Source organism: Eublepharis macularius, chromosome 1, assembly GCF_028583425.1.
Source record: "Eublepharis macularius isolate TG4126 chromosome 1, MPM_Emac_v1.0, whole genome shotgun sequence".
Taxonomy (NCBI): domain Eukaryota; kingdom Metazoa; phylum Chordata; class Lepidosauria; order Squamata; family Eublepharidae; genus Eublepharis; species Eublepharis macularius.
The window spans coordinates 169,184,949-169,473,306 of NC_072790.1; the positions used below are offsets into that span (position 1 = coordinate 169,184,949).

General features: G+C 42.5%; 5 protein-coding genes across 9 annotated transcripts; 3 read left to right on the forward strand and 2 right to left on the reverse strand.

Annotated features, from left to right (window-relative positions):
* The first annotated feature begins 26,509 nt into the window (after nt 1–26,509).
* LOC129328693 (uncharacterized) lies at nt 26,510–90,937 on the forward strand. Its single transcript, XM_054977924.1, has 20 exons — nt 26,510–26,559; nt 33,315–33,391; nt 34,992–35,176; nt 38,004–38,230; nt 39,915–40,067; nt 44,163–44,280; nt 51,284–51,437; nt 53,432–53,592; nt 55,269–55,314; nt 56,585–56,724; nt 57,453–57,609; nt 58,511–58,662; nt 58,898–59,055; nt 60,645–60,813; nt 61,827–61,907; nt 63,132–64,110; nt 65,157–65,352; nt 67,951–68,117; nt 69,986–70,115; nt 90,921–90,937. The coding sequence occupies exons 1-19, from the start codon at nt 26,514–26,516 to the stop codon at nt 70,097–70,099; spliced, it is 3,480 nt and encodes a 1,159-aa protein (XP_054833899.1). The 5' UTR covers nt 26,510–26,513; the 3' UTR covers nt 70,100–70,115; nt 90,921–90,937.
* AARS2 (alanyl-tRNA synthetase 2, mitochondrial) lies at nt 72,428–107,499 on the reverse strand. Of its 3 annotated transcripts, XM_054977950.1 has the most exons (22): nt 107,182–107,499; nt 104,603–104,791; nt 103,193–103,338; nt 101,976–102,170; nt 101,030–101,174; nt 99,300–99,445; nt 98,755–98,863; nt 96,996–97,034; nt 93,240–93,351; nt 91,601–91,728; nt 90,899–91,040; nt 87,703–87,872; nt 86,727–86,840; nt 85,880–86,020; nt 84,898–85,035; nt 84,130–84,239; nt 83,279–83,387; nt 79,463–79,585; nt 78,043–78,153; nt 76,129–76,212; nt 75,538–75,648; nt 72,428–73,006 (listed from the first exon to the last, which is right to left on the reverse strand). In XM_054977950.1, the coding sequence occupies exons 1-22, from the start codon at nt 107,407–107,409 to the stop codon at nt 72,842–72,844; spliced, it is 2,955 nt and encodes a 984-aa protein (XP_054833925.1). In that variant the 5' UTR covers nt 107,410–107,499; the 3' UTR covers nt 72,428–72,841. The 3 variants fall into 3 exon arrangements, 2 of the variants coding, with proteins under 2 accessions (XP_054833925.1, XP_054833913.1); XM_054977938.1 differs by lacking the exon at nt 78,043–78,153 and having other exon boundaries at nt 107,182–107,494; XR_008596888.1 differs by lacking the exon at nt 72,428–73,006 and having other exon boundaries at nt 75,597–75,648; nt 76,129–77,603; nt 107,182–107,494.
* A 6,578-nt stretch (nt 107,500–114,077) lies between these two features.
* RNF8 (ring finger protein 8) lies at nt 114,078–152,240 on the forward strand. Of its 3 annotated transcripts, none has more exons than XM_054977964.1 (8): nt 114,078–114,201; nt 116,443–116,571; nt 119,273–120,013; nt 126,717–126,779; nt 133,800–133,889; nt 134,220–134,327; nt 136,036–136,240; nt 151,935–152,240. In XM_054977964.1, exons 1-8 carry the CDS (start codon nt 114,079–114,081, stop codon nt 152,135–152,137), a joined length of 1,662 nt encoding a protein of 553 aa, XP_054833939.1. In that variant the 5' UTR covers nt 114,078; the 3' UTR covers nt 152,138–152,240. The 3 variants fall into 3 exon arrangements, with proteins under 3 accessions (XP_054833939.1, XP_054833957.1, XP_054833947.1); XM_054977982.1 differs by having other exon boundaries at nt 136,036–136,247; nt 151,935–152,062; XM_054977972.1 differs by lacking the exon at nt 126,717–126,779.
* Nucleotides 152,241–156,790: 4,550 nt separating this feature from the next.
* On the forward strand, nt 156,791–207,193 carry CMTR1 (cap methyltransferase 1). The gene is made up of 24 exons (XM_054977994.1): nt 156,791–156,924; nt 159,243–159,377; nt 167,258–167,412; nt 172,215–172,373; nt 172,664–172,756; nt 176,696–176,767; nt 177,222–177,316; nt 177,397–177,469; nt 177,659–177,857; nt 178,478–178,596; nt 179,283–179,379; nt 180,474–180,606; nt 182,660–182,839; nt 185,305–185,361; nt 186,194–186,251; nt 188,661–188,729; nt 190,876–191,007; nt 194,851–194,973; nt 196,246–196,337; nt 196,802–196,870; nt 197,638–197,685; nt 198,681–198,793; nt 200,257–200,365; nt 204,562–207,193. Exons 2-24 carry the CDS (start codon nt 159,248–159,250, stop codon nt 204,761–204,763), a joined length of 2,577 nt encoding a protein of 858 aa, XP_054833969.1. The 5' UTR covers nt 156,791–156,924; nt 159,243–159,247; the 3' UTR covers nt 204,764–207,193.
* A 1,242-nt stretch (nt 207,194–208,435) lies between these two features.
* On the reverse strand, nt 208,436–234,682 carry CCDC167 (coiled-coil domain containing 167). Its single transcript, XM_054985082.1, has 4 exons — nt 234,556–234,682; nt 221,481–221,575; nt 214,379–214,431; nt 208,436–208,744 (listed from the first exon to the last, which is right to left on the reverse strand). Exons 1-4 carry the CDS (start codon nt 234,595–234,597, stop codon nt 208,641–208,643), a joined length of 294 nt encoding a protein of 97 aa, XP_054841057.1. The 5' UTR covers nt 234,598–234,682; the 3' UTR covers nt 208,436–208,640.
* Nucleotides 234,683–288,358: the final 53,676 nt, after the last annotated feature.

Here is a 288,358-nt window from a genome sequence, read left to right on the forward strand (position 1 = left end):
GCCACTACAGTAGCTTCTGCATTGTTGTATATGTCTTGTTAAATTGTTTATGCTTTGTTTCAACATTGTTCCAGCTCTGTATCAAATTTCTGCTTGTTTTCAAAATTCTGAAATCCGTATCTTAGCATTGTTATTGAATGTCTCAGTCATTGATCACATTGACTGGCACTGTGTAATCTGCCTTGAGTGAGAAATGTGGACTATAAATAACAAACAACATATAAATTATATGTAAAAACAACAGGGGAATTTTCAAGGACTTGCTGAGGACGGCTGATTCTCTTCTCCCCCCACTATTTCCTCTCTTTCTTTCCCATCCCCCAGGTAATCTACCCTTTACATGCCCCCCCCAGCTTTCCCTCCTTCCTCCCCCTGGCAGCTTCTCCTCAGAAAAACTCTGGCCAGTTGCCCAGGATCAGATCAGCCACTAAGCTGGCCCTAGCTGCATGGTGGGGAACCTATAAAGATTGAAGTGAGTATCTTCTTTTCTCCTGCATCTACCTCTCCACACTCTCCTCTTCAGAGCCCCATATTCTCTACTTCCCTGTTTCATTCTCTCCTTCTGTCATACTCACCAACCCACCTTTCAGTTGTCCCCATTTTCTCTTCTCCTCTATTTGTGTAATTTATTTACTTCATTTATACCCTGCCTTTCTCCCCAATGGGACCAAAACAGTTTAGATCATTGTCCTTTTCTCCATTTTATCATAACAAACCTGTGAATAGGATTACCAGCTCTACATTGGGAAATACCTGGAGATTTGGGGGTAGGGTTGCCAGCCTCCAGGTGGTAGCTGGATTACAACTGATCTCCAGACCACAGAGATCAGTTCCCATGGAAAAAATGGCTGCTTTGAAGGGTGATCTCTATGGTATTATATCCCACTGAGGCCCCTCCCCAAACCCACCCTCTCCGGCTCCACCCCCAAAATCTTCAGGAATTTCCCAACCTGGACCTGGCAACTCTATTTGGGGGTGAAACCTAGGGAGGCCAGGGTTTGGAGATGGAGGGACCACAATGGGTTATAATTCCATAGAGTCAACCCTCCAAGGCAGACAATTTTTCCAGGAAAACTGATCTGTCATCTGGAGATAAGTCTGGAAGATCACCAGGCCCCACCTGGAGGTTGGCAACCCTACCTATGTATTAGGCTGGTCTGAGAGTGTAACTGGCCTGAAGTTACCCAGTGGGGTTCCACTGGGGATCTGGACCTGGATCTCCTAGATCATAATCTGAAACTGTAACCACTACACCACATTGGCTTTCATGGGGTGACTTTTGTTGAACTGTAGCAAGCAGCTATAACAGGCTAAGTCATGCAAGTTGCGTAGCAGCAAGTTGATTGGGGTTGCTGCAGGATGTAGCTCCAATGAATCTTCCCCCATACCCCTGGTAAGCTTTTTACAGATGGAAACCAAGGATTGAAGGCTGGGAATACTGTTTTGGTTGCCTAACAATGGCCACTAACAACATTCATTTCTTAAAGCTAAAGGTGCTACTTCTATCATTTGGGCAGGGATATGTGTGTTAATTAATTTTATTTTATGAAATGTATACCCCCATATTTTGCCTTCATAAGAGCCATCAAGACAGCTAAGAAATATGCAGATGACAATTATATCTGATGATGGACGGTCAGCCCAACTCTGCCCTGGATGTCTTGGAGCATTTCTTCGAAGCTGTGACTGGGTGGTTGAAACAGAGTAGGTTGAAACTAAATCCCACAAAGACAGAGATCCTGCATGTGGGTCTGGGGTCCATGGGTACGGGACTCTGGCTCCCCACTCTTGATGGAGCGCTGCTTACGCTGCTTGTGTGAGTGAGGAGCCTGGGGGTGATCTTGGATGCCTCCTTGACTATGGAGGCACAGATTGCAGCAGTTGTCCAGTCTTCATTTTTCCATCTGAGACAAGCCTGGCAGCTTGTCCCCTACCTGTCGACCCATGACCTAACAGCAATGATCCAAGCAATGGTTATCTCTAGATTAGACTACTGCAACTTGCTCTACGCAGGGCTTCCTTTGGGCTTGATCCGGAGATTACAGCTGATTGCAGGTGATTGCAAGAGTCCCAATAGGGGAACATATAACACCTATATTACGCCAGCTGTATTGGCTACCAGTTGAGTACCGGGTCCGGTTCAAGGTTTTGGTGCTGACTTATAAAGCCCTATGCAGACTGGGTCCAGCATATCTGCGGGACTGCCTCTCCCTATATATACCCCAGAGGACACTTCGTTCTACACACAAAAAACTTTTGGTGGTCCCTGGTCCTAGAAAGGCTCGCCTGGCCTTGACCAGAGCCAGGACCTTTTCAGTCCTGGCACCGGCCTGGTAGAACTCTCTGTCTGATGAAACCAGGGCCCGGCAGGATTTATTATCCTTCTGCCGGGCCTGTAAGACAGAGATGTTCCACCAGGCATATGGTGGAGGCTAGGCTGGGTCCCCACCGGCCAGACTTGACTTGAAAAGATCTGTTCATCACCCTATATATATCTATAGATATGGATATATGGGCCATGTATGAAATGAAGTAACTCTTCCATTGCCATCTGAGGAGAAATTTTATTGTATGCAGTGTTTTAAATTTTATTGTAATGTTTTATTTGCATTGATGTGTTTTTATGTAAATTAAAATGTTGTGCTCTGCCCTGAGCCCACTCGGCAGGGAGGATGGACTAAAAATCTAATATAATAAATAAAATAAATAAATAAAACATAATAAAAACCATATATTAAAAACCACTGAAACCAACAAAAAGACAGCATTAAAACCTGAGCTTAAATATGTACCAAAACAACAACTAAAACATTGGGCAGGAAAGAGAGATCACCGAAGAAACTGGCAGAAGAAGGCAACAGACAAGTATTCCTTGGGGGAGAATTCCAGAGTTTTGGTGCCATGACTGAGAAGGCCCTCTCCTGGGTTGCCAGCCACCAACCTAATTTCAGAAGCAGAGCCTCAGAAGATGAACATAGTGGTTGAGTAGGTTCATAAGGAAGGAGGTGGTCCTTCAGATATATAGGTCACAAACCTCTTAGGGCTTTATAGGTCAGCACCAGCACCTTCAATTGTACCCAGAAACAGATTGTAAACCAATGCAGATGGGCCAGGAATGGAGTAATAACTAGGGGTGTGCAATTCGGTATTCTGATTAGGTTAAAAATACCGAATCAGGGCCGTTTCGGTTTTTTCAGTATTACTGAAACTTTTTCTGAATACTAGGGATGTGCAATTCAGTATTCTGATTAGGTTAAAAATACCGAATCAGGGCCGTTTCGGTTTTTTTCAGTATTACCGAAACTTTTTCTGAATACTGAAAAATTTCGGTAATACTGAAACAGAGATTGCCGAAACAATTTGGCCATTGTTTTCAATGAGAAACCCTTCTCCTGGCTTTCCGGGAGTCTGGGGAGGGCATTTTCTGTCCAAATCACACCAAACTTGGTGGAGACCTCCTAACTCTCCTCTAACTACCCCCCAAATTTCAGAAAGATTGGACTTTGGGGGGCCAAGTTATGCCCCCCCAATAAGGTGCCCCCATCCTCCTACACTCTCCATGGTTCTCTATGGGGAAAAGCAAGTCATCTTTCTAGGTGGCTTGGGGTGGCACTTTGCAAGCAAAATGCAACCAACTTTCAAGGGACTTGCTCCCACCTGTCTTCCCACCCTCCACCAAGTTTCAGGCAGATTCCACTTTGGGGGGCCATTTTACGGCCTCCCAAAGAAGGTGCCCCTATCCACCTCCACTCCACTATTCCCCATGGGGGAAATAAGAGAGGCTTGTCTGGCTAGGGGTGGCATTTTGCATGCAAAATGCCCCCAAACTTCAGAGGACCTCCTCCTACCTGTCCTCCCTCCCTCCACCAAGGCTCAAGCAGATCTTACTTTGGGGGGCCATTTTATGGCCTTCCAAAGATGCTGCTCTTAGCCCCCCCTTTCTCCATTATTTTCTATAGGGGAAATAAGACAGGCTTGTCTGGCTAGGGGTGGCATTTTGCATGCAGAATGCCCCCAACCTTCAGGGGCCCATCTCCTACCTGTCCTCCCACCCTCCACCAAGGCCCAAGCTGATCCCACTTTGGGGGGCCATTTTATGCCCCCCCAAGGTGGTTCTCCTGCCACACCACTTTGTCTTTCTACTGTGGGGAAGACTTCCACACTGTAGAAACACATGGGATTGGGGCTGCCAATGGCCACAGCCACAGTCCACCTGCACCCAAACTGCCAAATACCACACACACCCTCCCCAAAACCTAACCTCCCCTGTCCTGTGGCCAGCCACTTTCTATTGATTCCTGTTATGGGAAAATCTCCCACAGCAGGAACCCATGGAATGTGGCATCTATGGCCACAGGAACAGTCCCCCTTTTAAATCCACCCCCCACAGCCCCACACTGACCCAAAGACACCCTCCCCAACATTCCCACACCGGCCACTACCCCAGGAGCAGGCTGGCCAGCCATCCCCCATTGTTCCCTGTGATGGGAACTTTTAAACTCTCTTTCCCAGGGCAGTTATGCACAGCCCTGGGGTGCCACAATGGTGGGCACACTCCTGAGTGCGAGCTTGTCCCTGTGAAAGAGCACCTGAACCACAGACACCCTCCCCCAAATTCCCCCACCACCTACAGAGATGGCTGGCCAGCCAGCCCCATTGTTCCCTATCATGGGAACCAACTGCACAACAAAGAATAAAACACAAGCACACACTGAATAAAGTTTTTTAAAAAATATTTTCTCACTTTCAAAGTACAAGTAGGCAAAGCATTGTGACACATTACACCAGCAGTCTCCCACACAGAAAAATAACACAACTCACTTAACATCAGAGAATCACAAAAACACAATTCCTGTCAAAAACACTTTATTTCTTGAACAGCTTTAGGTAACACAGCAGGGGTGCACACCAAAGGGCATGCCAGCAGTATCTTACACAAAAATAACACAACTCACTTCACATTAAAGAATCACAAAAACAAAATTGCTGTCAAAAACACTTTATTTCTTGAACAGCTTTAGGTTGCACAGCAGGGGGGCACACCAAAGGGCATGCCAGCAGTATCTTACAAAAAAAAAAATAACACAACTCACTTCACATTAAAGAATCACCCAAAACACAATTACTGTCAAAAACACTTTATTTCTTTAACTGCTTTAGGTTACATAGTAGGAGGGCACAACAGGGCATGAAAGCAGTCTACTACACAAAATAACACAACTCACATCACCGTTTTTGACAGCAATTGTGCTTGTCCACAGCTGCAGGGTATGTAGTATACTCCTGCAGAGGTGAGAGGGTCTCTACTGTCTTTTGCTGATCGTAGCATCTGTTACATTTTTCTGGTGGGTCAGAATACTGTTTGTAGGTTGTGCTGTTTCATAAGCTTTCCCATCTGATCCGTGATTCCTTTGATATATGGTAAACACACTTTTCCTGTAGGAGACTGTTTTTCCTTAGTAGTTTGATTTATCCTGGGTTTAATTGCTCTTCTGATTTCATTTCTGGAGTAGCCATTTGCTTGAAGTGCATAGTTTAGATGATTAATTTCCTCATTGAGAAAGTGCGGCTCACATATCCGTCTTGCACGGTCTACTAATGTTTTCATTATGCCTCTTTTCTGTCGCGGGTGGTGATAGGAGTTTTTGTGTAAGTACCGATCCGTGTCAGTTGGTTTCCTGTAGACCTTGTGACCTAACTGAAAGTTTGCTTTGCGGATGACCAAGGTATCCAGAAAGGGGAGTTTTCCCTCGATTTCTTTCTCCATTGTGAATTGTATGTTCAGGTGGATGTTGTTGAGGTGGTTTAAAAACTCCATCAATTCTTCTTCACCATGGCTCCAAATGATAAATGTATCATCCACAAACCGGAACCAGACACTCAGTTTGTGGGGTGCTGATTCTAGAGCTGTTTTTTCAAAATGTTCCATGTAGAAGTTTGCTATAACTGGGCTGAGAGGGCTTCCCATGGCCACCCCATCCATCTGTTCATAGAATTCGTTATCCCATTGGAAGTAACTGGTTGTCAGACAATGGTGGAATAAGGCTGTTACATCCTCTGGAAAAATCTGATTAATAAGTGCAATAGTGTCTTAGTAAACAGGGATACAACATCAAAACTAACAAGTATGTCCTGTGGATTGAGTTTCAGAGAACTGATTTTGTTGATGAAATGTGCTGAATCTTTGATGTAAGATGTGGTTTTCCCGATGTGGTCCTGCAGAAGATTGGCCAGATGTCTAGCTAATTCATATGTCGGTGAGACAATGGCACTCACGATGGGTCGGAGTGGGACTGAATCCTTAGGAATTTTAGGGAGTCCATATAGTCTAGGTGGCTGTGCTTCTGTCTTGCATAGTTTTCTGTGCATGTCGGAATGTAGTGAGGAATTCTTGATCAGTGCATTTGTTAGCCTGGTGATTTTGCGGGTTGGATCTCATTTTAGTTTTTTGTAGGTGGATGGGTCCAGGAGTTCCTTAATCTTCTTTTTGTATTCCTCTGTTTTCATGATCACTGTGGCATTGCCTTTGTCAGCTGGTAGAATAATGATATCTGGATCTGCATTGAGGGTCTTGATGGCATTCCTCTCCTTGCGTGTTATATTGCTGGTGAGAAGCTTTGCCCTTCATAGAATCCTGGCTGTCTCTTCTCTTATTTCCTCAGCTTCCTCTTCAGGTAGATGACAAATGGCAGCTTCTACATTTAGCATTCCACACCCTGGGAAACCCTTACAGGATGACACAACCCAACCCACCTTTCTGAGTAGATATAAATCACCTGCAAACATCTCCTCCACAGTTTGACACTGAGAGATCCCTGTCTTTCGATGCTGCACCTCTGAAGATGCCAGTCACAGCTGCTGGCGAAACGTCAGCAACTCATGATCTGTATCGCAATCAGCTCCTGATCTTGTTTTAGCTGAGAGAATAGAGCTTCTCCATCTACTGCTTCCAATTATGTAATCTATTTGGTTCCTGTATTGGTCACCTGGTGATTTCCACGCATACAATCGTCTTTTTGGTTACCGCTCTCCTGCTTCATTTTGTGATCCTAATCCAAATTTTCCAACTATGTTTGATTCTGCTGTATCACCTACTTTTGCATTCCAGTCGTCTATGATTATCAGCATATCTTGTTTAGGTGTGTGGTCAATTTCTTCTTGGACACTTGCGTAAAAGTTAATGATGGTTATGTTTACAGGCTTTCCCTGAAGTCTAATTGATATTACTCGGTCAGACTTTGCATTGTAGCTCTTGCCTGCTTGTGCTATGTCTCGCCTCACTATTAGAGCAACACCATTTCTTCTGAGTTCATTTCCACAGTAAAAAACTGTGTGATTTTCTGATTGAAAATGTCCTGAGTCGGTCCACATTAGTACACTCACACCCAGGACTGCAATGTTTAAATATTCCATTTCTTGTTTTACAATTTCTAGCTTACCTGTTTCAATACTTCTCACATTCCATGTTCCTATTATGTGTGTCGCACAGCTTTGGATGTTCCTTTTGCATCTATCAGCTATCAGCTACCATGCTTAATTCAAGGTACTGGTTATTACATACAAAGATCTTCATGGCCTTGGCCCGACAGACCTACGGGACCACCTCCCTCCCTATGTCCCTCCACGGCAGCTTCGCTCATCTGAACAGGGTCTCTTGCAAGTGCCAGCATGCACATGGGCAAAATCAACTGCTGCTCATACATGAGCCTTCTCTGTGGTGGCCCCTACCATTTGGAACAGCTTGCCTGAGGAGGTCAGGAAAGCTCCCATGCTCTTGGCTTTCCACAAACAATGGAAAACTGAATTATTCAAAAAGGCTTTTTTACTCAGATAGGAAGGTGGAATTGTAGGGAGGGGGTCTTGGATATTTCGCTAATGGGGGTGGTATTGTAGAGAGGGGGTCTCAGATGTTTCATCAATGAGTTGGGAACCATGGGCTCCACCATTATGTTGCTTTACATATTCTGTTGCTTTGAATATGTACTCGTATGTACTGCTTGTGCTTCATGTTGTCTAATGTCAATCCTAGAATTGATTATGTTCTGTTTCAGCAATCCTTCAACCCTGTATTGGATCCTTGCTACTGCTATGACTCTGTAAACTTGTATTCATCTACCCTATGACATTGTTTATGGAAATGTCCTTGACACTGTATGGACATGCCTACCCTTGTCCTTGCCATTGATTGTACTGATCTCACTCTATGTAATCCGCCTTGAGTCCCAGTGAGAAAGGCGGACAATAAATGAATGAGTGAGTGAGTGAATGAATGAATAAAAGCTTCTTAGAGGCAGCCCCATGTAGAATACACTGTAGTAATCTAATCTAGATATAACCAGGGCATGCACAACAGACTTTTTTTGCCCTGGAAAGGCCACAGCTGGCTAACCACTTAGAACTGATAAAAGACACTCCTGGTCACAGCTGCCACCTGCTTATCTAGTATTAGGCCTGAGTCCAAGAACATCCGCAGACCAGTTAAGGACCAGTTCCTTCAAGGGCAGTGTGATCCCATCTGGAACAACTGACACCGTAACATCTGGGTAAGACTTTCTGCTCACCAGCAGCACTTCTGTCTTGTCCAGATTAAACTTCAGTTTATTAGCCTGCATCTACTTCAAAACTGCTTCTAGTGTATTTTTTTTAAGATTTCAGATTTTTCTGCAAACCTGGAGCTTTTCTCAGGTTTGTAGAAACATCTATCCGGTCTGTCCATGGTCCCAATCTCTCAATTTAACTACCCACAGATGGGGCCATGCTGAAGATTAGATCTATTGATGATGTGTTCTGCTACTGTAGGGCAGAGGTTCTTAAATTTTGGGTCAGGTTCCAAAAGTGGGTCATGAGTCATTCATTGGTGGGTTGTGAGGGATGAGGCTGAACAAGTGAGCCAGAAAAAGAAGCTGGATGCAAATTTTGGTTTGATTCTCTGTAATATATGAAATGTTCATTAAATACTGCCTGTTGGTCAGTATTTTTTAGAGATAAGAAACATGTAAAATAACGAATAAATTTGTCCAATGTTACCTTGCTCTGTAACTTCTTTGTTTTACTTTGGGGAGGGGCAAAGTAGTGTGAAGTTACTTTGCAAGTAGATTCTGAAGATTTGCAGTATGGTTAGAAGTACATTCTGAGAAGTACAGTAAATGTACAGCTGGGTCCCAGTTCAGAAAGTCTGAGAATCTTAGGGACCATGAGATACACTGAGGTTTTACTCATTAAAGGAAGGTAGGTCAGTGAGCCAGGAGGCTCCTCTTGCTTTTCAGTAAGGTGAAAGGTAATTTTTTGGTTTGTTCCAGGCTAGTGATTCAGACATTCTTAACTAGCCACAGGGAGAAGATGAAAAGCTTAAATAACTAGAACAGGCAGCTTGAAACAGGGAAATGCCAAGGGCCAAGACTAGAGATGCACATACAGGCAGCCTCTCAATTATTGATAGTGCTTATAAATAAATGCAGGGGCAGAGAAGAGAAGGTTATGAGGGAGAGGGAAGGGGGAGAAGAGGGGCAGAGCAAGCACATTTTCCATCCAGGGAAGGGAACCAGAGTGCTTGGTTGTTCTAAAGGTCAGCTCTGCATCTCTTTCCCCTTCATCTATGTAAAACTCAGTGATATTTGAGTTGATGGATTAGCTTCCCTGTTTACCTGCCAGGGTCCCAAGGGAGGGAACAGAGAGAAGGGAAGAGAGAGGGTGTGCCTTCTAAAATATGGGACAATGAGCAACTGAGGAGACAACAAAATCAGTAGAGCAGCAAATTCCAAACCAAGTGGAAATAATTCCTCTACATGTGAAAGTAAAATACACATAGCTTTGAATTCAGCCTATTCACCCTGCACTGTTTGGTGCTTGCATGAAAGAATGACACAAAAGCATGAAGGAGTTAGAGACATTGGAAGGTATTTCTCCATGGAGCAGTCAACATAACTTATTCTTCAGGCAACCAAAATGATGATGGTATATGTGGAAATCACAAGGTGGCCAATACAGGAACCAAATAGATTTCATAACTGGAAGCAGAAGATGGAGAAGCTCTATTCTCCCTGCTAAAACAAGACCAGGAGCTGATTGCAATACAGATCATGAATTGCTAATATCGAGAAGGCTTACTAGATAAACCAGAATTGGAGCAAAAAATTAATAGTAATATATCATGGTTTATTTATTTTCAATTAAAGAATCTAGCCTCTTCCATCAACTTAAAGGACATTATGAAACAACCAAAGACTGCATTTGAACAAATTATAGGTAGGAAAGGCCTTTCAAATAAAGGGGTAATCTCCAAAATTTATAATATTTTGCTATAAAACCTTAAACTTAAAACCTTAACATATCAGTCAAAATGGCACCAAGACTGTGACAAAATATTATCAAAAGAACAATGGGAAATATGGTCCTCTAAAATATTTAATTCATCAACAGTTAATATTAAACTACAGTCCTATAAGATATTAACAAGATGGTATCTTACACCCAAAAAATTAGCAGCTATTTACTCTCACAGTTCATCTTTATGTTGGAAAGGATGTGGGGATACAGGATCATATATACATTGCTAGTGGAAATGTCATTACATAGAAGAATTCTGGAATACAATCTTGCACCAAATCTTTTTGTTAACTGGCTACAAAATACCAAAGAAACCTGAGCTGATATTTCTGAATCAATGGGATGATATAGAGATCCCACCAATTCGACGAGACCTCATCAATATCTTCTTAATGGCAGCAAAAAATTTAATTGCTTTAAAATGGAAATCACATACTGTACCGACAATTACCAGTTGGTATTCTAAAATATGGGACCATTTTTTATTTGAAAAAATCAATGATGGAATCTATCAAGCTGAAAATTTCCCCCAAACAACAAATTTTATGGAAAAATGGTTCCCTTTTTTTGAATACATTTCTAAAGAAAATCTATATCCTCCCAATAAAATATACCAAACAATCCTGAATCTATAATCCAAAATATATCAGATCATTCAACTTGAATTTGTCTTTCCATGTTTTACCTTTCTCTGTTATGTAGTTTTTAACAATTTACCCATGTTGTATTTCATATTGTAAACAGTTTTGTTAATAATTGAAATTAAAAAAGAGAAGATAAAAAAAATGAATTGTTAATATCAAAAATTAGAATAAGCTGAAGAGAAATACTAAAAGAATCATAATGCCAAAATATAATCTTGTTAGCTGAGTGCAAAGAGAGCAGAAGTTACGCTGTGCTGATTAAAGAAGCAAAAAGTTTATTTGAGGAAATACATACTTGATAGTGAAGGAGAGAGATAGGGACAGAGTCCTTGCTATCTGACCACATCTTGTAGAGAGAATGAATAAGGCAGGAGAGAGAAGAAGCAGGATATTGCCCTGTTTAGCCCAATAGGAGACAAGACAAGGAAATGACCCCCAGGAAACAAGAGAGTTGCTGCTCTCACTATCTAAACTAAGTGATCCTTGGTTGTTGGAGGTTTTCCGGGCTGTAAGTGATCCTTGCTGCCCCCTGCATAAAAGGCTCATCTTCTCTTTGCTGCTGCAGTACACCAGACGTTACAATTTCCAACACCCCTTCTCAATGTCTAGTGTACGAAGTCCACAAAATTCAGTCTTTCACGTTGACTTTGAAACTTCTCTTTGGCAAGTGGCTTGGTGAGAACGTCTGCTATCATTTCTTCTGTAGGACAGTACTGTAGCTCAACAAGCCCTTCTTCTTGCATATTTCTCACAATGTGACTCTTTATGTCAATATGCTTGGTTCTTGATCCAGTTCTTTCTGTATTTGCAAGTTTTATGCAAGACTGATTATCTTCAAAGAGTTGTATAGGTTTGGGTTCATCTATCCCAAAGTCTTCTAACAGTTGTAGAATCCACTTGAGTTCTTGGCATGCTTCTGCTGCTGATATGTATTCAGCTTCTGTAGTTGATGCTGCTACAAGGTCTTGCTTTCTGCTTGTCCAACTGATTGCTCCTCCACCATAGAAGAACACTTGTCTACTGGTAGACTTTCTGTCTGTAGTGTCTTCTACCCAGTCAGCATCCATGAATCCCACTACTCTGGGATTGTCGCTTGCTGGTAAATTGAGCTTCAGTTGTGCAGTGCCTCTTAGGTATCTTGCCAATCTTTTGACTGCTTGCCAGTCATTCATGCTTGGTGATGCACTTTTCCTGCACAGTATTTCAACTGCTGCTGCTATGTCAGGTCTGGTTACTGTACTTATGTAGAGCAGTTTTCCAATTGCTTCTCTGTACACTTTGATGTTTCTCAGAGGTTCATTGCTTCCATCTTGCTTCAGGAAATCTGTTTCCATTGGAGTACATGTTGGTTTTCCATCTTTCATATCCATGTAGTCTAGGAAGTCCACGATCTTTTGTTTTTGATTGAAAAGATATCTTCCATCTTCCTCTCACTCTATCTGGACACCGACCCAGGGGTCACTTCAATTGTGGACATTGCAGTGTATGCCCATTAGTCCTAACAGGAAATACACTGGCATTGGACCACCTGAATAGAACTTTAACTTTTAAACAGTTTTCTACTTGCAACACCCAAGGGGTGGTGTATATTACAGTATGAAATATTACATTTCTTACATTACATGTAAGAAATATTACATTGGGAGCACCTCACAAACAGTGTGGATACGCATTCAAAAACATCAATCTAAGATAAAACAACAAAACATGGAGGCGTCCTTGACTGCTCACTTCATCCAGGCCCACCATACAGAAGTTGACATAAAATTGATTATACTAGAAGTGGTCAGAAATAGGGAAGGTATATTCACGGGGACTCTGTTGGTACAGAGAGAAATGTTTTGGATATTCCACCTGGACACTTTAATTCCAAAGGGCTTGAACAGTGAGCTTGATTTGTCTTGTTTCCTTTAAGACCAGAATTGTTAGCATATAATGTGGTAATTAGCTGTGATATAAAGAGGGGAGGTACTATAGGGATGTATGGACATTGTAGCCGTCAGGTTCCTTCCATGCACATCCGAAATCTAGATGTGTGAACTGGATTGTAAGTATACCCTATGCATTTGGGAATGAAGGAGGGTGGAGTTGTATAGAACAACTGGTAGAGTACTATGTATGTTGTTTATTCATACAGAATTACGCCCCTGAGAAAGCTTGGAATAAGCAAAACAATTACTGCTGGCGTTTTGTTGGGCTAATTAAATGTCTTTGATAAGATATAAAGTAGGATATTTTCCACACCTACCTCATACAGCATTGTTGAATTGCGCATTAGATTCTTTGAGACTTGGAAAACATATCACTTATCTTATTGTGAACACCACGGACCTTGGAAAGGGACTTACATTCTGCAGAGACTCACACAGCCTTATCCTTCCGGTCGTGTTGCAATTATATGATACTGGTTATGTGTAATTCTTTACTCTAACAGCCGATGAGACTATTTGTATATATTAAAGCTTTGTATTATTTGTATGTAATTTCAGAAAATATATTTATTGCTACTTAGAATGTTAGCACTTTCCACTTTGCATGATATTGATGTACAGCTTAATACATTTACTTGCTGAATTATTGACTGGTTCATGTTTTGAGAAAAGGGACCTTTGTATTTAGCAGCTTCTGTTTTTGCCAGGTAGGAAAATTTCCTTGGTGGAACTCCTTTGTTTGTTCTGGCTGAGTGTCTGACACTTCTCTGTGGTTCCCCTTCTCTTTCTGTGGGCTCTGCAGGTGTCTCATGTGTCTCAGTCAGGTCCCAGAGTTGCACAATCTCTGGCTGTCGTGCTGCGTCAGCTTCCCTTGGTGTAGATTCTCTGGTATCTAGCTTGCTTGCCTTCTCTCTTTCATCAATATATACCACGTTGTGAATCTTCACCGTGTCTGTCTCTGGGTTGAGGATTTGGTACCCTTTGCATCCCAGTACATATCCAACAAATATGCCTTCATCTGTTCTGAGATCCATCTTAGACCTCTTTTCCTTTGGAACATAAGTGTAGGCCTTTGACCCAAACACTCATAGATGCCTTACATTGGGCTTGCGGTTGTACCACAGTTCAAATGGTGTGCTGCTTGCACCCTTCGTAGGCAGCATGTTCTGCAAACAGGTAGCCGTGTTGACAGCTTCTCCCCAATATTTTTGAGGTAGCTCTGCTTCTTGGAGCATATTTCTGCACATTTCTGTGAGAGAATGGTTTTTCCTCTCCACTATCCCGTTGAGTTTGGGTGTGTAGGGCATGGTCAGGTGATGCTGTATTCCTTCAGCTGCTAGGAAGCTTGTCATCTCCTTCCCCACATACTCGCCTCCATTGTTTGTGCAGATAGCCATTGGTTTTCTCTGGAATCTGTTCTGTACCATTGCTAAGTACAGCTTGAATTTTTCCAGTATTTGGCTCTTCTCTCTGAGTAGATAAGTTACAGTAAATCTTGAAAAATCATCAGTAAAAGTCAGAATGTACTTACTTCCACTGGGTGTTTCTGTTACCATTGGTCCACAAACGTCACTGTGAATTAGGTCTTGTGGTTTGCTTCTCACTCTGCTTGGTGAAAGAAGGTCTGGTGCCTTTGGCTTGAATACAGCAAACACATTTCTCTGCATCAGGACATTTTCTCATTTGCAAATCATTAGTCAGATTCTGCCTTTCAAGCTGATATATATATAATCTATGTTAGCATGACCAAGCCTTCTATGTAAAAGCTGAGAACAGTTCTTGTGATTGCATCCTTTAACTAGATTCACTCCCCTTTCAGAGCAATCAAGCATATACAGTCCATCCTTTAATGTGCCTTGTGCAATCAATTCACCTTCATTGCTAATAAAACATTTCTCTCCTTTGAACACAGTTTTTATCCCCTTCTGAGCCATTGCTGAGATGGATAGGAGATTGCTTTTCAGTTCAGGTATATAAGGGCAATCAATAATCTGCACTTCTCTAACTTGGCCACTAGGTAGCACACAATACACAGTTACATGGCCTTGCCCTTGAGAGCAATCAGCACATGTCCGCTAGCAGCATAGAATCTCTCATGATGTGTATTCAATTCATCAAATAACTCTTTATCTTTGCATAAATGGTTTGATGAACATCCACTGTCAATTGTCCATTGAAATACACTTTCATATTTGAGGGCAACATTTAAACAGTTCTTGTTTGATCTGCCGTCATTAGGTCAGCTATTAGCATTAGGTGAGAGGGCTTTATCTGCATTCCTAAAGCCCTTTGTCTCTTTCCCTCGTGGCTGGAAACTGCTCCCTCTTTGTGATTCAAGTACTCGGCAGTTCCTTTTTAGATGGCCCTGCTTCCCACAGAAACTGCAGGAGAAATCACTTCTTGAGCTAACTTTCAGGGCATGTTAATTGGACTGATTTTTATTAAACTGTTTGCTAAGTCTTTCCTCTTCTAATTTTGCAAGCACATAATTCAGGCTTAAGTTTTCCTGCATTTCCAAAACATGTACAACACTTGCATAGGATTGAGGAAGGCTGCTTAAGAAAATTATTGACAAATCTTCATCCTCTATCTCCTTTCCAAGACCTCTTAATTTCTGTGATAATTTCATAAAATTTGAAATATGCTCTCTTAGGTCTTGATGAGGTTGCATTTGAATTCGATATAATTGTTTAATAAGTAAAACTTTTGTTTTAATTGATTCTTGCTTATTCATATTTGCAAGAGCTTCCCACATTTTGCCAGAAGTTGGCTTATGAATAACTCTTAATAGCTGTTTATCACTTAAAGCATTAATGATAATGGATCTTGCCTTGTTATCTTCTTTCACCCATTTGGCTTCTTTCTGCGGGTCCCCGGTAGGTTTCGAATTTTTCACCGCGTCCCACACTTCTAGTTCAACGAGTCAAGCTTTGATCCTTTCCAACCAAATCTGGTAATTCTCATCACTCAGTCGGTCAACATAGAACCCCTGCTGTGCTCTTCAGGAGTCTGCCATCTTTCCTCTATTGTCTGCCATACTATTGCTTTAGCCTGTGGCTGTCTGAGTTCCGGCAGAGTTAATTGCTCTCTCTAATTTCAGCACGCATGTGCCTGGGCCCTGGACCCTGTTAGCTGAGTGCAAACAGAGCAGAAGCTATGCTGTGCTGATTAAAGAGGCAAAAAGTTTATTTGAGGAAATACATACTTGATAGTGAAGGAGAGAGATAGGGATAGAGTCCTTGCTATCTGACTACATCTTGTAGAGAGAATGAATAAGGCAGGAGAGAGAAGAAGCAGGATATTGCCCTGTTTAGCCCAATAGGAGAAAAGACAAGGAAATGACCCCCAGGAAACAAGAGATTCTGTTCTCACTGTCCTAACTAAGTGATCCTTGCTGCCCCCTGCATAGAAGGCTCTTCTTCCTTTCTTGCTTCTGCAGTACACCAGACATTGCAATTTCCAACAAATTTAAATAACATTCCTGAAGAATTTAAAGACCATGTAAAGAACAGATTTGCAACACTAAGTTTAATTGATCGTGAACCAGAAGAACTATGGGCCGAAACCAGAGATATTATCAAGGAAGAATGTGCAAAGGCTATTCCTGTAGCCAAAAGAAAGGAGAAGCCTAAATGGATGACTGATTCAAATGAATCAATTTTCTTCCTGTCAGCTTTCTTTATCATCCAACTTTCACATCCATACAGGGCAATGGGGAATACCATAGTTTGGATTATCTTGATCTTGGTTCCCAGAGAGACATCTTTATCTTTAAGGATCCTTAAGGAGGGGTTGTCAGCAGGGTGCCTTGCCCGGCTCTTCCATTGTCAGGGGCGTGGTAAGGAAACATCCCTTGGTATTTCTGGCTCTCTCCGCGGGCTTTGGTACAGTGGATCATGCCGCCCTCTTGAGGCATTTCGCGGCAGAAGTGGGTGCCAAGGGACTGGTGGAAATTGTTCCTCATGGAGTGGACTCAAAGGATTGCTGTTGGACATCAGCTGTCCCTGGAATGGAAATTTGCTTACAGGGTTCCACGGGGTGCAATCTTATCCCTGTTTTATTCAACATCTGTAAAGCCTTGAAATTGTGTGTAGCTATGGAACATCAATATGCAGATGATACCCAGCGCTACATGTCACTATCAAAGTCCCGGGTGATGCAGCAGAGGTCTTGAGTTGCGGCTTGACAGATGCAGTCAATTGACTGAAAATGTACAAATTGAATCTGAGCCCAGACAAGAGGGAGGAGATGATGGTTGGGAAAGTGGAGCTGCTGAAGACACACTCCTTCCCACCTTTGATGGTGGTCAGTTGGCCCCGGCTGACTCCAGTAAGAGCCGGGGGTGGGGGAAGGAAGGAAAATATAGCAATATAGAGACAGAAACTAGGAACATTGTAAGAGTTAAGGCTCAGGCATCCAGTCATGCCTAAGTGCCAGTCAGCTGGCCCAACTAATATAATGGTCAGCTTACTATATCTGTTTGACAGATGGGACATATGTTTCTCCAACTACTGTTGGGGGAGTAGTGCAATCTTCTTCCCAGGTTCCATCGGTGAGACCACTGCTGCCCTCTCCACCTCCCACCCATAGAACTGTTTATTGGGGCGGGGTAAATTGGGGCTGTGATCCAAGTTTTTATGATTGAACTGTATGTTATTTATGATTTTAATGTAAATTTTAATGTACCTTTAAATATATTGTTATCCGCTCTGAGCCCATTCACAGGGAGAGTGGGCTAAAAGCCGAATAAATTAAATTAAATCAAATCTTATCTAGTTCCCTCACAGCTGCTCTTCCAAGCCTCAATCTTCTTCTGATTTCTTCATTTCAGTCTCCCTTTTCATTGATGATTGAGCCAAGGAATAGAAAATCTTGAACAATTTCAATTTCCTCATTGCCAACTTTAAAATTGTGTAATTCCTCAGTAGTAATTACTTTTGTCTTCTTGAGCTTCAGATGTAATCCTGCTTTGGCGCTTTTTCCTTTAATCTTCATCAGTAGTCGTTTCAAGTCTTCACTATTTTCTGCCAGTAACGTGGTGTCATCTGCATATCTCAAATTGTTAATGTTCCTTCCACCAATTTTCACTCCACCTTCTTATAGATCTAATCCAGCTTTCCTTATGATATACTCTGCGTAGAGGTTGAACAGGTAGGGAGATAATATACATCCTTGTCTGATACCCTTGCCAATTGGAAAGCATTCTGTTACCCCATATGCTGTCCTAGCAGTGGCCTCTTGTCTAGAGTACAGGCTGAACATCAGAACAATCAGATGTTCTGGCATCCCCATTTCTTTTAAGACTCTCTATTTTCATGATCTACATAGTCATAAGCTTTGCTGTAATCTATAAAACACAGCCTGATTTTCTTCTGAAATTTCCTGGTATGTTCCATTAGCCATCATAAATTTGCTATGTGATTTCTGGTGCCTCTTCCTTTTCTGAATCCAGCCATGGCTTGAATTTCCCTTTGATTTGGAACAGGTCTCTTGTTCTTCCTTTTGTTGTTGTTGTTCTCTTCTATTTCTTTGCACTGGTTATTATAATAGATTTCTTTGTCTCTGTGTGCAAGTAGCTGAAAAGCTGTATTTAGAATTTTGACCCTATTTCTGTCACCTCTTGCTTTTGCTTCCCATCTGTCTTTAGCAATTTTAAGATTTTACTCAGTCATCCATTTATGCTTCTCCTTTCTTTTGGCTACAGGAATAGCCTTTGCACATTCTTTCTTGATAATATCTCTGGTTTTAACCTATAGTTCTTCTGTCCCTTACCTGATCTTTGACCCAGAGGAGTTAACCGTGTTAGTCTGTAGTAGCAAAATGGCAAAGAGCCCAGAAGCACCTTTAAGACTAACCAACTTTACTGTAGCATAAGCTTCCAAGAATCACAGTTCTATGTATTGTCGAAGGCTTTCACGGCCGGAGAACGATGGTTGTTGGGGGTTTTCCGGGCTGTATTGCCGTGGTCTTGGCATTGTAGTTCCTGACGTTTCGCCAGCAGCTGTGGCTGGCATCTTCAGAGGTGTAGCACCAAAAGACAGAGATCTCTCAGTGTCACAGTGTGGAAAAGATGTAGGTCATTTGTATCTACTCAGGAGGGGTGGGGTTGAGCTGAGTCATTCTGTAAGAGTTTCCCAGGGTGTGGAATGCTAATGGCGGGAGGCTTCACTGTAACCTGAGGAGGTTCTTTTGCATATGGATTGGTGCTTGATGTGCTAATCTTCTCTGCAGGGCTATTGTCGGGTGTGGAGTGTTTTGTTGGCCTGGTGTTTTTCAGAACTGGAGCCCATGCTCTGTTCATTCTTAAGGTTTCTTCTTTCCTGTTGAAGTTTTGCTTATGCTTGTGAATTTCAATGGCTTCCCTGTGCAGTCTGACAAAGTAGTTGGAAGTGTTGTCCAGTATTTTGGTGTCCTGGAATAAGATACTGTGCCCTGTTTGAGTTAGGCTATGTTCAGCCACTGCTGATTTTTCAGGCTGTCCAAGTCTGCAGTGTCTTTCATGTTCTTTTATTCTTGTCTGGATGCTACGCTTTGTGGTCCCGATGTAAACTTGTCCACAGCTGCAGGGTATACGGTATACTCCTGCAGAGGTGAGGGGGTCTCTGCTGTCTTTTGCTGATCGTAGCATCTGTTGTATTTTTCGGGTGGGTCTGAATACTGCTTGAAGGTTATGCTTTTCCATAAGCTTTCCCATCTGATCAGTAATTCCTTTGATATATGGCAAAAATACTTTTCCTGTAGGTGACTGTTTTTCCTTGGTTGTTTGATTCATCCTGGGTTTGATTGCTCTTCGGATTTCATTTCTGGAGTAGCCATTTGCCTGAAGTGCGTGGTTTAGATGATTAATTTCCTCATTGAGAAAGCGCGGCTCACATATCCGTCTTGCACGATCCACTAATGTTTTCATTATGCCTCTTTTCTGTCGGGGGTGGTGATTGGAGTTTTTGTGTAAGTACCGATCAGTGTGAGTTGGTTTCCTGTAGACCTTGTGACCTAACTGAAAGTTTGCTTTGCGGATGACCAAGGTATCCAGGAATGAGAGTTTTCCCTCACTTTCTTTCTCCATTGTGAATTGTATGTTCAGGTGGATGTTGTTGAGAGTGAGATGATCTCAACAACATCCACCTGAACATACAATTCACAATGGAGAAAGAAAGTGAGGGAAAACTCTCATTCCTGGATACCTTGGTCATCCGCAAAGCAAACTTTCAGTTAGGTCACAAGGTCTACAGGAAACCAACTCACACTGATCGGTACTTACACAAAAACTCCAATCACCACCCCCGACAGAAAAGAGGCATAATGAAAACATTAGTGGATCGTGCAAGACGGATATGTGAGCCGCGCTTTCTCAATGAGGAAATTAATCATCTAAACCACGCACTTCAGGCAAATGGCTACTCCAGAAATGAAATCCGAAGAGCAATCAAACCCAGGATGAATCAAACAACCAAGGAAAAACAGTCACCTACAGGAAAAGTGTTTTTGCCATATATCAAAGGAATTACTGATCAGATGGGAAAGCTTATGGAAAAGCATAACCTTCAAGCAGTATTCAGACCCACCCGAAAAATACAACAGATGCTACGATCAGCAAAAGACAGCAGAGACCCCCTCACCTCTGCAGGAGTATACCGTATACCCTGCAGCTGTGGACAAGTTTACATCGGGACCACAAAGCGTAGCATCCAGACAAGAATAAAAGAACATGAAAGACACTGCAGACTTGGACAGCCTGAAAAATCAGCAGTGGCTGAACATAGCCTAACTCAAACAGGGCACAGTATCTTATTCCAGGACACCAAAATACTGGACAACACTTCCAACTACTTTGTCAGACTGCACAGGGAAGCCATTGAAATTCACAAGCATAAGCAAAACTTCAACAGGAAAGAAGAAACCTTAAGAATGAACAGAGCATGGGCTCCAGTTCTGAAAAACACCAGGCCAACAAAACACTCCACACCCGACAATAGCCCTGCAGAGAAGATTAGCACATCAAGCACCAATCCATATGCAAAAGAACCTCCTCAGGTTACAGTGAAGCCTCCCGCCATTAGCATTCCACACCCTGGGAAACTCTTACAGAATGACTCAGCTCAACCCCACCCCTCCTGAGTAGATACAAATGACCTACATCTTTTCCACACTGTGACACTGAGAGATCTCTGTCTTTTGGTGCTACACCTCTGAAGATGCCAGCCACAGCTGCTGGCGAAACGTCAGGAACTACAATGCCAAGACCACGGCAATACAGCCCGGAAAACCCCCAACAACCAATCACAGTTCTCTTTGTCAGATGCTTATGCTACAGTAAAGTTGGTTAGTCTTAAAGGTGCTACTGGACTCTTGCTTGTATCTATTTACCCTATGGTATTGTTTATGGAAATGTCCTTGATACTGTATTGAAATGTACTTGATACTGATTGTACTAATCTCATACTGTGTAATCCACCTTGAGTCTCAGTGAGAAAGGAGGACTATAAATGATATAAATAAAATGAATAATTAAATAAAATAAACTATAGAATTTATACCTACTACAACACTGATTGCTGCTATGTATATATTCTCTCATGGAAATTACAGGATGGTACTTGTTTTGTATATTAAGTTTGGTATTTCTCTTGACCCATGTGCAGTTTCCCCCCCCCCCCCTGTGGCCAAAGGAAAATTGAACTTCCTTGCTTTTATCTGTCATTTTTGTTACCTTTCATTTCCTGTGTGAGATTCTATAGGAAATTAATTAACCCTAGGAATTTGAAATAGAAATATTTGTTTTATTTTTTATTAAAAATGAAATATTTAATTGAGTCTAAATTCCAAGAATGAAAATACTGGTCATCTTTCTGCTACTCAATAGCTTTGGACAGTTTTAGGATTGATCTCATAGATGCCCAACAAAAAAAAGTCACATGCTAATAATCACCTTTTCATGTAACAGAATGCTGGGGTAATTAGTGAGCAGGGAGAAAGATTTTAGGAAGCAGCAGAAACAGCCAGTTGTTGACACTCGTTATGTTATATTATAACCAACTATCTATTGTTACAAGAGTGTGGGGTTATAAGTTCACCTCTTAACAACAATGTAACTATGTGTTTGAATCATTCACTCCTGTGTACATCTTGTAAATAAAAGTGAGCTTTTTTTTCTGTTTTGACCCTGGCTGGCCTGAAGTTGTTGGCTAAGGAGAAAGACACACATACAAACATAAATCAATTCTAGTCACAACAAATGGGCCTCCTTAACTAAATGCTGGCAATGTACTGAGGAAGTAAACACTTTGTTTCTTTATTCCAATAACCCTATGCAGTAGCCAGGGTTGCCAACCTCTAGGTGGGGCTGGAGATCTCTTGGGAATAAAACTAATCTCCCCACAACAGAGATCAGTTCAGTTCCCCTGCAGAAAATGGCTGCACTGGAGGATGGGCTGTATAGCATTATACCCTGGTGACCTCCAGCCCCTCCCTAAACTCCACCCTTCTCAGGCTCTACCCCTCAAATTTCCAAGTATTTCCCAACCCAGAGCTGGCAACCCTCACAGTAGCTGGGTGAGGGGTAGTGAATATAGGGAATTGGCTGCCTATCTAATGAAGTCCCTGGGAAAAGGAGAGGGGGGACCCTGTGTGGATTTGGGTCAGGGCTCTCTGCCTGATAATTAGGGACAAGATAGTTGAATGGTGACTGCCCTGAATTGCCTGTGAAGCCTCAAATCTGTGCAGGAAGGTGTATGGTAGGTAGCAGTGTGGAAGGGGTTCACATATGGTATGGTGACGACCCTTTCACAGCCTTTCACAGACAATGCTACCCACCCCAAACCTTCCTTCACAAACTTGGGGCCTCCCAGGCAGGTAAAGGCTGGGTCACCACACATCATCTGTCTAGCCTCCACTATAGCAGGCAGAGAGCACTGATCCAAATCCTCACATGATTCCCTCTCTCCTCTTCCAGAGGCTCCACCAGACAAACAGCCAGTTCCAGCCAAGAGTTACTGGGGAAAAGGGAACTCAGACGTTACTGTCCCTCTATATACACACTGGGATTACCATTTCCTTCTCCCACCTAGGGTTCCCTTCCCCCCCGCGGCCACTTACCTGGCCGGCGGGGGAGCGCACTCCCTGGGGTGCCCTCTCCCTGGGTGGCAGGGTGCGCCCTGGGTGCGGGGCACGCTCCTGTGCTGCGAGAGCAGGTGGCAGCGGCAGTGGCAGCAGCAGCAGAGAGAAAGCAGGCAGTGGTTGCAAGAGCACGCTGCTCTCACCGCTGCAACTGTGGCCGCCATGGGCCACTCTTTCACTGCGGCCGGCACCGTCCCTGTGCAGCTGGTGCCAGCAGGGACAAGGGGCATGGTGGTGGCGGCGGCGGCGGCGAGAAAGCAAGCTGCAGTGGCCGTGGCCTGCTCTCTCGCCACCGCTGCAGCTGCTGCCATGCCCCTTGTCCCTGCCGGCACCGGCTACATAGGGGTGTCCGCAGCGAGAGAGAGAGAGAGCAGGCTGTGGCCACCGTAGCTTGCTCTCTCGCTGCAGCTGCCGCTGCCACTGTGTTGCCCAAGCTGGCAGGGACAAGGGGCATGGCAGTGGTGTGGCGGTGGTGGCACCAGCGTGTGTGATGTCATCACAGGGCATCTTTGACCCTGTGTGATGACCTCACTCCTAGAAGTGATGTTATCACGCACACCAGGAGCATGCGCGCATGTTCACAACAGCAAGAGGGCCAAGGAGGTAGGAGCCGGCATCCCAGTCTCCTCCTGGGAGACTTGAGGGACCTGGCAACCCTACTCCCACCACTGCTTACCTAGCTGGGGGCGGGGAGGTGGAGGAACATGCTTCCTGGAACATGCTCCTGTGTGGCACGGGGCACTCCTGTGTACTGCAATGGGCTGATTTGGGCCCCAATGGGCTGAATGGGGCCTGTTGGGGTCCGAAATCGACCTGCTGTGAAGTGCAGGAGCATTCCAGGGCCCTAAATGATAATGTTGTGCTTCCCCAACAGTGCTCCTGTACTCTGCAGTGGGCTGATTCCAGCCCCAAATGGGCACGATTTGGCCCATTGTGGAGTGTGGGAGTGCTGCCAGGAAGGCCCTGGAGAGCTCCTGCGTTTCACAGTGGGCCAGTTTAGGCTCCAAACAGGCTGAAATCAGCCTGCTGCAGAGCGCGGGAGCACTCTCAGGGGCAGCACGATGCCCTACATGATGTCATCACTTCCTGGAAGTGTCATCATCATGCAGTCCAGGAGCATGTGTGCAAACAACATGAAGAATGTTCATGCTGGGTCTCCCACCTCCTGCCTGGAAGGTAAGGAGACCTAGCACAACCCTAATATACACTGCCACCATTTAAACTTTTTAAAAAATGTTTGAACCCTGCCCATGTCTTATTTCAACCTCACCTAACAATTGCAAACCAGCTGGAGTTAAACAAAACAAAAATAAACTTTACAAGATGGATTATAGGACTGAACAGATTTTAAACTAATAAACAAACTGGACTTAAACAGAGAATGTTTCAGTGTAAAGACCAGATTGACAGCCTGCTATCTTTCTGCTGCCTCTCCTCAGCAGAGTCAAAACCTCTCTCCCTCTCTCTCTCTCTTAGGAGCTCCCCAAAGCCTTCTCTCTCTCCAATGGACACATCATTCCTGGTGTGACAAGGAAAGGACGCCCCCACACAGGGCTGATCAAATCAGTTCCCCCCTGCACACACCCCTGCATTCCCCTCTGTCCCCCGGATTGGACTCCAGGGGACCTGGCAACCCAGCTCCCTGCTCAGGAAAAAAGTTTCCTAGTTCAAAGCAGCAACTGTGGATGTCAGTGTCTGTTTGCTGTTTCCCTATCTTGTCCCTTGATTATTTTGGTTGTGTTTTGTTGAAATAGCTTTGCTAAATCCAATTTTTAAAAATGATAAAGCTTCTGTGGTATGTTTGAAATAGTTTTGGAAAAATAAAATACCTACTCAAAGAAGAGTCAGATGATCAGACAAATGGCCACTATTATCCCAATATTACACTCCACACTACAGCTCAGATATTATCAGGAGCTAGGAGGAGCTTAGCTATCACTTCCATTCTGCAGTCATTCTGTTGGCTACCTATTAGCTACCAGGATCAATTCAAGGTATTGGCTGTCACATATAAAGTCCTACACAGCCTTGATCCCTCATATCTATGGAGCTGCTTCTCTCCCTATGTTCCACCATGGCAGCTTTGCTCATCTGAACAGGGGCCGTTTCCACACGGCTCCCCGCTGCTCGTAACAACCCGGAATATCGTGAAAAAAACGCGGAAGGTCGCGTTTTCTCATGCAAGATTTGCGCGACGTCACGTGACTTCTGCAGGTGCCACCTTGCACATGGGAAAAATCAGCAACATCCATTCTCTGTGATGGCCCCCGCCTTATGGAACAGACTACCTGAAGAGGTCAGAAAAGCACCTGCTCTCCTAGCTTTCTGTAAATGATGCAAAATGGAATTATTCAAAAGGACTTTTTACTCAGGAGGTCTGGACTGTAAGGGAGTTGTCTCAAAGAGATGCATATGGGATGGGAACTATAGACTTTACTACAATGTACTGTTGGTTGTTGCGAGTATGATCCTGCTGGATAGTTTCTATGTTGTTTGATATGTCAGTCTAATAATTGCTTATGCTCTGTTTTAACATTTCTTCAACTCTGTATTAGATACTTGCTGGTTTTAAATCTGCAAATTGCATTTATATACAGTATTACATTGTTTATTGAAATGTCTTTGAAACTGAGTGTACTAAATAACACTGTGTAATCTACCTTGAGTCTCAGTGAGAATGGCGGACTATAAATAATGTCAATAAGATAAATATATTGTGCTAATGGTAGGAGAACACTGAATTTGGAAGACTCAAGGCTGTCACCTACTGGTAGTCTTCAGGACAGATGATGCTGAAGTAGAATAAGGCGATTTTTCTTCCAGAAGAGTTGAATGCCATGTCTAATCTAACCAGTTCTGTTTTATAGACAGAGCAATGGAGCTGTGCTTTTCTTTTTCTGTTCTTTCATGGGTGAATGGGCATTTTGAAACAGACTCTTGATCTGTTTTAACTGTGCTGAAAAATTAGAAATTCGGTAGTTATTACATTGGAATAGGACCTGGTTGTAGAGAAGCAAACTTCCTCTTGGTGAAAAGAGGTATGTGCATGGAAATACATACAAATCACCAGTATTGCCACTAGGTGAGGCCTTTTGCACCCTTCGCAGCCCTCCTGCTTCTCTGTCTCATCTACTTTCCTTGGTAACAGTAGTAAAATCTCTTTAGCTTAGCAACTTCTGTTTGATGGGGGGAGGTGCCCAAAACTCCAGCACAATGGACTGCTCATCACGTCACCTACAAACCAACTGTGCAGCACAGTCACTGCTGGGGACAAGGTGGGCAGAGCAGCAGATCCTTAGGAGGCTTCAGAAGCCAACGTTGCCCCAGCCCCACCCAGTGACTGAGTTGCCACCAACTGTAAATACCTGTCTGGTAAGCACAGCTTGTGTTGTTCATAAGCAAACAGGAGAGAGGGAGGGGACAGTGAGAGGAGAGACAAGGAAAGAGAGAGCAAATGAACAGCTAGGAGTCTTCTCCATGAAAAGCCTCCCCTGAAATGCAGGTAACAGAAGAAAGGCCCAGGTCCGGCTCCCCAGGAACAGGTTAGTAGAACTTCTTCTGGATAAAGGTGTAACCAAGAAATAAACAGATGGGCTGGAGATTAATTTTTTAAAGGGTACTTCCTATTGGGTTCATGGCTGGAATGGTGCTCTATAACAGCAGAGTCCTCCCAGTTGTGTGTCTGGGCTTTGGTTTCCCCACAGTGGATGTCACAGCAGGTATGGAGGCATTCAGCTCACATGTCTGGTGGCTGTCTCTTTCTAAAGGCTTTTTGCTTTCAGATGATTAAGTGTCTTCTTTGTGATCCATCTTTTAATTTAGCATTGCATTTTTCCCAGGATATTTAATGGTGCTAGTACCTTCTTTCAATAAACAGACATTGACCAGTTTTATTGCTAGGAAAATCATCTCAAACATGTTGCCTGAATCGATAGAAAAACATTTACTGTTAATATCTGCAGCACTGACCATTTTTCACATGGGAGAGCTGTGATTACATTTACCTCTGTGACTATTAGGTTAATTGATCTCATCACCATTTTAATCATTGCATCAAGCCATTAGCTGGCAGGGCCCAAGCATTGTTTTCTAGAGCCCTGTACAAACATGTAAAATGCACACACACCCCACCAACCCTACAATACATGAACTGTGTTGTCTGTGTTCAGCTGTCTCATGAACTGTGAAAAAAAATGTTTAATTATGAAATTACTGTTATATATTCTACATTTCTGGAAAATGCCCACTTTTGTAACTTTGTCCTACTATTTGCTAACTATATTGTAATTTTTTTAAAAAAAAATATTTTTATTAAGAAAATGGGGATACAGAATAAAGAGGGATGGGGAAAAAAGATTTCATATTATATCACTTTAATACATTGCACTGATCAATCTAATATATTTCTTGTCACCTCAAATGTTCTGCAGATCAGCTATTTGTTTAAAAATTTTCCATTCATTTTAAATAACATCCATAAAAGTCTTCTTCTTAACTAAAAGCTAAGTTTCTTCAGTCTTCTTTTGTATCCAGCTGTAAAATGGGTCCCAAATGTCATTATGTATTGTATTGTCCACATCTTTCAATAAACTCGCCAATTTATCCATTTCAGCTGTCTCAAGAGTTCTTTCGACCAGGTTTTCTTGCGTTGAGATGGCTGTTGTTTTCCAAAGTTTCGCGTATAGTATCCTAGCTGTTGTGATTATATTCAACATCAGATGTTTTTGTTTTTTATTAACTGGAACCAATATGTGGTTTAATAAAAAGAGTTCTGGTTTCAGAGGCAATGAAATCTTAAGTATCTGTTGAGTCATCTTATGAACCATCTTCCAGAACTCTACTGCTTTTTTACATGTCCACCACATATGGTAATATGAACCTGGGGTACTCTCACATTTCCAACACTTTTTTGACATATATAATATATTTGATATATTTAGCTATCTTAATAGGAGTTAAATGCCACCTATAAAACATTTTATAAATATTTTCTTTCACAGAATTTGATTTTGTCATCCTTAAGTTGCCCTTCCACATTTGTGACCACTGCTCTAGATCAATTGTATATCCCACATTCTCTGCCCATTTTATCATCGCGTCTTTAACTTCTCCCCCCTGTAGTTTTTCATTTAGAAGCATACTATATATTTTCTTTATCATTTTAACACTGGAACCACACATTATCATATCAATATTCTCATCCTTTTCATAGAAGCCCATTATCTTTTTTATATCTAGATTCTAGTTGTGCCTGGCCCCACCATCCCAACTCAATGTCTAAATCTGTCATTTCCTTTAAGTCTTTTAATATACCGCCAGGTTTCAACAATACCTTGTAAGTAGGGGGTTTCCCCTCTTTTTTCAGATTAGGTTGTGTAAATGCTTCAACTGGGGAGACCACAAAGGGATTTTCTTGTAAAAGGTGGATCTTATTCTTTCCCAGACCGTCACTAGTGCCTTCCTTATCCAATGGTTTTTAAAGTATTTATGGTATTCCCATTTTTTGTACCAGAGAAAGGCATGCCAGCCCATCAGTAAATCATGTCCTTCCAGGTTTAAGAGTCTTTCATTTCCCAAGGTAATCCATTCTCTCAACCAAGTCAACACACAGGCCTTATAATATAACAACCAGTCCAGTAAGGCACAGCCTGCTTTTTCCTTTGTCTCTTGTAACGCTTTCAGCTTGATTCGTGGTCTTTTATTTTGCCAAATAAAAGAGTGCATAGCCTGGTTAAGTTCTTTTTAAAAGGCTTGGGGTACCCCCACTGGTATATTTTGAAACACGAATAGAACTCTTGGGAGAACATTCATTTTTATCGCTGCGATTCTTCCCAACAATATCTGTAAATCTTTCCATCTTTCCAGATCTTTTTGAATTGCTTTTATTAGTATCAAATAATTATCATCATACAAAGAGCAACATCTATTTGTCATCCAGATTCTTAAGTATTTTATCCTCTTTTCAATTGCAAGTTGTGATTTCTGGGTTAGTTCTTCCATCTGTTGTTTCTGCATGTTTTTTGTAATCAACTTTGTCTTTTGAGTGTTTATATTTAGGCCTGCCAAAGCACCATATTCCTTAATTTCTTGTAAGAGCTTCTGTATAGATGTTAAAGGATCTTCTAAAATGAAGACTAAATCATCTGCAAAGGCTTGTACCTTATATTCTTGCTTCTTGATTTTAACACCTCTGATTTCCTCTGAGTTTCATATCTTATCCATAAATGTCTCCAATATTAGGCTATTTTGTAATTTTTTTGCTGTCTTTTAAAAAAATAGAATGGACCAATGTGGCTGCAAACATTGGTCTAATTAACTTAAAGCTTTGTTTTCCTGGCCCATTTTGTTGCAGTACCATGAACTAGCCACCCAAAGTCAATTTATCTTGCTGAGTTCATATTCAATAGACAAGTTGGCTAAGTGACTTCAGTTTTCTTGCCCCTTTGTAGAATACATGCAAGTGATGCAGCAGAGATCCTAAATCGCTGCCTGACAGCTGTGGTCGAGTGACTGACAGGAAACAAATTGAAACTGAACCCACGCAAGACAGAAATGATGCTGATTGGGAAGGTGGAGATCTTGAAGGACATTGTGCTTCCCACTTTCTATGGGGTTCAGTTGACCATTGCTGAATCAATTAAGTGCCTAGGGGTTATACTAGATCCAGCGTTGCTGCTAGAGAAATAAGTAAATGCTAGAGAAGCCATTCTCCCAACTCAGACTTGCCTGGAAGATGGCCCCCTACCTTAACATGGCTGATCTGGCCACCTGGATTAACACCATGTCAGTATCAAGATTAGACTATTGTAATGCACTCTACATAAGTCTTCCCTCAAAGCCAGTTTAGAGACTCCAGCTGGTGCAGAATGTCACAGCTCAATTATTACCAAGGGCTAGACAGAGCATGCATAATATTCCAATTCTACAGTCACTCCATTTTCTACCCATCAGTTAGTGGGCTCAATTCAAGATTTTGGCTATCACATACAAAACCCTTCATGTCCTTGGCCCCTCACATCTGCAGGACCACCTGTCTCAATATGCCATGCGACTGTAGCTGTATTCATCTGAATAAGGCCTTCTATAGATACAACCCTGTGAATGAGCAAGATCAACAGCTGCCCATACATACTTTTTCTCTGTGGGGTACCTTATGGAATGACCTGCCTGGAGGTCAGGAAAGCTCCCAGTCTCTTGGCTTTCTGCAAACTGTGCAAGACTGAATTATTCAAGAAGGCTTTTATCTCTGGAAATAGGTCTGTCCTATAAGAAATGGATCACACAAACGTCTTTGCAAAAGTTCATGTCAAATTACTTATGTTTTGCTTCTCCTGTTTCATATCTGCAGTGGTCATTTTGTAGAAAAAGAGCTGGAGGAACTCATTAGCATATGCCATGCCCCTTGACAGCACCGGAAGTGTGTTGTTAGCATGACTTATTTGCATATGCCACACCCCCTGACATCACCTATCCTGGCTGTTTTGGACCCAATCCTGGCCATTCTGGGCTGAAATTGGGCCCAAAATGGCGAAAGGGGGCTGAAAATGGGAAAAGGGGGCCCAAAATGGTCAGGATTGGGCCGCTGCTGAGTGGGAGAGTGATCCACCACCTGTCAGAGGCCCGATCTGGGCCGTTTCGGCCCCAGTCCAGGCTGAAATGGGCCCAAAATGGCTGAGAGTCAGGTGGGTGGGGCCACCTGACATGTGACCTCTTTGGGGAACTGTTGAAACTGCGTTCCTGTGTGTTTCCCCTCGAAATGAGCCCTGCATATCTGTATTTAGTTCTATGCTTATTTTCACATTTCTGCAATCTGTACTCCATTGTATTGTTCATTTGGTTTACCAGCTGTTGATTCTATTGACTTACAATCATGTGTAAGCTGCCTTGAGTTTTAGTGAGAAAGGTGTACTACAAATAAATAAATGGTTCTGATAGGTGCTAGTTTGCTGAAACTTCTTTCACCTTCTTCCACAGTCATTGGCTATGTGCAAAGTGTCAGGTACATGCCCGGGCATAGCTGGACCGAATGCCTTATCATCTGGCAGGGGCCTTCCTGCATCCACCTTGCCCCCCCCCTGGCTGGGGCATAGCTGTGCAGGTTGCCCTTGTGCCGGGCAGAGGTCTGAGGTAAACAGCCTTGCCTCGACTCGGCTGTGGCTCTGCTGCTCTGGGCGTCTGGGCATCTGTCACGGGTTCCTGGGGAGCGGCTTTCAAGGTCATAGCTAGCATTGGGTTTGTGGCCAGAAGGGGGGTATACCTCACCCTCACACCCTCTCGTCCACCCCTCCACCTGGTTGGCCTCTTGCCTACTCTCCTTTCTCTACAGAACATCCTCCTTTTCCTCCTCCTGTTCTCTCTCCTTCTTATGCTCACACTGATTCACTCTCCTCCTCTCCACCTACAACCAGTCCTACACAACCCACCACGACCTCTCTACTGAGCCTGCCTTTATAGGGCCTCTTCCAGCTTCCCCCTTCCCAGGCTTCCTCCTATCCCTGGGCAGCTTCCCCACCCTGGGAGGGCTGCTCGTGATGCCCTCCAGCGGAGTATGCTCTCAGGTGTTCCTCCTCTCATCCCAGTCCCTCTCTGCTCTCCTATCTTTTCTGGCAGAGTGGGGCTAGATGCCGCCCAGCTGGGGAAGCTCCCAGGTGTTCCTCCTCTCATTCCAGTTCCTCCCTGCTCTCTCATCCTTTCTTGCAGGATGGGGCTAGCAGGGCCTTTCCAAGTAATGCAGTTTGGCCACCTCCTTCTCTGCTCACGAGGTGCCAGACTGGCCTCCTGGGTTCTGGCCATGCACGCTTGGCCAGCTGCCCAGACTGGCTCCATTTCCCCTTCACTTCCTGCTGGCTGGGGCTGAGCCACCTCCCCCAAGCTCTCTGGGCCTGTGGCCGGGATGCCAGCTTGGGCAACTGTGCTGCTGTCTCCCAGCTGTCTCCTGGCCTCTTCTCCTGGTGAGTCCGGGGGCTGAGCCTCTGACCCTGGACACAAAGAATCCATAGGGCTAGTCATATTTCACTGAAAATAAGTTAATGTACATTGAAATCATTTCCAGTGTAGTCTCTACATTGAAATCATTTTCATCTTGATTTTGTTCAAATGCTTTCTAGTTACTCGATTGTTGCCTGACTACAGAAAAGCCTTGTCTGATTTGAAAAACTGGAGCATAGATTGGTTTCCTTTAGTTTATTTTTGTTCCCATTCTTCTACCTCCTTATGTTTCTGGCTGCCTGATTTATATTTATAGTCACTACCAGACATGGCAGCAGGGAGACTGAGTGATTTAGACACACATATATTTTGGGCCTGCAAATCCTTCCAGGAGCAGCAGCACCACTTGTTCTTGTAGTCTTATGGTGCTTTGGTTTCCCCTTCCCATCAGGTAGGGCAAACGATAAGGAACTCTGGGAGTTGGGACTGGTAGTTCTTGATATGGTAGACCCAGGAGGCAGCACAGTTCAGGCTAGGGTTGCCAGGGCCCCCAGGGCCAAACCAGGGGTGGGGGGCATGGGCCTGGGGGCAGGGACATAGTTACTTCCCAAAGGCTTGCTGAGCATGTATATGCTCCAGCTCACTCCTGTGCTCCCCTGTCACACTGGAAAATGACACCAGCCATTATCTATTCTGCTGATAAAAATGCTAACACAGCAATAAATTTCCCCACTAAATGCAGTGGGAATGAAAAATGATGGCCCACCAAAGTCTCACAGTCACAGCACAGCTTAGGATATCAACTAAGTTTGCAATCAGTCACAGCTCTCCCCTTTATGGAGGTGCCCTGCTGACCAGTTCCATTGACAACAACCCTGTTCTCTGTGTAGAGATGCCCTCCTGAATAATTCTGTTTTACACATTCTGTGGAATGATAGAAGTTTAGGAGCCTTCCAGAGCTTAGGCAGGTCGTTCCACAAAGTGGGAGCCACAACAGAGCATGCAGGTGTGTGGGCAGATGGCATTTTCAGAAGACAGCTCAGAGGAGTGAAGCTGTCACAGCTGGGTGTCCTGTGAGAGGCATTCATTTTGATGTGTGCGCGCTGGCCATGAAGGACTCCATGAGTGGTAACCAGCAGCTTGAACTGAGCTCAGGTATTAATTGGTAACCGGCATAGTGACTGCAGAAGAGGTATAATATGTACATTTTGCCAGGCTCCTAATAGCAATCGAGCTGAGGCGAGAAGATATTTGGTGGTGGATTCTCTTCTGTGAACAGATACCTTGCTCCTGAATTCTGCAGGAACTTATAATTTGGTAATTTATGGTCTTCCTACTTAGACTGTTTTCTTCATTCTTTTTGTTTTAGGACATGAGCTACTAGAGGAGCTGCTGACTTATGATGACCTTTTCCTGGAGTGTTTCAATGCCTTTCTGGCTCTACCTGTGAGAAGAACTCACACATTTGTCTCTTATCTAGTCTCAGACTGGGTCAGAAGAGTAATTGCCAAATTGTGGGCTGTTGTTTTTCTCAGAGAGAGATACTTGGTCATTGTTTATTTATGCATGTGGTTTCATTTGAATGAATACATACTTCAATTTGCCCATTGAGTAGTATTGTGGTTGAGGAGGCAGGTGGTCAGGAGAGGATAAAATCGCATCCAATGACCACAAAGCTTGTTGAAAGGCAACTGGGACAGAGCAGGGGGAACAGGAGGGGTGTGGTGAGAAATGAGAATCAGAGCTGACGTGGGGATCTTGGCTTACGGTGGCAGGGAAATGGTTCTGTGAAAAGGTCAGGGAAGCTCAAGTCACCTGGAAGAAAAGTGTGCTGAAAACTCTTCATGAATGAATGGAAATTCTAGCTTTGTTCAGGGTGGAGAATTGTGAGAAACCTTGGGTGAAATTGAGGCCGTCATAGCATAACAAAAGCTAGGGAAGTTGTAGAGAAAGTTAGTAGGTGTGGCCATGCATGGAAAGATGGGGGCAGGGAGGAGAGAAAAACAGGTTTTTGTTCAAGGGCATTGAGAATTGTAGATTTATTGCATCTGACTAATTACATTTCTAAAAGAGGCTTTTAAAGAATCTTTTTCAATGTTGGTTTGGTAGTAATTCAAGACAAAAATACTTTGAGAGTGGCAGAAGTGATTAGATTGCACTTCTGCTGCTTCAAAACACCCCCATAATTTTCAGTCAGGTAAACTCTGAAAAAAAAATAGTTCTGCAAGGTTTGGTATGTTTTATGATTGAACTGGGAAAAGGCAATTCCCCTTCTGACATGGATTGTGTTAACACTGGGATAGGCACTTGTTGGCCAATGCTGGCAACATCACCAACACCCTGCTTTGTCCCTAGAGCAGTTTTTTAAAAAGTTCTTTTGTCTAGGTGAAACATGAATCTATATGCTTCTGGGGGAAAAATTCAGCCTTCATGCAGCTGGGGAGGAGGAAAACTGAGGGTTAACTCATTTGCCAATCCCACATTCTACTTCAGCATGCCTTATTGAGTTAGACTATTGGTCCATCTGGCTCACTATTATCTACTCTGTCTGACAGCAGCTGTCCAGGTGTGCCAGGCAAGCATTTCCTCCAGTCCTGTTGCCTGAAGTTACCTGCAGATGCCAGTAGTTGAGCCAGGAACTTTTTGCATGTAAAGTAGGATCTCGCTTTCTGAGTTAGTTAGTGAATCTGAATGCATATTGCCTCCAAAGAACTGCTGGGACTACTAAGAAAAACCCTGGCTGTTTCCAGACGGCTTACCTGGCTCCGGAACGTTGCGCCATCTTGTGGGGAAAACGCAAAATATCGCGTTTTCTCGCGCGAGTTTTGCGCAATGTCATGCGACGTCGTGCAAAACTCGCGCGAGAAAACACGATATTTCACGTTTTCCCCACAAGATGGCGCAACGTTCCGGAGCCAGGTAAGCCGTCTGGAAACGGCCCCTGTATCTTTACCTGCATTATTCTTAAAATTAAAAGGTGACAACTGCATAGTGGCATTTATGTAATGTGTTCATTGCTTTCCTGCCTTTTTATTTTTTTATGTAGGCTTTCCCTCTTAGATTGCATTATGATCGACTCACGGGGTGGCTGCAGGATCTGGATGGCTTCCTCTGGAACTCTTCCAGTCACCTGGAAGCTGGACCAAGTTCTCTTTGCTATGGAGCAACTGATGCAGAGAGGGAAAGAACCCTTGGCTGGCTATGGAGAGAGCGCTTCCTTCCATTTACAAGGTTGAATACCTAGGATGTGTTTGCTTTTTTGGCCTTCTTTGGGACTGTCTGGGCTATTTCTTTTCTCTGCATGGAGGACTGTAACTTGGCAGAGGATCTCTAAGCCTGGCTTCTGCCTTTTGAGGAGTGGGAGTTGAATATGCTCCTGCTGCTGCTGCTATGAATTTCTGAATGCCTGTGGGTTGGTTACATTCTGTTGGGTTAGACTTAGAATTTTCATATTTAATAAAGAGAGAGATGGACAGAAAACCTGGAGTCCACTGAATGTCACTGATGTGGAAAACATGAGTCCTCTCTCTGTTTAGCAGGCTGAAAAAATTGTTTATGTAATCCGCAGTTGCAGGAGAAGTTACTAACTTGCAAGCATGGCTGGCAAGTTCTAGTGGTGGCAGATAGCATTTTGACTCTATAGATGAATACTTTGCTATTGTTGGCTAAAACATCGTGTCATGCAGCTGCATTCTAACAGCACTCATTGATCATGCACTAGTCACGCATACAGCTCTAAACAATAGCTGCCTAGAGGATTCTGCTGTCTCTTATCTGGTCAAGGTTACTATGCAGTTGTTGGCCAGTTACTGATGGTTAGGGCAATTCTTGTAACAGACTCCAGACAGGACATACTAACAACCCCTTTCATCAAATGCGGTGTCTTTCAACAATGAAATTTTTCTCCCTCATCATATAGAACATAACCCTATTCTACAAGCTCATAGAAACAACATATCACACGGCCATTGGTTTGTTTGGCCAAGTCACTTTCTCAACTAGGTCAAGAGAACTATCTTTAATACTGAATTTCATTCTTTGAGGGGCCCCAAATTGATCAAGTAAATCAAAATTTGAGAGCAAACACCCCCAGCAAAAACAAAAAAATTAACAATTTTAATGAACATATTAGACACTTCAATAATATTTCTCACATAAGAACCATTACATAAGTATATCATACATTCAAATATTGGTAATAAACATAAGGATTGATTTGCTGTGTTGGTCACTGGATACATATATACAAACGCTGTCCATTTTGATCAGGCTTATGACATGCTTTCTGATAAACCACTTGAGAATTTATTGTCTTAAGAAGAGATTATGGGATAAACAGGCATACATTTTTATTGTTTAACCTGATCACATCCATATGATATAAGGTAGCATATTGTTTTCATATATGCAGTTCCCATTTATTGCATCATCTATAATTACTGATCTCTAAAGAAGGCAACGGTGCTGAAAATTCTTTGGGGTTTGTTTGTATTACTGTGCAAGATGTTTCTTAGTTTATTTAAAGTCTATTGGTGTTTGTGGGGTTTTCTTTATTATTGTGCAGAATGTTTGTACATTTGTAATTTACTGATTTTTGTATTATTGAATTATATACTTATTTAGTACTGTTAATGTGAGTAATATTATTGAAGTGACTTTCACATATGCTCAACAAAATTGCATTTTTTATAGATTTTGATTTTGTGTGTGTGTACATATGTGTTTGTTCTCAACAGAGTTACCCGATTTGTTATATGGGGTGGGGTCCTCCTCCTTTCTTTGCAGTTAGGTCCCAAATTGATTTCAGAAGCCAGTAGTTGGTCCTGCAGGCATCTAAAGAGAATGCTGTCTCTGAGTATGTGCAGATGCCTTTCCCTCCCTAGTGAAACAACCAACTTTCAAGCATCTGAGACTAAAGGACAGGAATTCCAGTCCAAAATTAGGCATGAACAGGGGTTCTTAACACATGTAGAATCTTGCCAAAATTTCACTTACTTGGAAGTAGGGTTGCCAGGTCCCCCTATCCCCCTGGCAGAAGATGTGGGACCCAGCTCCTACCTTGTCATTTTTCCTTTCACACATGCGCATAGCGCACGTGTACGCGCTTCCGGCTTGCACAATGACATCACTTCTGGGAAGAGACATCATCATGCGGATCAAGGGCTGCCCTGCAGAAGCCCAATTTGGGTCAAATCTGGCCTAAATCCAGCCAAGTCGGGCCACTGCGGAGCACGGCATTGCCCCTGGGCTATGCAGCAGCCCGATTTGGGCCTGAATCAGCCCAAATACAGGCCAATTCCAGCTGAATTGGGCTCAAATCAGCCTGAATCTGGCTGCTGTGGAGCGGCCTGATTCAGGCTGAATCTGGCCTGAATCCAGCCAAATTGGGCCACTGCTGTGCATGGGAGCATGTCCTGCCGCCTGGGGATGCGCCCTGGGAGGCATGTCTCCCCCCCCCACCGCCAGCCAAGTAAGTGGGGGAGGGGTGGACTATGGGAGTAGGGGATCCTGGCATCCCTATTTGGAAGTCAGACCAACTTCTTTGTGAACAGAGTTTATGTTATAGGCTTATGTTGAATATCAAGAAATAATCTCCTTGGGCATTGACAAGTGCTAATAAGGGCTTTTCAGATGGGAAGGTGTAGATATGTTTTAGTGTTAATAGTAGCTATAAAGCAGCACTAAACTTGTGTAGGGCAAAGTGCAATTTCCAGTGTCCCTATGTAGGTTTGGTAGATTTCCTGAAGGAAGGAAAGAATATTGGCTTTTTTTCCTTTTAAAAAATGTAAGAATATGGGGGAAATCTAGCTAGAATTAGTTTTTTTTAAAGGAGGCACATTTAACAAATCATGAGGGTTATCTGTTTCATTTCTTCAAAAAACTGTGCAAAACCATATGGAGTGGAAGTTCATTAGATTGTCAGTGACATTTGAATTGTATCTTATGATTTGAGAACCGTGGGCTTCAGGTCTCTACTGGTGGCTTCTTGTTCTGGATGATCTTCCATCAGTTTTGGCTTACCTTCTGATGCTTTTGTTTTCTGCCTGTCTCCTGCTAGGACAGCCTTTTACTTGGAGTACAAATTGGCAAAGCTGCTGCTATGTCCTCTGGATGGGAACTACCCAGAGAGCCGCTATGAACTTCGTGGCTACAGTCGCCAGTCGGACAGTGCTGCAGTCTCCAGTATCCCCAGTCATCCATCAACAACTAGGCAACCTACTGGGGTCCCAAGTCATGTGCTGCTAAGACTTCCTAGTCAAACTCGGAGCAGCCCAGCTTGCCTAGGTAAACCTCTTGCAACCACTTTGTGCTTATCAATTTGCCTTCATGATGGGGGCCTGTCAGCATATCTCTTTCCATCTCCACTGTTAGGAAGTGTCCTATACATCTTGGTATGTGATGCTAGGGTATGGTGTAAAGGAGCCTGAGAAATACATATTTTTTCTTTCTCCAACATTCTTGGCCATGATCATGTGATGACTTCAATCACTTGTGCTTTTGTTGTAATATATACTTGCTTGCAGTCTTTCATATCACTTAATGCATCTAACAAAGGCTTGAGCCTATGAAAGTTCATGTTGCAATACATTTATTAATTTTTAGGGGTTATGTGGTGGTGTTTGTATTAAATATTGATAGCATAAGGGTGGCCCTCAATGAATTGAGAAGTAACACAGCTGGTATTTTACTGTATAAGGAGGCCTGTTAGTTCTGTTGCACATGGCATAGTAAATGTAACAGTGGGGGCTGAGAGGTCTGTGCATTCATAAACTCCTAAGAAGAATCATGTTCAATCACACCAGTGGACCTACTAATCCAGCAGCCTGTTTCCAACTGCGATCAGACAGATTCTTGCAGGACTTTCACAAGAAGCCACCAAGGCAATGTATTTCCTGTATTGTTTCTCTCCCCTGAATTCAGGCTGGGACTGTCAACATGCAGTTTCTGTTTAACTATTGTGGCTCATAGTTTTATCCTACAATAATTAGTCTACTATGGTTGTTGTGGGTTTTCCAGGCTGTATTGCCATGGTCTTGGCATTGTAGTTCCTGATGTTTTAATTAGTCTACTAATTAATTAGTCTACTCCTTTTAAAAAGAAACCTTACTAAGTGAGGTTCATAAAATATGTTCATAACATGAAATTGACACAGTAAAATAACCTGTGATGTATGTATAAGACACTGCAGACTTGGACAACCTGAAAAATCAGCAGTGGCTGAACATAGCCTAACTCAAACAGGGCACAGTATCTTATTCCAGGACACCAAAATACTGGACAACACTTCCAACTACTTTGTCAGACTGCACAGGGAAGCCATTGAAATTCACAAGCATAAGCAAAACTTCAACAGGAAAGAAGAAACCTTAAGAATGAACAGAGCATGGTTTCCAGTTCTGAAAAACACCAGGCTAACAAAACATTCTATCCCCGACAATAGCCCTGCAGAGAAGATTAGCACATCAAGTACCAATCCATATGCAAAAGAACCTCCTCAGGATACAGTGAAGCCTCCCGCCATTAGCATTCCACACCCTGGGAAACTCTTACAGGATGACTCAGCTCAACCCCACCCCTCCTGAGTAGATACAAATGACCTACATCTTTTCCACACTGTGACACTGAGAGATCTCTGTCTTTTGGTGCTACACCTCTGAAGATGCCAGCCACAGCTGCTGGCGAAACATCAGGAACTACAATGCCAAGACCACGGCAATACAGCCCAGAAAACCCACAACAACCAACCTGTGATGGCTTGAAAGTGTGGAAAGTGAACTTGTAAAACAACCTGGAAGCTGCTTTTCGAGGGTTGGGAGCACAGCTGGAGTTCTGTCTCATAATGACTCTGCTGTGCTCTTGTTTCCAGTCCATGTTCAAGTGGGGAAATCAGAGCTTGCTATCCAACTGCTCATTGTTAGGAGTCTTTATTTCTGATCCCTCTAACCTTCCATCTATTCTCTTTTTGCAGGCCATTTGACAAGCTTTTCTGGCCAATCTCCCATTCAGATCTCCATGGAATTCCCTGGCATCTTGAGCTTGGGCCAGTTTCCAGTTACAGGGCATTTGAGTAGGCTGCAGTTCCAGAGTCTGCGGTCTGACTCCAGCATAGAAAAGACAAAGGGTGCGAGTCCTGCAGCTAGAGCGAATAAAGTAGAGGCTCTTATACAAGCAGCAATGGTTTGTTTGGGGGGCATGTGCAGAATGGATGGATTCTCTATTTTTCATAAATGGTGAAGCCAGTGACACAATTTAGGCAGAGTGGAAATTGACTATTCCTTCTTAAAGCTTTTTTGAGACATCTGTTTCTTGGCAAAGCATGATGAATGATATATTGTCGGAGGCTTTCATGGCTGGAGAAAGATAGTTGTTGTGGATTTTCCGGGCTGTATTGCTGTGGTCTTGGCATTGTAATCAGGAACTACAGTGCCAAGACCACGGCAATACAGCCCGGAAAATCCACAACAACCATGATGAATGACTTCATCACTGTCCAAGGATGACTTTCTTCTATTTTCTTATGATAGGTCAGAGGATTTACTATTGTAAAGAAGTGTCATTCAACCTGCATAAGGATGTCTAAATAATAATTATCATATTGCTTAGGCTGAAAGTAGATACCCAGGTTTTAGGACGCCCCCCCCCCATTTCCTCATAGTCACATGTAAGGTAACATGATCTGTTTTTAAATTGCTATTATAACTTAAGGATTCTACTTGGAGTAGGTTCATATGTTCATGTTCATATTGTCTTCTCTCCCATTCATGTAATTTATCTGGTAATTAATGTGTATACAAACAGTCTGTTACTTTCCCAAGAACAGTGTTTATATGGGGGAAACAGGCAGATAGTTGTACTGAGTTGACTTGTTAGTGGAAATCCTTATGAATCTCAGTTCCAATGATCCAGTTGGGTTACATGAAATCAAAAGACCTCAGAATTACCTGCTTTGCTAGTGCCTGCTTTGTTAGTACCTTCCTGGCACACAAGGTCAGAGTGTCCCATTGTGATGGGAAAAAATTACCATATGAATCTACTGTGAAAGAGCCCAAAATGGGCAAGTACAGTAAAAGTATGGGAGAAAGCTATGTAGTTAAAGGGAATATGGCCAAAAGTATTCTTAGGGCTCATGCTGTAAGACAAAGTGATATAAAATGAAGATTTTGCTATATCTATAGTATGATTTACATGAAATATTTGGAATTGTTATCAGATATAATAAAAGGTCTTTAGAGGGCAAGTACACTTTCCATCAGTAGGACAATGAATTGTGGCCACCCATTGTAAACAGTGGTGTCTGCATACTTGGGAGAGGAGAAATTTGTCTGCCAGAGTGCCTGATCCCTTATAGGATTCTGGAACAATAGACTGGATTCAGGAGTTGGGTGACTTTCATTCTGCGGTATCACATTACTGTTTTATGGAGGTGGAGATTTCCTTTTTTTTTAATTTTTATTGGATGGGTTCACAAACATACACAGAGATTAATAACATTATCTACCCCATAACATTTTCCCCATCTCCCCCCCCCTTTTCTGGTGACTCCCAGCAGTTTTCCATACCCAACTTAATCTAAAAAGTATATCATATAAATTCTTAAAGTCTATACTATATATTTATGTTATGCAAACTAATCAAATCTCTTTACTCATCTTAACTATCTACACTTACTATATTACTTATCTTAATTAAAAATATAAAAATTATATAAGTATATAATAAATACTACTAAATATACTAACTAAAAAGATACATATATATGTGTAACATTCTATTCCTTAAGTACCTATTACTATAACACTATAACTCCATACTAATCCAATAAAATACAATAAAATAAAATATACCCCTTTTTGACCTTAAGTAAGTTTCTATCTCCCCTTTAATTCTCCAAAGACCACAGTTTCCCCTTCATGTCCCACTTTTTCTCCACATATTTCTTGAATTTTTCCCAACTTAATGTATAATCCAATTCTTCTTGTTCTTTCAATTTCCTTGTTAATTTGTCCATTTCTGCCATATTCAAAACTTTCAAAATCCAATCTTCCATAGATGGTATCTCCTGAGTCTTCCACAACTGTGCATAACACATTCTGGCCACCGTGATCATATAAAACACCATAACTCTGTCCATTTTATCAAAATCTTCTAGGTTCATACATAATAACAGCAATTCTGGGGTTTTATTTATATTCCTTTGTAAAATATCTGACATAACTTTTACTATATCCCCCCAGAACTGCTTAGCCTTATCACAAGTCCACCACATATGACAGAATGAACCTTCATGCTGCTTACATTTCCAACATTTATCAGACGTCTGGCTATTACCATTGGCCAACTTCTTCGGTGTTAAATACCATCTATACAACATTTTATATACGTTTTCACGCACAGTGGTACATGCTGAAATTTTAACTACATTTTTCCACACCTTTTCCCAAGCTTCCATTGAAATTTCCCTATTACAATTTATTGCCCATTTGACCATCTGAACTTTAACAACCTCCTCCTCCGTAAACCATTTCAGTAATATCTTATATATTTTAGAAATTATTTTCTTCCCCCCCTGAAGCAAACAGTTCTCAATCTCAGAGTTTTGTCATCTAAAACCATTTTTCCTTTTGTCTTTCTCATATAAGTCTTTTATCTGCATATATTGAAACCATCCATATTGGAATGGCAATTCATCATTGCCTTTAAGCAAATAATTGTTCTGCTTTATCTCAAGAATCTCTTTATATGTCAGCCAGTCTTCCCCTGCATATTCTGTCCTTGGATTTACTACTTCCGCAGGGATAATCCACATTGGTATAGACTCTTCCATATATTTCTTGTATTTGTTCCATATAGCAAACAAACTTCTTCTTACGTAATGATGTAAAAACATAGAGTCTGCTTTTACTTTGTCATACCATAGATATGCATGCCATCCGAATAGTTTATTGTATCCTTCCAGTGCTAATAACTTCAAATGCTTTAATGACAACCATTCCCTTAACCAGTCCAAACATACCACATCATGATATAATTTGAAATTTGGTAATTGTAGACCTCCTCTTGGAGGTGGAGATTTCCTAAAAGGTCACCTACATACACAAAATGCCTTTTGGGCCACCACATTATCCCCTCTTAGCAAACGTCATTCATAAAGGCAGCAAAAGACGTCCATCTGCAGACAAGGGTGTGGCTTCTACATCCTCATATACATGCAGAAAAATATTACTTTGTAAAGTGAAAAAGACCCCCCCTTGCCCCACCCCAAGGCATGATAAGGGTTGAATATGCTCATTGACCTTGGAATACTGCGAACACTTGAATCAGATAAAGGGGAAGAAAATGGAGGGTAAGGGGAAATTGGCCTACTCAAGGCTCTAAGAGTGTACAGTATCTTGGAGGGGAACTTTGGGGTCAGGATGAGTTCCCAATTGCTTTCCCTTCCCTGATATTCCTTGTGGACCCTAATTTGTTCTATAATACTTCTGAGCATTGCAAGCCAGTGTGCTACAAGCCAATAATGAAAGCTGGCATTGGTGACCACTAACTTTGCTCCCCATCTTTCTCAGCCTGTATTGGCTTCAGTCACATGTACTGTTTTAGACAACTTGCCTTTTAAGTGACCTCTCATATAGAGGCCCAAGTCATGTGTTCTGTTGTGGACAAAGTGTCTTTTCCATAGCTGGCTTGCCATTCATACGTCACATTAAGGACCAATTCATATGCTGCTTTGTGGCAGCAATTATACCTCATGAATGATACATGAATTGGGCCTAAGATGTTCTCTGATAGTCGCTAAGGAACACAAAGCATTTTGCAGTCCGTTGACAGGGTTGCCCCTGGGAATCGGTATTTCATTCTTCAGAAGAGCCCTTTACAGTCTCATTTAGATGCTGTATCTAGAAATATCTTTGTTGTGCTGGACCTCCAGAGTCGAATAGACAACTTCTTTGGAAATAAGATTCTGATAGCACATTGGGCGGCGGGGGTGGGGGGAGGTTTGAGCTCTAGATATCATAGATTCTATCAGTCTTTAGCAACTGTCAAACTCTCTGGCAGAACAAGGGCTCCTCAAGCAAACCTGTAAAATGTACTTTTGTTCAGACTCATTAATAACTTGGGTAGTAGCCACGGGAAAGGGTGCATTGCTTTGGCCACTAGAAGGAAGTTCCTCCAGGGCTCAGACATGTGATCTCAGTTCCAATATATGTCCTTATTACAGAAAGGCTTATGAGTGGCTTTACCAGTGCAGATGAACCAGTGTTCTCTCCAGTTCCCCTGAATAGAGCTGTTCTTGGCTCCTCACCTGATGAAGAGCTCACAAAGCTTCAAAGGGAAGGGTAAGCTTAATACATCCACCTCTACAGCTGTACTTTCCTCTGTCCTGGAATTCTGGAACTGTGTGCAGGTCAGATACTAACTTTCCTAATGTGCACAATGCCATGGAGTACATGCTGTGACTGTGAAAAGCATGCCAGTATCTTTCATTTGTAAAGCACTGTTCTTCTCATATGTCAAGGTTAATATTCCGTACTGCCTCCTCCTATCTGTTTTTCTGTTGCAAACACCAGGGAGAGCAAGATGTAGAGAACTTTCTTAACATGTTTATTGGTATTATCAGGGCTCCCCAACCTTTTGGCACATGGGGGCCACATTAAAATGCCCAGTGCCTAAAGAGGGTCTCATATCAAAATGTAACAAAATTATTAACCTATCCATCTAGATGCACAATAAACATTCAGAGGTCAATGAAGAAATGTTAACTTGAATGCAGTCCATTTGGGAACAATATTTTACTGTTGAATCCTTTTATCTAGCTATATATGCTTACCTAGCCAGTGAGATTTTTGGGACTGTTTTCTGTTATCCAAGGCATTAATGTCCAAGTCAAGGTTTGTAACAGGCACCCCCATGCAAATGTTCATCTGTAAGTTTTGACCTACTTAGATTTCACAATTTTCATCTCGGAAAAAGTTTGTTCACAGATGTATGTGGTGCCAGAGACTGTGAACATGCTTGCAGAAAATCTCTTAAGTTGATAAATATATGAGATAGATCACAACAAAAATCTAACAGACTATTTTCTTTGTAAATGTCTCTGAGATTATCACTAGCTTGCAAATCAATTAGTCCCATCTGAAAAAAGTTACTTACATCTTCTGGTGCTACTTCAAATGGATTCTGAAACATTCTTATCCCCTTTCCATGCTTATGGCAATAAGTGAATCTGTTCTGGAATTCTACCTGCAATAGGTTCAGTGCTTTGATATGTCTTTCAACCAGGGCTTTTTGTCTGGGGAAACAGGTGGGGGAACTCTCACCTGGGGCAACTCCGGGGAGAAGGTGGTGCGCCTCTCAATATATGTGTGCGCACTCCTGGGACTGCATGATGACATCACTTCTGGGAAGTGACGTCATCACGCAGGCCATGGCCACCCTAGGAGCTCTCCTGTGCTCCATGAAGGGGTCTGTTGAACACGGATAGGGCCTAAATCAGCCTGAAACGGGCCGCTTCACCATGAGGGAGTACTCCCTTGCCCAGCAGTGGCTGGATCTGGGCCATTTTGGACCCAAATTTGGCCAAAACGGGCCCACAAGAGCCCAGATCAGCTTGAAACAGGCTGCTGCCACATGGGAGAGCACTCCCCTGCCCAACAGCAGCCTGAACCTGGCCATTTAGCTTCCAATCAGGGCTGTTCTGGGCCCAAAATGGGCCAGAAATAGCCCGGATTGGCCTGGAATGTGCTGCTGTCACATGGGAGAGCACTCCCCCGCCAGGCAGCAGCCTGATCCTGGCTGTTTTGGGCCCAATACTGGCCATTTTGGTCCTGAATTGGGTCCAAAATGACCAAAAGGGCCCCCAAAATACCAGGATTGGGCCTCTGCCATGTGGGGGAGTGTCCCCAGCAGAGACCTGATCCTGGCCCTTTCAGGCTTGATCCTGGCCATTTTGGGCCCAAATTAGGCCCAAAATGGCTGAAAGGGGCCCCAAATGACCAGAATTGGGCTGCTGCCAGGTGGCGAGGGGGGGCATGTGGGCCATTTCAGGCCCAATCCTGGCCATTTGGGGCCTGAATTCAGCCCAAAATGGCTGAAAGGGGCCCAAAATGTCCAGAATCAGGCTGCTGCTGGGTGAGGGAGTGTTCCCCTGCCAGGCAGAGGACTGATCCTGGCTGTGTTGGGCCCAATCCTGGCCATTTGGGGCTGAAATGGGCCCAAAATGGCCAAAATGCGACTGCAACGGCCTGGCTTGAGGCCAAAACAGCTAGGATTGGGCCAGTGCTGGACACAACAGGGTTTCCCCACCTAGCAGTGGCCTGATCCTTGCCATTTTGGCCCCAAGCCAGGCCTTTTTGGGCCCTAAAGGGGCCCAAAATGGCCCAAGTGACCGCAAAACAGCCCAGATCAGGGCCAAACCAGCTTGGAATGGGCCACTGCTAGGTGGGGGAATCCTCTGCCACCCGGCACCTGCCCAATTCTGGCTGTTTCAGCCTCAATCCTGGCCATTTTGGTGTTCTTTTGGCCTTTTTGGGCCCATTGGCCCAAATGGCCAGGATCGGGCCCAAAACACCCAAGACCAGTCCTCTGCCTGGCAGAGGCCCATTTAGGGCCCCAAAAGGCCTGGATTGGGGCTAAAATGGCAAGGATAGGGCCGTTTTAAAAATACCCATGTGACACCAGTCACGTGGGTATTTTAAAGAGGTTCTGGAATGGCATTCTGGGGCTTTCCGGCTCAAAAAAAGCCCTGCTTTCAACACTGAATTGTAAATTCCCGTCCTTCTCAAATTTTAGTTCATGGCAGCATGAGGAGTTTAAAAAGTTACTTTCACTAATTTGCTTCACAAAAATATTTAGTTTTGCTTCAAAAGCTTTCAGTTCAAAATACATGTTACACACAAGCTTTCCTTTTCCCTGTAACCTTAGATTGTGTATCTTCAGATTGTGTGTGATATCAGTTAAGAAAGCCAAATCAAAAATCCAGAGTCAGAAAGTGCTTCTTGACCTTTTCCTTTCTTCTTGAGAAAGACATCATGATGAAGGCTGAAAAAACCTTTGAGGACTTTGCCTCTACTAAACCTGACCTGCATGGTACAATACATCATATTCTGAATTTAACTCTTAAAATTTTGAAACTGATGATGAGTAAGGTCATGGTGCCTGATGTAATTAATGCTGGATACAACAATATGCATCACACTTTCCCACTGAAGAATCTTACTATACAAGGCTTGCTGATAAGTGATGCAGTGAAATTGCATGGGAAGTGTACAGTTTAATTTCAATATCTCTTTATGGATTCTTGCAACTACACTAGTTTTACTTCCCACATTTCTTGCACTATCAGTTGTGATGCTTTTCAATTTATCCTAGCTCAGACCAAGTACTGATTCACACACCTTCAAGAATATGTTTTCTGCAGTTGTAGTGCCTAACTCTGCAGTACACACAACTCTTCTGTAATTCTGAAGTTGGAATGTGTCCCTCTGATGAATATTAGTAGTTGAGCAGTTTCTGTAATGTCATTGCTCTCATCTAATGCCAAAGAAAAAGATATCAGAACTTTTTGCCTTGACAATCAGTGATATATGCAGCTCTTTTCTTAGTTCAACATGCCTTGTGATTGTAGATGCAGATAAACTGACCCAGCTAACACAAGATACCTTATCAGGGCACATTTCCTCCATTACTTTAACCATGCACTTTTAACAAATTCACCATCAGTGAATGGCCTACCGCTCTCAATAATACATTTAGCAACATGATAGTTGGCCCTCAGAGTAGACTGGTTCTCCTCAACATGCTTTTAAAAATTATTTTGCTACAAAACATTGATTTTTTTAAAGAGAAGTTTCATTCATACCTCTCCTTGATATATTGAGTAGCTCTTGTGATAGGATTCAAAGTGCCTTTTAACATTGTATGCCTTTAAAATTTAGACATTTTCAAGACATATTAGGCAAACTGCTTTATCCTTGTTTAAAACAAAGTACACAGTAGTCCATTTGTCATTAAAGACATGGTGCTCATCTGTAATTTTTCATTTCTTTGAAGCAGCACTTTCTTTTGCAGACATCTTACAGAATTTTTAGCAGAGCAGCAGTTGCAGATTTTCAATATTATCCTTGAATAAATAAAAATATGAGAAGTACAGTTTTAGGAGGTCTAACTCTACCCTTTCCCAAGAAATCCACCCCACTGTAGCTACTATTAGCTGAGGATTTTCATTTCAACCATGGCAAAGAATAGAAGAGACCCCTGCCTCTATAGTTCTCAGGAGCATTGGGCCATATGCACAGGCTAGGAAGAATGTTTAGAAAATGGATTATGAATCTGACTTATCAGATGGCAGAGTTACGATCCTGAATACCTTGAATACTATGAGATTTCTTTCTTAATAAACACACTGCCTTGAGGTTTAAATCTACACATGCTAACTCTTTGGGAACCCTCCAAAAAAGGGCAGGTAGAGTGAAAGAGTGAATGAAAGGGCAGCCTCCCACCTGGAGCAGAGGACATGCCATTAAGTTGGCTTCAAATTATATGCAGGGTGCACATACACATCACTGCCTGCCAGCCAAGTCTCAATCATGAGAAGCAAAATGGTAGGTGGTGGGGGTGGGAGGAGGTGAACTTGGCTGGAGGAAGATGTGGGAAGGGGAATCCCATAAGCTTCCCTGCTAAGAGAGTACTCCTTCCCTCTCAACTCAAGGGGCCACCCACTGGCTCCTGCAATCACAGATTCATGAGAAGACTCCTAGCTGAAGTGGGTGGGGGAGGAGAACCATCTATACCAAGGTCCCTTCTCCAGACGCTAACGTAATAAAGAGGCAGACTACGAATATTCAATCAATAACATGTATTTACTAGTAGTGTGGCGTAAGCCTGAACTTGCACATACACACAAGACAGCATACAAGGACTAGGAAACATAGAGTAGGAAATATGGAGACAGTCGCATGAGCAGGTACCCACGATGATAAGGGATATACTTACAATCCTGAAGCAGAGTAGAGACACAGCAGCGAGGTGGTCCAATGCCAGCACTGGATCCACAGAGAGACAGCAAGGGGTCTGGACAGGGAAGGCGTATGCACCATGTGGCCGGAGCGGCCATCTTAAATACCCCAAAACGTACCCTGGTGCTGGTGCTGTACCTTGTGGTTCTCACGGGTTGGAACAATGGTCTTAATGGTTCTCTGAATGTCTTAGATGGGCCACTTTAGTAATCTGATTGTGTTATAGTGACACCTTAGGAAGAGGGGACAAAGGAGGGAGGGGGAAATCCGGGCGTGTTGAATGGATGTTCCAGCGGATGGGGCTTGTCCTGATGTCATCAGCTCTGGAATGCAGAGGCTTCTTTGAGATGCATTCTCTAAGTGCTTGGGATGGTCGGCACTTAGCTTCTTCTCCGGGGCGGCTCTTAAGATATGCAGAGCGGGACGAGGTTCTCTTGCTGCGGATGTGGTGTGCCCGCTTCTCCGAAATAGCTTCCCAAAGCAGGCTTCTTCTCTAGGTCTTCTGGCTGCCTAAGAACATGGCTGCCGGCTGGGCATGGCTGGGGCTGGCTAGCAGGCTGCCCGGTAGCGAGGGCAAGCTGGGTGACCAGCCCACGGGAGTCTCCAGGCGGGAACTGGCCAGGGGGTGCCTGGTCAGGCTTGCTGGAGGTTTTCCCCAGCTGGCACCTGACTGCTAACAGCGCGGCTGGGGCCCAGGTGAGGCAGGCTTCCATGGAGGCAGGGAAACAGCACGTGAAACACAGTCCATAGCAGGGAACAGGCACAGCCCGTGGTGGATGGCAAGGCAGGCACGGAGCACACGTGTAATAAAGTCCAAACACACACAGGGAGGTCCAGATATAGGCTTGGGCAAGGCTGCCCAGAAAGAGAGTCCTTAGTGTAGTTGTCCAGACATGGATTCAGGAAACTGACACAGTCTATTGCAACAGCAGGATAACTAGCAAGCAGGCAGGAAACTGACACGTGTATTAAAGTGCACACGTGCAGGGCAGTTTTTGGTGTGGCAGTAAATCAGCAACGCGGGAAACTCCAACAGAGTTCATGGCAGGCCTTGGAGCAGGAGAGGGGGCCTACTTGGCAACAAGGGCCACACAGAAAAAGCTCGGGAGCTACATGCAGACAGCAGACTGCAGGTTGGGGACCCCAGGTATTATAGTTTGGATGCAGGAGTTGAAGGGCAAGTGGCTGTGCCTGACTAGTTGTCAACCTATCACCCTCTCTTCTGTTCATGAGCACCCTTACAGGACAGAAAAGATTCATCAGCATACAAGTCTCCATCCAGAGTATCCATATACAGGCTTTTCCCACTTCCCTTGAGGAACTTTCCTCACTTATCTGGATCTGTGTATTCCAACTATGCACACATCAGCTGCTTACCCCAACTATGCTCTTTGCAGCTGGGAGAGACATGATACTGAGGGGAGACTTACACTATTCCCTTTTATCACAGAAAATTGTGGCAGGGATTGCTACTTATAAAAACAAAGGGCAGTGTTTGGACTGCAAATGGAGCTTGCGTTTGATCAGGGAATGGGATTGCCTGATCTAGGTTGCTAGAAAAACAGGGATCTGATGACTACATTGTGTGATAGCCAAACTTCAGCCTTCTGATTCCACCCAGAATTTCTTCATGATCTTGCATAAATTGGTGGTTTAGGGTCGGCTGGTGAGAATTTGGGAAGGGCTTTTTCAGCTGCTGTCCCACAGTTTTGGAACTTGGTCCCACATGAGTTGAGGATGGCAGCTTCCCTTCAAGGCGGCTTTGAAGACCTGTCTTTTCCAGACAGCCTGGGAACTATGTCAGTGAGAAACAGTGTGGCTAGAAGAGTGACACTGTTTACTATTATTGTTGTTGATGATTTTATAATAGTTTTAATTGTTTTTATTGATTTTTAATGGCTTATAATTGAATTTTTATCATATCTTACTGGCCTTTCCCAGATTTTTTTAATGTGTTGTAAACCACCTTGTGGGCTTCTTGTTTAAAGGCAACCTTTAAATAACTACACGTATTTAAGAATGTTTTTCCCAGGATCAATAACATCAATCCAGGGTTGTGAAATCTTTTCTAGAGGTTTATTTTGTAAAGTCCTCATGTTATATACATTTTGTTTGTAAAACCGGATGTCGTCTTCATGTTGTATACAGCACAGCTCACTTTTCCCAGTGAATACAAATCCTCCTTTTCCATGCTGGGATGTTCTCATGCTGCTTGTAGTGCTTGTAGTCTCAAACAGACACATCAATAGGTACGTGTATACCCCCCTCCTGTATTGTCTAATTTTAGCAAGCTGAGCAGTTCGATATGTTCCATCTCTTCCTTCAGGAGTTGTGAGAAGATATTCTCAGAACCCAGGAAGGTTTTGCAGTTTGATCTGAATGAAGCAAATATCACTGAGGAAGGACAGATGGATCCTTGCCTGTCGGATTGTTTTGGAAGTGCTGTGCTGCAGCAGCTGAAAGAAGACCTTCTAGGAACTGTGAGTAATGTTGCATCTCACCAGAAACTTTGTTTGGAAATGTTCACTTTGTGGAAATTCTGATCTTCTGTTCTAGCGCCGCATTCCTGTCTTTAAGATCCTGTTGAGTAGTGACTATCAAAATCACCATGTGATTGGGAAGAAGGAAATGGTTGTCTCAGACTGCCCCAAGAAGAGCTAGTAGAGGATCATTCAGAGTGTATTTACACGAGACATCTGACACGTGAGGAACACCTTTTGGGAGATGCAATGTTATCTGGGCAGTTTAAAAAGACAGCTAGTGGCAGGGCAAAGGCTTTGCTATACACTGGAGCTGGATGGAGAGGTTGTGAAATGCCTGAAGGGAAATTTCAGCTCATTATAATATCTCCCGGTCCAAGCCTGATTCTGGTAGGCAGCTCCAGCCCATTTCCATTCCTTGCTGCCCCACACAGTTTCAGAGTGGAGAGGTGAAAGTGACAGATCCTCCGGGGAGGTGAAGATGAAATTAACAAACCCTCTGAAGAGCGATCACTACCGGCTTTGTCTTTTTAAACTACACTTCTCGGCTAATGTTGAGGCTTCTTACACTTGATGAATACGCACAGAGGCATCTCATGTAGAGAGACTCTCACTGTCCATTCTTGCAAGGTTGGGTATTTCTTTCTAGGAGGGTGGAGCTAATTCTTGGGGAGAGCTAGAAGGAGCCAGAGTAACCAGGAAGTTAACAAGGGATATGTAAAAACAGGATGATCCAGTTTAGGGGGAACAATAGCAAAATTATTTGTCTGTGTACACACCTACTGAGTGAGTCATAGCCTCACCCGCTGATCAGAAAACTAAAAGCAGTCAGTGAGGCACCAGGGTAATAGTTGGATCCAAACATCATTAACAAATGTTGGAAATGATGGCAGTTAGATTAATTATATCTGTAAAGGAGGGCATGACACAGTACCTTTGGACCCTCTACTCATAGGTAGTACTGCCATCATCTTCATTTGTGACACTGATAGACTGCCCCAGAACAGTGCCAAATCACCACTGGCAAGGCCCTTTCTCCCTCCAGCAAAGCAGGGACTTTTTCTGTATGTACAGTAGTGTGATATGAGCTGGCAATGAAGTGGGAAGCCTCAGAAGTCTCAAGACTAAGATTCAATTTTTAAAGGTTTTTTAAGGTTTAATCTTAGCACAAGCAGAGGAGAATTGGGATTTGGGAAAGGGAAATGGAGAACTTATAAAAACAAAATAAAAGTACAATTTCTAGCTCATTCAAATGTACACGGATCCTTTGGTCATTAAACCTTCCCTGTGAGGCTGGCCAAGCATTACAAGATTTGGAACTGAAAGGTGACAAATGCCCTGTTCTTACTAGTCTTTAATCAGTCAGAACTGGGGCCATGGGGAGATATGCAAATGTTCCCTTCAAGTACAGAGCAGACCCTGAACATTATCTTCAGCTAAAATCCTAGGGAACAAACTTGCTGACCTAGGCCATTTCCACACACATTGAATAATGCACTTTCAATGCACTTTAGCAATCCTTTGGAAGTGGATTTTTTGTTCCACACATGGAAAAGCAGTTACAAACGTTCACTAAAGCGTACTGAAAGTGGATTATCCAACGTGTGTGGAAACAGCCCTAGTGTGAGCTAAAATGGCTTCCTTGCTAGTTGGGTTATTATCACTGCATGCCCTTTAGGAAGTTAGCTAGGTCCACTGAGGCTTGAGAATAGGCCAACATGGAAGCTGAAAGGACCTACTTCTGATACAGGGTATCCCTTGCTGCAATGTCTGCTGTTATTCCAGTGCTTCTGATATGGATGCTTCCCACATTGATGCTGGAAGAGCTTTTAAAAACAGTATTTGTAAGCAATTCCTTTCTTCTTTTATGTGAGGACAAGGGGGTGGGTGTGCAGATATGTAGCTGAGAGTAACCAATATTTCCTGTCCTCTCCAAGTACCAGTACAGCTGTATGGTGCTGCTGTTCTCTCCCTCCCTCCTTTCTGTATTTCAGAAGGCTGGTATGAATAGTTTCAGGGAGTTCCTCCATGGCACGCTAGGGATCTACCTCCTAGACTTCTGGATTGATTGTGAGGACTTCATGGAGCACACCAGGCACTTGGAGGCCAGAGCTACACCACAAGAGACCTGGCTATTCTGTTTCAGCGCTCTTCGGTAATCATGAATTTATTGAACTAAGTATGGGAGGGAAAGTGACTTATTTTACATATCACATTTCCCAGGTAGTGAGAAACGACGGAGGGCCTATCCAATCACTGCATCACAGACTTAATTGCATTGTGCCCATACTGTGTGTATACTGTGCTTTTAAAAAACAAAACAACATTCTGAACCAGGAAAAGCAGCATAAAATATGCAAATTAAACTTGTTTGTTTGTTTGCATGATTTCTTCTACTGCTTCTAATCTTGAGGAAGGGCACAGAGCTATTCAGAACATTAGAAGCCAGCTCTTGGACTGTCAAAAATGGTTCTGTCCCCTCTCCTTGTGCTTCATCAAAGCATGCCTACCCATTTTCACATCCATCTTTACTTTCTTAAGAGGAACAAATTGTTTTTTTAAATAAATTCTGATTTTCACTGGATGCTGTATTTTCTGCCCAGTTTCTGCTGAACTCATGAATTTCTGCCTTGTGCTTTGAGTCTTTTGTTCTGGGAAGGCATTTTGCTTTTGCACAGTTCTTTAGAGTGGAGGTGATGGTGGAACGTCTTCTCTCAGCATGTCTAAACCTCCTCAAGCATCTAACCTGATGAGGCTTTGCTGGTCACCCACTAGAATTGCCAACCCTTCAAGCGGGGCCTTGAGATCTGGAATCACAAGTGATCTCTAGATGACAGAGATCAGTTCCCCTGGAGAAAATGGCTGCTTTCAAAAGTGGAGTCTATTGCATTATGGCTCGCTGAGCTTGCTTCCCTCCCTAAATCCCTTTCTCCCCTGGTTCTACCCCTAAAATCTCTTGGAATCTCCCAGCCTGGAGTTGGCAACCCTATCACTAACTTCCCTACAAGATCTGCAGAAGGGGCCTATAAGGTGCCTTTAAGTGCAGTGCTGCACGGTCCAAAGTACCATGCCAGTGTACAGTCTAGTTGTACAATTTGTCCCTCCTTTTTTTTCTTGGAAAACTTCTAAATGTTAGGTGTAGCACCACACTGAGAGTCTTTAGAAAGTCTGCCCTGGTGCCATGAAGTGTTAGGAAGACACTGGATCTGGTGTTTATACCCCTCATGCATCCAGGGCCCAAACTTTGCTGATTTAACAACAATAACAGGTTCTATGTATTGTCGAAGGCTTTCACGGCCGGAGAACGATGGTACAATAACAGGTTCTTGTCAAATTTAGCCCTCCTGGGCACCAAAATTTTGGCTGAAGTTTTTGATAACCAGTATGGACATGTAAGGGAGGTAGCTACAACAGGAGAGACTAAGCATGCTCAGTTCATCCTGTTCTGGAGCTGTTTTATAGAGCTGCAGACTTCTCAAGATACAGTTGTACTCTTCCCTAGTCACAAATTTTTGCCTGGTTTGGAGGTAAAATAAAATAACATTCCCCCCCTCATTTCTTCCCCCTAATTTAGACTTCCCATATCTTCTATAGGGTGGTTAAATCTGATACCAGTTGTGGGCAGAGTGATCATGTTCAGTAGTCTTTAGCTGCAAAATTTGACTAGTTTGATAACAACGACAATATTCGATTTGTATACCACCCTTCAGGACAACTTAACACCCACTCAGAGCAGTTTACAAAGTATGTTGCTATTATCCCTGCAACAGCCTCGATCTTTAGCTGTTCCAGTTCTTCCAGGAGCTGACAATTCTGTTCTTTCAATGGCAGGAGCATTCAGGCCAAGTACAAGCTGACAGTGCCTCCTGCTTTTCAAGTGAGTAATGCTGTTTGGGTGCAGCAGGTGTTTCTTCCTTTACCCAGGTCACAGCTTTAGCGCACTAAAATTTGGTCTCTCTGGGGAAAATGGCAATTCTGCAGATGCCCAGCTCAGAAACCAGAGCCTTGGGGACTGATCTCTCCCTCCTACCACTTTTGTTTCTGCTTAATTAACTGAAGGTAGAATTCAGCAGTGGGTTGCTTCCAGCATTGCATTAACCAGTGGGTTATTTTTGCTCCCTCTATCTTACTTTTGGCAAGCTTATGATTTTGCCTACTTTGCAAGTGAAACTAGCCCATATTATAGGAAGAGAAATATTTGTTTTCTGCTCTGCCTTATCTTGCAATAGAGAGTTCTGGATCTGGTGACCACTGATTGCTGGAAGCATGAAATTGTCCTAGGGGTTCCAATCTCCAGGTGGTGGCTGGAGATCTCTTGGAATTACAACTTATCTCCAGGCCACAGAGATCAGTTCCTCTAGAGAAAATAGCTGCTTTGGAGAGTGGTTTCTGTGGCATTACACCCTGCTGAGGTCCTCCCTCATCAAACCGTGTCCTCTCCAATATCCACCTCCAAAATCTCCATGAATTTCACGACCTGGAGCTGGCAACCCTAAATTGTCCAAGAACTGCAATAAAATCTACAATATATGATTTGAAGAAAGAAAAAGAACGTCTGACCCTCTTGTCTTGAAAAATTCATGGGGAGATGTAATTTAGGATTAATTTTTTTGACGTTCAAATCAGGGAGCAACTGTGGAAAATAAAATTGTTAGACTCCTCATTGCCAAATAAATATTGAAATAAAAATGATTTTATACCAATTTTATCTTGATGGCCTCAAGAAGAAACATGAACATCTGGTTTTAACTTTTGTTTTTCTATTTGGAGGCAAAACAGGCTAGTGCTCTCTCCCCTGCAAGTACAAGGATCAGACACTGGAGTGGGTCACAGGTGATTTAAGCCTCACTATGTGTGTAAATGCTCTCTGAGGTCCCATTTATATGTATCTCCCCACAGGCATGGTTCCTGCTGCTTTCTGTTTGAAGGCTTCCACGGTTCCTCCGTGTTCAGTGTGCCCATGAGCAACACTGGACACTGCCCCTGCAGAGGCATGTTCTTTGCTGAAGAAGAACTGCGTAGGTGGAAGACTACCTGGATCTGCTCAGTGTGAAAATAACCGCAGATGTGATGGCGATTGGTTCTTGAAAGCTGGTCAAAGTTTCTGTTCCTGTAATGTTACAACCCTGGTGCCCCTTTGCTTGTAGGAGCCATTTGGTGAAGCTGCAGGCACTCAGGAGACAGCTTTTGCTGCCATGAAAAGGAAACAGTATGACGCTTTGAGACGCCTGCGCTCCTACTGGGTCCCTCGGTTTCTCATCCACCACCAGAGGACAACACAGCTCAGGTTTGTGCTTCGATGGATCGTGAGGCTGGACATGCTGCAAAATACTAACTTCTTCTAAAGATACGTTCAAGCAGTTGCAGAGACTCTTAAATGGAAGATGAGTAGAGCTCTTGAACCTTGAGCAGGTAACCAGAAGCTGGAATTATGACCTGCTTTCTCTGGTTCTGGCGAGAGGTGAATTCTGCTGTAGTGCCATTCAGAAGTACAAAGGTAGGGACATGTCCATTGTAAAGTGGAAGCTGTGTTAGTCTATTGTGGTAGGATAAAGCAGAAGTCCAGTGGCACTTTAAAAGACAAACATTTATTTCATGAAAGTTCATATTGAAATAAATGTTGTTAGTCTTTAAGGTGCCACTGGATTTTTTAATTTTAAGAATTACTGTGTAGGTAAAAACCTAAGTTACTCTGTTTCCACAGAGTGACCTACTGACATGTACTGATTTACCCTGAACTCTGTAGCATTTCCACTACACCACTGTGAACTTTTCTTTTTTATATCCTTTTGCAGATGGGGAAAAGTTGTCCTACTATGTAGGGTGAGCTCCTACACACTGGTGAACCCCTCTCTAGTGATCCTCCCACAAGGAGCATTTAAAATTAATGATCATAATTTGCAAGCTAGCTCTTTGGATGCCTGCGTACTTTATTATGTTCAAGCTGAATGAGAGCTTGGGAAAGGCTTCCTTTCTCTCTCCTCTGTTTTCCTCTCTCTTTTGCCTCTTTTGTAGGCTTGGAGATGGTTCAGACTTCCAGATCAAGGAGGAGATACTGTCCTGTCCTGGCTTTCCAGCTTCTCTTAATGTGCCATCATCACTTTCTGTTGTGGGTAGCCAAAGGGACACAATGAACTATGTTAAAAGGAATAAAGACTGGAGATGTAATAATGTGAGTCCTGACTCTTAACAGTGTTGAACATTTAATTACTTTGTCCCAATGTTTACATCTACTTGATGAATTTTGGTAGTGAATGTAATGTTACATGACATGGATTTGAATTTTAAGGCCACTTCAGATGTTATTAAGAGTTTTACGTACTCACCTGATGTTCACTATGTTTGAAGTCGCTTCATAAATCTGTCCCTGTGTGTGTGCATCTATTGCACGTACTGCTGCATGGTATCACGTGTCTCATCTCCCATTCGTGCATGCATTGGCTTCTAGAGGCTTCAAAAAGATCAGTATGCAATTATTATCCCTAGCATGTAAAGAGATTCTTAGATCTGTCAGCAGAACTTGACCAGATTTAATTTTTTTTTAAATGGCTGGTTGTTTAAAAACAAGACCAAGTGATTACTTATTTACGTTTTAATCAAATGAAAGCATCAATGATTTTGGGATGAGGGGACTGAGTATCTTTTCAGAGTGGGAAATGCATGTGTGTATTAGTTAAACAATTAGAAGAGGTCTGCAGAAGAAAAACTGGTTCTGGCTGCTGAGCAGTGATTCATCAACTGTATGGTATCCCCAATGGAATGTATACTTCATATGCTCAATGTATAATAATGAAATATTTATTTATGCCGCACACACACACAATTTCATTTTACTAGTCATGTTAGATAGTGCAGAATGTAAAGTTTTGTGTTGAGAAACAAGAGTAAAAAAATATTTTGCCAGTTTGGTAGGGAGAAGGAGGGGGAAACCATTGAACATGGACTCCTATGAATTTTTTCCTGACAGTTAGAGTGGTCCCTCAGTGGAACAGGCTTCCTCAAGAGGTGGAGGGCTCTCTGGAATGATTATTTAGCTATTAACTTCCTGTGATATCTGTCTACCATGAGTCCAGTTATCTAGGGACAAAGGCAGAAGCAGATTTGGATCAAATAAGCAGCATGATGTCCCACCGGATCCTTTTGAAATACTGATGACCACCCGGTTTCTCCAGGTATTGATGTGTGATCTGGGGGATGGTGACAGCTTTCTTCACTATTTGACTCGGTGAGTTGTGTGTTCTTGAGCTTCCTAAGAGTTGAGTTTTGTTTCTGTCTATGACTCAGAGAAGGTGAGAGAGGCTTTTTAAAAAAACAAAACAAAACAGGAGCATGAAACTACAGCCCTGTTCCAGTCAGATGACCATCTGTCCTTAGTTTTATTGACAGATTTTTTTCTAATTTGCCTTTTAATTCCATGTTCCTTCAAGCTGAGATAGGCTCTTTCCCTGATATCCCTTCAGGTTTGAAGATCCTGGTAAAGTTCATAACTTGTTGCTGTGGAGGAAACTGAAGTTATATGAGGCTGCATGTGAGCAACAGGCAAGCCAGCCTGAACTCCGACATATTGCCCAGCAGATATTTCACATATTTCTGGCACCTTATGCTGGATGCAACACAGGTGAGCTCTCTCAGAATGCTGAGCATAGTGAACCAGAATCTGTCGTCCAAGCTCACTTTCTGATGAGAGAATTCACAATACTTCTTGTAAAATAAGTACACAGGGAATCTACACGGTTATGAGTGCTTTAGGAAACATGGAACCTTGATCCCAAAGACAGTATCTAGTTCTGTTTTACAATGTAAGCTTCTTGCTTTCAGGGTTGCAGAGAAAATCTCTAATCTTTGCTTCTAAATCTTCAATGTAGTTTCCAGTGGCCATAAGTACATGAATTTGGTATTTCATACAAGAGCCAGTCTGTAGCCTTTCTTCCTTCTCTCATACTTCTGCTGTATGTTGCATCCATATCCCCCACATTATAGTAACCTGTGTCAAGTAAGTCAAAGTTTTGCAAAAACAATTCCCAAAACATCATCACTCCATTTTAATATATGCACATTTGGTCACATTTGAATCACTTTGGTGCAGAATTTTAGTTTTCCACCAGTGTTCTTGTAGAATGCAGGACCCAGATCTGGGCTTCCAGAAATGCTGAAACAAAGTATTGCATTAAGGGGAGAAAAGCACAAAAATCTTTGGTATCTCAAGAGCAAGGTGGAAGGATAGTACTGTACTGAGCCTGCAGTTTCCTAGGTGGATTTTAGTTCAAAAACTTTGAACATCCCATAGCCTAAAGATGTGAGAGAAGTAGCTCATCTTCTAGAAGGGGGACTACATGAGACATCTGACACATGAAGAACATGTATCAGGAGATGCAGTAGTATCTGGGAAGGGTAGTTTAAAAAGACAGAGCTGGTGGCGGGACAAAGGCTTTGCTATATGCTGGAGCTGTGTGAAGATGCTGTGAAATGCCAGAAGGGAAACTTTAACTCATTATAACCTCTCCAGGTCCAAGCCTGGCTCTAGAAGGCAGCTCCAGCCCCATTTCCATTCCTCGTTGCCCTCTGGTTGCGGGGAGTTGAAGATGAAATTAACAAACCCTCTGAGGAACTATCTCCGGTGTCTGTGTCTTTTAAAACTACGCTTCCCAGCTAACATTGTGTCTCCCTACACAAACATGCCCTGAGGTGTCTTGTGTAGAGAGACTCATCTGTCCACCTCTTTTAAGAGAGTGGAAAGTGGTACAACCAAACTATCATTACTCATTTCTTCTGTCCTGGTATTGTCTCTGGTCAAACAGCTGTTGCAGGTTTGTGAAAATACAACAAAAGCCTGCACAGCCTACTTGATCAGAAAAAAATAATGGAACAGGGGGAAAAAATGAGAAGGCAAACCACAGACAATTATGACTTTATCTTATTATCTTCAACTCTGAAAAAAAAAGATTATGTGTTCTGTTGAAGTTACTGGTGCTGAGCTGCATTTGTTTTGGGGTGAAAAGGGAGAGAGGTCTGCCTTGCTGTAATTCCAAAATGGATTTATCAGTCATTTTCTCCAGTTTGTTGTCCTAATTCTAAATTTAAGTTACTAGATTAGTTTACTTACCCCTTCAGGACATTCAGAAAAGTGCATCAGACGCTTAGAGGCAGTTCTTTGGGAGAATTCCAACAGCCTAGCAAACTGGTGCAGCCAATCTCTTTTCCCTCCAGGGCTTAGCTCCAGTATGCCAGAATACATTCAGAATCTGGAGAGGCTCCTTTGCTTTGGCTATGGAGACCTGACAACTTCCACTTTTGAACCACTGTCTCACTATCTGCTTGGTGTTCTGGGTGGCGTGTGGTTCCAGTACCTTCGTCATGAAGTTGCAGCCTTCCTAGAGTAAGTGTTAAAATATCTTGGGTGTTCTGCCTGGATGGGACAAAAATTAAATTAAGTTCCACATATTTTCAGCTTAAAGAATCTTTCAAGACCATGCTGTCCAATACTCTACACCAAGGCAAGACCTTCCATAACCTAAACACCCCTCATGTTGCCAGGCAATGGCATAACAGGGTCTCCTGCAGGTGCCAGGCTGCACACAGGTGAAATCAACAGCAGCCTGTACATGGGCTTTCTCTGTGGTGGCCCCTATCCTGTGGAATGACCTGCCTGAGGAGGTCAGGAGAGTCCCCACTCTCCTGGCTTCCCACAAATGATGCAAAATCGAACTATCCAAAAAGGCTTTTTACTCAAATTGGTCCAGAGGAGTTAGCCGTGTTAGTCTGTAGTAGCAAAATAAAATTGGTTAGTCTTAAAGGTGCTACTGGACTCTTTTTTATTTTACTCAAATTGGAGGGCTGTATTGTAGGGATGGGGTCTCAGATGCTTCACTAATGAGTTAAGGACCGTAGACTTCATCACTATATTGTCTTACATATTATCTGATGCTTTAAAGATGTACTCCTATGTACCACCTGTGCTCCATGTTGTCTAATGTCAGTCCTTGAATTGATTATGTTTGTTTCAGTATTTTTTCTACTCTGTATTGGATTCTTGCTAATATTATGTCTTTTAAACTTGTATCTATTTACCCTATGTCACTGTTTATGGAAATGTCCTTGATACTGTATTGAAATGTACTTGATACTGATTGTACTAATCTCATACTGTGTAATACTCCTTGAGTCTCCGTGAGAAAGGAGGACTATAAATGACATAAATAAATAAACAAGGCAGTGAAGTTTCAGAGGCTGGATACAAACAGATGGTTGTTTTTAATCACTGAAGGGAGTTCTAGGAGGCCTTGGGATATTATTCTCTTCCCAAAGAGTGGGTGCCCTTGGCAAAAAGTGCTTAAATTACCAACTTATGAAAGAAATAAATTTTCATTTGATTAATTATCTTTCTTGCAGATACTGCATACCAGCATCTTACTTTGATACCCAAAGCACTGGGAGCAAAAACAGTAGAGTAAAACTGGAGACAAATGAGAGGTACTGAAAAGGGCTTAGGAAACTAGACACTGAATTATATTATGGGAGATCTGGATTCACACATAAAGTTTCCATAAAGTGGTGCTATTACCTGGTATGCAGCTTAGTTGGAAGAGCCAGCAGACGCCAACCAGGGGTCATGTTGCCACCTTTCTTGAGTAACAGCAATGATCTATAATGTTTTTTTCAATGGCACAAGTCATGTTATAAAGAGGAGGACTCTAGTGAAAATCAGGACATGTAAAACAATGTTCCTTGAAGGAGGTGGGTATAAAATTAACATGAGCACCCTTTATTAAATTTTGTGTGCGTGGGGCGCTTTCATTCCCTGTGTTCCTATGCTTCCTGCATTCACTTGATTCCTCCATTTCCACTAATACCTAGGTCTTGAGTTGCATGCCCTGGACATACATTTCCCCTAACCAGGTTTAGAACCTTCCCAGCTATTATTGAAATCAAGTTCATGCATGTGACTACTGTAAATATTGAAAAACGCACATTGCAGATTAGACACTCTAGACAGAATTTAATTTCCTCTAAAATTACCTCCAACACAGTACTTCTCAATGCTCCCCATTTTCCTTTCTGTTGTGAATGAAGTAGTGATGAGATTTTGAGCTATGTTTATGTGTAAATTGATCCAGAGGTAAATCATTACTGAGTACTCATACTGCCTACATAAGGGATGATATAAAGGCGTGGAATATGAGGCTACTGGGAGAGGAGAGTGCAGCTGCCAGACCAGGATAAAAGAGAGGAGGCCTTCAACCTTTGCCCCCTTCAAAAGGAAATATAAAATTTTGTTCGTGGCACTGAAAGTGTAACAGAAGCCATTAGCAAGGTGATTTACCATACAGCCAGGAAGAAATGGCTGTTGGAGAATTACACCTTTCTCCATCTGTTGACTACCATGGACTTACAAGTGCATAACTTCTCGTAGGATGGCACTGCATGCCAGTCCTGCTATCAGTATATATTTTACATGTGTGTCCATAGTTGTATGGTTGGCATGATTTATTCTGAAACTCGAAGTTGCATTTCATTTGTACAACACTAGGGTATGGTATTTGTTAAGTACCCTGAAAGTAATAAATATTTGTTGAACTCATGGTTAACTTTTCATTAGAAGGGAGGCCTCTTATCATAATAAGGTGAGGCTGTGATTCTTGGGTCAAATTTCAGTGCTGCAGTTATCCTTTGTGGCTTTTGCTTAACCTCTTTCAGGATAAAGAAGCAGGAGAGACTTGATGCTTGGGTTCAGAATCATGATACAAAAGGTGGAGGGTTGCACAGGAAAAGGCACAGGAAGAAGGCAGTCCTTGATCCTCAACGCATCAGCACTATGGACCAAGAAACCAAAGAAAAGTCCCCAACCCCCCAATCTCAACATGTAGGCAGTGCTGACCATGAGACCAGAGAAAGGTTACCAACTCCTGAAAGTGCCCTGGACCTTCTCAGCAACTCAATTGTGTTAAAAGTTTATAGAAAGGCAGTTCAAAAAATGCAGGATGTGGAGCTGCAAAGGATTCTGAAGCTGCTGCAGGAAGTAGAGGCTTGTCAGGATAAAACACAGAGCAAGAAGGGTCTGGGCTGTGTACTGAAACTTTTAGATACCTGGGACCAGCTAGGGGCTGTAGGAATGAGAGACTGTTTTCCGAAAGACCTGAAGATGAGGCTAAACAAAGAGGTGGCCCAGGGAGAAATAAGTGACTACAGCTGGAGTGAAATCAGAATTGCCCTGCGTTCATTCATTGCCCCTGCTTTTGAGAAGTTTTGGGAGGAGGTGAGTGAGGGGTTGAAGAAGCATGGGGTGCAACCCTCTCAAATTCCAGAGGAGCGCTGGTGTAAACTGGAGCCATTCCTACACTTGCTAGCTGCTAAAGTGGCTCTTAGGAGTTTAAGGAAGAGAAAAGCTAAGGATGGATCAGCAGCCACTGCTAAGCCTACAAGGGAAGACAAAACCTGTTTTTGGCAAGCTCTGAGACATGCTGCAGAGGGCTGGCCCACCCTGGAGGTGCTCCATTTCCTCAGACACCTCCAGGTGCACAGCTCTCCTGTGCTGGAGAGTGGCCTGCATTTTCTCCTGGAGGTGGAGAAATTCAAGAACGCCCACCATGCCTGGCCAGATTTGGATCTACTGAAAAAAAAGATCCTGGTGATACGTGACTGCTTCCTTGCTTCTCAGATTGAACCTCGACTGCAAGTATGGTTCACACTCCTTGCCCGGTAGCCCAGCATTGTAGATATTTATATATATAACATATAAATATACCATATAAATATATGCATATTTCTGTAACATTACATATTATATAACGTTACTAGACTGATATATAACTATAACTATAACACTATATAACTATATAGTTATAGACTTACTAGAGGCATTTGGTCACTGTTGTAAATAGGATGCCAGATTATGTAGACCTTTGTTCTGATCCAGCAGGAATGCCCTTAAATTCTTATGATTATACCTCTAGCAGTATACCATCAGTGGTAAGAGAACTAATATGGTAGAGGTCACATTTCTTGTTTTAACAATCTATATTCTGTGCACTTAAATTCTGGCATGACAAAACACAACGGATAACTTGCACAGGTTTTCCCAATCTGGCATGTTGTAGTTCCCAGGGTTTGTCCACACTTTCAAGCTATGGAGCTATGAAGACTGATTCGCCTCCACCGTACACATTCCGCCACCACTGGAGTTATCACACCATCCTGTACACATCAGAATTCACAAACAAATTGTGCTTAGTCTTGTGAAAGAAGTCAGTTTCAGACCCAAATTGTTGCTTTTATAAAACTGGAAGAGACAGAGGGAGGGAGGAGTCAGAAGCTCTGTGCTAGCATTTTTCCAGGCAAACTGGAAGACAAATACTACCCGTAATAAACTAGTTGTCTGTATTCCTAGCAGAACAGCAAGTCCAAAATAATAAAATGCAATTATCAGCTTCGTGCATAATAGAATTCATTTTGGCTCCTGCCTTGTTTCATCTGGGGAATGCCCTGTCTGAGCACAGCTGCTATATCTTAGTACTTGGGCTAGAAAACCAGATTACACCCAACTAGAGGCCAAAGTAGCATGAAAATAAAACTGTGAATCAGAGAACACACTTGACCTCCAATTAATGCTTCAGTTTTATGGTGCTAATAGAGAGCAAGTGGGGAAGGCGAACAGTAATTCTTGAGGTTAGCATGACATACTCCCCAGTCCAGGATGTTGACTGAATGTAACTTGCCTTCTAGGTTGCCGTGGATGCTCAGAGGCTGGGGAGAGCAATCCAGGCAGCTGAGAAGGCCCTCCAGAAGGAGATTCCTGTACCCCCACCAAGCTTGTTTGACGAGCTGAAAAATTCAGTCTTCAACATCTTGTTGCCCTACTGGGCTGCCTTCCAAAAGTATTGGCTCAAGCGCTCCCCGGCAAGTGCACAGAAAGCTCCAGGTGAGTTTATTGCCTCTCCCAAATCCAAGGAAGCAAAGTGACAAAGGAACATGCAGAGATTATGTGTGCACGTATTAACATACACATTCCTTGTAGTAATAGCTACATGTGCAGTTCTGTTAACTGTATGGGCAATTTGCTAGCACACATATTTAAAACTCCTTGGGTCTTAGGTTAAGTGTTGCTTGTATTTTGAATTTGTCTTAAAGTATAAGTACATGTAACTGAACCAAACAACTCCTTTTTCAGCAAAAGCCGTGGAGATGGTGATGGTGGGGTGTGTGTGTGTGAGAGAGAGAGGGGGAAAGGAATGGTTAGGCACTTACTCCCCACTTTGCTTCCCAGTCTCTGTGTGTGTCCTGCACCCCTGGGAATAAACTTTCCCAACGTTATAAAAGACTGCCGGGGTAAGGGGACAAAGGAAAGATCTGTATCCATCAGCAACTTCCACTGGCAGATCATTGGATCTAATCCAATTACATTTTTCATCCATTTTTTGAAGTATGTTCAAAAGTATGTTCAGGATCAGTTCTACAAACCAAATGGTGCATGATGCTGTCAAAAGCTGGAATTTTGAGAAGTAAACAAGGTGTGTGTGGGGGGGGGAGCAGCAAGTAGGAGAAGAATTGCAAGCTGTCGGGGGATCTAAAAGCTTGTCCAGCCTCACTTTAGTTTCTGAACTTTCCAGTACTTAGATACATTTAAGCCCATAGAGTCCTAACCAAAGCTTGCTCTCTTGACTTTCCAAAGGGACAACAGCAGGAAGGAAAAAAAAATACTGTTTCTGCATGGTTGTGCAAGGTTTTACATAGGGGAAGTGTACACTTAGGGTGTCAGATACATTACTACATGTGGAAGAGCTTGTTCAGTGTTCTTGCATGTGGTAGTGACGTGTTTTGAGTGTGGATGCCCGTTTCCTTATTTGAAAGAGGGTCGCTGCCATTAGCCTGCTCACAGTCCTGTTGACTTCTCTTTTTTTACTGCTTACTTAAAGACCCTGCAATTCTTTCTACTGCTTCTCACTGCGTTCCTTCTTCCAAACATTAGTTCAAGTTACACAGGAATAATTAGAAGGGGGCTTTGAATCCATGTTATACCTTTAATTAGGGCCAAGCAAAGTGACACAAAACATTGTGCAAACTTTTAAGCTTTTCAGAACTATTCATCAGGCTAGATGTTATAAAATTTAAAAAATGGAGATTTCCCAGGTCAAGATCTTAAGACCCTGTCTAGTCAACCTTTGAAGTTTCTTTGAGCCATATTTCTTCTCTTTTACAGTCCTCTTATTCTGCTTTCTGGTGGAAAAAAGGAGTCCTTTCTGTCTTGCCTGTGCTCTGCAATGGTTTGGAGGCACACCATTCAATTCTAGATGTAGAGGTAGTAGTTGGCATTTCTTATAAATGAGGCTCTTGGCTTAACAGGGACATGTTATGCAGAGATGAGCAATATTTGTAAAACAAAATCAGTTATCATCAACTGCTGCTTCAGGAGCCAGACTTGGATCCTTAGGGGTTTGTGATAGAGGGGATGTGAAATGCCCTGTTTTTGGCCTTGTTGTGGCTCGGACCACCACTTATCTCTTGTGGTTCAAGGGCTTGTTTTGCCTAGACCCACAGGAATGAATAACTTGTGTAAAAAGATGACTTTTCTGGGCTGGCCAAGAGCTCCAGGCTAGGCCTTGAACACATATGAACACATGAAGCTGTCTTATACTGAACTAGACCATCAGTCCATCAAGGTCAGTATTGTCTACTCAGATTGGCAGCAGCTGTCCAGGATCTTTCACATCACCAACTACTTGATCTTTTAACTGGGTGGGATGCCAAGGATTGAACATGGGATCTTCTGTATGCCAAGCATGACTGAGCCATGACCCTTCCCCGAGACCTTACCAAAGGTTGTACAAAAAAAGGCCATTAGCAATAGTTGGGCTAGGCCTGGAGCAGGGCTTGATAATCAAATGATCCTCCAAGGCTTCAGTGTAGGGCCAGACTGTATGCTGTGATCCATTTTCCAATGTTTTAAATGTATGAAATGCAGTTATGGTGGGCTTCTAATCGAAAGAAAAGCCATTTCTTTTCATGGCACTTTCCCACTCTAAACTGACTAGCCCAACATGCTTTCCTCCATGGGACCCCTGCATTTTTTTTATCACAAAGCTGTTGTGTGGCAACTGTATTTTGTTCAGGAAAAATTGATAGAGGACTGTGGTCTTGGCATAGCACATAACCCTCTGAGGTACCAATTTTCTAGTCAGGGTCCTGTATCAGCTGTGCAGCATTTTAACTAAAATAACATTAAAGATCAGCCACAAAGGATAGGGCAACACATCAAATGCCAACGTTTATGCATAAGTGTAAAGTGGATGTAAGCTGCAAGCCCCAGGCCATTGGTCCAACTAGCCAGTGCCATCTGAGGGTTTCCCAAGCATATAAGCTGAGGTCCTTATTACCAAAGAAGCCACCAATTTAACTTGGGATCATGTGCATTATCAGTCATGTGGTGCTTATCATGGAAATAAGGCCCCTTCCACACCACCGTCTGCCGAAGGTCAGAAACAGCCTGGCTAAATCAAACCTTCACTCTCTCTCTCTGTAGTGCTGAGAAATCAGCGGTTCCTCCAGAAGAGAGGGGCCATCTTTGAAAGCCCGCAGCAACTACCACAGTCTCTCCTGCTCCCCCCCCTGCAGCCTCCTACGGATGTCCAGAGGGCTCAGGATGGTTTTACCTACACCTTCTCCATTAGTAGAGGCCTCATTCTGCAGGTCAGTATGAAGCAGCACATATTTCATGTTCACTTAGTAGTTCAGTCTGCCCTGAGGGGGAGCAGTTAAAGTATAAACCAGTCCCATCCAGAGCTTTGCCTTTTCCCCACTGAGTGATACCAGGCCAATGTTCCTGGGGGCAGCTCCCACACTACTGCTTGCAAGGGAAGACATCTACTTCAGTGACCACTTAATCCTCACCAGAAGCAACTGTCAAGGAGTTGACATAGCCGAATATTAGGAGAACAGCTCTTGCATGGGGGAAGAGGCTCAAAACAGTAATTAAAGAAGGGACTGGAAAGAACATATAGGACAAGAAGATGTAAAATGATGAATAGAACCAATAGTGATTTTGTAGCTGCTTGAAAGACACACATATACTACTGAAATGTGACACCAGCCACAAGTGCCCCCTGTGGCTGTTGTTTTTTACAGGTATGCTTAATGCATGTACTATGTTAACATGGCAGAGGTCAATGGCTTGAGTAGTTATTCTACTGGCTTGCTAAGTGCAATTAAACAAGAGGACAGCCATGTCAAACATCTAAACATGATAGCAACCATGTTAGACACTAAAACGAGTAAGTGCTTTGCTTGTGGCCATTAGGGGTGTACAATTCAGGTTCAGGAATCAGCAAAATAGCTAGATTTATGCTGATCCAGCATAATCTGGCTATGCTGATTCCCCAAGGATGAACCTTGAATCCAATCCAGGCAGCTGGACTCTGCTGGGCTGAATTATCCAGTTGTAGGCAGCTCATGCAAACAAGCTGCAGCAAACCTAAGCAGTTTGGAACAATAGGGCAGTAGTGGTGAGAGGGCAGCGGCATAAATGGAGCCAGGCTCAATGCTGCTGCAGGAGAGTGGCACAAGGCTGGCAGGGCGGGGGAGGAGGCAGCAGGCAGTTTTGAACTCCGCGGCTCAACAAGCCTTCCCCATTCTTGGGACTCTCCAGTTCAACATTGGTTCCCTGCTGCAGTTTGCTTCTGTTGGGCTTTGTTGGCTAAGCTTGCAAGGAAGTAATGTTGAATCAGAGAATCCCAAGGAAGGGGGCCAGGCAAGCCAGAGAATTTTAAAATCTTGGGAACGTTTCCCCATAGGTAACAAAGTAGAGTGGCATGGGTCAGCTTGTTCAGAGGCCCATAGACTTGGACCTCAGGGTACAATCCTCCTGAAATTTGGGGCGTCTTTAGAGGACAGTCAGGAGTAGGTTCCCTGCAAATTTGGTGGAGTTTGCTTTACAAATGCACCTCCTAGCCCCCCGGACATTTTCTCTATAGGGAATGATGGCCGTTGAAACTGGTATTCTCTAACACAGATCAGAGAATCTGATCCATATTTCAGAGTTATTGGATTTTTTTGGTATCCCTGAAACCTGGATCACCTGGATTTTTTTGGGTGCATATCCCTAATGGTCACTATCATGTTTAAGACAGACATTGGAACACATCATTAGATGTAAGTTGTTGATAATGTAAACATCATCAAAAATGATGCTAGCTTTCTGTAGCATGATTTAAGACCAGATGTAATTTTGCTATAGTGAAGTGACTATTTTAGTATGAATTAAAACTAGCAAAAAGTTACTGCACTACATCAAAGTAGTCATATCCAGACAGTGTTTTGTAGTTCTGCAGGGATTACAATGACCAGTAAGCAATCCAAGGTGCTCAGCAAGCAGTTATCATTGCAATACCACAGAATTTTGGGTGGTGGAAATAATTATAGGAAGGATAACTACTTTTCAGATCTTGATACATTAGGGCATGCACATTCCCCTGAAGTTCTTTGTGAATACTTGCTACATTCAAATATAACTGGGCTGGAAAAAGATAGCATGCTAATACAGTAATCCCTCTTCTTTCTAGGACATTATCAAAGAAGGCAGGAGCCATAGCAAAACTAGTTCTGTGTTTGGAAACAGGAACAGGTCAACAGGGTTTCATTTTTCCTCACTTTCCAATGTGCCAGCATTGATCTGAGGCACGAAAAAAGAAGGTATTACACAGACCCCAAGGCTTTGCTTTAACACTAAATGTTAGCCTGAAGCAGCCTGTGGAGTGTTTTACAATCATGCTTTGAGAAAGAGCTGGTTTGATTTAGCAGAGGAGCATACAAGAATAAACTGAATAGCCAAGAGGTGGCTCAACAGACAGTACACACATCCCTACCAGCTGGCCAGGGTCATTCTGCAAAGCATTTACATGACTGAAATTGCTGAAGATCTTTTGGGTTGTCTCTCCAGTGCTATCACTATTGGCCAATGCAGGGTCACTGTCTAAATGCTTAGGGAATTATAATTTGTTTCGGCCATCCAGGAGACTAGTGCTAGCTTTTGCCCCCACTGCCAATGTCACAGGGGTGGTTGTGGAAAGCACAGAACTGCAAAAGAACAGCTTGTTCTCCCTAAAGGGAAAGGTCATTAGCTCCTCCTGAGGATTTCCGGCCCCAACATATTAAAATCACTTAACAGTAGCCAGCCCTTTTGTCCTTAGGAAAGTCATTTGTTGAACAGCTAGAAGCTGTCAGCAAACCACAGCAATAAAATGTTAGAGGTTAATTCTGCAGATGTGCTTTATGAGTCAACATGGCATTTCCAGCCTGAGCTTGGAAAGCCTGCAGATAGGCAGACACACATTTGCTAATTACAAATTGCTCTGTGTCTTATAAAATGCCCCTCCTCCTAGTTGGCCCTATGTGGCCTTCGGCAGGCCAGAACAGGGCTGCTAGGTATTCATGGGCTTCTCACTGGCCCACAAAACGTGGGGGCAGGGGAAAGGGAGAGAGACTGACAGCAGAATCCTAAACAGAGTTACTCCAGTCTAAGCCCACTGAAATGAATGGGCTTAGACTGGTGTAATTCTGTTTAGGATTTCACTGTTAATCATGTAGATTTTGCCGCAGAAGGGTGTCCTTGGCAAAACATTTACTGGCTTGTGGCAGCAGTAAGCAGGAACTGTATATGGTACAAATGGACCCAAACCAAGAGTTTGTCAGATGCTCACAAATGGGGGTGGGGGAGAGCTAATTCTAATTACCATATACTCTTACCACCTTTTAAAAAAATCTTGCCCACTTTCTGCATTTTTCTAAAAGGAAAATTCATAAACTCTTTTGGGGATTTGATTCTATTTATGCCTGTAGCATCCAGCAGCATGAAAACAGGATATATACATAGAAACTTTTTTAACATTTAGGTTATAAGCCCTCTAGAAGTGCAGTTATATCTATTTTATGTAGTTACTGCACACTACAGGAGCAAAGGGAATGTTAAGCAGTAGGCTTCATTCCAGTTATGCAAGGCTGTGTTACTGCTAATCAGTCCTGCATCCGATGGTTGCTGGGGCAAGAACTATAGGCAATGTTATCTGCACTTGATAGCAGATCCCTTTTTGTATCACATAAAATATCCTATGGCAGTGACTGGCTGCTGGCTTGTGAATGCAGCGGTGATAAACATTAAGAGGGCTAGAAGTCTATCATGCGTGAAGAGGTCAGGAGAGCCGCTACTCTCTTGGTTTTCTAAAAACTTGGTAAAACTGAATTATTCAGAAGGGCTTTTTCACTCAGATAAGGCTGTGATGTAAGAAATGGATCACAGAGAATCTTTGGTAAAGGGTCAGGGACTGTAAACTATACTACTGGGTACCATCTGTTAATGTAGCTATGCTCCTGCTGCATAGTTTCTGCATTGTTTAATAAATCAGGTCAAATCACTTATGTTTTGTTGCAGCAATGTTTCATCTTTGTATCTGAAATTATGCTTGTTTTTAAATTTCTGCTATCCATAGCCTATTGTATTGTTTACTGACTGTCCCAGCCGTTGATCATATTTATTTACGCTGTGTAATTTGCCTTGAGTTTCCGTGAGAAAGGCAGACTATAATAAATAAATAAATAAATAAATAAATAAATAAATAAATAAATAAATAAATAAAAGGCAACTCAGGATTTTAGAGAAGTGATAAAAGAATTCAGGGTCTGAAAGCTAATTTGCACCAGTAAACAACAAACATATGCAAACATCCCTGTAGGAAAAGTGAGTTGTATGGACTAGACTTTTAACTCCTGTTCCCAAGATTTGTGCTGTTAATGCAGGGCTGAAAGCTCAATTAAAATATTTCAAAAGAAGTATGGTATAAATACAGAAATCCTACATACATATACTTCAGAGTCAAGTCCGTGCAACTAATTGAGATTTCGTTCTCAATAAACATAGGCTTAGGTTACCTGAGAACAGGTTTTCAGGGACAGCTCTCATACCCCACTCCATTGAATAAGAAAAATAATCCCACAGACAGAGCTAAATGTTCATCTTTCAACAGTTCTTTATTATCAGCATGGTAGTGCTCCACAATTCCCCCCCTCTCCAACCATGGTGTCTTCAACCATGCAGAGTGAGAGAGTCGTCATATCAGCGTTCATGACCTTCTTCCATACTTCTAGGACAAAACACACTTGTTCTTCCCCCAGTATAATCCTCCCATGTGCAAATCAAGAGGGGAAGCAATTTCTATGTAGACACGTGGGTCACCCCAGTATAGATCAGGCTGACACCGAGACATTCCAGCAGAAAACAGCAGCCGAGAATAAATTCATGGTGCCACCACCACCACCAGTGGGAGCAGCTGAGCAATTATCTGCTTCTCTCCTTTGAGTCTCAGTCAGTGAAAGGGTTGTCCTGCAGCAGTGTCCTTGCACATGTTTGACCACGCAGTCAGCCATCAGAGTTTATTCTCTGCATATTCCAGAGCTGCAGTCAGAACTGACTGCAAGTTATTGGTGCTCCCAGAGCCTTTGGCTACAACTCTGGAACCTCCTGCCTTGCCTCCCATTAGAGTACAGACAGCCACGGCCCAGTCAGCAGCAGAAAACACCGGCACCAAACTCTGGTGAGAGAGAAGAAAATACAGAAGTTAAGTGAACGTCAGGCTTCAAAGAACAGGCCAGCAGAGCAATTATTGGCACCCTGGCTTCAGTCCTTCATATTCTCTTATAAGAAATTAGACAAATTCCTGGAGGATAAGTCCATCGATGGATATCAGCTGCACTGACTAGTCCACGTTCAAAGGCAGTAACCATGCGACTAACAGTCTTGAGGGGCAACAACAGAGGAAGGCTTTCATCTCCATTCCCTGGCTTTATAGGTCTTTTGGGGATGTCCAACTGGCCACTGTAGGAAACAAGACAGTCGACTACATTGAGTATTGGTCTGATACAGCGTAGCTGCCATTATGTTCCTGTACCTTGCAGCTTTTGTTCCTCAAGCTCCTGTTTTGTTTGCACCATCACAGATGCAAAGCCTTATAGCCATGAATTGAATAAGTTATATACACATACAGATTCAGTATTTGGGCAAAGAACCTATATTTTTATCCTGAAATACAAGATTTCTAAAACTAAGCATATTTTGATCCTCATGATTGCAATGATGCATGTATATTATAAAAACTTAAAAGAAAAGGCAGACAGTTGCACAGCATGGGGCTTAGGTGTTCTGCACAGAACTCTGTCTTTTACCATGGCTGCCCTCTCCTTCTGTGGTCATCTAATTCCAGCCTCTACACTCCCTGCTGCAGTTTCCATCACTTTTCTAAGAACCTTGATGCAAAATAACTTCATTGGGGGTCTTTTGGTTCAGTGTTACACACAACTGACTAAGGCCCAGTTCTGGGTTTACAAAGATCTGGGGTAAGTCACAGTTCTAGATCTTGCCCAGTAAATGCCATTAAGAAATTGATGGGGTTTTTTGAGGTCTGATGGCTCATAACACCACTTTTTTGGGAGTATACTATAAAATATCAATGGAAAGATAATTTAATCAAGAATGTAATGCAATAACTTTTATGAAGGAAAATTTTTAGAACAGTAGTTATAAAGAAGAAAATTGAAACACAGAAAAAATGAGTTATGCAACATTTCTCACCACGTCAGTTAATACTTAGTTGGGTAACCTTTTGCTTTAATTACTGCCTTAAAACGCCTTCTCATGGAGTGAACCAAGTTTTTTTAGTTCTGCAGCTGTTATAATGTGAAACCACGATTGAGTTATTGCTTCCATTAATTGCGGTTTGTTGTTGGGTTGCTTCTCACTAACCAGTTTCTTTAGTTGGCTCCATAGATTTTCGATGGGGTTAAGGTCTGGGCTATTCCCAGGCCATTCCAACAGTGGAATATGATTATCTTGAAACCACTTTTTGCACACAGCAGCAACATGACACGGAGCTGAATCTTGTTGAAATATAAATGCTTCATTATCTTGGGAAAGATCACGTGTGGAAGGCTTCAGTTCGGGCTCAAGTATTTCATTTATGTATTTTGGGGCATTTATATCGCCATTTATCACACAAATTCTGCCCACACCTTTTGATGTCATACAACCCCATATCATAACACTAACTGGGTGTTTCACGGTAGGTGTAATGCAATCAGGATGCAAATCTTCTCCAATTCTTCTTCTCACGTATTTTATGCCATGACTACCAAACAGGGAGATTTTGGTCTCATCACTCCAAATAACACTGTCCCATTGTTCTGCTGTCCAGTTAACATGGGTTTTAGCCCAGTTTAATCTTTTCAACCTTTGTTTGAGAGCTAACAATGTTTTTTTCTGTGGAATTCTAGCATTAAGACCAAATTCCTCCAGTCTGCGCTGAACAGTCCTTGCACTCAACTTCACATTGAATTGCGCCATTTCGTTCTGTATGATTTTCTTCTGTCACCTAGGCTTAGTCTCTCAGTCTCTTCTATCATCCCTTGCTTGTGTGCACCTTTTCCTGCCTTTACCAGTCTGGTTTTGTAGTGACTGAGTTGCCTTATACCTCTTCAAAAATTTAGAAATGCCACCTTTGGTTAAGTTTCCACCAATTTTTCTTCTAATTTCTTCATAACTGTAGCCTTGTTCACTTAATAGTACTATTTTACATCGCTTTCTGGGTGACCAGTCAACTCTTTGTGCCATTTCTTTAATTGTATTACGTTGAATGGCTACATTCAAATGAAGGAAAGCTACTTCATTTCAACCTAAGCAAGTTGTGCTTCCTTTTCCTGGTTATTTGGCTATAACATTTGATAGAATACAGATAAATGAACAACCTTTGTTGCATTACATTCTTGATTAAATTATCTTTCCATTGATATATAATTTTATGGTATTACTTCAAACAAAAGTGGTGTTATAAGCCATCAAACCTCAAAAATGCACTTTTTCCAAAAGCTTTCCATAATTTTGGCCACCAGTGTATGTCATCACTTTTAGCCACTGAATGAAGAGTCAGTACCAAAGACCAAAAAGTTGTGTTCTCAAATGGGCTAAATGAATCTTCTCTTCATGCTCCACTTTCCTGCCTTCTGTTATTCACAGAAAAAAGTGAGCTATGTTAGCCCTTAGGAAATGAAGAGCAGGCAGAATTCAGCTTACCTTAGGTACCTGGCAAGCACAGAAAACCTGGCCAGAAGTTTGTGGGCTTAGCAACATGACAGAGGCTTCTGGTACTTTGTCACACATCTGGTTGACCACTTTCATCAGGATCTAGAGAAGAGCATGGAGAGGATGAGATATGTTTACAGCACTAGAACTCAGCCCTCAAAATCCTGCAAAACAATTTGTATTATGAAATTTAAGCATCTGAGTGACTTGGCTGACCTTTTAAAATTTATCTCGGTGTGCTGAGGCTTCTGTGATGTACTAAAAGTAGGGTGGTATCAGTTATATTCATAGGTAGCAAAAAGGAAGATTACAGGATGTTGAGTACTAGGGCAAGCAGCATGATGGGAAAGGAAAACCTTCCTTGGCAAAGGGATCAGAGCCAGTCAGCCCACCTCCAGAGAATGTTGCACTTGCTTAGATTTGTGTGTTCTCTACTTCAACCTTCCAACATCCTTACCTTCTCAACAACTGAGAGAGCTCAGGTCAACTCACTATATGCTCCTATGGGATGGTCAAAGCTGCTCATCACAGAATCCAGTCTAGCTCTTTTATAATAGGAATGCACACCTGGTAAAAACTTACCGAGGGCGACTCAACAGGGATGGCATCAATTATGACGGGTTCGTTGGAATGCTTGACCAGCAGGTCATGCACCTTCTCCACAGCCTGCAGGATCAGAAGATACACTGTGCATTTTTGAATGTGGTGAAAGTACCACTGGGTCAGGAATGATGTTTACAGAAGATCATACCCACATTGTCACTTCACATCATTTGAATGCCCACAGGATCCACATTAGGTAGCTGTTTCAACAAGGTATTCCTGGGTATCCCTGCCTTCTGAGATTAGGACTCCTTTGTCATGGGGCCCTGGCACTGGAATCCCCTGCTGCTATCACTGTTAGGATTTAGATACCAAACTAAGTCTGTCCTTTTATCCAAGCCTGAGACAGCAATTAATGTCTGTGGGTTAATTTCAAAGCTGTTTTTTCCTCTGCTGATGGTTTTAAACTGTAATTTTGATGATCGTGTGCTGTCATCATTTTCATTGATTTGTTTTAATATGTTTGTAGGTCGTAATTTTTGTTACTGAAAGCTGCCTTGCGTACTTTCTAGTATGGAAAGGTACTACAGAAGTGCCTTAAATAGCCAGAGCCATAAACAGCCAGTGTGGTGTTAGGGGCTAGAATGACGGACCTGGTAGACAGGTTCGACTCTCCACTCTGCCACAGAATCTTGCTAGGTAACCTTGGGTCTCTCAGCCTAACCTACCTCACAGGGTTGTTGTGAAGATAAAATGGAGGAGGAGAGAATGATGTATGCTGCTTTGGGTCCCCACTGGGGAGAAAAGGTGTAGTATATAAATTTTATTTAAGTCATGTAAATAAACAAAGTGAATAAATTAGTAAATAGCTGAACATTTATCCAACTCTATTCAAACTGCTTGGAAATATATCTAGGGAAAGCAAGCATAGGAGAATTTTAATGAATCTGCAATGAATCCAAATGAGATCATGATTAAACTTGGGTATTTGCTTATCGCTATATGCACATTTTACTGCTCATTAAAAAGAACAACTTTCTAATCTTCATGGCTGTGGGTTGAGAAACATGAAGGTGGTGACTGCAAAAAATTCTAGTGCTCAGAACATGCCACATCTAACTATCCCACTCTAATGTTCATTTTATACTAAATCTCTTTTCCTTTTGCACAGCCTGTGATACACACAGGCTAATGTGGTAGTTAAGTTGGTAATTTTTAAAAAACTTCTCCCAAAAGACTTAAGAAAAGCCCCAACTCTTTGAATCCTGACCTAAATTAACTCAAGTTGGTTCCATTCATCCAAGGAGGCTCTAGACATATTATCTGAATAGCAGTCCCAGGCATGTAGCAAACTACTTTTGAAACTGAAGGGAGTTGCAAATGCAGTCTGTGATGTGCTGGAGATGTGCTGTTCAAAGGAAGAGGGGAGCCAAAAATCCTAGTGGAGTAGCACAAAGCTCTTGGGTGCCCGAAAAACAGTACTTTGGTTCCTGATTTTCCTATTAACAAGGCTTCTGTAATAAGAGATAGGAATAAATAATCAAAATAGGATGGCTAGAAATATTTCACAGACCATCAGATCTAGCAGCAACTGTCAGGGTTTTGCATATATCACAACAGACTATGGAGGAACTGTGCGGAAGTTCCACCATTTTGTTTTTCATGATATTCCCATTCAGTAAACACTCGTCACTGTTATTAAAATCAGCATCTTTTTGACTTAGAGCATTTCAGCTGCTTTTGAATCATTAACAGAAATCCCAGCTCAGAACTCTTCAGTCACAGGATGAAAAAACCTCCAGTTCTTTATTTAGAGCATGAGTTCATGCAATTGATTTCCACTGCTCTTCTGCACAGAAAAACCACCTTTCATAAGAAAATTCATGCTTTCTGTATATGGTTGCTTGTCATGCTATTGCCATGTCTGCAGTGAACGGGATACTGGATCCTTACCAGTCTGGTTTCCTGTTTTCTAATGGCAGAATTGGCTGCTCGCTGCAGAGTTTTGAGAGTGGCCTGAAGTTCCCTTTTTAGCCCCTGGGGCATTGCAGTATGATCCACCGTCTGGAAAACAAAACCAACTACCTGAGTGCATTTCGCCCTGGGGACTTGATACTGGTTTAACATTTTACTAGATAACTGCATAGATAGGAGAATGGAAACAAAAGGCTAGGGGCGCTTCTAGTGAAGGAAGATTGTAATTCCTCTAATCAGAGGATTGGAGCCCTTCCTCATCTTTGTGAGTAAAATTTTCCTTGAGCAGGGTGATAACCGTACAGCTGTGTTGGTCCAAAAGTAAAATCCAAAAAGCCAAGAACACAATCCATGTCATGCCTTTATTAGAAGCAACTCAATGACCCCTAAGTGTGCAAGCTTTTAATAACGACAACAACAACAACAACAATCAATTTATATACCACCCTTTAGGACAACTTAATGCCCACTCAGAGCAGTTTACAAGTATATCATTATTGTTGGTTGTTGTGGGTTTTCCGGGCTGTATTGCCGTGGTCTTGGCATTGTAGTTCCTGACGTTTTGCCAGCAGCTGTGGCTGGCATCTTCAGAGGTGTAGCACCTCTGAAGATGCCAGCCACAGCTGCTGGCGAAACGTCAGGAACTACAATGCCAAGACCACGGCAATACAGCCCGGAAAACCCACAACAACCATCATTCTCCGGCCGTGAAAGCCTTCGACAATATATCATTATTATCCCCACAACAAAACACCCTGTGAGGTGGGTGGGGAGAGCTCCAGAGAGCCGTGACTAGCCCAAGGTCACCCAGCTGGCTTCAAGTGGAGGAGTGGGGAATCAAACCTGGTTCTCCAGATTAGAGTCCTGCGCTCTTAACCACTACACCAAACTGGCTCTCCAGTAACCCTGTAATGGTGCCACCTTCACCTACCAGACCTCACCTGTACTGCAGCCATGCTCTTGTTGGCTACCCATTTGGCTGCACCAAGGGAGAATAGGAAGAGTGACAGAGAAAGTTGGTGAGAGTAAGAGAGTAGAGGAGAAAAAAAGCCCATTAAGGATGCATGTAATCTGACCAGCTAGCCAGCCAGTGGAGCAGAGCCCAGCTTTTAGTGCGCATTGAGCAGCCTAACCTGAGCATTATGGATTAAAATGATCAGTGGCCAGACAGCCAAAGGAGACAATCTGCTCTCTTATACCAGGCAGCAGTGGAAATGCTGCCCACTGATAGTTTAACCAAGTGTCTCCATGGTGCGTGCGTGTGTGTTCATTTCATTCAAAAGGGATAAAAGAATATAAACTTTCTGGGGCAACTAAAATGGGACAGAGAACATGGTCATGCATCAAACAGCGTGTCCCTTTCTTGGGTCCCTTTGGAGAGAAGGCAGGCAGTACTCACTTCAGTCAGACGTCCCACCTCCCTGGAGAGTCTCTGCATTCCATCTAGAGAGGCCCCTCCCTGTTTCACGCGCATGGTCAGGGAGTCTACTTCCTTTGCTAAAAACTGGCCAGCTTCCCGGGCCTAAAAGAGTAATAAAGAGCCAAAGACTTTCAGGAGAAAGGATCTACAAAGGGAGCAGATACACATAGTGCAAAAAAGTTATTCATGACTCAGGGAGTTAAACCTTTAGGATATAAAGCATTCATCTTTGTGGTTTCTATGCAGTCCCACATGGGACTGCGCATGCGCAGGGCCATGTCTGCCTGCACAGAAGACCAATCGATGAACAACAGTTATGATGAACAACAGTTACAGGTTAAGTGCAACCTTTTTTTCTCAGATGCAAAATACTTAACAGTGGTTATTTTAGGGGGCAGAGTCTCACATCATACTATTCCTGGATTGAGTTTGTTTTTTAAACAAAGATGATTAGAAAGTTGAAGAAAAAATGTTGATAAAACATGCAAGGTAAGAAGCCAGGGACAGAGCCTGTCAGAGAATACTCTGCATCACATTGAAATTAGTTGATTCAATCAATCAAAAACTAAATGCCACAACATTCCAGTGCAACCTTGGGAATTCTTGCTAGACCTCAGTGTTCCTCATGGAATCCTGTGCTTGCATTTGGGGAGAGGTAAAGAACCCTGGAGGAAAATCATTGTGGGAAAAGAAGTCCCCCCACTCCGCTTTTCTTTACTAGCTCATTTGGGCTGTAGTCAGGCAGTCCAAGTGATGTGCCCTAGGATGCCCTTAGGGATGTCATATTTTATAAGTAAAAGGATTCCTGCAATATGAATGGTAAGATTTTTGCCATGTGCAATATCTGTCTTCTGTGTCAAACACTATTAATCATTCTATACACACAAGAGAACCTTAGGGATGTTAATGGTGTGCAAGACATTCACTCCTGCTTTGAATTTGACAAATCTAGCAAAAAGAGGAAACAAGTGGGGAAGCTGGTCTGGCCCTGGAGGCGGCCATCAGAGAGCCCATAAGCTTCAATGGAGGTATCTGAATCTGAGCCAGGAGTCAGTAAAGTTTGGACCTTACAGAGCTGTTCTGTTGATGAAGCAGCAGCAGCTCCTCAGGTGGAGCAGCATTTCTGTTTATGGAGGAAGGGAGGGTGATTTTTGCCAATTTCCCGCTTCTGCTGGAGACTCCCACTTTGCCCTATATAATGTTCCTCGGGGTCTAAATGACCAGCAGAAGTACCATTTTGCGGGGCACAGAAGGTTGCAGTGGGGGAGAAGGACTACCTTCTTCAAGTGTGACCTCTCTGACTGCTCAGGATCCAAGACAACAATTAGCATACTAAATCTTTCAGTGTGGGGGAGGTGCATGGCTCAGTGGCGGAGCATCTACTTGGCATGCAGCAGGTCCTTTGGTTCAATCCCTGGCATCTCCAGTTCAGGGCATCAAGTAGCAGATGAGGTAAAAGACCTTGACCTGAGACTCCAGATGGCTGCTGCCAGTCAGAGATCACAATACTGACCCTGATGGACCAATGGTCTGTTTCAGTATAAGGCAGCTACATATGTGTCATTTGTGCCCACCCTAGCTCACAGTATGACAGATAGCCATCAGGAGCTTGTGCTGAAGAAGCTAACACTTTGTTCTAATATGCCAAAATCTAGAGATTGTGGGAATGACTATTATGGCCACTAGGGCATCTTTCACTTGACAGAACAAGACAGCAGAGAGTAATTTGCAGCAATCTGCCCCAAAGCAGGTTTTTTTAAGAGTGGAATCTTGTGCAAGGATAAAATATACTAAGGACAGTATGATAGCAACCCGAGATTTATTTTGCAGTGAGACCTGCAATCTCCTTACTGAATAATCATGAGATCTGTTTCTGTCACTATGCAAAGTGGAACTCAAGCTTGTTCCTACTTGTTAAGCTGCAAATTACCCAAAATTGGAAGACAGCAATCCATCCCCTCCAGTTCTATGGCATGCAAATATTTTTAAGACTTTGGGGATACAGAAACTATGGCACTGAATTAGAAATTCAGGGGATAGGGGAAGTCAACATGGTTTCTGTTTGTATAATATGCAGAAGAGAGCAACTGCTCAGACAGGAAGCCATATGCATTGGCTCAATACAAAATGAAAACAAAAACAAAATTAATAGGCTGTTGTAAGCATTTGATTGATCTTGAGGATCCTGAGTATGCTCACACATAATAATCCTTTGTATTTGCCATGATTTTATAGCTCCTACAGTTTAATGGTGAGAAGATACTGAAAAATACCCTTTACTTCAGAATCCATTTCACAACTCAGAAATGGTTTACACAATGCAAATCCAAGTCCCCGGGGTAGCAAACCCTGTTTACTCATACAGTTGCAACTGAATTACACATGCAACCTTCAAATAGTTCAAACTGCACCCCCTTGCTGCTTATCTTGGGCCATTCACAGGTCAGTGAGTTTCTCTACAGGCTTCTCAATCCACCTGCCAGCATGCACAGTACTGACATTGTTTACATCAGACCTATGTTTAAACAAAACCTGCAACATGGGACCTCGGTCACCCAGTTGTGACTGACAGCCAGGACACAGGAAGGACCCATCCTCCAGCCCTGTGTTTAGAGATGCTGCCTTATCTGCTTAGCAAACATGGCCCTGAGCACAAGCAGCTCCCTTCAGAGATTAACATAAAATGAAATTGCATATGAACATGAAGCACTGACACAAGGCTGTCTCGGGTCAACGCTTGTAGTTGACTGGGCAAAGCTGCCCCAAAGTCTTCACTCCTCTGTGGCAGGCAGAGCCAGTCAGAAATGTAGCCACACAGGCAAAGACTAGAGATGTGGCAGAAGTGTGAGGGCAGAATACATGTGGCAAATGGGATCTTACTCCTCTCCAGCCTAAGGGAAGATAGCTGATAATGCTGGTTCTCCACCTGGCAGGTGCGGAAGTTGCTTTGAGTAACTGGGCTAGTCCTCAAACTGAGATTATCATTTAGCAAAAGCCAGAGCAGAAGAATCATCAGAGAGGGCTGTAAGGTGGTGGAGGAAATAATGAGAACAGAAACACAAGGGATCAATATTCAAAAGTCAGTGGTGCAGCGTTATGTTAAAAGTTGTGACTCTTAATTCAGAAGGGAATCTGAATATTATGCAAAGCAGCACAACTCCTGATGAAAAAAACAAGGATGCAAAAGACCTGCATCTGTGACTCAGAACATCCTCACCCAAGGGAGAGTGAAGCCCTGAAACACAGCACAGAAAACACTGGGATAATTCACTTTGATGGTCAGTAGACAAAAACCAAGAGAAATTTCCAGGGATTAGGAAATGAAACAGTGATGCCTTGCACAGCTTGTTCTCACAACAAAGACTTGCTCTCATCTCACTCTGTGTACACTAATTTATGATCCTTAAAGAAAGCCTCTTTTCCTCCTAATCTCAGCCTTAGCAACAATGAATGACTTTGCAAACAAGCCATATTTGCATAACTGATACTGAGTTGTAAGAATGACATTCCTTTGATGCAGAATTTGAGAGGTGCAGGGCAAAAAGAGGCACAGAGTTCTGGCAGTTTTAATGCTAGATCAGGCCTGAAGAGCAACCAGGAACAGGACAATGTAGGCAAAGGTGAATAATACCAAGGAGTGCCAGGGAAGGAAAAAGAGATCAGGTGGCTGAATTATTCACAGAGTTACCTACAGGCTATGTAGTGCCTTTGAATAAAAAGTCACTAGCAGACCTACAGGAATGCTTACAGGGCTCTGGCAACATCAGAAAAAGGCAAGTTTCACAAGGACCTTACCTGCCTGGCTTGCTTTCCAGTTACTGCAATGATATGGCTGATCCCTTTAACCAGCTGCCTCTCAGAGATGACAGTGAGGTCCTCCACATCTCCTGTTTGTAGAAGATGCCTGAAGAGAAGAGAAAATGGTGGCATGTTATCAGCATCTCCACTAAATCTGTTCTTTTGGTCTGAAGAAGAGCCATAAGCTTCAAGACATATGCCCAGCATTTATTTAAAAACTCTCAAGTTCAGCCCCTGACATCTTGCATTAAAAAGATTCCAGTAACAGAGCTGGGAAAGTCCTCTAAGCTGAGACCTTGGGGAGCCACTGCTAGTCCAAGAATGGAGAAAAAAGCGTAAGTTTCATAAATGCTTTCTGCATCCCACCAGGCCAACAGATGCCACAATTGTGCTAACTGGGTTTCAAGGGAGTGTCTGCAAGATACATACTTAAGCTTAAACTATCTGGAATTACCCATTTGTTATGCAGTTCATTTGCAGAGCTTAAGCTACAATGAACAGCCAAGGTGGAATAAGAACAACAATCCACACTTTGACAATCACCTTTTGTTTAAAGAGCATTTTAAAAACCAATCTACTCCCAGCACAATAGAGGGCGCTCTGTATTACTACTAATGAGGCTATAGTGCCCATTTACAAAGACTCATGTGGAAATGATTAGGCAAAGCTCTCTAGTTATAACCCCTGCTATCTTACTACATGGTACAGAGTGGAATGATATAAGAGGGCCCTGTCCTTGCACTTTAAATCCAGGAATGGCTGGTCACTGAGAAAGCAAACAGTCAATTCATAAAGCATATCTGCAAAATCTCTGACTTGGAAGGAACCAGAAAAGAAACAACACCTACGTTCCACAGCAGAGTTCCACAGAAGCCTGTCTGGCATCCTGAGACTCTGGAGCCAATATTCTCTCTATTGGGACCCCCACGGACACTATACGTGCCAGATCAGGGTATACCTAAGGAAACAAGAAAGCTTGGATAAATTGGAAGTTCTCAGACCGCTCTGCACCTAACTGCTCAGCCCAGAAAGCTGGGTCAAATTGAATGGAAGAGGCACAGAACTGCTCCATGATCATTGACCACTGGCAGTTTATGTTTTATGTGAAAAAGTATTCTTTCTGCTTCTTTTCCTGGATCTTCAAACCAATCATTTTTGCCAACATCTCTTGGCAGCTTCTGGTAATGACATGCTGACATGAATGTACATGCAGCAAGAGCGACAATATCTGGTAAACTCTCATGAGCTAGAGTGGGTCTGCATGTGATAGAAGCAAATGTAGGCAAATGAAATCATGGCTATTTAATTGGGACACTATATGTGAAGGGCTACCAACAAAGACAAAAGAGTGTTGCCTTTGAAAAATACTGGTTATATGGTTTCAAATTAACAGAAAAGCATTATCTGCTTCCAATGTTAGTTGCTTTGTTTCTAGATTTGTGACCAAAAGGACTAGATGTTGACATTAAAAAGAGGAACATTTCAGTATTCTAAAAGAGTTGCCTGTGAATGGCATAGAAATCTTTCAGGTATTACACTGCCCACCCTCTGCAGAGACCAGTTTAGTTAAGAATTCAGTCAAGAAACCTGCTTCAGTCACTAAGCCCCAGTCTTACTTCATCCAGTTTCCGGAGTCCCTGCACACCATTTGTCATCTTGATGGGAACTTCTGCTGTGTAGATCAACTTGTTCTGTTTGATTATTCCCTGGATCACATCTTCTATTTCTTGCAGCTGTTCAATCTTTATAGGGGTCTGTTAAAGGAGATCAATCAGAAAGATATGGGATTAAATGACATGAAAGAAACTGTGAAAGGGCTAGCATCTTCAAAGAACAGGTTGCAGGCCTCTGGAGTTCATTTTGGGTTTTAACACTAGTCCTGTTTTCATACTTTAGTTTCCACATATATAAAATGGACACAGTGAGACTCCCTAAAACCAAGGTACCTCAAGATTCATCCCCCATCACTCATGATCTTAGAAGAGCTGTTGCCAAAGGATTATAGTTTTAGAATATGGAAATGAAGAGAAAAGAAACTTTGCAAAACTTTATCAACCAGTCTCTCACCTGCTTTATTAAAAAAAACAAGATAACCACTAAAGCAGGTCAGGCAGGTACAGAGAGCCTATTTCTGTCTTGATTACCAATTGCTATACTGCAAACTGAGACTTTACAGTTTCATATTCAAGAACTATAATCCTTCTGCAAACAGATTTTCTCCCTCTGTACTCAACAAGGAGGGAGTCAAATAACATATACACAGAGGCAAACTCCTGTCCCCAGCCCCATAACTGAACTCTGTTAGAATGGAGCAGGGTCAGGCTTACCAGTACTCTATGTATATCCACAATTAAAAACCCAAAGAACTTTAGAGGATCCCTCTGTAGGCATTAAGCTAGGCGTTCACCCCATAGAGCTATTCTAGATAATTTCACCACTGGAAGGGCTCCAGTTAGGCTAGGGCTCAGAGCAGTCTGAGTCCTGTCTGAAAGCACCAGTGGGAAGCCTTCACAGTTGCCAGGGAAGAGAGAATGCTGGGCTTCCTCCTGCTGTCCCACTTCCTCCAGCCTTGCTACAGGAGTCCCAGTGTCCCTTCACCTTGGTGCTGACATTGAAGTGTAGCCGCTCAGAAGTTACTTGGGACCCCCGCTGTTCTATGCAGTCTCCCAAGACTTGCCGAAGTGCAAAGTTCAGCAGGTGGGTGGCAGTATGGTTCACCATGCAAGCCAGCCGCTGGGCCTGAAAGCAAAAGCAATGATCTGGGTAGGAAGGGAAGACAAAAGGTCGTTGCAAATTTTCCAAGTCAAAAAGGAAGAGAAATAGGAGGGTAAAAAAAGAAAGGGCACAACACTGTTTGAACACATAAACTTGCACCCCTAGTGGGTTTTAATTGTGTCAGACCGCTGACTATCTTCTTTTCTTCTGTTAGTAAATCAAGCATGTTTCCAATTAGTAATCCAGCTTCCCAGCCCATGCTGTAGCATTTGCAAAATGCCTTATGTATGTTTACTCAGCAGTCAAGTTCCTCTGAATTCCCCAAAGTTAGGACTGCAGCTGAAGTACAGAGATGGGACATCCACACTGAGAAATCTGCTTTTGCACTCCTCAGTCTCATTTGTTTCAATGGGACATGCCAAGGGGAGTTCTTGGGAATCTGTACTGTTGTATTTCTTGAACAGGAAGTTCTGGTCTTCTGATCCTAAACCCACATCTTACTGCTCATTAAGAATAGCAGGGGAAGTGTGGTGAGAAGAAAAGCAGTCAGTGAAAATGGATGTAAAATCTGAATCCATGACATGATAACCTGAATCATCTTTTGGTTAAGGTGCAACATTTTTTCCTTCCCTTTCCATCAAACTTGGTCTGTTTGCACAGCATATGCAAAAATCACAAGGTGCAGCACAGATCCAGAAATTCCCAGGCGGCACCCAGCATGGACTGTTACCTCATCTACAAAGAGCTGCACTTGGTCCCCAGCCTTCAAGGTCTCAGAAACAACAACTTCATGGATCACGTAGCCACCAGCAACTTGTACAGATTCCACTGGGAAAAGCACATCCTCAAAACAGAAACAGATAAAAGGGAGGTTTAGCACAGAGGTGTGCTTGTCTTCTTGGAGCAGGTCTTGAGAAGGATGTAGGGAGCTCAAATCACTTCAGTGCCTTTTAAAAGGTATCAATCTGTCAGACCTGGAGACTCCTACATCAAGCACAAGACATGATGCCAAAAACCAACATCAACAAATTTCCAGTCCGTTCATTTCAGATTTATGACCAATTAATTCTTCATCTCCAAATCAGCACCGGGTGACAATCTCATATACCTTGTATCTAAGAATGACCTGCTTGTCAGTTGAACAGCTGCAAAAAATAGACATAGCTGAATCTATGGAGAGAATTCCTGTCAGTCTCTCTTTACTAGAATAATATCATCTACAACAGGAGATGGTTAAGAGGAAATATTTCACTCCATTACAGAACTGAAGATCGTGCATCACCTTAACTTCACAATAAATGTTCCCTGTATTTCTTCTGTTAATTAACAGCATTGCCCACTCAGTTCTCTATCAAACAGAGTGTCTGTAACACAGGCAAGAAGGCCTGGAAAAAGACAACACAAGTAAAGGTGCTTAGTGACTGGAATCAAGATGGATCTCTCTCTCTCTTCCCCCCCACCCCCACCCCTCGTTTATACTTCAGCTTTCTCCCCAATGGGGACTCAAAGCGGCTTGCACCATTTTCCTCTCCTACATTTTATTCTCACAACAACTCCGTGAGGTAAGTTATGCTGTGTGTGTGTGACAGAGCCAAGGTCACCCAATGAGCTTCCATGGCAGAATAAGGATTCCACTAAATTGGCCTATGAATGCAGGCAAGAAACAAGAGGCACCAGTTCCACCCCTGGGCAGTGAAGAAACTTACCTGCTGCTCAAGATGCACCATGTAGCCTTGATCAGATGCCTGGCCACCCTTCTCAGCATAGAAGCAGGTCCTGTCCAGGAGGACACCACAGCGTTGTCCCCCACGAACTTCCTTCTGGAGAGACCCATCTTTATACAGCACCAGAACAGTGGCTTGACATGGACTGAAGACTGCAAAGAGCAAGAAGAGCATCATATCTGACACATCCGCTAGCTGGCCAATTTAATGGGACTGTCTGAAGACCTTCCATCTCAAGACAGTCAGTTATGCTGCACTAAATTTCCAAGGCTAAGATGCACTCTGTGGCAAGAATATTGGCAAAAGAGACAGTGCCTTTGTCCTCCCAACCAGTATTCTACTCTAGTAATTTTGCAAGATCCAATTTGATGCAGGACATCTGGAACCCCTTGCTCAAATAAACATAGGCCTAGTCACCTGAGTTAAAGTATGCTTTTTCTGTAGTTGATCAACAACCACCACAACCACCACCACCACATTATTCAATTTATACACCACCCTTCAGCCCACTCAGAGCGGTTTACAAAGTATACCATTATTATCCCCACAACAAACACCCTGTGAGTTGGGTGGGGCTGAGAGAGCTCCTAGAAGATGTGACTGACCCAAGATCACCCAGCTGGCTTCAAGGAGTGAGGAATCAAACCCAGTTCTCCAGATTAGAGTCCCGCGCTCTTAACCACTAACCCATAAAGGTAGGGAGCCTTTATGGGCTAGCTCTGCTTACACTTCCTGCTTATAAATTATAATGGTCTTGCTTAGAGGCTTGCTAGTCTCTGTGACAACAGATCTTGTGGCAGTGATCACACAATCCTACACACTGCTAACTGCATATAAGTACCACTTATTTTAATGGAAGTGCACTTAAAACAAATCCAGTCCTGCACACAGCTAAGTATACTGAGTGACTAAGTGAACAGGAGTCCATATACTTGCTCAGTATACTTTTTGTTGAAAGTGTCCTGTTTATGAGGACGGTAACTCCCATGTCTTCCAGTTTCAAGATCAGGAGGGCTGGTGCTTATCTGTTTACTCCCAAAGCACAAGCATTACTGCAGGGATCATTCCCCCTGCCCAACACACACATGCCCCAAGATGATGAGCCCATGCACTTTGGAGATACTCTAATGTCTGAAGTTTGATATGTCAAGAGGCAAGACCCTGGAGAAGGGCAAGACCCTGCCAAGCCCAGATACTGGCTATCTACCAATGCTAACCACTGAATTCCCTATCTGTGAAGTTGCTAAAGTGAGTTCAACAAGAAAAAATGTCAGTTCCTACTTTGGCCTATTTATTTAAAATATTTATATCTTGCTTGCCTTATTGAAAATGTCTGAGCTGATCCACAACAAAAATCAATACCAATAAAAATGTTAAAAGCCCAGCACAAAAACACCCTATTTAAACAGCAGCAAGTAATACAAGCACAATCTCATATAATTAAAAACAGCACAAAAAAATCTAAAAAATACTAGTGCATAAAATTCTCCAACAATAGAACAATAACTCAAAGAAACACATTGCAGGAATCGGGCAAGAGGGAAAAAGATTCAGTAAAATGCCTAAGAAAGTAACAGTTTCTACCTGGTGCCTAAAAATTTAACATGCTTTATGTCAAGCGAACCACTTGCAGGAAGGAAGGTGATTACAGAGTTGAGGTGTCTTCAGAACAGAGAAGATCCTGTCTCTCGATGTCACCAACTTAACCTCAGGGGTACACTAAACAGGGCTTCTGTAGAAGATCTTAATGGACAGTTGGCTCCAGACAGGAACATATGGCCCTTCAAGAACCCTGACTTGACCCCATTTAGGCCTTTGAAAGGTACGAATATGACCTTTGTACTAGGGCCAAAAATGAAAACATAGCCAATGTAGTTCTTTTAAACTGGAGAATGTCCCTATGCAGCCACAATCTCAGCAGAACTGAGTGTCTTGACAACCCCCATGAAAATATTTATCACAGTATATATTTAGTCTTGTGAATATTTTGCACAGGGCATCTATACCAATTCCTTGACTGTGTGTAAAAACACTGTCATGGTCTGGCTATCAGTCTCTCCAATCAACAAGTGGATCATTCTTTCATGTCAGCCAAGTACTTAAAAATGACACAGAGGCAAACTGGAAAAATATTCAAGCTTGACATTCAAGCAATTCTATATTTATTTCACGCTAGGTATGAAACAGTGACACCTTGCGGCTTGCGGCTTGAATGACAAGTATACAGTTTCCAAGAGATTTCCTATTTTTATTTATTTCATTTATAGCCTGCCTTTCTCACCAAGACTCAAGATTGAGTACAAAATTTTAAAAATAGTTCAGACAGCAAGGACCTCCAATGAACAATGCTGTGGGACTAGGCAACACTTTCATAGAAACCTATTACATGATCAGTTGCCACCTTTTAATGGGTACTTTATACTGTTTCTCTGTTCTATATCTAAACAACATTAGCAGGAATACAACCATCTTGATGTCATAGTAAGAACTGACACTGGTTTCCTAATGCTTATAAAGATGCCACACACACATGTGCACACACACAAACATTATAACCTGACAATACGTATTCTTTTTCATACTTGAGCATTATTCCTTACACTGAAAAATATGTGAAAATTGGCCTTTAGGAGGTACAGAAAGTCAACCTGGCACTTTGCTCTGCCCTCTGATAAAAAATGATGCATCATTAGAAGTTAATGAACAATTTAAAAAGTTTGGTACCTTACCTCTTTTGGAATTTGGAAAGAAAACTACTGAACACAAACTCCAGGAATTTAATTTAAGGAAAAATAAAAGAACTAAAATCTATATATTTTAAACACTTTGAACAGATTTTACAAAACTCTGCTTGCACATAAAATTCCTCTCTTGATGGAGAGGAAAAACAGAAAACATGTTTACATTAATCACAGAATATCACACTACACAAGGACTAGATCTATAGTAAGATCGGCAATCTAGAGCAAGATAAGGATTTTACTTTCTGGGTCTGTGCTGAAGAGGCATTAATAGTTTACAAGATGGATAGTATGTTCAGTACAACAGATACATCAGTTTGCTAGACTTCCGCTGGGAGAGAAGGAGTTCCTCTTAAGTTTCTTCAGTACGAATCTTAACTTCATTCTTGTCAGAGTGCCCCTCTTTGGTACCTCTTTTGGCATGATTGAATACTTACCATATTTCCCATCTTGTCCAAGTTCATAGGCAAACACGGAAGAATCATCAGTAAGAGGTACACCATCTTGCCGGAGCCTGGCTAGAGAATGCACATCCAGCTGCACCTCTGAGCTCTCCTCCTGCTGTTTTGGAACTTTACGCTGCACATGTGGAAAAGTGGGAAAGATGACTCAAGCACTTTCGCTTTGTCAAAACTGTCCACAGAGCTTCAACGTCTATGTAATTTTCATAAGGAATCAGGCATTTGATGCAAAATTTGGATTCCTGAGAATCTGATTCTCTGTTCTTCCTCCTACCTTTCCCCTTTGATTTAAACTCGTAGAGATGCTGCCCCAGCTCACTATTTTCTCACAAATTTCTCTTGATGCCGCAGCTAGCCCTATGGGAAAACCCCTTTACAGCTGGCACTTCAATGAGTAGGTCCAGAACAAAGGAAGGTGACTAAATATTTTGCACTGTGGATCATACTGATTCTGAGTGCTGAATTTGGTTTGCTTTAGGACAAAATTCAGATTTTGGATTTTAATGGCAATGTTTAAGCTCATTTGTGGATCTGGGATCATTATAGCAGACAGATGGTCTTTTTCAATGAAGATGTTGCAATCTGTTAAATGATCACCCCCAGGACAGCCATCAGAAGCAATGGAATGTGAGGCACACTAATGCAACTTAGAAAACGAGAAAGGTTCTTTTTTCTTACTTCAGCATCCTCCCGAGCCAGCTGATCTAAAGCAGTGATGTCCAACTGGGCCGCATTTTCTTCAAGCATCAAGCCAATAAGGTCCATAGGGAATCCCAAGTTTCTGTAAAGACCCCAAGCAACTTCCACTGGAGATAAAAATAAAACCATAGAGGACACATACAGATTATTTATTGGAGATTCTATGATTATCTGGCAGGATCCTTATTTTATCTTGACCTGTAGAGCTCTGAAGATGGAAGCTCAATAACAATAGTCCCTGCTAGTAGATTAAAATACTGAACAAAAGGGAGCAAGGTGTTTAATCCTTTAGGGCTGCTTATGGGGCCAAAAGTAAAATAATTTAGCAGCCGTGTGTGGGGGTCAACCTATTTGACAAGTGTTTCGTAAGTCCAAAGAGGGCTGTTCTAGTATACACTACAGTATACATATGCAGGTGTGCCACTAGGCTTTACAATGCAGTCTGAAGCAGTCACACTTTTCTAAGTCTACTGACTTCAGTGGATTTAGAAGGATATAACTCTGTTTAGAAATGTACTGCCTGGATGATTTTGCCTCTAGTCTGCTGATTTGGAGATCAGGCCAAAACACAGCCCAGAATAGTAGCAGAAATGTAGGCTTTGATCTAGCCCATAGCCATACAGATGAACTCTTCTGCTCCTGTCAAGGAGTACCATAAATCCCTGCTATCTGTGCCATTTGTGACACTTGTGGCTATTCACACTTTAAAAGAGTGCCACTGCTAACTTAGTGTGGCCCATCTGAAAAAGTGGGTACCCTGCCATTTTCTCATGATTTACAGTAGCTTTTCCCCCAGACTCAGTGAACTGATTTTCCATTGTGGCAGGCATTTACAGAGTTCTGTTGTTCTAAGCTCCTAATTCAGAGTTGACACCTGATTTCCAAATGGTACATCCGAGCACATTGTTTTAAGAATGAAAATGTAACAGAACAAAGGGCTGGGAATGGAAGGATGGGTGAATTTCAAAGCAGCGGTGAAATTTTCCTGATAGGGCACTGCTAATGAAGTTATCTGCCAGTTATCTGCCAGTCACATACTGGTTATTCCTGTCTGCAAGTCTTAAGAATATAAGAATTTCCTTGTTAGGTCAAAGGCCATTCAGTTTAACAGTCAATTTCCAACAGTAGCTAGTCAGATGTCTCTGGGTACTCACAATTAAGGCATGAAGATAGGGACATTTTTTCATTATTTATCCTCATCATGTGATATTCAAAGATATACTGCCCTCATAACAAGGAGTTCTGTTTAACTATCATGGCCAAAAATAGACCAATCCTCCAGGATTCATAAAATTATATGGAAATAAAATGAACCAACATATTTCACAATGCTTAATAGTTAACTGGCACACATACTGGAACAAGTCTGATTCCTTGTGGGAATCAGAAAGTCAGTGAAATCTGTAAAATCAGTGAAAAGAGAAAGCCAGCCATGGCTCTACTGTTGACCAGAGAAGCAGATCAAATGTATGTTTATTTCCATGCTTTTCTCTGCTCTTTCAAGTTTCAAGGATAGGGCAGCTCAAAGAAAAAGATCCTCAAACTACAAATAGATTTTTGATGCCTCCATCTTACCCTATTATAGACTCTCTTTTGCCCATCAGTAAAAAAAACTTGCCTGGGAAGACTTTGGAATGATCCATCTGCTGGAGTGTTCTGTTTATAACACGACGCCCTTGCATGAGACAGGAGAGAAATGCATTCTCATTCTCATTGATGATATTCATAATCTGTAAGGTGAGCAAAACCAAGTTCAGGAACTCCCCAACAACCCAACAGGAAGGGAGGAGCAACAGATACTAAAGTAGGCAACACATTTTTTATCTACAGATTTCTCAAGAAACTGTGTAGGCTTTGTGGGAAAGGGAGATGATAGGGATGCCCCTTCTCCTTTTTGCTTGTAAAATAAAGAAAACTTGAAATAAACTTTAAATTAAGGAAAATTGTGCAGACTCATCTCCTTGCCTCAAGTTCCTGATAGAAGTGCCAGATATAATTATAGTGTGGCCATAGTAAGCAAGTCATTTGCTAGACCTCTGCCCTTCACACAGACCTATGAAACAAGTAGGTAGGAAAAAGAGAGAGAGGAAAAGGGGACCATTGCATGCTCCTTTGGATTCCTCTAACAGTAAGGTATGAGAGTTTGGAACAATGGCAAGAAATTCAAACTGGAAATTCACTGAGCAAATTGAATATGAGAAAAAAACCCATCACCTGAACAGCAGGGAGCAACAAATCAGAAATTAAGTGCAGAAAGCTGCAGAATTAGGATCAAGGGGCTTTGACAGAGCTGGGAAGTGAAGAAGAGGTCTAGAATGCACCTGTGTTCATTGTGCCTATCAATAACCTGAGTTAGTCGCTTACACAAAGATTAGATTTCCCCAGATTAACTTGACTAGGAGAAAAAACATGGGGAAACATATTGATACTCTTCTGTGTTTTAAGTCCATCTAATCAGTACAGGAAGTGATTAGCTTCATTATGCACAACCAGATGTGACACAGAAGTAAACTGCAAGACCTGCTTTATAATTGGAAATTGGAATAACTAACATAACTTGTTCAATATATGGCATTAACACCAGCCCCTTCCTCTCTTCTACTGGAATTTTCTGATGCACAGAAAATTCTTCGCCAATGAGGAAAAATAAAAGATAACACCATCCCTCATTTCCACAGTGACCTGGAAGCTGGTCTGCCGATTGTTCAACAGAATAAACTAGCAGGGAAATCAAAAGAGGTTCTCCTCCTCCATGCATCCTGGAACACCTGCTTATTTAATCAGCATAGTTTCACCCCACCCTTCTCCTCAGAAGACAGCTTAAAAAAATAAAAACATTATAAATTGCAGAAAAGAATGACACTAAAAGACGATAAAAGACAGCTATTTTATTTATTTATTTATTATTTATTTTTTCAATTTATATACCGCCCATCCCCAGGGGCTCTGGGTGGTGAACAGTTAAAATCGATAAAAACAAGAACTAAAATCAATATACAAATAATAAAACAAATTAACAAAGTGCAGTAGTGGGGAGAACCCTCCCCCACCCCAAACGTGGGAGGCTGACATGGCACCGCCCCCTTCAATCACCGAATGCCTGGCGGAACAGCTCTGTCTTACAGGCCCGACGGAATGATAATATGTCCCGCTGGGCCCGGGTTTCCATTGACAGAGTGTTCCACCAGGCTGGGGCCAGGACTGAAAAGGCCCTGGCCCTGGTTGAAGCGAGGCGGGCTTCCTTAGGGCCGGGGACCACAAGTAGATATTTATTCGCTGATCGAAGCGATCTCCGGGGAACGTATAGGGAGAGGCGGTCCCGAAGATATGCCGGTCCCAACCCGCTCAGGGCTTTAAAGGTAAGAACCAACACTTTGAACCTGATTCGGAATTCAACCGGAAGCCAGTGCAGCTGGCGCAGGACAGGTGTGATGTGTATGGTATACCAGTCAGGACCCGTGCCGCCGCATTCTGGACCAGTTGTAGTTTCCGGATCAGGCCCAGGGGTAGCCCAGCGTAGAGTGAGTTACAGTAATCTAGCCTGGAGGTGACCGTTGCATGGATCACTGTAGCCAGGTCCTGGGGCGTCAGGTAGGGGGCAAGTTGCCTGATCTGACAAAGATGGAAAAATGCAGACTTGGCAACTGCCGTGACCTGGGCCTCCATCGATAGGGAGGCATCCAGGAGCACACCCAGACTCTTTACCACTGGCAAAGTTGCCAGTGGTGTCCCATTCAGGGCAGGGAGCTGGATCCCAACATCTGGCAGCCCCCGTCCCAGCTGCAGGACCTCCGTCTTCACTGGGTTCAATTTCAGCCTGCTCTGTTTCAACCATGCCGTCACAGCCTCCAAAGCTCTGGCCAGATTGTCTGGGGCCGTGTCTGGCCGGTCGTCCATCAACAGAAAAAGTTGGTTGTCATCCGCGTATTGATGACAACCCAGCCCAAACCTCCGCACCAACTGGGTGAGGGGGCGCATATAGATGTTAAATAACATCGGGGAGAGTATCGCCCCTTGGGGAACCCCACACACCAAAGGGTGACGGGGCGATAGATCTCCCCTGAGCGCCACCCTCTGTCCCCGACCCTGGAGAAAGGAGACCAGCCACTGTAAGGCTGTCCCCCTAATCCCCACGTCGGCAAGGCGGCTGGCCAACAAATCATAGTCAACCGTGTCAAACGCTGCTGTGAGATCAAGTAACACAAACAACGCTGACCCGCCTCAATCCAGATGCCTGCGAAGGTCGTCTGTGAGGGCAACCAAGGCTGTCTCCGTCCCATGGCCAGGACGGAAGCCAGACTGGAATGGGTCCAGGACTAGAGCATCATTCAGGAATTCCTGCAGTTGTACCGCCACCGCCCGCTCAATCACCTTGCCCAGGAACGGGAGGTTCGACACTGGGCGGTAACTGGACAGGTTGGTGGGGTCCAAAGATGTTTTTTTCAGGAGGGGCCGCACTACCGCCTCCTTTAACACTCCTGGAAAAACCCGAGAGCTCAGGGAGATGTTAACAATGGCCTCCAAATGGTCCCGTAGCCCCTCCGAGCTGGCCTTCACCAGCCAGGATGGGCAGGGGTCCAGAGGACAGGTGGTTGGCCTCGTCCCCTGCAGGATCCTGTCAACATCGTCCTGAGAGAGCAGCCTGAAATGGTTTAATACGGACCCAGAAGACGGCCAAGGGGTCTCCAGTTCCCTTACTGTATCAACAGTGGGTGGCAGGCCACGGCGAAGGGACAAGATTTTAATCGCAAAATAGCTCGCAAAAGCCTCGCAGCCAATAGTTGAATTAAGAATTTGGTGGTCTCCCTGAGAGAGGGCTAAAATGAAACCATCTTCCATATTTTTCAATTCTCCTCAAAAGCCATTCTGAACAACTCAGCTTTGCAGCCCTTCCAACAACCAAGAGGGCAAGTACTTCCTAGTAACATGTTCCAAAGTGTGCGTGCAGCACCACAGGAGAGGCCCAATCAGCAGGGGATATAACCCATCTATGCACTAGAAGGCCTTGCTTGGAGCTACAATACAGACTTTTGTATGGTGAGACAATACTCAGTTATGAGGGCTCCAGGATGTGAAGGGATATAAGAACCAGAACTTTGCATGGCACCCAGAAACAATAAGGCAGCAGATGTAAGATATAAACAAGCATAGTGGGGTGGATCCAACCATCCTCCAAGGAACCGTCCTCCAACTTAAGCAGCTCATCCTTCAAGGGAAGAACCACTTAAATTGGAGAAAGTCTGCTTAGGCTAGAGGAAGGTTTCAAACTTTGCTCAGTGGAGTGGTAGGATCCATCCCAACTAGCACAGAGCAATTAGGTGTTATTTATAAACCATTAGGCATAGCTTTCATGACACCAGCTCTAGCGGCTCACCTTGTCTGTTTCTCTCTTCAGATTTGGATAGGCATCTCCCTGCAAAGGAGGAATCTTAAGATTATCAGTGACATCACCATGCAGATGTGTCTTCGCAATACACACAAATCTCATTTTTACTATAGAACAGAACATCTTTGCTCCTTAAAACAGTTTTTTTAAAAACTGGAATCATATCTTTTGGATGAATAGGACACCCTAGAGGGAGAACTCGTGCTTGGTTGTATACAGCAAACTTTTCCTTTCTGTATGCCTTTGTTCTCGAGTTCTTGATCTGAGGGTCTCCCCATCATCTCTCTCTGATAAGTACGACTTGGCAGGTTTCACAGAGCCTCTAGACAGAGGCCGGTCCACTAGTTTGACGGCTACAGATCGTGGCTAGAATGGGAGAACAGTTGCACCAATCAAGGTTTCTTCTCTTACTGGGGAGGGGGAGAGCATTATTAGATTATCTTCTCAAGGATGTTTTAACTCCCATTTAATCCACCTCCTTTTAGCCATGCTTATAGCAACTTCAGCAACTACTAGAAGGCTAACAATAGGAAAATATTTTTCCATAATGGTAAGATTTTTTTCTTGCTAGAAGCAGTAACAAAAAAAACCCCACTCTCTATTATGTTGTTCATCAATACATCAGTAGGATAGATAAGGACTGACTATGTAAGTGGTTTCCTCTCCTGAGTGAAGCAGGAGGCAACTACAAACCATATTATTCACACATGGCACAGGGATGTACATTTTGTTTAATAAAGCAGCCATTTAACCTATCAAAAATTGTATCATTTAAACATTAACAAGTTCACAATCTACCTAGCTCACATACATACTCCTGGGCCGTTTCCAGACGGCCCCCCGCCTCGCGAAACGTCGCGCGTCGTCGCGCAGAAAACGCGAAATATCGCGTTTTCTCGCGCGAGTTTTGCGCGACGTCGCGCAAAACTCGCGCGAGAAAACGCGATATTTCGCGTTTTCTGCGCAACGACGCGCGACGTTTCGCGAGGCGGGGGGCCGTCTGGAAACGGCCCTAGTCTGTTACTGTGTCCTGTTAAGCAAAATGAACATGTTAATGCTTTCCAGAGTCAGTCTTGCGCACAGACTATTAACAGTAAAGCCCCCACTAGAAAAAGCATGTTCTGCAGGCACAAATGATCCAGGACTGTACAGGTAACCCTTTGCCAATTTTCCAAGGCTTAGAAAACATTTAAATGTTTACAGTAATATATAAATAGTAAATGTGGGTGGCCGGGTTGGTATGTAGTCAAAGAGTAAGATCTGGGACCAGTAGCATCTTAAAGACTAACTAGATTTCCAAGGTATGAGCTTTCAAGAGTCAAAGCTTCTATCATCAGATATAAAGAGCAGAAAAATAGTAGGGAGTCCAGTAGCACCTTTAAGATTAACCAACTTTATTGTAGCATAAGCTTTCAAGAACCACAGCGCTCTTCATCAGATGCATCCAATGAAGAGAGCTGTGGTTCTTGAAAGTTTATGCTACAATAAAGTTGGTTAGTCTTAAAAGGTGCTACTGGACTCTTTACTATTTTGCTACTACAGACTAACACAGCTAACTCCTCTGGATCTATGAGCATAGAAAAAGTAGAAATAAATTCTTATAATAAATGTTTTATGTTCCTAATCTGGCCATCCAATATCACTAGACAGGGAATCCTGGTCTTAAGTATTAAAACAGAGAAAATGCTACAGTGTTCAGTTCTGCATGACACCCTAACTATATAGAAGAAAATAACTTCTACATTACCAGAATTTCTACCACAATAGGAACCAAGCTGGCCAGGAACCCAGGTTTAGTCTGCAGAACTTCAGAGCAAAATCGCACAGCCCTACGCAAGATATGGCGCAGAACAAGCCTGCAAGGAAGAAAAGTCATTCTTAGTAAGCTGTGCTGCACACTTAAGCTATTTCACCATTCTCAACCAGCTTTCTTGTATTCACGAAGCCCCTAGATAGAATTCCTTCAGCTTGTGCCCTATCAGCTTCCTACCCAGGGACCTGAGATTCTCCTTGCACCACCAGTGTTTCAATGCCCGCACGCACTTGTCACATCCACAGTTCACTCTCTCTCACTTCTACACCTAGCTTCCTAACCACCCAAAAAACAGAGACCTTCCTAACCACCCAAAAAACATATTCTAACCTTCTGCTCCCCCCGCCCCTTCAGAATATATTTAAATAGTCTTTTCCCTCAAAAGATCTCTGGGATTGCCTCATCCTGCAGCTACACAGGCTCTTTAAGATCAGTCACCTCTGTCACAACCAACCCCTGTTACCATGTTGCTTTCTTACTCGGCACCAGACATGCCTGGATAAACACCATCAGCAATGCACACAGACAAAGCGCGCACGTGATCTGCCACCACTCTGTAAGCCATATCCACATGTCCAGTATCTGCCTCCCCAACCAAGCCCTGGTATCTGGGTTTGCCAGAACCCTGGAAGAGAAAATCAGAAATATTTTAGGAAACCCTGAAAGACAGAGCAACATTGAAAAGTTCGCAGCCTTAAATAATGCACACATTTTCTTCAAAGGACCCCTAAACAGTATCATTTTTCTTTAACCCTTTCTGTTTAAAGTTATTCAGATTGTTTCAAGGACATGCTAAAGCCTTTTTCTTAAACTAAGATAGGTTACTACATAGACCCTCTTTGCTAATCAATCTGTAAAGCCTGCATGGCTATTCCTTTATCCTTCCGTCCTCATCATACACAGCTTTACTTATCTCTCCGAAAAGAACACTCTGAGCCAAGCTATAAGTGACTTTTTTCACGCACAGAACACTTGATCGTTTTAACAAGTTTTTCTGGGAACTGAAGTCCCAGTGTCCTTCCCCTCTATGTTAGAATCGCTGCCTGAAGAGCCAGAGAAAGCTGGCTGCAAATCGTTTCTCCAGTCACAAGCCTGCTCTCAATGATCGTTTAGGGGCAGGCAGCTGCTACTTTCTTCCTGGGTGTCCTGCTCCCGGGGAGCTGCTCTGGAGAAAGCAGCCCTTCCCTTGCTCCTGAGCTCCTGGAGAAAAACTGGAATGAGGGCATGTTAGAGCAGCAGCAGATTCTTCCGCTGTCGCTGCGGCTGGAGCTTCACTGACACAGCGGCTTTCTCCAGAGCAGCTCCCTGGGAGCAGGAGACCCAGGGAGAAAGTAGCAGCTGCCCGCCCCCAAACGATTATTGAGAGCAGGCTTGTGGCTGGAGGAACGATTTGCAAAAGCTGCTGCTGCAGCCGGCTTTCTCTGGCTCTTCAGGCAGCGATTCTAACAGAGAGGGGAAGGACACTGGGACTTCAGTTCCCAGGAAAACTTGTGAAAATGATCAAGTGCTGTCCACGTGAAAAAAGTCACTTGTAGCTTGGCTCTGCGTCTACCATGGACATTTCTCCCGACCTTTTAAAGTCTGAAGAGAGGCCTGGGAAAATGCAAGAAAACGCCTTCCCAGCAATGGAAGGGCTGCCATGGTGCCACTGCAGCTGTCTCTTTCAGGCTCTGTAGGCTGTTTTTACAGTCAGGGAATACTGCAGTTCCCCTAGTGGGGCTACTTCCAGTTTTAAAGGGCCAGCTTCAATAGGGGAAAAGAAGCTCCAGCCACCTCTCAGCCTATGTAGCATTTCTGCAAAAATACCACTGCACTTACCCTCTCTCCTGATAAACAAGCACTTCAAGTCATCCTCACCCTACATACCACCCCTCGTAGGTTTAAAAAGACACAGAGACAGTGGTGCATCACTGTAATTGTACTACATTACTCTGTGGCCAGGCCAATAAGAACCAATGTGCATTCTTCTCAGCCAAATAAGAACAAAAATATGGTAGCAAATGTGCTGCAATTTGTCTGCTTACCCAGAAGCAACAACTACTATCTCTGGTGAGCAACTTGTAATGCTTTTCATCTCCATCTCAGAAAAACTAACAACCCATGACACCAACTGTGGCATATCCAGAGTGCTTATGATACACATCTGGAGACTACTGAGTGGACTTCTGTGTTAGCCTACTGAAGTCTCAGCTGTACAGCAGATCATCACCTTGTAGATGGCATCCAGAAGAGGAGTGAAGAGGTCTGTGTCATAATTGGAGTGCTTGTTTTGCAGAACTGTCAACAATCTTTCCAAGCCCATTCCTGTGTCCACGTGACGCTGGGGCAACTGACGCAGACTCCCATCAGTCTCTCTGGTAACACACCAGTTGTCAGCCAAGAGACAAAACAAACAAATAAGCAGGTATGAGCCAGAGGCCAAAGGCTCACCTCACATAGGTCAAAGTTTGGATGGAAAGCAGGAGGAGACAGGGATCAGTCCTGGAACCTGTTCTGTTCAACATTTTTACAAATGATATGGGTAACGGAACAGAGGGAATGCTTATTAAATTTGCAGATGATACTAAATTGTGAGGGGCAAATACAATAGAAGACAGAATCAGGATACAGGTTGATCTAGACAGGCTGGAAAATTGGGCTAAAACAAATAAAATGAATTTCAACAGAGACAAATGCAAAGTTCTGCATATAGGTAGGAAAAATCAAATGCATAATTATAGGATGGGGGACTTGGCAGTATACTACTGCCAAGACAAGACTCTCTATGCCATCTTCTGGGCATGGAGTAAGGGTCATGCGTGTGATGGGGGGGGGAGGTATCTGTCAATTTCCTGTGTTGTGCACGAGGTTGGACTAGATGACCCTAGAGACCCTTACAACCCTATGATTCTAAGGGACAGAACAGAATTTGGAGGTGTGAAGAAAACAACTGAGAAGAGTAGTACATGCACAAAAAGAAGGTTCCAACAGAGGCGAGAATGAGGAGCAAAGGTGTCTGGAAGTGGCATCAGAAAGTTTGCCGTATAGATTACATGCTGGTGGGAAAAAATCAATAAAGATCACTACGAATTTGTGAATATTCAGTAGCATGGAAGCCTCCTCTAAGTGAGGCTCCGGCACAACCCCAGGACCCAAACAATCCCTCCATTCCATACCTGTTGAACTGCATGAAAACCAAGTTCCAGATCTCTACCACGTCAGGGTTGCCCTGATTTACCAGTGCTGCCACATTCCTGCCACCACCCACATGATCATAATGGATCTCTGTGCAGGGCCCGCAGGGTCCGGTATCACCCATCTCCCAGAAGTTGTCTTTCAATTGAAAGGGAAGCACATGGTGGTGAGGCACGCTGAAAAGGAAAAGAGGACAGTGCTGGGACAACCATCCACATTCTCCTTTCTCTCTCTAACTTGCTGATCCATCATCCTCTATGAGCAATCGCAGCACCAGTATTGATTTCGTATGGCTGTGCTCCCTCTCCACACTGTAGCTTTCATCAATGAAGGCTGATAAATGAGAAAAACACTGCAGACCACGACTAGAACCTGGTCAATAGCTGGCCTGCTTGTAGATAACTTCTGACAGGCTGTACGTATGTCTAATGCCCCTTCTGTTCTCCCCATGCTTCCTTCTCATGTCATGTTATTACTTAGGACTTTAAGCTCTTAGACATTGATAGTACCTTCCTAACTGACTGTGCCATGCTTAGTTCATTTTAAATGCTATACAAATAAAGAAGAAAATCCATACACTATCAGGGCAGAGCTAACTGCCAAAAAAAAATCCAAATTCTGAGTTCAAAACATACACCCATTACATAAATGATTTCAACTGCAGTATTTAAGTTCTTGTACGTATTAGAATTCCTTGGTGAGGGGTTGGGGAGATGAGAATCAGGGAAGGAACAAGGAATTATGCAGGGTACAGGTTCCCCCAATGACTGTTCACTGGAAACAGCAAGTAACGCTTTTTCTAGTTTCCTCACAGTGCAATCCTGAGCAGTTACACCCTTATAAGCTGACTTAAATGGACTTAAAAGAGTGCAAACTCTGCTTAAGAATGCACTTCAAGTCTTTAATTAATTAATTTCATTTATGCTCCACCTTGTGGGGACTCAAAGCATCTTACGTTGTTCCCCTCTCCCCCATTTTATCAAACAAACACTACTTGCATATTTTCATGTTCTTCTCCTGTAAAAGCTAGAAGCGTTCTCCTAAATGAAAGATGGCATTCTGGATGTGAAATTTCACAAAATAATACATGCTGTGTGTAAAATTAATACAACCAGATCTGTACAGGGTGTATAAGTATATATGTATGTGTATGTGCATCTCTCTCTGTCTCTCTTGTCTGCTTTATTTGTTTACTTACCCTAGACCTAGCCATATTTCCCTGGTCTCTTCATCAGCACTTAGCCCAAGGTTTGCATCTCCTCCAAAATAGGTGATGTACAGACGGTCCTTTGGGATCTCATAGACCTGTGTGAGGAGCTCCCATGCCATCCTGCATGCTTCCTCCTGAAAGGAGTTTAGAGATGAGAAAGTAAGAGCCCCATTGCAGGGGAAGGAAGGGGGATGCATTGGATAACTTTTGTTTATCTCACAATTAAAGGACAACGTGGAAGATAGTGTGGGACTGAGAAGGCCTGAATTTATGCCTCTACTCAGCCACACTTACTCCCTGGCTTACTTCAGTCTTTCAAGAACCAAACAGAAAAACAGATGAACAGCATAATTAACAACAGAAGAAAAAGAATTTGCTGTCAAATCGCAACTGACACAGCAACCCCATCCACAGGGCATTCCAGGCAAAAGAGAAGTAGAAGTGGTTTGCCACTGCATTCCTCTGCACAGCAACCCCAGCCTTCCTTGGAGGTCTCCCGTCCAAGTACTGAGAGTGGCCAACCCTGCTTAGCTGCCAAGTTTCAACAAGCCTGAGTTTAGCTGGGCTATTCAGGCTGCTATTAACAACAGAGGGAGAATTCAAGTGATTTTCTCATCCGCAAATACTTCAGTTAAACATTCAGAAGGAAGCCTCATGAAGCCAAATCTCCAAATAATAGTGCAAACAAAATCAATACCTTAGTAGTACATTCCTGCACTTCATGTTGCAACACGAAGATCCCCTGAGTTACTCTTCTCATAACAGAGATTTTAACAGTGACAATATACTTGTTCTCAGGAAAGGCAAGCCAGCCTCATTTTCAGTGGTGTGGCTACCACGGCTATGAACGCTCACTCCTCAGATCTAACAAGGGATACTTGTCAGTGCCAATTCTTTCCAGAGCACACAGCCTACATGCAGCTTGTTCCATTTCAAACCATCTCACAGTAAATAGATGCTCACTCTCCTACCCCTCTGGCCCCTATAATAGTTTTCTGAGGACCAATTCAAACACATAGAAACACCCTACAATACTACTGTCTTGGGTCTGGATCCCCTCAGATAGGGAACTGTCATGTTTGGCTGTACATACAAAGCACCAACCAGGAGAAAGGACTAAGCTAAAATTATACTTTCCCATATGCAGGAAATTCCTTACATGAGAGAGCAGTCAAACATTCCTCAATCTAAAGTGGTCTAGTCCAAGAAGGCCTCTACCAAATCCCATTTCTGCATGTTTGAACTGACTTTAATGAGTCTTTGGTTTAGTAGAAAAGGTTATCAGAAAGAAACCCTAGGACATGAAACATAAGCTTGTCTCTACAGTAGCTCAAAAGCTTTAAAGACAAGCACAATGGCCCAGCATCATTTCTCAGAGAATACATTCTGATATCTTACTTTGAAATAATCTCCAAAGGACCAGTTCCCCAGCATTTCAAAGAATGTGTGATGATAAACATCTTGGCCCACATCTTCCAGATCGTTGTGCTTCCCACCGGCACGCACACACTTTTGGCTGTTCACTACCCGCTGATAACGTGTCAGTTCACTCCGGGGATCTGCTGTGCCCAGGAAAATGGGTTTGAACTGTAAAATGTAAAAGGAACACACAACAAACTTCACATTCAACGGAGGCTTAATGAAGGCTGTAGAGCATCCCAGTACAGAAAATTGTTATAGTACTTGTCCTGATCTGAACAGAAAATGAGTAAGGTGTGTTGTGTGAGTCTCAGTCTATGGACAGAAACTTGTCTTGCTTTAGTTATTTAAAAAGTGTCTTGGTTCACTGGACAAGCTCTGCACATTAAAAGTGGAGCCTGTATTAGTCAAATTCATGATCACTGGTGCAAAACAGCAGAGTCCTGTAGCACCTTTAAGACTAACCAACTTATTTGTAGCATAAGCTCTGAGAGCTGTGGTTCTTGAAAGCTTATACTACAAATAAGTTGGTTAGTCTTAAAGATGCTATGGGATTCTTTACTATTTTGCAATTACAGACTAACACGGCTAACTCCCCTGGATCTACGACCACTGGTGAAAGTTTAAAATAAACCTTTCTATCAACCAGCATCCAAAGTTATCCTCTAGTACCATCAGTATGTCAAAGTATTATGTTGTATAGATACATTCTCAAAGGATTCTCCACCGTTTCAAAACTCCCATGTATTCAGCATGATTGGCAATGTTACAGGCCTACTTATTAGTATTTATATTTGATAGGGTTAATCTGGGTTGGACTGAGCTGTTAACAGCCACAGAGAATGGATGGTCTGAGAAATCTACACTACCTACTCCTGGCTAGAGCAGCATAATGCCATCACTGCAGCCAATTATGATCACGACTGCTGCTTGCCTCTGACATCCCTGGGTCCAAGATAGGATTGGCAGCTGCAGGGCTGGTTTCCTATTCTTGCCAGGCTATAACAGGGTGTGTCTTAGCTGTATGGTGGTGTATGTGCTTTGTGTGCACAAATTCCCAGGCACAGACCCCAGGATTTCCACCTAGGATCCCAGGGAGGAAAGGCCCTTAATTTCCAAGATCTGCTGTGCGTCCCATGTTCCAATACCAGTACAGTAGCTTGCATTGCCTACGCAAGCTACTGTACATGAGAAAAGCAGAACACTGTATGACCAATATGGCTCCATATTACATGGGGAGGCTTCACTGCCACAAAGCCTCAAATTAATACAGTGAAATAATACAGTGAAATAACTTATAATGGGGCTACTCTAGGTTACATGAATAAATTTCCTTATACTGTGAAGAAGTGAGAACTGTCTCCAGAATCCTCAGGAAAAGCACATACACACACGCATGCACACATACGTGTTAATTCCAATATATTAGTATATAACATATATACTAATATATATATTAGTAGGTTGCAAAAGATCTTTAATCAATTAACAACTTATAACAATTAATCACATCCCATCTCTTACATAAATGGATTGTATGATCCATGACTGCAGCTAGAGTTTTGAATACAGTACATTCAGATTTTCTTTAGAGCGAACTTAATGCTGTCAAGTAAGAAATACCCATTTTTTGAACCAGGTACTCAGTACAGCCTTAAGTATCAACTCTGGCAGACAAGAGTTGGTGAACAAAGTGTAGGAATTCAAGACCTTGGATATATTCAGACATCTCTTTTTCCAAACAACCTGATGGCTCCTTGGATCACCACGAGTATCTCAGTTTGCTACTCCATAACAACATGCACCATAGTTTCTGATACAATTGGCAATCTGTGACAAGCACCCCATGTAGAGCTTTGGCTATTTTGCTCTCTCTGGTTGAGCTGCTTGTAAGGATGCTACAAACAACGGCCACTTCACATTATAAAATTCTTACACAAGCATCACTTCTACATAGGAATTAATATACATTCTATCTGTAGATGATCACGTGACGGACTCACATGCTCTCTGAATATGCAATGCACACCCTGGAGAAATGTAGTGAATTTGAGTTTACATCTAGTAAAGTACATGCAGGACTCGTGATGCTCGCCAGTTTGCACGGTAATTCCTACACACGAAAAGGTAATCTCAAAGTTTGTGAAGTTTTATTACAACAGATTAAAAATCGAACGGAGCCTCGTGTGTTTTGATTTAAAACCTTCCAGGGTTGGCGTCGAATTCAAGTTTCTGACAGAAGCTTCTTAGAGAAAGGACCATGGAAACTACCCGTTAAGAAGATTTTTAAAAGAAAATGCATTGAGCTCCCTAGGTTTTTTATACGTTCTATTTTAATAAATTTCCCCCTTGAGAACTGCCTTTTTCGCTTCCGATTTTTGCGCGTTAGCATAGAGATTTTGTAAAATGCTATGCGAATTTAGGAGCAGCAAAAGGGGGAAACACGTGAAACTGAAAAGCATCAGCATCCGTAAATGAGGATAAGTCACACAGGAGGACCAACATCTCCGACCCGCATCCCTCTCGCCATCCCAGCCTCCTTTTCGGGCCCGTCGTACCTGGTTCATGCCAGCATTGACGAAGAGCAAGCTAGGGTCTCCTTGTGGCCGAATAGGGGCCGAGGGCACCACTCGATGGCCATAACGCTCCTGGAAGAACTGGAGAAAAGTCTGCCGCACTCGTGCAGCCGGGAAAGAGGCGCTGGAGCCAGTGCGGCAAGAGCCGCGACGCAAACCGAGGGACACTCGCAGGACTCTCCTCGCAGAAGCCTTGACGGCCGCCGCCATCTTAGCTATGGGCGCAATTCGGGGAGGCTCGAAAACCAGATTGCGGGAGAGGTCACCCTGGCCGCGGAGGATGATGGGATTGCGATAGACGATGATGGGATTGCGATAGATTCTTACAAACGGCGATTCCCTCCGCCTATCGGGCGTGATAGTTTCTTCAGTTTTGGAGGCTTCTTGCCGGGGTTAAAAAAACAAAACAAAAAGAAACATTAAAAAAATGAGGCATCAACAAGGAGACAAAATTAACAAGCTTTAAAATACCCCTCCCCGTCCTACATTTGCCTGGCGGAGTAAGGCGGTTTGCTTTGGCCTTCCGTATCAGGGGGTGGGGACAGCTCCATACGAGCAAGTCGCGGCTGCTTCTAGGCGTTTCAGATCTACGGGATGAAATCCTGATGTGCCTCGTGAATCCTGAAAACGGCAATTCAATATATTTTCACATGACAGTGGAAGTGATAAAAGCAAGCAAATACGCAAATTCTGTGGGACTTCGGGACTTGCCTTTTATCAGAGACGTGTGAAATTTTTAGGATTTAATTGCAGGCAGTAGAATTAGCTAGGGGAGGGATCCGAAATCAAAAGTAAGGCCAGCTAAAACATCACCAAGTATTAAGCAAGTCTGCAGGTTCCATCATAGCCAACACCTCCCCGCCTCCACTGCGTTTTGTGTTGGTTTTGCTTAAGCTCCACCTTGATTGGGGGGAATTCAAAATTGGTCAGCTATAGGGTTGGATTTGGAGTTTGGAAACATGTTTTTGCATTTTGATGTCATATAATGCCATGTAAACTATCCAACTCCCAATTTATTTATTTTCCTCTACAATTTCAAAAGCAATGCAAGCAAAGTTGTAACATCCATTTGGTCATCCATAAAATGACCAAATCAGTCGGCAGATAAACTCCTCATATATTCTATTCATCTCTGTCTGTCTCTGCCCAGGGTTTGGGATCACACTGATGCAAAAAATCTGAAAAGTAAAATGCACCAGAAACATATAGTCCATAGGCCAAGAGTCAAACATTGATACATTGGTAGAGCAGCAAACTTTATGTTTTTCTGAAAGGTGTATATTTTATGTATTTTGTTTTCATGTGATAACCCATTCTGATTGGTAGTTTAAGATTTTTATGATGTCATAACTTGTGAAGAAAGTGACCAATTTCAAATTTCAAAACACTGTTGGAAAGCCAATAAATTCCCATACTATGTATGTATGTATGTATGTATGTATGTATGTATGTATGTATGTATGTATGTATGTCATTTATAGTCCACCTTTCTCAATGAGACTAAAGGCAGATTACATATCAACAATATTTCAATAAACCATGCAATAGGGTAAATAAATGCTAGTTTACAAAAAAGTACCATTAGCAAAAAAACCAATACAGAGTTGAAGAAATGCTGATACATAAGTAATTCTAGGGCTGACATTAAACAACATAGAACTACCTAATAGGATCATACTTGAAGCAACAGGCCATAAATAGCAGCACATACTTAAAGCAACAGATAGGATGTAAAGCAACATAGTGGTGAAGTTTATGGTCCCTATCTCGTTAAAGAAGCATCTCTCAGACTACCTCCCTACAACACACCCCTCCTATTTGAGTAAAAAAATCTCTTTGAATAATTCAGTTTTGCATTGTTTGCAGAAAGCCAGGAGAGTGAGGACTCTTGACCTCCTCCGGCAGGGCTATTCCATAGGGCAGGAGCCGCCACAGAGAATGCCCGTGTACCAATAACAATGGAGGCATGGGAATACTTGTGGAAAACTACAATGAAGACAACGACATGTACTAATATCAAAGAGAACATTTACAAAATGATCTATCGTTGGTACATGACACCAAAGAAGATTGCGCTAGGGAATTTGAATACTTCTAATAAATGCTGGAAATGTAAGAAGCATGAGGGCTCCCTCTATCATATGTGGTGGTCGTGTGAGGTAGCCAGGCAGTACTGGGGGGAAATAATAAGAGAAATGAGTGAAATTTTGCAATTTCAAATTAATAAGAACCCAGAACTCCTGCTACTGAACTTGGGAATGGAGGGAATTCCAGCCCAACACAGGACGTTGATATTTTATATGACAGCAGCAGCTAGACTTTTGTATGCGCAAAAATGGAAAGTACAAGAAGTGCCAACTATTGAAGATTGGATTTACAAATTGCTGTATATGGCTGAAATGGACAAGATGACAAGAAAACTGAGAGATCTGGACTCAGGGCAGTTCAACACAGACTGGGAGAAGCTGAAACAATACCTGGAGAAGAAATGGGAGGTGGGAGGAAAACTGTGGCAGTTTGAGAACTACTGAAGTACTGAAGTAGAGGGGGGAGACTTTACCGGGGGGAGAAGAGATAAATGTGAATTAATAAGCAGTCAGATTAATAGATTGACATATATAGGTTAACATATATATTAATAGATTGACATATATAGGTTAACAAACAGAATATAGATAGAAAATAATTAACTATAAGGATTAAATATAAGGATTGATTAACTAACAATATTTTCTTTTTTTGGTAAGCTTTGTAAAATGTACCAAACTGAATGTCTGAAGATACAGATGAGTCAAATTGATTGACTATGTGATGAGAGATATATAGAATTATTACAAAAAGATAGAATGAGTAATATATAGAGAATAAGTCAAATTGTTTGATCTAAATGAATGTATGATTTATATGGTTTATGATATATAGAAATATTTGAAATTGAAAAATGGGATAAATTGTTTATCTAAGATGGAAACAAAGACTTACAGTTTGGGCATACAATGTTAAAATAGTTAAGGATGTACTGCTTAGAATAATGGAGAATATATATTTGTTTTAGATAGAGGAATTTAATAGAAGTAAGGGAAAGGGGACAAAGGGTTGGAAAGCTGTTGGAAGTCAACAAAAAGGGGGGGAAAGGGAGGGGGTTAGAGATGAAAAATTGGGGAAAATTGAATGTAAATGTAAAAATAATGGATTCTAACCCAATAAAAATTTTTCAAAAAAAAAAAAAAGAGAATGCCCGTGTACCTATGTGCAGGGTGGCACCTACAAGAGACCCTGTTCAGATGAGTGATGCTGCCGTGGAGGAACATGCAGAGACAAGCAGTTCTGTAGGTATACTGGACCAAGGCCATGAACAGCTTTGTATAATTTGAACTGAGCACAGTAACTTATATATATAGCCAATGGAGTGACTGTAGGATGGGAGTGATGTTCATGCTCCTGATCACTCCTGATAACAGCACAGCTGCAGCGTTTTACACCAACTGGAGTCTCCTAGTTAACTTCAACTGGAGACCTATATATTGTGCATTACAATAGTCAAGTCTTGATGTTATCATAGCATGAATCTAGGTGACCAAATTGGCTGTGTTGAGGTAGGAAGTCATCTTCCAGGCTAAAGTGAGGTTGCAGAAAGCTTTTTTGCAGCTAACTTAGCTTGCTTTTCTAGTAGTAGCGCTGGATCCAGTATAACCCCTAGGCTCTTAACTGGGTCTTCAAGGGTCAGATGAATTCCATCCAAAGTAGACAGTGCAATGTCCTTCAAGATCTCTGCCTTCCCAATGAGCATCGCTTTCATTGTCTGGGTTCAATTTCAATTTGTCTGTGTTCAATTTTGATATGTCTGGGTTCAATTTTGATTTGATGGCTGTTGTGGGTTTTCCGGGCTGTATTGCCATGGTCTTGGCATTGTAGTTCCTGACGTTTCGCCAGCAGCTGTGGCTGGCATCTTCAGAGGTGTAGCACCAAAAGACAGAGATCTCTCAGAGATCTCTGTCTTTTGGTGCTACACCTCTGAAGATGCCAGCCACAGCTGCTGGCGAAACGTCAGGAACTACAATGCCAAGACCACGGCAATACAGCCTGGAAAACCCACAACAGCCATCGTTCTCCGGCCGTGAAAACCTTCGACAATACATCAATTTCGATTTGTTTATTTTCAGCCATTTCATCATGGCTGTCAGGCAGCAATTCAAGATTTCTACTTCATCTTGTGGGGACCTGGATAGTGAGATACAGAGTTGGGTGTTATCTGCATATTGTTGTATTCCACTCCATAACTGCGATTCTCGACTGACTTCTCCTAAAGGCTTTACGTAGAGGTTGAATAACATGGGAGATAAGATTGTGCCCTGTGGAACACTGCAAGATAATTCCCATTCTGGAGATTTACAAATAACTAATAGCAATAATGCCTCTATCCATTCCCATTTACGTGATATAAGGCATATATTTTAAAAAGTCAAATTCGCCATAATAATATAAGGTTTACTGCATTGTTAAAGCTCAAAAAAGAAAAGTAGGAAAAATTGGTTTCGGCCATCTCCATGACATCATAAAAAGCTACAGCTACCAGTCAGAACCCTAATGACATCAAAACATAATGCACAGACATACACGTTTCAGAAAAATACGGAGGAGGTCTGCCGCTGCCCCTGACACCGCTATTTCGTCCGGTCCACAGACTAGAGGGTTCATAACGCAGGCGCAGACCACCGTGCTGTCAGCAAAGGCGGGCGCGTGCCCGCAAGACGAGGAGGAGGAGTATCAGCGGCACAGCTGGGACCCGGCGTTGCTCCGGCCCCACCCCGGGCTCGGCCTTCGTGGGCCTTGCCTGCCGCCGCCTCATTGTCCAACGGAAGCCTCTGCAGCTCTCCTCCCGCCCTTTCTGGGTCTGGAGAGTCGCACGGGATCAAGCAGGAACTCTTAAAGGAAGAAAACAGCTGGGCCAGAAGGGGTGCGCTGCCGCCCGCGGAGCGCTCTCTACTGTCCCTACTGCTTTGTCAGCCGGTGGCTAAACGGCGTGAGGGGGCTGGGAGCGGCGGCAACTGCCAGGGGCTCCCTTGGTCCGGCAGAAGGTGAGCTCCCTGCACCTCGCCACTGCCCCTGGCTTGTAATATTCGTATTTAGTAAATACTAGCAGGCGCTGTGCCTCCAACTCTGCAAGTTGGACGGGTTTTATGGTGTTATCTATGTGAATTCCTTGGCAAACTGTCGTTTTGCCTTGGAATAACATTGTAATACTGGAGGATATTTTTGTGATAACATTGTAATTGTTCATTTAAACCTAAAATTCCAGTCTACACGGGAGTGCTGGAAACACGCCTCCTTTTCTCGTATACAGCATCACTCCAAGTTCTACACGCGGCAGACTCACCCTGCAATCCTAAAAAAAGTTACTTGATTTCAAGGGGTTTAGACTGGAGTATTTCTTAAGACTGCACTCTGTTACATAGGTTGAATTCCAATCCTTGTGGCAGTTCTGTTTTCTTGAATCCACCACTTTTAACCGTAATGACTGAAGTAATACCAAATAGGTAGTATGTTAGATTGACTCGTTCTGTTACACAAAATAATTCATACAGCAGAATGCAGAGACAGCAATTATTCAAAGTAACAAATATATTTACATTTTAAAAGTTCTTTTAAGTATGAAAAAACACCTTGCCATATATACAAACCTTACACAGATATCTGATAGAAATCTCATTAATCCCCCTCTTTCTCTCTCACACACATTTTCATATTACTACAAAAAGTAAAGTTCCTTTCCTAACTTCAGTTCTAAACTTTCCAAATGTAAATATAAATATATTTGTACTTTTATTCAAAGTACGATATGGAAATGAATTAAATTGGTGCTCCAGTGTACCATGGCAGTACACAGTACAGTAACACTGCTACTGGTCCTTGGAGTAATATAAGATCTCTAGCACTAGAGTTGTGCTGACATTTAAACTGCAACACATGAAAGACTAAATCTGGTAGACATACAGCAGAAAAATCAAAGCATGTGAGCTGCAGCCTAAATTTGCAACCCCCCCCCCCCATTTTCTTGCTTTCAAATGATATGAATAGAATTGGTGGTCTGTTTACCTTTCAGTGTAATCCTAAGAAGAAATATGCAAATAGCCTTAGACTGGAGTAACTCTCTTTAGGAATACACTGTTTGTGTATTTCATACAAAAGGAGTTGGAGATATCCTGGCCAATAGGAAGGTACCAGTGTGTTCGCATCGTTCACATTCTGATCCACAAGCGTTTTGCATAGGGTGTACAAGGGATGGCAGACCTAGAACAAAACGATTCAGGAAAATCCGCCTCTGCCCACAGCCTGTAAAATCAGCCCTTAATGTACTCCCTCAACAATGGTGTTGTCTATGTTCAGAGCAAAGGGGGGTGGGAATCCAGATCAGAATGAAAATAAAGGAGTGAATAATAAAAATGAGTAAGTGGTGGGCATAGGATACTTTCTGCTTAGAGCATTTGTATTACTCTGTTCCTCCAAGGAAATCAAAGCTGCATATAGTTTATGAGAGAATGACTGCCTCAGAATCACCCAGTGAGCCTCTGAGAGATGAACCCAGGTCTCCCAGTCCAGCATCTTAACTATTATACCACATATTTATTCCTGTCCCTTCAAGCTACAAGAGAAATAGCTGTTTTACCATACTTCCGCGACAAAGTACCGCCACATCATTTCCTGATGCATTGCTCCTGTCTGCTACATTTATGTTTGTGGGCGTCCTATTAAGGTGCCATCTTTGTGACGGGCTGTTGAGTGTTGATAAGGTTTCCTGCCTCCCTCAGTTGGGCGGTGCTTCTCTGCTTACTCCAATGAGCGACTGCTTCTGCCTGCAGGTCGTGGAGGCTGTGGAAGATGGCGGAGTGTTTTGGCGGCGGCATTAGAGTTCCTTGTCCCTCAGGGGTCTCGGGTCAGGTTTGGTGCCTAAAGCGAGCGGGTATGAACGAAGAGTGGCTGCTGCTTGAGACCGGCAGCGAGGTGAGAGGGTGTGTGTGTGTGGGGATTGCGCTTGAACCCCGAGGCTTGAGGGAGGGGTAGTAGGCTAATGAGGGGAGGACGAATGAGCGCGCCGCGAGAGGAAATGGCGCCTCCTGGCGTTTGCATTGCGGATTTCAGGCGTTCCCCTTGAACAATCTTGTTGAGGAGTTTGGGACATTGGCCTTGGTAATTGCTATCTTGTTTAAAAGGCTTCTTATTTTTACGAGCATTGGCTGCTTAATTTTAGCTTTCGCTTTAAGCTCCCTGTAACTTCATTGATCCAGAGGAGTTAGCCGTGTTAGTCTGTAGTAGCAAAATCAAAAAGAGTCCAGTAGCACCTTTAAGACTAACCAATTTTATTGTAGCATAAGCTTTCGAGAATCACAGTTCTCTTCGTCAGATGCATCCTTTTATTTGTTACTGTTTTATTGTCTTGATCCATTTTTTTGGAACCCAGTTCTGATATGTAAATAATATTAAATATAGCTGTTCTCGTTTTGCATATTGCATGGCATCATCCTTCATATATACAGCTGTCAAAACCGTGCTTTGCTTGCACTGAATTCTAAAGTATGTGGAGAATAGTTCAACATTCTCCATTTATTTATTTACTTAATTTGTGTTCTGCCTTTCTCACCACTGGGGACCTAAAGCAGCTTACATTGTTCTTATTTCCCCTGTTTTATCCTTGCAATAACCCCGTGAAGTCAATCAGCAAATTTCCATGGCAGAGCAGAGTTGGGATTTGAACTAGGTGTCCCAGATTCTAGTCTGACACTAACCACTATACTAACTGGCTCTTAAATTTCATCAACAGACTAAGGCTATGTGAATTTTTTCCAATCAGAAGTTAGTAATTATGTACATTTTAGCTGTATATATTTTTTCCAAGAAAACAACTGTGGTCTGATACATCAGTAGAAATGTTTACTTAATTATTGTGTTTTTCATGTACATATATATCAGAGTGCAAAAAAAGCTAAGCAAAAGTGGAGTAGGATTGCACTGACTCAGCTAACACTGTGCTGGTTTTAGTTCATAGTAAATTTCTTTGAAGATGTTCTGGCCAAGGTTGCTAGGCACAGCATGGATACTGCAGTGGTATAAACTGAGTTCAGTATATTATGTTTTGCTGTCTGCTAGGGGTAGCAACAGTAAGAGGATTATCAACCACATGACATATCACAATACATTGTTGCATTGGCCTTGATGAAGCCCAAGTAAGGTAGGCCTGATTCAGTCTGATTATATTTCTGGAAACAAAAGCATTTAAGACACAATTAAAACAATGTGTTAGAAGTGTTTTCAAAGGCTCCTGTGTGATTTTTGGGAGAAGACGGTGAAACCATTGCAGTCACAGGACAAGTGGGAGAAGCTTTTGACTTGGAAGCTGCAGCTATTCCTTGGAACTCTGCAAATGCAAAGTGTGGTGATCTCAAAAACCACATGGTTGTGAGGCTGAGCCTCATGAGAATTGGCAGGGCAGATTATCAAAGGATCCTTGTGCATGTACGGGGAGGACGCAACTTCAAAGGACCTTGAAGAGCCTGCTTCATTTTAGATCCCATGAGTTCATAGGAAGCTGTGTGTCAACAGCAACCTCTGAGGAAGTCTGGGAATGTGGAAGAAATTGAACATTGCATGGGAACTGAAAGGAGCACAGTGAAAATATATGGGCATCATGGTCCTGGTATTAAAGAAAGTCTCATGGTGATGCAGACTGAATTGCTATGGAAAACAAGAATGAATTTCAAAACAACTAATAAAACTCCAGCTGAATTAATCTGCTTTCTGAAAAATGTGTAATAACAATGGCTTTCTTTTATACTAATTTGCGGTTAGTTTTTACTTGCAGATGGCTGCCTTTGATTTGCCTGTTGTTCAACATACTTCACTTTTCCAATAAACAAGTGTTCTTTGCCTCCTTTGCAAAGTCAGCATTTGTTCAAAGGTTTTCTGTTATGCTTTGACTATCAGATTAAAAAATTGTACTTCAGGTGAAATACTGTTCCTAAACACTAGTACTTGAGTCCCGTGGCACCTTAGAGACCAACAAGATCTTCAGAGTATAAGCTTTTGAGATGTCTCTACAGTGCCACTGGACTCAAATCCTGCTGTTCTACTGCAGACCAACTGTCTTTCCTTGAATTATGATACAAAATAAATTAATTCAAAGTAAGTATCCTATCCATAGCAAATAAGTTGTAAGGGAATTTATTAAAAAATTATTTTTATGTTCAGGTTACTATAGGTCGAGGAGTTGGTGTCACCTACCAGTTGATGTCAAAATCCTGTCCATTGATGATCTCACGGAACCATTGTGTGTTTAAGCAGAATACTGATGGCCAATGGACAGTGACAGATAATAAGGTACAGAAAACTATTGGAATCATATTAATGAAAGATGCTGAATGTGGATTCTAGTTTAAAAGCATGGGGGCTGAATTTGAAGTTTACACAAAGTTCCCCTTTTCTGCTGCGGACCCTTCCTTAGTAGTCTGTCAGGGTATGTTATCACCCATGAGCAGCATTTGTGGAGATCAGTGGGCTGCAAGGATGGGGGAGGCTGGGAAGTTCTGTTCTGTTGAAGGAAAATTCAGTTTAGAACTGACATAGCTGGAGGATCCGACTAACTACAGAGATATGCTAATTTTGAATGTGATAAATTAGGTCTGACTGAGCAACCTTTGTGTCTGGATATGAGAAGTACCTCCAGAATGTGGAATTATTTTCTTTAATTGAAATAGTTTCATTGAGAGAATTGCTGCGGATGAAAGAGCATTTGGTCTTTCTTTTGTGCAGGTTAGGGCCACATACATTGGAGCTATCTAATTTTATCCACACACTAGATGTGTAGGACTGGTTTATGAAAGCTAGTGGTTAATATGGGGTACCTAGTAAGATTTAGGGCATAGTAAGGATTATAACCCAGGTCTTCCCAGCAAGTTGGGAATGCTTTTTCTCTCATCTCTAAGGATCAGAAAGCTCCCAGTTTGGCACAGTCTTGGAGTGGCTTGGAAGAAATAATGAAAACACGGGCGGAAATGACAAAGTTAAAAGCTATTGTTCTGAGTCTAACATTATTCACTTCACTACAGTGGCATAAAAACATAAGAAGAGCCCTGCTGGATGAGTCCAGTGGCTCATTGAGTCCAGCATCCTATCTCACACAGTAGACGACCAGTTGCTATGGAGGGCTAACAATAGGGCATAGAGGCCAAGACCTTCCCCTGATGTTGCCTCCTCGCACTCATATGCGGAGGTCTACTGCCTCTGCATGTGGAAGTTCCCTTTAGTCTCCATGGCCAGAAGCCACTGATAGACGATCCTTCTTGAATCTGTCTAATCTGCTTTTAAAACATTCTGTGCCTGTGGCCATCACTCCATCCTTCGGCAATGAATTCCACATTTTAATTGCTTGTTGAGTAAAGAAGTATTTCCTTTCGACTGTCCTCAGCTTATGCCCATCAACTTTATTGGATGCACCTGAGTTCCAGTATTTTGGGAGGGAGAAAAAGATCTCTTTGTCTACTCTGTCTGCCCCATGAATAATTTTATAAACCTTTATCGTTTCTCCCTTTATTAATCTCTTTTTTAAAATTGAAAAGACCCAGAATCTCCAGCCTTTCCTCATAGGAAAGGTACTCCAACCCCTTAATTGTTTTTGTACTTTTTTCAGCTTTTCAGTGTCATTTTTGAGATATAGTGACCAGAACTGCACACAGTATTTCAAATGAAACCGCACTGTAGATCTATACAGGGCCTCTATAATATCGGACATTGTATTTTCATTCCCTTTCGACAGAGTTTGCCCTTTTCACTGCTGTGGCACACTGGGGTGACACTTTAATTGAGCTATCCACTATTGACTCCAAGGTTTCTTTCCCTCTCAGTCTCAACAAGTTCAGACGCCATTAGCATATCATGTACTTGAAACTGGGTTTTTTGTTCCAGTGTGCATTACCTTACGCCTATTTACATTAAGTTTCATTTGCCGCATTGTTGCCCACTCACCCAATTTGAGGAGATCATCCAGGAGCTCTTCACAGTCAGTCTTGGTTTTCACTATCTTGAATAATTTTGTATCATCTACAAACTTGGCTGCTATACTGCTCACTCTCAATTCTAAATTTCTGAACAAATTAAATTGTTCTGGCCCTAATACTGATCTTTGTGGGACCCTGCTGCTTACTTCTTCCATGAAGAAAATGGTTCATTTTCTGTCATGCCAAAAAAAATTATAATATCCTACAGACTGAGAAAAGAGGGAGAGGAAAAAATCCTCTTAAAATTTCTAGATGGGAATACTATGCTAACAGAAAATGGGGTCATCCAAAAGAACCTTTTTAAGTATTATTCAAACTTGTAAAGCAGATAGGATCTTTCTTTAATAAACTGAATGATTATTGAACAAAACAGAAGCTACCTAAAATTGTGGACGAACAACAACAGGTGATGAATGGTCCAATAACGATTCAAGAAGTGGTGGAAGCAATTAAAAAGAAAGATGGGAAGTCACCGGGTCCTAATGGACTATCTGGCCGATATTATAAATATTGTTTTATTTGTTGTTTATAGCTCATAACTGGAGCAGCTAAATTAAACTATTATTTTGAAGTTACTTTGTATAATAAATGCATTTGTTCTTGACATTTCCTAGTTGGCCTGAGCTTACTTTCCATAGGGAAGTCCCTTCTGCAGGAATACGTTACATTTTGATAACAATTGGAATACATATCTTTAGATGTACAAAACAGTATTGGTTAGGTTTTTGCAATGTCTTTCTCCTTTTGTTTCCCACTGTTGCACAGGTATAATAATGTAATGTGTGATATATAATAAGAATAAACAACTTAACCTCATATCTTATTTCCAGGCATGTTAAGCCTCATCGTGACTGTTCTACAGGTGCTAGAGCTATCCACCAAGTGGAATACTGCACTTACAGTTTTAATATCATTTAAGGCATGCCAATTTGTGTTACATTTTTTCTCCTAGAAGCACTTTATCTTTGCAAAAAAAATTACTTCTGTAGCTTTTTTAAAACTTCTTTTCCCCCCTCCTTCCCCAGAGTCTAAATGGTGTCTGGCTAAATTTTGAACGCATCGATCCATCAAAGGCCTATCTTTTACAAGAAGGTGACTTTATTCAGTTAGGAGTGCCTTTAAAACACAGAGAAACAGCTGAGTATGAATATACATTAATAAAGGATGAATGGAAGAAAGTTAGTCCCTTTTTAGCACTCAGAAATGACCAGGTGGCTGAGAAAATGAAGGACGTGAGGGCTAAGCGTAAAATTACCCTGGAGGAATTAGATCCCTCTGGTGTGGAAGGACCTTCCAATTCCAAGTCTAAGAGAGACAGATTGTCTTCTGATGGTGATTCTATAGAGAAATCCGATGGAGTTGGTTCAGAACTGTCCAATCAACCAACAGAAAACAGGGATGAAGCGCTACCACCTCCAACACCGAGCAAGAAGGAAAAGAAGAAAAATCACTGTAGCATTGTGCAAGTTGGGAATGCTTTTTCTCTCATCTCTAAGGACCAGAAAGCTCCCAGTTTGGCACAGTCTTGGAGTGGCTTGGAAGAAATAATGAAAACACTGGCGGAAATGACAAAGTTAAAAGCCAAGATGCAGGAGAAGCAGACAGCTGTCTTGAATGTGAGACAAAAGAATAAGAAGTGTGCTCCAAAAGACATCCAAGTTTTAGAGCAGGAGTTGCAAGACTTGCAGAACCAATTATGCACTGAGCAGGAGCAACAGCAACAAAGAGTAGAACAGCTGGAGAGGACGTTCTGTGAGGAGCTAGAGGTATGCACTGACATGTTAAAATACCCAGTTATCTGGAACTGTTGTATTGTCTGAAAATGAGGTTTAAAGACTGAGATATGCCAAAAGGAATGACTGGAAAAGAGGTCAGCCTCTTTTACCTGGGAAGTCTCATATCATAACTGCTTCATCTGCAGCACTGAAGTTTCTTAATTTTTCTTCAAGTGGTGCTAATGACTGAGTAGTTCAGAGCCAGTTTGGCTTCTTTTTAAAACTAGTTTGTGTAGTTAGCAGTGCAGGGCAGATTAATGGATGATTTTTTTTCTATACTGAGATGTCAGAGTCTGGGGTGGGGGTGGGTGGGGGGAGATATGCTATCATGTACATGTGCTGCAAGACTTTATTTCAGTGTGTAGATAGATAGATAGATAGATGATAGATAGATGATAGATAGATAGATTAAACTCCCCCTTTATATATGCTTGATGAAATAAACTTTCATAACATGTTTTCTATACAATGATCCATGTGCCCTATGCAGAGATTGTTTCCATGTCTATGAAATTACAATGCTAGGTGTTACTACTGTTGCTTTGTTTCTGTTCTCCTGTAAGAAACAAGGATAACATTTTGTCAAATCTTGGTTGCTAACTGATGGGATTGGTAAGAAGAAAATCATTGCTGCTAATAACTAATCTGCTTCCTGACGGAATGTTCTGGAATACCAGAACATTGCAGTACCCTGCATTGGAATACCAGAACAATGCAGTACCTTGCATTGATAACTGCAGGGTATGTTGATTAAAAAGGCATATAGAATGGATTTATGGTAAAAGAGGAGGAAGGGGGAAATTGGACAAAGGGACAGGCATTCACAATGGAGGTGTTGCTCTTGTGTGCCCTTATATGATTGTGTATAGTAGCTTGTGAGCCACAGTTCAGTGTGTGATTGAAGAAGATCATACAGTTAGTGATGCAGTGCAAGGCTTTTCACTCAGGGCAGCAGATTCCACACAAAGTGAATTTTGTTTTTATCTGGAGGATGTATCAGTTGTTCCCAGGTATCCACTAATTGTGGCTTGTCTTGGTGGCTAATTTTTATTTCTTACTAGCTGGCTGCAAAGTTCAATCCTATCACAATATTACTTGTAACAAATAAGATAATTCCAAGACTCACAGAATCTTAGGCAAACTGTTTCAGTAATTCTTTAAAATAAGCTCGCTTTCTTCTGCGCTTTGCTATCTTCAATATTATCTAAATTAATGTACTCATGAAATTATTTGTACTTTTATACTGTGGTTAATTTCATAATTTTGACTGGTTTGCCCTTTCATATTCCTTGCTAGCAGCTGCATAATTATACACGTGTTCAAATACTGTACAACATAGACAGTTCCTTGTGAAGAAATCTTTCATAAATTGTGAAGAAATTTGGGTCAGCCTGTTTATACCTTCCAGTATACATGCTGTATTGTACTTGAGTTTATTATAAAGACTAAAGATTTGCTGGTAAAAGAACCAGTACAATGTTTTAAGTTCCTGTCCAAAAGAATTTAATACAAAAGCGAGAAAGACTGACAAGTTAACTGGACTATTGCAATGCACTTTACTTGAACAGTGTTCAGAAGCAGCTGCTAGTGCAGAATAGGGGTGTGCAGCCCGAAACGATTCGGAGTTCCCGCTTCGGGTTTACCTGAAGCGGGGAAAAAAATTCGGAAATACCATTGTGAGCCACAGTTCAGTGTGTGAGTATTTTTACTCACTTCGGTATGCTCCATAAATATTCGCAGCATACCTAAGTGAGAGGGAGCAACTCCCCCACCCCCACATTCCACCCCCCCGGAGCAACCCCCCCCCACCTTCCACCCACTTACCTGGCTGTCAGGGAGGGTGATCAGCTGGGTGGCGGGCTCCTGCCGTGCTGCTGCGGTGGCGGGCTGTGGCAGTGGCGGCGCAGCAGCAAGTTGGCTGTGACGGCCTGGAGCCAGCTCCGCCTCCGCCGCTGCTTCGCGGCCCTACAGTGCGGAGGGGAGGGCCGGAGCTGCCTCCTCCGACCCTTCCTGCCCCTCAAATGGCCACCACGGCGGCCATTTGAGGGACAGGAAGGCCTTTCTCCGCCTCTGCCACCTCTCTGTGGCCCCACAGGGCGGCGAGGAGGGCCGGAGCCACCACTGCTGCCAACTGCAAGGTAAGTGGGGGGCTGAGGGTGGGGGGCCTCGGGCTGGGGGTGGGTTGATGTTTAAAGGGCCCTGTTGCTGCAAGCAGCGGTGGGGCCCTTTAAACTTAGCCCCGAAGCTTTTCGAAGCATTACGAATACTTTGGAAAGCTTTGATTCAGGATTTCCCGAATCAGCACGGCAATTTGGATATCCCGAATCTCTTAGGATCTTTACAAATCTTTACGGATCGGGTCTGATTCGGGTATTTTACCCAAATCGGAAACCCAAAGCGCACATCCCTAGCGCAGAATGCTGTAACTCAACTGCTGGTCAGAGCCAGCTATCGAGATCAGGTGACCCAGATACTACAGATAGGCTACTGGTCTGCTGTGGAGCCCAATTCAGTATTTTGGTTTTATCCTGTAAATCCCTAGATGTTTTGGGACCTGGGTATCTGAAGGACTTTCTCCTATATTTTCCTGCTCAGGAGTTAAGATCATAGGGAGAGGCCCTCCTGACTGTCCCATCAACCAAAGAAGCTCAGTTAGTAGGGATATGAGATAGGGCCTTTTTAGTGGCAGTCCCATGATTATGGAACAATCTCCCCAGGGAAGTATGCTTTGCTCCTTCACTCTCTAATTTCAGGAGGAAGTTAAAGGCTTTTAAAAATGAGGATGGCTTTTGTTTAGCCACTACTTAATGTTTGTGTAGCTTTTTAAACTGTGTTTTTAATGTAATTTTATGTTTGTTTCTGTTTTATATTGTAAGCTGCCTTGACCTGTAGGTGGATAAATGCCTTCAATAAATAAATAAAGCACCGCAAGATTAAGGTGTTTTGTGGCACCCTAGAGTTTTGGGGGGACAGTTTGCCTTTACAGATAACAGTTTTTCCAGATGAACCTGTATTTGGGGCTGTGTAGAGTGAACTTAGTGGTAGAGCACATACTTTGCATGCAGATGGTTCCCATGCTCAGGTTCTGGCATCTCTGGCAGCAGGGCAGGGAAATCATTTGTGGATAAGGTCCTCAAGTTCACTGTTGTTCAGAGTTGACAGTGCTAGGCTGGCTGGCTCAGTGGTTTGACTTGGTGTAGCTAAGTCTTTATAAATTCAAGCCTGCAATCCTGTGGACAGATACTTGGGAATAAGTCCCATTAAACCAGTGGCCCTTACTTATGAGTAAATATGCATATGATCAGAATGAATTTCACTGAAACCCCCAGTCCATTAGGTTTGAAAAATTTGTATTGGAAATCAGTACCAAATCTGATTTCTGTTTTTAAAAAGAACTCACTGTTCTTAGCTGCTAGATAGCATAAAGACAGAAGCAAAAGTGGTGCTTTTGTAGTGGTACTGTGCTTACAGTCTCCTCCCACCTGCTCATGTTTTAGAAGATATCAGGACAGAAAAGAAGCAGAAAGGGAGACCCAGAACAGTGTTGAGCTGAAAATGAAAGAAAAATTGGCTTTAAGACTCGAGCAAAAAATGCTTTTAAAGTGTAGTAAATTCCTTTGCCTTAAATGGTAATCACCAGGAAGAAAATTTTTCTTGCCACTGATGATCTGGAAAGTGCTTTTGTGGAACATTGTTATTCTGTCATTAATTTTGGTGATAAAAAATTAATTTCCTTATTTCCATAGCCATATCATATGGGATTGCAAAGCTGCTGTTCATTTTTCCTTTGTCCTGATGTCTCACTTATCCCTAGCATGATCTCAGGATGTGGCTTCCATTTACTTTGGCCAGCATAATATGAGCCTGTATCTGGGGTACACTAGTTATAGGAGTCTTAATTCTTCCTGCAACTGCATCAGTTAGGTAAACATAAGGGCAGAAAATTACAAGGAGTGCAGTTTCACTCATGGCAGCTGGATTAAAATGCTCTTCTTGTAGCTAGTTTGCTTCCATTGCAGACTGTGTGTCATCTTGGTTCATCTTCAGCAGTTTTATTTTTCCTGCAGGTTACTGATTCATGGGGCTGTGCCTCAGTCTCATCTATATCATTGCTGCCAGGCTCCTAAACTGACAAAGCCACCATCCAAGCCTGGCCACTGCTTGTTTACCTTTTAGATTATTCTTAGATATTTCTGACTGAGTTTTCTGAAGCTGCAGTCCTGGATCATTTCTAACCCCTTGTAGCTGCTGATCAAGTGAAGTTTTTACCTCTTCATGTGCTGCCTTCAGACTCTCCTTCACAGTTGCTTTAAGTTCTTCTGTAAGCCATTGCAGTATTTTCTCCATTATTCCATTACCGTTACCAGTGCGATATGCTCTGCAACTGTTGAGAAGTTCAGGGTAACGTTACAGGATTTAGTTCCTATGTTTGAGAGAGAATTGGAAGCTCTGCAATATTTCTTTTATTTACAGTATCTAAACCACCCATGTTGGAAGCAAATAAACACTTCTTCAACAGGCATTAAATCCATAATCTGTCAGAGTCCAAAAAAGAGCTAGATGCTTCTCCTTCAGCCAAATCTCAACTCAGGCTCCCTCTGCCTCTTAGTTCAGACTGACTTCAAACTCTTTCTGTGTCACTCCTAAACTCTAATGGATGTTACACTTCAAAATATAGAATTAGCAAACATTTTTTGTTGTTGGTAAGTCCCTGGTTCCCACCAGACTAGGCAAAACAATAGTGATAGGCTCTTTCACAGCAAATTGATAGCACCGGTTTCAAAGTAAAATGAAAAAAGGCAAATCATAGTTTAGAGCCTGTCTTTGTATTTTAACTGTTCAGTGCTCCTGTCCTTTGTCATGGTGGTATCAAGAGGCTGAGCAATGACCATATATAAGATTTGCTTCATGGACACATCCAGTTCTAGCCATACAGAGTGGGGATTCATGTTGTTGCATCTCTCCCAGTGAGGGATTGATTGCCAATGAATGCCCTGGAGCAGGGGGTTTCTAGCTCCCCCCTCCCCTGCCTAAGCTCTCCCTGCAGGTAGCCTAGAGGGAAAAATCCACTAGAGTTGGGGGGAGGAGGGGTGATGCCTTCAAGTGGTTGGTGTGAGCATCCATTCCCTTTAAAGGGACAGCTAAGGAGCCAATGGGGGCTGGATGAGAAGGATACTGAATGGGAAAGTGTATGGTAGATTGAGGGAGTTGGATAGAGACAGTGGAAGGGAAGGCAAACAACAGCTGGCAATGGACAGTTGCTTGTAGGAAAGTCCTGGTAGCATTGCCAGGATAGCAGAAGAGTGAAGCATCACCCTGATTCCTGTCTCTCTTGGATTCCTGGATCCCAGGCAGCTAAGGGCTGTGCTAGCTCTGAAGGGGGGCGGGGCGGGCGGATTGAGTTGAGCTGCTTCTTAGGTCATGTCAACCTCTATCTCTTCTGCTCTCATTTTAGATGTGGGTTTATTAGGTGCTGTAGTCATCAACTTGAGGGTAAAGCAACAAGAGAAGAATGCAAGTTGTGAGATCCAGAAGTAACAGCTTCTACTTTATCCTGTCCTCTGCCAGCAAAATAATGAGATGTTCCTCCCCTGTGCAACTCCCTAGTACTGTACATTTTTAATAATAAGAGAGCCTCAGTTCTCTTAGTGAGCTCAGTGGGGCTTGCTCTTGACTCTGTGCGTATAGGATTTCAGCCTTAATTGGTCTGGGACTGTGTAAGTGATACCAAACAATTTTTGACCTCCCTGCCTTTCTCTCACCATAGGGTTTCTTTCTCACCCCCTCACCAGTAAGGCATTCCCTTATTTTGGCAACAGCATTACAAGGATCCTTATCATCCCAAATAACAAAAGTCTTTCATTTCCTGGGAAATGGGAGATTAAGAGTATTCATGGGTGTGTGGAGTAAAAGATTTGTAGAGAGAGAGAAACAGTAAAGTGCTAGGGCAATGGAAGAGCAGAGCTGATGGAAAATGTCCCTTCTACGCTGGAAGACTGGAGGAGCTCTGTGTTGCTGGAGTGAATGTAAGAAGAGCCCCTGTGGATCAGACCAGTGGTCTATCTGGTCTGGCATCCTGTTTCATAGTGGCCATCTGGTTGCCCTGGAATGCTGAAAAATGAGGCATAGAAGTCAACACCTTGCCCTGAGGTGCCTCCTGCCACTAGGGTTCAGAGGTTCACTGTCTGAATGTTAAGGTTCTCTTTAGTCACCATAGCTAGTAGCTAATAAGAACATGATGCACCTACAAGAAATATTTAGAGACTGGATATCTTTGGGTTGTAAAACCCAAAGTGATGGGCTGCAACTGGAGAATGCTGACTATCAAATATTGCTTGGAATCTGCCTGCCAATTCTTGGCATCAGGCCTCTTATTTTCTTTAGTTGTTACAACTGTTATTTTTTTTAGAAGTCATTGTTATTGTACTCAAAATCTTGTTACATTACAAACTGGCCTCCTATAAATTGTTTTATGAACAATCAACAAAGCCTTCCCCGGTAACTAGCAATCAGTTGTCACAGCAGTTATCACAGTTGCTTATGGCAGAGAGCATTTTTTTCCTGCACATGGAGAAAGTTACTGGTGTTTCTCTGGTTTTGTCGCAGCTGTGCTTTCTTTGCTCGCTTCTCCCAACATCCAGCACATTCTTAGTTCTCCTTATACTTGACTGACAGCCTCTTCTTTGTCTTTTAGGGAGCAAAGGAGAAACAAGGAGAAGAGAAACTGAAAGAACAACTGGCCCAGGTTCTGGTGCAGGTACATTAGTACAGTGCTAGTCTATTCCCAGTCATATGTCTAATTCTGAACTTGTAGTCAGAGTGCAGATCAAAACGTCCACATAATGGGGCCATGTATGGAAAGGACAGATACTTTTACAAACCTGGGGAAACTGCAGGTTTGCAGGAAAATCTCACACTCATAATTTTGATGGCTTCTATATTGGACTCATCAGTGATGCATTGGACCAGGAGCAGGCTCAAAACAAACAGGGATAAGACTCAGGGCAAGGTGTTGACCTCTATGCCCCATTTTTCAGCATTCCAGGACAACTAGATGGCCCCTATGAAACAGGTATCTGAATGGGATGGACAAACATCAATGAAAGGCTCTTGCCAGCTACTGCCAGTCTTTTACTATGCTGCATGGTGTGTTCTAGTACACGTTATTCACTCACAGGGGCCTCATTTAGAGTAAACCTGTTATCAGGAATGTGCCTCACTTGAATGTGCACCAGTGAATGTGCCCCAATCAGCCACTCAGGGAAGCTGTATCCAATTTGGAAAACACATTTTACCTCTTTTTATCCTCTTAGGGGACAAATTTCTTAAAATCCCTTCTTAGTGGGTGTTTACATCGTGAAAAGAATGTTTTTTTTAAACAAATTTTTTTATTGGATGGGTTCACAAACATTCACAGAAATCATTAACATTATCTACCCCATAACAATTTCCCCATCCTTCCCCCCCCCTTTTCTAGTGACTACCAGCAGTTTTCCATACCCAACTTAATCTAAAAAGTATATCATATAAATTCTTAAAGTCTACAATGTATATCTATATTATGCATACTAATCAAATCTCTTTACTCATCTTAACTATCTACACTTACTATATTACATATCTTAATTAAAAATATAAAAATTATATAAGTATATAATAAATACTACTAAATATACTAACTAAAAAAGATACATATATATGTGTAACATACTATTCCTTAAATACCTATTACTATAACACTATAACTCCATACTAATCCAACAAAATACAATAAAATCTACCCCTTTTTGACCTTAAGTAAGTTTCTATCTCCCCTTTAATTCTCGAAAGACCACAGTTTCCCCTTCATGTCCCACTTTTTCTCCACGTATTTCTTGAATTTTTCCCAGCTTAATGTATAATCCAATTCTTCTTGTTCTTTCAATTTCCTTGTTAATTTGTCCATTTCTGCCATATTCAAAACTTTCAAAATCCAGTCTTCCATAGATGGTATCTCCTGAGTCTTCCACAACTGTGCATAACACATTCTGGCCGCCGTGATCATATAAAACACCATAACACTGTCCATTTTATCAAAATCTTTTAGGTTCATACATAATAACAGCAATTCCGGAGTTTTATTTATATTCCTTTGTAATATATCTGACATAACTTTTACTATATCCCCCCAGAACTGCTTAGCCTTATCACAAGTCCACCACATATGACAGAATGAACCTTCATGCTGTTTACATTTCCAACATTTATCAGACATCTGGCTATTACCATTGGCCAACTTCTTCGGTGTTAAATACCATCTATACAACATTTTATATACATTTTCACGCACAGTGGTACATGCTGAAATTTTAACTACATTTTTCCACACCTTTTCCCAAGCTTCCATTGAAATTTCCCTATTACAATTTATTGCCCATTTGACCATCTGAACTTTAACAACCTCCTCCTCCGTAAACCATTTCAGTAATATCTTATATATTTTAGAAATTATTTTCTTCCCCCCCTGAAGCAAACAGTTCTCAATCTCAGAATTTTGTAATCTAAAACCATTTTTCCTTTTGTCTTTCTCATATAAGTCTTTTATCTGCATATATTGAAACCATCCATACTGGAATGGCAGTTCATCATTGCCTTTAAGCAAATAATTGTTCTGCTTTATCTCAAGAATCTCTTTATATGTCAGCCAGTCTTCCCCTGCATATTCTGTCCTTGGATTTACTACTTCCGCAGGGATAATCCACATTGGTATAGACTCTTCCATATATTTCTTATATTTGTTCCACACAGCAAACAAACTTCTTCTTACATAATGATGTAAAAACATAGAGTCTGCTTTTACTTTGTCACACCATAGATATACATGCCATCCAAACAGTTTATTGTATCCTTCCAATGCTAATAACTTCAAATGCTTCAATGGCAACCATTCCCTTACCCAGTCCAAACATACCGCATCATGATATAATTTAAAATTTGGTAATTGTAGACCTCTTTCTTTTGCATCATGAAGTACTTTCATTTTAACTCTGGGTTTTTTTCCAGCCCAAACAAAATTTAAAATCATTCTCTGCCACTTTTCAAATTGTTTACTATCCTTAACAACAGGTACTGTCTGTAATAAAAACATTCTTGGAAGAACATTCATTTTAATTACTGCAATGCGACCTAACCATGACAAGTTCATTTTGTTCCATCTGATCATATCTTTATCTATTTGTTGCCATAACTTGTCATAATTATTCTTATATAAATCAATATTTTTCGCAGTAACTTCCACTCCCAAGTATTTGACTTTGTTCACTACTTCACATTCCACCTTATCCATCAACTCCTTTTGTTGTTGTTTTGTCATATTTTTACACAGTATTTTGGACTTCACCTTATTTATTACAAATCCCGCTAAATCTCCAAAGTCTTTCATTTTCTTCATCAATTTTGGCATGCACTCGATTGGATCCTCCACGATCACCATTATATCATCAGCAAAAGCTCTCACTTTATATTCAAATCCTTTTGTCCTCAGTCCTCTTATTGAATTATCTTCTCTTATTTGCCTAAGTAAGATCTCCAATACCATTACAAACAGAAGTGGGGAAAGCGGACATCCTTGTCTTGTTCCTTTCCTTATTTCCAACTTTTTCGTCACATCTGAGTTGACAACTATATTTGCAGATTGGTTTTTATATATTTCCTTTATTGCTTTTATAAACTTCTCTCCCATCTGCATCTTCTCCATTGTTGCAAACATAAAATCCAAGTTCAAATTGTCAAACACTTTCTCTGCATCCGCAAAAAAACCCCCAGCCTGCTTCCCTGGATTTTTATCATAATACTCAATGGCATTCAACAACACTCGTAGGTTATTTTTTATTTGCCTTTCCGGTAAAAAGCCAGCTTGATCTTCATCTATGAATTCCACTAACCAAGCCTTAAGTCTTTCCGCTAATATCTTTGCAAATATTTTATAGTCATTATTAGTTAGAGATATTGGTCTGTAATTCTTAACGTTACTTAAGTCTAATGTCTCCTTCGGTATCAATGTAATATTAGCCTCATTCCTTGTATCTGGCATCTCAACCCCTTCCAATATCTCATTCATTACTTTTTGCATCATTTGTTTCAAATCCTCCGCCATCACTTTATAAAATTTTGCTGTAATTCTATCTGGTCCCGGAGCTTTGCCAACTGTAGTAGCTTGTATTGCTTGTAGCACTTCCATTATTGTTATCTCAGCACTAAGCTTCTCTTTCAGCTTCTCCGGCACCTTTGGTAAATCAATCATATCAAAGTAATCTCTTATCTTTTCATAATCCACTATTTTTTTCTGATACAGCTTGGCATAGTATTTATAGAATGCTCTCTCAATCAACCCTTGATCATATAATTCCTTCCCCTCTTCTATAATTCTACTTATTGCCCTTTTCTCTCTTTTTCTTTAATTGCCACGCCAAATATCTCCCTGGTTTATTAGTTCCTTCAAATGATTTTTGCTTCATTTTCTTCAACTCCCACTCCACTTCTTTATTTTCCATAGCCCTAATTTGTTCTTGCAGTAACTTTATTTCATACAACAATTTCTTTTTACCTGGCCTCTTTTTCAGTTGTTGTTCTACTTGAATAATTTTTTCCTGAATCTCTTTTAATTTCGCTTCTTTTTTCCTCTTCTCTCTACCATTTAAGTCCATCAACACACCTCTAATTACAGCTTTATAAGTGTCCCAGACCATGTGCATTGACACCCCTTTATCCACATAAATAAAGAACTTCGTTTCTTTTCTAAGCACCTCAACGCATTCTGGGTCACTCAAAAGATCCTCATTAATTCTCCATCTCCATTTTTTATGTTTCATTCCAAATCTCCACATCACAGGATTATGATCCGAGCTAACTTTCGGTAATATATCAGTCTCTTTTGTAAACACTACCAGTTCTTTAGACGCCCAGATCATATCTATTCTGGAAAAAGATTGGTGACCAGTTGAAAAAAACATATACTGCTTCACTTTAGGATTATATTTTCTCCAAACATCATCTAAGCTTTTTGTTCCTGAATTTCAAAAAAAGACTTTGGTAATTTCCCCGTCCTTGCTTTGCTTGTTGATGAACTTTTATCCAATTGCAAATCTAGCACTCCATTAAAATCTCCAGCTATAATTACCTGATCATAAGTCCATTGCTCCATTTGTTCACGTAAATCTTTAAAAAATATATCCTTGGAGCCATTTGGCGCATATAGTCCAAGTAACAAAGTTTTTTTTGCATTACATAAAAATTCCACAGCCAGGTATCTTCCATTTTTTCAGACACTATTAATTTAGGTTGCAATTCTTCTTTTATATATATAACAATTCCCCTCTTTTTTTGCTTTGTTGCCGAAACAAATTGCTTTCCTGACTTTTTGTTAATTAAATATTTAACATCTTGATCCCTAATATGAGTCTCTTGTAGACAAATCAAATTACTTCTTTGTTTAGATAGCCAATGTAACACAGCTTTTCGTTTAGAGGGTGAATTAGCAGTGCAATCCTATGGTGAGTTACTCCAGTCTAAGCCCATTGAAGTCAGTGAGCTTAGACTGGAGTAACTCTTCATAGGATTGCACTGTAAGTCCATTAACATTCCATGAAATTAATTTGTACTCCATAATTATAACCTGGATGAGCTAGGAAAGTCTTTTCCATTCTCCATCAGAAATACATCCATTGCATATTTCGATTTAATCACTTGTCTCCCTGATTGGAATTCAAAAGTCACTCCTTCTGGCAGCTCCCATCTATATCTAATATCAGCTGCCCTCCGCTTCTGTGTCAAATCTCTATACTTTTTCCGATCCTGGAGCACTTTACGTGGTACTTCTTTCATGATTCGAATCCGTATCCCAGCTATTTCCAGTGGAGTTTCAAAGTGTCTTCTAATAATTTCCTCCTTCATTCTCCTTGTGGTCAATTGGACAATAATATCTCTTGGTAGGTTCTTTTGTTCTGCATATTTTGAATTGACTCTATACACGATATCCAAATGGGTCATCATTTCCTCCTCTGTTTGCCCCCAAAATTTTGCCAATATTTCAGCTACTTGTAAAATGTGTTTTCCCAAAGGGATACAGCTTCCCTGTGTGGCTGGCAGACTGCTTCATGCTTGCGCCCACGCCCACTGCCAGCTTGGCCACTCTTCCCTGATTGGGCCAGCTGCTCAAGGTCATTTGCATATGTGGTCTGATTGGGGCTCACAACATCCCACACCTCATCCTGGCTCCCCCCCCCCCGAGACAGTTGGAACATAGAGATCATTTGCGTATGTGGCCTGATTGGTCCTCACCCCCCTCATTCTAACCGTATGCAGTTGCTATTGGGAGTCATTGAATGTGTCCTGAAATAAAATGCACCTCCCAGTTTTCCCCTAAAAGTTCACTAGGGTTGCCAATCTCCCTGTGGGGCCTGGCTTTCCTGTGTGGCTGACAGGCTCCTGCCTGCCTATATTCCCCCCCTCTCTGTTTGGTCAGCTGTGGAACTCTGTGTTCTGAAGAAAGATGGTACATGACTCCTGAATAGGAATTTTATATAAATGTCAGTATGGCAACTGAGTTTTGAAATTTATGGAGAGATGGGGCCATTTTCATGCGAACCTCTCACATGAACCTGCCAAAGTACCCACCACACTACCCCTCCCTCAGTCCAACTCCACCTCACACCTCTTGTAGCCATCACCTCTTACTGCCCCCAAGAAGCCTCCTGGCAGATGTTGTGCAAGATACACCGACGCTAGAAGGAGGAAGCAACTTAGAGATGCAGTAAAGAAATATGCAGATCATTTGACTTGAGGGAGGGCTGCTTCTCACATGGGCCTGCTCCAGAGTGAGCTCACCCAGCAACCTGGTGATCCTAGCACCTGAGGGGGAAACCACCAATGTGGTCTACAAAGAGGTCCTTCAATCAAAAAAAAAATTATTGTACATATTTTTCACTTTATTTATTGCACTATAGTCTTTTCTTTTTAAAATCTCTTCAATAAATGTTATATTTTGAAATTCATTTCATTTGTTTTTGGCATCAACACGCTTCGCTTTATTCAAATACCTTTGTGAAGCACGGGTATTATGCTATTATACTACAAAACCAACTTAAAAAAAAACCCAAACCAAAAATGTTACACATTCATAAGTATTATAACTGGATTTAAAGTAGTAAAATACTGTAGCAAAGCATGGGTATCAAGCTAGTATATAGATATATATATAATGTTCCCTGCACATGGAAAACAAACATACCAGGGAGAAATCTTTTTCTTGACACTTGCTTTTCTGTGTGTAGGGAACTATTTTATGTGGAGGAATATTTAATCACATGTTTAACCTACGCTCTGAATGTTTATTTTAATGATGTCTTGTAAAATTAAAACCAATCTACTACATATTCTATATTGTTCTGAATATTGATTAATAACATGTTAGAATACTTTGGTCAGGGATTTGGTTTACACTCTGAATCTGGAAAATAAGAAACTACTGGTGCTTCCAAAGGGACTGTACAGCATCTGCCCCGACTAAAATTCATTTGGAAGATAATGTGGCAAATCTCTCCCCTGTACTGGTCCAAGGACCATAATGTCTCCAGTATAAATACATTTGAAAAGAGGTGACTCTTTAGAGAGATATTTAGACTCATTAGGTTGCATTTATATAGTGAGTTAACAGATTTTTTGGTGGCGGGGTGTCAAGTAGAATGTCCCCATTTAGAGTTGTTAATTAAAAAATTATCTTTGGTTTTTGATTTCTCAGCATCGTGCTCTGATGGAAGAATTGAGCCGTAGCAAAAAGGACTTTGAAGAAATTATTAAAGCCAAGGACAGAGAGTTGAAGGAGACCAAGGTATTGAACAGAAGTAGGATGCAATACAGTGGGGAAAGTAGTTGGTTCAGGCGTTGCTATAAGGCTGCCCACTTTTTTGAAGCATCTTTTTTGCATCTTGAGGAAGTTGCTTTTTTTCCTTTCTAGAGCTAGAGGGCAAGTCAGCTCCTTGCTTTTCTTTTCAAGTGTGTGGGTGAATTTGGGATGGAAGTAGCTTCAGAGGCATTTGTATGTTGTTGACACCTGCTTAGTTATCATTTTTTAGAAGGTACATTTCTTGTGAACAATATATTGTCCCTTGTACCCAATGCATTCTCAACAGCTGTTGATCTTGTGTGTTCTTGGTTTCAGGAGGAGAAAGAGAAGGCAAGAGCACAAAAAGAGGAGGCTTTAAGCCAGATGACTGATGTGCTGGAGAATGAGTTGCAATGTACAATCTGCTCTGAACACTTTATTGAGGTAAAGTATAATTAAAACAAAAGGGTTTGCATGAAAAAGGTTCAAGAAGCATTATAATAGCACTGATAATTTGTTTTACTGAATCCATTCTAAATTTGCCCTAGTCAATTTAATTCATGAGTCTTTTATTTATGCAGTAAATTTGTATGCCTCTTCTCCAAACCTATTCCAGATTTGTTTGTCGACAGGACCTGGGTTTCTCTCTGTATCTCTCTGCAGTGCTTATTCCTAGTTCAGATTACCCTGAAATATGGTATGCTGTTTGAACATAACAGTATGAATAGCATCTGTCTTTTCCTATAATGCTTAAGAAACATTATTGTGAAACATTCAAATAGAATATATTGAGGATGTTGTCTGGGAAATATTTCTGTATTATTAATTCAGAATATTGTGGCAATATAACTAATTACTTCAATTCATTGGAAGGGCAGTTGATGTTAAACCTTTTCAAGACAAAAAGAGTGGTATTGTCGAAGGCTTTCACGGCCGGAGAACGATGGTTGTTGTGGGTTTTCCAGGCTGTATTGCCGTGGTCTTGGCATTGTAGTTCCTGACGTTTCGCCAGCAGCTGTGGCTGGCATCTTCAGAGATGTAGAAGATGCCAGCCACAGCTGCTGACGAAACGTCAGGAACTACAATGCCAAGACCACGGCAATACAGCCCGGAAAACCCACAACAACCAAAATGAGAGGCTTGCTAGGTTCATTTTTAATGCCAGGTTTGGTGCTACATGTGTGAGCCTTGCCCAGACATTCACATTTCTCCTCTTGTGTGCTTTGACTTCAAGAAGGATGTGGAGGGCAAGTGCAAACCACAATATGGTGGTCCAGATATAACAATAAGATTTAGCTTGTTTACCATGAAATAGAGGAGGGGGGCAGTTCATGAGCTTATAGTTAATTCATGTAACACCAAAGCACAGTGTCATAATTCTGGATTATAGATTAAAAAAAACATTTTAAAATGCAGTTTCTTAGTAAATATAGGATGCTGGGTATCTTACTCTGTTGCTTCTCATCTATTAGAAGGGGAATCTTGGTGATAAATGTGCATGTGCTGTTTTATAGTGTTTATTTTAAAAATGTGCAATTTCCAGTAGCACAGGGCAGTTTACACAGAGATTGCCAGTAGATCCATCTTTGATTAGTTATTCTGGCATTCGTTCAAGAGGTAATTAGTGTTGTATGTGTTAAGCAATGCCATATTTAGCTTTGCATAATATTCTATAGCTCTGAAGGTGTTCTTTGTTTGTTGTTGAATTAATAGTCTCCTATTGTACTGTGTCTCTCTCTTTTTTTAGCTGTTAATTTATAGAGAGAGAAAAAAAGAAAGAGAATGCTATCCCAGCCAACACGCCACACCATTCAAAGAAGTGGCCCCCAGGATTGTTCCATGGGTGATAGGGATAAACGGTTTTCAAAACAGAGCTTTGTTTTTATTATTTTAAAGTCAGAATGGGATGACAAAATGTCACTGAATAATATTCAAACAAATATGTCACATATGCAGAGAAAATGCATACCATAAGAAATTAGAAAATCCATCGCAGTGTATGAGTAAAGTAACTATGCAAAGTAGACATACAAAATATTAACACTTGTTTATCTTAACCATTTTCATCCTATTGTATTATTGTTTCCATAAATAATCTCGCTTTGTTGATAAATGGAAGGATTTTGATATTAATCCATTTTTGCTTTTACAGGCTGTCACTCTAAATTGTGCACACAGCTTCTGCTCCTTTTGTATCAGAGAATGGATGAAGCGCAAGGTGGAGTGTCCAATCTGTAGAAGGACAATATTGTCCAAGACACGATCACTAGTTCTAGACAACTGTATTGATAGGATGGTGGAAAATCTGGATGTTGAGACAAAGCATCGTCGCCTGTCCCTCATCAAAGAGCGAAAAGGTGAGAGGTGGGTCTTCCGTTCTTAGGTATTTGAATTTTGCTCAATATTATTTACCATAGATATAAATTAGTTAACATAGATAATTAGTTAGATAACATCAGTTAGAAATGTATCAGTGACAATGTGAAGTTAGGCTTCTGTTTATACAGAGGATTTTTTTTAAAAAGCCTATCCAGTCCTGCTCCAAAGACTGCTTTGGGTTCAGCGTTTCAAAAATGTTTCTTTAACGAGGTTGCTGTACTGTAAAATGTTTTGATCAATGCTTGTTCCACAAATCTTGCTAATTATTGTAAAGTTGGCTGTCTAGCTAATTGAGCTGCCTCTTCATAAGATGACCACCTTATCCAGCACAGATAAAAAGGAGAAATAAAATTGAGTTTTACCTGTATATTAATGGTACTGCAATCTTAACTCCAGTTTATTTATTCTAGTAGTTTTTTTTTAAAGCACAGGTAATATAACAGACCCTAAAGAACCCCACTGGATAATACCCTTAAGGTTAACAAGACCATCTTCTGGAACCTTTGAAGTTAAAAGCAGGACCACTGCAAATCCCTGCCCCTAATTCTATGAGGGATTCATGAAGGATATCAAGATCAATGATACTGAACACTGCAGAGACATCGAGGCTAATCAGCAGGATCACACAATTCCTCAGTCCTTCTTCTGATGCAATTTATCCATTTGGTGACCAAAGCATCCCTATCCTAAATCCAGATTTAAAAAAACAGTTATAACTAGCTCTAACAGAACATCATCTAAATTGGCTCATCAGTCCTTTTATCTGTAAAGTGTCTTGGGAAAGAATCAAGGCAGTTCAGCAGGTTTTTCTGGGGAAGGCTGAATTAAGTTCCTGACCACATGGAATAGCTGTATTGGATGACCACTTTTGGGTGTGCTGTGGCCAGAGAAGTATGTTGCATGTGCCCAGCATCAAATCTTGCCATTCTACAGCTTTGAACCTGATATGAGTTGAGCAGGGATGATGCACGTGCCCAAATGCTTCATTTGAGTGTAGGGCTGGGAGAACGATTCTGTAGTCTCAGGGACCATTTGCAGTTGGTGATTTTGACCAGGGAAGCTGCCAAGCTGCATGGAACAGCTTTATAGGCCGCTTCTTCACCGTATCTACAAGAGCTTAGTAGGATGATTTATTAGCTAGAATGTATCTGAAAGATTTAAATTTTTATAGCTTTAATTTGCCATGATGTTTTAGAGTAGGTCAGGCTTACTTAAATATATTTGTGGCTTTGGTCATTGGACCAAAAATAGAGGTCAAGCCAGCTATCTCCCAGTCAAGGAAACATTAATAACTGTGTGGGCAGGCACTTGGTTTTTCTCCGGTGGTCCTAGGAGTGGGGCAGTCCTTACTTTTGTGATATAGCTCCTCCTCTCCAAAGGCAGGGTCAGTCAGCTGATTTTGATCCTGGAGGGGAGGAGCTTGTCCCTAGAATCACCAGTCTTTCTGGCCCTGCCATCTGAGCAGGACGTCTTCAGCAACGCTCTGCAGAGCTCAGTGATCCTGGTGAAGAAACTACCAGAGATGAACCGGGCGTGGCGCCGTGTGCCTGTAATCCCAGTATTCAGGGAGGCTGAGGCCACAGGCAGTGTGGAGCTCGCAGGGGAAAGGAAAGGCCCTACCGCCTACCCCACCCCCGTTTCACCCAGAGTGATGGCGAGCATTAGAGCTGGAGGCCCCTAGGTTCTCCTAGGTTACACGGCCACAACTGCAAAACTCCACTGAGGTTTCCCACCTGTGGGTTGGGAGGACCCCCCCTCAGACGACCAGAGGGTGTGGTGTTTGAATCCGCCGTAGCTTGTTGTAGAGACCGATATTATCGGGAACTCCCTCAGGCTTGGAAGGAGCAGCCTCCAGCAGCAGCAGAGGACCTGCTCCAACCCCGGCAGCCCCTACTGAACTGCGGTAAGACTAATCCTGCGGGTAACAGGGGCTGTGAAAGGAAGGAGGGAGGAGAAAAAAGTAGCAGAAGCCTCAGAGCCAGCTCGTCCTAAATAAAAGGGAGCCCTCCTTTATTTCTCTTTCCTTTCATCCAGGACTTGTGAGGTGTGCTTTCACTTTCATTTCTTCTTTTGGCAGGAGAATTTCTGTTGTCAGAATGTCAGCAAGGCAGGCCTACCCACCTCACAGGCCTCAAAGAGCGTAACCCTGCGGCCTAGATCTTCCAAACTTCTAGGCCTCACCCCCTTCTAGGCCTTTCAATAGGCCAGTGAAAGAGAAAAAGCCCAAGGGCCTGAACCTGTCAGGCAAGAATGCCTGGAAAATTTTCTGCTGGTGGTAGGTCAACAAAGGCAGGCCTAGCCTCCTTCCAGGCCTCAGAGAGTGCAAGCCTGTGACCTAAACCTGCCCAGCTCCCAGGCCTCGGCCTACTTCCGGGCCTCTCAAGAGACTAGTGAAAGGAAGAAGGTCTTGGGTTTGCATCCACCAGGCAAGGAAGCCTGAAATGAGTTGCTGTAATGTTGTGGTTAAATGTTGGGCCATGAATCATTACCCTGCTAGTTCGAGTCCCATAATTACTTGAACTCGGTGGCTGACCTTGGGTAAAAGTCCCAATTACCTAGCGGTTCTGGGAGAATAATGATGATTCTGACCTTATCACAGCCCCTGACTGTGATATCACAGTCCAGACAAGCCAGATCTCATCAGATCTCAGTACCTCAACAGGGTTGGCCTTGGTCAGCAATTGGATGGGAGACTTCCAAAAAAGACCAGTGTTGCAGAGGCAACTATGAGTCAAGCTACAAGTGACTTTTTTCACACGTAGAACACTTGATCGTTTTTGCAAGTTTTTCTGGGAACTGAAGTCCCAGTGTCCTTCCCCTCTCTGTTAGAATCGCTGCCTGAAGAGCCAGAGAAAGCCGGCTGCAGCAGCAGCTTTTGCAAATTGTTCCTCCAGTCACAAGCCTGCTCTCAGCGATCTTTGGGGGCAGGCAGCTGCAGCTTCCTCCCTGGGCGTCTTGCTCCCGAGGAGGTGCTCTGGATTTGCAAAAGCTGCTGCCTGGCTCTTCAGGCAGCGATTCTAACAGAGAGGGGAAGGACACTGGGACTTCAGTTCCCAGGAAAACGTGCGAAAATGATCAAGTGTTCTACGCGTGAAAAAAGTCACTTGTAGCTTGGCTCTATAACTGGATGACATTTTCCACCACTAAGGGTAAAGAAATTACATGCCCCCTATTTACATAGTCGCAGCCATAGCTACTATTAAACAAACAAACTGGCATGGCCCAGGATGGAAATAAGGAATTCGAAGAGGTCCTGCACACCAATAAATAGTCTAGCGGCTAGACTCTCAGATGGGCAAGAGAGGCATTCCAGTATGGGAGTCTGACACCAGATAGGTAAAGGGGTGCCCCCCAGATTAAGGAAGAGGCAAGGGCCATTAAGAGCACAGATCTCAGATAAGCCTTCAACCTGAGGACCCTGAGCTATCAGTTTTCTCCCTCAGCCAAGAAGAAAGGGGAGCTGTTAAAAGAAGGGAAAATTTCCTAGCAGGTCTTCCTCAGGAGCTGTATCCTAGAAAGCTCCCTAAGGTGATGAGGATCCTAGAGTTTTCTCCCTTAAGGACTAAGGGGTTGGAGAGAATCCTCCGTAGAATCAGGAATAACCCCATCAGGGATTCCCTTCCAGTAGTCTGTCATACTTGTAGAAGTCTAAAAGGAAAACTCTGGCAAAACTAACTACTCTTATTTCTTCTCCACCCCAAGTCTTACACATTAATTCCAGGGGTTACTGAGAGGATCAAGCTGTCATTGGTGGATGATCTGGTAACCAGCCTGCCATCTAATCCTGTGCTGCCCATTGAGAAGGACGGACTACCTAGGATTCCAGCATCAAGTGGTTTGAACTGGCTATGTGCAGAAAATTGGAAGTTTCCGCTACATCCTTCAGAGCATTGGTGACAGCTCCACTCCTTCCTAGAGTCACATTCTCTCAGGTCACAAACCTGGCTGCAGTGAGCAGTAAACTCCTTTAAAGAGCCAAAGAGCAAAACTAAGAAAACAGCCCCGGCAATATGCTATGCTGTGGTCAACAAGAACCATGGTTTTCAGGCAACCAGGCACAACATTTAGCTTAGAAATTGGAACGTGCACCATTTGCCCCAAAGCCAAAGTAACCGCGGTTCCTTTCAAAGATATCAACTTGTCTGGAGAAACTCTAATTAAAGGAAAGCAGACCAAACATCGAGAAGAGGGTAGTACCTTCTCCCTCAACAAATCTGGTCAGAATACTAAAGGGCCAAAGAAGGGAACTCAGTGTGTCTACACCAAGGCAGCAGGCGTGATGGTGTTTGGGGGATGCTTACAATGCTTGGCAAACCCTTGGCAGCCAATAATAAGAAACAGGTAGGTGTTGGATAATGTGATCAGTGGAATTCAGTTCTGTGCCACCTGGTCCCTTTCCCCCTAGATCCAAAGGAATTTGGTCAAATAAAATAGACGCCTAGGAACAAGAAGGTCAGAATGGAAAGGCTAAAATTTGTCATGACTGCCATTCAGGAGGGAGATTGTCTGGCTTCCATCAATCTCTCAGAGGCATTTCCAAAATTGGGCCCTTTCCTTTGAGCTGAAAACACCACCTATGGTGTTTATCAGAATCCTAGTAACACTGATAGCATGGCTAGGCCATGGAGAGTGGCTCCTTTCCCATATCCAAATGACATCTTGATTTGAGCACTTCAGAAGTGCCTGTTGCCATACCATGGGGCGTTAGATCACAAGAGGTCCAAGATAGTTGAATTGCCAGAGATCCTCAAACAGGAAAATAACCAGTGGCTGTACCTCATTCAGTCTCATGATGGTGTCCCGTTAAGGGAACCAGAGAGAACAGTGATGACCATGGACATATCTTTGGGGATGGGGATCACACACCCAAAGAAGAATGGCATAGGTCATCTGGCTGAAGGACAAATGATCAAAAGGGCAAACCTTTAGGAACTCGGAGCCATCAGACACAGTATGGTGGAATCTCAGAATCTTCCCACAGGTCACTATATGTTTATACAGAGGACAACTCTGAGGCAGACTGGCTAAGTCAGAGAGTGATGAACCAAGCAGAATGGATGCTAGCCAGAGAGATTCCCCAACTGATCTACCAGTTTTCGACAAAGCGCAAGGAAAAGAAACCCGCAAACCATAGGGATAGATGATGTGAGCAGCAAGCTGCCTTCACACATCTTGTATGTCTTCCACAGTACAGCTATTGCACGAGCTGTTCAGAAGATCACACAGTAAAGTGCAGAAGTGATGCTAATAGCAACCTTCAGGTCCAGAAAGGCATGGTCTCAAAACCTGAAGAATCTTTCAAGCATGGATCCCTGGCACCTCCACTGCAGGAGGGCCCATTGATGCAGGGATCAGTACGACACCCCGATCAGCTCTGACAAACCTCACAGTGTGGAGGTTGAACACAAACAGCTAATAGGGTTGGACTAAACAGAAGGCTTGATTGGTACTATGCTAGCCTCCAGGAAGAGTTCCACAGAGTCTATAAAAAATTCCTGCCAAGATCCCAGAAGCGTGCATGGATAGAGTCGTGTAATCTTTGGGGGCTAATTAGGGAGTTACTATCCTTCTTCAAGAGGGGTTGAAGAAAAGTCTTCACACCAACACCCTTAGACAACAGGTAGTGACCATCCCAACAATTAGGGGTTCTAGGAAGGGACATTCCCTTATATATCACCTTCATGGTAATGGATTTTGAAAAGGGACCTCATTGTAGAATCTTCTAAGGATTCATTGGTTTTTTCCCCATGTGAATTCTTAATCTGGTATTGAGAGCATTATATAAAAGATGCCTTGAGCCTATGACCTCATGTCCCCTAAAGGAACTGACCTTTAAAGCCATCTTTCAGATGAAAATAAAATCAGTTAGACAAGTGTCGGAATGGCAGGCACTAGCAGTAGCTATGCCCTTTCCTCCAAGATGGTAGAGCAAATTATGAACAAAAACAACTTTCTTCCAACGGTGAACTTCATGTTCATCTTCGTTCTTCTGTGCCTCCACACATGGGACTGCGCAGGCGCAGGCCAGCCGCCAGAAGATTTTTCATCGCTTTCCTCAGCTCCGAAGGGGCTGTTGGGCGCGCGCCTCAGCGACCGTTTCCCGCCCAAACGGTCACATGTCCCAACAGCGACCAACGGCCCCTTCCCTCAGTTCTCTTCTTGCCGCCACTAGAAGGGAACGTCTGCTTCGCAGCTCCGTGCTTTATAGTGATTGCTTGCTTTGTGATTGACTCAGACTGTTATTTGACGACGCATATTGCTGAACCCCTTAAACGTGGCCTCTAAGGCCTTATTCAAGCACTGTGCTCAGTGCCAGATGAAGATGACCCAAACAGATGGGCATGATCTGTGCCTTTTTTGCCTTGGGGAGGGTCATATTGTCCCAACGTGTAAGATCTGCCAGAAGTTTACCCATAAGGCCAGACAGGAGAGGTCTGCGTGTTTGAAGGCATCGCTTTGGCAGAAAGTGTTGGATGGAGAGGAGACTCCCAGACCCCCTTCGGTGGCGGGAATAACTCCGTTGTCCTCCCCAAAGGCTGCCCTTAGCTCCTCGGCCGAACGGCATTCACAAGCGGGCTCTGTGGCCTCTGCTAAGTCGGTGTCGACATCTCAACCGGCGAGTATAGCAGTATCAAAAGTGGGTTCACAAGTGGCGATGTCTCCAAAATTGCTGAGAGAAAGGGCGTCGTCGAAGTCGGATCCGAAGAAGTCGGTTTCGGGATCGGATCCGATGGGGTCGGATCCTACCTGCCTGTCGACTCCGACGCCGGATCCGAAGGCTACTGCGGTTCCGAGACCACACACCGCTGGCAAGAAGTCTTCCACCAAGAGGGCGTCGGATCCGAGAGCCAGCTCGGAGCTGCCGTCGAAGAAGCCGAAGAAGTCCAAACATCGACACTCTCGGTCCCCACGGCGCAGGTCTGCTGATGAGGTGGTGCTAGTATCTCTACGCACGCCTTCCCCTCATCTGAACTCACCAGATCGTTCTGCTCCAGAGAAAGTGCCGGATCCAGGTGCATATGTTGTGGTCTCGAGTGAGCATCGTTCCCCGTCACCGGAACCGAGCCCGGCTGCCCCTCGTCGGATCCGACGCACACCCAGAGAGCGCTCGTCCGCGTCGCCAGCTTCCTCCACTCGGAGTCGACTCCCTTTCTCCGATGTGGAAAGTGTCGGTTCCGAGCGTTCCTTGGCATCACAACACCGGCAGGCCTCCTATATTCCACTTGCATACCATTGCCAATGCAAGGGGGCCCCTGCGGGGTATGACTCCTCGGATCCGAGGCCATCAACATCCAGGCAGCATGAGTGGCTACCTCCACCGTTTCCAGCTGGTGAGGTGTCGGCTCCTTCTTCTGATGAGGAGGGGGCTGCTGTTGACTACGAGTATCGCTCTGATTCCTTGTCGGAACCATCTCCAGATGACAATGTGGCTCCCAGTACGAGTTCCCCTTATGAGGACCTCCGTATCTACACCGACCAGATGGCTCGTATGGCAAAGGCGTTGGAGATTGATATTTCTTTGGCCACGCCTAAGACGAAGGACAAGCTCCTGTGTTGCATCTATGGTGACAACCCAGCTACGGTGGGTTTTCCTATGTTGGAGAGCGTGGAGGAGATAGTGGAGAAGGTGTGGAAGGTGCCTTCAGACCTGCCAGCTACATCGAAGCGGATTGAGCAGATGTACAAAATCAAGCAAGGCATGTGGCAGTTGCTTGTCAAACATCCTCCACCTTCATCCCTGATTGCCGAGGAAATCCAGCACCGACGGTCAGGTTCTTCTTCCGTCCCGCCAGACAAGGAGGGGAAGAAGATGGACGCCCTGGGCAGACGCCAATACTCCATCTCGGCCCTAGCCCTCCGTATAGCCAACTACCAAACCATCATGGCTGGCTATCAGCTGTACCTGTGGGAGAAGCTGACGTCTTATGTCACTGACTTGCCTGCAGATAAGAAGGCGGTGGTGTCCCTGCTGCAAAACGAAGCCATTCGCCTTTCAAAGCAGCAGATGAATGCGGGGAGCCATGCAGCTGATACTGCGGCCCGTGGTATGTCGTCAGTGGTGATCCTGAGACGGCACTCTTGGCTCCGGTCGATGGCTCTCCCGCAGGAGGTGAAGACCAAAATTGAGAATCTGCCATTTGAAGGGGATTCCCTCTTTTCAAGCACCACGGATGAGGCGCTGAAGAAGAAGGAGGATAGGCAGACGGCTCGGTCGTTGGGAGTGACCTCAGCAGACAGGTCTGCTTTTAAGCCACGGTACCCTACAAGATACAACCCGTATCAGTACCATGGAAGATACCAACAATGTCCTTACTTCCAACATTATCCTGCTACTCAGCGCCATTACACTCCTGCGTAGCAACCCAAGAGGCATAGGCCTTTCAAGCCCCGTTCATCTCAGCCTCCTGCTCAGCAAAAAGATCCGCAGGGAGCAGGGAGACAGTTCTGACGGGATGAACTAGTCACAGCCCTGACTTTCTCGGACAGGCTGAAGCCTTTCCTATTTGAATGGGAGTCAATAACATCTGACTCATGGGTCTTAACGATTGTGAACAAAGGATATGGGCTGGAATTCACTGAACTGCCTAGGTGTATCTCACTGTTAAGGGCTGTGAATAATACCATGGCTGAGCTAGAGGATGAGATCATATCTCTCTTGGCCAAGGGTGCTGTGGAGGAGGTGGCATACGAGGAGTCTGAGAAAGGCTTCTTTTCTCGTTTCTTTCTGGTCCCCAAAAAGGTTGGGGGTTTACGTCCCATTCTAGATTTAAGGGGTCTCAATGCCTTTCTAAAGGTGACAAAGTTTAAGATGTCTGCTGTAATTTCCTTGCTAAAGAAGGGGGATTGGTTTGCTGTCCTTGACTTGAAGGACGCCTATTTCCATGTTGGAATACTAGAGGAGCACAGAAAGTTTCTGGGCTTCGTTTACAAGCAAAGGGTGTTCCGTTATAGAGTGTTTCCCTTCGGCCTATCCACAGCGCCACGGGTATTTACCAAGTGTGTGGCTCCTGTGGTGTCCTTCCTTCAGGAGAAAGGCTGTGCCATTTTTCCTTACCTCGATGATTGGCTCATCGTTTCAGACTCTGAGGCTGGGCTTGTGCACGCTGTAGAGTTAGTACTGAGCACATGCAAACGGTTGGGTCTGCTGGTAAATTTGGATAAGTCAAAGCTGGTACCCAGCCGTAAGGTCTCTTACATTGGTGCAGTATTAAACTCAGTTGAGGGTAAAGCACTACTTCCACAGGAAAGAGCTAGGTCTCTTAAAGGATTGGTTTCCATGTTCAAGAGAAATTGTTTCCAATCTGTGCGCACGATACAATGCTTACTGGGTCACATGGCAGCTGCTACCTCAGTAGTACCCTTTGCGAGACTGCGTATGCGTCCGCTGCAAAATTGGTTTGTGCGGAGGTACGATGCTATGCGCCACCCTCCGTCTCTCAAGTTATCCATACCTAGGATCATTCTATCCTCCCTTGACTGGTGGCTATCAGATGACAACTTGTTTAAGGGGACCCTGTTTGGCTATCTGCATCCTGGGGTTACAGTGACCACTGATGCGTCCCTGCAGGGATGGGGTGCCTATTGTGGTGCTGTGTGTGTACAGGATGTATGGTTGGAAAGGGAAAGAAACCTGCATATTAACATTCTTGAACTAAGAGCTATTCGTTTTGCACTTGTGTCCCTTGCAGCACTTCTACAAAACTGTCAGGTGTTGGTGCAGAAGGACAACACGACTGCCATGTATTGCCTAAACCAACAAGGGGGCACAGCATCTATGATTCTCTGCAGGGATGCCACGCTCATTTGGCAATGGGCGATCCTGAATGGTGTGATGCTTCGGGCTATACACGTAGCGGGATCAGACAATGTTTGGGCAGATGCTCTGAGCAGGGTGCACATGTTGGACCACGAGCGGGAACTAAACGTAAAGTACATTGGGCCGATCTTCCAGATGTGGGGCCAACCAAGCATAGATGTGTTTGCAACGTCAGCAAAAACCAAGGCCCAGATATTTTGTTCAAGGGCAGGGAGCGACCCCCTTTCTATTGGGGATGCCTTCCAATTTACGTGGACCCACAGGTTGCACTATATGTTTCCACCATTCCCGCTAATACCAAGGGTGTTGTGCAAAATAGAGAACGACAATGCAGATTGCATTCTGGTAGCACCCGTCTGGCCGAGACAAGTGTGGTTCCCCAAACTGTTGCAGATGTCCAATCGGACGTATGTGAGTCTACCCCCCCAGCAGGATCTTCTGCTGAACAGGAGCTTGTTCCACCACGAGCCCAAGAAGTTGCACCTGTCTGTCTGGCGGATTCTACCCCGCCTGTAACTTATTCTGAGCAAGTGGAGAAAGTCATGCTAAATGCAAGGAAACTCTCCACTAGACAGGCTTACAAAGCTAAGTGGCTTAAGTTTGAGGCTCGGGCAGTTTCAAGGAATGTAGTACCTATTAGTAGCCCCTTAGGGTTCGTCTTACTACTTATGTCATTTGAAAGACCAAGGGCTTAGGGTTACCTCCCTAAAGGTACACCTTGCGGCTATTTCTGCATTTCACGAGCAGGTTGACGGTTGTACGGTGTTCTCACACCATAAATTTCGTCAGTTTTTAAAGGGGATGTGTAATCTTTACCCGCCTGTGTCACCATCAGTGCCTCAGTGGTCTCTCTCCCTAGTACTATCTAGGTTGATGCTGCCTCCCTTCGAACCCTTTGGACTTACTGTCTTACAAAGTAGCGTTTCTGGTGGCTGTGACATCTGCTAGAAGGGTTAGCGAGTTAGCAGCACTCAGGGCTGACCCTCCATTTCTTCTTTTCCATAAAAATAGGGTGGTCCTGTGACCATGCCTTAAGTTTCTACCCAAGGTGGTATCCACCTTGCACCTGTCGCAGGAGATCACATTACCTGTGTTCTTTCCAAATGCATCTACTAAAGGGGAAAAGGCCCTTCACACTTTAGATTTGAGGAGGGCCTTAGCCTTTTATTTGGACAGGACAAAGGCCTTCCATAGCAGCTCCCATCTTTTTGTCTGCTTTGGAAGTAAGGACAGGGGTCACAAGGCATCGTCTCAAACAGTGTCCCGATGGATAGTGTCGGCCATTACTAAGGCTTATGCTCTGGCCAGGGTGGATGGTCCACTGGGGGTCAGTGCTCACTCCACACGCTCTCAGGCCGCTTCGTCAGCGCTTATCAGGGGTGTGCCGCTGGTTAACATCTGCAAAGCGGCGACGTGGTCATCTGCTGACACGTTTGTAAAACATTATGCTATGGATGTTAATGCAGAGCAAGATGTTGCTGTGGCCAAGGCTGTCCTCCACTCCTTGTTTTCATAACAATACACTTGAATGCCTTGCTCCAATGATGGAGAATGAAACTCTGTATATGTATATACATATATAGTTTATTGAACAAATTTAATGTTTTTGAACAAGTTATTTATCTTGTGCTAATGTTTTTGGTACATAATAAAATTGAGTTGGATTTCACCCCACATTGTGTGAAGCTTGGTACTCTTCCATGTGTGGAGGCACAGAAGAACGAAGATGAAAACAGGGTTAACATACCTGTAACTTATGTTCATCGAGTTCTTCTGTGCTGACACACATCCCTCCCTCCTGCCCCGCTGTGAACTCCTATTACCCCCCCCCCCAAAAGGAAAGAGGATTCTTCAATTGGTAATTATTGTAAAGGAGAATTACATTCTGTATGGGATAGCGGCAGCAAGGCTGAACTGAGGGAAGGGGCCGTTGGTCGCTGTTGGGACATGTGACCGTTTGGGCGGGAAATGGTCGCCGAGGCGCGTGCCCAACGGCCCCTTCGGAGCTGAGGAAAGCGATGAAAAATCTTCCGGCGGCTGGCCTGTGCCTGCGCAGTCCCATGTGTGTCAGCACAGAAGAACTCAATGAACATAAGTTACGGGTATGTTAACCCTGTTTTTTCATAGGACAGGAGAGATAGTACTTCCCTCCTTCTAAGCTCAGCCAAAGCACGGGAAGAAAAATAAATAAATAAATCTCACTACCTTGATATACGTAGAGATGTGAGATTCCACTTGGGCAGGACTAAACAGTGTTTCAGAAGTCTGGGATGCTAGTTGTGTGTTTGCAGGAGGTCCTTCTTGGGACCCAGAGTGTCCTTTTCTTGGCTAAGTAGGTAAAGCAGAAGGTATATTCTTCTGGCATGTCAAGCCAGAAGTCTGGAGATGCCCATAGATGTCAGGGCGCACTCACTAAGGGAAACAGTGACAGAGGCAGCCTAAAAACCCTTTAGTTGTTAGAAGCGATTGATAAGGTGGTAACATGGAAATCAGTATATTCTGTCATCAAGAAATATAGGATAGATAAGTGGTCTTCCCCAGAGACAACCTTTAGCAGGAGGGTACTACTACACACCCTCTAGACCTGGAAGCTGGACTACCCACCCTGGGTACATTGCTCTTGTATGTCCCAAAAGTAAGGGCTGCCCCGCTCCTAGGACCACCAGAGAATGGAAGATTTGTATTCACTTAACGTGAAGCTTCCTTTCTTGGTGGTCCAGGAGTGGGGCAGGCCTGCCTACCTGAGTTTCTTGTGGGGCGGCTTCTAGGATTGGATGAAGAGTTAGGACGATAGTCTTCCTCCTGGTGGATTCAAGGGAGGGATTTTTCGATTTAAAAAAATTTGAGGGGAGTTACTATTTTCTCTTCTGGTATCGTGATGGGGAGTCAGGGCTTGGGAACAGACTGGTGATTCTAGGGACAAGCTCCTCCCCTCCAGGATCAAAATCAGCTGACTGACCCTGCCTATATCCCAAAAGTAAGGACTGCCCCACTCCTGGACCACCGAAAAGGAAGCTTCACGGTAAGCGAATACAAATCTTCCATTCTCACATACCCATTGTGTGTTTGGGATAGTTGTTTCATTTAATAGAAGAAATGTATAGGGGAAGTTTTCCCTGTTTTAGTTGAAGCTTATATATTTATTTAGAAAATTCCTATGCTATTTCTCTAGATAACCTGCTGGAGGCAGCTTACCAAGTAAAACATGATAAACCATAAACATATAAAATTTGAGAAAACTATTAAAAACCCAGTCAGAAGTGCAAAAAACAGTAATAAAGAGTTAGGAAACTCCTTGAAGGATGCTAGCCTTCTAAATGAGTCACCCAGTGCATCAAACATGGAGACAGTATGTAAAGAACTGAGCAGCTCAAACTGTTCACAAGAAAGAAATAGACTGTTTAGAAAAGAACAGAACAGTGATAGAGAAACAACCAGAAGAAGCAAACAACGACCCAGTAGAGAAGGCCAAAGCCAAGATGACCTCAGCCCAGCAGTGGAACATCTCAGAGAGGAAGATGACACCCCAGCAGAGGAGGAACGCAGGTTAAAGAAACCCAAGACTTTAAAACAAAACCCACAGTAGAGTGAGAAATGGACTTAACAGGAACTGCAGAGACGATACAACATACCCTAAGCCAGAGGAAGCTGCACACAACTCTTCTGAAAAAGAGATGTGTTCCACTTAAGGACAGGGGAGGGGGGGGGCGGATTTGTAATGATTTCAAGTAAATGTGTGCATGTATCTTTAAATGTTTGGTGTGAGATACGTGAAGAGTGAGGGGTAACTGAATGTCAGAGTTGGGTGGCTGCATCTCCTTATATGCCATCCCACTGTGTGCACAGTAGGCTGCAACAGCAGACTGACTTGGACCTGAGCTGGGTGACAGAGACATGGGTGTGGTGGCATGCATGTTGACTCCTCTTGTGCTCCCTACTTTCAGTATGGTGCCCCAAGTGGCTGCTTAGACCACCTGGGTATTGATCTGGCTCTTTTCTTAGCTGTGTATTAGAGTGCATTACATTTTTTTTAGGGCATAGATCTTGTGTGTGCTTTTGACCTCCTACCCTGTGTTGTTTTATTTTGAATGTCTGACCTGTGGACTGGTCCTGTTCATTTTTCCTGGCTTTCATAATAGACTGTTGAACACTCGTGTGGTGATTCTCCTCATATCCTCCAGTTGGGTAGCTGGGTTATTTATTTATTTAGCCATTTATATCCCATTTTTCCTCACTGGGAACCCAAAGTGGCTTACACGTTCTCCCCTCCATTTTATTCTTACAACAACCCTGTAAGGTAGGCTAGGCTAAGTGTGTATGACTTTGCCAAGGTCACTGAGCAAGCTTTCATGGCCCAGTGGGGAGTTGAACCTGGGTCTCCCTGTACGCTGCTTCCAGAATACTCCCAGATCCCAATCACTACACCATGGTGTTGCAGCAAACACAAAGATGTCTAGTAGCACCTTCAAGACTCACAGATTTATTGAAGTGGAAGTTTTTCTGGGCTGTAGCATGAACATGCATGAAATGATTTCTTAGCAGATCATATACATACATAAGTGTAGGCTGTAGGTTAAAAGGCCATGAACATTTGTGCAGAAACTTGCAGCATTTTGGGAACACTTCCAAGTTTTTGAATCCAGTGGCACCTTAGAGACCAACAAATCCTGCTATTCTACTGCATACCGACATGGCTACCCACCTAAAACTTCCCAGTTTGTGTTCCTAGAAATCACATCTGACTACAACTGTCTTATGATGAAATATGTAAACAAATCTGTCTTTTCTCTGCACCCTTTCAAAACTCAAATGGTATCCAAATTTGTCCAGACATCGTTATCTATCATAGATTAGTACCTAAAAAGATCCCACCCCCCAGTCTCAGATAACCCTTACCTTGCAGCTGCTCTTTAATAATTGAAGTGAGATATGTTTTGTTATCACAGGTACAAAAATCAGGTAGCTGTTGCTAATAATGGCTCTAAGAAATGACAATGCATGAAGCCTTCTTGTTTCTCCAGACTGTTCTATTCTGCTGTTTGACCTAGAGTTTAAAATTTAAACTTCTTAAGAAATGATAAACATTTAAGTCTATGTCTCCCTTAAATAAAAACAAACTTTGTCTGTGCCTCTCAAAAGTGTTTTGGACAGAAACAGGTTTCACAACTGATGACAGTATCTTTCCATTAAGGAAAACATCTTGGGAAAACAGGGCCCACCTTGTCCTTTAAAGTATGCCTGGGAGTAGGACACAAAGAGCAGAAGAAAGCCCAGGAACATCTTGTTGTCACTTTGGCCCCAGCCGCTGTTGAACACTGTCCACACAGCCATCAATGTTGCAATGGCCAGAGAGGAATGAATGAGAGAGCATTTAGCATGAACAAAAAAAATAGCTTTGGAAGCCACTGGAGCATGTGGCTCCCCGAGAAATTCTGAAGGCTGCTTCTCTCTTCCTTGCTGTTAGAAAATCACACCAGAAGTCATATGCTGCTGCTGTCTTATCTTACTGCTTTGTTTTCTGCATCCCAACATTTTGTGTAAATCGTCTTGGTTTAGAATGGAATGGGTATGGTTTGATTTATACTTTAGAAAAAGTACCTGAACTTAAAAAGGCAAAATAGAACCAGGGCATATTATAAGTTGTGAATGGCATAAACATCTTTGACAGCTAGGATCCTTCATAGTGTGAGACTTAGGCCTCAGTTCTTAGGAATTTAAATAGCAAAATGTGGATTTGTCTCCAGGTGGGATTGCTAAAGAAAATCCTATGTGGCAAGCTGTTAGCCTAAACATAAAAGTATTTCATAATTTTCACCTAATCACTGTTTGTATTTGTGTGTGTGTTTTAATTGCAGGGAAGCAGGCTGTTCTGGAGAGCCCAGCATCAGAAAGTGAGAGCAGTAGTCTTTCTTCTTTCTCAGACAGTGAAAGCAGTAGTATTACCTCAACATTAGACAGCGAGACCAGCAGCCTTACCTCTGTTCGCTCCATAATGTCAATCAGCAGCTATGAAAGTGATGACTACGAAGGGGACTCTGATAACATACTGGCTATCTGAAGAATGTGGGTTGCGCCTTTGCAGCTAGGTGGAATCTGCTGGGAGAAAGGATTGGATGTTTGGAACATGAAGAGACTGGAGTTTAAATTGTGGATTAAAAGGGCTTCGCAGGGTCCTCTTTTTTTCTTAAATGGATGTATAATATCTCCAAGCATATTATCCAACACTGTATGACTTCAAAACCCATTTTTCATCATAGACCAATGGTAACTTAATGTTGGTTCTATTCTTGGTTTTAACTAGTTCAGGAAGATAAGATGCTGCTTAACTTGAAGGTACCAATTCATCTTAGCTGCATAACTATTTGAGTATGTGACATCTGTCTTCCAGAGGGCTGTGGATTCTTAAGCATGTGAACTTAAAGGCAACATTTACTTTATAGTAACAGTTGGCAATTTAGACAGAGTACAGGGTCAAGGGACAAAGTTACTTTCCTTCTTTCCTTACACACTTCTGCAAATGTAGCCATAGCTGGACAAGCCTGAGGCCTGCAGTTTGCTTTTCCTGGAGAAGAGAGGTAGGCAAGAGGAACAGTGTGGCCAGGGCAGCTTGTATGTGTCTGGTTGGTTCCTGTCTATGAGTAGTTTGGCTCCATTTAGTTGGCAAGGGTAGTGAAAGGCCAGGTATGGGATGCCTCCTGTAGAGAGACTTTAGAAATATTGTCATGCAGCTAGCTACACCTGCTGTTGTTCTGAAGTTGTAATAAGAATCTGTCCTAAATGTTTTGTTCAAAACAGAACTACACAATTCAAAACACATGTAATTGCTGCCAAAAAGGGCAACCCAGTGTTGAGTCCTGATTTCATTATGATCTGTGTTTCTCTCCCCCCTCTATATCCTTGGTTGCTGCTTGCAGAATAGCAGTACATCAGAATGGTGTGACTTGTAGTAAAATGGAAATTATGGAAGATGGGGAACTTGATGTTTGGCAGCCCAGGTTCTTTGTAACTGCCATTCGAGTTTCACATCTTTTTGCAACATAAGCTTGCTTTTATGATAGTGAGTTCACTTGATTAATTCTCTTTATGGCCCCATTAATATGGTGAGTCTACTTGGCTGTTATTACTTAAATAAAAATGGTAGTAGTTCTCAGACAAGGTTAAATTAACCCTTCCCAAAGCCCCAAAGAATCTTGTACCTAAATTCCTAGGAAAGCATCTGTTTCCAAGATTGAATAGCAGTAATTAAAAGCGGCAGCAGTGTTTTGTGTGGGTGGACTGGTTTGGCTTCTGCAGAAATGTTATTCACTAGATGGAATGAGAGTGAAGAAGCTGACCTAGTGAAAAATGACAATTACATATTTATCAGTGTTCAGAAAATGTAGCTGGAACAACACTTAAGGTTGTAGCAATCCAGGTTCCATTTCAGGGGTTTCAGTTTCAAACTAGCCAGTGACTAACAAGGCAGGCAGCTTTTCTTTATCAGCTTGTTTTTTATATATATAACTAGAGGTTGATTGTTATTTATTTAAGATATGAGTTGTGTAAATGGAAGAAACTTATTTCTGTTTTGTACAATCTTACAAGCTAATATCAATTGCTAAAGAAACAAATGGATAAATATTCCCATCGGCTCTGTGCAGCCTGTGTGGCTGCCCCTCTTTTCCTTCTTTGCTTTCATGCTAAGAAGTTCTAAACTCTAATATGAATAACTGGTTATTTCAACATCACTTAATATTCTCCTGATAGTTTACTATTGATAATAAATTGTTGCAACACGTTCATAAATTCTAGAATTTAGTTCAGGCCAACTTAGTCTTGAAGCTGTTTATGGTGTAGGTGCCTGCAAGTGACATGCAATGGCACATAGCACCTTTGCTTTGGATTCTAGCACAATGTCCAGGGTTAAGCAAGCTACAAATTACAAGAATGTATATAATACAAACGAATGACAAAATATTTCCATACCAATACCTTGGATCCTGTACTTTGTAAATGCAAATGCAGCAGAGCATCCAACAGGCAACTTCTTGATCTTCCTCCTCCAGCTAAAACCTGGCATGTCCTCTACCCTGAAATCCTGAACTGGTGGTGGTGGACCTTTAAGAACAGCAAGGGTGGGTGGGTGGGTGACTTCAGTGGAAGAGGAAATGGGCAAAATGACTCCCCCCCCCTTCCACTGGTGGAAGGGCTTTTTATTAATGAGAAATTTATTTAGGATCCAACCATAATCTATATGAACACTAAGAATCGGTTCTTAGACAAACAGTTCTTCCTATCTGCCCCCTGAATGAGCACTAATTTCTTCAACTATCAGGTGGTGGATATAAACTAGAACAAAAATATTTGGAAGAGCGAAAAGATGTGAGCCATTTGTTGTGCACGAAGCTTAAAAACTGAAAAGGGACCAAATGTTTGCTCCAGGAAACCAATACAGCATATTCAGTGATCAGTGGTATATTGTGTCCTTGTATGGTTTTAGGGTCAAACTAGACATGGTGGAGGAGATCAGTGGTCTTTTGTGGGTTTTCTGTTTGATGATTTCATTTGATAGTGGAAAGTAGTGCTGGGGGAAAAGGCGGTTAGCTCTGTTTAAAGGGGAGGGCACAGAGAACTGGGGGGGCATCTAATTTGGCCTTTATCCTTAAAAGTTTTCCTGGTACACACCTTACTGCTTGGTTTTTAGTGGGGGTGTCATGCTTATAGTTCCAGCACCCCTCATGCAGATATCAATCTGGCATTTTCTGTAGAAAAGATGTGAGGCGATTCCTTCTACCTTGGGGAAACTTCTACAGTGCTCAAAGATTTTTCTGTTACCTGTATATTCATTTTGTACATTTTTTTTGTCCTGTTTTATCAAGTATATAGACTATATTTTTCCTAAATTGTTACTCTTCCCATGTCTAAAGGAAAGAGAAACCCTCTGTTACCATATTTGGATAGTTCCCTTTCTTGAGCAGCTAACATGACAGCAGGCATCAGCCCATCCACCATCACTGCCAGTGTAAGACAGGCCTTACAAACTTGATATTCCTGCCTAGCAAGACAACTTGCGGTGATAGTCAAAGTAGAAACATCTACAGAGTGGGTTAATCCAACAGTTATTGTTATTTTTTAAAGTTCCTTTCAGTGCATCTTTTGGCATGTTTTTAAAAAAAGATTGCTGTTTGGTTTCTCTCCAGCTCCAGAGGTGTACAAAAAAAGTGATCAATAAAAATGTGATATTGTCGAAGGCTTTCATGGCCGGAGAACGATGATTGTTGTGGGTTTTCCGGGCTGTATTGCCATGGTCTTGGCATTGTAGTTCCTGATGTTTCACCAGCAGCTGTGGCTGGCATCTTCAGAGGTGTAGCACCAAAAGACAGAGATCTCTCAGTGTCTCTCGTGACACTGAGAGATCTCTGTCTTTTGGTGCTACACCTCTGAAGATGCCAGCCACAGCTGCTGGCGAAACATCAGGAACTACAATGCCAAGACCACGGCAATACAGCCCGGAAAACCCACAACAATAAAAAATGTGATAGTTTTACATGTTATATAGATCGTATCTCAGTGCAGATAAACACCAGATGAGAACAATGAGAAACTAAACTGAGTTCTAGACCATCATCAAAAGGAGTATTTGAGTAAAGAAAATGCCAAATTCTCAGGTCAGAAATAGTACCTATCTTTAATCAAGGCAGGTTACAAATCTGATGTGCTCATTCCTATAAGCAAGGCTAATTTATGATGATTTCTAGGAATGCTCTTCCCTAGCAAAATGTATTCTGAATATGACACAACATTAAAACAGCTGTTTGCACAGGATGTTGAGTTTTACTGGGTGCCAATTCATGAACGCAGCAATTAAGAGACACTGAAGAAAGCACCTGTGTGGAGGGAATTGTGCCAATCTACAGGACTGGATGCTATGTTGGTGCAGTTTCATATACTTTCAAAGCATTAACAACTAACGAAGGGAACTATGCCCAAGTAGAAAAAAGAAATGTTGGTAATGGTATTTAGATGAATAAACTTCCACAAGCTCAACAATGATTTTAGAAAGAAACTACAATGCGCTGGAGACAATTTTCTGAAAACATTTGTATTATGCGCTTGCAAGAATCCAAAGATGGCTTCAGAATAATTAGTTACATAAGGAACAGAGTTTGAGCAAAGAATTAACGTGATTCCAGTGGGTATATAGAACAATTTCTTCAGCAGTTGCTACAGGTATCTTTTGCTGCTCTCAGCAGTGAAACAAGAATTTCAAACTTCTCCTGCAAATGACAGAATTTGAGAACAATATTTTGCTGGGATGGCCAAATGGAACCGTAGAAGATAGATACCTGTGTCAATGGAAAAAAAGCAAGAGTCCAGCAACAGCTATAAGACTTAACAAAATATCACAAATTTTGTTAATTTTATAGCTGCTGCTCCAGTCTTGTTCTTTCCTAGTGCTATAAACAGACTAACACCCGTCCTGAGATATCTGTGTGTCATTTTGGAATATACAGGGGCTGCTCTTGCCATAACCCAAAAGCATTATTTTGGGCCTCAGACTCGCCTCTTATCGCCCGCCGCTCGCAGGCAGCGAAGTTCCCAGGGGCCTCCACCGGGGGGGGGGGGGAAGCGCCCCGACTGCCTCTGCACGACCCTGCCCCCGCCCCTGCGTCACTAGAATGCGCCGGCTGGAAGGAAGGCCCCGCCCAAGAGGAGCTGCTGGGAAGCGAAACTGAAGTGTGGCGGAGAGGAGCTGGGAGAGCTCGGGTTGCCTCCGGCCCGGGCCCACCTGTAACCAGTCCGAAGGCTGGCGCTTCCCTCCTTGCTTGTGTAGGCCTGAGACTCGGCCCGTCCCCCCCTTCCCTCGTGAGTGCGGCTGGGCCCTCGGCGGTGGGGAGAACGGTCGCTGGAGGGGGGTCCTCGGCTGTGCCCTCCCCCCGCTTGCACCCCACATATGTATCCTGCGCCGCCCCTCTTTGCTTTTCCTCCTCCCGGTTCCTTTCGTTCCTGTTCTTGCTCGGCTGTGGCCCTTTCCCATCCCTTCCCCGCTGCATCCTCTGTCCCGCGTTCTCCGTTTGCTTCTCTCTCTCTTATAAAAACCCGTCTTGCTTCGTATTTCCACCTCCCGCCTTTGCTCTGCTTTAAGAGACTGGCCGTAGTCCACTAGTGTAGTATCTGCCTTGCTTGCAGAAAGTCAGCCTGGTTCCATGGCTGGCGATCAGACGTGAGAGACCTTAGAGAGCTGTTACCAGCGAGGGTAGATAGTATTGACTTTCATAGACAGATGATCAGACAGTGTAAGGTAGCTTCATGCGTGCTCAACTTAAGCTTCCACGGTTGGAGTTCTGAGCATCTTATCCGGCCGACGAGTTCTACTGAATTCAGTGCTCCTTGCTCGTAGCACACCTGCGTAGAGTCATTCTCCAGTCTTGCTCCTCACTGTCTTTGGAAATACGTCCTTTTTGCCTTCCAACCGTGTTTACTTCAACATTTGTGGTGCAAAGAAATTATTTGTTCTGTCCTGTTCTTCAGTGCTTACTCTAGTGTTTTCCTGTGGTTTCTTTGTTTCTCTAACCATCTTCCATTCTATTTAATTTTTTCTTGTCACGTTTTATCTAGTTGGTTATGTTGCTTTTAGTAGTAATTCTTCCTGATGTGATAAATCTGAAAACAGTTATAGAACCTGTTCTCCAGAAATGGTTCTGTTAACACCAGTCTACCGAAGGAAACTGAGGGGGAGACAGTGGTTGCAATCCAAAGGATACTTTCCTGGGAGCAAACTCCATTGAATAACATGAAATTGACTTCCAAATAGATGCGCTTAGGATTTTTCTCTATTATGATAGCTTCATTTCCTTTTGGGAGGTTAAATATGGCATGGGGAACTTGCTACATTTTCAGAATAAAGTTTGAAATCGGACCCTAGTATTTTCCAAGGTTGTTTACAACTTGCAGTAGTCTTTACATAATTGAAAATAAGTTCCTGGGCTAATAAACTGACTCCATGCTGTCCTTGGGTAAAATTGCACAGATTTTGTTAGCTTAAAAGTGTGCCACAGAAGAATGGGTCTTGGGATATTCAAGATGAAAGTCCTCTTAAATGGCTTACAGTGCAATCCTAAAAAGAATTACTCCAGTCCAAGTCTATTGATTTCAGTGGGCTTAGACTGGAGTAACTCTTCTTAGGATTGCACTGTGTAAGTCTCCTTAGCATTAGGCATCACTGGAAGGCATTACTTTATCCTGCAGACTTTTGTAATACCCTGCCTTGGGTCCTGAGGTGCACAGTTGAAAAGAGGGCACATAAATATTATAAAAAATGAAGTTTAGCTTTCATTTCTTCATTTACTTGGTTTTAGTATTGCTAAATGAACAAGATTGATTTCACTTTCATCAGAAAGCATATGGCTGTATTTACTTGAAAGGAAGACAACTCTGAATGTAAAATGATCCCCCCTCCTCAAATGTTATATGCAATAAAGTTTGTATAATATTGCACACAACTGTAACTTTTATGTGATTTTAAGATGACCCCCTCTCTTTTTTTTTGATGGCATACCTGAAAAAAACAAGTTTTCCATTTGAGTAAATACTATACTATAGCACAATCTCTGTTTTCCTTACTTATTCTAAGGACATCCATGCAGCGAAGCAGATGTTGTCTTTTCCTTATTCTTTTGTATTTCCCAGGAGTGGTAAAATAGTATACATCCTTGTATAGTCTTCATGTTTTAACTAATTATCTAATTGCACCAATGAGGGCCTCATGTCAACTTTTCTTTAGCAAGCTTTCAGTCTATGTTCACATTGAAGCTAGTCCTACTGATTTCAGTGATAGTTGTTCCCTTGTAAGTATGCTTAGGATTGTAGTCTTGAGTTGCACGTTCCATTGAAACTAGGAGGATATCCTTCAGAGTTGAATATGTTTGTAACAAAGGTGCTAGAATGACAGTGTAGCTCCTGTATATTCTCTGAACAAGTCTTTTCAAGTTGGTGAATGAATGAAGACCACATTCAATTTTTTAAAACAATATGGTGGAAATTATTTCACCTCTCTGGTTTTCTTGGTTCTTTTAAATGAACAATCTTGCTATACACATATGAAAACCTAAACTTGGCTATTCTGTGGCAGAGTAATGCATATGTGAATTGGAAACTTTGCTTGTTCATTTCCCTTCTTGCAGTGAAAATGAAGCGGAGAGCAGAACCTGAATATGGCAGCCCACAGAAGAGGCAGAAGAAAAGGATAGAGGAGTTGGGTCTGACCCTCAGCTCTACATCAGATGATGAAACTCAACTTAGCAATCATGCAACTCAAGGTAAGGGTAGAAATGATATTGACAATCAGATAAATTCTCATTGGAGAATCTTTATGATGAGCACCTGTTACAATTTTTGTACTTCAGAAAAAGAGAGAAGGGGTTTTTCGATGTTTTTGGCCTAGTTCTCATTGAGGTGAGCCTGTGTTTGGTGATGTAGATTACAAGCAACCACACCCTCCTTTCCTACATGTAGAAAACTGGTTCATCAGAGAGAAGGCTAGGCTAGAATCGTTCTGCCTGCTGTCTATAGGGAAGGAGTTTTTTGGTATGGAGGAACATTTAGTGATGTGAGCCTGCACCTGTGTTTTGAAGTGGTGCAAGCCCTACAAAACGTTTAGATGGGAAATAGGCCAGCAGGTGTAGAAGGAAGCTCCATTGCTGTTGGGCGCTGTATATGATACAGTGGTATATGATAATCAGGTCTTTTAACATACTTTGTGTACAGTGCTAGTGTTCTTGTCAGGTGGGCACTTAATATGATTATCACGGCCTCACAAGTAAGTTTACAAAATGTATTATCCATAAGATAAGCTATCTCTTATACTGCTGATACTGTTCCCCCTCCGTTATTAAACTCTAATAGCTGATACCAGATAGTGGCCTGGTTTTGGCCTCACTCCTAAACACCTACAATGATAAGGGGCTAAATTGTGATTTTCTGCAAGTTATGGTCACAGTCAAATTTCTCCCCAGGCTAGACTACACAATATCTCTGCTGCCTTCCTCAAGGTACTCCAAAACAATTCTCATTATAATATGGGGCTGCATACTGTTGGTGGTTGAAAACACAGGCCTATTACCTTGATATGGTTTGCTTCTAACCTAGAACTTAACAATTTTTCAGCCTTCATGGTTACTTGTTTTATTGACCAAGCCTGGTGTTCTATGGTCACCTACCCAAGTGGATGATAGTTATTTGAAAGAGACTGATTTTCTTTGCTTATGTTTAGAGAGGTATGCACTCTCTATGTAAATTTAGTTTCTGCTGCTAAGCATATTATTATAAAACTGATTTTGGAATTTGTGATTGGATGAGAGGGATCAGAGTTTTCCTAAATCAAAAATTATTTAACAGCTCAGGCTGAATGTTTTCATTTTTGGTACAGTAGCTTTTTCATATCAAGGAGCAAATTCTTCTGTTTGGAAAAAGACCGTGAAAAGAAGTCTTGCTTCTTGCTGGGATTAGAGACCTGTCACATCATCTGAGCAAAGTCTTCACCCAGGACTTGCAAAGGCAAGTGCTCTAAGAAGAACATTCCTTGTAGACCAAGGAGGTTTGATCTCATGCCCTTTTGTGCTGCTGAGGTTATGTTTACAGAGCTGTGCTTTGTCAGCTATTGACCTTGATGCCAGTTTATATCTGAACTTGATCACCTTGGGTCTGCAACTAACTTTACATTGGATGTAAAATGGGGTCAGAGATCAGCTGGTGGCATTGAAACACCCAACAACTAAATTCTAGAGGAGAGAAGTTGTGAATACAATGTAAGATTTCCTGAAATATTGAAGTTTGGAGGGGAGAGGAATGGAAATGGTTGTGTTTGGGTGTAAAATATAGGTAATACTTATTTTACTACTTTAACAACATAAAATGCACCATTTATAAATTAGCATATAAACTGGTACTCTTTCACATCTTTAGGATATTTAAATAGACAGATGCCTTCATTTTCTACAAACAGACTTATACCCAATGCCAAAGAGAGAGAGGGAGGGAGCGCTACAGACAGATATATATGCTAAGATTCACATTTTGAAAAGAAATTGAGATCTGCACAGAAATGGTTGGGTTCAGACTAACTTTTCTGTCTGTAGAACAGAACTTTTCTGCCTTTCCTCTCCTTGGCAGTCCTCTGATCTTCACAGAAAGTTGCTCCTAGAGGAAAAGGGTCACTCACAATTAATGTGAGGGGGGCTGGAGTGTGAAGGGGAAATTGGTGGAAAGTACCAATTTACTCTGCTACCAACCCAGTGTAATAGGGCTGGAAGTATATTTAAATATCAAGTTAAGCTTTAGAACATTCAAAAAAGCAAACTTTTAAATAAGATATTTTTATATATATATGTATACAAAATTAATCACATTTAAACAACTATATGCTTGAAATAAGTTGTATGTCTACAATATACACAGATAATTAAATTATCTAATGCAGTACATTGTCTTACATAAAATCTCCATATGATACAGTTTGAATAACTAAAATTTTGTTTTTGAAAGCATTTCACTTATTCGAAAAAAGGAAATATTTAATAGGAGTTTTTTCCCCGCTGCTTCCTTCACATATCCAGTTTTTCCATTGAAAAAATGAAAAAAAAAGTCCTTGGGGGGACTTTCGCCAACATTTCCATCCTTGATTTCGCCCAGGATTTTCCCGCCTTTAATACTCTGAAGTCATGGTATCAAGACCATACAGGGGATAGACTGAACAGATAGTGATGCAATTTTAGGTTTTTAAAATTGAAGCCCCATCCATCACATTCAACTCTGGGAGGTCACTTAATGTGAAAAGAAAGCTCATAGAGTCCCAGAGTTGGAAAGGCCTTGTAGGCCATCTAGTCCAACCTCCTGCTCAATACAGGAAGTCATTCCAGCAGATTAGTCCAGCTTCTGCTTGAGGACCACCAGTGAGTCTTGTTCTCTGCTTTAGCCTCTGAATCAGCAGAGAATAAAGCTTTGCTTTCATCCATCTTAGAGCTCTGCAGGAATTTGAGGAGTTCTGTTACATGCAAACTGCAGTGTTTTTGGAACTTAAGCTGAGTTGGAACTAGGATGGTGTAAGAAAGGGGGAGATTATAAACAGTAGAACAAAACACATGTTGTGAACACTTGAAATAGTTATTCTGATGTATAACTTTTAAAAAAGGAGATGTATCATGGCACTCTGAGGTCGTGTTGCTGGGTTATAGGATGACAGGGTCTTCATTTTTTTTCTTTGTCATTGACATGCTTGTACTCTCCTTGTTTTGTGAGTTTTGATTAAATAGGCTATGGAACTAACCATTAAATTTCAGAGTGATATCTGTAATGATGCTTTTCACTGTAGGCAAATCTCTCTTATTGGTTCATCAGAGGTTTAGACTAAAAACTGGCTGCCTGTCAGCCATTTACTGAACTGTTGTGATACCACAGAATATTCACATACATTTCAATTTCTGAGAGTTGGTTGGAAAAAGGTGCAACTGCTGTGAAGGAAGTTTGTTGAGGCATGAAGAAAATCTTAGGTAGACCTAGGGAACAAGAGGGACAGTTTGCTGATGTCAGGATGAAGAGGGAGAGGCTGGAGAGGGAATGAAATTCCCAAATGGATTAGAAATAGCTGGTCAGATCTTGACCTGAAATTACTTAGTCAGCTAGATTTTCATAGTGAACTAACCTCATTGGAGATTGTTTGCCTTGTTAAACACATCAGCTTTTGTAAAGCATGCTGTTGGTTGTTGTTAGTGTGTAACAGAGCGCCACTGATGGCCGCCATTTTGTTCAGTGATAACACTCACATGTGCCAAATATTTTCACCTGGTCACTCAATGGCCTTCCCATGAATTTGGAAGCTCGTCTGCTTCCCACAGCATCTTGTTGATCGTTGAATTTTTTAAAATTTTATTAGTGCAAAAACATTAAAAAATAAAACAAACAGGAGAGAGTAAAAAAGAAAGAAAATGTGGCTGGCTATAAAAATACTATTGGCCAGTTTGATGTCATGGTTAAGAGTGCAGGACTCTAATCTGGAGAACTGGGTTTGATTCCCTACTCCTCCAGTTGAAGCTAGCAGGGTGACCTTGGGTCAGTCACAGCTTCTAGGAGCTCTCTCAGCCCCACCAACCTCACAGTGTTTTGTTGTGGGGATAACAATAACATACTTTGGAAACTGCTCTGAGTGGTGTTAAGTCCTGAAGGGTGGTATATAAATCTAATGATGCTGTTGCTGTTATTATACATAGGTATCTATAAAAGATTTCCAAATATCTAAAAATGTCCATGCACAGTTAACCATTGGTTAGATTCTGTCCGGGGATGGCTCCGCAGCATGTCCCAGCCTGCCTTAGCGACCCCCCTCCAAGCCCCGATTGACCATCCTGGGAAGGCTGGGATGACCGCAGGTGAAGGGGTTGTCGCCGGACCCTAGGGAGCCGCTGACAAAGCCAGGGAAGAAGCTGCGGGAGCCACGGACAAGGCCGGGGAAGAAGTTGCGGCAGGCGGCCAGAGGACGAGCGGTGGTGAGAGGAGCGGCATGAGGCCTGGCGCCACCGGGAGCAGCAGAAGGTGGCGGAAAATCCAGCAAACTTGTGGCTGCCCTTGGAGCAATGTCGGCAGGCCTGGGCGGAAGAGATGGAGCGTGCGACGCCGCAGCTGCAGGTTGCCCTCTGCAGCGAGGCCTTGCCAGCTCTGTGGCCAAGGAGAGGGGCAGAGGGCCATCGGAGGCCTGCCGCAAACACCACATGCACCAGCTCTCAGCCCCAACCTATTCCCAAGGTGATGCCAGGATGGGAGCCGCCCCAGCATACCTGGTGCCAGGGAAGCACTGAAAAGGAAGGAACACTCCCCAGCCCTGCCAGAGCCAATAGGATGGTGGGGAAAGGAGCACACAGCCCTACCAGGGCCTGGGGTTGGGGGGAAAGGGTGTGGCCTTCCGTGGCCCAAGTGATAGGATTGATCTGTGAGGGGGAGGAACCTAGGGTGGAGGGCGGGAACAGGAAGGAGGGTGGGGGGATAAAAGGGGGCAGAAGACCTCTGGCCGGGGAGGAGGAGGGAGGTCTGGTCCTGCAGCAAGGGCTAGTCTCTCTGGCAGACTGAGGATACAGAGGCCCGCCCTTTGCTCGTCTGCCACATCTGAGGCCAAAGGAGGCAGCCCCAGGGGGACCCCGCAGTCCAGTGGCGGGGAGAGGTGCCGGGGAGAGGTGCATTGGAGGCAACGAACCCGTCGATTGAGCAGGGGCACCATGGCGTGGTGGCAGGAGCATGGACCCAACGAGGGGGACCTTCACAGATTCCAAGAGACAGGCAAGGATTTAATAGTGCATTAACATCCTCAAAAATAAATGAGTTTTCTAACATACAATTAATATGACTAATAACGTCCTCCCAAAAGGGCTGAATGACTAAACATGACCAAAGCATATGTTTAAGGCATGCATTTTAAGAATCACACCGCTAACAGATGCTGTGCTTAAACCTTTAGTAAAAAGACACCATACTGCCTAGTATACCCTAAGCATAATTTTTTGCTGAATAAGTTGCAACTTAAGATCCGTAGTAGCAACAGGTAAAGCCTTATCTCATTGCTTTAACAAAATTGGATTCTCCAGATCATTATTCCATTAATCTCTAAGTTTCTGTGTATCATATTTATTAACCGACTGCAAATATTTATATACAAATATTGTAGATTTTGCTTTCTGTATTGATTCAATAAGAATCTCCAAACAATAAACAAATAAGTATAACAATCTCTAAAGTGGGGGAGATTCTGAAACACTCAAAGCTGCTTTAATCTGCAGCATCAACACAACTGAAACAAAAAAATCTAATCAAAAACAATTATGATGTACAGAAGAAGTAAAGGTATAGCCTTTGTCATTTGGCTTTAACATGCTGATCAATCAAACCTAGTTCAGCCATATAGGCTTTAAATGCAATGATTACCAAAGGATGTTTTTTATGTGGGGGATGTACTTCGATCTGTATTTCATTAAAACTTAGTATTTAGTATTTCATTAAAATCTCCCCCATTAACAAATAATCACATCTAAGATCTACCAAGTTATTAAAACATTGATGAAACATATCTGGAGAATCCACATTTGGACTGTATACATTGATCATAACCATAACAGCATCAAAGCTTTTCACTACCAAAATAATAAAGCGACCCCTTGGGTCTGTTACTACTTCTTGAACCTGAAAAGAGACACATTTGTGTATTGATATAGCCACACTCTTAGATTGAGTAGATGTATCTGTAATATATACCTCACCAATCTAGTCTCCATACAGCTTCTTTTATCATTTGCCAATATATGAGTTTCTTGTTAAAAAAAAAAAGTCACATCAGCTTTAAGATTTTTCAATTTGGCGATAACCTTTTTGCATTTGGTAGCATTTCTTATGCCCTCAATATTCCATGATGTCATGTTAAACATAAACCCATAAAATAGTATATCCAACCAATAAAGTGCTCTTCCTTTATCACTGAATAAATGCAAGATGCCACATATCGAACCTTATTATAAGTAAAATGCTTATAAAAAAATAGCTTCAGCTAAACTAGAAGGGGAGTCTCCGAAACAACTAACAACCACCAAAGGGAAACTTCCTTGGGAGGTTTCCCTTTGGTTGTTGTTAGTCATAAAAAATAGCAGAAAAGTGCACATGACAAAATAATTACTAATTTAAACAAATAAGTATAACAATTCTATAAATCAGTCAGCAACTGTCCACCACAAAAGATCTCACCCCATACAAAATGTGAACGGAAAAACGAAAAAAACAATAAAAATGTCTGCTTCCAGATAAGATGCCAGAGATGTCCACAATGCTGGCTGCTCCACTATTTATAGATATATAGAGAGATATTGTTTATGGACCATATATCTGTCTAAAGCTTAAAGATACCTAGGGAAAGAAAAAAAAAGATAGACTTGTACAGAGAGAGAGAGAGAGAGAGAGAGAGAGCAAAAAGCCATTATCTCTAGGTTGGCGTTATGCCCAGATCCTATAGTCAAAACATGAAGAAAACTTTTTTTTTAAACGAGAGGGAGGATTGAGGGGAGGCTGCTTGTTTCCAGATTCATTGTATATGACAATTGCTCTTATATTTCTTCAGACAATCAGCACAAACACTTAATTTTTTTAAACCAATGAGGTAAGCTTTTGCTGCCTAAGGGTTGTAAAATTTCTTAATTTGATCTTGGTATTAGACACAAAAGATTGCAGGATACTTGATGTAGTATTGCAGCTTCAACTCTCTTACAAGAGCTTTTGCTTTTGTGAATTGATGAAGTAATATTGACACTTCTTTAGTATAATCTGGGTAAAGCATGATCTGTTCTTTATTAGGACTCCAATACAAAACCTGTGTCTCTCTTGCCAAATGTAAAAGGTGATCTCTCACCCTCAGTCATAGGAACTGAACTATTATAAGAGCTGGTTTGTTTACACTGCCTGGTGCCCAAAGAATCCTGTAGGCTTGTTCAATCTGCAACTGATAGCAGGAAGCTGCAGAACTTCACATACTAGTATCTCCATTCAATCAGCCTTTTCTGTCCTGTCTTTTCAGACTCTTCTGATAACCCAAGAACATGAAGATTTAGAATATAAGTCTCTAGATGAGAGATTCAGTTAAGAGAACATTATGTGAAGCTGAGACAGTCTTCTCATGAGTAATGATTCCAAGGCAGCAATTTTAGTCTCCATCTGTTGAACTCATATATCAGTAGCCTCAGTCGACTCTTGAAGTTGTTGAAATGACTTATAATTGCCTTGGTAGAAAGTTCTTTTAGTTGCTCAGATTGTTTTTCTAGCTGAGCTCCCATATTTTTCAGATCCAGGGGAGGAAGGAGGGGCCGTCTTTGTATCTTTCCCATTACTGCTTGTAGTTGAAAGTTATAAGTCCACTTATCTCAATTTGAAAGCAAACGGAAATATAAAACAGTATATAAAGCAAATTATTGCTGCATCAAAGAAGACAGGTCCAAATCAATACATAACATACAGAAGAGATAGGAGTGGCACAGAGTTGTTTCTGATTACTCCGCCATCTTCACTGGAAGTTGTGGACTGTTGAAATCAATTTCTGACAGTCAAATGAACTGTAAGTCTGTGAGAATATTATTGTCAAACATTGATTGAGAAATACTCTTCCCTCTTTCATTTTCAGAGTCTTCGACCACAAGCAGCAGTGAATCTGACAGCGAGAACAATGAGAGGCGACCTGGCATTGGTACCTTTGGCAATAAGTTTCGAGCAGACTCTCTTGTGGAGGGCACAAGCTCCCGCTACTCCATGTATAACAGTGTATCCCAGAAGCTCATGGTAGGTCAGCCCCTGCAGAAATCCAACCCATGTGTCAGTGCTGCCCCCTGTGATGTTAGAATCCTCAAAATGTTTTCAGTGTGTTTTTTTTTATTGAGGGAACTGGCAATCTGCATGGTTACAGCCAAGTTGCAGACTAGAGAATTGGTCTTCGGTTGTTGAGTTCTGGCTTTATTTTTAAAAATGAGGTTCTGCAGCTATGGAAAGAAAGCTTTAAAAAACAAAGGCCATAGAACGGTAATTTTGGATAGACATTCAACGGCTAGAAGAAAACAAGTACTCACTGTGCATACGACCCAGTAGTACTTGTAGGCTCCAGTCCCTGTCTCATCACACATGTTGTCCCATCCATATTGTCTTACTTTTACCTGTACGCTCACAAGCAGCAGGTATGGAGGGGTGGGGAGTGGAGCCAAATAAGGATACTCAAGGTGAAAAAGCTAGACGAAATTCCTAGATGCCAGTATCGCCTCCCTAGGCATCCGCAGTTTCAGGTCTTCAAGGTTTTCAGAGATTTTACACCTCTTGGTTATTGTCTTTTTTTATTACTCACATAAATTGGGTCTTTCAGTAGTATGCTAACTATTTTAGAGAGATGATATCTTCCCAGCTTTAGTGTTGGCATTATGGGTAGTAGTGATCTTGGGCTGAACATATCCAAATTAAAGTTGTATAAGCCAGGTTGATACATGCTTTCTTTTGAAGCAAAAAGAAAAATCCTGTGTAACTATTAATGCTCTCATTCTGCATCCTTCCTCCACCTCGTACTCTGAACACCCTTTATTTGCTCTAGGCTATCAGAATTTCAAATGAATTCCTGGATCAGTGTCTGTTTGAAATAGATTTAAATATAAATGGAACTCCTAGTTTGGGGCACTGAAGTCATATTGCTGTTTGGTACCAGGTGAATTCCTGTGTAATAAATAAATATATGAATGAATGAAATGACCTTTTTGAAATATGCAATATTTTGTTGTAGGCGAGTATGAAAAATTTCAGTGAAGTGCCATGCAAGCTTTGTTTTGTCAGAAGCGCTGAACTGACCTTCCAAATATTGTAACAAGTAATCTTGCCTTTTAATAACATGTACCAAGTTTCCTGTACTTTAGCAGATTCATTTTTCCGCTGCATTATATGCAGGCTACAGCAATTGCCGAGGGGTCAGCAGAAAAGGTGTAGAGATAGTGATGCCCCTTGAGGATATGAATTCATTGCCCCCCCCCCCATTCTTGACCCTTCTATGATTTCACCTAGGATTTGCCACCTCCCCCCCTCCCCGCCCCAGCACTTGTTAATAGTCATCCCCTATATAGCAGACAGAAAAAAAGATGAAGCACTTAGCTTGGAGGTGCAGTGATGTGGTTGAATTTCATTATGTAACAGATGCAGAGGAGTTAGCTGTGTTAGTCTGTGGTAGCAAAATCAAAAAGAGTCCAGTAGCACCTTTAAGACTAACCAATTTTATTGTAGCATAAGCTTTCGAGAATCAAGTTCTCTTCGTCAGATGCATGGTACAGAAACTGGTCAAATATAGAAGAGGAGGGGGTAGGAGGGGAGGAGAGAGAAGATGCAATTGGGGGGGGAGAGGCCCAATTGCATCTTCTCTCTCCTCCCCTCCTCCCCCCTCCTCTTCTATATTTGACCAGTTTCTGTACCATGCATCTGACGAAGAGAACTTGATTCTCGAAAGCTTATGCTACAATAAAATTGGTTAGTCTTAAAGGTGCTACTGGACTCTTTTTGATTATGTAACAGAGATGTTAAAGATGCAGGATCCCCATAAAGAAAAAAAAAAGAGGACACCTCTGCCTCATGGTTCACACAAGCATTGTGTTTGCAAAAAGACTGAGCACTCCAGTTATCTGTAGTATAGTTCTTCTGAGTGAAGAATTTAAGCCTATCTGAGAGTGCCTTGGCTCTTGGCACTATTTCTTCTTTGCCCCATTGAGTCACAGATGCCTTCCTAATTTGAATCTGTCTTTGAATAGCTTGAACCCTTTTTATTTAGAAATTACCTTCCCATTGCTAGGCTTGTCATAAAAAATTGTACTCAAGCACAGTTCTAAGTATCTGAGGTGGGCTTTCATAAAGAGGCCTGGGCAGTTGCTAAGAGAGCTACAAGTCCCTCTAAACTCATTTTGTGTTTGCATGTATTTGTATTGATTAGCTGAGCACTCAGTTTCTTAGCTGCCAATAACTGTATTATCAGTAACTGACTGAGTTGTGTTCTGTTGATTAATCGGTGCTATAAGTCAGGGCAACAAACTAGTGTGTTTTGAAGTAGCTTTTTGCTTCTTTGAAACACAAAACAAATTCTGGTTGACTATATGTTGTTCTCTATTCTTACAATTTCCATTTCCTCTGTTAGGATTAAACATGAATGCTGCTGAGGAAAATAGTTGGTATACTTATATTCTGAAACTGTTAGCCATCTTTCCTTTGTTGCCCATGGTGACATGCAATAAATAAAGAAAGACAGTAGAACCCAATGCAGAATAAAAGTGCAGGTTTGAAACAGTGTAGGTTACTAATAAGAGAAAAAAATTGTAGTTCTTATACCAAAATGTGGTCTTAGTTCCTAACATTTTGCAAGGGAGGACTCAGGCATGCATCTGTAGGGTGGCTGTTAACAGAGAACGGGGACAGAAGAGGCCCAGCTCTTGCTCAGTGAAATTTGCAAAGAGAGGTGATACAAGCCGGGCCTTCCCTTTAGACTTCTGCTATTTTCGATTCCTCTGAATTGCAGTTGAGAAACAGCACTTTATTCAGCTCCTCAAAGGCAAAGCTTGACTACTTTCCCCTCTCATTTTACCATTTCTCTATGAGAACAAGATCTCTGTTATAGGACATTAGTTATGTGCAAAATATAGGATTTTAGATCTAATGATGGAGAGTGTGGATTTAACTTGGTGGTTTCCAAATAGCTACTTCCATAGAACTGTTTTTATGTCAGCTTGTTTGCTGAGTGTCCTCCAGGGAATTGCCAGGGATATCAGACATACACACAGTTTGCGCGGAACATTGGCCACTATTACCATGTGTGAATTGATGGTACACATCACAAACTGTCCTGTAGCTGCACACTGCACCCAGTGATTGACAAAGTGATTGACAAAGGCAAGCTGTCTTGCAAGAAAGGTTGTCTGCTGCAATCCATCTGTTAATTGATACCCTTGATAAGCTTCAAAGAATCCCAGGGTTCCCTTCAAATATTTAAAGGACTGTCACATAGAGGATGCAATGGTATTATATTCTGTTGCTCCAGAGTGTTGTGGGAAAATAATCATTCAATCCAGGTGAAAGAAGCTACAGCACTTTAATTAGCAGCTGCAGTTTTCCATTCAAAATGGAGTCCACAAACAAGTGTATCAAAATCATTTATAGGTCTTAGAACAAAGAAGATTAATTTCAGTGGTCAGTGAGCAGGAAAGGCACTTGGCTTTTGATTGGCTCAATAATGGCAGAATTTAAAGGTGAAATTATTTCATTTGATAGCGTGTTCACCTGTTGACAATGCAATGATCTAATATTCTGAAAATGCAAAAAGGAAACAACTCCATATATGAGTTTCAGAGAGAAATACATATTAAAGCATAGTACACTGAACCTGGTGTTATTTAATTAATATGGCCTCTACAAGAGGGTCAAACCAGAATCAATGGGTTAAATAACAACAACAACAACATTCAGTTTATATACCGCCCTTCAGGATGACTTAACACCCACTCAGAGTGGTTTACAAAGTATGCTATTATTATCCCCCCAACAAAACACCCTGTGAGGTGAGTGGGGCTGAGAGAGCTCCAAGAGAGCTGTGACTTACCCAAGGTCACCCAGCTGGCTTCAAGTGGAGGAGTGGGGAATCAACCCTGGTTCTCCAGATTAGAGTCCCACGCTTTTAACCACGACACCAAACTGGCTTAAAAAAATCAAGCCAAAAGAGTTTTCAGCTAAACGCTAGGAAGAATTTTCTGATGGTTAGAGCAGTTCCTCAGTGAAACAGGCATTTTCAGTGTGGGTGGGTGAACTCTCCTCCTTTGGTTGTTTTTCAGCAGAGGCTAGATGCCTTCTGTCAGCAATGCTGATCCTATAAAGGACTCTCATGGCCCTTCCTTATGTTCCTAGGGTAATGCTGCCGTTTTGGAGTCAGGAACGACTTTTCCTCCAGGCCAGTTTGGCCAGGGATCCTGGAAGCTTTTTGCCTTCCTTTGGGCATTGAGCAAGGATCACTGAAGGAATTGGGGGGTGGGGGGTGGAACCTGTGAATTTCCTGTATTATGCAAGGGGTTGGACTAGATGGCCCTTGGGGAGCCTTCTAGCTTTATAATTCTGTGATTCTATGAATACAATTTAAAAATATATGCAATTACTGAAGACAGAATTACATCTATTTACCAGCTTTCCAGTGCACCTAAACTGCTGTGGGTTTTTTTCCTATTTGAGAGAAGAAAAGGGAGAAAGAGTGCCTGAACATACATTATTTTGTTATAAGCTTCTGATGTCAACAATACAAAGTTCTTATACTTTAAATAATCTGGTGACTGTAGTGGGGAATAGCTTCTTGACTCTCCACAGTTGGCTCATTTACACACAGTACATCTTATTTCTGTAAATCTGGTTTCATCATCAGTGGAATGAGCTTGACAGAGAGTAAAAGAAATCTCCTGTGAGATGTGTTAAGTACACTCAATACTTTATTCCCCGTAGTTCAAAGCTGCATAATTGCTCCTCAACCTAAGCATGGACAAAAGTATGTAAATTTGCTGTCAGTATGAAAATGCTTCTTGTGCATTGCCTTACAGGCCAAGATGGGATTTCGAGAAGGTGAAGGTCTTGGAAAGTATGGCCAAGGGAGGCAAGAGATCGTTGAAGCTTCCCAACAGAAAGGAAGAAGAGGCTTGGGGCTGACTCTGAAAGGCTTTGATGGAAATTTGACCATCCAGTGGAAGGATGAGCCAGAGGTAGTAGTAGAGGGGTCTGGTATGTCTCTCTTGCTACTGGCTTGTGTAAGGTTGGTGGCAAAACCTCAATTTCAGAGTAAGAGGAGCAGTCTGCTTCTGATTCCTAGGGCGCCGGCTAAAATGAAAAATATTGAAAGTAAAGTATTTTGCTTTCTTTGAATCTAAGATACTTTTTGAAAATGTTATTCTGAATTCTCAAGATACAGACTATTTGGTCAGGCTTCTAAACATTAGGAAGTTAATCTTGTTGGAGTGAATGGCCCTCAAGTTCTCCTTTCATGTGTTTGCAGGCTAATGCTTATGAGCAAGTGGACTGGTTCCCAGAATGCACTACTGAAATTCCAGATGCTGAGGAAATGAAGGATTGGATGACAATAGGAAAGGTATTTGGTTGTGAAACAAGAGGAAGGCATTTAAAGGCAACACCATTTAAAATCTAAAAGAGTGGGGACAGAGCCCTGATGTGCTCTTTACATATTTCTGCAGAGAAACTTCAGCTTGGTGCCTAGCTCCCTTGCTGCCTGCAGAAGAGAGAGGAGGCAATTTTCACTGATTGTCTGCCTCTTGCTGCAGTTCCCTACTTCAGCCTCCATGATGTTCCTGAAGATCCGGTGACCCATAGGGACCCAATTTTGGGGGGGCTGAGGTTACTGCAAAGGGAAAATACGTTTAAACACTGCAGGTCTGCTCATTCTGCAGAGGATCCTAGGATGTACTGAGTGCTGTTCCTCAGGTAGAACTACAACATAAAGTCAACATTGCTCAAAATCATATTAATTAAATACGATTAAAATGATAACTAATAACATAACACATTTTTAAAGTAACTTTGAAATAATTTAAGGTTAGTGTATGTAGTTCCTCTCCTCATTTTATCTTAACAAAGCAGTTGTGAGATGGCTTAGATTGAGTGTGTGTGACTGACCCAGGCTTACAGTGAGCTTCATGGTCACGTGGATTTAAACTTAAAAGCCCTCAACAATGATTTGCAGTAATCGGGAAACCAGTAGCCATCTTATTTAAAAATACCTGTAAAGGTAATCGCTCTTTGTTTTTATATTATCTTTTGGAATTAAAAGAAGCTTCCTTTGAGTAGTATACAGCTGGGTCCAGAGCAATACTTCATGTTCATTATCTTCCTAACCCAAGTCTGTTTTAGATTACAGTGCTAGTAAGCATCCATGTAATGAAAGCTTGAGTATTTTGATAAGCTGATCAAAGCCACAAAATCTGCAATGTTGCTCTCATTTTGTATAATGCTCTGTCAGTATTTGGCATAAAGTATTACAGCTGATACAGTTTGAAAAGCAGCAGCTTAGCCAGAATGGTAAACAACAGCAGAGACCCAAAAAAATCTTTCTTGGATCCTAGCAGTTTTTCTTAATTATCTGCTGGCAACTGCTTGTGTTCTGTTTCGACACTTAGAATTGTTTATACAGAGCTCACGTTCTCACTTTTGCAAGTTTTGCTCGAGCTGCTAGTTTTTGTGGCTTGCTTCTGCTCATGGTATGAGGATCTGCAGCTGTTCTTGGATAGTCTGCTGAAAATCAGTGCTGAGATAGACCCATCCTCCCCTCATTGACCTGCATGCTGTTACTTGTTCTATTGAAAAGGATTATTGACCAGAACTTGCTTCTTGCATTTATCTTCCAGATGAGAAGTGCAGTGCAGTTTTTAACTGAGAGCCATTGTGAGGTACAATATGAGCTCACTGGCAGTCTTCCATATCATAAAACATGGATCCTCTGTTTCCAGTTGGCTGTATTGGGTGTCCATTAATGATCAACCTCACAGGATTTTTATTAGGTCTGCACTGCATTTTCATGGTTGAATATTTTTGATGTAAAGAATTAGCTTGTGGCTGAAATTTGCTGCAAAAGGGACCCAAGTTGCTCAACGGTAGCAGCTTCAGTATCCGGCATTCTGTTTTTGAAAAGTAGGTTTGTTCTTGTTAGCTAAATGGTTCAACAAGTCCAGGCATTAATTAGCAATATTGAAGACATAGCCCTATATGACTATTTCAATAAGCAAAAGTGCTAAACAGTTGAATATTTTGACCCCCAGTTTGCAGCACTTGGTTACCGTGTGCAGTTGAGCTGACATGTGTACTAAGTACATGTCTGTGTGAAAGAGGCTTATTTTCCAATTGAGCCCAAATTCAGTCTAGGGAGCCATGTTGAAGAAAGAGACTATCTGCTGCCTCTCAGATTATTAAAGGGAGCTTCAGGCTTATGTTGTAGCACCTTGTTTACATAGGACTTGAGGAGACATGCACACAGATCCTAGTTGGAAGAGAGCACTGAGATCTGGAACATTTAAGAGACTTTTACTGAGGACATAAAATACACACTTGCAGTCAGAATAATGTTAGGTACGTAAGTGGCATTGTATACTGGAATGTTCACAGTAAATGCAAATATCCCCAACAGCTGTACATGTTTGTACAATGGGTAAAATTAAGAGAGAAATTTGGAGGTTAGTGAGATGAAGAACTGGGGAAGACAGAAGGTTCTATTATCTATCTTGGTATGGTTTGGTATGTGAAAGTCATCTAGGGTGGTTTCTAAGCCTCTGGGCAGCTAATAATCCAAATGGACCTCAGACCTCCACAAACAACAATGCTTGGATTTCCAAGAGGGGTGTTAGGGTCAGAATAGGAAACCTGAATAAATGTCATAGAAAGCGGGACTGAGCACTGCAAGGTAGCTGACAGCATACACAACAGCATAATGCCCCAGACCCAGTTACCAAGCGCACATTCTGGGGCTGTTGTAGGTCCAGGTATGGGGAAAAGAAATAATAGGAAGCAAAGTGTTTGATTTTTTTCAGGCTCGGAGATGGGAAGGAAATGCTGATGAGTTAAGAAGCAAGCCTTCTGATTGGATGGAAGTGTGTTTTCCCATAATGTGTGTCCATAATGTCAGATAACTTCCAAATAAAGAAGGGAAGTGAAGGGATATGGAGGAATTGTGCCAAAGATGGATTTAAATAACAGCTTCAAGAACAGGCAACTTAGACTTTGGAACACAGCGGGGGGGGGGTTATCCCAGTGCCCCTCTTCTGATCTTATTTGTAGCACCCTGTGGTTGCTTTAATTAAAAACATCTGGAGATCTAATCAAGAATGTAATGTTTTGCCTATTTTTCTCTTTAAAACTTATCCATGGTTTATTGAATCACGGATCTTTTATTTCTACGGGGTTAGCTTGTAATGATAAGCAATGATAAGTGAGCTGCTGTAGTTAGTGGTTAAATGGTTGGATTGTGAAGTCGTACTCTGCTTATTTGAATTCCACTACTACCATGATCTCAGTAGGTGATCTTGGGTAAGCCACTCCTCTTGGCCCCAGCTCCTCAGTATTGTAAGGGTAGTAACAACAGTATTGTAAAGATAGTAACAGCATTGACTTTGTTCAGTGCTCTAGTGGGGCTTTTATCTATCTAGAAGCATGGTATATAAGTGCAGTTGTTGTTGTTATCTACCACTAGTGGGGTGCCCTTTTTTGTGAAAGTGGGAGAGAAGCCCCTTCATAGTTTAGAGGATCCTTGGATGGAGGAGAATTTGTCTTGGAGAGAGTTCTCTGAACACTACTTTCCAACTTAGCTTATGCATATGTGAAGCCCTGGATTAAAGGGAGCAAGTGGCACATCATTGTGGTAAAGTGGGTTATACTGTTGAGCTAGGACTAGGAAGACCCAGGTTCATATCCCTACTCACCATGAAACTCATTGGTTGATCTTGCGCCATTATTCTCTCTCATCCTATCCTATTGACAAATAGAGCAGTGTTGTATAGTGTTGGACTAGGATCTGGGAGAACCAGATTTGAATCCCCATTCTGCCACGGCAGCTTGCTCAGTGACCTTGGGCCAGTAAGACACTGTCAGGCTTACCTACCTCACAGGATTGTGAGAATAAAATGGGGGCTCGGAGAGCAATGTAAGCTGCTTTGGGTCCCCATAGGGGAGAAAGGTGGGGCATTAATGAAATAAATAAGGAGTACTGAGCTTCAGTTCGAGAGCAGTTACTGTTTTCTCTGTTGGGCTTGCGCCTGCCCGCAGGACTTGAGGAGCAGATGTTCCTTTTCTTCCTTGCTGCTCTTTGCTTTCCAGGCATGGTGAAAGGTGGCAGTGGTACGTCCCTTATTTTTCCACTGCTGATCATGTGCCTTTGGGAAAAATATGGGGAGGTTGATGATTCTTTTTAACTTGGAAGTGCTGAATTGCCAGTTTTTTGAGCTTTGTGCTCAGGAAAATGTCTTATCTATGAGGAGAGGAATAGGTTCAGTTTATTGATTAATATTTTGTCTTCTTTGTTATGTAGAAGAAACTAATGATCGAAGATGAAACAGAATTTTGTGGAGAAGAACTCCTACACAATATGTTGCAGTGCAAGGTGAATTTCATTAGTTAAAGGGTAGAAACGTAACCAAAGATAGAGGGGCTCTGAGAGGTGGCTGTTTTCAGACATTTGCAGTAAAGCAGCATCGACATTTAATCATAACATTGTAAAATGTTTTATTGCCCGGCCAAGTGGTATAGATCCTGCTGAAAGATGAGCCTTTCTTTTCTTGCTGACTGGAGTAACAGTCTTGTCCCAAAGAAATAACTTTGGCTTCCTTTGTGGTTGCACCATCAAGTTTGTTATAGCATTAGTCCATACATCTTTGTTCTGCTACTTTAATTACAATTTTTGTTGAACCTAGCTTATGGGATAATCAGACTGTTCCTGTTTTCCATGTGTCACTTGATGAACTTCACTAAGGCCAAAATAAGTTATATGGGGCTGGAAAGCATCCTGTCTGGCTAGCTCTTCCTTATTAGAACAGGCTTGTTTCTTCTTCTTATAGAGCTTGTTTGATGAGCTGGATGGTGAGGAGATGCGCCGAGCTCGTACAAGATCCAACCCTTATGAGATGATCCGAGGAGCCTTCTTTCTAAACAGGTTAATGGAGGTTCTCTAATTTGCAGCCCTTAGACCCGTGGAGAGCAAGCTCTTAACAGGTGTCCATCTTACATTTACAGAGCTGCGATGAAGATGGCAAACATAGACTATGTCTTCGACTACATGTTTACAAATCCCAAGGATTCTCGTGGGGTGAGGGTTTCTCTATATCTGTAAATCACCAGTGCCTTTGAATGGAAAATTGGGCGAGGAAATCCTCACTTCTCATTTTTAAAATACTGGTCCATTAGTCAGGCATGTAGTTAGGGTGATGTAACAGTGTCTTGGGTGGTGGGAGACTTCTGGTGGGGTGCTTGAGTCTCTTCCCTTCTCCTTTTGCAGAGGCCTCTGATCAAGGAACATGGTGCAGAACTCTTGTACTTTGCAGATGTATGTGCTGGTCCTGGTGGCTTCTCAGAGTATGTCCTCTGGAGAAAGAAGTGGCATGCCAAGGGTTTTGGGATGACCTTAAAAGGACCAAATGATTTCAAACTGGAGGATTTCTATGCTGCCTCCAGTGAGCTCTTTGAACCTTATTATGGTAAGTGTATTAGGCAAAAACATGTCCAAGCATATATATCCCTCCCCTCTATTTCATTTTCAGAGTCAGGTGAAAGACTTCTGAGTTCTGAACAATAGTCTTGTTATGCCCGTAATGCTTTTGGGATCTACCTTGAAGGTATTATAGACGTTGCCTTACAGTATATCATATGAGGACTAGTGCTAGATGGGCAGGAGCCACACTTACCCAGATTGTGGCCACTTTATCCCATTCCTACACTGCTTAGTGGATACATTTTCATCTGAAAAATGTCAAGAAGATAAACTTATCAAGAAATAGCAAAACTTTACAGTTCTGGGATCACAAAAGTGGCATGCATTTTACAAAACAATGGGCAGCATTCAGCATTAGGTTGGAGGAAGTTCTTCCCTCCCAAGGAGCCTTCCTGTGACTTGTGGCCCTTCCATTGGACGAAGAGCCTTTGAAGATGGAGGAAGGCTAGAGATAGGTACTATGCTTAGTAGAGTAGTAGATGCAGACCTTCATCTTAGAATGTTTTCTATGAATTAAAGTGATTTTTCTGCTAAAAATAAAAGTGGTAGAAAATATTTAGAAATTATTCTGTGGCAAGTAACTGCAGTGATAAATTGTACCTATAGGTGAAGGGGGAGTTGAGGGAGATGGAGACATCACCCGTCCTGAAAACATCACTGCCTTCCAGAATTTTGTGCTGGACAACACAGATCGCAAGGGGGTGCACTTCTTGATGGCTGATGGGGTAGGTTCCTCCTCTTTCTTTGTTTTGCATGCTGAGCCTCTTAAGACGAGTAATCCTGCTTTCTGTGTTCTGTGACACTTCACTAATTAATTCACTGAGATTATTAGAAAGAGAGTATCAATGTTAGTTTACCTCTGGAAATGGTGTAGTGTTTAGAATGCTTAACTAGGACTTGGGAGACCCAGATTCAAATCCTTACAGTACTTTGCCATGGAAGCTTGTTGGGTGACCCTGCACCATTAACTCTCTAACCATAACCCTAAATAAATACATGGGTTCAACTTATTTTTGTTTACAAGGAGGTCAATGAATTAATTTTATTAGTACTGAAATACGAAAAAATACATATGACATACATTTTCACAGAGTACAACTTTGTAAAGAAGTTATAGAAGTCTTTGACAATCAACAGTTTTCAGGAACTCTGATTATTACACGGTTAATTCTCTTACAGTTACTTGCTTTAGGTACAGACCCTTCATTTGTAATTAGTAAGACATAAACTCCACTAAGCATTTACAACTAACAAAACTTTTAACTGTTAAACTTGGTAGAGTGTATTTTAAGTGAGGATGGTAGTGTTATACGAAAGGGAATTTAATGATAAGGTAGAATTCTTGTTTGTACAGAATGTGATACTGGGCAAACTTGCTCTGAGGACCATTGTTCATTTTACGTGCTTTCAGGGTTTCTCTGTTGAGGGGCAGGAAAACATCCAAGAGATTCTAAGCAAACAGCTGATGCTTTGCCAGTTCCTCACAGGACTCTCTGTTATACGAACAGGTGACTACAGCATCATTTTTTCTCTGTCTTCATTGTGGCTTCATACCTGGGTATTCTACAGCCTTTTCTATATCCACGTGATGTATCTCTTTTGAAAATGTTTTGATTGTGTTGTCTGCATGTTCTGGTTTCTGTTCTATTCGTTTTAGCAGGCATCCTTTACTAAATAGGAGCCTGATTGTCGACCTTGCTTGAATGATTTTTGAAAATATTTGAATGGGGAAGACAAGGGCTGTGGTTCAGTGGTAGAGTATTTGTCTTGAATGCAGAAAGTCCCAGGTTCAATCCCCAGTATCTCAAGATAAAAGGATCAGGTAGTAGTAGATTTGAAAGGCCTCCACTTAAGACTCCAAAGACCTGTTGCAAGGCATAGTAGACAACAGAGACTTTCATAGACTGATGGTCTGACTCTATAAGGCAGCTTCATGTGTTCATTTGTATTCTGCTTAAACTTCTGAAGTCTGGAGCTTCCAGGATTGGAGCACTGGGTAATTTTATAAGCATATTACCCAGGCAGCAACTTCTACTGAACTCTGTGAGACTTACTCTGAGCAAGCCTGTTTAGAATCAAACTGTCATTCTTCAGTCTTGCTCTTCTGAAATATGCCCTTGTTACCTTTTAGCCATGTTTGCTTCACCAGCATTTATTTATGTGCCTAAGAAATTCTTAGTATTGTTACCCTCCTGTTCTTCAGTGCTCACTCCAGCGTTTTACTCTGGTTTCTAGCCCCAAGACTATCCCGTTTCTCTTTCCATTCCAGTTTATCTAGTTGATTGTGTTGCTTTTAGTAGTAACCCTTCCTGGTGTGATAAACCTGAGACCCTGGACAGGAGCTGATCCTCTTTGACCAATGGTCAGACTCAGTGTAAGGCAGCATCATATGTATTGAAACTCCTGCTTAGCCACATTGCGTACATAACCTTGGAAGAGGCACCCACTCTCAAACCTATTAGCTGTAGGAATGAAGGATGGTAAGCTCCAGTCCACTCCATGTGTGCCTTAGAGGAGGGTAGGAACATATATTTGTTAAATAATAAATTCTGTGCCTTTTGCCTCATTCTTTATGAGCTGCTACCTTCTTTTTCTGCTCTAGGAGGGCATTTTGTCTGCAAAACCTTTGACCTGTTCACACCATTCAGTGTTGGCCTGGTGTACTTGCTTTACTGCTGCTTTGAACGTGTGTCAGTCTTCAAACCTGTGACCAGCCGTCCTGCCAATTCTGAGAGGTGAGACTGAGATAGGTCGGGGATGAAGTAGCTATTTCTTTAAGTGCTGGGATAAAGGGATTTTCGTATTTGTAGATCTTATGCTAAATCTATGCCTGGAACCTCTCTTGAAAGACAAGGAAGAACTGATTTAAGGACTAGAGGAGTAAAAAAGTATTTGAGAGGACTGCTGACCACCTACCTACTTTCTCTTCTGTTTTTTAAAAACACTCTGTTTTGTGAGAGGTTAGCAAAAGAGCTTTAATGCTGTACAAGATTTAAAATCTGTTGGCGCATCAGATTGTAAATGGTCAGCAGTAGAGGAGTGTGCTTCGGGTTTCTGATTTGGATAAAATACCCGAGTTGGACCGGATGTGTAAAGATTTGGGATTCCCAAATCAAAGCTTCCCTGAAGCATTCAGGTTGCTTCGGGAAGCTTCAGGGCCTGAGTTTAAAGGGCCCTTTCCCTGCCTCTTGCAAGCGGCAGGTCCCTTTAAACTATCAGCTGGCAGGCGGGGGGGAATCTCCCCACCTGACAGCTGAAGTTTAAAGGGCCCCTTTCCTGCCACTTGCAAGCGGCAGGGCCATTTAAACACCCCAAACCTCGCAACCCCCAGCCCCCCACCCACCCCACTTACCTTGGCTCTGCTGCTGCAGTGGTGAAGGTGGCAGTGGCGGCTCTGTCCTTCCTGGCTGCCCAACAGGCCGCTGCAGCCACGGAGGCAATGTGGCGGTGGTGGCAGCGGCTCCAGCCTTCCTTACCACCCTGTGGGGCTGCGTGCCGTTGGATCCAGCCTTCTCAGCCACCCTGAGCTGCAGGCCCAGAGGACATGGCGTGGTGGCAGTGGTGGCGGCTCCAGCCCTCCCCACTGCCCTGCGGGGCTGCGTGGCGGCGGAGGAGATGGAGAAGGCCCTTCCTGTCCCTCAAATGACTGCCGCAGATGCCATTTGAGCAGCAGGAAGGGCCGAAGACGGCGGCTCTGGCCTTTCCCGCCACCATGCAAGGCTACGCAGCAGCAGAGAAGGCCTTTCGTGCCCCTCAAATGGCTGCGGTGGCAGAGGAGGCTGCGCGGGCCCCACAGGAGCTGGCTCCGCACATCCCCGCTGCCCAGCTGGCCGCTGCAGCAGCGGTGGAGGTGGCGCAGTCCCCGCAGTAGCCGGCTCTGTGCTTCCCTGCTGGCGGCGGTGGCGGTGGCGGCACAGGCCCTGCAGGAGCCAGCTCTGCGCTTCCCCGCTGCCCAGCTGATTGGCCTCCCCTCTCCCTGCCTGCCAGGTAAGTGGGGTAAGGTGAGCAGCTTGCCGCTTTGGGAATCTGGTAATTCCGGATTTTTTTCCTGCTTCGGGCGGTGCACACCCCTAGTCAGCAGTTGCTGTGGTAACAGACCCTGAGAAAAGCAGTGTGGTCTTTTATTTATTTCTGTCCCCCTTCTGTCCCCATGGGAACTCAGAGCAGCTCAGAAAGAAAAAGAAACATACAATATATAATTTAGACAAGCAACAACAGCAAAGCAATGTATAGTACAACTCACAACCTTTGAAAATGAATGGAACTTCCTACAATTTCTTGTTATTTTGCTGCCTTTTGGATATATTTTAAATATAGGTACATCAAAAGAATTCGCAAGCAACATACTTTTTTATATATTGTCGAAGGCTTTCACGGCCGGAGAACGATGGTTGTTGTGGATTTTCCGGGCTGTATTGCCGTGGTCTTGGCATTGTAGTTCCTATTTTAGTATATGTGCTGCCGAAGCGAGCACGGCATTGTAGTTCCTGACGTTTCGCCAGCAGCTGTGACTGGCATCTTCAGAGGTGTAGCACCGAAAGACAGGGATCTCTCAGTGTCAAACCGTTTGATCCCTGTCTTTCGGTGCTACACCTCTGAAGATGCCAGTCACAGCTGCTGGCGAAACGTCAGGAACTACAATGCCAAGACCACGGCAATACAGCCCAGAAAATCCACAACAACCAGCATACTTTTTTCACTGCAATCATTGCCAAACAAAGCCCACTTCACAATAAATCAGGGGGTCATCATGTTACGTGAGTAACTATAGTATCTCTTGCCCTGCAGGTATGTAGTATGCAGAGGATTAAAGTCTGGCATTGATGAGGTGAAGGACTATCTTTTTGTGGTGAACATGAAACTCAACCAGCTGCGCAACTCAGACCAGGATGTTAATCTCGTTGTCCCCCTGGAAGTAATCAAGGGTGACCATGAGTTCTATGATTACGTGGTCCAGTCAAATGAAAGGTGAGTTCACTAGCTGCATTTGGACAGATATCAGGATTAATAATTAATCAAACCAAATCAGAAATGTTACCATTAAATATTACAAATCAAATAAAGGACCAGATCAACCAGCATTACAAATTTCAATGGTCTAACTCTCAAATACCATATCTGGGGATTTTTTATCCTAACCAACCTAAACTTCTAACCAAAATTAATCATCTTCAAAAATTCAGGGAAATAAAGGCAGACATTTACAGATGGAACAAACTGAATTTATCCTGGTATGAAAGGTACCATATAATTAAATCTTTTATAATTCCAAAATTCACATTCCTCTTTAGAATACTTCCAATATACATTCCACCAAGTCTGATAAAACAATGGCAGTCTACTCTTAATGGCTTCTTATGGCAATATAAACACCCAAGATTAGCTTTTGGCACAATCAAAAAGAAGAAACAGCAAGGAGGATAATAACTACTCAGATATTGAAACATACAATGCAGCTTTGAGGTTATCAAATGTTATTTATCTGTTGCAAGATAAAGCACAAACTGATTGGGTTAAGATCTTACCATCTCTTCACCAACCCATGATGACGCAAGATGTAATATGGTCCAAATACAATCACAGACCCAAAGAAAGCAAAAACAATCTCTTTTTCACAAGTATCATCAAAACATGGGATAAACACAAAAATAAGCTAATTCCAAGATTATCCTGATACTTGATATTATCATCACAGGAAAAATTCCCCAGAGAATATACCTCGCTTAACTTGCAAAAGAATCTATGACTAATAAACATAGCTTCAAAAGAAGGCCTTATTGGAAAGATAGAGCTAGAAATAAACTATATCAAGCAATTCCGTGGTATTGTTATTTTCAATTAACCCATTTCACCAATCAGAAAAAAATAAAAGATATAATGAGTAAACCAAAAAGAGAATTCGAGGAACTGCTAGATGCAGAAGGGCCTACTCGGAAAGGATCAATTGCTAAAATCTACAATATTCTTATCCAGGCAAATAAAACAAAGAACATATCATTATACTTAAAATGGCAGCATGACTGCAAAATTACAGTATCAAATGAAGAATGGGAAAGGACCTGGGCATCAAAGCTACTTAACTATCCAGTCATCAGCACAAGATTGCAGGCCTATAAAATAATTCATCAGTGGCACCTTACTCCCCCCAAATTATCCAGAATTTCCTTGGCTAAATCACCACTGAGTTGGAAAAAATGTGGAGAAGTAGGCTCATTTGGATGTTGCTGATGTCAATGTGAGTAAATAGAAGAATTCTGGGGAAAAGTCTTACATCATATCAGTCTAATAACAAGCTACACCATACCTTTCAAACCAGAACTTATTTTTCTGGACACTGGCAAAACCTTCCACCTCGACCGATAAGACAAGACTTGATCTCATCCCTTCTAGTAGCTTCCAAGACCGCCATAGCATCAAGATGGAAGTCCCAACAACCACCTAGTTTAAGCATCTGGTTTACTAAGATATGGAAACATCTCATAATGGAGAAGGTAGTGGATAGATTACAACAATCAGCAAACTATCCCAATTCATCAGACTTCTTAGAGAAGTGGTACCCATCTTTCTAGCAGTGATTCACAACCAGCAAAATCATATCAGTCATTCATAAATATTGAATTTTAATAACAAAATACAAAACATACTGATATAAACAATAGAGAAAAAAACTCCCTCCAATCTTAATCTTAACTCACAATGCCAGTATGTTATCTAGAATAGTTAATAGCATACAAGATACAGTATACGATGTTAGTATATCAGACTTGTTGTATATAGTTTAGTTTATGTTCTATATCTACTGTATCAATATCACTTTGTGTTTACTTGCATGTTAAATTGTTTGAATTTAGATAAAAATATTTTTTTAAAAAAAGAATGTACTGAACAACAAATATTTAATTCTGAACGTTAAAGAAAACCTGAAAGGTGAGTTCAAGAGCGATAAGAAGAAGCAGGATCCACGTGGGGGGTGGCAGCTAATGGGGCTACAGGCATGTGGTTGTGGCAGCCTTCTTGGGAGTGGCTTTTCTTAATCAGGAGCCTCACCAGAGTCTTGCTTTCAGAGCCTTTATGTTGTGAATCTGTGGGCAAGAAAGCACTGGTCCATGTGGCAGTTAATGACAGTTTCTTGTTAGTGGGCAAGTTTGGAATAGGTAAATAATCAAGTACTTCTCAGTGTGGGATTCTTTCCTTTTTCTCCCACTTTAGTTTTTTGTTTGTTTTTTTAAACTGTTACTCTGAAGAAAGAGTATAAATAACGTGCTTCTTATTTCTTTGACAATACTCTTAGAGTGTAATAGGTTATAGTATACTAGTTATTGTGCTCCTTGCTTATTTTTGACGTAGCTTTGGTTTACAAGACCTTCAAACAGCATGTCACGTCTTGGTGGTAGATAATCCATTCTAAAACTGAGAATTGTTTCTTCTTCCAGGATATGTAATGCTCAGATCAAAGCGCTAGCCAAAATTCGTGCCTTTGTTCAAGACACGTGAGTATCTTTGTTTTTGCTTATTAAAGTATGCTTCTTTGAGCAAGGAATGAACTGAGTGTGTGCTATTCTTTGAGATATTACAAAATCAGACTCACCAAATGGAGCATTCCTTTTGAAGATGGAGGGGCCATAGCTCAGTGGTAAATAATCTGTTTTGCCATAGAGGTCCCAAGTTCAACTTTAGCATCTCCAGTTATAAAGATAAGGGAGTAGGTGATGTGAAAGACCCTAACCAGAGACCCTGGAGAGCTGCTACCAGTCACAGTAAAGTATTTAGTGTAAGGCAGCTTGCTGATCATATTGTATTTTTGTTTGTTGCATGTTCGAGCTGTTGATTATATTGACTTGTACTGTGTGATCCACCTTGGATCTCAGCGAGAAAGGTGGATTAGCAAATAAATAAATAATTTTTATGGGGAGACACATGTCCCCCAAAATTAAGTATGGGGGGACTTGCATAACAATGGCTCCATTCAGCAGCAGAGAATGAGATGTGCTTAGTTGTTGAAATCAGTGGGAAAAGATACTCATGACTAATACTGATTTTGTCTTCTTTTTGATTGTGGCCAATATATTTCATGTTCGAATCTATAATGTAATATTCTAATTCTCTTAAATTTTCATTATTTCATTTGTTATGGGAGGGGGTCTTTTTAAAACATGAAAGCAATGCCTGTCTGTGAGGAAGGAAACTCATTTTTGTAGTCTGTTTTGTGCAGAAATTGATGTGTAAATGGAATGCGAGAATCTATCTTTGCAGGGGTGGTTCATGGTCTGGAATTATATTAATGTTGCAGCATTTAGCAGATTTTTAAAAAATATCTTCTAGCACCCTGAGTGAACCTCGACAGGCTGACATCCGAAAAGAATGCCTCCGGCTCTGGGGGGTGAGTAGGACCATGTAGGAGTGAACTGCAGCAACGTCTGCCTTGCAGCTCCTCTTTTTAAAATACATGTAAGGCCTGACTTATATGAGGAGGTCTTGCATCCTAAACAATGGCAAAATGTATTCTTTGTCAGAGTACATGTTTTCTTTGCTACCAGTAGACCTAGCCTCCATGAATTTGACTAACTGAACTAGTGGGCATCAGTACATTGTGTAGTAGTGAGTTCTGAAAGACAGTTATACATTGTGTGAAATAGAACTTCCTGTTGTCTCTTCTGAATTTGCTGTCCATCAATTGTGTTAGCTGACTTGAAGATCTAGTATTATATGAGGGGGAGAAAAACTCTCCAGTCTGCCGTCCACTTTTCAAAGGTCAGGATTACCTGAACCAAAAATGTTAATTATAGTGATTTCAAGGATGGAAATCTTCATTAGGACTAAGTTAGCTGTAAAAGTATGTTTCCATTTAAGTATAGCTAACATAAGGCAGGCATGTTATCCATATTTTGTACACCGACTCCCGGACTCATAGGGCACAGTAGGTATATGAAAAAGAAGGTGTAATTGGGCCATTCAGTTACTCATCTTTGCAATCTTTGCTCAGAACATGAATCAGCTTATTTCAGTGGGTTTTTAATCAAGCATTTTCTTGTCTCGATATGATTTCATTAATTGATAAACGCTGCAACATGTATTTCTTGCAAACTCTCATTTCCTCTGTATTCAGGGTGGAGTCTTCCTTCCTGTCCTTGACTCTCCCTCCTCTTCCATGAAATAAAGCATTTGAGGAGTTAATTAAAGAAGTTTGAGGCTTTTGCCATCTATTTTTATTGTTCATGTTCACTTTCAAATTGATATTCCTGCATTGCATGAGTTTATATGATAATTTGGTTAGCCATAATTTGCACATAGAATGTCTATGTGTAATTAAACTTTGATATAGCAACTGATATGAAATAGAGAGAGATCACATTTTAACATCTAGTCATACTTTCCCAAGTCTGCTTCTTGATATGGAGGCCTTTAAAAATATGACTGCTATTCATACATATAAATTCTGTTTCATATTTCACCTTTCACAGTGGGATAAGGTGACATGTTTGGTTATTGCTAATTCTGACAATTATTTACTTGAGCAAAGAAATAACTGATTTTGACTTCTGCTTGATTAATAAATTGGTTAGGTATCAAGCTTTAGAGTCATAACGTCTCGAGAGCTCAGTAGCAGCCCTTAGCTTTTTAAAGTGGCCACCATGCTTCCCTTCTCTTAGTAGTAGCATTCTGTGGGCATTCTGATGCCCACAGGATTCCCAGTGCTTCCTGATCCAACTTACAAGCTGATGCAAAGAGAGAAAGTGTCTCCTTATGTCCCTTCTCCTCTATTATGGGTAGCTGGAGGGAAGATTCTCCTTGCCCTTCTTCCTTCCACAACCATTGAAGTGACTCAGGCACTAGTTCAGCAGTATCCAGAGTGCTTGTCACATCTGGGGAGTGATATTTCCAGGGACGTCTGGCAAGGAATGTAAAACTGTATTTCCCAGAATACACCAGGATGGGAACAATTCTTTGGCTTGGGTATGCAGTTGAACCTAGAGAACATTTCAAGAATGTGAAACTCATCTTTCATGAGTAAAATGGAATTAAAACAATTAACTCAGAGTAAAAGGGAATGACACAATATTTCCATAATTATACTGTCTCCAGACTGTATTTGCATTCTTTCAGAGAATAACATTGACATTTTGAGCCTTTTAGATAGTCCATTTGTTGACCTAAGCAAAACTTTTCCTAACCACTTGGTGAAACCACTGTGTAGATGGGACTAGGCTCTACAATGGACTTTACCACTGAGAGCTTAGGAAAAGAAAACCAGTTCAGCTGCATCTTGTTTTCCCTGCTGGATCCTTCTTGGTTTGTAAGGATTTTTTATGGCATTGTAGTTTATAGGCTAATTACGTCCTGCACGGAAAAAGTATTTTATTTTTGAGAAAAGGAACTGATGTTTCCATTATTCATATTTAAGTGAACTGCCAAAACCAGCTGGACACTTTACAGGCATGTAAAAAGCTGCACAGGTAGATCGTAATAACACTTGAAAACCCACGACTTTTTTTGAGTTGCTTGTGGGATTCTATCATTCATAAGGAAGAGTGGGAAGACAAAAATACTGGGAAACCCCCATGGTACTAGGAAATTTCGATCAGACAATAGCCTGAAGGCAAAGTCAGACTTCTGAGCTTTGTTCTTTCTAATAATCTTTTAACCTGAGTTTGCGATGGTATTCTTTTCCCTTTCCCATATGTACCATTTATCCATCCATGGTGCTAACAGCAAAAGATGAAGTGTGACAGAATAAATGTAAAGTGAGAGCCAGATCCATCTGGATTAATCAGCTTTCTGGTTGCTTTAGATTCCAGACCAGGCCCGAGTTGCTCCATCTTCTTCTGATCTCAAATCCAAGTTCTTTGAATTGATTCAGGTGAGACTTTTCACTTTTATTCTGTGTGCCCAGACAAAATGCGTGCCCCTTGTCTGGGAAACATATAAAACAAAGATGCGAACACTCCCTCCACCCAAAACTTTATCTTAGCTTGTAGTTGTATTCAGCAATTGGTTGTTCACTGAAGTTCCCTTTTATAAGATTATACTATGATATTTTGGTGAAGTATGTTGGTGTGAGAGATGAACCCTCCCTAAATCCCCCCCACAGGAATCTTTTCATATACCTCCTGTTTGAAAGAATGAGTGTTACAGGAAGCTTTGTTGTGCTAGCATTGCTTCTTATGTAGTTAAAATGGCAACAAGCTGCTGCAGGGTGAAAATGGCACTTCCTCAGTCCCTGGAGTTCTGAAGTGGGTTATGTATGAGACCTAATGTAGTGGTTAGCAGGTTGGACTAGGGTCTTGAAGACTGAGGTTTGAGTCAGTCAGTCTGTTATGGCTCACACGCCATGCAAAAGCAGAACAAACAATAGTTAACTACCTAAAGTCATATCTCAATTTATATCATTCATCCTAGTACATCAGTCAATGAAAAGGGTTACAGGATGTCAAAGAAAATGACATACAGGACATTATTACAGCCCATATTTTCATAGAATAGGACAAATTTTGTACAGTGATTCTTTAGTCAACCCCAAACCATACAATTTTAAGTCTTTGGGCTTTTCCACATACTCGACATATTCCAGTTTTTCTTAGCAGTGAATCCCCAGCATTGGAATCAGTTTCGATAGGGTTCTTCAATACATGTGCGCTCCCGTTGCATTTGAACAGTTGTGGAATAGGTTTAGTTTGTTCTGCACATGCCTTAAATAATCATGATTTTCAAGTGAATGTGCTGTTGTCATCAGTGATATTGTCAGTGATGTTACAAACACCCAGGCCTTTTAAAAAAAATTCACATGCTTATAATGTTATATTTATTTATTTATTTATTTATTTTATTCAACGTATACCCTGCCCTTCTCACAAGCAGGCTCAGGGCGGCTTCCAACAAATACACTGTTAAAATACAATAAAAACCTTATTAACACATTAACACATTAAAATTCAGGTGCCATAGCAATATAATGGTTGAATTTTTTAAAAAAAGATCAAAAATGAACACATGGAGAAGTCTTTGTATGGGGAAACCTAAAAGGGGGGCAGCTCCACCACCAATAGCTAAGGCTCCCTCCCCATAGTCCAAACTGGCAAGCCCTGCCCAGGGCTACAAGGTGGAGGCAGGCACCAGCAAGGCAAACTGATGGGAAGGAGCCCAGAGTAGCAGTGATTATGTGCTTTTCAAACCATGCTGTTTTTTCTGGTGCCAGAAGTGGCCCTCTTAGGGCCCCTTCCTTGGAGCTCTAGTTATTTGCAATTTTTAAAATTTTAATTTATTTTTTTTAATTGTCATTTTCGTAGTATTATAGCAACCTACCATTGTAACCATACATGCAACAGATTCTCTGAATTCTTAGCTTTAAAGTGAGTTTCTAGCCCCTTCTAGAGGCATATGTCCACAAATGGACCGAGTTAGAGACTGACTTTTTAAAAAAATAAAAGCTGAAGATTTAGAGAATCTCCTGCGCCTGGTAACTTGACTGTAGTTGTAGCAGCACTAACTTTTTGCATAGCAATTGAAAAGAGAGCTACAACATGTTGTTCCCACTTCAAAGCTGTAATGTTACAATTTAATGGGGAGTAAGCTGTAACATATCCAAATAGCCCCCCAGTAGAGGTGGTAATCTTTCTGTCTGGCGGCATATGTTAATTTATCCCACATAGATCTCATATTTCTAATCTTAACAATGTTTAATTTCTGCCTTCAGTTCACATTTAATCATGTAATATTCCTTAGGAATTTCTCAGTCCACTGGCTCTGTAATCTTGATGACCCAGTTTTGAACCTTCACTCTGGCCTGGAAGCTTGCTGGGTGCCCTTCGGCCAGTCACACTCTCAGCCTAGTCTACCTTACAGAATCATTATGAGGATAAAATGGAGGAGATGAGAATGATACAAGCTGGTTTGGATCCCCATAGGAGAGAAGGGTGGGGCATAAATTAAGTAAATAAATAAAATTAATGCCAGTCAGTGAAGTAGACCTGTATAGCATCACAGTCCTCTCTCCTCACTTGTTGCAGGGTGCTGATATAGAGATCTTCAGTTACAAACCAACTCCTCTCAACTCAAAAACCTTGGAGAAGATCCGCTCAGTGTTGGATTACAGATGTATGGTATCAGGAAGTGAACAGAAGTTCCTTCTAGGTCTAGGGGTAAGTCATGATAGCCCATGTCCTACTTCAGTCTAGCTTCAGATCAAGATTTGGGACTGAATCAATATTGCTGGGTATAGGGGATGATCAACAACCACAGCTGGATATGGGCAATACATTACTGCTGATAGTTAGATCCAGGGGTCATTTCACAGAAAAAGAGCTGGAGGAACTCATTAGCATAACTCATTAGCATAACTCATTAGCATATGCCACACCCCTTGCCATCGCTGGAAGTGTGTCGTTAGCATAGCTGATTTGCTTATGCCACACCCCCTGGCATCACCTATCCTGGCTGTTTTGGACCCAATCATGGCCATTCAGGGCTGAAATTGGGCCCAGAATGGCAAAAAGGGGCTGAAAATGGCTGAAAAGGGGCCCAAAATGGTCAGGATCGGGCTGCTGATGAGCGGGAGAGTGATCAACTACCCATTAGAGGCCCGATCTGGGCTGTTTCGGCCCCAATCCAGGCTGAAACGGGCCCAAAATGGCTGAGAGTCAGGTGGGCGGGGCCACCTGACATGTGACCTCTTTGGGGAACTGCCGGAACTGCGTTCCTGTGCATTCCTCCTCAAAATGAGCCCTGGTTAGATCTGTCATCAGCATATGCTAAATTTACTGTGATATCCTGGTGAATCAGCTACATTTGGGGTGAAAGGGACAGCTCTCCGTTAATTTCTCTCCATTAATTTTTTTGTCTCTTTTCTTGCTGGCAGGAAGCAAAGGGTTTCCATGGGAAAGGCAGATTCAGCTAGTTGGGATCCAATTTTAGTTAACTTAGGTTCTGTGTTTATTAACAGTACCTCCCAAGGAAATTGGGTTATTTTGACCCCAGAAGTAATTGAAAAAAATTGGTTTACCCATTTAAAACTTCCTACAGACACTAATCTCCTGTTACGCTTTCTCCTCAATGAACTCCAATGCCCTGAAGTCCCTCTCTTCCCTCCATACTTCCTTTCTTTTTTAAGTTTGAGTTTCATCAAAAGTGGCTCCCAACAGACTTGGCTTGAAAGTGGAAGTACTTGGTATAATTGTATTTGGGGGTTCTAGTGACTCCAACAAATATTGAAAAATGATTTTAGCACTGTTTCCATGTATAAATAGATGGACCAACACCTATTATCTCAATTTTATAGGAAGGTGGAGCAAACAGTGAAAACTAAAATTTCCATAATTTATATCCATAGATACTTGTGCAAAAATATCATAGCCACATGAAAAAACTCAAATGCAGTTTTGGAAAATGAGGTTATTCTAGCCCCCTGCAAGACAAGCCTGGGCATGTTTGTAGGCATCCTTTAAACCTCTTCACATTTTCCAGACTTGAAGGAGCCATTCAGACTGGAACTTTAGATGATCCCTAGCCGTCTGTCCACTGAGCTGATTGTTTCCCATTGTTATGCTCTATCAAAACTTCTGTTATGCCCATAGCCACATTGAAAAGCTCAAATTGAACTGTATCACAATTTTGGAAAATGGAGTCATTATAGTCCCTTGCAAGAAAAGCCTGGACATGTTTGCAGACATCATATGAACCTCTTCACATTTTCCAGACTTGAAGGAGCGATTCAGCCTGGACCTTTAGATAACCCATAGCCATCTGTCCACTGAGCTGATTGTTTGTTTCCCTTTGGGATTCAGGAAGAGCTCTTAATTGTGAGGCTCCAACAGGTGCAAACTTAGGACAGGTTACAAGAAGGCTGGCAGAAAGAATGCTGATATTTTCTCTTCTCTTTGTTAACCCTTTAACTGGCAGGAATGGAATGCCCCTTTCCATTGCAAGGGTCTGTTATGTGCCTATTTTTCCCTTTGTACTTCAGCAATGCAGGACAAAGAAGTGTAAAATCTGGAATCGGGGTAAAAAATACCCCTCATTGAAAATATCAAATCCTCACTGAAATTTAAATGGGGTAAAATTGACTCCACCACTTTTAATGGTGGCAGCGGCAGGCAAGTCACACATGGTGGCAGGTTCAGTATTTATAAAAGTTAAAAAGAATTGCTTTCTTTAAAATAAACTGCGTCTTGTGCTTTAAAAGTGGTGGGGTCAATTTTACCCCATTTACATTTCTGTGAGGATTGGATGTTTTCAATGAAGGGTATTTTTTACCCCGATTCCAGATTTTACACTTCTTTGTCCTGAATTGCTGAAGAAAGTTATTCTTGAGGCCTGATTTTTTTTCTTAGTAGCTAATGAGAGATTGAGAGAGCTATCAGGTTTCCATTGAGGGGGTTGTAAGTTGGAGTCATTTTTTTTTCTTGGGAGGGTTAAACTGTTTTTAAACTTCATTTATTTATATTGTAAGCTGCCAAGTTCTTGCAACGTAGAAAGGTAGCTAATAAATGTTTTAAATAAATAAATTCCAAGATTCTATCACCAGTGCTCTTTAACCTGTATGTAAAACCTTTGGCTAAGATCATCAGGAACTTTGGAGTGGCTTGTCACCAATACATGTGTGACACCTAGTTTTATATATCATTATCCAGGTCTTCAGAAGCAGCTGTGTGAAGGTTCTGGATCAATGGCTTTAGGCTGTGGTTAAGTGATTAAGGGTTAACAAACTGAAGCTTTATCTAGACAATACAGCAACTATGTTGGTAGGGATGGCGGAGTGCATGGCTGGTGTTGATTTACGAGATTTAGATGGGATTAAGATTTCTTTGGTAGAACTCCCAAGTAGAGCCTGAGAGTGTTCTTAGACCTTGCCTTAAGCAGGCCAGTGCTGTTGCTAAGAGCGTCTTTCATTCAAGCTCTCAAGCTGGTCCGTATTTAGGGTCTGCAAACATATCCATACAATCTATGCTATTGTGATGTGTTCTTTTTGGGGACTGTCTTTAAAGAATGCTCAGAAGCTTCAAGTTGGTGGCAATGGCAAGACTCCTTTCAGCTGCTCAGAACATCTCACTCCAGTGTTGTATCAATCGCACTGTTTTTTTTCTGGGTCCAAATCAAAGTGCTGGTTACTTTTAAAGCCTTCATGGCCTTGAGCTGTCAAACTTACCAAACCATGTCCCAGTATACTTCCATATAACTGTTACGTTCCTCAGACAGCTTTCTCTTTGTGGTACCTGTTCTTAAGACTGTAGAATGATGGCTAAGTCAGGGGCTTTCTGTATGGCATACGTAGTCCTGTGAAACGGCCTACCAGAGTGGATACAAAGCATGCCTTCGCTGGTTTATGTTTAGGAAGACAGACAAAAAAGTTCTGCTCCAGAGGGTGCTTGGAGGAGAATTAACTGTTTCTGCAGATTTAGCTGTTTTTTTCCATCGCTGTGTTTTAACTGTTAATGGACTTCTGTGCTTTATGTCGTTGTACCTTGTGGCATTGTTAGTTGTCTTCAGTCCAAGGAAATAAGATAGATATATTTTAAATAATAAATAAATGTATCTGTGAGTTCCAGTATATACAAAAAAAACTTCTGTTAAGCACTGTAGAGCTTGTTTTATATTTCATTTTAGTCCCTCGGTGCTGTAGTTTATACTCTGGAAAAGGAAGATTAAAATTTCTGAGTGATGCTATGATGGTGTTTGGTTGAACTGTGGACTTCTGTTGCCAACCTCTCTCGGATATGGTTCAAGCTAAGTAATGCCTGCTCCATTCCATCATTCTGATCATTTAATCTCTCTCTGTGAACTTCAAAGTATGTCATGAGGATGGGAGAAAAGCTTGCTAAACATGTTTCTTCCTCAGACTGCAGATGTGGTTCTTTTTAGATGTTTTATAATACATTTCAGCCCACAGTGGAAATCTCTGTGCAGTCCTAGAATCAGTGGCATTCAAGAGTGTGTGGCTGCTTCTTTTGACTCTTAACCTTGCTGCCTTCTTGTTCACTTCCATGCAGAAGTCTCAGATATACACTTGGGGTGGTCGCCCATCAGATCGCTGGACAAAACTGGACTTGAAAACAGAATTGCCAAGAGACACCCTTCTTTCTGTGGAGATTGTTCATGAACTGAAAGGAGAGGTCAGAGATTGCTTTTCTTCCAGAAGGGGGCTAATGTCTTCTATCAGCTATTTAATTCATTTTACATACGGGAGGGGCCTTTTAGGTTAGGGCTTCTAATAAATGTGGTGTTTTAAGTTCTCCTCATGGTTTAGGACTGATTCAAGTTGCAGATATTATCAAAGGTTAATTTGTTTTGAATCAATGTTCTCTAACTCTTCTGTAGTTGTTCGATGAAAGTATGGCTTTTGTTCATGAAGCCCTGTGTTGCTGACATTACTCTCCTTTCCAGAAATGGTTGAATTTAGGTCAAGTTTGCTCATAGTTTGCTGATTGAATTTCAAAGCGTGTGGAACAAAAGTTGCTGTAAGATTATCAGTCATGTGGTCACTAAAGAGCAAATATATTTTCTCTGTATAAGCTTGAGGTGTATGATTCCTCTATAGCTTTTGACACTGTGCATTTGTTAAAGATAAGGGTAGAGCTGGGTGGCCTGTTTGCCTAGTCCAGCAATGCTTTGAGGGAACATTTTCAGACTGCGGGAGGGGAACAGAAGACTTTGTAAAAATAATTAACAGCATAAAGACTCACTAAATATTAATGCTGTGGAACTGATTGACAATAGGTTTGGGATCAATAAAACGAATACTTAATTTTTTTTAAAAAAATTGCTATTACTATTTGGTGATAAACTGCTAGTAAAAATAGCTTTTGAGAGGATTAAACAGGTCTTTCAGTGGCTGTCAACTAAGAATGGAATTATCATGATCTGAGGCAAGAGATCTCCAGATCCCAAGGACAAGGAGGGGCTTTCTCCATCACAGTCTGCTCATGAGCTTCACTGGGGCATCTGATTGGTCAATATGAGAGGCTAAAAAGATGGACTTCTGCTCTGGTTCCACCAGCTCTTATTGAGCTTAATTCACACAATTCAGAGATTTCCAGACTGTTTCTGAGGACATACTGATAGGATTTTGCCATTAATTCTTGGTGCACAGCATTATTGCCTGGTTACTCCCCACCACAAAGATGTCATGTGCTAGCAGTTTATCACTGGTAATTAATTAAAGCACCAGCAGAGTGAACGTTAAAGCTGAGGACAGCGTGTGTGTGTGTGTGTGTGTGCGTGCGTGTGTGTGTGCGCGCGCATGCATATTTGAGGGTTAGGAAAGATCCTCAAAAAGAGAATGGCTTTATTTTTTAATTAAAAATTCAGCTGTTTTCTGAAGTAAACAGAAAAGTGGTTAGCTATATCTATATCTATATCTATGTACACCTCTTTGGTTTCCCTAGGGGAAGGCACAGCGGAAAATTAGTGCTATCCACATCCTGGATGCGCTAGTGCTGAATGGCAGTGATGTCCGAGAGCAACATTTCAATCAGCGGCAAGTAGAGCTTGGTGATTTCCTTGACTGTATATTGATAAAAGCAGTTAAGAACCTTTTTTACTTGGGAGCTCAGCCAGTCTGACCACCCCCGTTAATCTTTGGAAGACTTTGAAAAAGGAAGAGCCTTTATATGTGGAGCACCTCAGAGAACCTGTGGCAGCGAAGACTGTCCTCATGAGCATGGAGTCATTCAAACTTAAAATGTACATAGAGCAAACCCAAAGCAGCTGAAGGGATCCTATTCACTGAGAAAGTGCTAGGCCTCAGATGTGTCTCCCTGTATTTTCCCTCAGTTCATGCCCAGCTGGTCTATGCATCCTTCCTTAGGTTTGCTGTTTCCAGAATTTCTGCAAACAGGGTATCTATTGAGCTGTCTTCTTGGCTTGACTCTTGTGAGCTATGTCTAGCTATGACTGCTGAAGTTGTACCTGAACTGCACAGCTCTTTTCTTTTATTTCTAGAATTCAGCTATCAGAGAAGTTTGTAAAAGCTGTCTCTAAACCTAGCCGGCCAGATATGAACCCCATCAGGTGAGTGAGGCCTTTTGGATTCTTGCTGCTGTCTGTGATTGTGATGCCTAAATACTTGGTGGTGGATGGTGGAGTTATGATCAACTACCATGTAATATGTATGCTAGAAATCAAAGGGTGACCTGGTTACTTCCCACCACAAAGATGTCATGTGACTGGATTGAAAAACCACTGATCAAAATGTGCTTCCTTGCATGGGTCTCTGTTTCTGTGGGCCGTGTGGTGGCAAGAGGAGGAGTAGCAGAACCAAGGCTGGAAAAAGCAATTTGTTGAGCATCAAGAAATCACTCTGGAAGCATCCCATATAATACCATGTAATAGAGTAGTGGTCATCTTGTTTTCTCTTTTAATTTGAATCAATGTGCTGGTCATCAGCACATTTTAAAAATCCAGTTTAGCCTGTAAAAAGCCAAACATATCACCTGTTTTTCCAATTGTGTTTCAGAAACAATTCTTGGCAAAGTAGGTCTGTTTTTATTCAACTGACTTTTCAGATCAGACAACTGGAATGGCTCTAGTGCTTTGTTTGTTGTTGTTTTTTCAAGCTTTTCTCATTCTTGAGGGCTGGGATTTTGAGGAGTCCACTGAGTCCTTAGGGCATAAATTCCTGGATAGTATAACAGTGAACAAGGTTTTTAAATGCAAAGTCAACAATATCATTTCATACTTTATCTGCCTTTTGAGAACCTTTGACTTAGAATACCGTAGCACCTCTGGCTGAGTTTGGGTCTGCATTTAATTCCGCTTACTGGCTTGTTTGTCCACAGAGTGAAAGAAGTGTACAGATTAGAGGACATGGAAAAGATTTTTCTAAGGTGAGTCCTCAGCAAATGTGCACTTGTTGAGTTTATGCTGAGCAATGAAAAAGGAGGGCTTTGTTACTGTTTGAAATGGCTGTTCAGAAGGTATTCTGTTAAATTCTGAGTTGGTGGGAAGGGGGAGATACTGGCTTGCCCAAAGTATGCCTATTAGGTAGTATAAGGAAATTAGTTGGCTTACTATAGCCAAATCTGCAGCCTCTGTCATCATAGCAAAGTTCTGTCTCCTTTCCCTCTTTGTGACCTAGAAGATTGTTACATGAATGGTTGCATACACAGAAAATTCTTAGCTTCTTCTAAATATTAGCACAATGGTGTTTTGCATAATGTGATCAATAGATTGTGATCAAATGGTCAGCCATCAAAATATCCCTTATTTTTAAAATCTCTGTGCTGTCTTGGCTCACATAAGAGTTCTGGCTGCTTTCCCTTAGCATTATGGAAAAGCTCCACTGGGTCTGCTGGCCTGCTATGCCTATTTTGCATGTCTCACTGATATAAATGTCTTCTGTAGCACTTTTTGATGTGTAAAGTCCCTTTATAGGCCTTTTATTCATCTTCCCAACTCCTCCCTTGAACCAGGTGATGGTGGTTGTTTTTTATGGGAAACTGAACTTGAACTTGCATTGGAGGGTAGTAGTGGCTCAGTGGTACACCATTATGCAGAAGGTCCTAGGCTCAGTTCCTGGCATCTCCAGTTAAAAGGCTCAAGTAATGGGTGCCCTTTGCCTGAGCCCCTGGAGAATGGCTGCTAGTCAGAGAAGACTACTGACCTAGAGAGGCCAGTGGTCTGGCTTGGTATAAGTTAGCTTCATTGGACAGCCATTTGCCTGGACAGTGACTTGAACTGAGAGGCAGTTAGCCTCTCAGTTCAAGTCCCATGCTTCAGCTACTAAGCTGTATTGGATTTCTCAAAATCCATTGCTGATTTAAGATTCGCAATTATTGTGTTACGTGTGAACACTTCTTCTACTCCCTTTTTGGATGCTCAGGTTAGAGATGAAAATCATCAAGAGCTCTGGGGGAATACCACGGCTCTCGTACACTGGCCGCGATGACAGGCACTTTGTACCCACAGGACTGTACATAGTTCGGACTGTCAGTGGTAGGTTCTCCTGTGTTCTTCACCATGATGGCCAAGCCCAAGGTCAGGGTATGTGGGTTCTGCTTGGATTGGGGGTGGTCTCTTGATTCCAGACAATTATAATGACAATTTTTGGATGTCTTTTGCTTCACTTTAAAAAAATTAAAATGAACAGTATTTTTCTTTGGCATGTTACCTTTCTCGTGTTGTCTGTGCTTGATCATCCTGACTGGGGTAGCCCTGAGCTAGAAGTGTAGGAGAAATTTGGAGGCTGAGGAGAATTTGCTAGATTTTCTCTCCTGCTTGTGAAAGAACAGTGCAAGATGCTTGCTGAAGTTTTGCTGCAACCGATTGGAGTAGTGGGTCTGTATCTTTCCCAGCTGCTCCTCTCCTTTGCCTTTTTCCAAAGGCCATCTGTAGTGTAGTGTAAATTTGCATTCCAAATGCCCTTTTTTCCTAATGCCATTTTAGCTGTATTGAAATGGGTAGAAAAACACAGTAAGAACATTAAGCAGGCCAATTACCACTTCAATTCAGTGTCCTGCGTTCATCATCTCAAACGTGAGATTGACTTCTATGGTCATTTTTTGCTAATAGCCACTGCTGTTTGCACATCATTATTTTAGTCCATTACAACATTCTGGGATACTGAGTTTCACTGTTCTGCTGTATCAAAGAACAAAAACCCTCCTTTTGCATCGTATGAATTTCTTTTGATTCTTTAGGATAAATCAGTGTCCCTATTCACCTTCCATCACCACAGTTCCTTCTCTAAGCTATGTTTAAGTTATTTATCTCTTAAGCCATCCAGTGATGGCTCTTGAGAGAAAGCAGTGCTATTGGGAACTATCCTGAATTACCTTAGAAGAAAGTGTGTAACATCATTTAGAAATTTTTGCTTTATAAAATAATATTTGTTAAAAGGAATGACAAAATGCACAGTCAGCATGGGCTTTGCAGGAAAGATTAATGAGCCGAAGCTAATCACTTTACTGCTCCTATTCACATATTATTTCAACACAATCCACATGGATTTTGTACTTAAGATGTAACAGGACAGATCCTATGCAGTGTCCATGGGGAGGGGGGTGGATGTTTCTTGCCTTCTCCGTAGCAGTCATCTTTGAGCACTGAAAGGTGGTGGCAGGGTTTGGGAGACCCATGTAGATAAAAAGCCATGATATGGGCAGCTGCTGTAAGGAGAAAGTAGACAAAATTGCTCATTGTGCTTCCTGACCCAGAGGAAGGCTTCTTGAATGAGAAGTAAGTATGCATAGGACCCAGCCAGTATCTTTCTCATCCTTCACATGTTTTCTTCCCTGGACAACTGATGGCAGCTGAGCCCTGAACAGGATTCTTTGAAAGAAGTTGTAGGAAGGAATAACAACACTAGAAAGCTTGATTTAAGATTCTAGACCATGAAATTAAACACACAATTTTTCTTATGTCTCTGTTCTTGATATGATCTCTGGCTTTTTTCAAAGATCCCTGGACCATGGCAATTAGCAAAAACTCTAACAGAAAATTTTTCTACAACAAGACAACACTGATTTCAACGTATGAACTTCCTCCTGAATCTGTCTCACCATTTCAGTGAGTACCATCTAGCAATTATTTCCAGTTTATAATAGGAGGAGGGAGGTCAAGAGGACTCTGAAGTTTGCAAGGGTGGCGATGTATCGCTGGCCTCTTCATAAAATTATAGTTTCCTAGATTCCAGTTACATAAGCTCAAAACTAGTTAAAAGTTTGTAGAACACAAATACATGCCACTCTAAGGACCAGTGATTAGTTTAGTAGTTCTGGAAAAACTAGCTAGAAATCCAAGAAAAAGGCAGCATACAGTGCTAAGGTCAATGGCAAAGGGAAGGGTAAAAGAAGGTACTCTGGATACCTGACAGTCTTCTGCGTACCTGTAGGACTGTCTACTCCCTTATGAACCTACCCAACCACTGCAGTCATTGTCAGAAGGCCTGCTTCAGGGACCCCCACTTTTTGAGTTTAGGTGGGTGGCAATCTGGGAGAGGGCTCAGTTGGTGGCACCAAAACTCTTGAGCTCTCTCCCCAGAGAGATTCTCCTGTCTCTTTCTGTTGCAGTCTTCTGCCAGTAGGTGAAGACTTGTTTTGTTTGGCATTTCCTCAGTGATCCTTCCTCTCTGTTTTGATTTTTTGTATTTATTTTAAGCTCTGGTTTTAAATTGTTTTAATGATGTATTTATATGTTGGTTTTAAAGAATTCTAACATTATTTTAATTGGTATGTTTTAATTTGTTGTCTTCATTGGTTGCCATCTTGGGGCAGAAAGGCAGGGTAAAAAAAAATTGTTAATAATAACAGCAGTTTTTTTTTTTTTGTACAGCTATCAAAATATTCCTTGCACCACCACCAAAAAGTGAAGAGCGCAGTGTAGCATCACCAATTTAATGCAAACAGTCTGCGTCCTGAGTTATCAGCTGAAGGAACTTGTAGATTCTGGATTGTTGGTACTGCTAGAAGAATGATCAAAACCATCTCAAAACCATCTTGATTGATTGTAGTGATTCTCATTAGTCTTACTACCTTCTGTCTTTGGCCATACCACGTGTTGAATTTCCTTTGTTTGCAGCTTCAACTATTTTTCCCTGCTCTTCAGTTCACTTTATAAGATTCTTCTTTTTATATATATAATATTCATACTTTGCTTAGGATTGCAGTATAAGTCACTTCAGTGTTACATCCTTCTGAGTCCATGGAAGTAATTGTATAGCTGTGTTTAGGATAGCACTGTTAATCTCTGGTTCCTTCTAACTCCTCGTTCTGTTGTCATACCCTTCCCTAGTCATTTAACTGGGATCCACACAGACTTGGACTTGGCTTACAATCCAAGTTATTCCTTTGGTTATTATCAAATCCGCTCTTACCTGTGGCTCATGCAGAGACTTTGAGAAGCAGTATTGTTCTTGTGTTTTCACAGAAAGCACAGAACCTCTTGTCATCGCTGTCTTCTGCAAAATCTCATTCGGAAGAGAGAAGAGCAATTTTTCTTTGCTCCTGTATTCTTGGTGAAGAAAAGCAGGGGTGATTTCTGTCCCTCCTTGCAGAACAAAGCACAGGAGAACTCTGTTCCTTTTCTCCCAAAAGTTCTCTGTGGATGGAAATGAGAGGTGGTTTCTCACCAATGAGCTGGGCGTGCTCTGGAGCTGTAGGGGCCCTCCCCAGAGGGGACCTATCATTGGTAGGAACCTGTCTTTCTTCTGTGTCATACATTGTCACTAAACATTCCCTGTGCTCTCTCCTCTCTCACGTATTCATCTTTTTTCTTATTGTCCCATATCTTTGAAATTCTCTTCCCTACCAATACCCACACTGCTCCATCTTTTTGTAGTTAAAAAAAACTTCTAAAGACTTATTCTGCAAAGTTCAAGGGAAGAATTCTTCACTTTTTCTGAATAGAAGACAGTAGAGCGACAAGCAGTTTTTCGGGAGGTGGATGCATGGATGATGAGGGGGTCCCATTCACAGGAATGTTCTTTAGCCTATAAGGAAAGCAAGCCGGTTTCATAGCTCTGAATGTGCCAGAGGCCTGGGTTCCAGCAGATTCACTTCTGGTTCTCTACCTGTCTTGGTACAGTAGGTTGTGAGAGAAACTAGGGGAGCCCTTTGAACTTTCTTTTGTCAACTTGCTGATTTTCTTCACAAATTCAGGAGTATACTCCCCTGCCCATTCCCCTTTGCATATTTTTTGTAAAAGTATTTTGGCAGAAAAACTTAAGAATGAGTCTAAAAACAACAGGAAGGCAAGAGGCTTATATGTTACTTTGATAATGGATGCATTGCATTATCATTTGTAAGCTCTAATGTGACTCTAATTAGAAGCTGATACATTTTCTTGTCACAATGCTAATATCACTCTGTTAGAACAGTGCAGCTAAGTAGGCTGTGAACATTAAATGCCAGTAACTGGACTCAGTGGCTGCTGTGGCTGTGGCAGTTAGCTGCTCTGTTTCCACTCCCACCACACCCCAGTATGACACCAGTCTTTAACAAGAGGGAGAATCTGAGTTCAGGAATGGATTCCTGACTAAACGAGTTAAGTCAAAAAGGGTTTTTTTTAGTACCATTCTGATTTTAACAAATCTTCATCTAAAATGTCAACTTGCTGCATTTCATGCTGTGTCTGTTCTATTTGCTGGACCTTTCAGAAGTTCTCCTGTAAGACCTTTTATAGATTCTGGTGAGGTTACTTCATTTCTCATACCCTCTTGAAAACCTAAAAAAATTCACTTGTGATTGTGTTTTTCTTTCTTTCTCACACAATAGACATTGATTTCTCCTTTCTAGTCCATGCTTTGACTTGAGGCAAAAATACGTCTCTTTCTGTTAAAACAGCTTCCTTTTATAGACCTGACCAGGTATTTGCACTAGAAATGCTGCAGGTTTTGGATCCTGCAGAAATGATCAATGATCTTGCAAAGTTTGGTCATCTCTTAAGGCACTGTAGCTAGCATAAGTAGTAAACTTTTTTCCCACATGAAGGGCAGACAATGACTTCTGATGGTTGGAGGCTCTGCATCCAGCACCAGATACATTCTCCTATCTAAGCTTGACTACAGTCCTTTCTCTGCCTGGCTTACTCTGCTGTAATACTAAGCACATGAGCACAGCAGAAATGGCAGCCATAGTGTCGGAGACACACCTTATCAGCAGTTTCCAGTTATTGGACACAGCAGAAGGCAAACTTTTGTGGGTTGCCTGAAAATTTACTCTGGAGGCAACTGAGAGGACTCCATAATTTGAAAAATTGCCCAGCAGTTAGCTGCAGCTTGTCGGCCTCAAATTCCTTTTGCCAGGTTGAGCAAATCTGTGACGTCATGGTGTAGGATTTCTGTTGATATTCCAGTTCAGAATTCACATTCCAAGCCTTTTGGCTTTCCTCTTTTTCCCTCTTGCCTCTGTGAAGGCACAGAGGCAAGGCATTAAGCAGGACTTCCGGTAGGGTGACACTTTTTCTGTCCCCTACACAAATCTCTGTCCATATTTGTGGCCTCTATAGTCATTCCTTTCCCCAATTCTTTCTGTGATACACTCCGTTTCACCCTTCCCTTGCACTGAGCTTGGCAGTCAGCTCTTGAAGAAGTCCCTTAGCAAGGCAGTAGCAGTTTCCAGAGAAAGTGGGATTTTAATTCCCCCATATTCTCCTACCTTTGAAGATGAAATGGACTTTGTACTGGGTGGTGGGGCAGGAGGGTAGGGGAAAAGTCAGCAACTCCGTGTCAGTCATTCTGCCCCTGTACACTTTTATTTAGCCACCATGCAGCGCAGGAAGAAGAGAATCATGCTTGGAGGAGCATCTTTTGCTAAATAACTAAATGTTAAAATTAGGGGGGAAATGTGCTAAATTTGTATAATGTCATATACAGTGTTTGGATCCCTTTGGGTACATATTTTAAAAATTTGGTATCCAGCCCAGTTTTGAAAACTCAAGAGATTATTAAATATGTAAGTCTTGAAAGCCCTTCTGCATTTTATGTGAGGGTAATTGAGCACACATTCTGCCAAATGCCTTTGAAATGAACATTTGGATAGTCTTGTCAACAGCTTCCTTATTTTGAGTCAGGAACATCTAACTTGGTATGGTTTGTCCCGATTTGTAGGTGCTCTGCAGTCTTGTGCAAGGATCAGCCCAGTTACTAGAAATCTTTTAGTTGAAGGTGCCTGGAGTTGTGTTTGGGGATCTTAGTATCTGTAGTGTTTCCTGTCTCGGTACCCATGTCTGCTTTCTATACTGATTTCTGTCTTCTCTGTCTACAGCATTTGCTACTTCAGCCGCCTTTTTTGGGAATGGGGGGATGACGTTAAAGTGCACGACTCTCAAAAAAGGGAAGATCCGGAGAAGCTGTCCAAAGATACTGTCTTGTCCTTCATCAGGCTCCATTCACCCTCTGACCAGTCCCTCATCAAGTCCTGGGGGACAGGGACTGAGCCTGGCTTGGAATCTTCAGCCAAGGATTAGAATGGGTTTCTTCCAAACAGGTGCAGTGAGCCATTGGGGGAAGAACCAGTTGAACGGTAGGGTGCAAACCAAATGGGACAATACTTCAGACTGCAAAATAGCACTGTACATAAGTATTTTGCTCCTGGCAGCATATTCTGCAAGAAGCACAGGAGATGCAACTCTTAGAGCAGAGAATATTCTTCTGGACTGATCCCCACCATACCTTCCGTAGGCTTTTTCAAACCCACGCTTTGAACACAGCCTGGCCTGTGTCCCCTGTGTAACAGGCAACAGCGCAAACAAGAGGAAGCATGCCGTTCTCCAGTAGCACCTGTAAGAGTGGAGGACTCTGTGGCTCAGTTTGGCTTTCTGTGTGACAAGCCTCTAGTACAAGTGATACATTGGGAAGTCGTCTCTTGCACTGTCTCCTTGGCTTATGGCCCTGGCCTAGGGAGTTCTGGGTGCTGGTGTCATCTTAGTGGGCAGAAGCAAAAGAAAAAGGAAGTCTTGATAGTAACCGCTTAGGTTGCAGTGATACTGTGACTCTGCTTCAAGCTGAATTTCATGGTTCTATGCAAACATACAAGCCTGCTACCCTCTGGTGTGTCCTCCTTGACATACTACTCACTGTTCTAGAAAGATGATGTTTTACCTTTTCTGTGTGGGAGGTCTGAGACTGAAAGGATTGGTGGACATAGATTCGACAAGCATGTGTTTTGATGTGATCCTTCCATATAAGGCAGCTGCCTTCTAGTAAAGAACTTTTTCTTAGCCTTTTGAATTCTTAAAATAGGCATGAAAATATCTATCTGTGTGGATCAAAAATCTTGTCTGAAGTGAAGGCACAGAACAATGTTTTGGGGATCTTTCATGTTTTCTCTGATAATGAAAAACAGTCTGTCTTTTGCAAACTGTCTTTTGTTCAGTACTGGGCTTTCAGGTGCTGGGAACAAAAGACCATTAGAAGGTGCACACTTCTGCTTTCCCCTTGTTGGGGCTTCACGTGGGATCTAGAGAAAATATGTGCTCTTTATTTACTAATTGGAGCCAGTTATTAATAATGCAGCAAAAGGCTCTGTCTTAGGAAGCGAAGTAAATTAAGCATTTGCAGGTTAGCAATAAAGGACAGTATTAACTGAGGGGAGGGGTATTGGTTGCCGAGGTTGTGCCTTAAAGAAGTCTGTCAGGCCTCCTAAAATGGTAGACACCAAACGATTGATTTTGGATGCTGGGTGAGGTATGCTTTCACTCAGAATGGGCAGCATAGATTTTATGATCACATTTAAAACCTTCCGAGCCTCCTTAGGAGTGGTCCATAAATCTTGTGTGACTGGATCTCAGGTGCAGTCTTCTGAGCCTTGTGTTCTCTCTGTGACTGGAAGGTCCAACACATGAATGCCGTTTTAGTTTCAAAGTTGCCTAGTTCAACTGATGTTGCAAAGCCTAGATGAAAGTTTCTAGGTTTCCTTACTGGAAGCTGGTACTAAAGAGTTTTATTTTGGAGTTTAAAGTTGCTATGTACAAAGGTGGATTATATGTGAGAAAGGAGGGTCACTTTGTAATGCAACAGCATTGCTGAGGTCCATTACTGAGGCTCCTATCAAAAATGGCTCCCAGTCCCAAAAACTGGGCAGAATAATAGGAATTATAGCATAATCACAGTAATGTATTTCAAATGAGACAAAAGTGGATAAATAACTGCTAATACCTGCCATTTGAACTTTATGGTGTTTTTAAAAAGTATTTTGTTTTAAATAGAAGTTTTGGTGTACTTTGAGCAGCCTTTCCCTGTACGTTCAGTAGAAGGCAACCTGTAAGATGAATGAGCATTCTGCTTTTAGTCACTTTGTGATTGACAGTGGACCCTTTTTTGAGGCCAGTTCTTGGGTCAGGAGGAAGATATTATAGGAAAGCTAGGTGTCCTCTGGTATTAGTCCATTATTTCGAAGATATTTGTGGGGGAGGGAGGGCATTAGGGGACACAATAGATTCTGAAATGCCTGTCCCATTGTTCACTTATGTTGTAACTATTGTTCTCTTGCGTGTGATGGTAATCACTGTTAGTAAAGACATGATGACATCATGGGGTCAAGATTCTTCCATTTCAAAGTATCTGAGGGTCTTTGGCTTTTTAAAACATTTTTTAAAAACCTAACAATTTAAAGGCCACATGCCTGATGAAGACAACGGCTTTAATGAAAAACAGAACAGCTTAATCCAAGTGCAGACATGACCTTATCATTAAAGATTAGTCTGACCCTGTGGATAATTCAATAGTCTGCTCTCTTGTTCTCCTATTCTGGGATGTGTGTGTGTGCACACAAGTGTGCGCACGAAGTCTTGCTACAAGAAATGTTTATACAATCTGTTCTGTGAAGTTGTTTATCATTTTCTGTTTATTCTTCTTCTTGTCTTTGCATTGTCAATACAGTCCTTGTAATTCAGAAATGTGCTTTGTTCTTGGCCTAAATGAATTTCCAAGCACTATGTTCTGACCAGAAGAAGAAAAACTGTGCTCTGGCTCCATTTCTGGATAGAGAAATTGAAATCTACTCGAAGTCATCTACTGGATCAATGAGATTAATGTAGTGCTTTGAAACTATTTCATTTGAGCATCTTCTTGGGTTGCAATAATCACTAGAAAGCAAGTAGCCTTCTGGTGAAAATGCATGGACCAAAGTAAACGCCTTAGATCAACACAAAATACATCTGCAATGGCATATATTCAAAGAACTATTTAAAAAAATTAAAAATCTTGTCCCATTTCTGTAAGTTTATGCAGACCCTGAAATAAGTCCCAGCCAGCGTATGAATGCTTTACTCTCAATATATTACTTGACTGCAGTATATATATCCATGATCTTAATTTAATACCAAATTTATTTTGATGGCATACAAATATGTAAGCAGCACAGTCTTCATACTGGGTACTATACTGGTTAAAAAGGAAGGGCATTGATTATTCAAATAGTGGTATTAGCCAACCATCATGTCCCGTGGTGCTAATGGTACACTAGTACTGGCCACACCTACATGCACAAGTGGTAGCCTTAAGGAAGCTCCGCAGCAATAGAAAAAGCCTCATGGCTCACATAGATGAGAAGAGAGGGATACTTGAGGGGCGCCTTGGAAAGACTTGGTGGACATGATTGCAGCTTGTGGGCTGTGTTTTGAGGAACAAAACAAGGGCCAGTTGGCCAGCCCCAAAATGTGTGGGAAAAGCATCATCTACATGAGGAAGAGGATTTAATCTCTCCAAATGTCTGAAACACTGGAACAGTTTGAGAAATTTTATTTATTCAATTTATATATATATTTATTCAATTTATATACCGCCCATCCCAGGTGATTGTGGGCAGGTGGTCATTTAAGATCCGGGAAAAGTTTTCCTTAATTAATCAAAACATTTATACTTCACATTCATCCACAGATGCTCATTCAGATTACTCTCTTTGGACTAAAGGGCTTCTATCAGATATCAGCCTTGTTTCCAGAACTGCTGGTGCTTTCCATGGAGACTGATCAAGATGGGTAGCCATGTTAGTCTGCCTGTTGCAGCAGAAAAGAGCAAGAGTCTAGTAGCACCTGTAAGACAAACAAAGTTTGTGGTAGGATATGAACTTGCATGAGTCACAGCTCACTTCTTCAGATGTGAAGCTGTGACTCCGCAAGCTCATACCCTACCACAAATTTTGTTCGTCTTATAGGTGCTACTGGACTCTTGCTCTTTTCTGCTGCTGGTGCTTTGTTAACTTTCCTGAGATGTCCAGGGTGAGAACATCCTAGACTGAGAGGGGTTAGAGTGCTGAGAGACCAATGCACCCTAGAGAGAGGCCAAGGAGGAACAAAGGAGGCTCTTGCAGTCAGGTCCTTAGGGAGGAATCTGTAAAATCGGTTACATTGTCCAGCAGGTATAAATAACTACCACCAAAAGCACAAGGGCCACTGAGAGTGCTGCATTCTTGCGATTTTCCTGACGAAGCATTTTCAGATCTTTCTCTGAAAGAAGGGAAGAGGAAAAATACAGTGAGATACTCCTTTAACCTTAAAATTAAAAGCAACTTCTTGCTTAAAACTTCTTACTAGTTATTTAGCTTATCTCTCAGAACTGGAATCTCTCAAAATCTTTCAACCAGTCACAGGCAACTATTGAACAGCTACGGCTTTATTTTCCTCAGTGCCTCCTCTTCTAAATATTACTATGGAGCTGGCAGCAGATAAGCTTTGTAAGGTTCCTTTGATTGAGTTGCCTACAACTGTGGGTGCATTTCCTCATTAACCTGCCTTCTCTTTTTCTGCTCCATGCCTTGCAGGAGGAGAACTTCTTCAAGAAGAAAAGGTTAGATTGTGCAGCCTAGGCATATTCAGCAGTATGAATGAAGGTCAAGTTAGAGCCCAGAGGCCTTGTTATAAGCACTGTGCGAGTTTTCATTTTCCACTTGGCTGAAGTTGTCATACTTTTTTTACCAAGAGAAAACAAAAGTTTCATTTTGTGGAAAGGGAGCTCAGAGTATCCACATACAAATTTGTCCTGCCTCATTGGTGTGATTTCCATAATCATCCTGTGGTTTTTGTTTGCAGTTTAATTCTTAGTTGGAGGGGGGAGAAAAAATCTAGAGAAGAGAATAAAATGGCTTTTGTGCACCTACCCAATGTGGTGTTTTAATTTAGTGATTGTGACAGGATCACAGTGGTAGGATTGCTCTGATGTCTGATGGCAGTCATTGAGATAGGATCTCAAATGGCCAACTTCCATGGGGAAGGTCGGAACTTGAGGAAGATGCTCATGAAATGCTTGCTTTTTAAACCCTACAGTCAAAATCAGCCTCTGTCCTGAAGAACTGTGCAACTCAGTGGCTTGCTTCTTTATCTTCACAACAATTAATTGAATAACTCACCTATCTGCACACCACTTGGCTCAAAAGGCATTGTTAGCTGATGTGTTTGCCTTGACTGACCTTACAGATCACAAAGTCTAGACTGTGACATGCTAATTTGTGCTGCTTGCTTGCTCATATACCTCAGAGAGAGGCGCATATTCCTGCTAGAAACAGCTGTCCATGCCTCAGTCTGTCATAATCTAAACCATAAACTGCATTGTTGGTAGGGGGACCCCCTAAGGCATATAGCCATCTTTCAGTGTAACCTGCCTCACAGGAGTCTTGAGAGTATCAAATGGAATCTCCCTATGTATTCTAAGTTCCTTGAAGGCAGGGTAGAACTGAAACGTAAAAAACAAATCCAGCCTCCATTCAAAAGCTATGCAACAGTTGCATTGCAGCTGCTTTTATGCACTTACTGTACCTTGTGCTGCTTCTATATAGCAATCAAACCTATTTGGAAACAATTTCGCTGCTTTGGTACTGGGAGAAGTTAGACAGTGAGGACTGCATATTTGATAACAATCATTGTTGCCAAGTGCAGTGGTGGCAGAGGTTAGAGCACAGCTCAGTGTGTGGCTGAAGCTGAGCAAAGTTAACAGGAAGCTGCTGGTGACAATAAGATGAGCCCATTGCTTTAAAGCATGTCCAGAAGTACTCTTGCCTGGTAATTCATCACAGCCATGACACTGCTGTGACAAGGTAGAATGCAGAAGGGCCCTGCTGGATCAGACCAGTGGTCCATCTAGCCCAGCATCCTGTCTCACACTGTGGCTAATTACTGTGGAAGGTCACTAGCAGGGCAGAAAAGCTGAAGCCTTCCCCTGATGCTGCCAACTGGCATGGGTATTCAGCGGTTTTCTGCTTCTGAATATGGAGACCTCCTTCAGTCGCCACAGCCAGAAGCCACTGACGGACCTATCCTCCATGCATCTGCCTAATCTCCTTTTAAAGCTGTCCATGTCTGTGGCTGTCACTATATCTCCTGGCAGCAAATTCCACATTTTGATAACTCATTGAATAAAGCAGTATTTCTTTTTGTCTGTCCTGAATCTGCTGCTCATCAACTTCATTGGATGTCTGAGTTCTAGTATTTGGGAAGAGAAAATTCTCTGTCCATTCTCTCTATCCTGTACATAATTTTATAGACCAACCTCTTAATCATCTTGGCTGCCCTCTTCTGCACTTTTTCCAGCTCTACAATGTCCTTTTTGAGATATGGTGAACTGCACATAGTATTCCAAATGAAGCTGCACCACATACCTATACTGGGGCATCACAAGGTTGGTTGTTTTATTTTCGATCTGTTCCCTAATAACCCCCAGCAGAGTTTGCCTTTTGCATTGCCACAGCAAGCTGGGTTGAAACATTCAGTGAGCTATCCACTATGATGCCCTAACACCCCAAAGCACAGAGACAGACTCTGAATGCTGGCTATTTACAATATCCAATATCAGGTGGCTAGGGAATTATTGTAGGTGAAACACTTGGAAGAATTTCCCAATACTGAATTGCCCATTAATGCTTTGAATGTATTTGAATAAAGACAGCCTGAAAATTGAGTATAATAAACAAACTGGTTGAGGCCAGGAGGCCAGGCAATTTCCTTCCAAGCCTCTTTCACAAAGAGACAAGCCTGATTTTGCCACCAAAGCAGCTCCAGGGTTTTCTGGATGACTTATCTATACTTGGTTCTTTTTGATCTGGCTATGGAACAGAGAAAGCCTTAGTTGCCCTGGTGGCTGATCTCTGCTTGCAGATGGATTAAAGGTATGCTTCACAGTTAAATCGGCTGGCTCTGTCAGCTGCCTTTGACACAGCTGATCACGCACTTTTAGTGGTACACTGAACAGTATGGTGTAGGGATTAGAGGGGAAGCACTTTAATGGTTTAAATCTTTCAGTGGACCATGTTCAAAAGGTGATCACTCATTCTGAATCAGTAGAATGGAATTTAACGGGCAGGTTTCAGTGTTGTCACCTATGCTTTTTAGTATCTGTTTAAAACCATTGAATGTGATCAGCTGAAGCTCTGGAGTAGGACATCAACAGTATGCTGATGACACCAATATGCTGGTGATATAGATCCCTTTAACTAAGCCCCCAGCAGCTGTCCATTGGCTCTGGTTATATAGTCAAGAGAGAACAAATTGAATTCAGTTAAGTCAGAGGTGACCCTGGTTGGCAAACAACATTTTTCTGCTCAGCCTTAATAGGGTTATGTTTGTTAGACTCAGCTTTCCTTTGAAAAACAGGTGTGTGGTGGTCCCCCCCCACCCCATTTTATCTAGTGTGAAGTTAGCCTCTTATATACACCCGGCTGCTCTAGCCATCCTGCTGTGCTACAGTAACCTTGAAGCCAGAATAATATAACATGTCATGCATGGGGCTATGCTTGAAAGCTACCCAAAAACTTCAGCTGGTGTGAAATGCAGCAGCATTTTTGTCTGGAAGTTGTTCTCCCACAGTGTGAACCTATGTGGAAGTTCTGATCCTCTAGTCAGGGCCTTCAGTCTATCTCCTTTTGTAGGCTTGTAAAATCTGCCACTTTTCACTCTTGAGGTGTTGCAGTAGTGACCACCACATTGTGCAGTGGCCTTCCTGAATGTGCCACTCTTTTGAGAAAGCTGTATAAGGTAGAGCAGTTTAAGATAGTGACTAGCTAGGTTGGTTTTTTTCTGGCAGTATTTGATGTATTAGCATAGAAGCAAATTGGTATTGTTTTTAGGTGTCATTGTCAGCTACCTTGAACCCATTACATGAAAAGGAAAGGCTAAATTACAGCTTCCCCCCTCCACCCCATAAGCATACCTTTAAGAAGTCTTGCAAACAGAGGTTATTTTCTATAATCCAAAGGAAAAGGGAGTGGATGTTGAAGATTCACCAGCAGGTGGCAGCACAATTTAAATAGCCAAGAATAGGTAGCCTGTTAATCCATTAACTTTCAGTGCTTGTTGAGACAATGGGCAAAAGTGAACATAAAGGAGCACTTGCTCAAATGAGACTAGTGGTATAGTATTATATCCCTAGAGGCAGGGCATAATGAGGAAGTAGCCTTGCTCTTTTTGTTTAATAACATTTGAGTACAGTATAGAATTAGCAAAAGTAATCTTTGCAGGGGGTGGGGCAGACAGTGGGAAAGGATGGGGATTAAAGTATTACAGCAGGGAATGCTCACAATATAACCAGGAAAAATGAAATAATATACTGATCTTAGTGCAATCACAAGCATATGTAAGCCATTCAATCAGGGAATACTGAGTGCTGTGAAAATACCGCCCCCCTCCCCAATGCATACAAAGACCTTTGGATTTAACATCTGGGACTCTGTTTCTCACAATAAGGCTGCACTGACTTTTCCACAGTGCTACTTGCTGCTGTCTTTACTAATTACTCATTGCAATTTTACCTGCAAAGTCCCCAAACAAAAGCTATGCTGTACTTTTCCTTAGGATCAGCTAAAATGACATAAAACAGTATACAAGCTTTTGGGTTTTCTAGAACACTTCATCACACTGGTTGAGTTTTTTAAAAAAACTGGAGGGATAAGAAGAGTAAAGATGTTTCAGGCCATGATCTTCAAATTTGCCAAATGTATTTCAAGCCTCAAAATGCTAGATCTATCTACAGTTCACAAACAGTTTCTATTCGCTTGCTAAATAAATAGTTGCAGCTGCCTCCACCAAAAGGTCTATGCAAGTTACTTCCTTAACACAAATCTGCTCCTCTTTCTGCAGCAGTAATCAGATAAAACAATACCTCAAGGAGAATTTTCTTATCTAGAGGCATTTGTTTCTCTTGGCATACAACTACCATGAGTATAAGCATCTCATTTTTCTCACCAGGGGGCACCCAAAACTTGTAGGACTAGCATATTTGTAAAATCGCTTCTTCATTTTCAGAACCTTGATTCTATGCCATGTAGATCAAGGTCTGTAGAAACATATCACATACAAGCCACCACTGCCATGCTCCAATTAATGAACAATCAGCCCTTTCTGATGGACAAGTGAAGTGTGGAAATTTGACAGATTGTTCTGTATTCCTGTTTAGTGCACAGCAACATAAGATGGTCTTTCCTTGGGTCCTTGGGATTAACAGAGTTTGACTTCTCTGAAGGTACATAATTGCAGTCTTATCAAAGGAAGTTAATGGCCTTGATTAAAGGAGAATTTCATCATCCTCTAAGCATGTCAGGGTTTAAAAAAAATCAGGAAGTCTTGAAATTAAAAACAAAGTTTGTATCAGACCCTGCATTTGGTAGCTTACCTTAAACAAACATCATTTATCACCTCTAATAGTGCTGGGATGGTAATAATGACCTACTCTGTTTGCACTGTAAGGCTGGAAGAGAATGCTCAGCACTTTTTCTGAACAGTCCAAGCATACAAACACTGAAGGATCACTTCTGACCCTTCCCGTGCCTGACATGCTCTATTTCCCTGTTACTCCTCACTGGCATTTTAGTTCACCAAGTACTGAATGCCTTTAATTTTTTTCCCAAGTAGTGTGCAGGAAAGCAACATGATCTACATAGAATTGCATATAGTTTGAAAGTTACTGTAAAAGATGTGTTGAACCAGTTCAACACTCTATTGCCTAAACCACCAGGTGTACCGCAAAAGTCTATTTAGATTCTATTAAAAACCGCGGCCCCCAATCTAAAGAACAGATTGTTTCAGATTCTTGTGTCTGAATTTAGGGTGCATCTTGAAGCACAACAGCAGCTCTAGGAACTTCCTTCATGCACTTACCATAGTTTTCAGCTTTAGCTGCTAGCAGGTTTTTCTCCTTCTCCAGGGACTTTCTGCAAGGATGCAAAGAAGGCAGTTAGGTGCTCTGGGGGGAAATATACACCACAAAAAAAGCCCTCCCTTCTCTCCACCCCTGCCTTCAGGATTCCTCTGGTACAGACTTCTGCAACTTTACCATTTTGTCTCCTATTAAGGAGATGTAGGCCTAAGCCTGCTTCCTTCCAGAGGCTTCTAAAACAGATGTGTGGGGTGGTGGTGGAAAGCAGCTCAGTTAATGTATGCTTTCATTAACATATTACTTGGCCTTTGGGGGAGCTTTCTTGAAATATGCTTACCCTTCGTTTTCATGTCTAAGAATCTGTGCCTCAGACTCAGAGCTCCTTCATACACTATGCAATTTCAAATACAAAAGTTACTTCTGCATAGGAAAGGTCTGAATATAATGTGTGATACATCACATGCAAGGAACCAGAAACTCTCTCCTATTTCACTAATGCCGTAACTTCTGGTGTAAAGTTGCTTCACTGATTTTACTGGGCTTAGATTGGAGTAACTCTTCTTAGAATTGCACTCTCAGTGAAGCAGCTGCAGTACTTTGCTCCCTTATGCTTTCCAAGTAGAAGAAACCCAAAGCTTGTGTTGTTAGCTGTGCAAGATGATTAATTAATCCATAGTTTAAAAGCGTAAGAGCAAAACAAATTGCCCCAAAGCAGCACCTGCAGCAACGGTTCCATTACAGCACAGAGGACACGACAGCTTCCGTGTGGTTGGAAATAAACATGCACCAGCAAATTATCTGCCAGTTCCGAGCAGGCTCTGTGGGATAGCTAGGAAAGGCAGTGAGCATAATAAGGTTTGTTGTTTCCCAGGAGAGTAAAGCAGCAGCCAGGGCAGAAACGGAGCCAAACCAGACTGCAGAGCAAGTGAACGGAAGAGCGCAGGATGCATTAGCATTGGGTAAAGCAAAAGAAGGACTCTTTAGAAGTGCTTCAGAGAAAAAGTAAATAGAAACATCAACGTGTTAGAAAAAGCCAAATTCAGCATATTTTAAAAGCAGTACTGAACCGCTACTGTGTGGGAGGGGGAAACATTGGAACCATTATGCAAGGGAAGGCCTTGCATAAACCAAATTCTCTAGTCCTCTCCCATGTAGACTATATGTGTTCACAGAAAGTGTAAGGGATGTTACTGGAGATACAGAACTGCTGCACCAAGTTTCTTCCCCCACCCATTTGTTGCAACATTTAGTTTAACATCGGGTGTGACATGGTATCCCACAACACTGCTGTGCCCCTGCTGCCAGCAGGCTATAAGGTGAGCGCAGTGATAATGTGTTTAACATTATCTGTTAATATTCTGAACTAAAATGGAAATAAGACACTGGTAGCTCCATGTTCCTCCTTCCCTCTAAAGAGGAGAGAGAGAAGAAATGAGCCACAGGCTGCCAACTGTGGATCACACTGTTTCTACACACTAAATGTGTTGGAAATACAATGTCTTGTGTACAGAGAAGGCAGAAGACACACAATACCTGCAGGGGACAGCAAATCTGACAGATAGATAGCAAAATAAAATCCTTCTTTCCTCCTCTCTTCTGTCCTTCTTGCATGTTTCCAGATTGGTATTTCTTAGGATACTTCCTGCTTCTTCCTGGAAGTCTCTCCTAGTTTAGTAAGCTAGTATCTATTCAATTTCTCTGCTTTCTATCGAAGTTGTAGTTTCTGAATAAACTCTCTTCAGTCACTCCTTAATCAGACTCAAGATCATTCCTAAGATACACCATACTCTACGTGGTAGCAGAGGATGGTTTGTGGATTGATCTCTGATTAAAGGAGTAACTCACAAGAGGCTCCCCTCACGAGCTGTGTGAGAGAGAACCAAGGGACAAAATGGCCACCTATAGCATTCAGCAAGTGGCAGTGATAGAAAGGCTGAACGAAAGAAACTGTGTAATCTGGAAAGCCCGCATGCAGACCCATCTCATGGAACAAGGAGTTTGGGATGCAATTAAAGATCCAAGACCGGCAAATGAGGAACCTGAAAAGCAAAGAAAATGGGATGAACACTGCAACAAAGCCAAAGGGATCCTGTTTAAAGGTTTGGAGGACCAGGATATTTTGCGGGTGATTTATATTGATAAAGCTAAAAATATCTGGGAAGAACTTCAAAGCCTTTTGTAGATACTTTGCTTAAGAGCAGAATGTTTTTACAAAGGAAGTTGTTCTGTATTAGAATGGGAGAGCATCAGAGCTTGTGTGAGCACCTGGATGATTTTCTGGCTTTAGACCAGAAGCTTCGTTCAGCTGGAAAAAATCTCCTTGATGAAGATCTGATAGTACTGTAGCTGATCAGCCTGCAACCAGAGTAGGAAAGTTTCATAAATTAAGTAGAAGAAGCTAAGAAAGATTTGACTCTGAGTCAAGCCATACGCATGCTGGAGGAGTTTAATAGACATAAGGAATTCCAGAACTCAGACAGAGGGACTATGGAAGTGCTATGGGTGCTGTAAATTTAAGCAAGAAAGCCAATGCAGTCTGCCATGAATGTGGGAAAAATGGGAACTTCAAAAGGAACTGCCATCTCTCCAAACAAGGGGATTCCTCTCAGAGAGGAAAGGAAGGAACTTCCAACATGACAAGCCAAAACCTGCAAGGAAATGCTTTATGCTAGCAGAAAGAGAATCTAGACAACAATTTTGGTATATTGACTCTGCATGTACAGCTCACCTGACAGGGAATAATGCTTTCTTTGAAACGCTAAAGAAAGAAAAAAGGGAAGTGTTGCATGTAGCAGATAGCAGATCTGTAGAAATAGCAGACATAGGGTCTGGAACATAAAGATGCAGACTTCCAAATGAATAGACCCAGGAAATCTTGCTAACAAAGTGCTTCTGTGTGTCAACTTTAGAAACCAGACTGCTTTCTGTAAGTGTGCTTACAGAGAAAAACATTAAAGTATCCTTTGGGAAACAAGCGGAATGGTCTGTATGCCCTGGAAACATGCCAGCAAGTAGTTGACTTTGCAAATAAACATAAGGTAAACGTAAGAATTACTCATTAATCTGGCACAGGTGTTTTGGGCATCAAGATGTAAATGCAGTCAGCCAACTTCAATGCAATAATCTGACAAAAGGCATGCAATTTACAAATTGTGTTTTTGAACAAGAATGTGTATGCTGCATTAAAATCAAGGCAGTCAGACCCAGCTTTAAAGGGAAAGGAGCTAAGGAAAATAAGGCAAGGCAGCCATTAGATTTAATACACAGTGACCTATGCAGTCCAATGAGAATAGCGACACCAAGTAGCAACAAATATATTCTCACCTTCACTGATGCATCCAAGTATACTGTAACATACATGATCAAGGAGAAAAATCAAGTGCTGGAATAAGTATATGTAAGCAATGGTCAGTAACAGATTCCAGAGGGCCATTGGCATTCCACACTGACAATGGAGATGAATATGTAGGACATGAAATGAAAAATTACATGACCGAGCAGGGGATTCAGCATCAAGTCACAGTGCCCTATATGCCAGAGCAAAATGAAGTAGCAGAGAGAAAGAATCGCTCTCTCACTGAAATGAGTAGGTGCATGCTCCTTGAAGCAAGGCTAGCTCAGAAATTCTGGGGAGAAGCAATTAACACTGCTACCTACCTGCAAAATAGACTGCCCACCAAAGGTTCAAGCAGTACCCCATATGAACTATCGTATGGGCACAAACCCAGTGTGAATCACCTGAAGGTCTTTGGATCAAAAGCCTACAGTTATGTTCCTAAAGAAAAAAGGTCTAAGATGGATCTCTGAGCAGAAGAAGGAATTGTTGTGGAGTATGCACAAGGATGTAGAGGATACCAAATCCTCAACCCAGAGACTGAAACTATAAAAATCTGCCACGTTGTCTATATTAATGAAAGGAAGATAGCAGACATTGGTGAAAGGGCACCAACAAGAAAATGAAGAACAGCAACAAAGAGCAGTATGACTACTCATCATGGACTGCACACATGACACAGCAGCGGAACCCAGAGAACCAGAAGGGGCCACAGAGCAAGAAGGGGCTGAGGAGCCAAGAATCAGGCGGTCAGAGAGAGTAAACAAGAGCATACCACCGAGGAGACTTTCCTGTCTGTCAAGGACAGAAGTTATGCCTGAACCCAAATGGAAAGCCATAACAAAAATGCCTGCTAGAGAAGCGGAGAAGTGCTGCGGAGGAAGACATTGAATCTCTCATCAAAAATCAGACACAGACCCTCCAGGGAAGAGAACAGTTGGGTGCAAGTGGATTTTCAAGACCAAATGTGATGCAGAAGGCAAAGTGCAAAGATACAAAGCAAGATTGGTTGCCAAAGGCTACACTCAGAAATATGGTGAAGACTATGATGAAACCTTCACACTAGTAGTGAGGCACACTTCAATAAGGGTTCTCCTGAGTATAGCGGCAGCGCATAAGATGCAGGTGAAGCATCTAGACATAAAAACAGCTTTTGTGCACGGTGAAATAAAAAAGAACGTTTACATGGAAGAGCTACCAGGATTTGAACAATCCCAGGAAAGGCATCTCATATGTAAACTGCAAAAGAAACTTATATGGGCTCAGACAAGCTGCAAGGTGTTGGAATGAAAAACTACACCAAATGCTGACCACAGAAAGTTTTAAGCAAGGCAAAGCTGAACAATGCCTTTACTCAAGGTACCAAGATAATAGATGGACTTACATTCTGATTTATGTCAATGATCTGATTTTGTGTTATGAAGAGAAGGACTATGATGAAATAGTCCAACATCTGAGTCAAGAAGTTAAACCTTGTGGACTCTGTACACTAGACTTTGAGAAGGGGTGTTGGAAATATAATGTCTTGTGTACAGAGAAGGCAAAAGATACAGAATACCTGCAGGGGACAGCAAATCCGACAGTTAGATAAACAGCAAAATAAGATCCTTCTTTTCTCCTCTCTTCTGTCCTCCTTGCATGTCTCCATATTGGTATTCTTAGGCTACTTCCTGCTTCTTCCTGGAAGTCTCTCTCTCCTAGTTTAGTAAGGTAACTAGTATCTATTATATTTCTCTGCTTTCTATCAAAGTTGTAGTTCCTGAATAAACTCTCTTATTCCCTCCTTAATCAGACTCAAGATCATTCCTAAGATATACCAGAGCCTACAAAAAGGTAGTGGTGCTATGAAGGCGAAAGAAATATCTGGGCACATCTGAAAACATGACTTCGGTCCTAATCACAGCATCTGCTGGGAATTCAATATTAATTACTAGACATTTGTTTTAAGTAACTGAGATCCAATAATTTAATCAGTGCTAAAGCAACAGCTATTTTTCTTCATATGCTTCCAGAACACTGGAACTGGGCACCAATGTTTCCACCTGACCAGAAGAATGATAAGAAGCTCTGAAAATATCTGCCTTATCTTTGTGAGGCACCTTCTTGAGAACCTCAGCTCTTCTCACTCTTTTTTAAAAAAAAATTACACTTCTAGTCTGCAGGCAGCAAAGATGGTCTTGAAAGTTATTCCTGATAAAATTCCATAAACCAGAGTGCTAGCTGACAAATGCCAAGGCTACATGAGGTGCAGCAGGGCACAGAGCCGTGGAGTGTGATGGTCATCTGCAGCAGAGAAACTGCAGTGCTTAAGCCTTCCCCTTCTTTCTAGGATTCTGGATGTTTAACTGCTGCGGGGGAGGGGGGCAGCAATGGCAGAAGAAAAGTGGAAGGTGTGGGGAAGGGTTAAGGACTCTCCTTTTCACCAGTTGCTTCTCTGCTGCAATTGCCATCCACTTTTTAAAATAAGAGTTCTATTGAAAGGTTTTTCAAAATTAATAAAAAACAACAAAAAGAAAAATGCAGTTAAAGAAAAAAAAGGAACAACAGAAATTAAGAATGAGTACCAATTTTCTATGTGGAAGGATGAATACATACCAACAATAATAAACTTAAAGTCAACTTAACCCTAAGTGATTAAATCTTCTTTTCCTCTATATTTCTTCAACTCTTAGTCCTCAAACACCAAAACCATGAAGTAATTTCTCTATGCTGTCCGCAAAAAGTCAATAAAGGGCTTCCAGGCAACAGTAAATTTCTCTAGTGATTTTTCCCAAATCAGAGATATAAGTTTCACCATCTCTGCATACTCCATTATCTTCTCCAGCCATTCTTCTAGGGTAATATTGTAGATTTCCATTTTTGAGCATATATCATTCTTGCTGCAGTTCTCATATGCAAAAAGAGTGTACCATGTGTAACCTCTTTTAGTCCCAGCAAAAATGTGTTGTTTTTAACAAATCAGCGCAGAAGGTAATTTCTTCAGGTCTACTCCTTCTCTGCCATCTAACTTGGCACCGTGATGTTCTTCACAGCAGTCAGCATGCTACTGGTGCTGGATACATAGAGCAATAACCTAAAACTAACAGTAATACATGGAGGCAACAAAGCCTGTGAGATGCTGCAATATTTGGCATTTCCAGGAGATCAGCAAGTAAGAGGTTATTCAGTAGGTTACAAGGAGGATGAAAAGGACAAAGCACTTATATTTAACTAACTGGCAGTCTCCAAATGTTAATGGGAGTAAAGTAACAAAACTAGCAGGAGGATAGTCCAAGCAGCACTGGTGAAAAAATCATGTTATTCATATGTGGCATAGTGGTTAAGTGGCTGGGCTCCAAACCAACACTCTGCTGGTTTAACTCCCACTACTGCCATGAACTCTGCAGGTGGCCTTGGGTAAGCCACACCTCTCACCCCAGCTGTATTATGGGAATAATAATAATAACACTGTCTTTGTTAACTGCTCTGAGTATGGTACTAAGCAGTCCAGAAGAGCAGTATATAAGCACACGGTTATTATCATCACATTAGTGCTCTCAGTTAAGTATCTGCAGTACTGTGAAGGGCAGGACTCAAGTTCAGCTCTTCGTATACTTCCCCTATTCACAAACTAGTGCCTTTCAAGGCAAACTGCAGTCAGGGAAACTCACCAACTATGCTCTATCCAGAGCAGTTTCTAGTCAACAAATCTTACCCATCAATGGTCTGCATGAGCAACAGATGACTGCAGCTCCACAAAGCAATGAATGTAGTCTCAAAATTCCCAATACCTTCTCTCAGGAGTTAGTTCTTTTCTCCGTAGCTTGAAATCCACTTCTTCCAAACTCTCTCTGCACTGGGATAGCTTCTCCTCAAGGCTATCTATCTGAAACACATACAAAAACCACTCCAAATGACTTTTCATCTCAACATTTCCATCTTGGGGAAAAGTGGGATTTTGAAGACTGACAATGCTTCATTTATTCCTCCCCACCAAAGCCTGGCTGCCAAACAGAACTTTATATACTAATCTCTACATAGATTACTTTCCATCTACTTTGAAATATATCAGAGCATCCCAGAAAGGTAAAAACACGTTCCTTTTACAAAGGAGGAATTTACCAGAGAGACTCCATTGTAGTCAGGCACTATGAGGAAATCATAATTTGTTTATGAGATGAACAAACTTGATATGCTCAGTTTTATGCACAGAGCCATGCTTGAAGCATTTGCATTGTTGTAGGTCTGTACTTCTGAAAACAGAGGCATGGGCCAGTACAGTGCAAAGATCAGGGAACAGATGTTTCCCATACAAAGAAAAATTCTTGTTAGTAAAACATTTCAGGAATTTCTAAGTCAAGAGGCATTTTTACAAATGTAGCAATACAACTTACTTATGTCTAATAAAAAAGGACAATCTGAGGTTGGCATCAGATGTCATCTGAAGTTTTTAATAAAGCTTATACTAGTGGCTGCTTCATATTACTCAGCAGTGTACACCATCATGTCTCAGCTAAAGCGATGCCCCAATTCAGCAACATGTAAGCAGCCTTCAACACACTCTAATGGGGATGCACATCTGGATCTGCACTGTATTGTGCAACCAGGCCACACTGAGTAGGATGCATGTATCTTTTAATTAATGCAGATGAGCTATGCACTGATTTGTGGCTACTCACAGTTGTGAGTTGGATCAGGGTAAGAGAATTCATTTGGCAGAAGGGCACATCTTGGGAAGCAAATAGCAGCTTTTTCAGTCTCTGTATTACCAGCAAAATACTGACAAATAACTGCAGAAAATTGATAATGTATACACTTCCCCCTCCAGAGATGACTTTAAACACACAAGAACATGCTAACGTGTTTTTTTAAAAGACAGGAGGAAACTAACACACACTTCCATGACAAAAATGCAGCTGCAGCCAACTTCTGGGTGCAGATATATGGATCCTGCACTTTCTGCAGACAATAAGATACACATCACCTCTTTGGCAACCTTCCAAAAACTGGCTTTGGAAGTGGCCCAATGACTTGGCCCAGGTGGAGCAGACAAATTAATTTGGGCAATTCTGAGTCCCAAGCGGATACTTTTAACTGCTGTGATCATCTTGTATTCAGCTGGAACTGCAGCAAGAAGCAACTGCTGGCTACTTAAGATAGTCATCTAATTAGTCTGCTAATTTATTTTCTAGTAAAGTGGAGAGAGAGAGAGGAACAGCTGAAGCACAAGAGAGTAGGTGACTTTGAGTTTGGGGGAAAACTGAGGAGATGTCCTAGGGAAAATGGTTCCAGGGAACAAAGTACTCCAAGGACTCCTACTTGCTCTAAGTCCAGGGGGAAATCCATCACGGAAAAGGGCACAAAGGTATAGCTTGATTGAAGCCCAAGTCCTTTGAAGAACATACACAAGTTACTTTATGCTATCAGACTATAGTCCATCTACTCTGGTTCTGTATATTCTGACAAGCAGCAACTCTCCAAGCCCACAGTCTTTCCCAGTCTTGTTACCTGACATCCTCCTCATTGGATATGCCAAGGATTGAACCTGGAGCTGTTTGCATGCAAAGCAAGTTCACCACTGACTTATGGCCCCTCCCCACATAGGAGAACTGAAAGGGAAGCTTGTACTGACTGACAATTTGAGAAAAAGCTTGTCAATTAGTACCAACTCCCCTTCCACAAAGAGCTAAAAGCCAGGCTGAGAAAGACCAAGCGCCCTTTTGAATCAGCTCTCCCTTTTGCCTGATATGATACTGAATCAAGGGACATTTCTTACTATATTTTCCACTACTATATGCATTCTAGTTGGCCATGAGGGGAAGGGGGGGAATGAAAAGGAAGGACATCCCTTCCAATAATTACACAGGAAATCAATTGTACTGATCCCCTGATTAACCACTTTTTTGGCTTAATTCTTGGCTCATTAGTAAGTCTCAAACTCTGTTCAAGGAAAGCAAGCACAGTAAGCCCCAGGCAAGGAAAGGGGGATGAGCATTAAATCACAGGTTTCAGTGTGTGTGTGGGGGGGCGGCAGGCAGAAAACCAGGTTATGACAGTAGCAGCAGGTTACTGTGTGAAAAATAATACTGATATACCTTGAATGGTTTCCTAATACAAGGTAGGCAAAACACTTTGAATATTTGAAATACACTATATAAATGCTAAATATTATTACTATACTGCTAGACTTTAAGGTGACAAGACTCTGATTTTGGAGGGTTTTTGATTTGGGGGATGTTTGGGGGTTTTATTGCAAAAGACAGCTGTTAAAAGATCAAGAACCACCTCACTTCAGCCTCAGGGGCTTTAAGCTCCGGAAAGATTGGAAGCACAGCACCCACTGGCATGAGATTTGGCAAAAGGAATATCAGAATGAATGTTGCAAACATTATCCCTCTATTTCAAGGGATATTATCTATGTATGACTTTGGGATATGAGACATGAGGTAGCACAGGGATGTACAGAGAAGAGAATTTTGACAGCTGAGGCTTTTCAACACTTCCAAACAAACTGTATTTGTAAAAATTCCCTCATCTGTACGAGTATTAAAGGGGCATGAAACCTAATGGCAAAAGCTTGGCAACTCTACATTACAATAGACTGGGAGGGGGACAGAGAAATGAAGGGGACTGGGTGAAGAATCAGAGCACATGGGCAAGAGTTAGCACTCATACTCAGAGCTGCTGAAGAATTTCCTAAGGGCCACATGTCTGCACAACCCCCCTCCCCGCAAAGAATGTGAGAAACAGTAAGACTTCCACAGGCTCCCCAGAGGCAATCCTCTGAAACTGGTGTACATTTAAGCCTGTTCTAGATGGCAAATGTTTGTTCTCACTAAGGAATGCTTTAAAAAGAACAAGTCAGAGCCAAATTCTGTGAAATGAAGGGAGAAAAGGTAATGCAAAAGTAATAAGTATGATATAACTTTCCTACGAGATATCTTCCTGGCAACCTCAATCAAAGAATGAATGGGACACGAAGAGTGTGATTCTATGCACATCTACTTAGGAATAAGCCATACTGAGTACTACAGGACTTATTCACTGGTAAGTAACTGCAGGATTGTAGCCAAAGGCAGATTATACTTCAGCCACCAAACAGGGCTCACAGAAGTATATGGAAAGCAGACCACTACTGATGTATAGATCACATACACCCTTCCTCTTAGGCATCTGAAATGATCACAGCTTTTAGGCAGGATTGGGTTACAAAAGTGTTACTTTCACTTTCTCTAGGGTCAGGAAGACACATCCCCTAAATTCAGATTCACTAGCAATTCCAGGCATCTTTGAGGGGGGCGGGGGGATCTGCTAACTGAACAGGAAGACAAGTCACTTCCATTTCCCCCCTAACTCACAACATCGCTGGCAGATTACCTGGCTCAGGGACCAAATAAAGAAAATTATTTGGACGGGGTTAGGAAATGTGAGAGAAGGATAAATACAGTACAGAAAGATGTCTGAGTCAGCTACTGGACCTTGTAATTGCTTAACACCCGTTTTACCCCAACATTTCTCACAGTACATGTATCAACTGTAAAAGCAAGATTCAACACCTCCTTAAATGTCCATGTGCACACACTGGGGAGCCCTAATGGGGCTCTGGCTCTCTGGCAGCCAGAGTTTAATGACACATGGCTGTCATTTGCACTTCAGAGGTTTGCTGTGGGAACTCCTTGTGTAATATTAGTATACCCACAACAGAAGTGACTGTCACAAAGCCAATGCAACTCAGAGGATTTCTGACTACTTCTCACAGAACACAAACTTGCTAGATGGAATTTAATATCCAGCACCATACTGAAACAATCACCCTAACTCCCTGGATGCCCTCCCACATGCTCCCAGTTCAGTGCCACAGTATGCACTTCAAATACAAGACAGAAAGCACTTTCATCCATACCATGAAAATTCTGAAAGCGCTAAAGCTAGAAGCATCTCCTATCAGGAGACATACCCATCAGGCACAACACCCATTTCTACTGAAATTTAGATTTGCTTCTGGGCAGTCTGAAGACCTTACGAAACACATTGACTGAAGTGGGGCATAGGTAGGGGTAAAGAGACTGCAATCCAAGGAGATATATATGCTTATTATTCTTTTATTCATAGGATATCTAGGTGAAGAGGCCAAGAGCAAGCATGGAAAACAGAGATGTTTGATATGGGCTGGATTTTTTTTTTTATATATAATTTTTTATTTTCAATATCTAACATACAACTACTACATACATACATACCCTACAAAACAGTAACTACAAAAGACTACAATAACACAAGGGATAGGAAAGAGGAAAGAAAAAAGGAAGAGGGAGGGAGGGGTGGAAAAAAGGGGAAGGTACCCTACAAACACTAAACACTAAACACTACATTTCTGTTTTCCCTTCATACTGCCATTATTCAAAAGTTAAAGCTTTATATTATATTGATGGAGTGGTTGACCTTACTAAATGCAAATTACAATTTAATTTCAAGTTAAATTTTTCTTCCCCTCCTGGGTCCCGGACGGAGTTCTCTCTGCGCAACTGCAGCCGCATTGCTCGTTTCCTCCCCCTCCCCCTCAGACTTCTCCTTTTCGTCTTGCTTGGTGCACTGGAATTCTGGGTTCCTGTCCTCAAAATCCCTTAGTTGATCTTCTGATAATATCTTAAAGGCTTGATCTTTATGGGTGAACCAGATTCCTTCCGGAAATAACCATTTGTACTTTATTCCACGTTCTCTCAGAAGAGCTGCGAACTTTTTATACTTAAAACGTCTTTTCCGGACTAGAAATGGGACGTCTTTCAATATCTTAATTTTGTTGCCCAAGAAGTCCAAATCCGCATTGTATGAATTGTATAGGATAGTGTCCCGGATCCTCTTAGATGAAAAATCGATGATGATCTCGCGCGGCAACTGACGCTTCATTGCATACTTTGAAGTAGCCCGACGGGCTTCCAAAATGGCGCTTTTAACTTCTTCTTTAGTTGCCCTCGCGGGTGTCGCCAATAGTTCCGAGACAAGACCCCGTAAGTCCTCGTTTTCCTCCTCTTTCACATTCTGGAGGCGCAAAATTGTCTGTGTTCGTTCCACTTGTAGCCCGATCAACTGATTCTCCACCAGTTTAAGCTCTTTATTCGTAGCCTTCACGAGTGACGCACTTTCCCGAGCAGACTTCTCTGCCCCCCCCCGCTGCTTCCTTGATGGTTTTCACTTCGCTCTCAATTAAGCCCACCCTTTGATCTGTTTCATTCAGCTTGTCAACAAAGGGTTTTATAGCTTCACCAACCGCCCTCCGTACAATTTCCTCCAACGATTCTCCCTTTAAGGCAGCCGAAACTGACTTGCCAAGGGCAGGACTTTGTTTCTTTGTTGCCATTTTGGGGGGGGGGCGCCAACCAAATTTTGAGACTCAGCAAAGGGGAAGAGTGAGCCTTCTTGGCTTCAGATCTCACCTCTCCTTCACGTACGCTTGTAATAACAGAAGGAATTCGCTTACTTGTAGGCTCTCGCCTAATTCTGCTCTTTGCCGTTTCTCATGGCCCGGCAGCACTCGAGGCGCCGCGCACGTCCGCCGGCCTCCGTAGGGACAAACGGGCAATTAACCCCCCGCATTGATTCCAGGGGGCTCTTCCCGCAGCGTCCCGGACCCAGCCTCCCTCACTGGGAGTTTTGGGGGCTAATCTTCGCAGATCAGCCGCCCGGACAGGGTGCTCGGCCGCTTCCTCTCGAGCCAGCGAAGAGGAGCGTCCGACATGGCGGAGAAAACGAAACCGAATCCGATATGGGCTGGATTTTTGTTGGGATTTTGATAAAAAAATCATAAATTAGTAAAATGCATTCCTCTTTGCAGGAAGGCTACAAGCAGTTTTCAAGAAGCGGCATCTGCCCTCTGTCTATAAATTCCCTAATTAAGATCCTGGCACTTGGTCACATTACACATTACGCATGGACATCCAATGAGGTTTTACATCTCCTGACCCCCATTAAACAGAGTGGATCCAAACAAAAATGATGGCGGCCTGGCAAGCAGAGACAGATTAAATTGCCTCCTTATTAAGCTGATTTTGCCCCTTGTTATTTGTCAGAAGCATTATTTCCCACCCAGTGGTCACTGGTTACAAACACCATCAAAATTCATACAGTTTTCCAACACTTTGAGAATTATACACACACACACAGCAACCTTTATTGGCATAAATAATACAGACAAAACAGGAGAAATGTTGCGAAATAAATTCACAGGGCAGCACAATCGTGTCCCCCCAGAATTATACAGGTAGGCTAAGCCAAGTCAGAAGGTGATCTCCACAACTGTCATTTTTCAATGGCACTTTAGCCAACTTGTCTTTACTATCTGTAGACAATATGCATTTTAGTCTGATAAAGAGACCACCAGATTAACCCCTCAGGCAATTCCTTTAATTATATAGATATTGTACATTTTATCCTCTTTCAGACTGTGCTAGCAATACCAGTCATAACAATGTCCCTCAAAGCCAAGCTTTTGCTAGCAGCTTACTCACCAAAATGTCAGTCACATCTCCACACCAGAGGCCCCACTAAATGCAGAGATGACTTCACCCACTCTTTGTTTTCCTCCAGTGAGAAATCCTTTCATATTCTACCACACTTGTCCCTCCTGCCTCACAGAAATAGCTTTTCCTTCTGCCTTTATGAGGAGAGCTGTATCAGAATGAAAGGGACACCTGCAAAGTTCCAAGTAGTAGTTAAAAGACTGGTCACAGTACTAACAAAGTTATTCTGTTGTTCTTCTACAGCAGCCTAGATTTACAGCTGCCTAGCCTCTCTTAAAAATGGACAGAAAGGAAAACTCTACTGAAAGAACAAGCTGCCTTGGAGGTTTGTACTATTTTTGTCGCTAGATACTTCGAAAGTAAACATCTGTCAAGAACGTGATGATTTAGGAAGCACAATTTAGGTCCATTGTACAACCACGTGGCCAGGAAGCAGCATGCTAGCTTATCTCACCCAATTACCACCTTCTTGAGATTACTGATGATACTGAGGGCAAATGAAAACAAAGGCTGGAGGAATGTAAAGTCGACCAATTCTGAGAATATTGAACTGCCCTACATTATCAATTAACTGTGATAATTCATTTGGAAGCATTAAATAAAATGGTAAGTACTATTCTTCAGTATGCCATCTTTAACTATAAAACAGGAGAAGAGTCATAGCTTGTAAGATTTACACAATTTCTGTCCAGACACTTTTACAACAGGGGAAAAGGTTAGGGAATTAGATGCCTTCCAGTCCAATACAATCTGCAACACTGTTGTACCAATTCCCAAATACCTGCAAGAACTTCTATATGCTATCAATGTGGATTAGACTAAGCATATGCTGGGTTAGAATTTAGACAGGGGAAGCAAAGCATGTGCCACATATGCCAGGAGATCAGCAAACGGCTCAACATGCCCATAGAGGGATTTGCTATGAAACAATCCAAGAATGCCTATTCCTGCTTTGGGTAAAAGGCTCTTTTGCTTTCAATTTGTCTGTTCTTATTAGAAAAATCTGCTCAGAAATGAGCGCTTCAGTGGAACACTAGCCAGAGCTAACTAGAGCAGAAAACTACTACAGAAGTTATTCCTGTTGGTGAATTTTAATACAATAATGAATTTTTGGTCAAAGTGCTACATGTCCCACATATTGCACCCTCAAAATCCTGCTTAGCTAAAAATTTTAAGTACTTGTTTGTGAAGCTGTCACTTCCCATGTCTTTAAACTTATTCTTCTTAGACTCATTTTTAGGAACACAGTAATTTTCAACCCTTCTCCAAAGAATCTTTTATCTGCATGGCCATGGCTTCTGCATAGCATCATAAGCAGTTATGAAAAGGTTAACTCTAAATATTAGCATTAGATCCTGACCTGCATGTGTGCTATCACACACTGTACATTTGAATTACGACAGTGAGTTGAAGCCTTATGACAACAGGGGAATCCTGCTACTTGGAAATCGGATAATACATACAGGAATATATTTGTAGCAACTGTTTGTTGCTGCAAAGTGTCTTCTTGTCTCAACAGCTATTTATTATTACATTAATAGATAATGCAACATCATTCACTGAGCCTTCTCAATGGTTGCTACAGTGCTGTGCAGCTCTCTCCCTTGAGCTTTGGTCCCATGCCCCTGCTTCCGTTCAGGGGCAAATAGAGCTTTTCTAGCCGGAACTTGATGCTCAGTAGTCAGATCCTTAACCCGGGTTAAATGAGACAAACTGGTTATTTACACTGCTTTCTTCTGTGTTGCTGCTACTGATTTTACAATTATTTACGAAGATTTTGTTAGTATTTATATTATGTTTTGATTGTTGCTGGGGTCTGCTTTGAAAGTTTTTGCTATGAAGTCGTAAGAAGCTCTGTAAGATAAATAAATGAACAAAGTGCTGCTGCTGCACTTGAAATGCACAGAACAATTCACTGAATAAAACCTGGAATGGCAGCTAACATTCAACTCCATTGCAATAACCTGTTATTTCCTATAGGTCATCGTATTACAAATGTTTCATCTGCAAATCATTTTTCTATTTAGTTGGTAACTACCTGAAGCATTTAATATATTTGCATTAATAACTTACCTTGGTCTGTATCTAAGCAAAAAAATTAGATGCCATGCCATTCTTCTACACAAAGAGCTCTGTGCAACTAGAAAGCTTCTATAATCTATAGTACACAAGCAGAAACTGGTGGTATAAAAATTATTACCCTCCTTATTTCATCTCCCTTGTTGTCTGTAGCCACTGGAGTAACAGATTAAAAATTAGCCCAATCATAAACTGATTTTTATTTTATTTTATTTATGTTATTTGTACCCCACCTTTCTCATTGAGACTCAAGGCAGATTACATAGTGCAAGCCAGTACAGTCCATTTCAAAGACATTTCAATAAACTATGTAATAAGCTATATCTATACAATTTGCAAATATTTAAACTAGCAAGAATCCAATGCAGAGTTGAAGAAATGTTAAAACAGAGTTAAACAATTCTAAGACTGACATTAAACATAGAAACTGTCCATTAAGATCATACTTACAGCAACTGTCAGTACATAGCAGTGAAGTCTATAGTCCCTATTCTTTTACTTATGCATCTCTTTGAGAGGGTAGAGTTATAGTGATATTCAAGTTCTATCTATGTACTGCCACACACATTTGATTATTATCACCATAAATCCTGTTAATGGTTTATCATTTCAAAATTCATAGGGATTTGGTTATTTGATCCCCCCCCACAGCTTTTGGAATAGTTACTTAAGAGCCTTCCATTAAAATAGATTCCACTTGTAGCAAATGAGATGTTTTAAATAAAACTGCTTGTTTATATGAACATTTCCATTCTACCAGGCTAGCTAATCTAGACTTTTCAGCCAAGGTTTGTGTAAAATACTGCAGAAAAGGAAGGAAACAAATTCACAGCATGACCCTAGGCAGATCTCCAGGCAAAGACCGAAAGTGTTGGCTATCCTGTGCTAAAGCTCCTCTTGAACAGGCTGCAGCATTGTGATTAGTGAAGCATGAGATCTTCTATCCCAGGATTTCCCACTTGTGAACATTTTGTTGCACTGTTCAGACTAGCTGATATTTTTGATTAAATCAACACATCATTGCCTCTGAGCCTGAGGAATTTTAATAAGATCAAAATAACTGCAGATGCCAGAAGACTCTGCAACACAAGAAAGAAACACTTGTGAATGACTCATGGGCAGGTAAATATATGGAAGTGGGAAATGGAAGAAGGAACAGATATATGGTATAAACAGAACCAACACACTCCAAAAGCTCTTTCATCCAACTTCTACATCCTGGAGGGAAGCAGACAATGCTAACTGAGCCAAGCAATGTGGAAAAACAGTATTAGTGCGCATGGACACTGGAAAGGTCCCAGATGGTTTGTCAACCAAGTATTGGTTTTGATATTCTCTGGCCCCTAAAAACAAATATTGGCCCCTAGGAATTTGCAGGTTTTTTCATCATTGACACATATATATAGGTAGCATTTTTAGTTCATTACCAAGACAACAAAGGTGATAGACTGCAAAGAAGGAATACATTACAAGCTTAGATCTAGAAAACATCCTGGATCACATAGGTTGCAAGGACATTTTTTCATTGATGCGACAAATGTGATCAGATAGCTAATTCCCTTAGTAAGAAACTGACTTTCCTTGGAGAGATTCTTCCTATACTTCTTCCTATACTCTATTCTTTCCCAGTAGTCATCATCACATGAGAGGAAAGTTGCCAGAAGGAAATGTACCCCACCACTGCACAAATAATTCAGCAAGCTAGTTGCAGTTTGTGGGAAATGGAGCTAATGTTCCAAAATGAGATGATATAAATAAATAAGCTGTCATAGTACCAGAGGCCATACAGTTAGTAAGACCACAGAAGACTGTAAAGGTTCTACTAGTTGACATAAGAAAAGCTCTGCTGGATCAGACCAGTGGTCCACTACTCCACTACTCTGTTTCACACAGCGGCCAACCAATTGCCACGAAGGGTCAACAAACAGGATATAAAGGCCAAGGCCTACCCTGATGCTGCCTCCTAGGGCTGGTATTCAGAGGTTTGCTTTCTCTGGATGTGGAGGTTCCCTTTAGTCACAATGACATAAACTCACTACTCTTCATCAAGTCCTGTACTCACATGAACCAGTGAAATCTGGCCCATCTAGCCCGCTACAATCTACTCCAGCTAGCAACAGCTTCTAAATTTCTTCTCAACTAGAGACCCCAAGAATTTAAATTCCACATTTAGCATCTCCCACAAAGATATGGCCTCCCTCATGCCTATTCTGTCCAATTTGCAAAGGCCCATTGGGCATCTTTCAGAGACCAGAGGCGCTCCTCTCATGTATACATTTCTTACAGGAAACATTGCACTTATCTAGATCATAATGGTGCCACATCTTCACTATCACGAATGTGAGAAATCAACATAAAAGCATCACCGGTAGGTCACAGGAGATGCAACCTGCCCATCTGACAAGCGTGCTACTGTCATGGGTTTTCCTTTGCCACACAGTCTCTCTTTCTTCAAAAGCTGTTTCTCATAATTCCTCTTTGGAGCTAACAGACAAAGACATGAAGGACATAGCTGTGCACCGGAATGCAGTTCTAATGTTTCTGACAATAAATTCAGCACAGAGAAAACACACAGCAGATAATATGTAATTCCTTGAAATTAAAGGAAATCTCCATATCCAGAGGCAGTATACCTCCAGCTGCCAGATGCTGGAGACAAAACAACAGAAGTTAACAATTGCCACCTTGCTCTGCTAGCAAGGTTCTACATGGCATCAACTGTCCAAAGGCATCCTTAGCAAATGACATTTTGCTTTTCATTAGTAGTCTAAATTGTGCACAGAGAGGGACTATGGTACTACACATCCAGCCTTTCTTTACCTGCAGCGATAGCACACATCCTCTACCCCCAACTCCCTGAACTCAGCCAGTCCTTCATCACATAAGTAAAACCATACCCTTTAAGAATAACTACCTCCCACAGATCCATATTGACAATCACTAACACAATCTGCCAATATACATTTTATACTCTAATTGTAAGTAGAAGCATTTACACATTTAGTACAATGTGTTTCTCAACTATTTACTGAACAATCCTAAACAGGGTTACATCATTGTAAATCCACAGGTGAAACTCTGTTTAGGATTGCACTGTTTATCTCCCACCAAATTCCAATTCTCATTTCAAAATGGTTCCCAAAGTGACATACAATTGCAAACACAAATAAAATACAATTTTAGTGAGGTCTTGGTTCAAGCATGCTGAGCATAATTCTTCAATGCAACACCTGTTCTATGTTTCTGATATGTGGGCAAGGCCATTGCCTGGTGAGGCTTCCAGTTGACAAGTGGTTTCCACCTTGAAACAGCCCCTGCTGGATGGACTTGAATATGGATAAGTTGCAAGCCTCCAAGAGATGTGCCTCATGCCAGGGACAGAAATACGATGCTGTCCTCCCCAACTCACCCCTCCCCCATTCTTCTCTACAGACTCTGCACTCTCATCCCAACACCCATCTAATATTAATAGTTGTAGCTTATTTGGTTGATGGTAATTGCAGAAGCAGCTCTCTGTGAGCCATGAACTAAGTGTTACCAATATGAACTAGAATGGTATAGTGTTGGGCTAGGATCTGGGAGACTCAAGTTTGAACCCCCAGTCTGCCATGGAAGCTCACTGAGTGACCTTGGGGCATTCACACACTTTCAGCCTAACCTCTCTCAGAACAATGTATGCCTCTTTGGATCCCACACCAGGGTTGCCAACCTCCAGATGTAGCCTGGAAATCTCCTGGAATTACAAATGATCTAGACTCCAGGGATCAATCCCCCTAGAAAAAATGGCTGTTTTGGAAGGCAGACTCTACAGAGTTATACTCTACTGAGCTCTCTCCCTTCCCCTAACTCCTCCCATAAAACTTCAATAATTTCCCAGCCTGGAGCTGGCAACCCTAGCATCAGTGGGGTATAAATTAAATAATTTTTAAGAAGTATTACCTCAGCTCCATACCGTGCAGTTCCCTCTAACAAAGTGAGCTTTAACTCACAACAGCTTACATGTTGGAAAATTTTGATGGTTTTTAAGACGCTACTGGCCTTGAATTTTAATCCTTACAACATCCTGCCATCGCACTTCGTCCAACATACAACTGCTTCTCTCTCTCTATCCCACGGCTGAGCTCCCTCTGCCATCCCACAGCCGTACACATCCACCCTAATTCACTCATTTTTCACGGTTTCTCACTGTTTTCTTTTCTGTAGACTCTGGCCTTCTCCTTGGACCCCCACCACCATCTGTGGTTGCCTAGCAACAAGCCAAGCATCTCACCTCCTGAGCCACGCTGAAAGACTCTCCCTTCTCCTTAGGCATTTTCTCCCTCCACGTTGCATACGCGAACTCACGCACGCAGCCTCCCTCTCGTTCTGGCGCGTGCTGGTCACGTATTGTAAGGGCGTTTGGGTTCGAGCAACTGCTGCAGCCATCTTTGTCGGGGGTATTGCCGCTTTCTCTCCGCTGATTTCTGCCACAGTCGCCATGTTTGAGCGGGGCAAATCCGTCGAGTTCCGAAGAGGCGTGGCTTCCTGGTTACAGTTTTCTAGTGGGTTCTGTTAAGGATGTGTCTTTTTTTTTTTGTCAAGAAACTTAATATATGATATCGCTAAAATGAAATTCCCCGATAAAAAAAGAATTAAAGGGGGGAAAGGAATTATTAACTTTTTTTGCTGGCAAGTATACTTAACAGTTTATTCACATGCCAGAATTTTTTTTTAAAGCTCAGTCAGCTAGGGAAGAGAAGTGTTAGAAGGTAAACGCATTGAAAAACACGAGCATCAATGATTTAAAAAATGGTCACTGTTTGGGTTTTTGTACTTTTGTGATCGCTGGAAAGGGCCGGGGTTGCCAACTATTGGGAAATTCCTGGAGATTTGGTGGTGGCGCTTTGGGAGGGAAGGAGAGGGACTTCAGGGTGTAATGCCACAGAATCCAAAACAGCCATCCCCCGCCCCCGGGAACAGATACCTGTAGTTTGGAGATTAGTTGTAATTCCAGGGTGCCAGGCCCCACCTGGAAGCTGGCAACCCTAAATATAATGCACCAGTGATGGGTGTTCAGGGGGTGGCATGTACAAATTATGAAGACCTGTGACCTGAATCTCAACGTTCATACCGTGGTAGCACTGGGATTAATTATTTTTGTCACTTGGGGGGAGGAGTAGCAGGAGCCATAGGGACACAAAGGCTTATTAATATCTTAAACAAATAAATAATTACTGCTTGGTATCCTAACAATAACTGCAGCAAGGTGAATAGAATGGAGGAGAAAAGGTTGCTGAGTGCAGACTCCAAATGTTGACAAACTAGGGTCCCCTGGGCTCCAAACCAGGATGTGGGGCGTGTCTGGAGGGAACACTTGTGGTGGTACTTACTGTGCGCGTGCACTCTGGACTCTTCATTGTCGTGCTGGGAATTACATCATTCCTGGAACAACAACAAAGGGAAACCCTCACACACACACACACACACACCTGAGATATTTTCCTTAAAATCAGCCCATTCCCTGTACCTTTCTATCCCCACCGGTCAGGTAAGAGGCAGAGGGGGACAATCCTCCCTCTGGAGGATTGGGAACCCTATGACAAACCATGTCACTTTTTAAGTCATGAGATTGCATTAAAATTCTGATTTTTTTAAAAAAAAAACATGAACAATGTTTCATGTTTGATATTTCTGTTCTTAACCTTTAGTATTCACTGCTTTAGTATGCACTGCTTGTACTTCCTCCCCCCTGTGCAACACCAAATTCTAAATTTATTAAAAGAAAGCTAAATTCCACACCATCCTATAACAGATTTCTTTATAATCTCAGGCACCTAGAAACCCTTAAAATTATGAGTCTTATAATTAAACTAGACAAGTAGGCACCCCTGGGTAGGTCTATGAAATCTATCCAAAACAACACAAGCTGCCACTGAAATACAACCATCTTGTGTTCTTGGGTAGAACATAATCATCTGTTAGAACAGAAGGAGACAAAGTAACCTGAAATGAAAATGAAGGCCATTGTGCTGTTGAGGGTAGAACAGAAAAAGGGAAAGTTGTTAAGGCAAACTGAATGGAGAATGAGCCTGAAATGTAGGTAAGAGGACTACCAAAATATAGCTATTATTATTATCTGTTCTTAAAATAGAGGTGCACAACTCACATCACTCAGAGGAGCAATTTTCCATTTTAATTAAATCAATAAAGCCATACTGTTATATCATCAGTAGAAAAACATTTTAACCCTATTTTTCTTTTCAATCCATTGTCTGTTAATTGTTCTGTTTGCACTCACTGCTCTTTGCTAACTCATTTTCTTTTTTCACCCCATTGGAATTCTCTTATATTTCTTTAGATATTTATACCCTGCTTTCCCCTCAGTAACAACATAATTATCGCCTCCTCTATTTTATCCTCACAACAACCTTGTGAGATGGAGAGTGACTAGTCCAAGGTCATCTAGTGAGCTTTCATAGCAGAGTAAGGATTCAAACCAAGGTCTCCCAGATCCTATTGCAGTGCCCTAACTTCTTATACCATGTTGGCATACCTATCTTTCCCTCCATTTTCTCTGTTTTCCATCTCACAGATCTCTCTGTGCTTACCCAGCTGTTCCTCCTTTTCTGTTTTTCATTCCATCTCTGTTAGCCCATTTTTTCTGCCCTGTAGCATACCCTCCTCTCTCCTCTTGGTACTCTCTGCACCATCTCCTACATATCTCAGGGTCTGCTCACACTAGAGCATAAGCAGAGGATGAAGGAAGAAAAAAAGAGGATCAAAGAGGGAGGGTTGCATACTCGCCCTTCACCCTCTTTTTATGCTCAGTTTTTCATTCAACTTGGCAACAACTCTTAAGTCATTCTTTGTCTCAGCCCTTCTTCATGGTATATGACAGTGAGCCTAGAGTTACTACTCAGTACATTTGACATGGAGTTGTAGCCAATCCTTACTCTCTGACGGTGTAGTCCTAAACAGAGTTACACCCTTCTATGTCCATTGAAGTCAGTGGGATTAGAAGGGTGTAACTCTGTTTAGGATTGACTTGTGAAGTTTACTAATACACTTCATTTATTTCCAAACACGTGGCTCATTCACAATTTTTTTACAAGTATACTTAAAATTGTAGTTTACACCTAAAAAATGTAATGTGAATCAGTTCCGAGGGAGTTTCAGGTGCAGACAGGCTAAATAACATGACTAGTTGGTAGAAACAGGTTAGGAAGAAACCTGGTTTCAACTCTACCATGTGCTTCAGAGGAGGGGAGAAGCAATTCAGCATGCAATAGTATATGGAATATGTAGAGTGCTTTCAGGTGTTCAAAGTACTTTGCATCCATTATCTTGTTTCAACTTTTAGAATAGTCTTGTAAAGTAGGCCAGTATTCTCTCCCTATTGGGTTTCAGGGCCTAACTGAGATATTGCAGTTTGCCTAAAGTCACTCAGTAAGTTAGTTTTAGAAGCAAGATTCAAACTGGAGCTCGCAGGATAATCCTAAACAGAGTTACACTCTTTGAAGTCTAATGAATAGGTTTAGAAGGATATAACTCCACCTAGGATTTCCCTGTCAAAGGGGTTTCTGCCTGGTTTTTTCTGTTAATTCTGACTCCATAGTGCTTCAGTTTATCCCTGTTTATCCCTCAGTCTGCCATGGAAGCTCACTGGGTAGTTTTGGGCGAGTCATACACTCTCAGTCTAATCTACCTCACAGGGTTGTTATGAGGATAAATTGGAGGAGATGAGAATTATGGAAGCTAGTTTTGGTCCCCATTGGGGAGAAAGGTGGGGTATAAATAATTTTTTATCTTTAATTTTTGCTTCAGTTTTTTTGAATTTTCCCTCCTTTTCCCCCTAGTTCTTTTGAGATCACTTTTAACTCAATCTTTTTCTGGAAGCTGATCTTGAGTTGATTTCTTCCTCGTGTAATGTTTATTTCGGTTTTGTTTGTCCCACCTGTTCCCACCTACCCTCTCTGATAACTGGATGTTTGTCATCATCAAACCACTCCTCCACCCTCCTTCTTCCCCTGTCTCATTTTTAATCTTTTTTTAGAGCATCAATTTCATATTACTATACGGACCTACCTTTGTAATAATAGGTACAGGTTCTCTGAATCCATAGCTTCTGTGAGCCACCACCCCACCCGCTGCGCTGCTGCCCCCCTCCGCTATCTTCTTGGGTGCGTTGGCGGGTGAGTTCCCTCGGCCTCAGAGCAGGGAGGGGAGGTGGTTACGCCACCTGGATCCTCCTCCTGCCCAAAGTGTTGTGAACTTCCGTTCTCTCTCCCTCTGCCCAGTTCACCTCCACACTCTCATCCCCGGCTTCCTGGGGAACTCCCCCCTTTATAGCACCCTTCCATCTGTCCCCACTAGGGCTAGCCAATCTGCCCCCGTCCTGAGTCCGTTTCCTGTCCCTCGCTCCCTGCCCCTCTGGGATCCGTCTCTGGGACAGGCTCAGTCCCTGTCCATTAGACAGGGGTCCCTCCTCCTGCTGTGGTCCTCGGCCAATGAGCCAAGGGCAGTTCAGCCACCCTGGTTCTGCCTCCTTCCCTGGGCCTCTCGCCCTCCACCCTGCCTGGACCCGGCCTGCCTGCGTCAGGTGTGCCTGCTCCACTGGCACCGACAGGGTGTGCGCCTGCTCCATCAGCCCCGCCAGGGCAGATGATGGCAGTGGCAGGGCAGGTGATGGCAGCAGCTGACACGTGGCTTGCTGCTACACTGCTGCAGTGCTCAGCTGTTTGTCAGGCTGTGCAGGGTGCTGCCATGCCTCCTCACATCTCAGCTAGCCGGCAAGCCCCCCAGCATGCTCCTGGCTCGGCCATTCCCCTTCCCTGGCGCTCTGGTGGCTGGTGAGTGGGGCAGGGCCTGGAGCTTCAGGAGTGGGCATGGGGGTTCCTGCCTGGGTTTTGGCAGACCAGGCAGGTTGGTGTGCGGCCCCAAGTCCAGGGCAGGTGGGGGCTGCTCCAGACAGCTTCATTAAAAATAAGTAAATCTCTAGCTTGTTCCATTGTGGAGATATGCCTTTTCCCTTAATAGCTCCACAAGGAAGGGGACTAGAAACTTACTTTTTTTAAAAAATGAAAGCTGAGAATTCAGAGAACCTACCGTACTCATTATTACAATGGTAGGATGATATAATGCCAAGAAAACGATGATTTTAAAATATTTGCAAGAGCTCTAGAGGCCCCTGGTGTGTGTGTGTGTGTGTGTGTGTCAGGGGGTTGGTGGCCACTTCTTGCATCAAAAAAAGCAGAGTGATTTGAAATGCACATAGCCATTCCTGCTTTGGGCTCCGTTGCAGCAGAGGTTGGTTTGCCCCACCAGTGCTGGCTATGGTGGGTTAACTCAGAGCCAGTGCTGGCCATGGAATCATGCTACAATCTTTGTTCAGACATATTTTTGATCTGGAAGCTTATTTTAATACTGTGAAAATTGTTTTACAAATCTTTATGGAAACAAATAGGTACAATAAAAGCAGTAGTACAGTAATCCTATTATATAAAAGGCAAGCCGTATTAGTGATGACTCACCTTTTATCCTAGTGCACCTGGTGCAAAGGCCAGGTGAGGCAGCCTGTTCCTCTCGTGGACACACTGCAGTGGGAAGGCCAGGCCTCCTGGCTCTTGAGTCAGCTGGGGTGAGGCTATCTGGTTTTGGCCATGGTGCCGGGTGGGGGGGCGCTTAGGTATGGGTGGCATAGTGGCTTCTCTTTTAGATGTCCCCATGCAAAGACTAGCAAATGTGTTCATTTTTTTTAATATATATATTTTAAATCAGCACTTATATTGATATAGCAATACGTTGGTGGAAAGTGTCCCATCAAGCTGTAGCCAGTTTATGGTGACCTTTTTTGGGTAGGATTCCCAGTTGCCCGTTAGTAGTGGGGAATCTCCCAGGGCTTTGTCTCATTGCCTGCCGATCGCTGGTGATTGATGGAAGGTGGCAACCCCCCCCCCCCGGCAATCACCTGCCACCAGTAGGCAACCCAGGAAAGTGTGCTCTGGGCACTCTCCCAGCGGGGTGTGACAACATCACTTCCTGATGTGACGTCATTGCGCTGGTTGCGGGTGTGATGCTGCTCTTTTCTGGGGCCAATTTTGGCCCCCAGCAGGCTGAATTGGCCCCGTGCAAAGCAGAAAGCACCAGGAGTGCACATGCGAAGAAGACTCCCAGTGAGTGCCAGGTCCCGCACCCCCACCGGGAGGATATAGTGACCTGACAACTCTTTCCCTGGGGTTCTTAAGGCAAGAGATTAACAGAGGTGGTTTGTCATTGCTTGGCTCTGCATAGCAATGCTGGACTTCTTTGGAGGTCTCCCATCTATGTACTAACGAAGGGTGACCCTGCTTAGCTTCCGAAATATAATGATAAAAAATAATGCAAAAAAAAAAGTGTGTGTGTGCTGTGATGCCAAATTAGTATTCTAATTTGTAGGGAGGAAACAAACTCCAGTTTATTCTGGTGCTTTCATTCAAATTGGAGTTTGATTCAAGAATTGTTTTTTTAAAAACTAACACAGGATCTCTGCATGCTAGCATAGGAAGGAAGGAACATGCACATCTGGCAACAAGCAGTGATGTGTGAATGCAGTATTATTTTACAAGGATATTTGTAAGGATTACTGTGATAATGTATGTGAACCATTTTGAATCTACCTCCATCAGAATGTGCTCTATAATGCTAAATACTAGCAACAAAGCCCGTTTTTAAAAAATTGGCTCTAGAAAACAAAGCGCCCTGTAGAGGGACAGGCTGCCTGGCCTGGCCTTCCCATCGCGGTGTGTCCTCTGGAGGGACAGGCCACCTCACTTGGCCTTCCCACCAAGGCATTGCCCTCTGGAGGTGCACTAGGATAAAAGGTGAGTCGTCACTAATACGGGTTGCCTTTTATATAATAGGATTACTGTACTACTGCTTTTATTGTACCTATTTGCTTCCATAAAGATTTATAAAACAATTTTCACAGATCAAAAATATGTCTCAACCAAGATTGTAGCATGATTCCATGTATACAAACTTGGGAGTAAGTCCCATTAAAGTGAATGAGACTTACTTGTGATAAAGCATGTACAGTTGGGCTGTAATAAGACTGTAAATGGTAATATGAGCAAACTGGGTCCAGATCAGATAAGAGACTTACCATTTGTGACTTGTTAATAAATGCCAGCATTGGTAGCTTTTTCTCAGTTGGTAGCTAGGCTTAAATGGGGAGCTCAGCAGGTTCAGTGCCACAACCAAACAAAAGCTCCCACCAATGTTTTTGAAGCACAGTGTGCAAAGAAGGAGCAAAGAAAGAGAAGGAGAGAGAAAGATATTTGTTTCAAACACTACTCCTGTTTGTTTATGAGTGTAAATGCAATTTAAAAATGCATAGATATCTGAATTCAGCCCATCTGTCATGGTTCTCAACTGGATGAAATATTCATAATCAATCCTACAGAAAGAAATTTCTGCCTTGGAAAAGTATGTATTGATTTGAGGCTGATGGAACCCCACCCCCAATACCTTCCTCAGTAATAGCTCACACATGGGACCTTGCGGGCCTTGTCTTCTTCTGATGGAGTGGGAATGGGAAGATGAGGGATCAGCCATACCTTGAAAGAAAGGGTTTGCTACATCTGCATGAAAGATTAATGGTTTTAATTTGCTTGTGTCTGTCATTGCCCTCAAACAGAGAACCCTCACAATCACTATGGTGTGCATCTTGCTCTGTAATTTTCAGGTGAGCCCTCAAGGATTACCCTTGGCCCTTCCTTGGGGATAACATGCCTCTTGCATTAGAAATGTCTGTTTCTGTGTTATTCAATGTTTTGTTCATTCAGTGACCTGTTAGTAAATAAAACAGGTAGGGGTGGTGGTGATGGTTTTTGTTTGTTTTTGTGATGCTGGGGAATGCCTGTCTTGATTCCTGAGTAATAGCTTGCAATTTCTGTGGCAAGCAAAGGCCTCAAATCCTGTATTTAAAAATGTATGGATATACGACATGAAAAATGACTACATATCCTTTGTGTGATAGCAACAGGCGCCCAACGGCTGGAGCTTTAATGCAGGTAATGAAAACTGTATAAATAGATCTGTGTAAAAAGATATATGGGTGGGAGGAGGTGTGTGGACAATTTTGATTGCTCCTAATATGTATTTGGGTAAGAAAACATTTCAACCTGTAACGTCTGGCCTCATGGAATTGGGGTTTATTGAAGAAAACAAGTTCTGCAGACAATCGATTGCAGCAACAAATGGCAAATAAGGTGTTCTAGTCAGTTTGGTGTAGTGGTTAATAGTGGTAGGACTCTAATCTGGAGAGTAGGGTTTGATTTCCCACTCCTCCACTTGAAGCCAGCTAGGTGACCTTGAGTTAGTCACAGCTCTCTTGGCCCCACCCACCTCACATGGTGATTGTTGAAAGGATAATAGTAACACTAACACACTTTGTAAACCACTCTGAGTGGGCATTAAGTTGTCCTGAGTGGAGGTATATAAATCAAATGTGGTGGTTGTATGGGATAAAGGCCTGAAAACATATACTAAAAGCTGTAGCAGACTGGCCCTTTAACTTAGCAGGAGTTTTCATACACCTGTTTTCACAGCAGTTGAGGTACCAGCTGTGTAGCCTCTGTGACACTGCCAGTACACTAGTGGCCCCTTGGCTCAGCTTGCTTCAGAGCCATTTTAACTTCCTATTCCACCCCTGCGCAAAAGCTGAGATGTCACACAGAGATTAAAGAAGGTTCTTATAAAACCCTGTCTTGAGATTTTTTTAACTTCTTCCCCTTGAACAGAAGTACAAATTGCCTTCAGAACACCATGAGAGGCTGCTTTCTTGGGAGAACTAATGGTCCAATCCTGAGTATTGCCAGAATAGGCAATTCCTAGAACATCTTGTTAAAAATAATGCTTTTAGGAGGAAACAGCGACACTGGCCATAGCTAGGCTGAGAATGCTTGTGACATATAATTGGCAGGAGTATGCAAAACCGTGCCATGTAACTACCAGAAGGTAACTATTTTAGAGTAAATGTAATATATCTGTTATACAAGGGCTGACAGTGTAATTATATGTCAGTGGAATAGTTAAATTTGCATACAGCTATTTGAGGTTCATATTTCTCTCCCTCTGTTCTGTATCCCACCTATTTACCTCCTGGTAATCTCCTCTGACTGGCAAACCTCCTTCCAGCAATGAGTTTGATCATTGACTATTAAGTATTGGAAACATAACCTCAGAGACAGCCACATTTCCAATATTGTTAGCCCAAGCCTATGCACATACAGTGAATCCATTGAGCATGGGAGTATAGCAGAAAATGTTACCAGCTTCTAATAAACTGAACATCACCACCGGTGCCCCCCCCCCCGCAGTGAGATAAATATACAAAAAAAACCCCTTTGAACTGTGTCTTTGGTTTGTCTGTGTCAACTTCCACGCTTCTATCTTGACAGCTCTGCACAGATTTCAGGAACAGCTTGAGATTACAGAATTAATTAGAATTAAATTAATCAGTACACCTACCACAAGGCTGCCTGGTTCCATGAAGTGAGCAATTCTCTTAAGACAGGTTTCCACAGCTAGGGCTGATACTCATCACGCTTGTCAACACACACTTCTCATTTTGATAAGGTTTCGTCTCCTGCATGTTTGGAATCTATGGTGAGGACTGAACCTCAACAACATGGAAAAGTAGTCAGACGCGGCAGGTAGCCATGTTGGTCCATAGCAAAAAAAATCCAAAAGGAATAGAATCAAATTACTATTAGTGTTTATTTTTTTGAAGGGGGAGCTGCTGTTGTAATTTATCTGAGTCTCCCTACTTGATTGTTTTTTGCACCTAACACAATCTGTATGTATGTAAAGTGCCATCAAGTCGCAACTGACATATGGTGACCCCATAGGGTTTTCAAGGCAAGAGAGAAACAGAGGTGGTTTGCCATTGCCTACCTCTGCATAGCAACCCTGAACTTCCATGGTATTGGTCTCCCCCATCCAAGTACTAACTAGGGCTGACCCTGCTTAGCAGCCAAGATCTCAGCTAACCTGGGCCACCCAGTTCAGCATGATCTAATCCAATTTAATCTGCATCACTATTCCTTTGCTCCATCTTAAAAACTGTTGTCGAGCAGCATCTATTTCTTCTCCCTGTTTTTAAAAATTATTTTGTGTAACATTCAGTCTGGTGAAGCATTCTTTATTGATTTAATGTGTTTAAATTATTGTTAAACCGTCTTTCTACTAGAATGGACTTAAGATAGGAAAATTGAAGTCTTGCAATATTTAGGAATTTGTATGCATGGCAATTTAGAATAGATAGGAAACAACATTAAAAGCTCTATGAGGAAGCTGAGGAAACTTTTAACCTTCTGGTTAGCTTCTCCTCTTAAACTTCAGTATTTATAATGGATAGCTTTAAGAGCTGATTTTCTCAGAGATATTATTTATTTATTTAGACTTATAGTCCACTTGCCTCGCAAGCAGGTTCAGAGCGGCTTACAACCATAATATAAAAATAAAAACATGGTAGCACAAAACAATATAAAAACATTAATATACAATTGGTTAAAAACAACAGTGCACATATTTCACAGTTTTCCAGCATCAACAAACCTGTGGGGCAGGGTGACCAGTTGATAATAAGCAGCAGAACCAGAGGGGCATATGCTCCCTTATGGCAGGAGCCCGGTTGGATAGGTTGCCCTCCTCAACCACCATATGCCTGGCAGAACATCTCTGACTTACAGGCCCAGTGGAATGATAACAGATCCTGCTGTTATCTCTCAGATCCTGCTGAGAGAGAGTTCCACCAAGTTGGTGCTAGGATACAAAAAGCCCTGGTCCTAGTTGAAGCAAGGTGAACTTCCTTGGGGCCAGGGATCACCAGTAGACGTTTATTTGCTGAGTGGACCTTGGGGGGAACATATAGTGAGAGGCAGCCCTGCAGGTATGCTGGTCGCAGTCTGCTAAGGGCCTTAAAGGGAAACGGGGAGATTTGGTCTGAAATCTCTAACCTCAGATGATCTGATTTAGGAAAAATGTATACAAACCTCAGTTTCACTGATATTTGACATAAATCATGTGGTTTATATATTCCATCTTTGGATATTTGTTCAGCAATATTTCATCTCTATATTCCTGTATTTGAATTGTATGCTTCTTTTAAAATTTCTGTTGTTTGTTGATGCTATTGATCGCATAGTCCAAACCGGAGACCCCTGCCTGGGCTGACCCAGAGTTGGGAGGCAAAAGCTGGCACTAGGGGGGCAAACTGACACAATGCAATAACAACATTACAACATAACAACAACATTACAACAAAAATAAAGTCATAACAATATAACAATATAATGGCAGGCTTAATTTGTGCTGTGCTGGATCTCTTTTAGAGTTTCAAAGAGAAAAAAGTTCTGTGTTTGGGGTTACTCTGCGCCAACACTGCACGCATGTCATGTTTAGTTTCCTTTTGCTTTCATTTCTCTTTTGTTTTCATTTCCCCCCCACTGCTAACGCCTTAGTGCTGGGCGCCTTTGATCACCATAATGTCATAATGTAATAACACAATAATGTGATTAGGCATACATGAATGTTACCAAAAAGGGGTGGTGGTGATGTGATGGCCCTAGTGACACTGGCAGTGATGCCAGCGATGACATCCACACCCCACCACCTAACCCTCTTTTTTCATGGCGGTGTAGACAAAAAAAGATGGCATGCGCAGTGGGATTAAAAGTGACATAGGAAAGGTAAGTGGACAAAATGAATCTGATTCTTGAGGAGCAAACACTCAAAAAGAGAGGAGTAAATCGACCATGCAGAAAAGGCCAAAGAACGTTGAGTCACAGCAACAAATGGCCAGCCCAGGATCAGTCTGTAAATCCATGGAAGAGAACTCTTAAGCAGAAACAACAGCTAAGTAATAATAAATGTTTTTGAATATACGTAGAATGCTGTCCTCTCCCTACTTGAGCAACTATAGCCTCCCCATTCCCCCCTGTGTTTCCCCAGGAATGTCCCAGGTACATGGGGGCTCGATTCAGATCTAGCAACTTGCAAAATGAACGCGCACCTTTAAAAATATGTCAGCATTGTAGAATAACGCTCCTTTTGCATTTTTAATGTTCATCTTGATGAACATACCAATAAATTAAGGGAATGTGTAGAGAATTGGACTATTCTGTTGCTGTCCCAATTGCTTGGGCACGGTTGGGGGCATAAAGTGTGTAGGAACTGTTTTGCCATCTGAGTCCACTGCTTTAGGGGAACTAAGTCTTGGCGTGCTGTGAGAAATAGCAGAGGGGCCGCGGAGGGTTACAAAGCCATGGAGAACAAAGAGGTTGATGGTTCCTGCATACCACCGTGGCCTCTTTTTGCCAGTACAAAGTAACAGATTTCTGCAGTCCTGGCTTCTTTTGTATTTTCTAAATATTATAGGGGCAAGTGATTACATCCTTCCAGGCCTCTGCTGAGTTCCATATGAAAACATGGGTCGGTGCTGTCTCTGATCACAGCTGTCTCTGATCAAAAAGTTAGTAGGGAGCCTGAAGATAGCATATTTCTCCTGATATCATTTCTCTGACTCAAGATGGCTGCAACTTGAACAATCAGCTGGGAGAAACACCCTAGAAAATGGGAACCTGACATGGAATGTTAATGCCATCCGTTCTGTAAAGCTGGAATCTCTCCCCATTCCCATTGCATGCTGTCATATCATTACCCATGAACCTGCTTGTGAAATTAATTGAGAGAATCCCCCAGACAGCACCCTGCCATAGCACTTATGAAAACTCCCTTCTCATCCTGTAGCCTGCAAGCAATATGAAATAAGTTAAGCAACCCTCTAGCCACCCCAGACCCAGCCCTTATCTTCCTATTAACTTGCTTCTTGATCAGCTGCTCTTTTATTATCTCTATGCACTCACTAGAATAAGCTGTGTGGGCACAAATAGATCAGTAGTTTGATAGATGGATACAAGGTACATTGTATACCATGTGGATTCTTGTATCCTACTCTCATGCTCTCCATACTTGGATGCTAACTAAAAATCTATCCCACCACTCATTTGCTGGGAGACTGCATGGTCTTGTGAATTTTTTATGACTTCACTTAGGTTGGAGACAATCCAAAGGTCAAACTCCACACTATATCTTCAGTCACCTTGCCAGTCAGCACAGATCACAGGGCTCCGATACTTTCTGAATTTCTGATCACCTACAGGGCACTAAATTACTGCTATTACGCCTCAATTTGCGGTACAATATTACTCTTTGATACACTACCTGCCTTTGTCTGTCTGCATAGCGGCGAGAACTGTATGCATTATTTACCAGGCTAAGCTCTCTGCTGCGGCTGTGGCAGTTTGTAGCTGCTGCACAAAGAGAAAAGAACTGGAAACTGAGTTTGAAAAACAAAAGATGGCAAGGTGGCTCATTTCCCATGCAAAATCAGCTTGCATTTTTTGTGTGGCTGGTTATGCCATTGGTGCTCATTCTTTAGGAGGAAGATTCTTTCCAAATCATTGACTTGGCTTTGGCACAACTAAAGAAGCCATTATATAGAACCCATAAGCAGCTTTGTCCACTTCCCAGCTCCAAAGTGTAATAAAACTTGGGGAGTGCAGCAGAGCTCTTGGAACAATGCATTATATGGGTTGCAGTTGTTCACCCCTAGCAAGTCCAGTTAAAAGGGTTCGATAGCATGTGATGCGGAAAGGCCCTGAGACCCTGGAGACTTGCGCCATTCTGAGTAGGCAATATTGACCTGGATAGATCAATGATCTGATTAATATGAACACATGAAGCTGCTTGAGTCAGATGCTTGAAGGTCAGTATTGTTTACAGAGACTGGCAGCCGCTCTTCAGTGTCAGGTAGAGAGGCCTTTCTTATTATCCCATATTAAGAAAGGCTTTTGCTCCCTATTGAGGTGGAAAGTCTTTCAAGGAGTCCCAATTATTTTTACAAAAGGAATCTGCTAATGACACGTTTATTCAAATACTGTCAATCAGCCACCCTTCCCAAAATACAAAAGTTACTGCCTCAAAGGCAGACCACCATGGAACTCTTTCTGACATGTAATGTAAATGTTAGAATGGACACACAGGTATCAGTCTTTCTCCCCATGACAGGAAGTGGAAATGTACCTTAGCTTTTGGATATGAATTTTAGGAGGGTGAGGGGAAATCTGTGTGGAAACTTCTGTCAATTCTCAGCTGACTTGAGGCTACCCCATAGGTTTTTCAAGGCTAGAGACAAACAGGTGGTTTGTCAGTGCCTGCCTCTGTATAGCAACCCTGGACTTTCTTAGTGGTCTCCCATCCAAGTACTATGACCCTGATGAGCTCTGATGAGCTCGAGCTAGCCTGTGCCATCCAGGTCAGAGTGGGGGAATCTACATGCGATCATTCTTGCATACTATTTCACAGAACAGAGATAAAAATATGATAATAGGATCTACACATAAGCATCCATAAAAGGTTTTCAAATATAAAAAGTCCATCCACAGTAGCCATCTATATGCCATACATGTGAATATTGATAAAGTTGTAAAGCCCTCAGTCCATTTAATTACAGGAGGCAGGCAATGGCAATTTTTTCCAATAAAAATCTTAATTTAAAAAAAAATTACTGTGTAATATTTCACCATTTCTTAGAATTACTGAGATAATCAACAAATAACTTTGAGGCCCAAGAGGAACTGGTCAGTGTTAAAACATAGAAGAAGCTTCACTTAGGGATGGAAAAGAGAAGGTAAGGCAGGGAGAAATGCTGAAGGAGGGAAGCAATAAAAGTACATGTGGTGAAAGCATGGAAGGTAGTTAGGGGCATGGCCAAGGGAAGACAGAAGTCCCTCCAGTCACAGGAGTGGTGGATGTCAAAGGAGATGAAAGGGATGCTGAATATCTGCCTCATTCCCAAGACTTCTCTGCTGGTTCTTTCTGATATATTGCCCCCTGCTTCGAAGTGTCATCTTCTCTGTTGCTTGGCATGTTGGGTGACAAATTGTGCAAGCCTGGTTTTATTGACACAGCCTGCCATGCATGAGAAGCATATATGTGGATACATTAAGATCTCTCCATGGAGATTGCAGCCACATCTTATCAGAGCATGCCTAGTCAAGGTAGTTACAGTACGTGCTTTTGATTCCTTGGGATACTGTTAGAATGCTATAGCACTGAATGGCTCTGTAGCAAACTGTAGTCAGTTAGAGGAGAGGGGAGTAATATACACAGACACAAGTATATAGAGTTCAGCAGGCTCCATCCACTGTGGTTTAGAATCCAGTTCACAGTTAAAATAATGTTTCCTCGCTAGCTGATTGTCAGGGGAAAGTGGAGTAGGAGTCAGTGATGTTATTATTGTAGAGAGCCTTAGAGTGGAATTGGCTGACACTTCAATAGGTTATACTCTGTGGTTTCCTGGCTCCAGGCTGTGTTAGAGGGGTTTGCTTGCTCTTTCTCCAGTGGGTTTCCTCGGCCCAGGCTGGTCCCATTATTGTTCCTCCTTAGGAAGCAGATTGCAGGTTGCTTTTTCCAGCTTATCCCCAAAAGCAGTCCTTAAAGGAGATAGATTTCTGATTGAAATACTCCCTGTCAATTGCTGCGGAGATTCATCTGAAACAGCATGGGCACCCTGCAGGTGAAATTACCCTCAGAAAGGGGATGCGTTTCCTCAAGTTTCCTCCACCATTCATGCTGTGACCATGGACTGTTGTGCATTTTTTTCAGTCACATTCCTCCTTCCCTCTGCATTCTGAAACAAATATCCAACAATATTCTGTATATTCTGTACATGAGGAATATTAACAGGTTCAAAAGAAGTTCTCCCACTAGTCTGATTGACTGATGACCCTGGAAGATGTTGTCCTTTGCTTGCAGCATGGCTTATTTCCCTCACAAAATTAATCTCCTGATGTCTGCAGTTTTCACTTGGTTGTATGTACTTGATTTTCTCTTATTCATTGCACACAATGCGAACTGTGTGTGTGCTATGTGCCGTCAAGTTGCCTCCGACTTATGGTGACCCTATGAAGGAAAGACCTCCTAAACATCCTATCATTAACAGACTTGTTCAGATCCTGAAAACTGGAGAGTGTGGCTTCCTTCATTGAGTCAAGCCATCTCGTTTTAGGTTTTCCTCTTTTCCTACTGCCTTCTACTTTTCCTAGCATTATTGACTTCTCCAGAGAATCTTGTCTTCTCATAATATGACCAAAGTACAATAGCCTCAGTTTTGTCATTTGAGCTTCTAGGGAGGATTAAGGCTTGATTTGATCTAGTACTCATTTATTTGTCTTTTTGGCTGTCCATAGTATCTGCAATACTCTCCTCCAGCACTATAGTTCAAATGAATCAATTTTCTTCCTGTCAGCTTTCTTCACTGTCCAACTTTCACACCCATACATAGTAATGGGGAATACCATAGTTTGGATTATCTTGATCTTGGTTCCCAGAGAGACATCTTTCTCTTTAAGGATCTTATCTAGCTCTCTCACAGCTACTCTTCCAAGTAGACATGGGCACAAATTGAAATATGAAGCAAATTTTGTGATAAAACGGGCCGTTTCGTGTATCGCGAAACAGTGTTTTGTGGGCTGCGGTTATCATGAAATTATCACGAAATCCACAACTTTTTGGCCTGTTTTGTTAAGCTTCATGAACAATTCGTAATTACAGACAGGCTGGCGCCGATCCATTGATTCCGTAGGCAACAACAGGCCCAGACCTTTTGTTGCCATTGGAAACCCCAATCAGCCCACTTACTCTTGATTGGCAGCTCTCCTAGCTTCCATTATGCCCTATACAGCCAGGAGCTGGGGGGTCAATCCCCTAGGCAACCAAGGAGGTGGGCCTTCTGTAGCCATGAGCATACCAATCTAACCCCTCCGAACCCTGTCAGGCAGGTCTGTCAGCCAACCACAGACCTCCTGTTCTGCTATATGTCAGCGCTTTTTATAAAAGGCACGTCTCTCTCTGCCTCGTGTTTCAGTCCCAGGAGACAGAGGGAGAGGGAGAGGGAGGAGGACCTTTTGCTGAGATTGGAGTAGTGAGAGAGAGAGTGTGTGGATTTTGGATTGTGCTATTTGGCTGCTGCTGCTTTAAAAGAGACTTGAAGCCTCTTATTTGCAGCTCTTGGCCTTGGTGTGGGAAGGTCTTTGGGTGAGGGTGCCTTTTTTACTCAACCCCACCCCACCCTAGTCTCAGGCCTTAGTCTGGCTCTGGGGCCTAGGCCTCCCCCCTTTTTTACTTGCTTGTCTTTGTGTCTTCTAAATTATTTCTCTGCTCTTTTGAGGGCTCACTCTTGCTGTTTCCTTGTTTCCTTTGGTTTTGGTTTAGGACCTCTGCCCCCAAGTCCAGTCCCAGACCCACTGCCTTGCTTTGGGGCCCAGCTTTGTGTGAGTTCCTCCTGAGGTCCCAACTCTCTTGCTTTCCCTCTCTTGCTTGCTGAGCACCCCTCTGTGTTGCAGCTCACTCTTGTTTTTGGGCACCCACTGTGTGCATCTCTTTTTTTTTTGGAGCACCTCTGCCGTCTGGGAAGGTCTCTCTCTCTGTGTGTTGTTTAGGGGCTCCCCCAAAGCCCAGTCCCAGGGCCATTGCCTTGCTCTGGGGCACAGCTTTGTGTGGGTTCCTCCTGAGGTCCCAACTCTCTTGCTTTCCCTCTCTTGCTTGCTGAGCACCCCTCTGTGTTGCAGCTCACTCTTATTTTTGGGCACCCACTGTGTGCATCTCATTTTTATTTGGAGCACCTCTGCTGCCTGGGCAGGTCTCCCTCTCTCCCTCTCTCCCTCTCTCTCTCTCTCTCTCTCTCTGTTGTTTAGGGGCTCTCCCCCCAAGCCCAGTCCCAAGGCTACTGCCTTGCTCTGGGGCACAGCTTTGTATGGATTCGTTGCCTGAGGGTGGAAACTCCTCAAAGTTATCTTGTTTCATTTGCTTCCAACTTATTTTTGTGTTTAGCACTATGAGGTGTGGAATGAAGAGCAAGGGTGGTCATGAGGGGAGGAAGTGCACAACTTATCCTGGTTGCCCATCAGAGCCCAGCAATACTGGGGGGAGGTCTTGGAGGCCCCAGAGACTCCAACTGTGGTAGATCTCCCTACAGGGATAGTGGAGGAGGCAGAACAGGTTTCACCTCTGGCAGGGGTGTAACTGGATCTCCTCAAAATTTTTGAGGAAGATGATGAGTGGGAATCTCAGGAGGAATGGTGGGGTTTTGGAGAGACATCCAGCTCCTCCATATCCCAAACTCTTGGGACTGTCCCTGCCTGCTGTCCACCCCTCACTCCGTCTTCCAAGCTCCACACCACACCATGGCCAGTAATCCTTCATCCTCCTCCTGACTCGCCGACTCCCGGTCGCCGTTTTGGTCAGGCACTGTGGCAGCACTTCCAGCCCCTTCCCAATGACCCCTGTGCCATGCAGTGCTGTTCCTGTGATGCCCTGGTGCATAGGAGCTGTGACCCCAATCACCTGTTATCAACCGCTCTCCGCTTGCATCTGCAGAGGCACTACCCGAGCCTGCTACCTCTGGAGCAACGTGAGTCCTCTGGCGGGAAAAAGAGGAGGACTCCTGATCAGAAAGAAGGGGGAGGGTCACGGGAGTCCACCCCGAGCAAGAAGCCTTGCCCTGAGCGTGATGTGGGTGGGAGTGGAATGTCTAGGCAGGCTACCTTGCAGGAGCTTGTCCCATCAGGGACGGTGCCCAGCAAAAGAGTCGGGGAGGGTTCAGGAGGTGGGCACTCATGTGCTGGTGGAGACGATTGCCCTGGAAGGACTCCCTTTGTCTGTCATGGACAGTGTGGGCTTTTGGAGGCTGCTGCGTCACTTCACCCCCTGGTTCGTGATGCCATCGGGGCAGATCATTGGCCAGCAAGTCATTCCCACCCTCTACCACAGTGTGCGAGACATGGTTGCTCAGGAGCAGTCATATGCCAAAGGTTGGACCGTACACTTCATGGCAGATATGTGGAGCGGCTGCCATCATGGCTACCTTGCCCTCACTGCCCACTGGTGGCAACCGGAGGACCTCCACTCCCCCTGGGAAACACCTGGGTGAGGTACTGCCCTTGCAGCCGGGGTACAGAGTGGTCATGATCCAGGTACAGGGGATGGATGATGATCACATGGGGAAGAACATCGCCGCCATGATAAAGGCTGGGCTGAGGGAGTGGACACCCAGGGGTGATTTTGTCTGTGGCATCAAGGTCACCAATGCGGGAAACAACATGCTGGCAGCTCTGAGAGAGGCATCCCTCAATGGCCTTGTCTGCCTAGCGCATAAGCTGCACCTGGTCATGGTGGATGCTCTTGGGCTAGGTAGCAAGGTCAAGGCCACCTGGGACCAGGCAACATTGTCCATGCGTGACCTGTTGGACAACTGCCGGTGTCTGGCTTCAGTCTTTGCGTGAGCTGCTCTAGAGGCAGGGGGAGGGGGATGATCCCGAGCACTACCTCTACCAGGACATGCCCACCTGCTGGAACTCTACCTATGACATAGTTTGTCGTCTGGTGGAGCAAAAAAACCCAGTCCAGGACATCATGTCGTCTGTGGCTACGGAAGGAGAGAAGGTCAGCATCAGCTATGCAGACTGGTAGGCCCTCTCGCAGATGGTCCATGCCCTTAAGCCCTTTATGGATGCCAATGAGCTCCTATGCTAATACCAGTCCATCCTGGGACAGGTCATCCCCCTGATCTATGGGCTGGACCGGGTGCTGGACGATGAGCTGGTGAGTGAGGATGATATTGCCCCCTCTCCCCCATCAGGGACTTGGTCAGGAGGTTGCAGGCGGGCATAGCCGCCCGCTTGCATTCTCTCTGCTAAGAGCAGCCATACAGGCTGGCCTGCATATGTAATCCCCGGATAAAGGGCAGCATCACCATGCAGGACGGCCAGCTGCAGGACTGGAAGAAGGTCCTGTGGAGAGCAGTGCGCAGGTATCAGGCACAGAACGTGGGATAGAGGGTTAAGGGTGCGGCGGGGGGATCGAGGAGGAGGAGGAGCAGGAGGCTATAAACAAGCTGGCCAGCCCCAGCTATGAGAGCCCTCCCAACAGGGACCTCTGATCATATGCGGTGGGCTGTGCGGTTGACACCAGCAGGTTAGTGTGTCTGTCAGGGCAGAGGACTCGGTGGTGGCCGTGGTGTGAGAGTACCTTGCCGAGCTCACTGAGCCCCCGCACACCAACCCCCTGGAGTATTGGGCACAAAAATCTGCCATCTGGCCAGATCTCTCCATCATGGCCACTAACATCCTCTCCTGCCCTCCCACCAGTGTCCAGAGCGAGCGGGTCTTCTCCCACCTGGGAGACCTCCGTCCCTGCCGTGCACATCTGCACCCAGACCTGGTGGATATGTTGTCCTTTATTAAGGTCAACCTCCCCCTTCTTGGGTACCCCTCCTTGGACCTGGACTTCTCTGGGCCCTAAGCCACCCCAGATCGATGTGTGTCTGCCTGCCTACTGCCAGGCTCCACGGAAAAGCTTTCTCCTGTACTCCTGTTACGAGGTCTCTCAGTCGCGCACTCTTCTTTTTGTTTTATTTACTCCTTGTTTTCTGCCATTTTCCCGCATGGAAAGGTGTCTGAGTGCTACCGCTGATTTGTTGGGGGGTTCTGTGTCAAAGCTGAGTGGGCACCTGTGCCAGGGGGATCACAGGACAACCGTTTTGTTTGTGTTCCTCCTTACTCTTGCTTTGAGCACCTGTCTCTGTGCACTCTTGGGTGGGGTCTTGGCGCCACCGCCTGGCTCTAGGGCCAAGCTGAATGTGGGCACCTCCCCTGGAGGCTCACACAGGACAACCACTTTGTTTTTGTTCCTCCTTTCTCTTTCTTTGAGCACCTGTCTCGAATGGCAAGGTGTCTGTGTGCTGTTTGGGCGCTGGTCTTGGGGCCACTGCCTGGCTCTGGGGCCAAGCTGAATGTGGGCACCTCCCCTGGAGGCTCACACAGGACAACCGCTTTGTTTTTGTTCCTCCTTTCTCTTTCTTTGAGCACCTGTCTCTCTCTCTCTCTTTTTTTTAGTAAAGATTTTTATTGAGTAGGTTGACATACATATTCCATACTACATAATATAACTGTAATTACCCCTTTATATATATCTATATCTATATCTATATCTATATCTATATCTATATCTATATCTATATCTATATCTATATCTATATCTATATCTATCTATCTATCTATCTATCTATCTATCTATCTATCTATCTATCTATCTATCTATCTATCTATCTATCTATCTATCTATCTATCTATCTATCTATCTATCTATCTATCTATCTATCTATCTATCTATCTATCTATCTATATGTCCCCACCCCTTCCCCCTCCGCCTTTTCTTTTTAGACCCCCAACAGCACTATAACCTCTTTATTTCTTTTTTTCTTTTCTTTTTTTAACTAATTTTTATTAGATGAGGTAATATAACATCATTGGTTAATACCTAAACCTTGTTCAAATTGACCCTCTGAGTAAATATATAACCCCACCTCCCACCCCTCCCCCTTTTCTCTGTTGACTTACAACAACACTCAAACCCCCCGTTTATCCATAGATATTATTGTTACTTTATATTGCTATCACTTTCCCCATGGTAAAGGTCTTAATATATTTTCTTTTCAATAAAGTCTTTCTATATAAAATTTGAGATTTAAAATCCCTCAAAAGACCACAATTGTCCTTTAACATCGCATTTCTTTTAACCTCTTTATTTCTTATCATTGTCTCTATTCTAATATTTGTCCCTAATATTAAAGGTAAAGTTCATACATATTTCTATAAATTTTAATAGTTATCCAAAGACCACAGTTGTCCTCTCACGTCCTAGTTATTCTCCAAATAGTCCTTAAACTTTCCCCAATCATCTAAAAATCCACTTGGATTTTGCTCTTTCAACTTTCTTGTCATTTTATCCATCTCCGCCATGTACAACAGTTTTCTTTGAGCACCTGTCTCGAATGGCAAGGTATCTGTGCACTGTTTGGGTGCCGGTCTCAGGGCCACCGCCTGGCTCTGGGGCCAAGCTTATAGGGATCCTCACTTGAGGGCTCACAGGACTGATATTTTTTCATGGAGCACCTGTCCTTAATTGTGAGGGGTCTATGGGTTATGTCCCTCATACGCCAAAAGTAAAGTGGTCCACTGTCAGGCCCTGTCTGGGCCACTCACACATCCTTGAGGGGGAAGGCCATATCAGTCAGTCTGTAGCACTGTCAAATATCTCCTCACCGGGCGGGGGGGGGGGGGCTATTTCAATTGTGTGCTGCAGTAGGTACTGCCGCAGACCAAAGAGTGGGAGGCATCTGTCAATGCTGCCAACTCCAACTGGTGGGTTTTACTGGTGGGAGGCAGAGTCTTATTTTGAACACTGGTCCCTCTTGAGAGGGTGTGGGCATACGTTGGTACCACCATGTCTGGAGAGTGGGTTCTGTTGGTGCTGGCAGCCACGCAACTCAGCACAGGGGAAGGGCATAGTTCAGCTGTGCTGCCCTGTGGTCTCCATGCTCAGAGACCTTATTTGGAGAACCATTGCTGTCTGGAAAGGTGTGGCCAGTGGGCATGATACTGTTGCATTGCTGTGCTGTCCTGGGGTGAGGGGAGACATCTGTTCGTCCATCCCACCCTCCCATGCACATCCTGAAGTGAGGGGAGACAGCCCCCCGGGCATTTAGAATTTCCTCCCCCCCAAGGGGGAGGTGTCCATCTGTCCGTCCCACCCTCCCATGCATGTCCCAGGGTGAGGGGAGATGCCCCCTAGGCATTTAGAATTTCCTCCCTCCCAGGAAGTGTCTGTCCATCCCACCCACCCATGCACATCCTGGGGCGAGGGGAGATGCCCCCTGGGCATTTTTAGAATTTCCTCCCCACAAGAGGAGTGCCGCCACATATTGTGAGTGGGTTCTCTCGGAAGCTGCTGCTCCTTTGCATGGGCATATGTGCTTGGGCAGGTACTGCATGAGCCATTCTGTCCGGGGGACTGTTTTTTCCCCTCCAAGCCCCGGGGCAGGGGTTCTGTTGGTTCTGCCGTGTCCAGCGGGTGGGTTTTGTCAGCGACTGTTCCTTAACTTTCACACCTAGGAGTGGGGGAGGTGCCCATCTTGGGGAGTTAAGAATAACCTTCCCCGAATGGGGGAGACATCCGTCTGTCTGTCCGATCCATGCACATGAAAATTTCTGAATGGTGTTTGGGAGATCTGTCCCCTCCCTCCCCAGTCTCAGGTCCACTGCCTGACTATGGGGCACTGCTTGGTGGGTTCCTCTGCTGAGGTTTCACACTCGCTTTTGTTTTCTTTTATTTACATTTGAGCACTTGTGCCACCTGCAAGGTGTCTGTGTGTCTGGTAGTTTAGGGCTCTCCTTCCCCAAACGTGGGAGGCATCCGTCCATCCCTCTATCCGTCCATGCAGCTGTCTGTCTGGCCATACCACCCTTCCATGCACATCCTGGGGTGAGGGGAGATACCCCCCCAGGCATTTAGAATTTCCTCCCCCCAAGGGGGAGGCATCCTTCTGTCCCACCCACCCATGCATATCTCGGGGTGAGGGGAGATGTCCCCCTGAGCATTTTTATAATTTCCTCCCCCCAAGGGGAGTACCACCATGTACGGTGAGTGGGTTCTCTTGGAAGCCACCACTCCTTTGCATAAGCATGTGTGCTGGGGCAGGCACTGCATGAGCTACAGTTTTTCGAGAACCTGTGCAGCCTGGAAAGATGTGGAGGTGACCAGCATCCACAATTCCTTTGCGTTGCTCTGCTGTCCCGAGGTGAGGGAGACGGCTCACTCCGGGCATTGGCGTCCATCCATCCCACACTCCCATGCATGTCCCGGGGTGAGGGGAGACACCCCTCAGGCATTTAGAATTTCCTCTTCCCAAGGGGGAGGCATCCATCCCATCCTCCCTTGCATATCCTGGGGTGAGGGGAGACACCCCTCCCAGGCATTTAGAATTTCCTCCTGCCTAGGGGGAGGCATCCGTCCGTCTGTCCCCCCTCCCGTGCACATCCCAAGGTGAGGGAAGATGCCCCCCGGGCTTTTTTAGAATTTCCTCCCCCCAAGGGGAGTGCCACCACATACAGCAGGTGGGGTCTCATCAGCTGCCACCACTCAGAACGGGAGCTGGGCATGTTTTCATCCTCGATGCTTATCCCCCAACAAATGTGGGACAGTATCCATAGATGCCGCCATGTCTGTAAGGTGGGTTCTGCGGACAGGCAGCGGGCAAGAGTCTGTCTGTCTGTCTGTTCCATCAGAGTGCCATCCCCACAACCTCTGTCCATTCAGTGCTGCCATATCCAGCTGGTGGGTTTCGTTGGCAGCTGTCCCCAAGAGTGGGACTTATAAAACCCACATACATGATGTGGTATGCGCCCATAAGGGCCCAAGGGGGTGCTGCAGGCCACCTCTTGAGCCTGTGGGTGGGGAAGAGTGGGTCTTAGAGTAACCTCCTCCCAAGAAAGGAACACATCTGTCTATCCATCCGTCCTCTGCCGCCACATATGACAAATACAGACTAACACAGCTAACTCCTCTGGATCTCCCTCCAAAGAGGGGAAAGCATTTGTCACTGCCACCATATCCAGCAGGCATAATATGCCCATGAGGAGGGGCAGCCACCAAAAGAACCCACATGCTGTATTTGGGGGCCGCCCCTTAGGGCATAAAGTGGTGTGGGCCACCCGCACCCCTGAGCCCATTGACCATGGGGGGCAGAAGGGAGGCTGATCACCTCCTGGGTCCACGAGGAGGGGCAGCCACCAAGAGAACCCACACGCCATCTCTGATGGGCACCCCTTAGGGCACGTCTCAGGATGAATGGCGGGGTTTTGGAGAAACATCCAGCTCATCTTCCACAACCCAAACTCTTGGGACTGTCCCTGTCTTCTGTCCACCCCTCACTCCATCTTCCCAGCCCAGTCCCACGGCCGGTCCTTCGTCCTCCTTTGATCCAGCAACTCCCGGTCCCCGTTTCAGTCATGCACTCTGGCAGCACTTCCCACCCTTCCCATTGATCTTCCCAATCAATGCATTGGAGGGTGGGTGGAGGAGACAGGAGAACCTACTGAAGTCTCCCTGCAAGTTTGGCATCTCCAGGTAAGAAGGGGGCCATTGAAATGCCCCGGGTTCTGATGAATCACGAAACTAACGAATCATTTCAGCAAACATGTCAATTTCATGGAATTTCATGAATCGCAATTCATGGATTGTGACAAAACACAAAACTCTCATTTCGGGTTTTTTCTGTTTCATGCCTATGCCACCTCCCAAGTCTCAATCTTCTTATGATTTCTTCATTGCAGTCTTCCTTTTGGTTGATGATTGAGCCAAGCAATAGAAAATCTTGAACAATTTCAATTTCCTCATTGTCAACTTTAAAATTGTGTCATTCCTCAGTAGTCATTACTTTTGTCTTCTTGATGTTCAGCTGTAACCCTGCTTTGGCGTTTTCTCCTTTAATCTTCATCAGTAGTCATTTTGAGTCTTCACTATTTTCTGCCAGTAATCCGGTGTCATCTGCATATCTCAGATTGTTAATGTTCCTTCCACCCATTTTCAGTCCACCTTCTTCTAGATCTAATCCAGCTTTCCTTATGATATATTCTGCATAGAGGTTGAACAGGTAGCAAGATAATATGCATCCTTGTTTGACACCCTTGCCAATTGAAAACCATTCTGTTTCCCCATACTTTGTCCTGACAGTACCCTCTTGTCCAGAGTACAGGTTGCACATCAAAACAATCAGATGTTGTGGTACCTCCATTTCTTTTAAGACTCTCCATAGTGTTTCATGATCCACACAGTCAAAAGCTTTGCTGTGATCTATAAAACAGGCTGATTTTCTTCTGAAATTTCTTGGTATGTTCCATTAGCCATCATAAATTTGCAATGTGATCTCTGATGCCTCTTCCTTTTCTGAATCCAGCTTGAACATCTTCCATTTCTTGTTCCATATATGGTAAGAGTCTTTGCTGTATAATTTTGAGCATCACTTTGCTTGCATGGGAAATTAATGTGATAGTCCAATAGTTGCTGCACTCTTTGGCATCCTCCTTTTTTGGAATTGGAATGTAGACTGAGCATTTCCAGTCTGTGGGCCATTGTTTTGTTTTCCATATTTGTTGACAGATTCTTCTTAAGATTCTGATGGACTCCATGGCCGATTCCAGATGACTAACCTTAAGGCGCTTCATGCCGTCCTCTTCCGGATCGCGACGGGGAAAATGCGAAAAATCGCGTTTCCTCGCGCGAGTTTTGCGCGTCGTTGCGCAAAACTCGCGCGAGGAAACGCGATTTTTCGCATTTTCCCCGTCGCGATCCGGAAGAGGACGGCATGAAGCGCCTTAAGGTTAGTCATCTGGAATCGGCCCATATCTGTAGCTTGAAGTAGCTCTATTTGTATTCCATCTACTCCAGGTACTTTGTTTCTCCCAATCACTTTGAGCGCAGCTTTTACTTCACTTTCTATGATTTCTGGTTCTTCGTCAAAGGATTCGTCGACGAAAGTATCTGTCATCTTTCCATTGCTTTTGTATAGTTCTTCAGTGTATTGTTTCCATCCTTCCTTTATTTTGTCCTGATCAGATACTGTATTTCTGTGTTGATCTTTCAGCATCCTAAGCCATGGCTTGAATTTCCCTTTGATTTCTTGGATCTTTTGGAACGGATCTCTTCTTTTTGTTGTTGTTGTCTTCTATTTCTTTGCACTGGTTATTATAATAAATTTCTTTGTGTGTGCAAGTCACTAAAAAGCTGCATTTAGAATTTTGACTGTATTTCTGTCACCTTTTGCTTTTGCTTCTCGTCTATCTCTAGCAATTTTAAGAGTTTCCTCAGTCATCCATTTAGGCTTCTTCTTTCTTTTGGTTACTGGAACCGTCCTTGCACATTCTTCTTTGATTATATCTCTGGTTTCAGCCCACAGTTCTTCAGGCTCACGATCAATTAAACTTAGTATTGCAAATCTATTCCTTACCTGGTCTTTAAATTCTTCAAGAATATTATTTAGATTGTATTTTGACACTATGATTCTTTTAATGTTTCTCTTCAGCTTTATTCTAATTTTTGATATTAGCAACTCATGATCTGTATTGCAATCAGCTCCTGGTCTTGTTTTAGCAGAGAGAATAGAGAGTCTCCATTTTCTGATTCCAATTATGTAATCTATTTGGTTCCTATATCAGTCACCCGTTGATTTCCATGTATACAGTTGTCGTCTTGGTTGCCTGAAGCATGTATGAGCAATGAACAGGTTGTTGGCTTCACAACTCTCCTGCTTCATTTCATGATCCTAGTCCAAATTTTCCAACTATGTTTGATTCTGCATTATCTCCTACTTTTGCATTCTAGTCACCTATGATTATCAGCATATCTTGTTTAGGTGTATGTCAGTTTCTTCTTGAACACTTGTGTAAAAGTTTTCAATTTCTTCTTCCTTAATCTGTAGTTGGAGCATAAACTTGAATGATGGTTATGTTAACAGGCTTTCTCTGAAGTCTGATGGATATTACTCCATCAGACTTTGCATTGTAGCTCTTGACTGCTTGTGCTATGTCTTACCTCACTATTAGAGCAACATCATTTCTTTTGAGTTCATTTCTGCAGTAAAACACTGTATGGTTTTCTGTGAACTGTTCATATATTATTTTCAAGGATGGTATGTTTTCCTTGCTAACTGAAAACTGGTTTATGATACAATTTGGCATCAGGAATATTTGTTTCCCTACTTCAGGGAAACAGAAGCAACACGGAAAGTCGGAAGGAGCCTTCTTCTATTCCTGAGTACCAGAAGCAATAACCAAAATGTCTTCTTCTAACACTGGAAATGCTGACAGTTCTTCTGGAGTTCAGTGAGGCCTGCCCTGAACAACTGGCCTAAACCATCATTTCTGCTCAAAAGCTATGGCTCTGCCTCTTTCCTCCACAATGTTCCTTCAAGATGGCTTGCAAGCACATGGAAGCACATACGGAATGGCAGGGTGTAAATAAAGTAAATAAATAATAAAATAAAATAATATACAACACCTAAGCAACCTAAACCCAAAGTAAATTTCTAGTCTCCAGAACCAATCCCATTATTAATGGCAGTATCATAAAAACACTCTTTTATCTCTTTAGCCATGCTCCTCCAGCCATCATGCTCCTCCTCCAAGAAGCTTCTTTTCGCCATGCGGTGATAGAAACCCTGTCTTCTGGAGATGAGGTTGGGCCCAGGGTAGAAAATGGTGGCAGTCCAATTAACAGAAACCTTGGGGATTACTAGGAGCCCAGATGAAATGGAAAAGGAACTGAATCCTTTTGTTTGTTTCCTAACCCTACAGATGCTTTCTCATAGAATTAGTATTGATTCCTGGTTGGGCCACTGCTTTTCCCTCCATTGATGGCTCAGGGACTGGGAGTGCCTGTGAGTCTTTAGCACACAGTCAGGCCCAGCTGTATGTTCCTTATTGTTCCAGAGTGTCTCTTTCAGTCAGGCCTTATGCTGAAAATGTGACATGAGGAAACCATGGGGACACTTTGGCATGGAAGGCAAGAAAGAGGCAGTTACAAAAGGGCCCAGTGTATGAGGCACACATTTTCTTTTCTAATTTGGGATTTGAACTATAAACGGCACAGGCAAATGGGATTTGAATGCATCATAATGACATTCAAATGAGCCTCTTCTGAGCCAAGGCATTACAACCTAGAGAAAGGACAAAACAAGCCAAGCTAGTTAGCTTCAGCCTCCAATGGCCAGTCCCTGAAATGACATCAAGAGTGCTATTGGGGAGAGGGAGGTGTCAAGAAGACTTGGAGGAGAATGGAGAACAACAGCACAGAACAAGGGAGATATGCAAAGCAGAGAGCCAAGCTACTTTGTGTTCAGACCTGGATACTGCCAAACATTCAGACTGATAGGACCTGTCAGGGCTTTACTGCCAAGCTGAAGGAAGTAAATGCTCTTCTGCTCCCTGGATGCATGCTGTGCTAACATTTTGGTCATGCCAGCCATGTTTGAGCCACTGCCATGTGTGCTCAGTTGCTGCTGCTCCTGCTGAACTGGCCAACAAGTCATTTGTTTCCAAAGACAATTCATTTTCCGGCTTCCCAGAAAATGACAGAGAATTCAAACTGGCAAACTCTTGACTTTGAAGCTCTGAACTCTCCTTTCAGTTTTCTCTTTCAGTGTGCTACATGTTAATGAGGGAAAAAGTGTTTTTCATTGAACACTCAAAATTGTTCTAAATTATATTACAACTATAACGGTTTGTATTGCTGCATTATTTTTCCATGGCGGCTCCCTAGCCTCTCATTAGTCTGCCTTTTCCAACCCATCTGACAGAAACAGGTGCTAACTTACAAAAGAGATGCTTTCCTTGGTTCTTTTGGATCTGCTGGGGTGGTGGTCATGGTGTGGAATCTGCATGGTTTCTTGCTTCTTTTGTACAACTTAAGTGTGCCTGTGCTGATCAAATATTCTAATTTGAATGGTCCAATTTGTTCAAACATGCAACAGGGAAAACAGTCAAATGGACACCTGGAAATTATAGTTAGATCCAGCAAAGAATTTTTCTAAAATATCTAAAATTCAAAGGTCATAAACAATTTGATGAGATTTTGTTTTCCTTAAGGTAGCTTACACATGCAGAAAAGGCTTAATACTATCTCTCTCTGAAGTAAGCTTAAAAATGATTATTGTGTTATTGGGTGCTTATTGTCACATCATGGAAATGTGATCATTTCCCCATGAACAAGATGGATCACTTTGGAGATAGTAGTGATTAAGATGAGTCAACTAAACATGAAAGGTATGACTCCAAGCTGCCAGTTTGGTGTAGTGGTTAAGAGCAGCAGGATTCTAATCTGGAGAACCAGGTTTGATTCTCCACTTCTCCATTTGAAGCCAGCTGGGTGACCTTGGGTCAGTCACAGCTCTCTTGGTGCTCTCTCACCCCCACCCACTTCACAGGGTGTCTGTCTGTGGGGATAATAATAACACACTTTGTAAACTGCTCTGAGCGGGTGTTAAGTTGTCTTGAAAGGTAGTATGTAAATCGAATGTTGTTGTTATTACAGGTGTGGAGAAAAGGCTAGAGAAATTGGCATTTACACTTCAGGATGGGAAGAAGAGGAGAGGAAAGAAGGGAGAAATAGACTATCTCCATTTCTGGCCTGCCTGATGGCTATGAAATCACACAACATAAGGAAGATGAAGCATCAACAGTTTGTTGCTAGAATATTTTGACCCTTTCTTGCACTACAACATGTTCAAATAAGCCAAAAGGAAAACAATCAAACTGAAACTTTGCTTTTTTCAAGTTTGTTTCTCCCGTCAGAGAATAATTAACGTTTATGTTGTCTATTTATTACATCCTTTGGTGAAATCTTCTTTTGTCATATTAAATTCAATGGTGTAACTTTGCTTAGGGATCCACTTTTACCAAAGGCTGGAAAGAAGAGGACAGTTGAGATGGGAAACAGGCATTTGAATTGGTGCTTTGGAGGATTATCTGATTAGTGGCTGTTTCCACATGGCTTACCTTGTTCCGGAAAACAGCAAAATCTTGCACGAAATCGCGCAAGAAGACACTGTCATAGCGCAAGAAGACGCGATAACAGCATCTTCTTGCAAGATTTCGCACGAGATTTTGCTGTTTTCTGAAACAATGTAAGCCATGTGGAAACGGCCAGTGTTGCAAAGTAAGATTTGGGTCCAGTAAGACCAGTGAAATTTCCAGGGTATGAGCTTTCTGGAGTCAAAGCTCCCTTCATTGCAAAGAGTTATGCAAAAAAAAATCATTATCAATGGCAACAACTTTACCAAATGACTTGGAGAAGTAACCATTAGATTCCTATCATCTGCACTTGTTCCTTCCCAATACTATGCATACTGACCCATCATAATCTTTAATATTATAGAACACCCTTCCTGTTTTTAAAGCTATGACAAAAACCAATATTACTGTGAAGGATACACAGAATATAAAATAGCTAACCATTCCTATCTATGGGAAATACTTAAAACATTGATTTGGCTTTTTTAATTGTGCAGAATTTTCCTTTTGGTTTCCCCCCTCCATATAGCATCCCCATTTGGACTGTGTAACTGATGTCTGCAATGGGGAGTAACTGGTACTGATGTAAGATACTCCCATGCAAAATATTTTTCACTTAGGAGCCTCCTAGTTGCCCTGAAATGGCAACAGATATAACCTTTAAAGCTGTAACCTGGATGGTTCAGGCTAGCTCAATCTTGACAGATATTGGAAGCTAAGTAGGGCTGACACAGGGTAGTACTTGAATGGGAAATGACCAAGGAAGTCCAAGGTTGCTACACCAGACACCAGCAAACTACCACTGATCATTTCTTGCCTTGAAAACCTCCACAAGGATTGCCATAAGTCAGCTGCAACTTGATGGCACTACTCACACACAAACACACCCTTTAAGGCCCATGATGCACATGGGGTACCCACCACCATGGTCCAACCCAGCGTAACTTGAAAGCCAGAAGGGAGTTATCAGGAATGAAGAAGGGATAAATAGTCATGAGGTCCATCTGGAATAGATTGGGGAGGGAAGCAGTAGAATTACAAGAGAAGGTTTAATGCATGGGTCCCAAACCTTGTTGAAGCTTTGTAATTACTTTTGTAATTTTGAGAACAGGAATATTCCAAGCCATCCTTCTATAATGGAGGTATCTGCTTCTTGAATGAGTGTTCCTTGCAAACAGAAAGGTAATGTCTCCGGGGCTGTTCTGAAGCATCTCCTGCTCTAGTCAGGTGGAGGAAAGTTAGGATCAGTTATTTTAAGAACAGTTGCTTTGAGGAATAGAAGTGGGTGCCAGGAAATAAAATGGCAGTTGCCATTGTGATCACAGACATCATGTTGGGGATCACTGATCTGAGGAGCAGGTAAGGCTGGGTGGGACACAAGTCCAGGAACAAAAGGCAACAGCAGGGCTTCTGTACATAGTTGATGCATGGAGAGTTCTAAAATGAGGAATATGGAAGCTTTGACAATCTTTAGGGATGGAGTTAGCTTGGAAGCTTGTGGAATGGAGTCTCTGGGTACAAATTCAATGTTTTGAGTTCAAGCCTGGCTGGTGCCGATAGCAAGCTTTTTCAGTTTGGTGCTAAGGTTTGCCAAATGTATTCTGATTCCCAGGAAGGAAAGACTGTGGTAATGTTCTATTCCTGGCAAACAAGGTTTCTCAGCAAGCAGTGTTTGTGGATAAGGCAGCAGAACCTCGGCCTGTTTGTTTAATTGCATGTGCTTCGGAAAGGGTCTCCCTCCAACTCTGAATATATTAAGCTGTAGAGCTGGCTTTTAAATTATTGAAAGCAATCTTTTTTATGGCTTGTGTTCTAGTCCTTGAATAGTTGCCAGTGTCGTGAGCAGCAGGGACACAAACATGCTGTTAGAACACCCTGCAGACTGAAGAACTGGCAAGAGAGTGAGTTCAGAACAGCCATGTGGAGAAAACAAGCAAAAAACTTCATGTTGCCTCAATGTCTTTGTCACCTGGCCTTAAATAATATTAGTAGCCTTGGCAATAATACAGACTTTTTCGTCTGTGGTTCATTTCTCAGGTGAAATAAATTACAGCGGTCACAAGTAGAATTGTGACCTTGCATCATCCAAAGTAGGAAACACAACCCAATTTCCTTAGAAACATCCCCAACATTTAATGAATTCCAGAATCTGGAATTTTGGAACATGCACCAAAAATTCTGATAGTTTTCCACTATGAAAAAAGAAATTCTAGCTTTTAATGTGCCATTCTCTTGTCAGTTCCTGACAGGTAGATCTCTTAGTCCCTCTCCAGTGAACACACATTGGTTCCAATAGAAAAGGCTTTATTCAGGATTTTACAGTTCAGGTCTGTACTCCATCATAGAGCATTGGTAGAAGTGAGGAATCAAAACATAGAGGCTATGATATACTTGAAAACTCCCGCACTCCAGCAATGGTTAGGGTTTTTGGCATGCAAGATTACACGGGTTCTGTGAGAACCCTTTATAGTTATGGCTACATGATTAGTACACAAATACACATTCCCAGAGTCCAGAAAAAACAGCAAGAGCTGGCAGTTGGAAGCTCCAAGGTCGCTTCCAACTAGAAGATGCCTGTTATAATTGTGACTTTCGTTCCTGGTCATTCCTGGGCCTGGACAGCATTAATTCCAAGAGGAGAGAACATGGTTAATATAATGAGAGGAGAGAGTACAACAGGTTAGCATTAAGGCATTATAACTTCAGTATACTGTGGCATCAGTGATACAACAAACAAATAAACATGGCATGGCTATACTCAGACATGACATCTCTACAGGCCAATCTATATGACCCTTTCTAGGGTGAAGCCAGCCATAGTTGATGTTTTTCACCTGTTTGTGAATATCTTGATACATGCCTGAGTGACAGCTTAGCTTAGCTCATCCTAGCTAAACTATCTTTTCCTTTCAGGATGTAGTAGGCCATGAGAGGCCATAGTTCAAATCTAGAGCACATACATGTCATGTATAAGGTTTCCAAGTCCCTTGACATATTCAGTCAACAGATTTCAGGGTTGAGAAATGCCTTTACCTTGAGACAATGCTAAGGGAGACATAGGATCAAACCCTACTTTGTCATGAAGCTTTTTTGGTGAACTCAGACAGCTCTCAGCCTCAGCCTAATCTAGCTCCCATGGTGGTTGTAAAGATAAAATGGAAGAAGGAGGAACAATGTGTGTCACCTGAACCACTTGGAGGAAGGGTGGGATAAAAATGTACTAAACATAAAAAATGAAGTCTATCACCCTCTGGACCAGGTCTACTGTTGCCACTATGCAGCAGCCAGATTTCACCATCTGCCCTCTGTTTGGGTAGTGGCTGAATTGGCCTCCCTTCCTCCTTTGGTCTATCTGTGTAAGCACTTGCATCACTACCTGTGGAGGTAGCAATACACGATTCCTTCTTCAGTTCCTCTGCAAGATAGTAGAAGGAAACATGTAGTACCTGCTTCCCACTGCTACTGCCACCCGCTTTGTCCTGAAGAAGATGAGTGGGCCAGTGAGCAAGCACCAGCTACTCCTGGGCATCCTTGTTTGCTAATTCATTCAGGATGGTGAGTGACAGTGCCAACAACAGCTGGGGGCAGCCATGCTGCTGTTCTCCTACCTGCTCATCTCCCTTGGGCCAAACTCATGAACATATACAGAGTACACATTCATTGCCAATGTTCTCTCTGGGCTGCACACAAGGCAAAAGCAAATTTTAAAAAGGCCTCTGATCTGCATTCCCCTCCCAATCTTGTTAATGCTGATGGGCTTTCTCATTTTAGGAATTGTCCTTTTCTTCTAAAGATAGTACCTCACCATTTAAAAATGAAATGGAAATTGAAATCAGAGCATAGGAGTGGCTGAAGCAGCCTCCCCCCACACTACCATGAAAAAAATAACTGTATTCAATCAAGGATATACAGATCCATCCTACACCCAGCAAAAAACAATAGCACCAGGAAGCAAGTAAACAAACCTATTTCAATAAGGAAACAGGCCCTACCCTTCCACAGTGTTCCATTCCCAAAATACAATGTAATCCTACTATATAAAAGGCTAAGTGTATTCAAGACAACTCCCTACCCTGGTGGGCCACCAGAGGGCGCTGCTGTGGAGGGAAGCCCAGATGAGACCGCCAGACCTACACAGAGCACACCATGGTGGGAAGCCGAGGCCAGGATCAGGTGTGGAGCAGGTGGCAATGCCCGCCCGCCACCCTCACCCAGCTGGGATCAGGCGCAGAGCAGGTGGCAATGCCCATTCACCTTTTACCCAGCTGGAATCAAGCACAGAGCAGGGGGCAATACCCATCTTCCGCCATCACCCAGCTGGGATCAGGAGTGGAGCAGGTAGCAATGCCCATCCCATCTTCACCCAGCTCAGATCAGGAGCAAAGCATATGGCAATGCTTGCTCCCCCTTCACTCAGCTGAGATCAGGAGCAGAGTAGGTGGCAATGCTCACACACTGCCATCCCCCAGGTGGGATCAGAAGCAGAGCAAGTGCCAATGCTCACCCCCACCTTCACCCAGCTGGGATCAGATGTGGAGAAGGTGGCAATGCCCGCCCCACCTTCACCCAGCTGGTATCAGAAGTGGAGCAGGTGGCAATGCCCACCCTTTCACCTGGCCAGGATCAGCCATGGAGCAGGAGGAAATGCCTGCCCCCCATCATCCAGCCGGGATCAGAACCAGAGCAGGTGGTAATGCCCACTCCCTATCACCTGGCCGGGATCGGGAGTGGAGCAGGTGGCAATGCCCACCCCCCTTCACCCAGTCAGGATCAGTTGAGGAGAAGGTGACAATACCCCCCCTTCACCCAGCCTGGATCAAGAGTGGAGCATGAGGCACCCAGCCTGGATGAGATGAGGAGCAGGAGGCAATGCTCACCTCCTGTTCAGCCTACTGGAATCAGGCATGGAGCAGGTGGCAATTCCCTCTCCCCCACTTCATCCAGCTGGAATCTGGTACAGAGTAGGAAGCAATGCTCATCCATTCTTCACTCAGCCGGGATCAGGGGGAGCAGAACAGGTGGCAATGCCTGCCTCCATCTTCACCCAGCCAGAATCAGGTGCAGAGCAGACAGCAAGGCCCATCCCTTCACCCAGGTGGGACCAGGGCAATAAAGGAGTAAACAATAAACAGATGCCCTAATCTGTTTATCTTTCTAACTCTCTGTTTTGTCCCCTCTGAAACCTGAGGGAAGGAACAGTGTGAAGTCCTCCTCTTCTGGTGGAGGTGGAGAGTGCCCTTAAGTGATAGCTGACTTATGGCAACCCCTGGCAGGGTTTTCATGGCAAGAGACTAACAGAGGTGGTTTGCCATTGCTTGACTCTGTAGCCTTAAGTCTTTGTTGGAGGTCTCCCATCCAATCACTAACCAGGTCTGACCTTGCTTAACTTCTGAGATCTGATGAGATCGGGCTCACCTAGGTTATCCAGGCCTTGGCCCTCCTCTTCTAACATTCCCCAAATGTAAATTGGAGCCAAGTAAGTATATTGGGCCCAACAGAGGCATTGCGGTCTGACTGTTGCTACATTGGAAGTGGGTGGAGCCAACCAGGGTTTTAAGGACTAAGCTACTTTGTGTGGGCCATAGCCACAGGTATTTTAAGACTGTGTATAAATTCTTTCTTTTTATACGAATTTATTTTCTATAAACAACAGAAAAAATAAAAATGATATCCCAATTATAATTACATCAAAAGAAAGTGTAAACATATAATAAATAACGATACGTTAAATGTTGCCAAGTAACTACTAATTGATTGTGATCTGCAAAGGTATCTTTGCACTCTCTAGATTAATAACTAGAGTTTTTGATATCCAGCACATATCAATCCTTGAATATGTTTGGTGTCTCTCAGAAAAGAAAGTATAGTCTCTAGTATTCGGATTTTTGATCCTTCAAGCATCTTCCAATTGTAACATTTCTGTGTAATTAAACACTTTTGGAGAAAGTTTGCCTTTTGGGGTTTTTTTTCACCTTTTTTTAGATCCATTACCCCATTCCTGCCTCCAAAGATAATTCTCTCCTTCTTGAAAATCTAAAATGGATTGGAAAACATTTTCATAAATTTTTTCTCTTGCATTTTTTGGGGCATATATTGTTACTAGTGTGTAAATCTTGCCTTCCAGGAGCCTGATTTTGAAATCATATATCTTCCTTCAGAGTCTCTTAATTCTTCTATAACATTTATTTGTAAATTGTTTATATAAACCACTCATTTTTTATTATAAATTCTTAATAAACACACAAATACATATTAGCAAACAGGAACAAAGTAATATGATACAGCAGGAAGGGTGGGAAGTAGAGATGGGCATGAACAGGAAAAAAACCCGAACACGATGTTTGTTGCTATCCATGAACAGGGATTCACGAACATCTACGGACATGACATGTTCATGAACATGTTCATAGTTGGAGGTTCGTGGGAGCCAGAATGGCCCCCTTGGGACTTAGCTGAACTTGAGCTGGGAAAGGCATAATCCATGGGTCTCCCCCTTTAATGTAATTTTCTCTTCACAGTGGCAAAAACTGGACTGTCTGCTGGAAGCTACTTTGAGCGGTTACAAACTGACCTTCCTAATGTCTAATACCAACCAAAGTTGCAGGGGACATAGTCCTCACTGTCCTCTGAAGGACCCCGAAAGTTTCAGAGAGATTGCTCCCCGGGAAAGGCATGATCCGTGTGTCCTTCCCTTTCATGTCATTTTCTCTTCACAGTGGTGAAAACTGGACTGTCTGCTGGAAGCTACTTTGAGGGGTTACAAGCCAGAAGGAAAGCCAGAAGGAATTCAGACAGAGTTCAGACAATCCATGCCTATGTTGCCAGGGGAATTGATTGAAAGGTGCCAGACTGTCTGGCTTTATAAAGGGCTGACGAACACCACAAAGAGGGCTTGGAATGAACACATGTTCGTCAGGAATGGGGCCTGAGGAACAGCTTGCTTGTGAACAGTGGATTAGGCTGTTCGTGGCTTTTTTTGGTTTGTATTGCTGTTCGTGCCCATCTCTAGTGGGAAGTCCTGTGCTTTAGCTACCATTGTATAACTGAGTCCCTCATGTGTCCCTGGTTGCCCGGAGGGGGGGGGGCTCAGCCCCCCAGTCAAATCTGGGGGAGGCTTGAGCTCCTCAGCCCCCCCCCCCCAGAAGTTTATGCCTATGAGAGAGACCACTTTGACCCAGGTTCCACCTGATGGCTCCTTGCTGAGGACCCCCAGAACCTGGAGACAACCCTAAGAGTGAACTTCTGCCTTGAATCCTGGGCATTAATAGGTCCATGTTGAGTTCCTTTCTAATTTTTCAGTCCAACATATATTCATTTCATTTTTCCTTTTTGTAGTCTACTAGGGAGCCTATTTTTCATGCTGTAGTCTCTTCAAAGTTTACGAAATCTGTTCTGGGTGTAGATTTTAAAGCCCACAGGTGTAATCACTGAACATGTACACAGCACATTAACAAAAGCTCAGGGTTAAATTCATTCAGACTATGACAAAAAGTTTCTTCCTTTCCAAAAGGGAAACAACAGAACTCCATTAGTGACTCTGTTGTACCCACTTTTCTCTGTAGGAACACTTTCTTCCCTTGCATTTGAATTAAATGCAGACTTTCTCCTTCTCCTGTTCCCCACAGGACTAGTCTTTTCCCCTTTAAGTAATTAATTTTACACTCTTCAAACACGCCACACAACAGTAGACAAACAGCAGATAAAAAACCTTGCTGTACGCGCCTAAGATACCAAGTTTGAGAATACCTCCACTGCTGCTAAGACTCAGAACGTTTCATCTTCAAAGGACTGCATAAAACACTGGTTCTTGTCATTTCCTAAGCACAGTAGAAGCTAATTAATTTTCACAGTCCTGAACTGAGGATAATGATTAGCTCCATTTTCCAGTTCCTAGAGGGGGAAACTGAGGTAAAATGACCAGAATGCAGGAATATTCACCTTCTTGCCTAAGCTTAAGAGCTTAAATTGCTACTTCCTGCTGAGGGCAAATTCAAATAGTTCTCAGGCTAGAAGCAGATCATAAAAAAAATTTAAAATGTGCATATCCTTTAACTAAAAGCTGAGGTAAAAGCAAATATTCTGTCCTGATGCCTAAATAACAGTATGGTAGTTGCCAGGTAAGCTTCAAGGGGAAGGCCGCATTCCACAGGTGAGGTGCCGTTATTGAAAAAAGCCATCTCACCACTGAAGGCAGGGACACAGGCAGCGGGGCTTAGGAGGCAGATCTTAACTGGTGGGCTGAACAGTATGGGAGGAGATGGTCTTTCATGTACTCAGCCCCAAGCCATTTAGGCTTTAAAGGTAACAATTAGACATGGGCATGAATGGAAAAAAAACCCTGAACCAGCTGTTCGTTGTTTGTTGCCATCCATGAACAACGAACAGCAACGAACATGACCCTGTTCACAATCATGTTTGTTGTTCATGGCCCTTTAAAGATCCCCCTGCTGCCTGTCAGCTGATAGTTTAAAGGGCCCATTCCTGCCATGTGCAAGGAGCAGGGCCCCTTAAACACCCCACAAACTGACCTTCCCAATGTCCAATACCCACCAAATTTTCAGAGGACATAGTCCTCACTGTCTTCCGAAGACCCCCCCAAGTTTCAGAGAGATTGCAACCCGAGAAAGGCATGATCCATGGGTCCTCCCCTTTGCTGTCATTTTCTCTTCACAGTGGCAAAAACGGGACTCTCTGCTGGAAGTACTTTGAAGAGTTAAAGCCAGAAGGAAAGCCAGAAGGAGTTCAGACAGAGTTCAGTCCCTGCCTCCGGTTGCCAAGGGAATTGATTGCAGGTGCCAGATTGTCTACAGCCAACAAAAAAAGCCATGATAAACTTACTAGAAAACTATTTGTGTATTTCAGTTAAAGAATCATGTATTCATATAGCAATTTTTCAAGGGTCTCAGAGATAGTACATATATTAGTGTTTGGTTACATAAGAAAGGCAAAGCATCTTATAAAGATTTCATATTCACTTTAGCAATGGCAAGAACAAAGTGCCAAGTGCAGAAGTAAACATCACAAATTTCCTATTTGTATAACAAAGTACCTGTGCCTAAAATTGACAGAATAGCTGTCTAAGAAGTATCCATAAACATAATCAAATTATTAACGGTGTGGATAAATCCAATAATTTCAAATTTTCTGTATAATGATCCAAGATGTCAATTATGAGTGATGGTAACACTGGATAATAACTGCAACGGGAAGCCAGCAAATCAACCAGTTTCAAATCTTCATCTCGGCAGTTATTGTAACAAGAAAGGATCCTAGACAATTCATAAATCCAGAAATAAATTTGTGAACAGACGAACGGGCTGTTCGTGGGTTTTTCCCCCCATTTGTAATGCTTTTCTTGCCCATGTCTAGTAATAATCAACACTTTAAATTTTGCCCAGAAGCAAATGGGCCACAAGGGCAGATCTTTCAGCACTGGGGAGATATGATCCCTGTATTCAGCCTCTGACAGTAGCTTCTCTTACACTTCCTTTTCCTTCTTGTTCCCTGAGTTCTTAAGTGTTAAACAGTGAATGGAATCTGCCTTCATCTCTCACAAGCCTGAATTATTCTTAACTGCAAATGACAGAATCTGAGGCCCTTATTTATTTATTCATTTATTGTTTTTGAGACCTGAGGTTATGCTATAATCACATTTTCTAAGCTCTTCCACTACTTCAAAGGCTACACATTTAGGTTTAAATGAAGGAAAGTAGAGACTCTCATTGTTTTTGTCATGACAGTACATTTTAACACAATCCAGAATTATGCAACTTGAGATAAAAGTCAACCTCTGGCTGATACCTGTCTCTTTTCATGTAAGCCATTTGTCTCAGTAAAGAAGATGGTAGATAATAAGTATTCTCTTTGTATGAATATACAGTAGCATTTATCAGAGATGGAGGAATGTGGCAGTTAAGAGTGCATGAACTGTGAACTAGGAATGCATCACATTCTAGAGAAAAGATGATTTCTCAGCTGTACATCTGCAATACAGGTATAAAAGTGGCCTGCTTTACAGGGCTGTTATAAGGGTTGGGTTTAGGGTTGGGTTATTGTTCGGTTTAGCAAGTGTTGTCCCTTCAGTCATGAAAGGGTTAAGCTGAAGTTTCTGTAAGCTATTGATACCAATATACTGTCAAAACTCTTCTGAATTTAACCTGCTACCTCTGAATATCATTGCCTGTGGCAAAGCACCCCACCCCCGCCCCAAAATGCAGATACCTTGTTCCTTGGGTATTAAACATTCACATTTAAGTTGTCCAAGAAGGATATTTTACTTCTTTCTTCCATTTTCACTATATAGATTTATAATCCCCCTAGGTTATCACCATTTTCATAGATGCGGTAGTATTCCCTGTGCTTATTATACACTAGATAATCTAGCCAAATTCCACCCTCCTCACAATATTTTAATTATACTTTATGGTAAGTATGTTTGCTTTGCTTTGCAATAAACACCAGAATGTTCTTTGTGTCACTTTACATCTAATCCCTGGTTCATACTTACTGATTTATTGTTTTTATTGTCGTTCAGCACCAGCATCTTACATATCATTTTACAAAGCCCCATAAGCAAAAGAGACAAAGTCCCTCTGATAGAGCTGCTTGCAATCCAAGGGGATTGAAAAACAGATAGAGCAGGCAAGGGCAACAAGGAAATTGGGTTCATTTTGATTGGGGCAGGGCCTAAAGGCTAGGGCAAAGATTTCGTGAGAAATATGGGCTTCAAGAAACATCCTGAAGTGAGGGGGCATTTTTAGGCATCCCATTAATAGATAAGCCTCTATTGTGACAATGGAGGTGTAATATTTCTGGGTCTACCAATACAGACTAACGGAAGAAGTAATGGTATAAAAGAGACTTGATATGAACAGCAACTGGAAGATCTTGTACAGCAATCTCAGCCTTGTTCATAAATTAACTAAAGTCATGTGATCTTATGTGGTGGTGGTTTTCAGCCTGAAGTGACATCATGGAGACCTCTGGAGTGTGCACGTGCAGCAACCCCCATTTCCTGCTTTTGAAGTAAGGGAGGCTTGCAATCCTACCTGTACCTGCTGCACCCATTTCTTCTTCTGGCCATAGAGGAGCTTTAAATTTTTTTAAATTGTCACTTAGGGTTGTCAGGCCATGCCTGGCTACTGCGAGGAGCTTTGGAGACCTGCAGCAGACATGGGGTCTGTGACAGTGTGTGCACCACAATGTCACTTCTGGTTCCCTGCGTTTTTAAAAAAAAATTCTGTTGCCTCTTGGAATGGTAGCAGGTAACAAAGGCAGTAGAATATCGGCTCTAGAATATCATTAAACTGATATACTGTTGCAACAATAGGTGTAGCATGTTCTCTGAATTCTCAGCTTTCATTCACAAAAGTAAGTCACTAGCCTCTTTCCTTGAGGAGATAAAAGGAAAAAGGCATCTTTGCAAGGAAAGGGGCTAGACACTCTTTGAAAAAAAATGAAAGCTGGGCATTCAGATAATCTGCTATACTATAGATACAACAGTGACTATAGTTACAATAGTATATCAATATATAAATATTCTAGGGCTGATTTTTTAAAAATCCCTGGTGGCCTAGGGGAGGGGTGTGTGGCCACTTCTGAAAACCTGTGGGGAAACCTGCCATGTGGAAGTACTGCTGCTCCTGCACTTTATCTATATTTGCACCAGCAATGGGGAAACTGCAAAATCCCATCCTTGTGTGGAAGCCACCATGATGTTTTTCATAATAAGTGGTTGACTAGATGGGACATATGCAAGTACATAGACAGTGTGACTTTTAAAGCAGCATCAGCTCCAGGCCCAACACCCTAGAAGCCACTTCTGCCCACTTTCAGCAGCCTTCTCCAACTACCTCTAAATTCAAAATTGTCTTCTATCTGTCTGCCAAACTCCATCCTAAATCCACCTATTATTTCACCCCCACTCGGATAAGTTAAACTATTTCTTGTGGCTTACAGCCACTTACTGAACAAGGCCATTAATCAGGACCTTATCATCCATCAAACGCTATCAAAAAGAGTCCAGTAGCACCTTTAAGACTAACCAATTTTATTGTAGCATAAGCTTTCGAGAATCAAGTTCTCTTCCTCAGATGCATGGTACAGAAGCTGGTCAAATATAGAAGAGGAGGGGGGAGAAGGGGAGGAGAGAGAAGATGCAGTTAGGGGGAGGGGAGAGAGGGATGGAACCAAAACATTCCTTTGCTAGTAAATGTAAACATCTCCTCTTGGTATGGAGATTAATTGGCTTGTTTGAGGCTTAAAAGGAGTTTGCCGTGTTGGTTTGTGGCAGCAAAACAACCAGACCATCCAATTCCAATGTAGTATAAGCCTTCAATAACCACAGCTCTCCCCGTCAGATGCATCATCAAACGCTATGTGTATGTTTAGCATCACAGATTTCCCCCCCCCCATGACCAAGTACCTACATGCTTACAAGCATCATGGCTATCTTCCATTGATGTTATCTGTTTATGTCATCTGGCCAGATGTTATTTTAATCTACTGATATTCTTTTTACCTACTGATAATGTAGTAGTAGTTTCCCAGTGCATACAGGCAGGCATATATGACAGTTCTTCCCATATGACTATTGCAAATAAAGCAGAACAACCCATATGTGGGTAGCTGTATGTTCTTCGCCATCCTCATTTACACGAGCCAAGAAGAGTAGCCAGAGGCACATAAATCTTGTGGAGATTACATGGTTATTACCTGACCCCAAGTTGCTACCTGACCCCAAGGTCAGGTACCCTTCTTACATGCCCAGGGTAATGCCAATTGCCACCTTGGGTCAGGTAGCAATTTTCCATAGGCCAGTTTGGCTAGGGATCCAGGAGGTGATTTGCCATCTTCTGGGTATGGAGAAGAGGGTCACTGGGGCAATCAGGGGTGGGGGTAGTTGTGAATTCCCTGCATTGTGCAGGGAGTTGGACTAGATGACCATAGAGGTACCTTCCAACCCTATGATTCTATGATTCTATGATTATTTCCTATGATGTGTGCCATTTTGAATCAGAAGAACAGAGGGATTGTTATATAAGCATCTTGCTACTTTCTAATGTAATGATGTTACCCAAACTGATTGTGTTCCCAGTTTTGGGACAGTTAACCATCACTGAGGTGCTCCCCACATCATACTGATGCCTTCTTCCTCAGACCAGGGTAATAACAGGATAGGGCATGACAGAGAACAGCAAGAGAGGGCAACAGAGGAGAAAACAGCACCACTGCTTGATTCCTGACCCTAATAGCTTGAAACTACCAAAAAGATGAACTAATTATTGTGTGGATTACTTTAGTTCTGATCTTTTCCCTTGCTTAGGGAAGAAAAACTTGCAAGACATTGGCATACTTCCCACTTTAGGCTTGAAGAAATTTCCCCAGCCTCCTTCAACTTAAGTGGCTCTTCTGTGGGAGGAAGAGCCACTTAAGTCGAAGGAAGTGCCTTAGGCTGAAGGAAGGCTTCAAACTTCGCTCAGAGGAGTGGTAGAGATGTTCCCTGGATCCTCATAGACTTTCAGTATGAAATTGGGCAAGGGATTGGGTGGCTTTCACATGGGGACAGGCTTGTGTGGTTTCCCCATTGCTGTTGTGGCCACTGATATGGCACAATGATGATGGTGCTTCCCTCCGACAGCTTTCTCCACAGTTTCTGTGCCCCAGTCTTCTGGCAGAGGCCATCCACTCTTTCCCCAGGGCTTTTTCATTTTTTAAAAAATCAGTAATTGAATATTTTATTGGTACAATGTTATAACAATATGTGTAACAGGTTCTCTGAATTCTCAGCTTTCATTTGTAAAAAAGTAAATATCTAGCCTCTTGCATTGCAGAGATATAAGAGGAAAGGCAATCCCTGTAACAAAAGTGGCTAACTTTTATTTTTAAATGAAAGCTTGGAATTCAGAGAACCTGAGACATTGATTGTTAAAATGTTATATCAATATAATGAGTTTCAATTGCTGATTAAAAAAAAACTCTAAAAGGAAAAATGTCTCCCTTGGGTGTGGGGAGGACACGGCCACAGCAAGGACAGAGTCAGGGAAAATCGTTGCTGCATAGGTGGGGATAATCTGAATAGTCCCTCACACACAGCAGTCATCAAGGTTTTACTGTGATCTTTCTGAAAACTTTTCAGCAAAGCAAGGTTGAAAAAGATCACAGAAAAGCCAAGGAAGGTATGAATGAACCATGATGATGTGCAGCTGGTGGGGAGGCATTTCCTAACCCCATTGAAGCGGCTGCAGAGAACCTATGTGGAAACCACCTGGGATCAATGGGATTTTGTGAGGGGAACTACCTTCTTTGCTCAGTTTCCTCATCACCACAGTGGCATTATCACAAAAGTTGCACTATTATGATGGGGCTTGTGTCATATAGAGATAATAAGTCATGTTGCAATGAAGAACAGCAATGTATGTGCAAAGAGAGAAAATGCCTTATGGGGTGAAAAATGCTATCAAAATGTATCACTTAATTTATAGCTTTAAAATCCATTAGCACCAAAGTGTTTAGATCTGCATCTTGGGATTTTTTTTTATCCTTGACCTAACTGAATATGATAATGATGCATATGGTAGTGTGGAATTAATATGAATGATATAGGGCAGATTTTTTTAAAAAATTAAAGTCAATGGTCTGCTAAAGAATGGCAGCTCCTTGAAGATGAAACCTCTAATATTATACTGGAAGTACAAAAAGCAAACCAGCAAGTGGTGTATAGAAAGACAAGGTGGTATAGAGGCTACAGGATCTGGGCGACTCAGGTTTGATTTCCCACTCTGCCATTGAAACTTGTTTGGTGACCTTGGGCCAGTCACACACTTTAAGCCTAGCCTATTCCACAGAGTTGTGGAGAGGAGAATAATGTAAGTAACTTTGGTTCCCTATTGGGGAGAAAGAAGATGTATAAATGGAGTTTTTTTAAAAAAAACACTTGCAAAGATTGAAGAAGCCCTGAGGCTGAGCCTGAAAGATCCAGTCTCAGGGGGCAGATGCAAGTAAAATTATTGCCCTTCCTCCAAGAATCATGCATCCCAAGAGCTAAACTACATGTGCTCTATTCCATGTAGTTTCACCTCTTCCTTAAGATTTTCATCATAGCCTTTACTCCAGGTATCCCCACACCGCTGAATGGAGGTAGATGGCTACTCAGAACAGGGCCTTCATTATGGAACACTCTTCCCTGGAAGGTCCACCAGGCACAATTTCTGTCACCATTCTGATGCATGGCAAAGATTTTTTTATGAGTGTTAATTGCAACATATCCAAAGTTCCTATGTACAACAAGAGAATCTCAAGCAATAGTTCTATGTTGCTATTAACACTCGTTGAGACTCACAAAGCCTGAGTGTCTTTGAAGTTTACTCAGCCTAACCTAGCTATACTATTGAAAAATATGATCTGAACTATTAAAATTTTTTGTTAGCTATATAAAAATTCTGACTAAGTACTAATTATATATATATTTCAAATTCTACTGCCTCTGGAGTTCTAAGTATTCCATTTAGATTATTCAAGATATTTTTTGATTGGAGATTTAGTTAGTTTTTATTGGTGGGCTGGAAGGACACTGAGAAATGGGGAAGCAGGCCCGAGGGATGTGTGCAAATTGTGCATGTGTCCACCACCCATGGTGCTGGCAAATGATGTTATTTCAGGTGCAATGTACACCAGTTTGTAGTGGAGCTAAGTCTATAATAATCAGCCCCAAACACTCTATTTGGGGCTGATTTTCAGAGAATTGGCTCCCAGTGTGCCCCATCACTTCCACACTGTGCCTGGAATGACAGCATTTGCCAGCACTGTGAGTGTGCATGCTCACTTTAAGTGCACGCACAGGTAAGTGCCCACCTCCCCTCTGCCACACACCCTTGGTTTTCAGGGGACCTGGCTACCCTGCTCCAAAATTGCTGTTCTGTGGAGGCAGAGGTTCCCCAGGAACAGCATGAGAGGCAAACTGGTGGTCCACAGCAAGAAGGGGGATTGGGTGGAAATTATCCCACTCCTTCTGCTAATGGAAAATTTAGTCTGGATCCAACCCAGTGCTTATTCTGCACTATCCTATTGTTTCATTGTCGATAATATTGAAGCCTAATATTCTAGAGGTCACCATGATTTCTAAACATTCTATTTTTTCACTGTGCCTTTAAAAGATTTTGCTGTAGACCATCCCACTGTGTTAATCAGATAAGCACAGAGTTGACTTGAGTGACAAAGAACTGGGGGATAAGTTCTATTTAAGAACACAGTGAAACAAAGACAATAGCCACAATGTCATTGCTGTATTCATCCAGTCACTCTGTGAAAAAAAGAGCTGGCTGTAATGAGAACATGCTTGCTGATGGACGCTTTAGAAACTGGTCACTTGTTTCCCTTTAATTTGGCCTTAACAACTCAGCCTCGGAGAATGCTTCATCTTTATTGCCTGTAATAAACAGGTCTTATTATGGCATTTATTTTTTCTCCCCCAAAGCACTCTCTGTGCTACAGGCTTGTGAAAAATTAGGAGCGATTAATATGCTACGATTGACCACATCTAATGGGAGTGTTCTGTATAAGCAGTGTAATGAAGACAATAATACCACAGCAGCTGGCAACTTCTCTGAACAGGGCACTTCCTCCCCCCCTATCTCCCTATGCCCACTGCTTATAGACATTGCTACCATGGTACTGTGTGAGTTCCCACCTGTGCTGTTTATTTTTGTTAGCTATCAAATGTGCTAATAAATGGCCACTTATGTCCCTTATCCACTTACTTGCTCTATTTTGTCAGTAGTGATGCAGAAGATCACCTGCTAGTTCTTTTGAAGGCGTCTTTCACAGACGCACTATGGACGTTTCTGCAGGCTCACACTGCAGGGCATTTCAGACTGACCCAGGTTATAATCACATATCAGCCAGGTAGCTGTTAATATTTACTGTTGTGCTACTTTCTGTTTATTGTTGGTAACCCAAATCCACACCCTTCTATTGAGATACCAGTGATATCATTATAGCATTGCCTTATGATATTATATAACAGCATACTTTCCAACTGCCCCTACTTACCAGAAACAGTCCCTATTTCCCCGTCTATGGTAAATAACTGTCCTTATGTTGTCCTGATTTTTGCCTTCGTGGAATATCTTGTTAAAATTTTTGCAAGTGTTAATCTTTGAGGTTCATCTTCCATTTACAAGTATCTAGGAGTTAAATCGTTGAAGAGTAGACAACTATTATAGTTATCTAGTGTACATGCATGTAAGACATGCACAGATACTAAGGTACACCTAGGTCTGCCAACTCCAGTTTGGGAAATTCTTGGAGATTTGGGGGAGGAGCCTGGGGAGAGTTGCATTTGGGGAGGGAAGGGAGCTCAGCATAAATGTGATGCCAGAGACTCCTCCTTCCAAAATTGCCATTTTCTCTGGGGGAACTGATCCCTGTAGTCCAGAAATAAGTTGTAATGCCAGTAGATCTCCACCAGGAGGTTGGTAAATCTGCCATTTCACATGCTGGTGAGGCTTGTTGACAATTATTGCAGGATGATTTTTTTTCTAGCATACCTTTCACATTGAAAATGACCATCTGTGCTTTTAAAATGATATAAGATAAGCTATTGCAGAGTAAAGGAATACAGCATAAAGCAGACAGAGTAGACCTTTTAGTGAAGTATAATGGGTAGAGAGGGTGCTCAGGCAGTCATCTCTGGTATGGTCAGAGATGTTACAAGCAGATACCTATTTTTATCTATGAAAAGTTAGAAGATGTGATCTAGTACTCTCCAAGCAATGGAAGGGACTCTGGTAGAAGCAGAATGGGATATTTCTAAGTAGCCTTAGCAGATTGAAGTATCAGCGATCTTGCCCCATATTAAATAGCAAAAAAATTAGTCTCTTTCTGATTAGTCAAATGTATCTGCTCTTCCATTCACTTCCCAGGACTGCTTGGGGTGCCAAACTGGCAGGAGGCAGCAATGTGGAAAGTAGCAGCTGATGTGGTTTGTACCTACTACAATCTCTTGCTGTACTGGTGCTGCTGCTGTCTGGATTCCATGATGGACACCAGATGCCCTTTCTCTGCAGCCTGCCTTTGATCCTGAGAAGAGAGAACTTGGGGGCAGCTGAGGCTCACTACCTTGAACTGGTCCTGTTTCTGGGCTGTACTGTAAGAAGTGCTCAGAGAGATGCTTTGGTTCAGAGATGGGGACTATGCGCTATACTGGTGTGCACAACTTTACTGTGTACAACTTTACTGTGTACCATCTGTTGCTGTAAGTGTGCTCCTAATAGGTAGTTTCCACATCATTTAATATGTCATGTTAATTTGCTTATGTTTTGTTTCAGCATGGTTTTCAGCTCTGAATCAGATTTTTTGTTTATTGTATTGTATTGTTTATTGACTGTCCCAGCTTATTTACACTGTGTATTCTGCCTTGAGTGTCAGTGAGAAAGGCACACTATAAATGACATAAATAACATAATAAATAAAAATATTGTCTTTTCAGGATCAAGTGAGGTTTATGTGTAATCTTATAATCAGGAAGTCTAACCAAATCAGTGAATTCTAACCCCAAAACCAGCGCTGAGAGATTTTTTTTTCACTATGAACAGGAACTGAACCTGAACCTGAAATTTCTTTGAGTTTGGTTCCAGTTCAGGGTTTGAGGCAACAAAGAGATGAATTTAGGGCTAAATTTCGGGTTATCAGTATTCTTTCCTTTCTATTCAGGGTTCTGGTCATACAATTCACTTTCCACATGGTGAAATTGTCTGTACCTTCCCAAGGAAACTTCAAAAGCTTTGTAAGATTGTCAAGGGCCTTTCTAGTTAAAAAGACATTCCAGGATATCACCTCACCCCTGCCCTTGCCAAGTGTTCTTCAGCAGTTTTGCTGATTTATCCATGTAAGAATGACTTTTAAGGGCAATTTGTTCCCATTTGGTGCATGACAATTTATAATCTGTATCTGCAGGCTGTTTAATCCTCCTGGTCTAATGTGTGGTTCTTTATCATCACTTCGAAGGCTCTATAAGTGAAATGATACATCTCTGTTCATTAAAATGGCAACTCCCCTTGCCCATGATGAGTATGAATGTAAAACATTTTAGCAACCCATTTACTTTTCATTTTCTCATGCTCACTATCTGTCAAATCAGACTTTAACCTTTTAACACTGACTCTTCCTGTGTGTGCCTTTGAATAACTTCCTTGGTTCCTTACAAACTCCCAGATGACACATTTAACATCACTTCCGATTACCCCGCTTCAAGGTCCCTTGCCCTAGTGAAAATATTGACTATGCCTAGTGTTTTTGAAACAGACACTGTTAATTTATGACCCCCAATACAAGCAAAATCTTTTAGTGGATAATGAATATAAAACAGATTAAGGGTACATTCATAAGGGTTCCAGGCCTAGCCTGGTAAGCAGTGGGAGAATGGTATGTGTTTGTATGTGGCCATCAATGATGACATTTCATCACCTCTGGGGAAACCCAGAAGTGAAGTGATGCCTCTCTAGCTAAAAATTCTATGGTAAAATTACAGAGTCTTTAATAATTTCTAGTAGAGAGATATGATGTCACTTGTTTTTTTCCTGAAAGTGATGTAACAATATCACCAAAAGGTTAAAAAAATAAAATCTCCCACCAGTTGCTGGAGTATCAGTGGGCATATGGTAACACTATTCATAGGAATATAAGTAGCAGCCTTATATTGATGGATCATTTATTTATTGACATCATTTATAGACCATATTTCTTGCTGAGAGTCAAGATGGATTACAAAGTCAAACCAAACAATTCACAGGAGATCTTAACAGCAGAAAGAAAGAAAGAAAAGCATGGAGTCCAATATGGGTTGTTTTGAGAGAAATATTTCTATCAGGGACAAAGCACCTATAAGACTAACAAAATCTGTGGTAGGGTATGAGCTTTCATGAGTCACAGCTCACCTTTTCAGATACGAATCTGAAGAAGTGAGCTGTGGCGCATGAAAGCTCATACCCTACCACAGATTTTGTTAGTCTTATAGGTGCTACTGGACTCTTGCTCTTTTCTGCTGCTACAGACATACTAACATGGCTACCCATCTTGATCTATCAGGGAAATGTTTGTGTGGGGAGGGTGGGTGGGTGATATGATTGTGTGTGTGCGCGCTTGTGTGTTGGAGGTATGGTTACCAGCTCTTGGTTGGGAAATTCCTGGTGTTTGGGGGGCAGAGCCTGAGGAAAGTGTAGCTTTGGGACAGGAAGGAGCTCAGCGTGGATATAATGCCATAGAATTTACCCATCAAAGCGACCATTTTCTACAGGGTAACTGACATCTGTCATCTGAACATCACTTGTAATTCTAGGAGAACCCCAGGCCCCATCCAGGGGTTGTCAGACCTAGCTGGGGCTGGTTAATTTTCTCTGTCCCGGTATTGCAGCACCAGTCCATACTGTCCCTTGTGGCTGCTTTTTATTGTTAAAAAAATTGAAGATCTGATTATGTCTTCCCCACATAATGAGTTGTTTGACCCTCAGATCACTGGTCTGTCTAATCCAGTATTAAAGGTGCCAGGTTGCATGCTATGGTGGGTAACCTCCTGCCCCAGACTCCAAGCTCCTGCTGCTGCTTAATATAGCAGTGGAAGCAAAATAAGGGCAAAAATCAGCATCGTGGAACACCACATCACTTCTGTTTTGTCATGGCATAGCACGATGCTCTAGACATTTCTAAAATATCTATGGTAAAAACTAGAGAGAGCTGGGAAATTCTTAGAGTGCTTCAGGGTAGATTTTTCTTTTAATTTTCCCCTTACACCCTCTGGGTAGTTTGCTGCCACCAGGAATATATTATTCCAAAATATTTTATTCAAATTTCCCCTTTGGTAACGTGTTTAAGCGTCAGGCTCCTTCGTGGTTCTGTGTGGCCCTGAGGATATGAATGGGATATAGCAATGACAGCTACACTGGGATATAACAAAACAAAATAAATATTTATTTTTCAAGAAGTGTATTGGTTTCATAAAAGTAGTTCTTAGTTCTTAAAGTTACTTCCTATAAACTCATTCACACAGATCTCTTCTAAGGCTTCACACACAGTTAGCCTCCTTCACTAGACTCAATAGTTCTCTCACAAATACTTCAAATATAGGCAGCACACAGCTAGCCTCTCTTTCTCTGACTCTCATTCACAGAAATATTAAACCTGCTCAGGCAGCACACAGCTGGCCTCTCTTTCCCTGACTGAGTGTCCTTTCACAAACATGCTCAGTTCAGGTTCCACACAGGTTATATTTATGTCATAAACACTTCAACATATTCAGGCAGCACACAGCTAGCCTGCTTTCTTCTGACTGAAAGCGGGACCACAAATGATGCCCGACACAGGTTGGACACTAGTCAGCTTCCCTCAAGTTTTGATGGGAAATGTAGGCATCCTGGTCTTGCAGCTTGACTCTCTGACTGCTGTCCAATGGACTTTTCAACTGTCACTTGTCCAACATTCTGCCAAGCTGCCTACATTTCCCATCAAAACTTGAGGGAAGCTGGCAAGTGTCCAACCTGTGTCAGGTGTCACTTGTGGTCCTGCTCTCAAACCTTTCTCTCTGCCCTGTCAGTCTCAAACTGCATTTACTCCGCCCACAATCTCAGTCAACCAATCATATCGCTCACTCATTCCTCTCTTTCACCCCCACTCTTCACCTAGCTCAAACCAAGCATTTAAAGACATATGCACACATTTACTTGGAATCATTACAAATCCCCCCCCTTCTCCTTAAGCGGAACACATCTCTTTTTCAGAAGAGTTGTGTGCAGCTTTCTCCGGCTTAGGGAATGTTTTATTGTCTCTGCAGTTGCCACAACATCTTTTCTGAGTGCAAAATCAGAAGTGGTGTTGGGACAACACACAACACGGTAAGAATTTCCAAAATCTCTATGGTCCCATAGTCCCTGTCACATAGTCCCAGCAGTATTAACTAATTAGGTAGCAGCTCTCTGGCAGAAGCCTTCCCCACCTTGGATGCTTTAGCAATGGACAACAGTCCCAGTACACTTCCTTCTTCTAATCCCAGAACCAGAGTTGCAACTCTTTTTAATATTTGTTTTTGCATTTTTTTCATATGGGAAAGGATGAATGCATAAACAAATAAACCTGGAACAATGGAATTTTTTTTCATGAAAAAGTAGTTAGGTCATCGGCAAGGCAAGGGACAAGGCAAGGCATTTTAAATAAATGGGCATTCAATTTGTCAGTCATGCAAATTGTGAATCCATAAGGAAGTTGGGTTCACATTAAGTGAAGAACATGCTGTGACTTTCATTAGGTCTGTCATGACTCTCCCTGACACTGAATTATTGTAAAATTCTGAAGTATGGGAATTTGGAGAAAAAGAATGGAACAGAGCAAAGAAGGGTGTAATATGTTTTTGGGATTTACAGACAGAATATATTAGAAACTGTCTTCTACATTTTGAAAGCATATGAGAGTTTGGAAAGGGTCCATATTTTTCAGGTTAGAGAAGGATCAATATTCTCAACTCTCTGACTTACATATAGCCGTCTATAGAATTTTATGGTACCTAGTTAGTTCTAAAATATTTTGGTAAACCAATTCATATCTGGAACCTACAGAGAATTCTTAACATAAGGCAACATCAGATTTTTTTCATTTTATTATTTTTAAGAATTTCCCAAGTCCTCAAAATGAAGCAGATAAATAAATACATAAATCACAACATTATTTCTTTTTGTGGACTTTCCAAGGCATATATTAGAGCGGGCAGCCTTGGCAGAGTTGCCACTGCTTCTGTAGGCAGCAGCAACTCCCATTTCTGGGAAATTAAAAGGGTTAGTGTAATTTATTTGGACTATGTTGCTGGTGCTGCCAGCTTGCTGTTAAGTACTTGGGATGGATGTACCTCAATTGTTAGAAACTCATCAGCTTCCACAAGTCGTAAGATTTTTAAAATTATGTTTTCTAGGCAAGCATATCCATTTAGAAGATTCACATCTTCAGTGAATGTATGCAGGAGAGTAATAGAACGCTTCATTTGGGGAGCAAAGGAGCAGCAAAGACCAATGTTGGCAGCCCCATTTTCCCCTTATTTTTGTTCCTTTCCCAATATAATATCCTTCATATTTATTTAAGTTAATGGATTTCTAAAGTAATGTTGGCCGAGTACTCTCTTACTGATTCCTGAACTCAAGACGACCTGAGAAGTTGAGAATTACCCTGTGGAACTTTGGAGTATTTGTGGAGTACAGAAACATTCTAAAATTGTTGTCAATAGCTTTGCTGATACATTGAAAACATTTATTATAATTTATATTTAGAAACTGGGATTGGAGGGCTTAAACCATCATTTCATTTAAATTTAAAACAGGAAATATATTTGAGGTGCACCCACTTCTACTTTAGTATCTCCTGCATTCTTCTTTGCCCGTATCTGATACTCAGATGTTCTATGCAAAAGTCCCTAGGGCATGCATTTTGCAGGGCAAACACGATTTTAGATCTCCATTCCACTTTATAACCCTATATAATTTTACCAGACCCTATTTCCTTTTAAGGGGCTTTTTGGCAGCCTCAGACTCCTGTCTGTAACAAAGACAGAGA

Excerpts from the sequence above, each read along its gene's own strand:
- LOC129328693 (XM_054977924.1), top strand. The coding sequence starts at position 26,514 with ATGCAGGTAACAGAAGAAAGGCCCAGGTCCGGCTCCCCAGGAACAG. Across the intron at positions 51,438-53,431 it reads AAGAAGACCTTCTAGGAACT|AAGGCTGGTATGAATAGTTT; the intron begins GTGAGTAATGTT and ends TCTGTATTTCAG. Across the intron at positions 60,814-61,826 it reads GAAGTTGCAGCCTTCCTAGA|ATACTGCATACCAGCATCTT; the intron begins GTAAGTGTTAAA and ends TCTTTCTTGCAG.
- AARS2 (XM_054977950.1), bottom strand. The coding sequence starts at position 107,409 with ATGGCGGCGGCCGTCAAGGCTTCTGCGAGGAGAGTCCTGCGAGTGTCC. Across the intron at positions 91,041-91,600 it reads TGGCTCGGGAGGATGCTGAA|CGTAAAGTTCCAAAACAGCA; the intron begins GTAAGAAAAAAG and ends CCACATGTGCAG. Across the intron at positions 87,873-90,898 it reads TGGACAAGATGGGAAATATG|TCTTCAGTCCATGTCAAGCC; the intron begins GTAAGTATTCAA and ends TGCTCTTTGCAG.
- RNF8 (XM_054977964.1), top strand. The coding sequence starts at position 114,079 with ATGGCGGAGTGTTTTGGCGGCGGCATTAGAGTTCCTTGTCCCTCAGGG. Across the intron at positions 120,014-126,716 it reads CGTTCTGTGAGGAGCTAGAG|GGAGCAAAGGAGAAACAAGG; the intron begins GTATGCACTGAC and ends TTTGTCTTTTAG. Across the intron at positions 136,241-151,934 it reads CCTCATCAAAGAGCGAAAAG|GGAAGCAGGCTGTTCTGGAG; the intron begins GTGAGAGGTGGG and ends TTTTAATTGCAG.
- CMTR1 (XM_054977994.1), top strand. The coding sequence starts at position 159,248 with ATGAAGCGGAGAGCAGAACCTGAATATGGCAGCCCACAGAAGAGGCAG. Across the intron at positions 191,008-194,850 it reads AGTTCCTTCTAGGTCTAGGG|AAGTCTCAGATATACACTTG; the intron begins GTAAGTCATGAT and ends ACTTCCATGCAG. Across the intron at positions 198,794-200,256 it reads CATAGTTCGGACTGTCAGTG|ATCCCTGGACCATGGCAATT; the intron begins GTAGGTTCTCCT and ends CTTTTTTCAAAG.
- CCDC167 (XM_054985082.1), bottom strand. The coding sequence starts at position 234,597 with ATGCCTAAGGAGAAGGGAGAGTCTTTCAGCGTGGCTCAGGAG. Across the intron at positions 221,576-234,555 it reads CTTTCAGCGTGGCTCAGGAG|ATAGATAGCCTTGAGGAGAA; the intron begins GTGAGATGCTTG and ends TATGTGTTTCAG. Across the intron at positions 208,745-214,378 it reads AGCTAAAGCTGAAAACTATG|AGAAAGATCTGAAAATGCTT; the intron begins GTAAGTGCATGA and ends CCCTTCTTTCAG.